The sequence below is a fragment of the Macaca mulatta genome, chromosome 2 (assembly GCF_049350105.2).
Source record: "Macaca mulatta isolate MMU2019108-1 chromosome 2, T2T-MMU8v2.0, whole genome shotgun sequence".
Lineage (NCBI taxonomy): Eukaryota > Metazoa > Chordata > Mammalia > Primates > Cercopithecidae > Macaca > Macaca mulatta.
Genome location: NC_133407.1, coordinates 178,067,114 through 178,355,471, shown reverse-complemented (window position 1 = coordinate 178,355,471; position 288,358 = coordinate 178,067,114). Strand labels below are relative to the sequence as shown.

Below are 288,358 nucleotides of genomic sequence, written 5' to 3'. Positions count from 1 at the left end.
TTACAACTGGTGTGCTTCACTGTTGTTTTAAGTGTGAGTAGAGTCTTCAATAGTTTACCAAGATTCAAATATCAAATCAATGTCGGTGAATAGGATACAAATTATATAAGAAAAATCAATGACCATTCTTTTTGTAAACTCTGAAAAGAACTACAGATAACTACAAATAGATTGTGTATATTTCATATGGCCCAGTGGTTTAATTTTAAAAAGACCCCTAAATAGTTTGAAGATGTCATATCTCAATCAGCTGAAGGGATATGCACAGACAAATATCAAAGTATAAGGAAAAATCTGTACTATAATTGAAATATTTCCTTGTTTTTCCATCATACTGCTTCACACTTACACTAAAATGAAGTAACTTTGTTTCAACTGAATACATAAACTCCTCAACAAATAGTTTAATTTTTGGATTGAATTGAAATTGTGCATATCATAGAATTCTATAAATTTTATATAATTTTTCCAGTTCACTATAAACACCTTCTATGTGCCAGACATTGTGCTGGAGACTGGCATATTGGACAATATTTAAGCTATGATGGTACTGCTGTATTATTTGACCTGCTCTGGGCCACTTTGAATGAATTTATCAAAATTCTATGACAAGAAAATGAAAAGAGCAAACCATAGCTGACAGTAATAAAGCATGACTGAGCTTTGATTGATTACACTCACAGTCATACACAAGAAATGTTCACTATGAGAACATTAATAAAAAAAATGTAATGCAGGGATGGTCAATTCTAGACTGCTGCCAAAATATAAAGAAACAGGTAATTATTTTCCAGGTATTGGCCAACCATCATCACTCATCCTTTTCTTCCCAGGCAAGCATTACATTTATGTCTACCTTTTGGTGTTTGGAAATATTCGTTGTAGTTATATGTGTTCTTCAAAAGGTCTGAATTCATGTTTGGGATAACAAATCTTGCATGAACTACATAGGTCCAGCGATTTAGACTTCTTATGATTCTCTTCCTCCTCAATTACACTCCTTCATTTTCTACCCAATACTCTCTAGTGCAGTGCTTACCAAACCTCAGTGTACATCAAAATCCTAAGGAAAGTTTGTTAAAATATGGATTTTGGAGCCTTTCTCAAAAATTTTGAGACATTAGGTTAGAGAAGACAATCAAGAACCTATATTTCCTATAAGTAATACTGATGCTGCCAATCTACCAACCAGACCCTGAGTAGCACTACTCTAGTGGCTTGCTACAGAAAGTGTGCTCTGCAGACCAACAGCATCACTATCACCTCAAAGTTTGTCAGAAATGAAGAATTTTGGCTCCACCACAGATCTACAAAATGCTTTCCTGAGGCAGAGTCATTGGGTAAAATTATACACCCATAGGATATAATGTCATTGCTAGTAGACACAAAGAACAGACCCTTTAATCCTCTAGGACCTGTGCTCAGTTTACCTGCCTACGAGTTAGGCCTGTGTTTGCTTGTGCAGTTTGCAAATGTAGCCACAATACTTGTAGCCACTGCCATAAAGGGGTGAAGTGTATATCCTTGTTTCTTGAATCTGGACAGGCCATGTCATTTGTTTTGATCCATAGAATGCACTGAAATTGGCACTAGGAAAATACAGACCAAGGCTTTAGGAAACCTAGCAGTTTCTTCTCTTGATGTTCTAGGGACTTCTGCCACTTGCACCATAAGAAAAAAGTTCAGGCTAGACTGCAGAATGATAAGGCACATGTGACCCACTGTTGCCCTAATCCACAGTCTGCCAACCCCAGAAGAAGAACTGCCTATTTGACTGGCAGCTGACTACAGTTACATGAGTGAATCTAGTCAGGGTCAGCAGAAGAACTGCACAGTGGAACCCAGACAATAATAGCCATGCCACAAAATTGTGAGCTAATATATGCTTGTTGGTTTGAGTCACTAAGATTTGAGGTGGTTTGTATGTAGAAAAAGATACTGATATTTTCTTCTCCTTAATAATTTCCTTTGAGACGTATGAAGACGAATAAAAAGAGAATTATGATAGAATAGGCTCTGAGGCTTCTCCTGTTATTAACTGCCTGGCTCTATTTTTCTCCAGTAGGCTAGAAACAATCGCTGAGAATATATCAAAATCCAAATTGTAATTTTTTAGAAAATAAAACAAGCAAACAGCAATCCAAAAAAATAAAAAAAAAAAACTGTCTTACTTCTATAAATCACATATAGGAAAAATATTGAATGTTGAATGTGTTCTTGCAGGATATAGAAGAATTCATTTGGGAAATCCAAGTCAATCATCAAGAAGGAGCCTCAGGAGTGGCTGTTATAGGCACTCACAATCTCTATTTCCTTGGATCTCTATGGCACTAAGGACTTGTAAACGTGTACTGATATATCCAGATTGATTTGGCAAAGTTTTAGCCTCATGGTCTGGACATATTTCTCTTACAAGATAGTACAAATATAAAAAGATGCCAAATTTTCTCAAATAAATTCCTTGTATTAGCCAAATTACTACTAAGATTCTATTAAAATTGTCTTCAATTAGAAAAGCTAACATTTGAGTGCATTTAGTAATATAAGCAGCTGGAAATAACTTAAGAAAAAAATTACTAAATAGTAATAACAATGGGAAGTTTCCCTAAGAAAATTTTGCGAAAAATCTGAAACTACTAAAATTTAATCAGGGTAAAACTTGCACAAAAAGAGACAAATCAATGTATAAAATTAAGGCCTGTAAATAGACCCTATTTTAATATGAGAATTGAACATTTGATGAAGGAAAATCAGTAAATTCTATGACGTATTAAATATATTATGCAGCTATACTTATCTAATAATGTAGTATTGGTTAAGTAGACAGAAAAATGGAAAACAATATAGTTCATTATAAGACACAATTTACTATATGTTAAATGAAGCTGGCATCCCATATAGGTGGAAAACAGATAACTTGATCAATAAGGAGTGCTTGGTTAAATGTGTAAAAAAAAGTAAAGTTATAATCTATCATACCTTATACATAAAATATATTCATATGATCAAAGTTTAAATTTTAAAAAGTTAACTATACATAACAAAAAACTGGAAGAATTCTTCTTTTATTATTGATTGAAAATGACATTCTAATGTATAACAATGAAACCAGAAACCAGTAAAGAAAAAAAAAAATGACATAATAAGCTACAATAATAAACAAGAAATCTGCTTGACAAAACTTAGCATAAATAAAATTAAAAGAAGAAAAGGGGGGTGGCGGTTCCAAGGTGGCCGAATAGGAACAGCTCCAGGCTACAGCTCCCAGAGTGAACGACACAGAAGACGGGTGATTTCTGCATTTCCAACTGAAGTACTAGGTTCATCTCACTGGGGTGTGTCAGAGAGTGGGTGCAAGACAATGGGTGCAGCCCATCGAGCAAGAGCCGAAGCAGGTCGAGGCATTGCCTCACCCAGGAAACACAAGGGGGAAAGGAATTTCCTTTCCTAGCCAAGGGAAACCCTAACACACAGCAACTGGAAAATTGGGTCACTTCCACCCTAAGACTGCGCTTTTCCAAGGGTCTTAGCAAACGGCACACCAGGAGATTATATCCTGCACCTGGCTCAGAGGGTCCCACGCCCACGGGGCCTCCCTCATTGCTAGCACAGCAGTCTGAGATCTAACTGCAAGGCAGCAGCGAGGCTGAGGGAGAGGCGCCCGCCATTGCTGAGGCTTGAGTAGGTAAACAAAGCACCTGGGAAGCTCCAACTGGGTGGAGCCCACCACAGCTCAAGGAGGCCTGCCTGTCTCTGTAGAGTACACCTCTGAAGACAGGGCATAGCCAAACAAAAGGCGGCAGAAACCTCTGCAGATTTAAATGTCCCTAGAAACCTCTGCAGATTTAAATGTCCCTGTATGACAGCTTTGAAGAGACTAGTGATTCTCCCACCACGAGTTTGAGATCTGAGAATGGACTGACTGCCTCCTCAAGTGGGTCCCTGACACCTGAGTAGCCTAATTGGGAGGCACCCCCCAGTAGGGGCAGACTGACACCTCACCTCACATGGCCAGGTACCCCTCTGAGATGAAGCTTCCAGAGGAACGATCAGGCAGCAACATTTCCTGTTCAGCAATATTCACTCTTCTGCAGCCTCTGCTGCTGATACCCAGGCAAACAGGGTCTGGAGTGGACCTCCAGCAAACTCCAACAGACCTGCAGCTGAGGGTCCTGACTGTTAGAAGGAAAACTAACAAACAGAAAGGACATCCACACCAAAACCCCATCTGTACGTCACCATCATCAAAGACCAAAGGTAGATAAAACCACAAAGATGGGGAAAAAACAGAGCAGAAAAACTGAAAATTCTAAAAATCAGAGCACCTCACCCCCTCCAAAGGAATGCAACTCCTCGCCAGCAACGGAACAAAGCTGGACTGAGAATGACTCTGACGAGTTGAGAGAAGACTTCAGATGATCAAACTTCTCCGAGCTAAAGGAGGAAGTTTGAACCCATCACAAAGAAGCTAAAAACCTTGAAAAAAGATTAGACGAATGGCTAAATAGAATAACCAATGTAGGGAAGTCCTTAAATGACCTGATAGAATTGAAAACCATGGCACGAGAACTACGTGACAAATGAACAAGCTTCAATAAACTGGAAGAAAGGGTGTCAGTGACTGAAGATCAAATGAGTGAAATGAAGCAAGAAGAGAAGTTTAGAGAAAAAAAGAGTAAAAAGAAACAAACAAAGCCCCCAAGAAATATGGGACTATGTGAAAAGACCAAATCTACATCTGATTGGTGTACCTGAAAGTGATGGAGAGAATGGAACCAAGTTGGAAAACACTCTGCAGGATATCATCCAGGAGAACTCCCCCAATCTAGCAAGGCAGGCCAACATTCAAATTCAGGAAACACAGAGAACGCCACAAAGATACTCCTCGAGAAGAGTAACTCCAAGACACATAATTGTCAGACTGACCAAAGTTGAAATGAAGGAAAAAATGTTAAGGGCAGCCAGAGAGAAAGGTCGGCTTCCCACAAAGGGAAGCCTATCAGACTAACAGCAGATCTCTCAGCAGAAACTCTACAAGCCAGAAGACAGTGGCTTATCTTTAAGAATATTCAACATTCTTAAAGAAAAGAATTTTCAACTCCAGAATTTCATATCCAGCCAAACTAAGTTTCGTAAGTGAAGGAGAAATAAAATCCTTTACAGACAAGCGAATGCTTAGAGATTTTGTCACCACCAGTCCTGCACTACAAGAGATCCTGAAAGAAGCACTAAACATGGAAAGGAACAATCAGTACCAGCCACTGCAAAAACATGCCAAAATGTAAAGACCATGGATGCCAGGAAGAAACTGCATCAACTAACAAGCAAAATAACCAGCTAACATCATAATGACAGGAACAAATTCACACATAACAATATTAACCTTAAATGTAAATGGGCTAAATGGTCCAATTAAAAGACACAGACTGGCAAATTGGATAAAGAGTCAAGACATATCAGTGTGCTGTATTCAGGAGACTCATCTCACGTGCAGAGACACACAGGGGTTCAAAATAAGGGATGGAGGAAGATCTACCAAGCAAATGGAAAACAAAAAAAGGCAGGGGTTGCAATCCTAGTATCTGATAAAACAGACTTTAAGCCAATAAAGATTAAAAGAGACAAAGAAGGCAACTACATAATGGTAAAGGGATCATTTCAACAAGAAGAGCTAACTATCCTAAATATATATGTACCCAATACAGGAGCACCCAGATTCATAAAGCAAGTCCTTAGAGACTTACAAGGTGACTTAGAATTGCACACAATAATAATGGGAGACTTTAACACCCCACTGTCAACATTAGACAGATCAGCGAGACAGAAAGTTAACAAGGATATCCAGGAATTGAATTCAGCTCTGCACCAAGTGGACCTAATAGACATCTACAGTACTCTCCACCCCAAATCAACAGAATATACATTCTTCTCAGCACCACTTCTCACTTATTCCAAAATTGACCACATAGTTGGAAGTAAAGCACTCCTCAGCAAATGTAAAAGAACAGAAATTATAACAAACTGTCTCTCAGACCACAGTGCAATCAAACTAAAACTCAGGATTAAGAAACTCACTCAAAACTGCTCAACTACATGGACACTGAACAACCTGTTCCTGAATGACTACTGGATACATAATGAAATGAAGGCAGAAATAAAGATGTTCCTTGAAACCAATGAGAATAAAGATACAACACACCAGAATCTCTGGGACACATTTAAAGCAATGTGTAGCACTAAATGCCCACAAGAGAAAGCAGGAAAGATCTAAAATTGACACCCTAACATCAGAATTAAAAGAACTAGAGAAGCAAGAGCAAACACATTCAAAAGCTAGCAGAAGTCAAGAAATAACTAAGATCAGAGCAGAACTGAAGGAGACAGAGACACAAAAAACCCTCCAAAAAATCAATGAATCCAGGAGCTGGTTTTTTGAAAAGATCAACAAAATTGATAGACCACTAGCAAGACTAATAAAGAAGAAAAGAGAGAAGAATCAAATAGATGCAATAAAAAATTATAAAGGGGATGTCACCACCAACCCCACAGAAATACAAACCACCATCAGAGAATACTATAAACACCTGTATGCAAGTAAACTAGAAAACCTAGAAGAAATGGATAAATTCCTGGACACTTACACTCTCCCAGGACTATACCAGGAAGAAGTTGAATCCCTGAATAGACCAATAACAGGCTCTGAAATTGAGGCAATAATTAATAGCCTACCAACCAAAAAAAGTCCAGGACCAGACGGATTCACAGCCGAATCCTACCAGAGGTACAAGGAGGATCTGGTACCATTCCTTCTACAACTATTTCAATCAATAGAAAAAGAAGGAATCATCCCTAACTCATTTTATGAGGCCAACATCATCCTGATACCAAAGCCTAGCAGAGACATAACAAAAGAAGAGAATTTTATACCAATATGCCTGATGAACATCAATGCAAAAATTCTCAATAAAATACTGGCAAACCAAATCCAGAAGCACATCAAAAAGCTTATCCACCATGATCAAGTAGGCTTCATCCCTGGGATGCAAGGTTGGTTCAATATAGGCAAATCAATAAATGTAATCCATCATATAAACAGAACCAAAGACAAAAACCACATGATTATCTCAATAGATGCAGAGAAGGCCTTTGACAAAATTCAACAGCCCTTCATGCCAAAAACTCTCAATATATTCGGTATTGATGGAACGTATCTCAAAATAATAAGAACTATTTATGACAAACCCACAGCCAATATCATACTGAATGGGCAAAAACTGGAAGCATTCCCTTTGAAAACTGGCACAAGACAGGGATGCCCTCTCTCACCACTCCTATTCAACATAATGTTGGAAGTTCTGGCCAGGACAATCAGGCAGGAGAAAGAAATAAAAGGTATTAAATTAGGAAAAGAGGAAGTCAAATTGTCCCTGTTTGCAGATGACATAATTGTGTATTTAGAAAACACCATCATATCAGCCCAAAATCTCCTTAAGCTGATAAGCAACTTCAGCAAAGTCTCAGGATACAAAATTAATGTGCAAAAATCACAAGCATTCTTGTACACCAATAACAGACAAACAGAGAGCAAAATCATGAGTGAACTCCCATTCACAATTGCTTCAAATAGAATAAAACACCTAGGAATCCAACTTACAAGGGATGTGAAGGACCTCTTCAAGGAGCACTACAAACCACTGTTCAATGAAATAAAAGAGGACACAAACAAATGGAAGAACATTCCATACTCATGGCTAGGAAGAATCAATATCATGAAAATGGCCACATTGTCCAAGGTAATTTATAGATTCAATGCCATCCCCATTAAGCTACCAATGACTTTCTTCACAGAATTGGAAAAAACTGCTTTAAAGTTCATATGGAACCAAAAAATAGCCTGCATTGCTAAGACAATCCTAAGCCAAAAGAACAAAGCTGGAGGCATTATGCTATCTGACTTCAAACTATACTACAAGGCTACAGTAACCAAAACAGCATGGTACTGCTACCAAAACAGAGATATAGAACAATGGAACAGAACAGAAGTCTCAGAAATAATACCACACAACTACAACCATCTGATCTTTGACAAATCTGACAAAAACGAGAAATGGGGAAAGGATTCTCTATTTAATAAATGGTTCTGGGAAAACTGGCTAGGCATATGTAGAAAGCTGAAACTGGATCCCTTCCTTACACCTATACGGAAATTAATTCAAGATGGATTAGAGACTTAAATGTTAGATCTAAAACCATAAAAACCCTAGAAGAAAACCTAGGCAATACCATTCAGGACATAGGCATGGGCAAGGATTTCATGTCTAAAACACCAAAAGCAATGGCAACAAAAGCCAAAATTAGCAAATGGGATCTAATTAAACTAAAGAGCTTCTGCATAGCAAAAGAAACTACTAGCAGAGTGAACAGGCAACCTATAGAATGGGAGAAAATTTTGCAATCTACTCATCTGACAAAGGGCTAATATCCAGAATCTACAAAGAACTCAAACAAATTTACAGGAAAAAAATAAACAACCCCATCAAAAATTGGATGAAGGATATGAATAGACACTTCTCAAAAGAAGACATTTATGCAGCCAATAGACACATGAAAAATGCTCATCATCACTCGCCGTCAGAGAAATGCAAATCAAACCCACAATGAGATACCATCTCACGCCAGTTAGAATGGCAATCATTAAAAAGTCAGAAAACAACAGGTGCTGGAGAGGATGTGGAGAAATAGGAACACTTTTACACTGCTGGTGGGACTGTTAACTAGTTCAACCATTGTGGAATACAGTGTGGAGATTCCTCAAGGATCTAGAACTAGAAATACCATTTGACCCAGCCATCCCATTACTGGGTAAATGCACAAAGAATTATAAATCATGCTGCTATAAAGACACATGCACACGTATGTTTATTGTGGCACTATTCACGGTAGCAAAGACTTGGAACCAACCCAAATGTCCATCAATGACAGACTGGATTAAGCAAATGTGGCACATATACACCATGGAATACTTTGCAACCATAAAAAAGGATGAATTCACATGTCCTTTGTAGGGACATGGATGCAGCTGGAAACCATCATTCTCAGCAAACTATCACAAGAACAGAAAACCAAACACGGCATGTTCTCACTCATAGGTGGGAACTGAACAATGAGAACACTTGGACACAGGACGGGGAACATCACACACCGGGGCCTGTTGTAGGGTGGGGAGAAGGGAAGGGATAGCATTAGGAGATATACCTAATATAAATGACAAGTTAATGGGTGCAGTACACCAACATGGTACACGTATACATATGTAACAAACCTGCAAGTTGTGCACACGTACCCTAGAACTTAAAGTATAATAAAAATTAAAAAAGAAAATAAAAGGATAATTCTTGAAAAATATAGAAAAAAAATTCCCACAAAACATAAGAGTGGTTTTGAATATATGTAAAGATGTTAAAATCTCATTCATAGTAAAATAAATGCAAAATAAAACAAGATATTTTATTTTGTTTTGACAGATGAAGATCGAAAGTTTTGTTACTCAGGGAATAAACAGTAACAGGGGAAAGTAAACCAGTATTCCCTTACAGAGGGCAATTTGAAAGTATCAATCAAAATTACAATCCATACAATATTTTACTCAGCATTTCAACTTCTAAAAGGTATTCCTATAGCTATAATCACATGTGAGCAAAGTGACATATTTAGGTTTATAATTAAAGACTTTTTTGAAATGATAAAGGAATCTAAATAGAATATATGTTTGTCAATAAAGGACTGGATAGATAGGATATTATGAAGCTATTATAATAAATTAGACAGTTCAGATGAAACTGATATGGAATTATTACCAAGATGTACATTTTTAAGTGGAAAAAAGTTGAGGTCCATAACAGCTTATGTAGTATGCTATCAACTTAAAATTTCAAATAATATATATGTACATGCATAAATTTGCATACAATTCAATGAAAACATGCAAATGAAAAAGGTAAGAATGGTTGTGGTGCAAAAGAAAGATGAAAAATTGGAGAACATGAATAGGTGGAAGATTTCATTTCCAACATTAATTCTTTCTTAAGTTTTTAAATATAAGTGTCTAATTGTAGACATTATCATTATTAATAATAATTTGAAACAAACTCATATAAAAATATTTAAATGTGGTCCTAGAGCAATTTGTTAGTTACTTGGGAAAATGCATTTTAGAGTTTCAATATATACCTAATCAAAATAAATGCCAGGTGGCTGGTAAATTAATGGGAAAACAAATAAATAAAGTTCAAATTTTTAGAAAGAAATACATATTTATGTAAGCCATGAGAGAGAATAAAACTTTCTAATTTTAAAAATAATTTCGAATTACATGAAATTACTGTTCGATTTGACAACACTGAAAAGTCAATTTATATTTGAAAAGAATAACAGTTAAATGAAGAACATTTTCACCTATGTTATGAGAGATTTCCTTGATTTTAACTTCCAGATTACCAGTTTGGTCATTAGCACTAATCAGTCCAACTGTATTTTTAATATTGGTAACCAAATTTTTATTTTCAAAGAACTCTTTATTATTTTCTGCTTCATTCTCATTGCAGTCTTTTCTAGTTTTACTAGTGAAATACATTCTCAAATCTCCCAGATGATTTTAAGTTCTCTCCTACCTCTTCCAAGCAATTACTTGAATATTCTTGTTTATGCTATGAATATTCCCCAAGAGTTTGTTCATACTGATGCATCAAGGGCTGTTAATGGGAATAGATAGATGGCACATATTTCATTTAGAGTTGTGTACGCCTATTTCCTTAACAGGACTCACTCATAAATGATAAAGGTGACAGCTTTAGGTTTTCCTCTTGGGCAACCTTGGAAATAATAGCTCACACCTCTAACGCTTCAGGTTATTGTGTTTCCTGAGTGGTTTTCCCTACTAGTTCTGTATTCCAAATTCTATTTTCCAAGATTTCTACTGTCTTCTGGTTTCTTTTCTTTCTTTCTTTCTTTCTTTTTTTTTTTTTTTTTTTTTTAGTAATTTTGGCTTTATTATTTTTCTTAATTTATATATTTTTCCAATGGGAATTTGAAGGAAGATGAGATAGATGAGTCTTCTCCATCTTGCATCCTTATAGTTCTATGTAACCTTTTAAAGTTTCTAATCATATTCTGCTTTGTATTATGTTTATGTACAAATGTGTGATGCAGCATATCATCAGCTCCTTGATTCTTCTGAATCATTGTGCATTAGTCACAACACCTGACAGAACACTATTTTTTTTAGTTTGTATTAAGCAAATACTAATTGCCAGATTCTATTTCTAAAATATTTTTATATTTGCTTCTCCCACTTCACTCACCTTATGATAGTCAAACTTTGATCACCTCTTTCTTGAGATGTATATACAGCCACCAACTGTTCCCAACACTTCCAATCTCTCCTCCCTTCAGTCCACATTGCTACCAAAGTTAATTATCCTGAAACTGAACCCTCATTGTATTATTTCTGTGCTCCAAAATCTCCAATAGCCTATGATATTAATTCCAAAAATTTAGCCTAACATACAAAATTCTCCATCATTTAAGTACAACACAATTTTCCAGCTTAGGTTATTAAAATTGCCTTACAGCTTGCCTTGCTAATAGGCCAAGCACTTTCGTCTTTTTAAACATCTCCCACCTCTCCTGCCTCACCCATTCTTACACAGTCCCAATACTGTCCAGCCTTCAAGTGGAGCTCAAGTGCCACCACCTCCACAAAACTTTTTTGCTTTCCGGTTATCGTTCCTTTCTCTGAATCTATATAGCTAATTAACAGTACTGTTGTTATAAAACTTTCTTTTTTGAATTTTTAATGTATCTATTTTATAGTCATTTCCAGAAAGCAGGCTTATTGAAGATAAAATCTGAGTCATTATTAGTGTAACCTGTCATAACAGTTAACACAGGAGCTTGCGGGGTAAAAACCATTTTTTTCATTAAAAATAACAATAAAATCAGATATCAAGTACTCACATTAATAAACGGAACAGCTCCACTAGAGGTCATTAAAATCCAGGTAGTTCAAACTTTATTAATTATCAGCTTTCAAATTATTCACTCCTTACTCTTAAGAAGCAATACAAAATAAACTGATCTTCTTTTGAATTAAAAAAAAAGGATTTTTATAGACACACGATAGGATCCTAGAATGCAGTTTCTCATTATTCACAGTTAAGTGCATCAGTGGTCATTCATGTGCTTCTTTTCTCCTAACAAACACAAATAATCAAAATATATAATACAAAACAAAATTTCATTCAGTGGCTGACATGTATTTTAAAAAATACTATAAAAGTTCCTAGCATAATCCCTGGCACATACTGCTCAATAACTATTGAATTGACCATGAATGGGAATTCTTGGGTGAATGTTCTTCACTTTGAAGGAAAGCAATACATTTAAAAACACACATTTGCACAAATGATAAAGTTATTTTAAAAAGTTATCCTATGAATATTATTTATACTTATCTTTAAAATATTCAAGGCATGATGAAATTTGTCAAATAAGGATATAACTAAAATTTTATAGAGCACAGCATACAAAATGAGATATAATTTATACTGAAAACTTATTTCAAGAACAGAACATGGTAAATTTCACTATGCCTTGGATATGAAAAGCTACAAAAGAACAATGTTAATACTCTAATAAGAAAAAAAGAGCAGGACTCTCTCTATCATCATAACTATTCTTGAGCCCATCAGAGAGTTGAGATTGCAAGCCAACTACATGAATCAAATTTCAAGGTTAGCGAGTCCCTGTAAGCAGTGATATAACATAGGAAGTTTTCTTTTCCCACAATGTGGAAAGAAGAGATAGTAACCATGAAAAATGGGTAAGAAAAAAACTGCTGAAATTATAATGATTATATAAGAGTGAAGCATGGCTAGCAGGAAAGTTTACAACGCCTATAAGCCTCAGAAGTTTGCTCCTACTCACCAGCAGTTTTCCAGAATCCACAGAAGTTCATTAGAAAGGTTAAGGGCAGAGCCAAAGGCCAGAGAAAGGTTTTTTCAGTGGGACAGAGGCACACAATCTCACCTGCTTTCCAGTCTCTTCTCTCAAAAAAAATCAAAAGCATAGACTGCTGTGGAAAGGCAGGAAATCACTTCAACCACATGGGAACAAGGGAAATATTTGCTGCTTTTGAGGGAGGAGTATAAGCAAGAGCCAATTGCAACTGAGGAAATCGCCGAAAGATCTCCTGCTACTGGTCCCACCCGAAGGTATGCTGCCTGTGAAGAAGGAATAGAAGGAAAAGCCTCTGCTACTGCAGAGTGATAGGAAACTGCCTGGGTCTAGGATTCTGCGTAGATACAAAGCAGAGTGCCACTTATGCTAGGAAAGGGGTAGAAAATTTGTTCCTGTGCAAGGCCTTCCATGATGCAAAACAGAGTTCAGCTGCTATAGGGCATGAAGAGGAGAAAGAATGTGCAAAAATGTTGACAATGTGTTAATCCTTAAGTCCAAGTATACAGTGACAGCCTAAGACCAAGACTTTCCTGAGAAACTTTTGCATCACTACCATGGGCCTCAGAACAAGTGATTAAGAAGCAACAACAGCACTATTCACAATAGTAAAGACATAGAATCAACCTAAATGCCCATCAATGATAGACTGGATAAAGAAAATGTAGTACATACACAACATGGAATACTATGCAGCCATAAAAAGGGACAAGGTCATGTCCTTTGCAGCGACATGAATGGAGCTGGAGGCCATTATCCTTAGCAAACTAACGCAGGAACAGAAAACCAAATACTACATGTTCTCATGTCTAAGTGGGAGCTGAACAATGAGAAGGCATGGACACATGAAGGGGAGCAACGCATGCTGGGGCCTACCAGAGGAACAACGCATGCTGGGGCCTACCAGAGGAACAACGCATGCTGGGGCCTACCAGAGGAACAACGCATGCTGGGGCCTACCAGAGGAACAACGCATGCTGGGGCCTACCAGAGGAACAACGCATGCTGGGGCCTACCAGAGGAACAACGCATGCTGGGGCCTACCAGAGGAACAACGCATGCTGGGGCCTACCAGAGGAACAATGCATGCTGGGGCCTACCAGAGGGCAGAAAGTAGGAGAAGAAAGAGTCTCAGAAAAAATAACCTATGGATACTAGGCTTAATATCTGTGTGATGAAATAATCTGTACAATAAACCCCCATGACACATGGTTACCTATGTAACTAACCTGCACATTCTACACATAGATGCCTGAACTTGAAAGTTAAAAACAAAACGCAACAGAAAACTGCCACTTGCAAAGGTATGCTGATTTCCAGGCAAATGCTATATCCTCTGTTCTATCTTTTTTCTTTTTTTTACAAAAAAAAAAAAAAGTGGCATTCAGTCAATAACTATGAAACACACACCAAAAAGAAAAAAAAGGAGAAGAAGAAAAATTACTCATTCTTACAAAAAAACAGCAGAATCAAACCAAGAAACTACCCAAATATTGGAACTATGAGACAGAATTGTTAAAATAACTGTAAAGGACACGTTAAAACATCTAGTTGGGGGACGACAACACGTATGAACAGAGAGGTAATTTCAGTACAGAGATGGGAACTGTAAACAAAGCCACATGAAAATTCTAGGTATCATGATATCAGAGGTAAAGGACTCCTCTAATGAAATTTTATCAGCAGATTAGACACAATAAAGTATAGTGAACTTAAAGATAGATCAGTAGATACATAATAAGGAAAGAGATTGAGAAGTGAAGAGGGAGATGAAGAGAAAAGAACAACTCAGAGTTATGGAAAAATATTACATGATATAAAAAAACATAAAATTGGGGTCCCAGAAGGACAAAAAATAAAGGAGCAGAAGAAATACTTGAAAAGAAAATTGCCAACAAGATTCTGAAACTAAAGAAAAGCAATAACCACATATACAAGATCATAGAATCTCAGCAAAATAAATACAAGAAAAACCTACCTTGGCACATTATAGTACAATGACTGAAAACTGAAGATAACGAGAAGATCTTGAGGGCAGCGAGTAAAAAGAATTGTAACAGAGAAACAAATAAAAGGATGTCAGAAGGTTAATTCATCAGAAACTATGCAAGCTGCAAGATAATAAAGCAAAATGTTTCTTGAACTGAAAAAAATATATATATCAACACATAATTCTGCACCCAGGAAATACATCTTTCTAAATAAAGGTAAAAGAATTAGCTTTCAAAAAACAGAAGCTGGGATAGTTTAGTGACAGCAGATCTGCACTACAAGAAAAGAATTTAAAAGGTGTTCTTCAGACAGAGTAAAATTTCTGACAGAAATTTATATTGACATAAATAAATGGAGAACACTGAGAGGAGCAAAAGGATGGTGAATATAAAAATATATTTTCATAATGTTTAATCTCTTTGAAAAATAATTGTCTGTCATTTTAGTCAGGGTTCTCCAAAGAGAACCAATAGGATATATATGTGTATATATAGAGAGAGAGAAAGAGAGCTATATGGGAAGAGATTTATTAGGGAAATTGGCTCATTTAATTGTGGTGACTAAGAAGTTCCACAATAAGCTGTCTGCAAACTGGAAAATAAAGGAAGACAGGCACATGGCTTGGCCCCAGTCCAAAGGCCTCAGAAGCAGGGAAGACAGTAGTGTGGTTTAGTCTAAGTCTGAAGGCCACAAAACCAAGGAAGCCAATAGTGATCTCTCAGTCTGAGTCTGAAGGCCTGAGAGCCTGAGAGCCTTGGTGGGTTCTCGGAGCTCAGAACTCTTAGAACTCTGGGACACAATTCCCAGAGTTCAAAAGCCAGAGAACCCAGAGTTCTGACATCCAAGGGCAGAAGAGGCCATCCTGGCTCTAGAACAGAAAGCGAGAATTCACACTTTCTCTTTCTTTTTGGTCTGTCTGAACCCCTGGCCAACTGGATGGTGCCCACCCACATTGAAAACAGATCTTCTCCACTCTGTCTACCAATTCCCATGCCAATCTCCTCTGGAAGCACCCTCACAGACACACCTCGAACCCAATCATTCTAACCAAAAGCAAAACCATCTGAATTCCCTTTCAACAGACGAGGGACAGGCTCAGTGCCTACTAAAGCATTGAAAATAAATGCTTTATTAGCTATGTGAGTACCCTATAATCTAGTCAATTTGACACCCAAAATCAACCATCATGATTTTCTAAAGAAAAAAGTAGGAAAACTATATGGTGGTGTTTACAATTTGCTTACAAGATAAATGTGTGGAAAGTGTAACACAAAAAAATGAAAGAGAATAGGTGAAAGTATACTGTTGTAAAACTCCTATTATATGTAAAGTTCTATAACATTATTTGAAGTCATTTGGCAAAACTGAAAATCATTAACCACAGAGTAAGCTTTAAAAATTTACAAAGGATTTATAACTAATAATCCAATAGTGAAGAGAAAATAAAATCATCAGAAATGTTTACTTTAGGAAAAAGAGCCAAAGAAATGATAGAACAAATGGAAAATAAATGGCAAGATCTAATAAAGAAATTGTATCAAAAATGTCAACAAGATGGTGGAATTGGAGGCTTCTAATTTTCTCTCAGATGCACCAAATGAACATGTACACATGGATCAGTTCTCTCTGAGAGAAAGTCAGAACCTCGCTGAATAACTCTTACACACTGGGTAAAATCTGTGTGGAGAAAATATCCACACAGATATGGGTAGAAAAAACTGAGACACTCTCAGATATAAATCTTGCCCTGTACACTGTGCCACAGAATTAGAAGGAATCCCCAACTCTCAATTTCTTTTTCAGAAACAAAGAGTTTAGGCCACAGATATTCTGCCACAATTTTCCTATATCCGCCCAAAGGATTTTGCTCTTAAATTATCTAGCTCTGAGAGTGAAAGGGACTCAGCATTCACAAGTCTTTCTACAACATAAAACAAAAAAGTGATTTTAAACCAGAATGCAAGCACTGCCAGGGACTATAATCCCCAGGACCAGTGCAGAGATAACTGACCAAAACACTCAGCTCCCAGTTTCTCCCTGGAAGAGGGTTGTCTGCACACCTTCCAGCTGCTGCTGGAAGGTCGGGCTTTTAACTAGCTTACTTCTGAGAGTCTAGGAAGCAAATAAGCCATAGACCTCTAGGAGCCTGAACAGGAAAGGAGTCACTTCCCACAAATTCTTCCCAGGCTTGCTCCAGCAATAAGTCCAGGTCTTCAAATTATCTCTGGAAGGAATTTGTGCACACATTAAACATTGAAATTTGACGGCTCCTACTTAAGGAAGTGTCTCCTTAATCACCTAGCTCTGGTAGTTGACTAGACTCTGCATTCTTGGGTCTCCCACATGACAGAGACCAAAAGATGGTTTTTCAACTAGCACACATCCATTTGCTATTCCCCCAGGCTTGGAGTGTGCGGTCTAAATGAAAGTGTAGGTATTTGCCACAGATCTCCTCCTCAGCTTAATGCAGAGTGAGCCAGATAAACTCCGGCTCTCAGCTTCTCCCTGAAAATAGAAAGCACTAGCACACACATCTAACACCTCAACTTTTCCAGCTGCATCACAAGGAAATGACTTCTATCTTGCCTGTCTTTTGGCATTTATAATACTCGTCACACCCTACTCTCTTGAGGGGGCAATAAGAATGAAGACAGTTGTTTAGACAAACACAAAGGTTTGAAAGGCACCTAGAATCTCTGACCAGACTGATTGGCAATGTCTACCTTCTATACAGGACCAGTGTGAAAAACCTGGGGGATGTGGTTTTCTTCTCTAATGAGTAGAAGCCAACACGAACAACTAAGGATAATAAGGAAATGAAATTTTTTCGAAATAAAAGAGCAATGTAAACCTCCACAACCAACCCTCATGACATGAAGATATCTGACTTACATGACTGAAAATTTAAAAAAAAAAAAAGGCCACAAAGATGATCACCAAAAGACAGGAGAACAATGCAAGAACAAAGTGAGAATTTCAAAACACACAAAATATAAAAAGTACCAAACAGAAATTATAGAGCTGAAGAATACAATAACTGAACAGAAAAATTCAATAGAGAGGCTCAGTAGCAGGCTAGGTGGAGTGGACTTAAGGATCAGTGAGCTTAAAGACAGGTCATTTGAAATTATCCAATCTGAGGTGCATAAAAAGAATAGAAAGAAAATAAGTGGATCTTTTTCTTAAGGTGTATATATATATATATATATATATATATATATATACACACACACACAAACACATATGTATATATATGACACCATGAAACTGAGCAATGTATGCAATATTATAATATGAGAAGGAGAATAAGGAGAGAAAGAAAAGACAGCTTATGCAAAGAAATAATGGCTGAAGACTTCCCTAACCTAAGGAATAAAATAGAAACCAAGATCCAAGAAGCCCACATCAAATAAAATGAATCCAAAGGGACTCAAGATTTCAAGACACATTATAATCTGACTGTTGAAAGTTAAAGACAGAGGTATTTGAAAGTAGCAAGACAAAAACAATTTATTACCTAAAATAAAACCTCTATAAGACTACTAGTGAATTTTTCTGCAGAAATCTTGCAGGCTGGAAAGGGAGATAAATAATATATTTAAAGTGCTAATGGAAAAAGACTGGTCAGGTGTAGTGGCTAATGCCTGTATTCTCAGCACTTTGGAGGCTGAGGTGGGAGGATCACTTTAGCCCAGGAGTTCAAGACCAGCCTGGGCAATATAGTGAGATGCAGTCTCTACAAAAAACATAATAATAAAAATTATTTGGGCAGAGGCTGAGTTGGGAGGATCATTTCAACCTGGGAGTTGAAGTTGTAGAGAACTATGAGCTCACCACTGTACTCCAGCCTGGGCAACAAGAAGAGAGACCCCATCTAAAAGAAAAAAGAAAAGACTGATCACTAAAAACGCTATACCCAACTGATGTATTATTCACAAATTAAGTGGAGAAAAATGTTTTCTCAGACAAAAAAGGCTGAAAGAAGTTATCATTACTAGATTTGCCATTCAAGAAATACTAAAGAGAATTCTTTGAGTAGAAATGAAAGGATGCTAAATAGCAACACAAGAGCATAAGAAAGTATGAAACTCATTGGCAAAGGTAAATATATCGTCAAAAAATTGTATTATTACTGTAACAGTAACGACTAAATCAATTGTAATCCCCCTACAAAAGTGAAAAGACAAAGGTATTTAAAACAACTATAACTAAATTATGTTAATTAAAACATAAACTAGATAGTTGTAAATTGTGATTTATATAATACATAATGTGGAGGAATATAAGCAAGAGTGGAGAGTCTTGCATGCAAGGAAAATTAAATTATCAGCTTAAAATAGACAGTTATAACTGTAAGATATTTTATGTAGATCCCTTAGGAATGAAAATCCGTATACAAGCTACACAAAAGAAAAATAGAAAGAAATCAAAGCCTGCCAGTACAAACAGACAAATAAATAATGAAACACATACCAAAAAAGACAGTAAGAGAGGAAAAGAGAGATAAAAAAAAGGATAAACAGAACACAGCTAACAAAACAGCAACAGTAAATCCTTCCTTATCAATAATTAAATGTAAATGAAGTAAAATCCCCAATAGAAAGACACAGGGTAGCTAAGTGGCTAAAAATACAAAATTATATTACATGTCTACAAGAAACTCAATTTAGATTCAATGACACACATAGACTAAAAGTAAAGGGATGGAAAAAAAATCCCATGCAAATGGTAACTAAAAGAAAGCAGGAGTGGCTATACTTATAGCAAAGTAGATTTTTAAGCCAAAAACTTTCTCTAGAGAAAAAATCATTACATAATAATAAAAGGATAACTCAACAGGAAGATATAACAATTGTAATTGTAAATAAACATGTTTTCAATACCAGAACACCTAAGTATATAAAGCAAACGTTGGCAGATCTGAAGGAGAAATTGACTACAATACTGCAATACAAAAACAGTAGATTTCAATATCCTATTTTCAATAATAAATAGATTATTGAAAGAGAAAAATCAATAAAACCATGAAACTCTTGGAAGAAAACACAGGGGTAATGCTCCTTGACATTGGCTTGGCAATATTTTTTTGAATATAACACTGAAAGCTCAGGTAACAAAAGCAAAGATAAAGAAGTAGGACTACATTACACTGAAAAGCTTCAGCACAGAAAAGAAAAAAAGAAATCACCAAAATGGAAAGCCAGTCAATGAACTGGGAGAAAATATTTGCAATTCATATTTCCAATTGGGTTAATATCCAAAATATTTAAGAAATATCTACAACTCAATAACATAATAATAACAATCACCTGATTTTAAAATGGGCAAAAGACCTGATAGACATTTTTCCAAAGGAGACATAAAAATGGCCAGCAATTCTTTTGCATTTGCTGAGGAGTGTTTTACTTCCAATTTTGTGGTCAATTTTAGAATAAGTGCCAGGTGGTGCTGAGAAGAATGTATGTTCTGTTGATTTGTGGTGGAGAGTTACTGCAGATGTATATTAGGTCCACCTGGTCCAGAGCTGAGTTCAGGTCCTAAATATCCTTGTTAATTTTCTGTCTTGTTGATCTAATATTGACAGTGGGTGTTAAAGCCTCCCACTACTGTTGTTTGGAGGTCTAAATCTCTTTGTATGTCTCTAAGGACTTGCTTTATGAATCTGGGTGCTCCTGTGTTGGGTGTATATATATATTTAGGATAGTTAGCTCTTCCTGTTGTGTTGATCCCTTTACCATTATGTAATGCCCTTCTTTGTCTTTTCTGATCTTTGTTGGTTTGAAGTCTCTTTTATTAGACACTAGGATTGCAACCCTTGCTTTTTTTGGCTTTCCATTGGCTTGGTAAATCTTCCTCCATCCCTTTATTTTGAGCATATGTGTGTCTTTGAACGTGAGATAGGTCTCCTGAATACAGCACACCAATAGGTCTTGACTCTTTATCCATTTGCCAGTCTGTGTCTTCTAATTGGGGCATTTAGCCCATTTACATTTAAGGTTAATAATGTTATGTGTGAATTTGTGCCTATCATTATGATGTAGCTGGTTATTTTGCCTGTTAGTTGATGCAATTTCTTCATAGTGTCGATGGTCTTTACAATTTGGTATTTTTTGCAGTGAGTGGGACAAGTTTTTTCTTTCCATATTTAGTGCTTCCTTCAGGAGTTCTTGTAAGGCAGGCATGGTGGTGACAAAATCTCTCAGCATTTGCTTGTCTGTTAAGGATTTTATTTCTCCTTTGCTTATGAAGCCTAGTTTGGCTGGATATGAAATTCTGGGTTGAAAATTCTTTTCTTTAAGAATGTTAAATATTGGCCCCCATTCTCTTCTGGATTATAAGGCTTCTTCACAGAGATCTGCTGTTAGTCTGATGACCTTCCCTTTGTGGGTAATGTGACCTTTCTCTCTGACTGCCCTTAACATTTTTTCCTTCATTTCAACCTTGGTGAGTCTGACGGTTATGTGTCTTGGGGTTGTTCTTCTCGAGGATTATCTTTATGGTGTTCTCTGTATTTCCTGAATTTGAACATTGGACTGTCTTACTAGATTAATAATAAATATATAAACATATAAGTATATATATTATAATAAAGTATAAACAACCCCATTAATAAGTACATAAATTGTGGTACATATGAACAATAAAATAATATGCAGCCATAAGAAAAGAACAAACTATTAATACACAATAACATGGGTCAATATGAAATGCTTCATTCTAAGAGAAGGAAGACAAACTCAGATGGCTACAATGAATGATTCCATACTGTATAGCATTATGGTCTGAAAAAGGCAAAGCTGTAGAGAGATTTATCAGATCAGTTATTAATAGGGGCTAAGTATGGAGCGAGAGGAGTGACTGCAAAGGAGAAGAGAACTTTGGGGCTAATGGAAATGTTCTCTATGATAACCACTATATTAGTTTACTGTAATTAAACACCACAGATTGGGTGGCTTCAACAACTGAAATTTGTTTTCTCATGGTTTGGGTTCCTAGAAGTATAAGATCAAGAAGCCAGCAGGGATGGTGTCCTCCAAAGCTTTGCTCTTTGGCTTGCAGATGGCCACCCTTTTGCTACTGCCTCTTTATGTGGTCATTTATCTGCACAAGCCCATTCATGGTATCTCTTTGTGTGTTCAAAATATGGATCTTTTTATAAGGACATGAGTCAGATTGAATTAGGGTCCAGCCATAAGACCTCATTGAACCTTAGTTACCTCTTTACAGACCCTACCTGTGAACAGTCACATTCTGAGGTACTGGTGGTTAGGCCTTCAGCATAAAAATTCTGGTGGACACAATTCACCCCATAACAACTGTAGTGGTAGTTACACAACTACATATATTTGTCTCACATCATCAACTTGTACTCTTCAAGGGTGATTTTTATTGTATACATATTCGATACCAATAACTGATAACTCAATAAAAGTTGTTTTTTTAAAAAAATGGAAAATGGTCGTTCATTCTATTTCTTTTAGTTTTGTGTTGATATAAATTTAACTTGCACATTAATGCAAATTTCTAAGGAAGTCATAAAATGTACTATTAAAGATTTAGGATTTTTCCACAGAAAATAATTTTAAGGAGTTTGGTAACTTTGTATAAATAATGGCATTTGCCTAAGGTCACTATTTTTAAAAATAGAAAATTTTAATGATAAATTGTAACCTGCTTCCATGTGTTCGTATTTACTTTTTTCAAAGTACAGCTTTTGAAAATGCAACCGGTGAAAAATCACCAGAATCCTGTACAACTACATTACATATACCAAGGTCGGCCCATTCATACAGAATGAATATTGTTAAGCTTAAAATATGCCAGTGGTCGTTAACTGATACCATGCTGTAATTGTTCAAATGTTTAGTGATTGCATCACCTCAGAAAAGACTGTATTGAAAGTACAAAAGCAGGTTTCAACTAAAGTTTCTATGAAAGATCTCAAATACCTCTCTTATTCTTCCATTATTATTTACACAATTTTGGTAAATATCTGCTAGGAACATCTGGAAGGACACAAAAGATGACTGTTTCCACGAATGAGCTAGACCAGCTTGCTTGCCAAATATCAGCATCTGTGGGTGAGGAAGACTATTACTTTTATTTATGGAGGTCACACTCTGTGGGATTAACAGTGAACATCTCTATCATAGAATACCACTGTAACAAATAAATAATAATAAAAGAAAAAAAAACACCACTATATGTCTTAGCTTAAATTCATCCTCACAATGTACAAACAGTTTAAGAATGCAAAAATAAGTGCTGTAATTTTCCCACATGGAAATTATTACCGAAAATTAGGATTGTCACTAAAATATAAACCAGCAAATGGCAGGCCTAAATGTCGGTTACGGTGGTAGTGCCAGTACACGTTACTTTAGGATCTACAAATAAAGTGATATAGCTGGCAACTTCTTCAAAATGGATAGCACTTTATGAAGATGAAAAAACCTTTATTTTTTTTCAATCTGACAGATTGGTGGTGGTGGTATCATCTGACAAATGCTTTCACTAAGTAAATACATATGTCCAGATTGAACACTACTGCTGGCAGGAGAGATTTCCAGCAGGCTCGCATAGTCTTACAGCATACTTCTTGGGAAAATACATTCAGTCCTGATCTGTAAAAGGTACAGGAGAAATCTCTGAGACATCCAGCTGTTCACCACTTTGTGGTGCATAGCTGGACTCCGGCCTAAACTCAACAAACTAATCTGCGAGGCAGTTCAGTGTAGGCACACGACTTTGTAATGATCTAATGAGAAAATATGTACTCAAAGCACACTGTATGCATAGTAGATTTGGGGTTAGCCTCACTAAATACTTAAAAAAAATAAAAGCAGCAGGTGCAAAAAAAACTTTTCAATTGTTGAAAATGCACAGAAGTAATTCCCCTTCTTTTCAGCTACATTTGTAATAAATGCTTTTTCCCCATCAAGCATGGACACAGAAAGAGAAATGTCATTGCTTTCTGCAGGACCACCTCATGTCCTAGTCATTCCTAGAAAAGAGAAGTCATATGTCAAGCAAAACATACTATCACCCTGGTGACTGAAAAATTGTAGAAATGATTTTGAAAACAACTGTATGGCATGTGGTCTGGAAAATTCCCACACATTGCACATTAGTTTAGAAAATTCCATATCTTGCCTTTTTATAAAATATTCAAATCTAATAAAAGAAAATGACATGTTTCTAGACATATTCCTTAAAGAAAGGGCTTCTTAAATTTTACATGCCTAAGAAGCACACGGGAATTTGCTTAAAACTGTAGATGCTAATTCAGTAGTTCTAGTGTAGGATCCGAGACTCTGCATATCTAACAAACTCAGATGATGTTGATGCTGCTGGTCTGCAGATACAGTTTGAATAGCAAGGATTTGGAATATTCTACACTGACAGCTGAATGCTGTCGGACCTATAATATATGGGAGCAGTAGAATTCTATTAGTGTTGGTGAGGTTTTGTTAAGAAAATTAATATTTGAAAATATAGCCTATTTATGTGAAAGGTGTGTTCTTGGAGCTGGGAGCTGTGTTAGGGAGCATGAGGACTAAGTTGAATTTCAGAACCCTAGAAGAACAGGCGGTGGAAAGTTGGGCTACGAGTGCCAAGTGGCTACAGTTGGTATCCTGTCCTTTTTTTCAAAATGATCACATACACTTTACTCTTGGTCTCCTTCTGCATTTCTTTACTGATGCTTGACATTCTTTTAGTAGTCCATATATTGGTTTTCTAAGGCTGCCATAGCAAAGTACCAGAGATCAATGGTTAAACAAAGGAAATTTATTTCCACCGCTCTGGAAGCTCAAAGTCCAAGATCAAAGTGTCAGCAAAGTTGGATTATTCTGAGACCTCTTTCCTTGGCTTGTAGATGTCCATCTTTTCCCTGTTTCTTCATATTGTCTCCCTCTGTATGCCTCTATGTCCCAATCTCTTCTTATAACAACACTGGTCCATGAATTAGGGTATACCTTAATGATCTCATTTTAGCTCTATTACCTCTTAAAGACCCTATCTCCAAATACAATTACATTCTGAAATACTGAGACTGAGGACTTAGCATATGAGTCTCGAGAAGGGAGACAGAATTCGGTCTATAACAGTCCATACAATAAAACTGTAAAATTATATCATTGGTATATAATTATATGGAGACACAAATACTTCTTAAAATACTTACACTGAAATTATATGGAGACACACATATTTCTTAAAATACATACCTACCAAACTAATTAACACTAAAACATAGTAAGAAAGTGACTTCAGAGTCTTTGTGGTCCTCTTGGTCTTATTGCCTAAAATGAGAAACTAGAAGGCATGATCTATCTGATATATTAAAAGGTAGGAAATCAGAGGCTTTGGGCGAATCCTCATCCCAAATTTCTGAATCCCAACTCCACATTTAATGGTTTCATAGCAGTTCATAACAATATAAAGACATAGTGTGCTTTTTCCACTGTGTTAATATTTGCATTGCTGCTGCAAAAGCAAAGTGGGTGAAACTGCTGATACCTAAGCACACACGCACAAAAAGCAGAAGCACCAAATGGAATTAGTAGTCATTACACTTTTCCCTGCTATACACTTGCAGTAAGTATGTCAGTTTCACTTAATAATTCAGTTTCCTTAATAATTCAGTAAAGATTGATTTTATTTTATCCCAACTCTTGAGTACATGACTTTCAATCTAAATTACTTTTGCTATAATGCACATGAGGGTTGTCTCCAGGAAGAGCTCTTGTGCTATTATTTGAGTTGCAAGCTGAACTAGCTGCTTTTTGCATGGAGGACTAAGTTTACTTGAAGGAACCATGAACATACAAACTGTGGTAATTCAGACTTGGGCATTTGATAGACATTGTCTCAAAAACGAACACAGTGTGCCTGACACTTCAAGGAAACAACTGACAGCACTTATTGGCAAGTATAAAATTTGAGATTTTAAGCAAAGCCAGAATATTGGAAAACTTATATCTGTAACTATAATCTTGACAGCTTCTCAATACAAACTTTTCTAATGAGATTAACTAATGTTTCTATTTTAAAATGTATAATAAAATGTTTCAACATTTTGAAAGTCTGCATGATTCAGTGGACCAACATTTTCCAAATGAAGAATGAATGATGTTACAAAATAAGGCATAGCAGAATATGCAAAGATAGCCTAATGATTCTGATGTGACAGGGTAAAAAAGTTCATTCATATTATTTCAGTTTTCTCATTGCAACTAACTGTTACTCGTAGAGTTTTGATGTGGTGTGAAAAAGAAAATCCAAAATTGCTGTAAAAAGCTATTAAAATACACCTTCTTTGTTCAACTATGTACTTGTCTTTGTAACACTGGAATAATTTTGTTTACTTCAATCAAAACAACACATCACAACAGACTGAATGCAGAAGCAGACATTTGAATTCAGTTGTCTTCTATTAAACTAGAAATTAAGGAAACTTAAAAATATATAAAATAGTTCCACTCTGTTCATTGTGTTTTTGCTTTCCAAAATAGTTATTTCATAAAAATACTTATTTTTACATTAATATGTAATGTTCACAATATTAAGACATGGTGCACTAAAATTATTGCTACTTTTAAATGAGTTTAAAAAATTTCATTTTTCAAAATTAATTTTAATACAATGAATATCAATGACTAGATCCCACATCAACCAAACTGTCTGTCATCTTCAATAATTTTTAAGTAAAAGGGTCATGAAACCAAAAACTCTGAGAACCAATGCTCCAGGAAATGGACACTCTGTTACTGTGACTGGAGATTTCGCATGAATCCCTGTGTGCCCATTTATTCTTAGTACGCAAGGTAGACCAAGCATAAACTTCAAAAAGCCCCTTTCATCTTTATCCTCAGAAAGCATAATAGAGCTTGGCCCTTTCTTTTATCCAAAATTAACCCAGACATACTTGTCTTTGCAGAGGTGGCAAGTGGCTCAAAGAGGAAAGCCAATCAGTCTGTCTTATTCCTACAATTAGAGAATGAAAACTTCCATTACATATTTTATGCTTCTTCCTGAAATTATAATGCAGAACTATTCCTGAGGAAGTCTTCATTCTTCCTACCTGGGGCTTTTCAGACTCTGAGAGCAGGTGTTTCTTCAGAGGCAAGCTAAAGATGCAGCCCTATGATATGAATTTAAAAGATTGTAAAGAAAGAGAGCTGTCCTCATCTAGGTTTACCTTCACTGATGTCATCATCATCGTCACCATACTTATCATCGTCTTCATCACCTATAATATTCACATATACATACCCATAGTTACTAAGTCCTGAACATAACATGCTAGGTGTCATCCTACGTGTTTTTTTAAGAATTACCTCAGGAAATCTTCACCACAATCCCAGGAAGCAGGCATTTTGCTATTTCCACTTTACAGATGGGAAGCCAAAATTGATAGATTAAGTAAATTAGAACAAGGCACCAGCTAATAAGGAGAGTGATCTGGGGTTTAATTAAACCCAGAAAGTCGTTCTCCAGAGTCTTAACACTCAACAGAAAAGCTCCACTCCTTCCCATGAAGTTTATGTAAAGGGGGATTAATGAACATGCCATTCTGTGAGGCCTCACTTGCCATTTTGCTTTTATCAGTCTCATTTCCCTAAATGATGGGGTAGGAAAAGGAGTTGTGTTCAAAATCAATGTTTTACAACTTTGAGAAGTTATTCTGGGAGACTTCTTGTTAAGTTACAATAGAAAGAGCTTTATTTTGCATAATTTTATGAAGTTCTGTTTGTTTATTGTGTCTTGTTTTTTTGCTTATGTACTATCATTATGAGACCTGCTGTCTCATGTGGCTTTCAATTGCTGATAAAGTCATACAAGTTTGCCTAACGAAACAAAATGTTTCCCTCAACCTTAAATTTAGTAAGTCTTTGTCATGTGGAATCTTACGTAAGATATTCTAAGTCACATAATGGACTGTATCTTCAACTACCATTCTCAAGTAAAAAAAAGAAACATTTCTGAGGTGGACATGTCTTATACTGACTCTCTATAAAAGCTTTCAGCATAACATTAAATCATATATCCGTGAAAATATTTCTGAAAGAAACTAAGCTAATATCACTCAGATGTGTTATTCTGGCTGACCTGACTTGATATAGAGACTCAACTAAGAGAACTTAGAGAAATGAATAGTTAATATATTTTTAGCCTCCATTATTATATCTCAACAGAGCTGATGGCAAGTGTTGGCTTACAGTCAACTCTTGATTAGACTTCCTGACACAGCCTGAAGAAGCAATATTATGTTTTGTTTATTAGAAAGAAATCCTAATGCTTTAGATGCCAAGCATTCAGGCAGCTGGCAAATCTGTTTTAAAAGTGTAGAAGCCTGTCATGTTCTCAGCAAGAGAAATATTGTAAACTACATGTAGGTGAGTCCCAGGCAGATAGAGAATTTAATCTCATTTTTTTTTCTTTATAGGAATAGACACAGATTTATCTAAATTCCCCTTATGGACAAGCAAAAGTCCTAGGAACTACGACTGAGTTTGGGTGAGACTGGCTCAGGTTTCCAGGCCCATGAAGTTGAAGAAATTAACTGTTATCTCTGATGAACCTGCTCAGACAACATTCGATCAAGATCTGAAAGAAATATTCAGTTGAGACTACAACCACTACCATGGTTTTGTGGTTTTATTTTTCTCTGATAAATGTGTAAGAGAAAAATTTGAAATAGAAGTTCATTATGCTAGGTTAAATTAAGGATTATAAGATTAAAATACCATTCATTTGAACTTACTTTATACTTTTATATACTTTTTGTATTATAAACAATTTCTGTATTTATCTATTCATAGTGTATTAACAGTTAATAGTGAATTATATGTATATGGACATTGTGGAAGATAATAGGTCAAAGATCAGTCAAAATTCATTGAGAAACATGTTAGTACTGCACATTGACAAAATAATCATGAAAAAACGGCTTTTTAAATTCTGGGAAGGTAAAAGAATTCTCATTAATGTAAAATACACTAAACTTTGAGTCTATCCTAAGGAAAATATGTCTGAATTTTTTATTACAATAACATACATATGGTCCAACCACTCAGTGCTGAGATTGAGATATTCTTTTGAAAAACAACTTTTCTAAGCTCTTTTTCAGCTTTAAATTTTAAAATCAATGAAGTTACTGGATCTATCTTAAAGAAAATCCTGGAAGTTAGAAAATGTAAATGAGTACATCATAAAACTGTAAAACCTAGAGAAATAATATGCTTAGTCATCATTAGATGATGTCAATCAATCATTCATATTACAGAAGTAATTCCACGAGAAACAATATTCCCTACCCTATCTTCATTATTAGATTGGGCCTGACTGCTTAGCCCAGGCCTCCTACTGATTTAATTCATTTTTTAAATAAATGGTTTATTTCATAAAATAATTTAAAACTAATACATTTATGTGTGATTTCATCTGAATTCTATTTGAGTTGTCATCTCTCTAACTTTGCCAATTATTTTAATAGTTTATCTTATTTATGTTTTTTCAACTTCCTGGAAGCCTTGTTCAAAAAACAGGGTTGGAAAATGTGGTTTAAGGGCAGAGTAGTTAAAATTTATTTAAGCCTTCCCATCAACAGTTCTTTCTAAAAGACAAGTGAGAGGATTTGTCATAATTCTTTGGTCTCAGAACATTACCTGCAAAACTAAAGCAACTGTTTCTCTATTTTAACCTTCTGTCCATCAACAACAGTATGAAGGACAAGATAAGAATATAAGGACTGTGATCATTTTCAACTCTGATGATAATACCCAATTCTGGAATTGGGCCAAACAACTAAAAAAGGATGATTATTATTAAGAAATAATGTTGGGCTTTTAGTTGGAGGTAATCTTTTAGATTTATTCCTTAGACCATGTGTAGGAGAGATAAAATTTTCAGCATGTATTAATAATTTATCACTTGACTCCCAATGCCTACTCAACAATGCCACCTTCCTCACCTCAGTGCTCCAATTTCATCTGGGTTCCCACCTTCTTCCTTGCAACCATGTGCTCAAAACAGGTAACTATCCCCAGCCCTAATCCCCACTCCTGTCCTCACGAGGAAGTCAAAAACTTTAATGACATGAACTCTATTATAATTTATCTTGTAGCTTAAAAAACCCTCAAAATGAAAATACATCATGGAAAATCTCTAAAAGAATACATAAATGAAATCAATATAATGAGCAGTGATCCTCCATTCTTTCACTATCACTAAGCCTTTAAGCTACCTCCCTCCCTTGATGTATCTGTGTGAATCACCAAGGGACAAATTCTCTGCTTAACCCTGTAATAATTCTGGGGCCATGTAAGAGATTGAGTCACTTAATGTATTTCTTGAAGATATTTCATTTAAAATATTTTAAATTAGTTTTAGCTAATTTAAAGAGCTTCTGGCTCTTTTATTTCTAATCAGTATTATTTACAGAAACTAACCAAACGACTGCTGAAGCCTTTGGGAGCCCTCATTCTTACGAGGGCAAGGCTTTGTGGCTGCTTCCGCATGAAGGCAAGAGACTGGCAACTCAGCTGACAAACTCCCCTTTACAACACAGCAGAAAGAAAAAAAAATCTGCTTAAGTGAAAACATGATGGCAAATACCATTCATTTTGAGAAAACCCCTTGAGTCACACTGGGTCTTTCAGATGAGAAATATGAGAGTCCCTAGGCAGCTAGATTTGTAATTCCCTGTATAATAAAGGGAGGGCAACACAAGAGAGGAAGTGTAGGGTGAGGAGAGGGGAGAGAGAGGGAGGAAAAAAAAAAGATGATCTGCAGTCTTCTTACTATCAAACCCTTCCAGGGCAGCAGTAGCTCAGTACGTGAGAAAACATTCAGAGATACAGAATATATATGGTCTCATATGTGCTGTGATTTCAGTAAAAACACAAGAAAAAGAAAGAGCAGCAGCAATAGCACCATGGCCTCTACTATTGAAGCCAAAAGTCTAACATTTTAAGGACTGAATTCTAAGCAATTTTAAACAGAAAGCATAAGTGCATTACAGTGAACATATCAACTTGGATCAAACCACTATGAATAACGTGAGATAACAGTAACAACACTGATTAAAGATACAAAAAGAAGATGACCAAAGAATATATAAGAGGTTCCAAAGCTGACAGAAACCCTAGCAGATTCACTAAGTGATTGGGAAGTGATTTTGTGCAGAAAGCAGTGTGATGTAGTGAATTGAGCATGAATTTGCTACGGAGAGATCTAGGTTGAAAATCTGACTCTAGTAAACCAGTGATGTGAGCTTTGGCAAATTTCTTTTCCCCCTCTTAAACCTCAGTTTCTCTATGTATAAAAGCTCATGTATTACATCTGACCTTTATAAAGTTCCTGGAACATATTAGGAACTTACTTCATCATTAAATATTGGCACTAATATTCAGATATATTCAGATACCCTTTGTTTTTTACAAATCTATATTGATCATTTGATTCATACATTTATGCCTGTATTAACCCCTGTTTTATAAAATTGATTATAGTATATATTAGTCAGTTTTCACATTGCTATAAAAACAATACCTAAGACTGGATAATTTATAAAGACGAAGAAGTTTAATCGGCACGTTTCTGCCTGCTGTACGGGAAGCATGACAGCTTCTGGTGGGGAGTTCAGGAAACTTTCAATCATGGCAGAAGGGGAAGCAGGCACATCTTACATGCCCAGAGCAGTAGGAAGAGAATGAAATGGAGGTGCCACACACTTTTAAACAGCCAGATCTCATAAGAACTCACTGTCACAAAAACAGCACTAACAGGTAAATCTGCCCCCATGATCCAATCACCGCCCACCAGGCCCCACCTCCAACATTGTGGATTACAATTCAACATGAGATTTGGGTGAGGACACAGATCCAAATCATATCACAGGATTTATTGACTAATCCTTTGTTGTCATTATATAATCCTGAGATTAAAAAACAACTTCAGAGGCCAGGTGCAGTGGCTCACGCCTGTAATCCCAGCCCTTTGGGAGACTGAGGCGGGCAGATCACAAGGTCAGGAGTTCGAGACCAGTCTGGCCAACATGGTGAAACCCCATCTCTGCTAAAAATCCAAAACATTAGCCAGGTCCGGTGGTGTGTGCCTGTAATCCCAGCTACTTGGGAGACTGAGGCAAGAGAATCGTGTGAACCCGGGAGGCAGAGGTTGCAGTGAGCCGAGATCATGCCATTGCACTCCAGCCTGGGTGACAAGAGTGAAACTCTGTCTCAAAAAAACAAACAAACAACAATAACAACAAAAAATCAGCTCTTGCTAAGGAGAAGTATTCAGTTGTGTTGGATTAAACCACCATATCTATACCCTAGCGTCCAAATTGGGTAGACACATCCCTTATATTTCATTTCATTTCACCACAGTGATAAGAAATAAAAACTTGAAGCATTTTGTATGTTTCTGACATACAATAAATCTTAATGAATTATGTCATCTTTATGCCACAAAAGTTCCATGAACAACAAATGTGTTGAAATAGACCACAACATAATATCAAAATATTTTCTGTTTTGAAATCTGTTCTTATATAGGTTTTCACTGTGTATCTCTTTAGCACAGCTTTTACTGGCATCAGTTATCTAAAAACAAGCTCTGGCATACTTTTTATCATGTAGACATGTGCACTAAAAGCTTAGAACATTAGCTGCAGAGTTAGAACTGAAATAAAGTGATACTAAGCCAGAATATTTCAAATAAAAATTGTTACAGTTGTGTGTGCATATCTCAATGCAACTCACCCTCTGGTATCCTACACAAGGTCTCCACCCTGCCTGCCAATATTCAATTTATTAGATTTGACTGAATGAAATACTTTGATTTGCATTAAACAGTTTTTGTTTGTTTTTTTTGGCTTGAGATTCTGTGATCACTGAAAAATGCTAATGTCATGTACACCAGCCAAACAGTTTTGCTCATAAATATTGGATATACTACTATTTTGCATGTTTTATACATCTTTTGAATTTTAACATTTAAATGAGCACAATATTATTTACTTGCATTACTCATTAAACTAGAAATAGAAATGTAAAAGTGATGATATGATGATTGTGATCTTTTTGATATTAACTATCAATATTAAGTGAGAGTAAAAAAGAAAAATATTTCTCGTTGTGATAGGAGCAGGAAAACAGGTCTTGAGAACAGAACAAATTACCTGATTACATTCAGTGTACCAAAAGTTTCCATGAGTTATTTTGCTAAGAATAATATCATTTATCTTCCACTTAAAATTATCGTCTTCAGTGATTTTTTTTTTTTCGGTGTTTAAAAAATCTTTACTTTTGGTCAACAGCTTGGCCTTACTACTTATATTATCTCTGACTCAGTCATAGAATAGCAAGTTTAAAACAAATGCTTTGTGATACTCTAAAGTACTTATGTGAAGCTCCATATATTTCTTTTATTAAAAAATTTTACTGATTCCATATATTTCAAGTATTTTATAATATTTTACATTTCCTATCATCACTCCAACCTACAGCTTAAACTGTAAAACAAAAGCCAACTAAAAGATATGGTTTTTTGTTTCTGTTTGTTTGTTTGTTTGTTTGTTTGTTTTTAGAGATGGAGTCTCGCTCTGTTGCCCAGGCTGGAGTGCAGTGGCACGATCTCAGCTCACTGCAACCTCCGCCTCACAGGTTCAAGCAATTCTCCTGCCTCAGCCTCCAAGTAGCTGGAATTACAAAAAGAATGTTTTGCACATCTCTCACATTAAACCATTAAACCAAAATCTGGAAATTACTAAGTTTGGTGAGGAAGGCATGACAAAAGCTAATATGGGCAGAAAGCCAGGCCTCCTGCAACAAACAGCCAAGTTATAAATGCAAAGAAAACGTTCTTGAAGAACATTAAAAGTGCTACTTCAATGTACACACAAATGATAAGAAAGCCTAACAGCCTTATTGCTGATATGAAGAACGTCTTAGTGGTTTGGATAGAAGATCAAACCAGCCACATTATTTCCGTAAGCCAAAGCCTAATTCAGAGGAAGGCCCTAATTCTCTTTAATTCTGTGAAGGCCAAAAGAGGTGAGGAATCTGCAGAAGTTTGAAGCTAACAGAGGTTAGTTCATGAGATTAAAGGAAAGAGGCCGTCTCCAGAACACAGAAGTGCAAGGCAAAGCAGCAAGTGCTAATATAGAAGCTGCAGCAAGTTATCCAGGTCTAGTTAAAATAATTGTGACTACACTAAACAATAGATTTTCAGTGTAGATGAAACCGTCTTCTCTTGGAAGAAGATACCACCTAGGACTTTCGGGGTTAAAGAAGAGAAGTCAATGCCTGGCTTCAAAGATTCAAAGGACAGGCTAACTCTCTTGCCAGGGGCTAATGCAACTGGTGATCTTAAGGTGAAGTCAGTGTTCATTTATCATTCTGAAAATCCTAAGAGCCTTATGAATTATGCTAAATCTACCTTGCCTGTACTTTATAAATTAAGACCTGAGGCCGGGCGCGGTGGCTCAAGCCTGTAATCCCAGCACTTTGGGAGGCCGAGGCGGGCGGATCACGAGGTCAGGAGATCGAGACCATCCTGGCTGACACGGTGAAACCCCGTCTCTACTAAAAAAATACAAAAAAAAAATAAATAAAATAAAATAAAATAAAATAAAATAAATTAAGACCTGGATTACAACAAAACTTTTTACAGCATGGTTTACAGAATATTTTAAGCCCATTGTTGAGACCTGCTGCTCAGAAAACAAAATTTCCTTTCAAAATATTACTCCCCATTGACAATGCACCTAGTAATCCAAGAGCTCTAATGCAGATATATAAGGAGATGAATGTTGTTTTCATGCCTGCCAACACTGGACCAAGAAGTAATTTCAACTTTCAAGTTTTATTATTTAAGAAGTAATAGTTCATATAAACGCCATGGATGGTGATTCCTCTAATGGATTTTGGCAAAGTAAATTGAAAACCTTTTAGAGATAATTCACTATTTTAGACACCATCAAGGACATTGGTGATTCATGGGAGTAAATCAAAACATCAACATTAACAGGAGTTTATAAGAAGTTCATTCCAGCCCTTATGGAAGACCTGACTGGTTCAAGACTGCAGTGGAAGAAGGAACTGCAGATGTGGTAGAAACAGCAAGAGCTAGAATTAGAAGTGGAGCCTGAAGGTGTGATGGAATTGCTGCAATCTCATGATAAAATTTGAACAGAAGAGGAGTTGTTTTTTACGGATGAGCCAAAAAAGTGGTTTCTAGAGATGGAATCTATTCCTGATGTTCCTGATGAAGATGCTGTGAACATTGTTGAAATTATAACAAAGCCTTTAGAATATTACATGAACTTAGTTGACAAAGCAGCAGCACAGTTTGTGAGGTTTCACTCCAATTTTGGAAAAAAGTTCTATTGTGAGTAAAAGGCTATCAACAACATCACATTCTAAGGCTAATCTTTCATGAAAGAGTCAGTCAAAGTGGCAAACTTCCCTGGTGTCTTATTTTAAGAAACTGCCACAATCACCCCAACCTTCAGCAAAGCAACCGCCTCCCTGATCTGTCAGGAATCACTAACATCTAGGCAAGACTCTGCACCAGCAAAAAAACGACAACTAGCTGAGGGCTCAGATGACTGTTAGCATTTTTCAGCAATAAAGTACTTTTAAATTAGGGTCTGTACATTGTTTTTAGACATGCTTTTGCACCCTTAATAGACTATAGTACAATATAAACATAACTTTGTATGCACTGGGAAACAAACAAACAAACAAAAAAGTTGTGTTACTCACTTTATTGCAATATTTGCTTTATTGCAGTGGTCTGGAACCAAATCTGCAATATCTCCAAGGTATACTTGTAATAAGACACAAATTTCACAAATGCAGCTCATGTTTACAATCTGACTGTAACAAATGTTGTATAGATACATAAATACATAAAGAGGCAGTAATTTTACCCATTTACCCTATTTTCCCAAAATATGCACACTGATTTAGGATGCACACATTTTCTTGTGATTTCTGGCTCACCATGTAGTCAAAGCACAGCAGAGCAATAATGGCTTCAGCCATTCCCAGAGGGAAACCAAGAAAGGTCCAAATGGTCACTCAGACAAACTGACTCAGAAAATGAGACCTTTGGGCACCACATGGGCTACACCACCAGCAACAAAATGAATCATTGTAATAGAGTCAGCCACCTCAGTTTACATGGCAAACAGTGTGTTCGGGCTTGTTTTCAAATAACTTTTGGCATTCAGTTCTTTGAAATTCCCAGGAGAGCTCAGGAGGGCACATGCATTTAACCACTGAGTATTTATTGCAAAGCTGCATAGTGAAGTGGACAAGAATAAGAAGGGAGTGTAGCCACATATAATCTTTGACTCTGGCACTTACCGTGTACCCATTGGCAACTTTTTATACTTCTTTGAACCTCTGTTTCTTTCAGTGTGAATTGAAAAAAAAAACAAAACAAAACACTATTTAATGAGAATTTTCTGATGATTAAATAAGAAAACATATGTACCACACAACCACTAGCAACTATAGTGTTTACAATTATAATGCCATTAAAGATATATACATTAGTATAAGACATGTACATAAATTTTAACTTGCTTGGGCACAACTAAACTTTAATATTAAACTTAAACTTAAGATTTTATGTTTAGTTGTTCCCAAGCAACTTAATTTATTGGGAGCACTAGACTTAAAATCTTAAAATATTCATCCACTCATTCATTGCATTGATGTTTTTCCTACACTCTCCTCATCAAAGAGTATATTAAATGCTGATGTAGCTGGGCGTGGTGGCTCATGCCTGTAATCCCAGCACTTTGAGAGGCCAAGGTAGGTGGATCACTTGAGGTTAGGAATTCAAGACCAGCCTGGCCAACATGGTGATACCCCATCTCTATTGAAAATACAAAAATTAGCCAGGTGTGGTAGCACATGCCTGTAAATCCCAGCTACTTAGGAGGCTGAGGCACAAGAATCGCTTGAACCTGAGAGGCAGAGGTTGCAGTGAGCTGAGATAGCGCCACTGCACTCCAGCCTGGGCAGCAGAGTGAGACTCCATCGAAAAAAAAAAAAAAATGCCAGGCACAGTGGCTCACGTCAGTAATCCAAGCACTTTGGGAGGCCGAGGCGGGTGGATCACGAGGTCAGGAGATCAAGACCAGTCTGGCTAACATGGTGAAACCCTGTCTCTACTAAAAATACAAAAAGTTAGCCGAGTGTGGTGGTGTGCACCTGTAATCCCAGCTACCCAGGAGGCTGATAGGAGAATCGCGTGAACTCGGGAGGCGGGGGTTACAGTGAGCTGAGATTGTGCCATTGCACTCCAGCCTGGGCGAAAGAGTGAAAGTACATCTCAAAAAAAACCTTGTAATAATAATACAAGGTGAAACACTTCACTAGAAAATCAGTTTTAAAGTCAAAACTTGAATCTTAGATGTGTTGCTTACTGATTTGGGACAACTGTTTAAACGTTCTAAGCTTTAGTTTCTTAGATTTTAGAATAGAGATACTAATGGGGATATTTTGAGGATTTAATATGTTTATTTAGCACATGGTAAAGATTAATTTAGTATTTTAGAATAGGTGATATATAGAAGAGGAGGGAGATATTAAATGTGTGGCACAAATTGTCAGATTTAAGAGAAACAGGAGACATGATGGCTAGAATTATTAAAGAAAATAAAATTTAGAAAAAATAAAATTAAAATATAATTCTATTATTGAACTTTAAAACAAAAATAGAATTTGATGCAAGCAAATGCATGGCTAAACTATAGAAATAAATCTGAATCAGATGGCACACCATCTTAAATGCCCCATTGAGGAGTTTGAATTCAAAGAGAAATTATTGAAATATATAACAATTGGGAATAACATGATTAATTCAGTGTTTTACATGTTAGGGGTTACATAAATTATTTATGTGAAGGGATTTTATAATGTATATAAGGTGGATGGAAAAAGGAAGAAACTGACAGGAAGAATAATTAGGAAACCATAACCATTGGCACTATCATAAGATGATAAGCATCAGACAAAGTTGAAAGCAGTGAGATCTGAGATGCATTTCAAAGGATCAATCCAATGGTCTTGTTTGAGTGATTGCTTGCTTGTTTTGCAAAAGAACTGATACTCATGCTACCAGTTTTGTTCTTTTTGTTCAAGATTGCTTTCGCAATTCAGAGTCCTTGGTGCTTCCATAGGAATTTTAGGATTGGTTTCTTCTGTTTCTATGAAAAAATTTCATTTGTATTTTGATAAAGACTGCATTGAAGCTGTAGATTTTTGGGGGGCCATTGAGAAGAATGTGTGTATTCTAGAGCTATTGGAAGGAATGTTCTGAAGATGTCTGTACCTGGTTTTAAAATATACTGCAAAACATAGCAACAAAAACAGCACAGTAGTAGCATAAAAACAAAAACAAAACAGATACATAGTCAAATGAAACAGAATATAAACCCCGGAAATTAACACATACATCTGCAGCCAACTTGTTTTTGACAAACATACCAAGGACATACACTGAACAAAGGACATCCTTTTCAATAAATGGTACTGAGAAAACTGTATATCCACATACAGAAGAATAAAACTAGACACCTATTCCTCAATATATACAAAAATTATCTCAAGATGGATTAAAAACTTAAATGTAAGACCGAAAACTATGAAACTGCCTGTAGAAAACATAGAGAAAGAGTTTGATGACATTGGTTTAGGCAAGGATTTTTTTGGATAAAACGTCAAAAGCATGGGCAATAGAACCAAATATAGATAAATGGGATTTCATCAAGCCAACAAGCTTCTGCACAGCAAAGGAGACAATCAATAGAGCAAAGAGACAACCTACGTAATGGGAGAATATATTTGTGAACTATACATCTAATAAGGGATTAGTATCCAAAATATATAAAGGGCTCAAACAACTCAACAAAAAGCACAAATAACCCGCTTTTTCAAAAGGTAAAAGACCTGAAGATACATTTCTCAAAAGAGGACATACAAATGGCAAATAAATATATGCAAGAATGCTCAGAATCTCTAATCATCACAGAAATGCAAATCAAAACTACAGTGAGGTATCACCTCCCTTGAGTCAGAATGGCTACTATCAAAGAAATCAGAAGATAAATGTTGTTGAGGATTTGGAAAAACAGAAACTCTTTTACACTGCTTTAGGGAATGTAAATTAGTACAACCATGATAGAAAACAGTACGAAAGTTTCTCAAAAAACTAAAAATAGAGATACCACATGATCCAATCAATTCACTACCAGATATTTAACAAAAGGAAATGAAACCAGTATGTCAAAGAAATACCTGCTCTCCTATGTTTATTTCAGTACTATTCACAATAGCCATGATATGGAATCAACCCAAATGTCCATCAACAGATAAACTGATAAAGAAAATGTGGTATATCTATACAAGGTAATATTGTTCAGTCATTAAAAAGAATGAAATCCTGTAATTTGCTGCAACATGGATTAACCTCGAGGACATTATATTAAGTGAAATAGTGCAGGCACAGAAAGACAAATACTGCATGATCTCATTCAATCTGAAAAATAGCTCTTATGAAAGCAGAAAGTAGAGTAGTAGTAGAGTAGAGGATGGAGAGGGTAGGTGGTGAGAGACTGGTCAACAGATTTAAAGCTGCAGTTAGGAAGAATAAATTGTGGTGGTCTATTGCATAGGAGGATGACTGGAGATAATAATGATGCATTGTGTGTTTTAAAATAACTAGAAGAGAGGTTTTTTTAATGTTCTTATCATGAAGAAATGATGTTTAAGGTGATAGATATGCTAATTATCCTGAACTGATCATTACACAATTTATACATGTATCAAAACATTACATTCTACCCCATAAACATGCACAATTATTAAGTGTCAACTATGAATATAAATACATAAGATGTATATTGAAGCAGAATAGAAGAGTTTTCAAGAGCTGAGAATCTAACTGTAGGCAGATGAAAATGGCAAAAATGAAGATTATCATAGTGACAATTATGTTGATAATGTTAGTTTTAATCTAGCTTATTCTGATGCAATGCTATAAGACATTCAAGTGGAACTGGCCAGTAGGGTAAAAATTTAGGACTAGTATGAATTTGAGATACTACTTAAACATGTATGAGCATTTGTTTAAAGAAAGATTACCACTAAAAACTGAACTAACAGCAAATTTTAGGTTCATAGGGAGGTTGGAACAGAGGGAGCTAGGAAAGAAAACTAAAAAAAAGAGAAAGGAGGGAAGAGAAGGGGGAGGGAAAGGGAAAGAAAAGGGGAAAGGAAGAGAGGGAGGAAGGGAGTGAGGAAAGAAGGGAGTGAGGGAAGGAGGGGCTTTTTCAAAAATGGACAAAAACAAAGAAGAAAGATATCTACAACTTGAGTCTTTGTTAATACCACTAGCTAGAAAATAAAGAATCAATGGTAAGGGACTGTGAAAGGGCCACTGAATTGGCTCTAACGAAGCTGTAGAAATAGAGCAAGAAAAGATCAGTGATACTGAAGTTAAAGGAGCAGTTTCCATATGAAACTACGGTTTAAAGAGATTCACAGAAGTTAAACACAAAGAATACAGAGGAAATGTTTTGTGATTTGGCAAGAAGGAAACCACAACCAGTTACAGTACACTGGTGAAGACTGAAGTCAGATTTAAGAAAATTAAGATAGGAACAGATAATAAGGAGTATGTTTCTGAGAGAAGTGATCTTTGTAGAGAAGCTTTCTAGCAAATCTTCCATGAAAGCTTATAACTGAAATTTGGCTCACCATTCAGACTATTCCTTATGCATGGATAATTTACATACCACTGTTCTTTCAAACATGCAACCGTTTTATTTCCTGCATCAATCCTTAAAATCCATACACAAGTTCCTAATACCAAATACAGCTTTCATGGGGCTGTGGATAGTGGAGAAGATATTAACTGAAGTTGGTTTACTGTGGTTTACCATCCGCAGGTTACTAATCAGCCATGACTGCCTTTCAAGCATCTTTCTCTGAGCTGTTTTTACCTCCAACTAAATGATGCAGCCTCTAATACCTTCAAGGTTAAGAATGTAAGGCAGACGATTATATTTTCTTTTTTGGGGATGAAAAAGCTGTACCATTGTTCAATATGGCAAAATTTGGTAGGAAATAATATTTGAAACAAATTAGACTATCTTCATGAAGGAGAAAAGTATTCTATCAATGACTCAGTTTTCAAATTTTAGTTGCTTTCAGAGATTTTGTTCATCATTGAAAAAGACATCTTTTAATTTTTCATTTTTTCTTTTTTCCCTCCTTTGGGGAGCTAACTTTTCTCTATTTCTGTCATATAGAATTAATTAAGCATTGACTTCCCTGGCCCCAGTGATTGATCACGGTGATATGACCTGACACAGTGACCGGTCCAACGTTAAGACTGTGAGCTCACTGGACCAGATGAATTATTTTGGGAGGCAGATAAGGATACGACGTGTGAGAGAAAGAATTAGACTTTTTCTTCTTAACTGAATGAACTGTGGGAACCATGTCAGTTTTCTCACCATGAAAAAGGGGAAATTCTGTTCTGTAGTGTGACCAAAAAAAATCTTTAACAAAGTAGGGATATATAACAATCTCTGAGAGTCTTTATTTCAAAAGTCATCTTCTGGTCTACCAAGACTATGTACGTGAAATCGCTGATTTGACATACTTTTTCTTTCTTCTGTAATACTTAGGCCAGTTTGTCTTTTCAGAGATAGTAGGTCCTTTAGCTTCACCAGTCATGCCAAATCTGATATCTATTGCTTCTGTGAGCTCCATGATCCAGACTTTCCACTTCCAAGCCAGTCCAAGCAGAATGTAGGGATCTCTTATCTTCAGTGCTTGATTTATTCCAGTTTTTAAGTTTAGAAACTACAGAAAGGTTCCAAAATACTGTCCAAGATAGTATTTGTCAGGATCCTACACCTGAGTAAGTACAAAGCTACTTCTAAGATTACTCCCTTAGGATAACCCATTAATTTCTTTTTCTATAAATTGCTTAATGATTTAGTGTTAATGGTTTCTCAAAAATTGATCTTTTAAAAGGAGTTTTTTGAAGCCATGGTAAAGTAATTGGAATTGAAATGAAAATAATTGTGAAATATTTCTGCTGTCTAAAAGTTTTTTAAGAATCCCTGCAATTATTAGACTGACGGTAAAAAGCAAGGATGGCATTTCATTTCCAAGTTATCACTAATTTTCCCGGTGAATTGTGTGTATGTACTAATTGTCTATACAAGAAGGATACAACTTCATTAATGGTATAATATGCTATCTTTAAATTGTTTTACTGTAAATTATAGTATCAGGACATTTGAAATAAATCATAGCAATAAAAGAAAAAATATTCTCCCTAAATTATTCTTAAAATGAAGAAGATTATAGAAATCATTACAATTAATTAATGTCATTTTCTAAAAACTTTAAATCACTAAAAATAATGACAAACATGTAATAGTCACAATGAAATATATTCTGAGTATTTCCCTTAATGTTTGCAATTAATATAATTTTCATGCCGATGAATATATATATTCATTATTTATTACATTATGAGTATCATATATGCCCTTATTTTATATTACACTACACATAGATGTATTGAAAATGAGAAATTCTATAGAAACATACATTTTCACCAAGTAGTACTATTTTTAATAAATGTCTAAGTCTGTAAAAATGGAATATATTTCTGTAAAAAAAAAAATGAAGCTTTACTTATCCAATAATTGAACTAGAATCATATATTTTAAAAAGCAAATGAATTGGAGATTATTTAAAGGTTTGTTTTGTGCCAATTCTTGTGAATATGAACGTAAAAACATGGATGATATGTGAGTAGATTTAACTTTACTAATTCATTTTGATTAATCAGGGCTGACTATCAACAATGCATAAAAAATCTTAATCACACAAGAAAATACATTGGTAATATCCATCCGTTGTCTTCTTACAGTAAACAGTAGTTTATAACACAAAATAACTCATCAAAAGAAAATTAGGAAACATGAAACACACCCAGGAGATTCACGTAAGCAACATCTCTTGCACATTCTTGTCTTAGATTTTGTTGAGTCATTCTGTCTATAACAGAGCAAATACCATTACTGCTACTTTCATTCCCTTATCTATTTTTTAACTTTGTCACATGTGGGGGATTTATACTTAGTTTCTTATTTTAATGCCTTAATATATTTATGCTTCATAAGACCAAAGTGGTAGGCCAATTTAAGATCAATTGTTTTACTATCGTTCCTTCCAGTACCTCAACTTTCACTTTATTGCCTTGAAAAATAAAATACATAGAAAAGAAAATGTTTCTTTCTTTCTGGGTTCTGCTACATAATCAACTACCACAATTTTGCAAGTGTATTCACTGGTCTTCAAACACATATGCCTCAGAGGGGTCAATTAGCATAAGGGGAAGCAGCTTGCTCTTATAGGTATTTCTTTTTATTTTATCACATTATCTTATTTCTATCTACTTTGTGATAAAAATCCAGTGATCTTTTTAAGGTTTTTTTTTTTCCAATCCACTTAAAATTCCTAATAATATCTAGTTTATCTTTCTGGGTTTCTTTTTAACATATGTTCTCAGTTACTCATTCAAGTCTGCATCTGTTCATTATCTAGTATACTGTGTCCTCAATATCAACTCAAAAACAATTAGAGCTTAGTCTTAAATAATTATGTGTTGCAGTAATGAATCAACTTCTGTTTCAAATTAGTTTTTTCCTTAGAAAGAATTACAGTCATATACTTAGTACTTAGTACACTTACAAGTTAGTTTTATATAGTGTTTCAACCTGGTAAGTTGATCTACAGGGAAACTCAAGGAACCATTACCATTCTCTGGACTCTATCATTACTTCTCTTTGAAATATAATTAATAATGCAGAAAAATATACATTCCCTGTATGTGTATTACACCTAAGCTCACAAAGAATTCAAGTTCTCTCTCATGTAACATGTACATTTTTTTAAAAGTGAAGAATAAAAGAAATATCCAAACTGCTATAGTCTGAATGTGTCTCCCTCCAAAATTAACATGTTGAGATTTAATGCCCAATGAAATAGTATTAAGAGTTGGGGCCTTTAGGAAGTAGCTAGGTCATGAGGGCTCTACCCTACTGAATGAGATTAATACCACTGTAAAAGAAGTTGCACATAGTGTTCATCCCTTTTTAATGCTCCCATCAAATGAAGATACAATGTTCAGGGCACGATCTTGGAAGCAGTGACTGGGCCCTCACCAGACATGGAACCTGACAGTGTCTTAATATTGGACTTCCCCATCTCCATAGCTGTGAGCAATAAATGTATACTTTTTATAAATTAGCCGGTCTAAGGCATTTGGTTACAGGAGCAGGAATGGACTAAGACAAACACTGAAAGAAACATATATTTTAATAGAAGTCCTAGCGTGTATAAAGAAAAATGTAGAAGACAGTGCATAAAATCCTGCAATAGAGTCTATACTTTAATGTGGGGTTACTGTCAACCAAAATGTTTTATTGTTTTTTTTTTTTTTTTTTTTTTTTTTTTTTTTTTTTGAGACGGAGTCTCGCTCTGTCGCCCAGGCTGGAGTGCAGTGGCGCGATCTCGGCTCACTGCAAGCTCCGCCTCCCGGGTTCACGCCATTCTCCTGCCTCAGCCTCCCGAGTAGCTGGGACTACAGGCGCCCACAACCGCGCCCGGCTAATTTTTTTTTGTATTTTTAGTAGAGACGGGGTTTCACCGTGGTCTCGATCTCCTGACCTTGTGATCCGCCCGCCTCAGCCTCCCAAAGTGCTGGGATTACAGGCGTGAGCCACCGCGCCCGGCTGTTTTATTGTTTTTAATTGGAAGATGGTTGAGCTATGGTTTAAAAGTAGGGCACTATATAGAGTGTTCTCAATACTCTTCTATAAGCTGGTAATTTTCATGTGAAAGTATGGAATTGAGCGTGATGCATCAGTTCCCTTTTAAATGTGGCAAGTATGTCATATATATATTACATGACATACTTACCACATTTAAAAGGGAACTGATGCATCATATATATATTACATGACATACTTGCCACTTTTAAAAGGGAACTGATGCATCACGCTCCCTCTCTCTCTCTCTCTCTCTCTATATATATATATATATATATATACACACACACACACACCAGTGAAAGACACCATGAGTGACTATATACACATATAGCCCTCATGACCTAACTACTTCATATATATATATATATTTATATATATATGCATATAGTCACTCATGGTGTCTTTCTCATATATATATATATGATTGAAGGCAAACAGCTTATTTATATACCAATACAAATTTCCAGGAAACAATTACTGTAGGACATCACAACAGAAATTATGTATTTTGGTATGTTTAGTTTATAATTTTTGCAACTGTCCACTGAAGCATTTACTGGCACACAGTACCTTAATATGTATTTGTTGAATGAATGAATTTATTTTTGAATAAGTGAAGAAATTTTAAAAACAAATGATTCTGACTTTCTCTGGAGCCTGATGACTTTGAGGTCCTGCATCTGATGATATGCAAATTGTACACTTTAAATTCATGCTGTGTTGAGTAACCAGATACGTGGGAATATAAGCTTGCATTGGCGGGTTGAGACTTCAGTGAGGCAAGTGAGGTGCTGCTTTAGGTATATAATTTAAGAGACTGTAATACACTCAGTAATTAGTAAAAAGAATAATTTAAAGCAATATTTTTTAAAATTCAAATTATATATCCAAACATCAATGTTAATGCAAAAAATCATAATGAACAAAATGTCAAGCTGGAAATGATGGTTTTTCTCACTACTTTGGGGATTAGATGAAGTGCTGCCCTTCCCTGTAGATGTCAGGGGAAAACCCAGAAGTACAGACAGAGGTAACATCTCATGAGACTAACTTTAACCAGTGAAAGACACCATGAGTGACTATATGCAAAAACACTTATAAAGTGTCTGGCAAATAGTAAGACTTTCATCCCAACTTCATTCCCTACTCTTGTATATAACAGTGGCTAATACTCTTTTCAAGTCTTATTTTCAATGAAACATACTGAGATTGCCATTCTATCCAGTGTTTTCCATCTTTGGACAAATTGTATTGCATGTTAATAATTTGAACTATTTTAATATGCATTTCCATTTAAAACTGACTAGTAAACATCTGTTGAACCAACTAGAAAATGGATTTTCAAAATGAACCAGTGACTTAAATTAATAATGTGCAGGGAGTCATATAGCCATCAACTCTCAAGCTTGACATAAATAATTTGTTTGACATTTGTGTTTTTCCACTTTTACTTTTTTTATTAAAAGAATCTGCATTTGTATTTTATGGAACATTGAGCAAAAATCACCAATGCTGCAATCCTGTGCTGTCTTCTTTCAGTAATAATTTTTCTGGTTATTTTTTACCACATACCTTTTTGTTTGCTTTGTAAGAGGCAAAGTGCCAAAGAACTCTTACTATTTTTTAACGTATAATTTTTCTGGTTAAAAACATCCTTAATAAATTAATATATGTTTCTATTCTTTTCTACTGGCCTAAAGTGCATAACATCAACAAAAGTTCTGAAGTGGCTTTATGTTAGCTAAATGACTTCCACGTTTTTGTTACTTCATTCAACAAACATTAATTGCAAGCCTCAACAGGGAGTACTTTTTAAAGTATACATTCAATATATCAATTAACTTCCTGTGATCTGAAGGGTGGTAACCCTGTTTATGAAATTTAAATAAAAAACAAATCTGACACAAATGAATATGACAAATAATCATGCTTCAAGAGTTTAGAGTAAGACACTATGGACTATGAAGGAAGTGAAGGAAGATGACACATGAGCTATGGGTAGCATTAGCACAGTGGAAAAGACATTATAACTGCAAACTGGGAATCCATATAATCTGTCAAATAATTATTGTCTGAAGAGGGAAAAGATCCTTTAAACAATTAATTAATAGTCATCTGACACTATTTTTATATGTGTTCATACTTGAATCTCAAACGCAGTGGGAATACATGCAGATGAATTGCTAATAGCATTAAGCATATTCCTGTAAAATAAATACTTGAATAAAGTACAGTTTGCATATATTCTACCACAAAATATATGAAATTATGGACACCAACTAGCAGGCACTTAAATAAATAAAAAAACTAGGGTTGGTCGGGAGAGAAATTACTTCTGTGAAATATAGCTTGTGGTTTTGAATTTATCTTTCTCCTCTTCTTTCCCTACTCCTTCTAAATACTTTTCATTACATTAGTATGAGGAACACAGGAAAAATAAACAATCTACAATAATATTAATTCGTTGATATTTTAAGCAAACTCTAAGTAATCTGTACTTAGTTCTCCATTCATAAAGAAACAGCAATAAATCTTCTGAGTTTTGTTTTTTTTTCCTAATATCCCTATCCCTACCAGTAATTACAGGCAGTATCTCAAAAACACAGATGCTACATTTACTCCCATGTTATAATAGTTGGCTCCTATAATCATAGCTTAGAAAGTTAGGAACAAATTCAAATAGGATTTTAATTTTAATGAAAATTAAGTTCTGACTAGTTTACTATTAACTATATTTGAGCACTCTTTGTTTATATATTTAGTTTTTTGTTCTCTGTTTCTTTCTTTTTTGCTTTCTTTAAACATAAAATCAATTCCATTTGTACATTATCTAGACAGAACCATTTTCTCATTGTACAAGGCTCTTAATTACCTCTCTCTTACTGGCCACACATTTATTCATGATTTGAAGAGTACAAGAGAAGTGTAATTAATGAAATAATATATTGAAGTTTTGAATGAGGTTGGCTTGCTATATCATTTATTAGCTGTGTAATCCCAAATTCCTTAACCTCTCAAGTCTCACCCTCTTCATCAATAAAATGGAGAAAATTAGATCTACCTCACAGAGTCATTAGGTAGTTTCATCGAGATTAAACACATAAAGCAGCACGGTGTCTAGCATGAAGCATACTCGTTACATTTTAAATATTACCTTTTTTTAATGTAATTTATGCCAAGTCTTCCCTTTACTGTAGTAGAAATTGAAAGTTCAGTATAATTCAAACAATAGAGAAAGTAAATTGTCTTTTAAAAAATGCTATGAAATGTCATAGCTAAGTAGCATTAATATAAATCATCATTTCTTATCACATTACTAGGAACTAAACACATTTTAAGATTACTATTGTCATTCTTTTGAATAGTATCCAAACCACAGCTCCTTTTTTGTTAAGGTAGGTGGTTAAGAGCTGAGTACAGAAATTATATCAGAAAAACAAATGGTTTATTAGAATTGCTTTGAGAGATGGACATGAATATGTTCATGTACATAAGCACATATCTAATTTTTTAACATACTTTCAAATTAATTGCAGGTAAACATAAAGATTTGTCTTTCAAATAATGTTATAGGTATTATTAATGCATGATAAAATATAATTATTTTCTGTTTCACGAACAGTAGTCAATTGTGAATATTCTCTCTGTACTCTACTGTGCCAGTATATCCAATCAAAAACCAAAACGCAACTTTAAATAAACATCTTTCTCTTTATACTAAAACCTAATTCAAATGATTATTTCAGACCCTCATAATAGCAACCAACACTCAGAGCAATCATACTTACTAAACTGGGTTCTGGGCATCATTATAATAATGCTAGAAGGTATTTTAGGTAGTACATTTCCACGAATTTGAAAGTAAGACAATTTTGCAACAGACTGGAAAAGCAATATATAAAAACAGCGATTATATGCAAAGTCACATGAAAAGATTTTTTTAAACCAGTATATACCTTGATAAAGGTAATATCATGTTTATGAAAGAATGCATTAATCTGACAAATAATTGATCAGTGAGAAAATACAGAAATTAAAATTCCTGAAACAAGCATTGCCTATACCCATCTTTGTGCAATCCTTAGAACAGAGACATCAGAAAGCTAACTTGTCATTGTAGACTGTTGAAGGGGTAGCTAATGACATGTTGTATGAGTAGACACATCGAAGTATAAAAGATGGTGCTACTATGTATTTAAATCATGTATTTCTCCAGCCTCTGTTTCTTGATTACTGTAGTAATCATTAGTACTGTTTACCAAATATTCTCAACTCTCTTCCTTGGGGATACATGGTAGAACTGTGCTTCCCAATCCACTTTGAATTTGGATTGTGTCACTTCTAGATTGAAGCTGCAATTCTCAGTATGTGATTCACCATATTCCTCTTCCTTGACATGGCAATCGTTCAAGCATGAGGCTGATTTATTGTGAAGCTACTGAAACTTGTAATTTTGTGTTAAGTATCTTTTTTGTTTTGTTTTGTTTTTTTAGACGAAGTCTTGCTCTGTCACCAGGCTGGAGTGCAGTGGCGCGATCTCAGCTCACTGCAAGCTCCGCCTCCCGGGTTCACGCCATTCTCCTGCCTCAGCCTCCCGAGTAGCTGGGACTACAGGCGTCCACCACTGAGCCTGGCTAATTTTTTGTATTTTTTAGTAGAGACGGAGTTTCACCGTGTTAACCAGGATGGTCTTGATCTCCTGATCTGGCAATCCGCCCGCCTCGGCCTCCCAACGTGCTGGGATTACAGGCGTGAGCCACCGCGACCGGCCGATATACATCTTTAAAAGTGCATCTAAAACAGTAAAAGCCTTAGACCCCAGAAATCCTGGATCTGTCACAGAGAGCATGTGACATAGGGTCTGCATCTGCATATTTACCTGATATACTACAATGAGGAGGCTACCCTGATGATAAGGGTTAAACATACATAAGCAAGAAATCAGTCTTTTTCAGGAAATTTGGGGATTGTCACAGTAGCATCATCTAGATTATACCAGCTGACAGAATTAACTAAATAATTTCCTACAGAGAGGCAGAATGTGCTAGTTAGATCAAAGCAAATACCTAATTGGCCTGATAATTATATTTCATATATAAGTAAATTACCTAGAATTTTGATACATCTATCAGTTGTTCATAAACTTAAATTAAGTGAGTGTCTTGGTATCCAAGACGATAAGAACTGGGCAAAATCAAGTTTGTAGCAAACAAAGCTACTGCTTAGACATTGGAAACTAGTCTAGCTCAGGTGTTAACAGCTAGGGTTGTTAATTTTGAGAGAAATTCAAGCAAGATCTGAGTAGTATCTAAGACATGAGCATAAACCCTCTAACTCCACCTCATTTTCTATGTATACTTTATTACTTAAATAGTGGCAGTCTGCCAATTTATTTGTCTTTTATTGCATTGTGTTAAATAGAAATCAATGAGTGGCAGTGAATTGGACTCCTAATTCAATCACTTATTAGATGTGTAATCTAGTATGTATAAATTACCTATCACTCTAAGCCTCCATCTGTTCATGTGAAAATGAGATCAATAATCTGTCTTGCTTACAGTTCTTTGTGGTGGGAATTAAATGAGGTCATGTTAGTAGATACAATATTAATGAAATCCATAAGGAAGATGGAGAACTGAAGACAAAATATAACCATTGTTCAGCCCTTGAGTGCATGCTATTTACATTGAAGTTTTTCATATTTGTGGTAGCTGGCCTCCAAGATGATTCCCAAAATTATATATATATTTTTTTCTTCTTTTGAGACGGAGTCTCACTCTGTTGCCCAGGCTGGAGTACAGTGACATGATTCACAGCTTACTGCAGCCTAGACCTCCTGGGTAGCTGGGACTACATGCACACATAGTCCCACCTCACCTTCCCGAGTAGCTGGGATTACTGGCACACGTCATTTGTAGAGAAGAGGTCTTGCTATGTTTCCCAGGCTGTTCTGGAACTCCTGGATATAAGCAATCCTAATGTCTTGGCGTCCCGAAGTGCTGGGATTACAGGCTCAAGCCACCGCACTGGGCTGTAATCTTTTCTTGGTATTCATGTCCTTACATAGTTCCCTCCCACAATGAGAGATAAGACTGATGTGTTTGGCAATAGAATATTGAAGAAGTAACAGAATGTGACTTCTGAGGCAAAGTTATAAAAATCATGGCTTCTACCATCTCTCCTCTCTGGGTTTGCTCACTCTGAACAAAACCAGCAGCCGTGTCACAAGGAAAGTCAAGCTGCACAATAGAGAGGCCAGCACAGGGAAAAACTGAGGCCTCTCCCAACAAGCACCACCAACTTGCCAGGCATGTAAGTGAGCCGTCTTGGAAGCAAATCTTCCAGGCCCAGCCTCCATCTGAGGGTAGTCCCAGCCAACATGTTGACTCAGTCTCATGAGAATCCCTGGGTCAGAACAGTATGGCTGAGCCACCCTCAAACTGTGGCCCCCAGGGAGATAACAAATGTTTACTTTTGTTTTAAGCACACTAAGTATTGGGGTAATTTGTTACAGAGCAATAAATAACTAATACAATTCTGCTTGATTCTTTTTTCAGTTATGAAACTATTACCTGTTAAAATAAACATGAAATTTGTATCCCAGAGAAGAAACCAGCAAAGTTGCATAGTGCTTCACAGTACTTCCGCATGCCGCTGTGTTGAGAACTATATTATTGCCTGGGCTCCATGACTTTGTAACAAAGACTCTAAGCCAAGCAAAGTATTTATTTATTGCCTTTATGGCAATATACATAAAATAATCTTTCTGTTTCCATTTATTTCTCCGTGTTGTATTAGTCTACACCAGCTATTTCAAAGCATTGTGGGAAAGAGTCAGTCTGGACTTTGGCATTTTTGTCACACTGTTTCATTCCTTAGCTTGTAAAGTGTCTCTTTTTCTTAAAATGAGAGAGATCTTAAAAAAAGAGACCCCAAACCTGTGCATATTGTTTGCCATCTAGTTCTCACAAGTTAAAAATTAAGTGGGGAGGGATGGGGCGCTTGACTGCTTTAAACCCCACTCTTGGCATGGCTACCACAGGCCCTGCAGCCAAGAGTTCCAAAATTTTAACTGATGAAACTATTTCAGGAATGTCATTTCTATACCCAGATAGTTCCCTTATTCACTGTAGTAGGCTATTCTTGCACTGCTATGAAGAAATACCTGAGACCGGGTAATTTATAAGAAAAAAGGTTTAATTGACTTACAGTTCTGCAGGCTATACAGGAAGCATAGCAGCATCTGCTTCTAGGGAGGCCTCAGGAAGCTTCCAATCATGCTGGAAGGCAAAGGGGGAGCAGGCACATCACATAGCAAGAACAGGAGCAGGAGAGAGGGAATGAGGTATCACACACTTTTAAATAACCAGATCTCATGTGAACTGAGTGATATAAACAATTCCATCAGGCCCCACCTCCAACATTAAAACATACGGAAAAAAAGTCATGAACTCGCCATTTATAATACAGTGTTAACGTCATTAAAAGACTTCTTTGGGATTTTTGTAGGTAAACTGCTGCAGCAACCTGAATGTATGATCACATGATGTCAATAGCTAGCAATTTCAATTAATGCTAAGTGAAACTCTAATCGAAAATTGTCAGTAAGGTGGGGATTTTATGACAAAAATAAAGCAATCACCATTTTGTGACCAATAAAAATATCAACGAAATGAGTACAATGGGGAACAACTGAAAATTGTGAAAGTAAATGGACCATAAATGTCTAAATTGATTTGTAAAGATTTTTTTTCCAACCACATCTCTAGATTTGATTGATCTGTAATATCTGCCTTATATGCATCAAGGAATTTATTCTACTTTTTTTTTTTTATCATACCTAGAAATCCCATGGAATTATCACTGGAATTAGAATGCTTTAACAATTATGAGGTTGTTGGAAATAACTCTAGAAGTATTCAGGTTTATTTTCTGTCTATCCTGCAGTGACAAAGCATTTGTTTATTGACATGAGGTATATGAAGTCTTAATCTGCTTCATGTAGCACCTGATTAAGAACAGAATTTCTACCATGATCAGGTATTTCAGAGAAGAGCGACTAATTTTCTGTTCTAGTCATCCCAGAAAGCTATTGTTGTTGATGTTTTTCAAGCTGCCCATGCTTAACATCCAAATGAGTAATGCCAAGGCAATAAAATTGCTGGTGAGACAATATGACAGGCAGTAGTGACATTCAAAATAATTAGCAAACTGAATAGCTCTACATCCCAATCAGAATCAATACTGCTGTAGTATTAAAACAGGGTTAGAGACCCCTTGCATACCACAGGTTAACCTAGTCTAGAGGCTGAAGCAGCTGTGCAGTTGGAGGAATCATATTTAGGGGAATTCAAGACAAAGGCTTTTAATAAGTAGAGAATTATTTCAACACTTTAATAACTAATATAGCTGTACTGCATATGGCTGATGTCAACATGGCCTGACAAGATAAAAAGCAGTCTTTAAAATTATTCCAAAGATACTGTCACTGCCTAAACCATGTGTGGAACATGTTTTTAGAATTGCCTTCAGAGCCAGTTTATAAACCATACAAGAAAAAGTCTCATTAATTTTATAATACCTCATTTTTTACCAAAAATGGTATTATACAACTTGTTCACTCACATTATTCACCATACTTGGCTCTGAGTGGCTTTTAGCTATTTCCAAAAATCAGACTCAAACTCCAAAGACAAAAATATATTAAGGATATATTTTACAATGTTTTATGCAGTATCTAAAGCAACTCCAAATGAGGAAAAAAGTTAACTGTACTAAGTTCCTATAACATGCTGTTACAGTACTAGAAACTTACAAATAGTTATCCCATTTAATTTTGCATAATTTTATCTTACATCATTGACCACTTAAAAGTCTGAACTCCAAGACAGCAAAAATTTTAAGACAAAAACTCACAACACCATAGAGATATTGACTTTCTCTAGCCTATGTCCTAATTATAACTTTTCCCTCTAATTACTAGACTCATAGGTAATAACATATTGAAAGAAACAGGACAAAGTTTCTGAATACCTTACAGTAAATGGGAGCTAAGATTTATTGAGTGCCCATTACATACCAAGGCTACCACATGTTCGAACTAGCTTTTGCACAAAATTTAAGAGACTATATTTGGCCATGCAGTATGTGATATTTCTACTATCTTGGTATTAACCAATTGCTAACTGAAAAGAATTTCTATTGTTGTACTTTTTAACAACATTTAAAGCACCTACTATAAAATAGGCACGTGTAAAATCATTATATATTATATTATTCCCTACAATATCCCTGTAGAGTTGGTACTATTTAAATTATCATTTTATAGATGAAGAAATGGAGGCTTAGATATCTTAAGAAGGTTGTCTATGGTGACAGAGCAGAACCAAGATCTTAACCCAGCCACCTTGATTCTAGAACCATATTCTTATCACTCTGCTGCATTGAAGGAATTGATGAGAACACTGACATATGTTTTTGTCACAGTTTGAGCTGCTATGACAAAGTACCACAGACTGGGTGGCTTAAAGTCAAGAAAAAAAAATTATATTTGTTATAGTTGTAGAGACTGGGAGTTCAAGATCAGGGTGCTGGTGTGGTGAGTCCTGGGGAGAGCCTTCTTCCTATTGTGATCCTTCTTCCTATTGTGGACTGCCCTTTTCTTATTTCCTCACGTAGCAAAGGAGGGCAAGAGAGCACTCTGTGGTCCCTTTTGCATGGACACTAACCTCATTCATGAGGGCTCCATTTCATGACCTAATTACCTCCCAAAAGCCTCACTTCCAAATACAATCCCATTGTGTATGGAATTAGGATTCCAACATGTAAAATTTGGGGGACACGAACATTCAGTCCACTGTAGCTTGCTACTTTTTAAAATCGGAATGTTTTTATATGCTTGAATAAATTTGTTCACTGTTGTATGATTTGCATGCAAGTGGGCACAGAATGAATTGACTTACCCAGAAGATGGAAGACAGAAAGAAGGAGCCTGCATCATGTGATGGAAGAAGCACCCATTCTTCAACATCCCCAAAATATCTTCACCGAAGCAGGGCCCAGAATAGCTGAAATTTCCACTGCAAATTCATCCTGTAGGAAAACAACAATTATGTTGTCTTGATACTTGTGTTGCCAATTGCATGTCACAAGTAGCTTCTTATATACTGAAAATATACGATTTTTAAAGTTTTTTACTTTTTAAATTTGTTTTGTTAGAAAAAGTTTTGTTGTTCAATATATACACAGAAAATTATAGCAAACATATCTGTACATTTTAAAATGCAGGAAATACTCTGATGTCATCACCTCTAAGTAGGAAATAGGGGAAAGGCTGTACTGAGTGCCTTTCCCAGTCTCACCTCCTTCCTTCCTCTCAAAAGACAGTGACTCATTATCCTGACTTCTGTAGTTTCATTATCTTACTGGTCTTCAGCTTATCATCTGTATAGATATCGTTAAATATTATATTGTCAATTTTTTCCCGTTTTAATTTTATGCAAATGGTATCATCCTGTGTATATTTTTGACTTATCTTTTAGCATAGCTACAGCATTAATCTATACTGATTTATAACACTATCTTATTTTCATGGCTATATATAGTCTTTATTGTATACCCCAATTCATTTATTCAGTGACAGGTAATTGAATTATTTCCAGGTTTTTTAGTTACAAAACCAATGCTTCTATGTTCTAAGAATGTTGTTCTTGAACAACAACTCCTAGTCCACATTTGGAAACAAATCTATAGGAATAGAATTGCTCATTACTATCTGCTCCTTTCTTATTTCATAAAAAATAAAGGGCTGGAGAAGACATTTATAAGCCTTCTCACAGTCATTTGTGGCCGTGTGACTCAGTTCTTGCTAATGGAGTCTCGTGAAAAGGAGGTAAGACATTTTCTGGTCTAGGCCTTAAAAAATTGATATATACTTTCTGTATTCTCTCTCCCCTTCCCATACTCTGGGACACAGACATGCCTGCAATCCAGCTGATAGAACATGCAAAAATAGACAATACCTAAAAAATGACCAAGTAATGTGATAAACGAATCATTGATCCTTGAATGATTGTGTAGAAGAAGCCATTTCTAAAACTGGACCATTCACTTGGAACTCTTGTTATGTTAAATAAAACCGTACCCATCAGCAGATCATGAGTTCTCATTATTGTAACTTTTCCTTCACATTTGGCATTAGTAGTCATTTTCATTTTTATAAGTTTAGTGAGCGTCAAATGCTATCTCACTGAGTGTTAAGTTACATTTCCCTGACTGCTAATCTTTTTCACGTGATTTTTGCTCGATTTGATTTCTTCTTCTATGAAGTACATGTTTTAGTCTTTGGGCCGTTTCTCTATTTCATTATCTTTTCCTTAGTAATTTAGAAGGGTTCTTTATAATTTGGGTGAATGCGCTAGTCTTTTGTCCATTACATTTTTTGCAAATATGTTTCATTCTCTTTATGATATATTGGTGATGTTTTTATCCGAATGAAGTCAAATATGTTAGATTCTTCTTTATTTTTGTGCCTTGTTTCTTGTTTTGACAATGCATAAGAAATTCTTTTCTTCCCCAATATAATAGAGATTTTCACTTAAGTTCTTCAAAAAGCTTTAGGCCATTGCTTTTTGAATTTAGTTCATTAGTTGACTCATTTGAGTTCTGATATGCTTTTTTTCCACAGAAGAGTAAAGGGTGGAGTTACAACTGGCAGATGAGAATTCCAAATAATCATGGGTGTGCCTATGGGCATTTGTAGTTTTTGTGAATACCATCATTCATAAGTATTGAAAGGGAAAAAGAAAGTCTGTGAAGAGCAGGTTGAAGGTATTGTCTCCAGAAGTTTCCTTAGTGAGATTTAGTGGGAAAAAATGCTAGACCTTGGTGTTAGACACATTCTTAGTTACTCATGTACAGAACAGGCTAGTTTATCAGTGATTCATGTGAAAGAGACATGGAGTTCTAACTTTTGGTTGACAAGCTAGACATGCCCCCAACTGTGTGACAAGGTTGCTAAGAAATCTAATGAGATCTCAGCTTCCATTAAGAATACAATGTCCAGAACTTGAGAGATAATATCTCCCCTGTGGCTTGTACTCATTAGATAACAATTGGGTTCTTGCATCAAATTTCAATGCTACTCTTGAAGAGGCGCACAGGTAAACTGGAGTTTATCACAAGAGGAGCAGTCAGGTTGGTGTTAGGGTGGGAAACCACTATATATATATGTGTGTGTATGTATATATATATACACATACAACAGTTGGTGTGACTGGGAAATCTTAGGTTGCAATGGAGTAGATGTTGATAGGCCATAATAATTCTGTTTAAAAATCTTAAATGTTGACCTATCAAAGAGATGACACACATTTGATCTATATTTTTCTAAGTAAACACCAAGAACCAATGGACGGAAGTTATAAGGAAATAGATTTAGGCTATGACAAAGAATCTTAATAGCAGTTGGACGATTTATCTTACAAAGAACTGATTAACTCAAGAAAGTAGTGGTCTCCTTCCCCAATACTGATGACACTGAAATGGAATCTGAAAGATAATTTATCAAGGATGTTACCAGTATTAATTAATATCTATTAGTGCTTACTACTGACGAGGAATTATTCCATGCACTCTGACTGTATTTTCCCATTTAACCCTCACAGCAGCCCTAGGAGATGAGAACTGCTTTGTCATTATTCTCTACATGAAGAGTCTGAAGTTTAAAAGGTTAAACTTTGTAAAAGGCAGAAAGCACATCTGTCTTGTGTCCAGAGAGTGAGCTCTCACCTACACTGCTTCTCACTTGTCAATCCTGTAAAAAAAGATTTGCTGTACTGAGAGAAAAACCGTACTGTGTGTCCATCCAATTCTGAGGCTATTTGATTCTAACAAAATTGAAATGTATTATCTTGGAAGCTAAAACAATAAGGAAAGTAGAGAGTGGAAGAAATGGGAAAAGGGACAGGTAAAACTTAATGAGGAAGGGAAAAGTCTGGAAAGATTGTAAGTGCAAGGCACTGGTCCAGGAAAAATACATTCCTGGCTGGTCGTAGACAAGGGATATTGCCTGAAGTTTATATACACATGAGAGCGAGGTGATGGGGAGTAGGAGACAGTAAAGACATGAGACTCATAAAAAATTTTCTTGCCTTAGCAGAAGCATCATTTGGCCATGTCACATGAGGTTCCAAACACTGCATTTTGTTAATAGTCAGAAAGAACTAAGGAAAACAAAGAAAGAATTTCGTTTTCCCCATCAAGTATCAAGAGTCTAGCAATGAGCTTACTTTCATTATTTTTCTTGCAAGTAATTAATACCACTCTTTCCTTACAGAAAGCATTGGCAGAAAGATTGTAATTAGATCCAAATGGACAATTTGTAAGGAGTCATTCAGGCACGGCTTGATTTAACAAATATTTATGGAGTGTTTACTATTTGTGAAGCACTTTTCTAGACACTGGAGGCACAGCAGAAAATAGTATTCCCCTACCCCTAAAAATAATTACCCCTAAAAATAATTTCCTATATTTTGGAGTGTATTTTCCGTGGCAGAAAGGCACACACAAAACAGATGAATATGCAAAATTTAAGGTATGTTAAATAGTCATAAGGGCTAATGAGAAAAATAAAGCAAAGAAAGTTGGTATATATGCAGAATTTTTGAAATTGTACAGGATTTTAACCAAATATGTAAATTGAAAAGAAGAGAAGGAAAATGGTCATGAAAGGGGAATGTGTTGAGGCTCACGTGGATTTAGTTCATGCTTATGAATCACAAATATTGTGAAAGGTCTTGTAGCAAAATGAAAAGGACATTAGACACATCACTTCTCTTATTTTATCCTCATTTCCTCATCTTTAAAATGGAAATTCTAATATTAGACCTGTTGACCACAAAAAAGTAGATGTGTGTCTCCAATGAGTCATTGAATGTGAAGGCAGACTTCAAAATGTAAAAGAGTATATGCAGTGTATATATATATATATTTATATTTATATATTTATACATATATACATATATAGTCACACATGTATACATATATACTTATGTAAAAATACAAATACAGAGAAAGAGAAATAAGGAAGAGGGGATGGGAGAAATTTTCTATTTAAAGTAAGATACACACATATGTTGGTCCAGTCCATCTTATAATTCATAAAACGTATCTAGTACAAACTTTCTGACAAGGAATAAGCATATCTGTGGTGGAAACCCAAGAATAGGGTTCTTTGAGTCTCTAAAGAGACTAGGGGCAACAGAATTCTTCTATATTTGGGTCTCCCTGGATTACTGAAGACTTTGCAGAGCTCTTTTAATCACCTCCTGAAATGCTGGTTTCCTTCCTCCATCCAAGAGACTTGACGAAATGGAACTTGTCAACTGTGCTTATGGTAATAAATCTCCTTTCCAGCGTTTCTCTTGACATTCTAATGTCTTCCTGAACATAATCAAAAGGTCATTTTCCACCTGAATTCATCTTCTCCAAGCTGCCTTATATTTCTGCAAATCCAAGTTTCAACAAGTTTGATTTCATTCCTTCTACAGTATTTTATTTGCTTTAACCAAGCTAAAAATCCCACTGTCACCCTATGTTGTACTCTAATAGCTTGAATGGGGATTATACTTTATTGGCTGACTGTATAATGTGGATACATTTTGAAAGCTGAACTGCTCCTTTTTCTTGAATGACAGAGAATTAAATGCTACCTTTCAGATATTGCCAAAGGATTTCTTATGATTTTGTTTCCCACATCAATTCAATTACTTTCTATGTATCAATTGTGCAGAGATCAGCATTCTCACCTAAATACAAAACACTCCCCCAGAAGCCCTAAGACTTGAACAGACCTTTCACTGTGCAATCCACTCAGCTGTAGTCATGCATTTCACAACCCTGTTCACAGTTTCTAGAGGAGCAATTCAATTATTAGCCTTTGCGAAGTTATGCATTCTTGATTGCTGAGGATTTCTTTTTAACTAAAAACAGTTGTATTTAATTTAATGTAGGTTTAGATTGTTGATTTAAGTGCAATCATCGTTTCTAAACAACACTATCAAGAATACAGTGCCATTTATAATACAGGTTGATTGGGGTGGAAGGTACGAGGAATATCCCCAGGAAAATATATGGGAAAACCTTGGACTTCGCCTTGCCAATGATAATGGCAAGAGACCGGCCTGTATTTGCTAGTTTTGTTTAACATATTTGTGACACTCATTTACCAAAGTCAGTCTGTCCACTTCCCTGAAATGAGTCAGCAACTTATTATTTATTAACAAGGCAGAACTTTGACCTTTCACTTGGAGGAACAGAATCCCAGGACGATCTGCGTGGACCACAACCTGACCAAGATCTCCTCTATACAAGGCAGGAGCCGTAGTTTTCCCAGCGGCGGGTGGTGCCCCAGCCTCCTCCTGGAAGGCTCGGGAGACAGCGCGTGCAGGGCTAGAGCGCCGCCCACCCAGCGGTCCTGGGTCAGCTCCGCGGGATGCAGGACAAGGGTCCTCGGCCATCGAAATCACTCTCCGCTCATAAAGACACGGTTCCTTGTAGAGGAAGGATTGGGGTACCACTTGGAAGCCTCCCAATCCCCCAGAAGTATCGACGGCCCTTGCTCCGAACCGCCGGGTTCGGAGATACGCGAGAGAGCAAGTGCCCGCTGAGAAGAGGAGCGGAGGGAAGAGGAGAGAGGAAACCAGGGAGAGAGAAAACGAGGGAGACAGAAAACCAGGGAGAGAGAGGCTGAGCCAGCTTCCCTGTCTGTCCAATCTCGGGACCAAACGCAACTCGGGCAGCTCCCGGCCCCGGAAGGACGCAAGTCTCGGGCAGCAGAGGAAAAAGGCCTCCCCCTCGCGGGCCCTGGGGCTGAAGGAAGACCTCGGTTGGAGGAAGGGAGGAGGAAACGGAAACGCTCATCTTTTCCCGTTTTTTTTTTTTTTGGTTTGGTTTGGTTTTTCCTCCACTGAGCGCAAAACAGAATCAGCCGCGACTCTGGCCTGGAGAGCATCTATTATTTAATGAAAAACAAGAGATCATTTTCTTCTTCTTTGAAATAAGTTCAGCAGCACTTCCCTCTCCCTCTCCTCCGTTCTTCTCCCTTGCCCAATTTACTCTCTCCGACACCGTTTCTACCGTACCCATGAAATAATCTTCCTCAGGTTTTATGTCCCGTGTATCAGGTTTTCATCTGCTCAAATGCCTTCAGAACATACTACTCCGCTAATGTGGACTTCCACTCCCAATGTTCCAATCCTTTCCATCCAAGGATTTCTTTAATTGGTGAGGTTTGTCTTTCCCTCCCTTCTTCTACCCTGTAACAGGAAAACACGTTTTCATTCCATGCCACTTGCATTCCAACCCCTTGCTGAGTTACTATTTTGCCTGCAGGCTCTCCGAGCACATCAAAGGAATTTTGCTTTGACTGTCTTTAGACCCTGGGTTGGTGCCTATGATGGGGCTGCTGTCTAGATTTGGAATCTGCACATCTTCACTCTTTTCTTTAAAGCCTATTTCAGTCCCCAGCAATAAAAACAACCAAAATGCTGAGGCAAAGCTGTGAAAGAGAATAGTTTGACTTGTATACTTATATTCTGCACCTCCAACCCAGCTCTTGCCATTTTCTCTCCCCCATACTCTTTTTTCCTCATCTAATTTCTCCTCTTTGTTAGAACTTGAGTTTCTGGCATCCCAAAAGTTAATTCAACTTCATTGAATCAGATATGAGAGAAGAGCTGGAATTTGACATTTTGGTTGTGTTGTAAAGTTGTATCACACAAGCATTCATTCAGCAAACATGCACTGAGCACTTACTACAGGCTAGACATTGGAAAGAGGCCAAGATGCCAAAGACATAAATGAGGTTTCTATTGCATCACCTTCTCTCCTCCCCCTGCTTTACTATCTCTTCCATTATAGCCATCTTTATCATCATCATTTTTTGTAATATTAACTAAGCCCTTAATATATGCCAGACATTGAGGTAGGAGCTTTACATGCATTTTTTTTTTTCATTTCAATATTATAAGGATTATCTGAGATCAGCAGCATATTAGTTCCATTTTGTAGGTGAGAAAACTGAGGATTAAAGAAGCTAAGAAGCTTCCTCAAACTCACACATCTAATGTGTTGATGCAGGGGGTTGTAAACCAGACAGTCTGACTCCGGACTTGTGGTACATCCCTTTTAAGGAGTCACTGTTTTAGTGGAGGAGTCACACTTGTAAACAGATAAATATATCAAAGAGATAAGTGCTAAAGCTGTAGAAATATAGTGGCAGCAGTGACTAACACTGCCTGGGGGGATCAGGAAAGGCTTAACAGACAATTTGACATGTGAGGTGAGTCTTGAAATATGAGTGGGAGTAACCCAGTCAAACGGATGGGAGTGGGAGGTACATTCAGGCTGAGGGAACCACATATGTAATTAAACAGTTGAGAAAGGCTGCCATGTTATGTTTAGAAAACAGTGAGTGAAGCGTAAAGTTCATGACAGAGTGCTGTGATATGTTTTGTGAAACTAAAAAGGGGCAAATATACAATTAGGGGCAAGAATGTCAAGGACTGTATAGATCTTGCTATTAAGTGTAGCTTTCATTGTGAAGATTAAATGACTCCAGTAGAGATTTTAAAGAAAGGAAGTGACATAATCAAATTTGTCTGTGTCTGTCTGTCTGTCTGTGTTAAGATAAGCAGGGGAGGTCTGGAGAATAAAGAGAAGAGCCAGATGGCAGGAACACTGGTTTTAAACTTGCTGTATAGACATGAGAGGTGATGAGGGCCTGGGCTGGGAGTAGTGGAACTGGAAAAAAGGGATTTTTACTTTCCAAAGAATATTGGCATTAAGACTTCTGTTTCTAGAATAAAAGCCTTTAAGTACAAAGAATTTCATTCAGAACAAGGAGGCCTCTTAAGAGAGCACCAAACCAGCCCTCTTTTATAGGTATAGTTAAAGTCTATGAAGCTTACGAAGATTAAACCAAGCAATCAACTAGTGGAAGAATAATAGCCACCTTTTATTCAGAGACTACTATTCACACATTTAACATTCTTTTATACATTTGACCCACATAACGACTTTTCAGGGTAAGTACAAAGCTACTCTTAACTGCACTCAACAGAAGAGGAAGCTAAAGTCAAAAAGTTGATGAAGGCTCCACAGATAGAGACAGAACAGGGATTTAAAATTATAGTTATCTAATCCCAGAATTTGTGTAGTTTTTATATGCCGTGTGCTGAGATTGAAATTTAGGCATCCTTGCTCTTAATCTCTTGTTCTCTTCACTAGTCACTGATATCTTCATACTCTGTTAAATGCATTTCAAGCATCACTGGGCACACATGCCTGACTGTCTGCTTACTCTACCAATATGCCCTAAAGCAGAATTTAATATGGATTCATTGCCTACCAAACACACTAAACAAAATATGATGATGATCTTTTTTAAAACTTGAGGGGTTTTAATGGTGAAGGAGAGAGCAAATATAACATGCAACTGCAGTCATAGATAATCGAAACTTTCTATGGCTTAGACATGAAGGATTAAGAACTATTGAGAAACAACTAAGGTTAATCAGCACTTTCCTGTCCCAGTGACTTTGCATGTATTATTTTATTTGAGAAAACTGACTTGGAGAGGTGAAATAACTTTCTCAGTGTCACACAAATTCTAAGTAGGTAAGCCAGAACTCAAACTCCAGTTTATCTGACACCAAACTCAGGCTGTTATGCACTATGTTGCTGCTGTTAGAGTGGCCAGTGAAGACAAAAGTTAGCTCCATGGACAGTATTGTGCTAATAAATATTTAACAACCAGCACTCAGAGAAAAAGCCTTTACTTGTAGTATTTGACAATTTCCAATTTCTGCAGGGCACAAATAATGCCACAGTGGCAGATTTCAAGCTGCCAACATGACATCACCAGAGGCTGCATTGAGAAGAGATGTGCACAGTCAGCTCCGGAGAGCCTCTGGCATACAATTGTACCATGGAGGAAGAGATGCTGGAGCAATATTGTAGAGGCAAAGTGGGAGAGTAGGTAATTTTTGGAGAAAGCTGGGATAATGAATAAAGGCTGGAGTGGGGATTGAATTATTCTTCAAATAATTATATTTGAAGAAGATAGACAGATTAAACTAAGTGTGGTTAGATCAAATGAAAAGAATAATTTAGGACTGGCTGAGGGCAGCTCCTTCCTTAAAATGACCATTCCTAAGAGTTGGCAATTTCTTGAAGAAGAAGACCAAAATATTGATTTATTTCATCTGAAAATGTTTGCAGGCACTTGTTTTGATGACTGCAAAAACTGAAAACATACCTCAAAGACTGAAATCAGGGATAGTTGAATCAAAAAGATTAACCGATATGAATTTCTGGCTATTAATCTACTTTTTTGTTTCTTGATAGCAAGGACAACAGCAAACTGATGAAGTTGGCATGTTGATGGAAAATTTTATAATAAAATTTAAAAGAGTAACTCACCTTCAAAATCTCCTTGTATTGTCAAATCGTTTGAGTGTACCTTATATTGACCTTATATCTAGGGGAAATAAATGTATTTGCAAATACCTCAGATATCTATTTTGTCACTTTATTTCACATATTTCTAAGTATAAAACAACACCAGTGCTTCTGTTATTCCCCACATAATTACATAGTGCATAGGATAGTAAGGAGAAAAAACATTATCTGGTACCTGCAAATAATGCGCTCCTTCCCTCTGAGCTGATAATCTAGCCCTTTAAAATAGGAAAGGATGAAAATAAAATTAGGTTTCCCACGTTGCAGTATATTTCTGTTTTCCCCCTTGCTAATCACAAGGTCCTGTAGTGCACAATCGGAATGGAAAAGCCTAGTCCTAAGAATCAATTAAAAATAATATGAGGAAAATGAAGTGGATGTCTGTCATTTTTGTGTGCTCACTGGGGAATGGCTTTCTGTCCCTGTGATTTTGAGGGGCTGTCATACATGATGCCCTCCTGCTCCCTGGCTACAGGGGTGGACATAGGACTACCTGATCAATCACGGTACTGGATCCTCTTGCTCACAGTAAATTGTTCAAAAAATGGGCACAGCCAATCAAACCGTTTCCATGAAGTTTCTCTTTCTTAAGGATTTCAGTTTCTGTGGCTACAAGCTCAGATCCTCAGGTAACCATGTTTTCAGTAGAGAGGAAGCCCGGCTATAGCAAAGAAAATTGAGAAAATAAAGACAACCAAAGGCACGTAGAGCTAAAATATGGAAAGAAGGACAAAGAGCCTTGACAACTTTGCTCAAATGCCTGGCTCCTGCTATGCTTAAACAAATACACACTTCTGGAATTCCTGGTGATTTAAACCAGTAAGTCCCCTCCTCATCGGTCTTTTTTTTTTTTTTTCCTTTAGATGGAATTTCGCTCCTTTTGCCCCGGCTGGAGTGCAATGGTGCGGGCGATCTTGGCTCACTGCAACCTCCACCTCCTGGGTTCAAGAAATTCTTCTGCCTCAGCCTCCCGTGTAGCTAAGATTGCAGGCGCACACTACTATGCCTGGCTAATTTTGTATTTTTAGTAGAAATGGGGTTTCACCATGTTGGCCAGGCTGGTCTTGAACTCCTGACCTCAGGTGATCCGCCCACCTCGGCCTCCCAAAGTGTCGGGATTACAGGCGTGAGCCACCGCGTCCGGCCCCCATCTTCTTTGTTTCTTTTGCTTAGGCTGTGTAGAGTTGGGTTTTGTTACTTTCATTACAAAAACCATGGGAAAAAAAAATCCTTACCTGATAACAGACTCCTGCTGGCTGGCTGGGATAATACAAATAAATAATGTCTCCTTAACTTTTAAAATAATGTCTCCTTAACTTTTAAGAAAAGAGGGGAGGAGAAGGTAATGGGAAAATACTAAGAGCTAAATTTCTTTCTTGGCCTATATTCTAAGATTCGCTAATTTACTCTATTTTTGTTTCTCTGACCTATGACTCATCTCTCTTTGGACATCTCTTTCTTTCATTGGCACACAGACCACAATATACTCACTGGTCATTCTTTCATTCATAAATTATCATGGCTTTATTTTATTTGTTTATTTTTTTTTTTTTTTGAGACGGAGTCTCGCTCTGTCGCCCAGGCTGGAGTGCAGTGGCGCGATCTCGGCTCACTGCAAGCTCCGCCTCCCGGGTTCACGCCATTCTCCTGCCTCAGCCTCCCGAGTAGCTGGGACTACAGGCGCCCACAACCGCGCCCGGCTAATTTTTTGTATTTTTAGTAGAGACGGGGTTTCACCGTGGTCTCGATCTCCTGACCTTGTGATCCGCCCGCCTCGGCCTCCCAAAGTGCTGGGATTACAGGCGTGAGCCACCGCGCCCGGCCCATGGCTTTATTATTTAATTCTACGTGGTAAGTCTTAACAAAACGGGCCAAAGGCAAGGCATTAAGTTGGGAAGAAAAGAAAGGAGAGAAGAGATGTTGATCATTTTCAAACTGGAAGGACAAATCATCACTAGGAGAAGTTATTTCAACTTAAATTTCACAGAGGGAATTTATGCAGACGGGGTAGAGCTACCTCAGGATAGAGCAATTTGGGAGTTTTTCTGAGTCCTTCTGGGAAGATCTGAGGAGCTGGAGGCAGTAGGAGGGAAAGCTTGAGAATAGAAGATGACTCAGCTTCTGGTGTGGGACAAAGCTACTGGTGTGAGTAACTAAGGCCCACCTTCTCAGTCTGGCTAAATGATGTGATTCCCACTCTTTATGTGCATTTCAAGCTTCTCCTTGGAGTTCCTTTGGCTTCAGAGGTTACATCTAGTGTTCATTTAATCCTGGCCTCGATATTTGCCTCAGGCCTGAAAAATCCAAGGAATAAACTTGGACTATGCACTTTTTGAAATGTCTTTGATTCTAGAAAAATTACTTGAGAAGTATACCATTTGTAGATTCTATGTGTGTGCGTGTGTGTGTGTGTGTGTGTGTGTGTGTGACCGGGACTGGTTCTGTTGCCTAGGCACTATCACAGTTCACGACTCACTGCAGCCTCCACTTCCTGGGCTCAATCAATCCTTTCACCTCAGCCTCCCAAGTAGCTGAGACTATAGGTGCACACCAACACACCCTGCTAATTTTTTGTTTGTTTGGTTGGTTTTGTAAGAACGAGGTTTCCTTATGTTGCCCAGGCTGGTCTCAAACTCGTGAACTCAAGAGAGCCTCCCAAAGTGTTGGGATTATAGGTGTGAGCCACTGCAACCAGTTAGAAATTCTTTTCTAATTGGATACATTAACCACTCTTGCACAGGATGTTTCACTCTAAAACTTGGATGCCATTCTCCATAATAAGACAAATAATTTTCCTTATGAGGTATATCAATTAACTAGATTTAACAGCATTTTAAAACCGGAAGCCAAGGTCTGAAATAATTTCATCTACCTCCTTGTCATCTAGAACACATCACAGAATTCTGGTGATTTCAATGAAAGCACATACATGTTTATAAATCTTTTTATGCATTGTCTTATATAACTGTTTTATATGTATTGCATTTTCTCACAAGCTTTTCACCTTGAGGTACAATTATTAAGTAAATTTCTTTCCCTTACAAAGAAAAGTAAACACATTAAACATCTCCACGTAATGTTAAAACGCTGGACATTAAATTAAATTAAATATTTGTCCTATAGCACTGTGAGCTGAATAGGTTATGAATCATCTATGTTTGTGGAATACATTGCTTAGAATTATAATTTTGCCAAATTCACCCGGTAAGGAACAAAGTATAAAGAACACTGAGGCTTAAATTCTTTAATACTTAACTAAGTCTGTAGACTTTGCAATATTGGTACTGCATCCATAATCATGCCTTAGTGAAATGTTATACAGAACATCATTCAGAATGTTTGCTCTGAAAAGAGTTTGGATAAATGTGCCATATTTGAAATTGATTAATGGTGTCTGATATGCATCCAGTCTTCTTATTATCCTAAGAATTTGACTTAAAAGTTATAGGGTATCTTGTATATTTACCCTACTTGAAAGAAGTAGTTTGCATTTAAACAAGAATGGTACCCATAGCTATGTTAATTTTGGTTAAGTGTTCTGCCTCCTGGGACCTCAATTACTTACCTCATATGTTATATGAGGTAGTTAGATTATTCCAGTGGTTTATCTAACTGTCCTGGAAACCTTTAGAGTGTCTACAGGAGGAGGTGAAACCTCAGGCTTCTTATCAAGATTCAGCCCAAACAGCCCCACCTCTATCAGCTTATTAATTACCTTGCACAATAATTCATGTATTCATGAACCTGACTTTTTGAATCCAATAGTCTCCTGTGTCTATTATGTGACTATTTTAAACATATGGAAGAATATTAAACAGACACAAACTTCTGCCCTCATTGAGATTTCATTATGGTAGAGAGACAGACAATAATCAAACTACATGAGTTAAATGGATATTATGCTATATGGTGATAAACTTTATGGAGAAAAATGAAGCAGGAAAAGGAATTTGGGGGCTGGGACTGACAGTTTAAATACTTGTTTATGGAAGGCTTCAATGAGGAGGTAAGCTACAGTAATAACTTGGGGAAAAGAGTTCCAAGGAGTGGAAAGAGGAAGTGCAAAGGCACTGAGGTTGGAGTATGCAAAGTACATTTAGGAGCAGTGAGGAGACTACCATGATTTGAATAAATTGAACAAGGGGTAAATATAAAACTGGACTTCAGAGTATTCCCATATTAGAAGAAAAAGGGTTGCTTTTAAAGATTGAAAACAGTTCACTTAAGATAGTTCTAAGGCCCTGAAAAATATTAAAATTCAAAAGTTCTTGCTTATAGTATATGATCAATGATCCTTGACTCCATGTTATTAATACTTCTTTTTTTGCTAATCAATAATAAAAAGTTTTTGCTCTTTAGGGAGCAAAAACATACATTTGTCCAACAATCGTTTGTTAATACTTTCCTGCAAGCTTAACTATCTTACTTAAGGGGAAAATAGTATGGATAATTAGGGCCTAGTAATTAATTAATTAATTTGACTTTCTAGAAATCCATTAGATCCAAGGTGACGTTTTTGCTTTAGAAAATCAAATATATATTATTTTCATATTTTTATAGTCATTATATATTCACCTCATATTCCTGAATAGAACTATTGCAGATCACAATGGGTAATCAATATATATCAAAGAAATTAGAGATAACTCTGGGAAACTTCTTGAAAACATATAATTCAAGTTGGAATTTCTTTTAAAGCATCAAACATTTAAATAACCATACCTTGAGTCATTTTCTACTTACTCAAAACTAAAAGAACTGCTTATTTCAGTTGAAAGTGGGAACACTCGGAAGAGAAACCCTCAAGTTAAGGGGTAAACCCAGACTGTTACACTTTTTGTACGTACATTTATGCACTTACTGAAATCACCCACGAATTATGAGTTTTTAATACACTGGGAGTTTTTGAAATTCATTTTATATAGTGTAAGTTTCATAGTCAAATAGCGTAGCTAAATTCTTTCTTCATTCCTCATGTCTGAGACAGGAAGGAAAATGACTAAGTGGATTTCTAGTTCAACTGAAATAGCTATGCATTTCTTTTTGTACCCAGACTGAACGTTCTGTGAAATAAGAACATAATGTTTATCATAGACTTTGAAAGTTTTTACTCTCCTGAGCTTCAGTGATATGTCTTTATTAGCTAGCATTATTGAAAAGGTGAGTTGCAGAATTGTATTAATTCATTGACAGACGACACGGTTAACAATTGAAATTAAACAGTAAAATTCAATGGACTCAGGAAGAGATATACCCAGAGGTCCTCCATGTGTATTTAATGCAATAACATTAGAAATCATTTATTTAAAAAAACTTGGAGTCTAGAAAAAAACAGAAATTTATATTATACAGATGTAATCTCTGTGCCTCTTTAAAATTGTATATCTTCCTAGACTTAATATAAATCCCACTTAGGCCGTTATTTCAATCTTTGTCATCAGCACATTAGCCTAAGCCCTTGCCTGGTCACTTAGAACCTTTACTAATCAGGTTTCTGTGCTCAGCATGGGCCATTTTGTTTTATTCTAATTGATGGCACATAATTTAGTACAGTCTTTCTCCCGTAGATTGTTTCCTCACTTTATACTTCAAAGTTATCACCTTGTTGACTAGGACTTGACTCATTCTTTTTGCCTTTCCTAAACCTTAGTCTGCCTAGACCAATCATTGAAGACCCAATGGATACCCCTTTCATCTTCTCATAACATGAACCCTTGTAAGTTTGTTTGAAGGTTTATATTCTATTAGGTATTTTTTCTCATCACTTATCATTCATTCACAAAAATTTATCAAGTGTCCAATCTATTTTTAAAGTATGGCTGAACATGTACTCACCGTAGGTGAGGGTTGAAGGAGAGAAGAGTGAATCAGATTTGTTGCATGCGCTTGAATTGTATACAATTTTGTTCAAGGAGTAGGAAGGCAAACAAAACACAATGATATACAGTGGTAAGAACAAATGTTTTCACCTTCCAAAACTATCTTTGTTGAAATTTCATCTCCAGTGGAAATTTTGTGGTGACTAATAAGGGGAGAAAAACTACTTCCATTCTTCAAATGCACACACAATTGACTATGTTGTCACATACTGATGGGATTAAAATTTTAGTACAGGGAAGGGGTCCTGGCCTGAGCCTTGGGAATCCTGAGTCCTGATCTCAACAGACCCTAAGTAGGAAACTTGCCTCTGGTACCATGTCACTGCTTTGAGCATATCATCCTGATTGATGATGAATTCCTTTATACTTAAAATACAAAGCTCTTCTCATGTCCCAGGTAACGTGAAATTTTTCCCCCCTGGATAAATGTTATTCATTTTTCCCTTTCAGCAAGATGTACGCTTATGATGCTCTGATGCATGACTAAACTATACAATAAATATTATTGGAATACTATGTATTCTCAATTGTAACAAAAGTGACTGTGATCTACATGTAGCTGGAAACACTCTTCCTCTCAAGAATTAAGTAAGATGGATCCAATCCCACATTGACTAGATTTTGAAAGATAAATTCTATTATATTACTTTGTGGAGCTTACATTCTCATGTTTATTTCTAACTCTGAGCTCTTGCTTATGCTACATTATTTCAGTTTAGAAATGGTCTTGTCATCTCACATGCACTGTACCTGGCCTATGCAGATAGGGTGTGCTGCTTCATTAGTAAATTTCCTTAATGCAAATGTATGTGAAAGGATGAGAGAACTTACGTTTAAATCAATCACCCCACCAAAAAAGCCATACATTTATTGTTATGCATTCTTGATAAGCAAAGTGGATAGCGATGAGCAAAGTAGACTGGAATTCAGTTCAAGAATAAGAATGCCTAGGGTAGAACCCTGGCTTTACCATTGCTATGAATCATTGGGTGACCTTGGAAAAGTTGCTTCAAGTCTCTGGGTTTTACTTTCTTCGTGAGTAAAATGAAGATGAAAATAGCACCTCCTTCAATAACTTTTTATGAGGGGAATACATCTAATTCATATAAATTGCTTAGAATATTCTAACATGTAAGTGTTGCTAATTAATAGATCTAACGACCTTTGAACATTTTTAAACTCATGCTTTGTGTGGTTGCCTTTGCCCCCACTCCCAGGCCAAATTTCTATTTTAATGGTTATTATTTTGTTTAATATAGAGCAGTTTCACCATTATTTTTTTATGACCAATAGCCTTTGGAGTTACTATTCCAAGTGGTTTATCAAGGCATTTTCCTAAACTAGGACACATTCCTTTCTAAAAACAATTCTGGAAACAATGGACTATGCATTCAAATATATATTATACATATGCACATATATATATGCATGTTTATGTGTATGAGTATAATATGGACATATTTGTATTGTCAGTTGCCCCCAGAATTCCACGTGTTTGTGTGTTTGATCCCATTTGATCCTCACAGCAATCCCATGAGGCTAGCACTATTACCACTTTTTACAAGAAAGGAGACTGAAGCTTAGAGAGGTTAAATGGGTTGACCAAGATCATACAGTTAGTATCAGAGCCCAAATCAGTCTTCCTTTTGCAAATCTACTTTTAAACAATTAGGCTGTATAAACTCCCACTGCAAAATAGAGGAGGTCAGATAGAGGGTTCGAGGGCCTAGGTTAAATATATTGTTAGGACAATTTATTCTAATATGCCCCACCTATAGCCACAGTGAAAAAGAAAACAATTCCCTAAAGGAATTATAAAGGAGTCCATGGAAATGCTAGCATTTCAGCCAAACTTAGCTCATGGAATATAGAGTTAAAAGGCATTTGCCTCCTAGCGATAGCCTTCCTGTTGATTCATAAGATGCAAATGAAATGTTAATGTTTAAACTAAGTGGGAGAAACTACTTATTTTGAGAGAGAAAAAAAATATAGTATAAGAGTTCTACTCTAGAATATTGTTAATGTAAGAAGAACTGGACGAACAGGACAAGCAGGCTTTTGAGAAAAATTACAGCTGAAGATGGGGCTTAATAGTTTAGAGCACTAAAAGATAAATACTTTTTAAAATCTCTGTGTGTGTGTGTGTGTGTGTGTATGTGTGTGTGTGTTGCGAGTCTCCAGTCTCGCTGGTAACTCGCAGTCTTCTGATGAAAGTTCAGTATGTAACGATTACTAGTTGGCATCCTCTACTGGAGACCAGTCTCACAAAAGGGTGACCCTGTGATGTACGAAAGGCTATTTAATGCCCCAGCGAAGTGCTTCAGGGACCAAGATTTTATTATTCTTTGGTGATGAGAGTTGTGATCCTGCATCCCTGATTTAGAGCCACTTAGGGCTCCGACAGCTCCACCCCGGTGTTCTAGAGGAAAATATCCCTTCATGCTCTCTGCCTGATTTGAAAGCGACACAGCTTCGCGATGTTCCGCCTGGGAGGTGGTTCAATCTTTAGAAATTGCCTGAGAAGCCTGTCCATCTGCTGGAGTGCCTGGTTTTCGAGAACGGACCAAGACGGACTTGGCTTTTAATCTGAAATAATTTGATAATTTTCTGTCTGTAACTTAAAATCACCGCTTAACAAAAGTAAAAAAGTGACAAGCTTTCTAGAGGGCTTTTGTAGACATTGGGAAAATCCGTATGACGAAGTACGGTTTAGAAATTCCGGATTTAATTTCCCCCGGGAAAAACAAATATCTTCTGTTTGGTAGCGGGCAGTCGACTCACGTGGTCTTCCTTTAAAACAAAGTCTATGCCAGCCGGGGGTGAGGGAAGTGGTGGGAGTGAGCAGGGGGAGCAGAGAGATTCGAAAAGTACAGGAGGAATCAGTCCAGTACGGGGATTGCCCCTGCCAACCAGTAGCTATTCCTGTTAACTCCCAGGAAGCAAGTTTCCACCTTTGCCACTTCCTCCTGCCCTTTCCTTTTCCCTTCACTACGGCTCTTGGACCCAAAGTTCGCTCCCCACCGCCACCGCCCTGCTCCACTATTGTCTTTACAGGACAGAAGGCTGCAGCAGCACGGCGGAGAAAAATCCCTGAGGAATGAGTCAGTGAGATGGGCGTATGGGTGGAGGAAGAGGGCAGTCGATTTTTAAACCTCAGCGGGGTGGGTGGGGAGTTGGAAGCCAAAGGCCTTATCACTACCGCGCTGCAACATCACAGAAAGTGTTAGTCCCAGGGCTCTCCCGGGAGCGCGCGGCTCCTGTGCTTTCTCCTTATTGGCGGACCTGGACCTGGGGGCGGAGCCGCGGTGAAACCCCGCCCACCCGGACGCTAGGACAGGGGCACATGGTTCTCCCCGATCCCGGAGCTGGGCTCAGGGCTCGGACTCAGTCCTGCAGCGCCTCTAGGCTGCGGATCCTTGCTTCAACCACCTGCTCTGCGCCGCGTCCGGGGAAGTGGGGAGGAGACCGGAGGGAGGGAGGAGGCGGGGAGAGGAGGAAAGAGGCAGCTTACACACGCCTTCCAGTCCCTCTACTCAGAGCAGCCCGGAGACCGCTGCCGCCGCCGCCGCCGCCGCCGCCGCCGCTGCCGCTGCCACTGCTACCACCGCTGCCACCTGAGGAGACCCGCCGCCCCCCGTTGCTGCCTCCTGCGAGTCCTTAGCACTCGGCGTTTCATGCACATTGCCACTGCCATTATTATTATCATCCCAAGACAAGGAAAATAAAAGAAGATACCAGCGAAAAGAACCGCTTACACCTTTCCGAATTACTCAAGTGTCTCCTGGAAAGAGAGGGTCGTTGTCCCCGGAGGAGCAGCCGAAGGGCCAGTGGGCTGGTGTTGAGCTGGAGGGAGGAGGAGTTGGGGGCATTGCGTGGTGGAAAGTTGCGTGCGGCAGAGACCCGAAGGTGCAGCGCCACAGCCCAGGGGACGGTGTGTCTGGGAGAAGACGCTGCCCCTGTGTCGGGACCCGCCAGCGCGCGGGCACCGCGGGGCCCGGGACGACGCCCCCTCCTGCGGCGTGGACTCCGTCAGTGGCCCTCCAAGAAGGAGGAAGAATATGGAATCCAAGGGAGCCAGCTCCTGCCGTCTGCTCTTCTGCCTCTTGATCTCCGCCACCGTCCTCAGGCCAGGTGAGCAAGGGCCTGGGAGCAGCCCCAGACAGACGTGGGCCTGGAGCAGTTTCCTAGGTCCCCGTCCCAGCCTCGCACCCCCGAGGCAGTGCGCCTAGGCGCATGGATGAGGTAAGGGGACCTCTGTCCCGGCACAGAGCTGTCCCCGGGCTCGGTCACCTGTGCCGCACGTTTGGGGTTGGCTGGTTGGTTCAAGTTTGGGCATGAAGCTGGGGAAACTGGGTGAATCTCCAAGAACTTGGGGCTCCGGGGTTGTGGTTGCAGGGGCCCGTGGGCAGGATTCGCCTGACGCTCTCCGCTGGTCCCTGCGACTCCCAGCTAGGCGGCGGACTCTCGCCCTCTGACAGTTCCTCCTGTCTCTGGGTATCCAAGTCCACGTCACTGCGCCCCGAGCGGTTTTTCTTTCGCTTAGCTCTCGGATGAAATAACTGCCGGCACTTTTTCGTGATAAATCCCCTTGTAACTTCCCCTTGGTGAGCAGAGGAAGGGATGGGAGGGGTACAGAAGGAGAGGACTTTAATCACCTCCTGCCCCCCACGCCTACCTTGAGAAACCTACTGATGCTTCAAATCGTGGTTTCAACGTTCCCCCCTCCGGTCCCCGTCCATTGTCTGGGCGGGTGGTGAGTGTAAGGGTGACCGCAGGCAGATAACACAGCCTGAACAGGAATTAGTAGCTAGGTCTGGGAGACACCTCAGTGAGACGCTTGTGAATTTCCAGGACCTGCTCATAGAACCTCAGTTCTCAGTTCTGTACTGAGTCTTAGAAGAGAGAGAGATGGGGTGGGGGGGGGGAAAAGGCAAAATTCCCAACAACTAAAATATCTCGCGGGAAATCCCTTTCCGCACCCTCGGGGACGTCCGCTGGCATTGGTATCCTCAGACCCGCCTGGCGGCTGACACAAGTTGTTCCTAACAGGGTATTCTGTGCGCTCACAGTTGCCTGACAGAGCAGCAGGTTCCTTTGCTCCCCTAAACTGAAAATTTGGGGGATTTTTTTTTCTTTGAAGTTTTTATTTCTATCCCTGCGTAGACAGTTGCCAGTTAAACTCCTACTTCCTGGTATTTTGGCCTGTTTGTTCTTAGCTTTTTCTTTAGTTTTTATCAAAGAAAAACCTCACTTCCTTTTATCCGTGCATATCCCTTCAGCTGTCGGCAAGCTCAGGTCACAGAAGAGGTTTGAAAGCCTCTGAATCTCTCCCAGGAACTGGCAGGGAGAGGGGTTTGGGGGCTAGAGCCTGTGGAAGAGATTACAAGTGTTTGTGAGCTGCTGCTGCTGCCGTTGCTGTGTGTGTGGGCGGGAGGAGTGCCCTCTCCAGATCTCTTTATTAAAGTTACATTTCTGGGTGAGGTAATGAGCTCACCTGATGTTTCTGAGGCTGAGGGGGGAAAAAAAAAAAAGAAAAAAAAAAAAAAGGCGTCTGCGTTCTCTGACAAATCTCGGGCTCTGGGGCGGGGACTGTGAAACCATAGTTCAACCGGATTTAAAGCAGGTGTCCTAGTGTAACAACGCTGGGGAGGTAGATGGAAAGGCGAGACCCCCCTTGGGCCTGGCACAGTGTGGATTTCACTTTTTCGAGATTCCACTGTCCGATGGAGAAAATGACACTTTGGAGCCAGGGAATGAGTCAAGAAGGGAGGACAAGGGTGATGTCGGTTTGTAAGATGCAAACGTCCACACGCCCAGAGTTGGTTTCCGATTAACCCTCTCGATACTTGGAGAATGTAATCTCACCTACGTCCACACCCCTGACCACAGGCACATACCCAGTTTCCTCTTCTGTGCCGTCACAGGCGGGCCACGTCGCAGGATAGGTTTTTTTTTTTACACATTTAACTGCTAAAAGGGGGAAAGTTCCGCTTTCAGACCTCCTGCGCGGTGATTCTTTTGGCGCCACAGACTAGTGTGTCCAGGGGGCACGGAGCTGCGCGCTTTCAGCGAGCGGCTGGCCCCGGCTCACCGCAGCCAGCCACGGTGAATCTGAGGATCCGATGCTCTGGACCCTCAGATCCGTGGTTTTTGTGAATTACCGAGCTGGCATTGCCGAAATTCTCATTGCAATATGAGTGTGTTTTAAAGGGAAAGGTTACAGCACTAAAGGCGCCGTGTCTACACTGAGGAAGCAAGTCTTGGACAGTGAGTGCGCCTCCTTCGGAGCCCTCTGAATAACAGAGCCCGGTGGGGATGCGGTGCCAATAGCTGGCTTCATTTGAGGGGGGTAATTGACTTCCCCGCCGGCCACCCTTCATTTCCGGAGCAGTTTTAATAGTGTGTGTCCAGTTGTAGAGGTCAAAAACTCGAGTTTGTGAAACTGCTTCCCCGGGTCTTTTGGCCTGTAGTCGCTACACAGTCATTGATATATTTTAGGCGTGCCTCGTTACCTGTTTTGAAAGGAGAGGAAAACGAAAACTGAATTCAGAGATAAAGGCAATGAAATGTGTGTTCAGCATCCGAGGTAGCAATAATCTCATTATTCTTGTAGAAAGAGCGTCAGCCTGTGGTGACATTTTGTATTGCTTTAAAAAAAAAAAAAAAAAAAAAAAAAGGCTTTTCTGGATTATTTACAACAAGGAGGTGGGGCGCTGCAGTTAACTCTTCACTTGGGTCATCTGTGTGAACCCCTCGATGGGATGTTTCATAACTACTCACTGATATAAGATTCATCCTAAGACATGAGCACACATAAAGCTTTCTTCAGTGGGATATTATGTTTGAAACATATCAATTGATCTCAAAAGGACTTGGGAAAGCATCAACTCAAATAATGTCCTTTCAAAGACTATTGATGTAGGACTACTAACATTGATTAATTTAAAAACTGAAAACTGTTTAATAGCCAATATGTATTATTTTTTTCCTTAAGGATTTATTTAATCCAATGGCAATTTACAATTTAATGAAGTATTATTTGCAGTAAATTGCTTTTCTAGGCTTTCTTCAGGACAGCTACCTTCAGGCACTTAAGCAAATCATTTAACCTTTTTGGGCTTCAGTTTTCTCATATAAAACAAAAAGACAAGACTAAAGACCTACACTCTGAAATGCCTCCCAGCTCAAAAACTCTTTGTTTCTGAAGTCTTAAGGTAAAAAACCAATTTAGGCAGGCACAGTCATTTTTCAACACTATTTTTCTAAGGATCTCAGTCTAGACAAAATTCATATAAATTGTATTACTAGAAAAGTATCAGTGGACCCCAATTTCTAATTTCCTTTTTTTTTCTACCTTTAAAAATTCATGATAAAAATTCATGATAACATCTATGCTTACTCTTCCCAGCCTTAGTAGGGGGAAAAAAAAAGCGTGAAGGAGAGAAATTAGCCTTCCACTCTCCTGGGAAAAGAGGACCCAAAAGCAGGAAAGGATAGTAGGCCTCAGAAAGCCCTGTAGTGTAACCCATCCCTCCTGCAAGCCTGCCCCTATTTAAACTGCACACATAGTACCTAGAATGAGATATAAATGATGGTTTATGCTTAAATGTTCATGTTACAAAGCCTCATACTGTACATCCTAAAGTTGCTCAACAGAGAAGTTGATTTGCAACATGGTTGTAAATGCAAGACAGAAGGAAATAGAAAATACTAATACTTTTCTCTTGTTTTAAAACTTGTAGAAATCCAAAATATCTTGTCTTACCAGATTCCAAACCTTTTCTTACTTTGTAGAAAACTCAAACTAGCTTATCTTTTTTAATAGACATTCAGATGAAAATGCATGTCTACAACTGACTTATCAAAAAGAACATTAATAAAAACCCATTTTAATAGTCTTGTGTTATTAGAAAAATTTTATATTGTAGTAAGTATTCATGTGTTGAGTTTTTAACTATGTCATGTAAGAATGTTGTGACCTTGGGAAAATTATTTTTCTGCTCTTTTTCATTTCCCATCTGTGAATTTTCTTTCTGTGCAATGCATGGTTGTGATTGAGATTAGAATTCCTTTGCTCAGCATTTCAAATTTTTTAAGTAAAACATGCTATATTAATTAAGGGTTTTATTATATTGTTAATAGAATAACACTCTTTAATTTATTCCACTTAATTATCACTTTTATCATTTTATTAAAATAATGGAAATATGGTTTTTTTTCCTCTCTCTTTTTTCTTTTTCTCCCTCAAATTTTCATGCCACTAACCATGGGCCTTTGTAAAACTTAGTACCACCTAAGTTGTCAGTATTACTTGGTGTCAGATGACAGCAGTTTGTCAGATAGTATTTTAAATGCTTTATAATCACCATGTTTTACATTTCCAAACACACTTCTTTCTGTTCTGGCCATTTATTTAGAATAAAACACCATCAAAGAGTTCTGGCTCCCTAAAGGTATTCACTCAAGTAGACACATGCAATTTACAGCCCAGATATGCAGACGATCCACTTAGGTATAGCTGTGATAGAAGAGTATCTCTCTGTCTCAATGTATACATAGAAACTTAAATGTAATTTCTCACTAGGTGTTATTTTTATTCTTCATTGTTAAGTTTTCACAAAGGCTCATCTCATTTCTTACACATTATGTGCGTGACACATGTATGTGACATACGAAAAATGAACTAACTTACTGGAATACTAAATAATGGTTTCTCGGGAATGGTGGGTCATAACATTTATTTGGTTATTACTTTTGGATTTCAGCTTAGTTTATTTTCAACAAGAAATGGAAAAAATCCATTTATACTTTTGATTAGTTTTTTTATTAGGGTAGAATTTTCCTTTCCTTGTGGAGAGTAAATTCAAGACTAAAATAGATATTCTATATTCAGGAAGAGGATATTGCAGGCTATTTGGTAAGGCTACATCCTACAATTATTACAGTCTCCCTATAGTACGTAAGACATTACCATATTTTTGGAGTTACTGATATTTTCATGCAGCTAATTTCTCTGCTTAAATAATAAATTTTACATTCTCTTTTCTCCCTTATTATTGAATGGAATACCTTATATATTTCAGATAGGCCTAGTTCCAAATGTGCTGTGGTATTCAGTAATTGTTTTATGCTAACCTATTATCATAGCCCATTATTGTAGTCTATGTTCCAAGAATGAAATTAGCTTTTAATGCTTCCTCTCTTACTTATCCAGTCAGTTCTCAATTATCCATTCAAATAAGGGGGAATCAGAGTTGTGCACAATCCAAAACAGCTTCTAACCAAAGGCTTACTTAATTTGACTTTGCGTTGAGGTACTTCAATGAACATGTCTGTGCTTGTCTGGTCTAAGAATTCATAGTACTTCAACACAATGAAACTAAACTGCTGGGGAATAGGCTAATCAGAAATTAGACAGCTGTCCAACTTCTCTGATTTGCTTCTCTATTACTGTTATTATTATTGTTTTAGCTCTTTTCTGTATCACTTAAGGAACTGATGGAAAATCTTGGCCCAAGTAAGACGAAAAACATCTATGAGATGAAACTCAACCTTTGCAATCTTTTCAAATCATATAAATATTATAGACTCTTGATGTTCATTCACAGGAAAACATACTATGATCATGGCAATTGCTGTAGTCTTCTGGCCTTTGCTCAATGACACTTCCATTATGAATAATTTGTTTAGCTCTGCAAAATCACATTTCAAGTTTTAGAAAAATTTTACCCTCACCTGGCCCTTTTTCTGAAGCAAGTTTTTTATTACATCATACGAGTTTCCATGAATAAATGAATAATAAAGCAATACCCTTTTCATGGTATGAGTTGGGTTGGCAGCCAGGTAGATTGACTCCCCAGTAGGATATTCACACACCTGCTTTTCGAAAAAAAATTGCTACTTATCATGGATTATGGGGCTACTGTAAACAGTGAAAACAAGTAATATCAAATCCATAAATGTTAGGAAGATTGGAATTTATAATAAAAAAGACTTTATTTTTGATTACTTTAACTTATTATGAAGCTCTAACCAAAGAAGTTAACTGAATTTGTAGATTAAGATATCAACCAGCACTCCAACACAATGTTTTCTTGAGGGAGATAAATCTCAAATATACTTTCACCTTAGAAATTGATGTAAGTAGATTTTTATCCTCTCCATCTGTATAGTTTTAGAGAGTCTAGGTTGCCTTATTTAAACTGTGAATGGGAAAAAAAACAAAAACAAAAAAAAAACTTTCCTGTACTTACTTGCCTTTGGTGCAGAATCAACATTGGAATGTTGATAATGACTAAAATGAGTCTTAACTTTTCCCTTTCCCTGTACTTGTTTTTGCTGTAGCTTTTACCACATCGTATTATGATATTAGTGACTTTTTTTTTCAGTTGAACATAAATTTTTTGAATACCAAATATTATCTTTGTCTATGTATCCTCAAGTCTAGTCAAGAACTTGACACCTAGAAGCTGCTTAAAATTTTTATTTTTATTTTTGCATTAAATAGAGTAGAAGCAATGCATCTGTGGAGAATTAAACTCCATATGGCAGCACCTGACATTCATGGATTACTAGGAAATTTTCTCAAGAAGTTTGGGAGTTGGGGATATAATATCCTCACTGAGAATTGAATTGGAAAATAAAACCATCATGAAAGAACAGAGTGGGACAGGCCATCAAGACCTGATGGCACTTTGGTAGTATTAATGAAAAACAAAAAGAAAAGAACGTGTATATTAGTAAAGGACCTGTGATTAAGGATGAAAAAGGCTTTGGTTATTGGAGAAACAGGAAAAGTAGAGGAGCTGGGCCAAATATGGTTATTGAAGGTATTATACTTAATGAATCCAAACACTTTCTTTTATGGTGAAAGTAAGTGGCCCCTCTAACTGGCAGCCATGACTTGCCCAGTCTCCTTAACAGGTATAGCTTTTTTGTTGAGATAGATAAAACTCATTATTAAGAACCTAATTCTGGGACCAGGCTCAGTGACTCATACCTATAATCCTAGCACTTTGGGAGGCTGAGGCGGGTGGATCACCTGAGGCCAAGAGTTCGAGACTGACCAGCCTGGCCAACATGGTATAACTCCGTCTCTCTCTCTCTCTCTTTTTTTTTTTTTTAAGAACCTAATGCTCTGAATATTCAAGTCAAATAGTAAACTTTCCCATCCTGAGATTTCATGGTCACTAAGAAATCTTCTAATTATAATGTGAGGTTTTGTTTTTTTTGTTGTTTGTTTGTTTGAGACGGTGCCTCGCTCTTGTTGCCCAGGCTGGAGTGCAATGGTGCGATCTCTGCTCACTGCAACCTCTGCCTCCCGAGTTCAAGCGATTCTCCTGCCTCAGCCTTCCAAGTAGCTGGAATTACAGGTGCCCACCACGATGCCCGGTTAATTTTTTGTATTTTTAGTAGAGACTGCATTTCGCCATGTTGGCCAGGCTGGTCTCGAACTCCTGGCCTCAGGTGATCCACCTGCCACGGCTTCCCAAAGTGCTGGGACTACAGGCGTGAGCCACCACACCCGGCCCAATGTAACATCTTATATAGCCAATTTACAGTCAGAGGATGCACTAGCTGGAAGAGAAGCATTGTATTTCCTTGGCAATAACTGCTCTTATGTATACCAATAAGCTTGTTTATGAGATTGTCTAGTGAGAATCCATCCCTAAAAGATGGGAAAATGTTTGGTAAGCAGCCAAAAGAAGCTTCTAAGCTTTCAGGGTCGAAACCTACACATTGAACCCTTCCAAATTCAGCTTGTTTGAGGTACAATCAGCTAAGCATTCCCCAGGTGACACCTATGGTGTCATTTGTTGTCAACTTCTGTGTTACCTACTATAGACATTTATTTTCTTTCTTTTATATCTTTTGGTGCTATCTTGCTTAATATGCACATTATTAGTAGGTTGACTATTCATACTTCTTGGTGTACCCAAGACCGTCCTGGTTTATGCCTCATGTGCTGGTACAATTATTAATGGCATCCTTTTTCATTTTCAGAAGTGCATTTTGGATAACATATTATACAGGCTCCACAGTAATTTGTAACTTGTCTGTCTATATGTCTTGGAGTACTTCACTGCAATAAATGCACTCTTCATCCTAACCAAGTTCATATTTTTAACCCATTTAAATTTAATTATCAGCTACAGTGAAATATCATTAATGGGTTATATTCTCCTTTCATGTCAGGTATAAGAAAGAAAGATGATGTGAGGTTGTAGCCTCTAGAATTCTAGAGTGTTGTAGATATGAAACATTAAAGATCCCATGGTTTGGAATGGAAACTAAGGTGACCTCAGATGCCAAGGGAATAATTTTGTTTGAAATTCACCTGGGAGCTACACTTAGCTACGGCGTTATTTAGGGAAGAACTACTTCAGTATGAGTTTGAATTCTTTTTGCAGCAAATTGTACAACTTCCATTCTGTTCTTCTATGAGATTTCTCAGTAATCACACTACCAATTTGGTTCTTTAAAAAAATCAGGGATATTGAAGGAAGTCCCAGCGTTCTTCTGTACATGTAAACTAAGTGGTATCAGTCAGAAAAGGTGACCTGATGTGGCAACCAACAGTATGGTTGGACACAGTTGTAGTCGAGGGTGTGACAACAGCAAAGACACTTATTGCAGAAACTTTGACCTTGCATTAACAATTTTCACCTTCTAGATCCTTGGGTAAAACATATGACCTTTTGAGAGGCTCAAGCAGTGTTGAATAAGAATACTGTCACTTAGAGTTAAAACCTTAACTCTCCCCAGAGTTAAATTATGGAAAGTTCAGTGTGTGTGAGTGTGTGTGTGTTGGGGGTTGGAGGGAGAAAGAAAGACAGAGAGACAGAGAGAGGGAGAGAGAATGAATTCTGAAGGATTAGAGGCATGCAATTTATTGTCACAAGTTAAACTATGGTAAAAGAAGGGTTGTTGGAAAAATGAGAATGTTCTTTTGATGATCGTTTTGTTTAGCCCCCCATTTGAGGGCTGAAATAAATGAAACCACAGGTTAAGAGATTACCTGAAATCCAGTAGCAAATTAACCACAATTCCTAGTGACATGTTTTCAGTTTCATTTGTGCCTAGACTCATTGATTAAAGATTTTGACCTGTAAAGAACCTAAAAATTACTTAACTACTTGACTAAGGTCACATTGTTGGCCAATCCAGAATTAAAACGCATGTCAATTCATCATTCAGCATATATAACAGCTTTCAACAAATATTAATGGAGTGCTCAATATGTACTATACATTGTGCTTAGGGACATGGAAATAAACTAATTACATTCAAGATCCTGTCAGTCAAAGACGTTATGTTCTCTCAGGGAAACAGATATCAATTAATTAACTTTATAACTATTTGCTAGAAATTTTGGTAAATATCACAAGAACAAACCAATAGCATTTTACAACAAAGTGGCGAGATCTAGTCTGGGGTTTAGGAGAAGCTGAGAAAAGGTCTTACAGGAAGTGATATCTGAACTGTGCTGAGGAATAATCTAGCAAAGGATGTGGGCTGAGGAAATAACATGACTAAGGATACTAACGTGGTAAGAAACATGGTTTCTAACTCCTGGAGTTGAAAATGTGCCTATCTCTTTTCAGGAAAACTAAAGAAGTTTTGAAAGTTGAGGCAAAAACCAAGGATTTCTTGAAGTTATTCAAATACTTTCTTGTAATCTCCCTAATTGAGTTGCCAGTTGTGGGATCTAGAAGAGGATTTCTTTGTCTTAGTGAAATATTCACATATTAGTAAATATTTGTATGTATACCTCCCTACTTAAAAAAATAAAGTGGAAACATACGATATACATCATTTTGTACCTTTCCTTTTTCACTTAGCAGTACATTTTGGAGATTAAAAATTTGTCTCATAGCAGCACATATAGCTCTACCTCATTTTAAAAATGGGTGTATTGGATTTTATTGTACTATCATCATTAATTTAACCATTTCACAAGTTCCTGGAAGTTTAAGTTGCTTCCAATTTTTTGTTATTACAAACAAGAGCCGTGAACATCCTAATACGTGTTATTGTCCATAGAAGCAATTGGTGACAATTGTTGGTAAAATGTCTTGGAAGTGAAATTACTGAGTCAAAGAATATGTGTTTTTCATTTAGAAAGAAATTCTAAAATTACTGTTCAAAGAGTACACATCTTTTAAAAACATCCCCAAAAAAGTAAGAGAATGCCTCTTAAGCTGTCTTCATAAATCTGTACTATTATATTCCTCTTTTTAGCCAGTATAATCAGTTGATTTTAACTTATTTAAAGCTTATTGGAAAAGTTAGAATTATAGGAGTAGTAGGCATACATACTCACATACAAGGCTAAAGCTGTATTGGTGCCTAACTTTATTATATATGAGATTGGGCCAAAAATGGGAAAAGACAGTATTTACCATGAATTTTTATTATTGTTCTTTCCACATAAGATTGTTAACTTTTAGAACATAAACTGTGTAATTATAAGCCATCACTTCTTCCATTTTGTAAGATTCATACTCTGTACAATCAGGATTAAGAGGCAGCCACATTTGAGTCATAAGTATATTTAATACCGGTTTTCAACACAAAGAAATGGTTTCCAAATATTTGTATTAGTCCGTTGTAGGTACAGTATACATTGTATGGGTGGTCTGACTAATGCCACTTTGTAAACCCTGTATAATAGTCATTACTAAACAAACTTCAGTTATTTTTAAGTAAATCATATTTCGAACAATTCTTCCAACAAGTTTAAGGCTTAAGTAAATCAACTTTTGAACAATTCCTCCAACAAAGCTTGTCAGAAATTTTTAGAAGCTGATAAAAAGTACAATATTTTACAAATATTTGTTAAAAATCAGTGCCATTAAATATTTTTCAGTCTGTAGTTTTTTAACCCATTAAGGAAAGTAGGAATAAAATCTATTTTAGTCACTTTTATATAGAAAACAGCAGTATGTATATGATTTTGCCAAAACCATATGGTATATGCTGAAAGTAATATTTTTAAATAAATGATAAATATTCATAATGGAGGTAATGTTTGTATGCACATACTGTAATTTCATGAATAAAGCAGTTTCTGCCTGGTATTTAGTTTTAGATGTTCAAATTTGGGGCACTTATACTTTATTCTGCAAGCATTTTCCCTACCTGGTGACAGGTATGACACTTTCTAAGAAGAATGTTTATGGTAATTATAAGGTATAGGTTTTATATTTTTGCAGAGATAGTCATGGGTCTAAGTATGAATAACGGTTTTGATGTCAGATCTAAGAGTAAAATGTAATATATATTTGGATTTACTCCATTACACAAATCCCCATATTCCACCCAGCCTCAATGGATGCTTGCCTAGTTCTCAAATAATTTTTTTTTTTTTTTAGAAATGCTTGTTTAGTATAAGATTAAATAGCTTCTCTTATCATACTAGAATGGCAAATACGTATCTGTTCATTAAAACAAAACCTTTATCCCCTCAGCTGTTTTCCTCTTTGCTGTTAGAAAATGTCTCCTTTCTAAAAGAAATTATAAAATAGTAAAAAAGGAGTAGGGTTTCAGGGTATGGTTTGGAGGTTATAATTTTCTAGAATCCATCCGAAGTGTTTGGTTGAAAATGATTTGAACTGCTTGACAAATGCTTGTTTAGTATAAGATTAAATAGCTTCTCTTGTCATACTAGAATGGCAAATACCTATCTGTTTATTAAAACAAAACCTTTCTCCACCCAGATGGTTTCATCTGATTTGATGGTAGAGAGTATGGCCGTATCTCCATGGTATTAGAAGACCTATTCTCTACTTGCTCTTCATGAACTCTCTATGCTCAGAGACTCCAGACTGTCAATGCATAGCATAGATTTCTTTATATAAGAGCTCAAGAGCTTGAGCTATGGATCAGAGCATGAGTTTGCTTTCTAGCTTTTGTCTGTTTTTTCATTTGTTAATTGAGGATAGCAGTATTACCAAATTCATTTGGTAGGAATATTCAAGAACGTAATGCGTTTATATTACGTTTGTCAGTGCCTGGCACATTGTAGACACCCAACCAAATAATAATCATTATGAATCACATTTTTCAGTAACATAATAATGTTAGTTATTCACATCAGAAAAACTTGTGAAATACTTCATTTTACTTATGGAGAAACATTTCAGTTCCATCTGAATATATTTTGGGCGTCCATAACAAAACTGGAAAGTATATTTTATTAGAATGTTCATCATCTCAACAAACGTCAAGTAATCTTTCAGTTTTACCATCTCAGGAAAAACAAAAGAACATAATTGAAAATTATAGCTTTAAAATGTAATTTTCCCTAAACAAAAAAAATGAAAAAAAGTGTTAAAATTATAAAGACATATGTAATGTGCTATATTGTTCTCAGAAATTGACATTATTATATGTGTTTCTGTAATCTGAAAATATTAAACCTTAGAAAGAGAAATTTCCGATTGTTATCATGCAGTCATTTTGATAATAAAATTATGATTTTAAATACATTATTTCTCAAGTATAATTCAATAGAGGGAGCTCCACTACTTTCCTTTTATGAGCACTGTAGGATGCTTCCATTTATTATGATTTTTCCAATGACCTCTAATTTAATAGTGAACATTATTAAAAACCTATAATTTTAATATTAAGGATATTTTGGAAATTGAATAGTATCCTCTTTCTATTCATATAATTCAAAAAATGCTTCTACAATAATATGTGTTTTAAAGCCCCAGTTCTTAGTTGTTTGTACTTTTTGCATAATAAATCACTAGACATGATTGAAGTAGGTATACTCTTGAGAAGCATACTTTAATATACCGAGGCATCAAAAGAGAACAAAGTTTATTTCTAATGATAAAATAATGCATGCTTTCATGTTAATTTTGTGGTAGCTATTCAGTTAAAACTGTTACATATTTGAATAGTAGAGGAAATCTTTTAAAATTACTCTGCCTAGATTTTTAACCAAATGGTTATAGATTTCCACATGGAAATGGTCTATACTCACACATGGAAATGGTCTTCTTTCTTTTTTATTTTCTTATATATTCCCTTGATTTAGATAACCCCAAGTTGTATTTTCAAGCTAAATTGATATTCATCATCTTATCTATTATTACTTTACCTTTTAATTTTGTTATGATGAAAGAAGTTGTTGGGTTGATATTGTTCAAAAATTTATAATTTTTTTCACAAATCCACTAACGTGGTTAAACAATTTAAATGGTTTCAATTTTATAAGACATCTCCTAGGATGTTTCTTCATAAGGGAGTTATTATCCACTCTGTATATGACCCTGTCAATTCATTTACCTTTTATGAGGTTCATTTTTCTCATGGAAGTATTGTACCATATGATTTCTTCACAGCTCAAAAATTCTAAGATTCACAACTATACTTTGATTTAGAAGAAGAATATGCACACACACTTGTATGTTTGAATCAGTGTTGAGCAATAATTTTACCTGAAGTCTAATTAAGAAAAAAAATTCAATGATGAGCCTCATTTTAAAATTTGAAATGGAAATGATTTTATTACATTCTATAGAATGTTGTATAATATCACACATGAGACCTCCTAGTTTATTACTGAAATTATATCAGTAAACGAAATGATCTAGTTCTCTGGCATATTTAAGAATTGCCAACATAGAAACAGATTTAAAACATCTCATATTGAAATTAGATTATCTGTCATGATGGTCATACTGGGAAGGGAGCTTTGTGATAAAGGTCTGTGGGTTCTTCATCACAGTTTTAACAAATCACAATTTAAAATACTTTTTAAAGTAAGTGCCCATTTTATTGTGCTTACTTTCCATTATAGATTAGAGTTTGAGAATATGGTGTCTGTAGCCAAATCGTATAGTTTTGAAACCTGTGTCTCCATTCTCCAATTTCCCAGTTGGGTGGCACTGGGGAAGTTGCTTAAACCCTTTCCTGTACTAATCTATACAATGGGAATAATAGCACCTATCTTGTAGGATTGCTGTGAAAGTTAAATGAATTAATACACATAAAGTTCATTAAACAGTGTGGTTGTCAATAGTGAGCTCTTAAGAGGTGTTAGTATTATTCAAGTGTTTAAATAAATTAAATCTCAGTTAATCTTTCCCATTTCCCCAAAATACGATTATACACCCAACTGATTCACATAGATATTACATATAAAGAAAAGAGGCCACAGGTTCAGAATTATAAAATTGTCAGCTGTAGCTCCTCTCCACTCTACCTCTCTTTCCACTCAAAAAATAGAATACGAATGAGAGTGATGTCATGTTATTTATTGGGCATAACCTTGAATCTACTCACTCTATAAAACAAATAAGCCATTCACAAACTCCAAGACTTTATCCATTAATTGTTAGTATCATATTCATTATATCATCATTCCCATCTGGTAATGAAACATCATTGCATTGCAATCCTGAGGTTGAAATATAAATTTAAATGTGAATTTGAAGCTAAAAATGAGATGCTTTGCAGCCTATAGTTTACAGTGTCTCAAAGCAATTGTTTTACGTCATTAGTGTAAGTAGGCCATAGGTAACTTAGGAGTATGAAAGTGAGTGTGCTCCAAAGACATTTATGTAGACTCTGTAGATTCAGAATCTATACAAGAGTAAAATAGAGCCCAGTGATCATATTTTAAGAAACCAAAAAAGTAAACATAGTCTAATGTATTTCTCAAACTTGTTTAGTCCCTTCTAATCTTTTCTCCCCTCTGCCATCAGAGTGACATAAGATCTGAATCGACTCTTATAACTGCTCTGCGTCAAATACTTCAGACACTTCCCAATATAGTCAGGGTAAAATAGTAACTTTTTAGTATAGCATTTAAAATTTTTCTTACATTTCTCAGAACAATTTTTCTTGGAATTCCATGTGCTAGCCATATTTCTAAATGTGCCATGCCCTTCATGCTTCCTGGATGGGTTGTTATTCATGTCTCTGTCTTATTCGAGAACACCCTTTCCTTCACACCCTCTCCAATCACCCTCTCTTTGCCTGAATAACTTGTATCCGTATCCTTCAGAACACAGTTTATATGCCATCTCCTCCAGAAATTCTTCCCTGATCTCTCTAAGGTGCTTGTCCTCTGGAGTTCCAGAGTTCATTTCATTTATTGCCTATTTATTCTTGTCCCTCTCCCTCTCCCTTAGTGGATTTTTATGTTCCCGGAGGCAGGAGGTGTGTCTACTTAATCTTTTTTCTACCCAGTGTCTACTGATAAATAGTACATTTTCAGTACATACATGATGATTGAATAAATGCATTAGTGAAAGTTGGATTTCTTAGTCTACTGATACATAGTACATTCTCAGTACATACATGACAATTGAATAAAGGCATTAGTCGAAATTACATTTCTTAATTATTAATGAAGCCTATTTTAAACAACAACATATAATATTGTATGAATAAGAAATATCTACACTGAGAAAATTGTTCAATTTCTTTTAAAAATTGAGGGAGTGACAACTCTGCTAAAATATGGTCCTAAAAAGAATTTGCTTTGTTCTACCCATGCTATGCAAATTGAGTGTTAAAACAAGTGGAATAAAGTTAGATTTCTTCTGGGTGCCAGTCCAAGTTAACATAAGTACTCTTCTTGAGTTTCCATAGATATTGAACATAGTCTGTTCATTAAATGTGAGATCATCCTGAGAATTATATAAATTTATTTAAACTAATTTATTTTAAAAACTGTAGGTTTGTGAAGATACTAAAACTACTTTTTCTCCCACGGGGTAATTGTAGACATACATTCAAAATAAAAGTGAATGAATGATAATATTAGTTCTTCTATTTTTAATTAGTAGATTAAACCTTTGGATTAGGACATTTCTTATAATCTAGCAGAAATAATATAGGAAAGACTTCATAAGCAGATTGATCAGTCACTGCAGACAGTATTTAATATATTTGTACCACTGAAAACACATCTGTACTGTGGACCGTGTCTTGAATGCTGTTAAGAGTAAAATATTAGATAAAATTTGGAGAAAATCTGGTATTATTTTTACAAAACTATTGACTATTGAAAGAGAACTTTAAAATTCAGTTACTAACTTAACAAAATTATATAAATTCAAATGATGTTTCATTTGTACTGAAAAATAAATCTTGTGCTCTTGAAACTAACATATCATTTTAAGAAATAGGTCTTTACTGATAAAAGCAGTGCAGAATTGGGTTTATCACAGATCTCATTATTCACTGGTATTTGATAGCTGAAAACTTAATAGTTTTAAGTCTGGTGTCTCTGCTCTGGACAAAATAATCTTAAATTCTTATAATCTTTCAACTTAAGTCCTTTTTTATAAGCTTTGTTTTATTTCCTTACTTTACTTTTGATCCTTCCCCATCCTTCAGAATTTTAACTTCTATATCATGATTTTACTCTGCCAATTCCCATATCACCTGTCCAGTTTACCTTGTTAGTAAATTTTTACTTCTTTGGTCTCCGAGGCAAGCTGTCTTCTGAATTCTTGCCCAGAAATTCTAAGACTTTTCTAATATATTATTTAAAATACTTGTCCAGATAAACCAATATAAGTACAACACATTATCACTGACTCTCATTTATTAAGTACCTGCTGTATTCCATGTAAAATAGTACTTTACGAAAGAATGGCTAATATATTTGTAAACCAATTTTAAGTTTAAAAACTCTGACCCTTTTTAATTTTTTAAATTATAAATTGTAATCTTACTTTCACCGTTTTAAATATAGGACTTTGAATGCAGTGTAGTTTATGTATCAAAAGGTAGCCAGAGCAAAGGCATTATCAAATAAAGCCAAGTAAGCAAGATTTTCTCTTTGTTGAAATATATAAACCTAGTTGGGCCCTATCAGTGATCAGTTAAGATTCTGGATTAATCAAAGAGGCTACATGACAGTTTTTTAAAAAATCTTTTCTATTACTTGAAAAAATGTCATCCATTTCGAAGACAAATACTGTCTGGTTCCTGGATTCTTGGCATGTAATGTAGGCTTCACATTCATGGTGTTGTCACCCAACAAAATAATCTTTCCACAAACATATAAAAATATATAGAGTTCTCAATTTTCCATGGAAATAGAATCTAGAGTTAATGTGGTGAAATAATTTTCATCATTAACAAGCCTTATTTTAGTATATGTAAATAGGATTAGATTGAAAAGCCAAGTTTTATAATAAAAGATGTGATTCCAGTAAAAGAGAGTATTCTGTAAAAGCTGGAGGACAAATGAAGCTTAAAGGAGCAGCTTGTACTGAAGAGAAAGGGGAGAGGAATGAGTGGTCCTCTCTTCAGAGAGGAAAGAAAGATAAGACGAAAAGCCAGCATGAAAAGGAACTTGCTGTTTAAAATTACAACAAATTGTTTATGTGGACCAGTAGCATCATGATGTAAAATAAATTTTCTTTACTGCTTTGCCATGACACTTAATTGGTAATACATTCTAGTAAGCCCAAATTTGAATCTCTGCACAATAACTAACATTCAGTTAATTTCTTATTTTGAAGTGGGAAGAGCAATGGCTGGAAAGAAACTTCCTACAGAGAAATTCTGATGCAAGGATGTCTTGAAATCCAGAGCATTTTTGTCCAAATTTAACAATGTTTGTCAAATTTTACAACAGCAGATGTGAATTTATGGTGCTTTATTAAATTTTAGGAATTCTGAATTGTATTCGTCTCCTTAATTCTATAATGAAACTAAAGCTCAGTTAAATAGTCTAAAGAATATTACTTAATAGTACAATTATATAAATATGTCATGCACATGTTGACTTTCAACTGAGTGCATCTGAATATATTCATATCTGTGGTGGGTGCTGAAGACTTGTCTATATAGGTTCAGTTCCATAACTGAACCAGTGAGAATCTAGAAAAACAGTGTTTTCAAAACTGCTCTCTTATGGGCGAATGGAGCACATACTATTGAATGATCTGCTCTAAACTTAGGCATTGATGGGCCTGAAAGAAGACTTGGGTATTGAGCTTCTGCTTCTCTTCACCCGAAGAGTTGACCTTCCAAGACTATAGAGGAAGTTAAAATTAAGAAATGAGTATAACAGAGAAACAAGTAGGTGGCTTCTCAAATTCTGAAACGGGAAGTTTGCGTAAACAAATCTGAAGAAAGAAGAAATTAATATTAGAAAAGCAGAGTTAGGAAGACAGAAGTGAATCAGTAAAATGTCTTTTGTTAGAACAGGTGCCTCTACATCTGTTTTGAATCAACTGCACAATGGTTTATGCATGGGCCAACTGAATAGAAATACTCAAGGCCAACATAAATGGATTTGGTTCTAGTTACAGATTTCTTTGTTTTGTTTTGTTTTCAAAAATAGAGCCCAATTAAATCCATTCTCATTGGCTGTAGACATTACCCAAAATGCCTAATTTGTGCAAGATGTTTCTCTACACCCTACCTTCCTATCCGTATTCCCCATGGGTCCCCAGCATTAGACCCTGCTTCCTGACAGTCTAGACTTGGGCTTGTCATTATACCACAGTAAACATATATATGTAATTGTTTCCTTAGTGAATTGAAGGTTTTTTCATTTAAAATTAAATTTGTGTGGAAAGTATATTCTTTCCCATCAAGCTAGGTGTATTTAAAAGAAGCATACATGTTTAGATGCAAAGCGCTAATTCAGGAAAGACCAGATAACAAGTATCATTATATTCCTTTTCCAAGCATACTCCCCAGTGTTTGGAATGTTATTCTTTTGATCTTAACTCTTTCATCTGAAAGCACCCATCAAAGGTAGCATGAGCAAATAACCCAATAAACATTATTTTTCCAATAGTTTCAGTCTCACCCTACGTAAAATTATAGTGAATGTTGGTGACAGTTCAAACTGACAAATTTTCAGTTTGCCTCTTCTTTTTACCCCAGGTCATTCTCCAATCCGAGAAATCTTGAGATTTTTTCCACAAGATAAATCTTTAGAGTAACTGAGGACTAATTCTATGTTCCACAGCAGTATGTAGTAGTCTCACAGGCTGAGCTTCCAAATGAGGTTGCTGCTACAGGGAAGGGCAGGTGGAAATAAAAATAAAATAAAATAAAAATAAATAATATATTATTTAATTAATTATAATAATTATAATTATTATAATAATTAATTCATTATAATTATTATTATACTTAATAATAAAAATAAATAATCCTTCCCACCCTCACACACACAGTCACACACACAATCAAGAAACCATCAAACAAAGCTCAGAAACATTTCAAACATAAGATCATCTTTTACTTTACTTTCTGTTGCTTGTTACTTTGCCTTCTGGAAATATTGCACAATCTATTAGCTTTTTCTCTTTAGATGTTTGAAGGATACAGAAGGTACTAACTTTTAAAAAAAACAACATTGATTCTCACAACAGAACCTGTCTGTACTTGTTCACTACACACGTACATTGTTAAATATAGTTGCTTCACATACAATACAATAAGAAAGAATTGAAGAAAACAGATTCTATGTAAATAGTCTGCTTCACTAACTCTATTATTTAGTGATTAAATGGAAAAATATTTAGTAATGAACGTTGGTTCATCACTGTTGAATCAGTAACGGTTACCAGGATCATTGTCAAGTTAATAATTGAGACCAGGAACTTCCTTCTCGCTGAGGGCTTTTAGTAGTGATCAGTGGCAGAGCGATGTGAAAGGCTGGAGAAGAAAACAGGAGACCCAGTCCTACCTTTACCAGCAGCCCTGAGATCTTTGTTAATCACTTCATATTTCTGTTCTGCTTCTTTGCTTGTACAATGACGACATTAGGTTACAACTGAGAGGGCTCCCTTCTATGTGATTGTGAGACTTTATTCTACTGCCAAATAAAAATGATGCTTGCATTGTCTCTTTTTTAAAAATTTGCACTTTTTTGTTCTCATCAGTATCCATAATGAAGCACTAAGCATGTAACATTTTGCAGATTGAGATTTCCCAGTCACCGTGCACCATCAATAAAATAATTGAGACATAGGAATAAAAATGCATTACAGTATAAGCAAGCAGTAACAGAGTGTGGAGAATATAAAGACAAGGAGGTATATACTCCCCTCTGCTTAACACTGAACAAACTTTTCAGGAGAGTATCATGTTATATTTATAATATAGAGAAATTAGGTTTGGTTCAGAGAAAAAAATGATTAAACCTATGGAATACAGTTGTTGTAAAGAATGGAAAAGACCTTGTGAAGGAAGAGGTAAAAGGTGAATTAATAGCTGTGATGAGAACACTGATCCATGATTCCTCATCTCCGCAGACAACTGTCCCACAACAAAAACAACACAGCATGCAATTGCTGAAGGAAAAAGCTAGTTCCTCCAATTTGAAATACTACTTTGGAGGAAGACTCAGGGACTTCTACCTCTTATAGTATTACAAAATGTTATACATATACCATACTCCAAGCAGAGATGTTCTGCTGCCTCTTTAAACTTAGTTTAGTACAGAAAGATGGTAAATTTGATGATAAATTTAGTAATAAAGGCAACATTTTTCTTATGTGTAATTTAACAGGAATAAACTGTAATTTAAGATTCCTTCTGGTTCAGATTGTTTATGATTTTTTATTTTGGGGATGTTGGACCTGAAGCTTCACTAAATATTTTGTTATAGAAATACTTTTCTAGGAAAACTTACCAGGGTTAAGAAACCAGATATTTCTTTCTTTCAAAAAATATATAATTGGTATATTTTCAACTTAATAATTAGATTCCAAATGGTCCTAATCACACCATGTGGATCTTTAGCTCTTGAGGATTCAAAGCCATGAGATTTTACAATCACGTTTTAGACAGTAAGGATTGAATGAGTATGTTAAGGATCTTATGAAAGAAAAATGGAAGAAAGACTAATTGAAACAAGTAACTTAAGTGGTGGGCAAGTAAAATCTCTAAGCCAATTTCTTTATCTGTAAAATGAACAGAAAAATAGTATTTATATGAATTCTTTGTTGAATGAACAAAGTGAGAAAATTTTTGGAAAGTGATAAGCAAAGTGAATGGCAAGTAGAAAAGACTTCAGAAATGTTAGCTATTTATTATTTATACAAGAAAAGTGGAAAATATGGTGTACTAAATATGACAAATATGACACATTCAAATAGAAAAGAGGAATAATACTCTGTTATGTAGAAAATTATCCCACTATAATTTTCTATATCCTTATTTATTAAAAATACAGGGATGAAAGTGAGAAAAAAGATATGCAAAACAATGTGTGGTATGTTTGCTTAAAATGGAATGTGTTTTGAAACACACAAAACCATATACCTACTTGTATGCTCACATATACATAGATTTTTTTTTCCCTAAAAAACACACAGGAATCTTAATAATGGGCATCTCTGAAAGGGAGGCTTGCTAATATGACATAGGAGGGAAGTCTTCATATTTTTTAAGTATATACTTTATCTGATTTGAATATTTATAATATGTACATTATTTTAAAATAAACTACTAGTGCAAAATTTGTATTATTTTTTATTTTTTATATTTAATTTTATTTTAAGTTCCAGGATACATGTGCAGGACATGCAGATTTGTTACATAGGTAAACGTGTGTCATGGTGATTTGCTGCACCTATCAACCCATCACCTAGGTATTAAGCCCTGCATGCATTAGCTATTTATCCTGATTCTGTCCCTCCCCCTACCCCCTCAACAGGTCCCAGCATGTGTTGTCCCCCTCCCTGTGTCCATGTGTTCTCATTGTTTGGCTCCTACTTATAAGTGAGAATATGTGGTGTTTGGCTTTCTGTTCCTGCATTACTTTCCTAAGGATAATGGCTTCCCACTTCATCCATGTCCCTGCAAAAGACATTATCTCATTCCTTTTTATGACTGCATAGTATTCCATTGTATTTATGTAACACATTTCCTTTATTCAGCCTATCACTGATGGGCATTTGGGTTGATTCCACGTCTTTGCTACTGTGAACAGTGCTGCAAGGAACATACCTGTGCATGTATCTTAAATGATTTCTATCCCCATGGGTGTATACCCAGTAATGGGATGGCTGGGTTAAACGATATTTATGGTTCTAGGTCTGTGAGGAATCACAACACTGTCTTCCACAATGATTGAACTAATTTACGTTACACCAACAGTGTAAAAGCATTCCTATTTCTCCACAGCCTTGCTAGCATCTGTTGTTTCTTGATTTTTTAATAATCGCCATTCCGACTGGGATGAAATGGTATCTCACTGTGGTTTGATTTGCATTTCTCTAATGATTAGTGATGTTGAGCTTTGTTTTTGTATGTTTGTGGCCGCATAAGTGTCTTCTTTTGAGAATCTCTTCATATCCTTTGCCCACTTTTTAATGGGGTTGTTGGTTTTTTATTTTCTTGGAAATTTGTTTAAGTTCCTTGCAGACTGACTCTGGATATTAGACATCTGTCAGAAGGATAGATTGCAAACATTTTCTCCCATTCTGTAGGTTGTCTGTTCATTCTGATGATAGTTTCTTTTGCTGTGCAGAAGCTCTTTAGTTTAATTAGATCCCATTTGTCAATTTTTGCTTTTGTTGCAATTGCTGTTGATGTTTTGTCATGAAATCTTTGCCCATGCCTATGTCCTGAATGGTATTGCCCAGATTTTCTTCTAGGGTTTTTGTAGTTTTGGGTTTTACATTTAATACTTTATAATCTTGAGTTAATTTTGTCTAATGTCTAAGGAAGGGGTCCAGTTTTAATTTTCTGCATATGGCTAGCCAGTTTTCCCAGCACCATTTATTAAATAGGGAATCCTTTCCTCATTGCTTGTTTTTGTCAGGTTTGTCAAAAATCAGATGGTTGTAGATGTGTGGTGTTATTTCTGAGGCCTCTGTTCTGTTCCATTGGTCTATATATCTATTTTGGTACCAGTACAATGCTGTTTTGGTTACTGTAACCTTGTAGTTTGAAGTCAGGTAGCGTGACGCCTCCAGCTTTGTTCTTGTTGCTTAGGATTGTCTTGACTATATGGGATCTTTTTTGGTTCCATATGAAATTTAAAGTATTTTTTTTCTAATTCTGTGAAGAAAGTCAATGGTAGTTTGATGGGAATAGCATTGAATCTATAAATTACTTTGGGCAGTATGGCCATTTTCACAATACTGATTCTTCCTATCCATGAGCATGGAATGTTTTTCCATTTGTTTGTGTTCTCTCTTGTTTCCTTGAGAAGTGGTTTGTAGTTGTCCTTGAAAAGGTCCTTCACATCCATTGTATGTTGTATTCCTAGGTATTTTATTCTCTTTGTAGAAATTGTGAATGGGAGTTCATTCATGATTTGGCTCTCTGCTTGTCTATTGTTAGTGTATAGGAATACTTCTTATTTTTGCAAATTGATTTTTTATCCTGAGACTTTGCTGAGGTTGCTTATCAGCTTCGGGGCTAAGATGATGGAGTTTTCTAGATATAGGATCATGTCGTTTGCAAAGAGAGACAGTTTTACTTCCTCTCTTCCTATTTAATATCCTTTATTTCTTTCTCTTGCCTGATTTCCCTGGCCAGAACTTCCAATACTATGTTGAATAGGAGTGGTGAGAGAGGGCATCCTTGTATTGTCTTGGTTTTCAAGGGGAATGCTTCCAGCTTTTACCCTTTTAGTGGGATATTGGCTATGGGTTTGTCATAAATGGCTCTTATTATTTTGAAGTATGTTCCTTCAATACCTGGTTTATAGAAGGGATGCTGAATTTTATCAACGACTTTCTCTGCATCTATTGAGATAATTATTGTGGTTTTTTTTCTTTAGTTTTGTTTATGTGATGAATTACATTGATTGGTTTATGTATGTTGAACCAGCCTTGCATCTGGGGATGACGCCAACTTGATTGTGGTGGATAAGCTTTTTGATGTGCTGCAGGATCAGTTTGCCAGTATTTTATTGATGATTTTTGCATCAATGTTCATCAGGGATATTGGCCTGAAGTTTTCCTTTTTGTTTTTGTTGTATTTCTGCCAGGTTTTGGTATCATGATGATGCTGGCCTCACAAAATGATTTAGGAAGAAGTGCCTCCCTTTCAGTTTTTGGAATAGTTTCAGAAGAAATGGTGTCAGCTCCTCTTTGTACCTTTGGTAGAATTCAGCTGTAAATCCTTCTGGTCCTGGCCATTTTTTTTTGGCAGGGGGGGCGGTTTGGTAGGCTATTTATTGCTGCCTCAATTTCAGAACTTACTCTTGGTCTATTCAGGGATTCCACTTCTTCCTGGTTTAGTCTTGGGATGGTGTATGTATCCAGGAATTTATCCATTTCTTCTAGATTTTCTAGTTTCTTTGCATAGTGGTGTTTATTGTATTCTCTGTTGGTTGGTTGTATTTCTGTGGTTTCAGTGGTAATATCTCCTTTATCATTTTTTATTATGTCTGTTTGATTTCTCTTTTTTTCTTTATTAGTCTAGCTAGCAGTCTATTTTATTATTATTATTATTTTTAAAAACATCTCCTAGATTCATTGATTTTTTTGAAGGGTTGTGTGTGTGTGTGTGTGTGTGTGTGTGTGTGTCTATCTCCTTTAATTCTGCTCTGATCTTGGTTATTTCTTGCCTTCTTCTAGCTTCTGGGTTTGTTTGCTTTGGGTTCTCCAGTTCTTTTAGTTGTGATGTTAGGTTTATGACTTGAGATCTTTCTAACTTTTTGATGTGGACATTTAGTGCTATAAATTTACCTCTTAACGCTGCTTTAGCTGTGTCCCAGAGATTCTGGTACATTGTCTCTTTGTTCTCATTGGTTTCAAAGATCGTCTTGATTTCTGTCTTAATTTCATTATTTACCCAGGAGTCATTCAGGAGCAGGTTGTCAATTTCCATGTAATTGTGTCATTTTGAGTGAGTTTCTTGATCTTGAGTTCTAGCTTGATTGTAGTGCAAAATTATTGTAACAACAGTATTACTACCAAAACTGTAGACAAGATACATCTTCTCACATAGTAATTTATTTATTATGAATTGAGAAATTAGGAATTTTGGCTATAGTCCCTATGAAACTTTAGGATAACAGTTGTACTCATTTTTATGTGTTACTTGTTTCTTTTCCCCTTCCTTAGGCTTGTGAATTTTTTTCTTATTTGTTATAATAAACCTACAAACATATTGGCATTAAAAGGATCTTTCGTTTTTATTGCCATTCTTAATATTAGTCTATGTTTAAGTTAAATCACATTTAAGATGAAGTTGCATAGTTTGCTTCTTGCTTGATGTTTTGAAGTGATTCGCAAGTGTAACAATGTAAGCCTAGAGGATATCTACTAAAAAAAAAAAAAATCACCCAAACATATAGTTAACAGAAGTGCAAATATTCTTCAGTAGAAATAAATTTATACATGTGATGGCAAGCAAGTGTGAGAAGAAAGCGTACCATAAGAGGAATTTAAATTTTGTATCAATAATAATGTTTTGACACTCAAGACTGTTGAACCACACTTAAAAGAATGGATTATTTTAAAAACTGTGGCATAGTATTTCTGGAGAAGTATTTCCTAAATTCTTGTGATCCAAATAATTAGACCACAACCAAATTAATTTTGGAATGGTATATTCTTACACTCACTCTTAGAATTCACAATAGAAATGAGCTTCGCTAACTCCTGGTATAAAGAAATTTAACATTGTTTAATCCTATGTCTGACTTGAGACATTTGGAAAGCCAGCATTTGGAAAGCAGCGTTTAGAAGTAAAATATACTACATGAATGAAATACAGTGTCCAGATTTAGGATTATTTGATGTCTGGTACCTTCTTAACCATAATTCTGCATTATAAGTCAAAATCAACAGAAGAACATAACAAATAAACACAAAAAGCCCTATTATTTATTTCCATGAAGATACATGTAAGATTTCCACATGATTTGGAATTTATATTATCTAAATTTTATTTTAAACTCACTCAAATATGCATAATTGCAAATTTGGAAAAGCAGCCAGTAATATCAAAATACTGTTATTTTTTGCCTGTGTATTTTTACAAAATATTTTGAGTCCATTACTTCAAGAGGTCCATATCAGTATTCAAGTACTATGGTACTTTCACTAGTAGCCAAGTACTATAGTACTTTGACTAAGTATGAAAACAGCCTGTAAGCCTCCTAAAGCTGAAAATATTAAAATTTCATTCTTAGACAATTGAATCCACCAATAAAATACAGAATAATATAAAGCAATCGGTTGATTTTGTTTACTTCCCATTTTACTTTGCCACGTGTTTCCCTGACATATGACTCACTACCTATGTATGTCTGTGTCTAAGAGGAACATACATAAGTACCCAGAAGTGACATGCACGGGGTGAGGGAAGCATAAGCATGTTGAGGTACTTATCTCCTGCAGAGCAAACGTCATGATCTGGAAATGACTGCATTTCCTCCCACATGCCTAGGCTTTTCTGAATCCCTGGTTCTCTTTTCAACAGGCCGATAGAAATATCTCTGCTTCTTTGTTGTTATTTACATTTACCAAAACTGCAGGGATTTCTTTAGATGCTTTCCAGCTAGTCTGGCTTTATAAATCAGACCTATGTCCCAAAGAAATTTTAATAAGTTTTCACTATTTTTAGGAAAACACAAGACATGTAATATATTCCATAAACTACTCCTGAAAATATTTTTTAAATTTCAGAATTACATTGTGTTTAGTACTATACAACTCCAATTTTCTCCTGCAATCTATAGATTTATTGACATTTGCAAAATTGCTCAGGCAGAAAGGTGGTTTCTTTTTCCATTTTAATATTAACTGCAGTCATAAAACAAGCATGGCAAGCCAGTGACTATATTTTGGGAAATTTTTTAGATAATTCAGTAGCTTACAAAAATTATCTTTGTTTATTCTGAGTCCATTACAGCAGACTTGTAAGGTTCGGTTGTATGTATTCGTTTTTTCTACTAATGTGGAAAGTAGTTGTAGTTTTATAATTAATGAAATAAAATGCAAGCAAGGTAATAATGACCGTATTTCATGGAGTATTTTCTAACTTTATAACTGTAAGCACAGTAAATAAATCATGTACCTTATGCCATAAACTTATTCTCAAAGTTTATCTTAAGTTAATCAACATGTATGATTTGACTTTTCATCAAATAACCGCCCTGCCAACTTATTAACAAAGGATTCCTGATATTAAAATTTTTTAGCAGTTTTTTGGGCCTTTCAAGATCTTTCCATTAAAATATGTATTTAGTGACCACAATGGAATATGTTTTCACTCTTCAGGTTGAACAATCTTCAGTGCAACTTTTTCAGGATGATGTTTCATACAGTGTCACTGTAATCCTATAAAGTATAATAGGAAGATTTAAGAACTTTTTGTTCTTGGAAAGTACACAGAAATAGAGAAATTCACAGTGAAAAATGAGCTTTTATTTCTTATATCCAGAGATGTTTTCTTACTAAATTGTTCTCTCTTTTTTTTTTTTTTTTTTTTTTTTTTGAGACGGAGTCTCGCTCTGTCACCCAGGCTGGAGTGCAGTGGCCGGATCTCAGCTCACTGCAAGCTCCGCCTCCCGGGTTTACGCCATTCTCCTGCCTCAGCTTCCCGAGTAGCTGGGACTACAGGCGCCCGCCACCTCGCCCGGCTAGTTTTTTGTATTTTTTAGTAGAGACGGGGTTTCACCGTGTTAACCAGGATGGTCTCGATCTCCCGACCTCGTGATCCGCCCGTCTCGGCCTCCCAAAGTGCTGGGATTACAGGCTTGAGCCACCGCGCCCGGCCACTAAATTGTTCTCTATGTATACTTATGTGACACTTTTTTTTTCTATTTGGTGTCAAGTGATTCTTTTACATCAGCTCTCCATTTTAGATTATACCCATTAAAATATGCTTTTCTTTTACTATTAAGTTAAAAGCAATTAACTCAATATGACTTACGACACCATGTTATTTAGGATATCTTACTCCAATGACAGGAATCAACAGGATTTAGCTTAAGCAAACATGGGAGATATATAATGAGGGCACAAGAAATCTCTGTAAGAGAGCTATAGTAGAATATGCATCTCTGTAATGAAGCTAGGACTTAGATCTCAAGAACGAATTTAAATTAAGGGCATGAAGGCTGTCAGTTCTGTCTGCCTCAATTCCTCAGTTCTTCGTTCTTTTCATTTGCCTTCTCTCTTTCTGAAGACTATACCATTTTGATTCTAAGGCCATATGGCAGCCCATATCTCCTGGATTCAGTTCTCCTCCATTTAATAAACATAGTTTGCCTAGTTCTGAATTCATAGGGAAAGGTTTCTGATTGGCTTAGCTTGGGTCAGGTGTCCTTTTAGGACCAGCCAACTAAGATTGGAAGAGGGAAATTTGACAAGTTTCTGTGCAATTTCAAGAAGCCTTGGGATGTGCTAATAAAGCAGACTGGGTGAGCAAAATAATTGCCTACTATAGCACTTTTTGCTTAATTTAATTAAATTAACATTTATTAGACACCGATCATAAGAAAGTTATAAATGTGCTGCTGAATAAATGAGTAAAATACTGTGTCTATATTCAACAATTCAAGGATGTGGCAGCTGTGCAAATCACTGGAATACAATGAAGACAGAGAATGGAGCTTAGTGATGATCATAAGGAGAGAAATAGGAGGTCTAGGAGCTAGGAGGTATGATCTTCCTGAGAATGTTTGAAATAGAAGAGATCTGAATATCTGTGGGGGCCAAAAGGAAAGAAGGATCAGACTCAAAGGGTAAAACTGAACTTGGAAAAGCACAAGAATTGATTGTGCAATGTCTCAAATCTGGAGAAAGATGCAAAACTGAGAAATGGGACAAGATTACCAGAAACTTACTAGGCTTCTTCCTGAAAGGTAGAAACAAAAGATGAATACAGGCATTAGTACAAATTGAGTTTTTAAGTAGAATTAATTTCGAGTGGATTTAGTGAAGTTTTGGACATTCTTCAGCAATATCTACTATCTAACAGTAAAAATATGGTGGAACCATAGCTTCCCTACTGCCCAGTCCTCTGTCTGTCCTTGATGTTCATGGTGTCAGTGATTATTGGCATGGTTAACTCTGCAAGTAGTATTTAAGAAAACATGATTGCCCTCTTAAAGGTTACCATACCTTTCCAAAGACCATAGCCTCTGAATTCATTTCTTAGCAGTTTTATAGTTCCTTTATTAAATGTTAGCATGTGAGATAGTAATTTTTCATGAAAAGCATGTGTATACCTTTAAGTGGCATGAAAGTGTTAACTATCTGTGGACTTTTATCCCATTTCAGCTTATGGTGACAGGTTTCCTATTGTAGATGAATTGAACTAATTTTTTAAAATAACCTTTTTTTGTGAGGCTATATCAATTGGTGTGCTACAGTTAAAATGTATTACTTTGCCCTATTTCCCATTTTCTACTAAAGTTTATAATTCACACAAAAAAATACAATAAAGTATGTCTCCTGAAATTGTGCTTTGTGAAATGATGAGGCCATTACTCTGCCTTTTGAGATTAATAAATTTTTCTCTTGGCATTTGTTCCCTTATCTAACTGGCAATGTGAATTTAAACTTTACAGATAAATATTATATTATTGTTTTAAGTTTTGATTTTTGTTTATTCCTTATAAACATCACTTTAGAAAAACACTGTATCTTCTGCAAGTTGTACACATGTGTATATGAAGTAAACCTAGTCAAAGTGCTACAGTTGCTTTGTAATTCAAAATTATATAAGTACATTATGTTATGTTGAATAACAAAAAGTGATAACTGCAAGTTTAAATGGGTGACTAAATTTAAAAAATAATTTATACCAGGTATAGAGATAATAGATTTAAGCATATCAATTTAAACTTACAGCTATCACTTCTTGTTATTTAACATAACATAATATATTCATGAATAGGTAGTAGATTCCATTTTTCATGATCAATCTTTCTTCAAATAACCCTCCCTCCAATTTTCAATAACAACAAAACACAACAAATTAACCACTCATTCAAATTCTAAACTATTTATTTAATGATTGTCACATACCTTTTTAAAGAACACTTTATTTTCCAAATATAATTTGACTAAATGCATATAAGAACTGAACCAATAAAAAAGCTTTTTAAAAAATTGAACTTCTGTTTGATAAATGAAATTATTTGACAGCACTAAAATATGTAAAATAATGGTTTAGAATATCATTTTAAATCCACTTTTTAATAAAAGCTTTCTTAACTAATTAATTCAACAAGTATTTGTTGAGTGACTACCATTGGTTAGCTACTGTGTTAAGTTGGATGCTAGGAATGCAGCAGTAAACAAAACATGGTCCTATGAAGCTTTTGTTTTGGTGGAATGGTGGTTCTTAAACTTGAAAGTGCCTTTCAATCACCTGGAGAGCTTGTTAAAACATAGGTTGTTGGGCTTTACACCTAGAGTTTCAGATTCACTATTTCTGAAGAGGTGTTCCAAATTTGCATTTCTAAAAGGGTCCCATATGTTGCTGATGTTGCTGGTCCTGGCACCACACTTTGAGAACAGCTGTCCTAGAGGAGGCAGTGCTGTCTATATACCAGAACTTCAATTAGCCTGTGCTGTGCTGACCCATGCCCACTGCAGCCCTCCCTCTTTCATTTTTTTCAGTAGAAAAAATGCTTTCTGTAAATACAATCTGGTATGTGGATAGTGCACAAATTATGTAGTTGCTTATTAAATTATTGAGTAATGTATGAGGTCAAGTAAATATAATTTTCAAAGACAACACTACCTTATTTAGCCCAGTGAAAATGTATCATCAGCATTATGGCCTGATTTTCAATTTAATCATCACTTTATTTTAACATAAAGCTTTTCTTTCTGATCTTTTGGTAGCCATCCAGTTTTCCATAGTCTTTTAAATGTGATGGCCAGTGGTTCATTTATTGCAATAATTAAGATGGATAGCAGCATGCCAGCTGGAATGACTACACTTGTGTTTATCGTATAAATTATTTCCTTAGTATAAAAGCCTCTTTTATGGCTTTTGCTTTGGTCATGTCTTTTGTACCTTAAACCATTAACCATAGCATGTTTAGGAGAGCCATTTATAAAGAAGCTGGTAATATTTACCAATTTCTAATCACCATTAATTCATGTCTACATTTTTCTTAGCACTGGAGATTGCTTGTTGCTTTGTTCCTTCTGCCAAGAGCAAGAAAAAAAAAGTCTTCTAAGCCTTCTAGGACTCATAAGCCTTCTTTTTCCTTTTCTTTCTTTTCTTTGATTTTTTTTTTTTTTTACTACATTCACACTTCTTTTATTTTGTTCTACTCTCATCTCTTTTCCTTGTGAATGTTAAGTGACTTTGGTTAGTTTACTCAAAATACATAGAAATGCAGCCCCTAATGTGAATTTCTTATAAGGCATACTTGAAATTCCTTTAAAACACAGAGAGCTACTGATTTTTGTCATTTTTTAAAATGCTAATTGAGTTTGGTGGTCTTTTCCATTTCAAAAATAATTGCATTTCAGGTTTAACAGAAATTATTCAGATATAGTTCAGACACTGATCATTTCTGTATGCATCATAGTACCCAGCAAATTTCAGTAAATATTTGCTGACCTGACTATTTTGTTTCTTTACACTTTAGCTTCAGAGGAAATTGCATGCCTGTTAGCTTTCTAAAAGCTAGCGTAGTGATTGTTGGTATGTTTACAATACTCATCTTTCCTTTTAAACTTTGTAAGTTTGAAAGTATAAATTACAATGTCATTTTATAGCAGAATATAAATTTTATTATTATCCATATGTCAAATAACTAGTTAAAGCAATTCAGAGTAGTTAAGAGGGAATATTTAGTGGCAATAAATGTACATTGTTGCATATAAATACACATATTAGGCCTAGATTTATTGTCTACAATTCTTTTAATTTTTCAGATTTCAATATGAAAAAAGGGGAATGAAATAAGCAAAAGACTATATCCAGTTACTGTAACTAATGCTAATTTCATAATCTCTTAATGGTTTAATATTATATCCTGATGGTTTTACGCTTTTGGACCAATCTTTCAGTCTATCCTTTTCTGACCACTCAAACCATGAAAACCTACCCTTTCTGGAAAGTCCAAGAGCCAGTCAGTTCACACAAAGACAACAAGAGCCACTCTGTTTGGAAAACTTTGGCTCTTTTTCAGCAGTCACCATTGGCCTTAGAATACAGAGCATTCTTACCCACTGGCTAAGATTAACTTGGTTAGCAGACAGCCTACATCCCTTCGTATAAAAACTGTTCTTAAAAAGAAGCAAACATTGTCCTAAATTTCCTTACCCCATCCCTATCATCACCTACTTTCTGTCACTGAGTTGTTAATACCTTTATTCTTATATACAGATTTTATAAGTTGTCCCTACCTGTTTTTAAATAATTGAGGTTATAAGCATAATAGTTGGAAGGGGTAACTACGTTGTCCTGTTAAGGCTGATAAAATGGCACAGATGCTTTTAAACATACACAGGAAGAATGAGAAAAGCAGGTAGCCCTTGTTTGGACCATTAAGAAGAATGATAAAGTATTGTTCTTATAGTATGTTTGTGGGTAAAGTATTTGAAAGCTTCTAACCTGCCATTGATAAAAGATACTTTACTATTAGGTTTTGAAAACTGCCTTTAAAAAAAATCTGCTGCAAACATCATTTAATATGTCATTTAACTTATAAATAACAAGCAGAAACCTAATATCTTCATTTTTGCAGGTATGAAATATTTTAAAAGAATTGAAAATAAATTTTAATTTTATTCATTGATACTGTGAAGGAGAACTTTAATAGACTAAGCATAATGTATCATTTGCACTTATGTAATGATTTTATTACTGTCATTCTAGAATACTATAAATTTAGAAGAGTAATAATACAGTAATAATAAAATTTTTTAACTTGTTTTAGTCTCAGGTTCAGAGATGAGTAAAAGACCCTCAGGACATACATAAAGAGAAAGAACTATTTCTAGACAGAAATGAAGAAATATGAAACACTCAAGTGTAAGATTCCCTGAAGATGGAATGATGGTAGTTGTGTTGGGGGGTGGGGGGTGGGATTTGCTGGTTGAGGGAAGAGAAGAGAAACTAATCTATTGTTCAGAAACTGGGGTTAATTAGACCAGGAATTAAATTTCTACTCAGTTACCAGCTAGCCATTTGCCTTTGAGAAAGTTACTTCAGTCTTTTGATACTTTAATTCTCATCTGTAAAATGGGGAAGGTAATACCTGTTTTATAAAGTTAGTGGCATAATTAAATTTTAAAAATGGGTATTAAAGCATTTTGTACACAAAGTAGGCACTCAAGAATCGAACTATTACTAAAGACTCTTACTATTAAAGAAAAGCAAAACTATATTATAAAGGAAAAGCAAACAAACTCTGGACAATCAGGATTATACCAGAAGTGTATTTTCCATGGAAGTTGAACCTAGATTAGTGTATAATAAGGAACTGCTACAAGCATTAATCGTTTCTTACAAATTGGCTACTGATCCCACAAGGAACACCCACACCTTAGTAGCTGATGATCCCCTTTTGTGTGAAATAGAAATAACTATAAGTAGACAATAAATGAAAACTGAAATTATGTACTGTCTCTGTAATTTATATCTAGTATTTGAAAGATCACCACTGAATCTTATGAACTTTGCTGACTCCTATACACAGCTACCTGGGAAATTTCTTTAGGGGATGAGACACAGGAACAACACAGTAGAGGAGCAGTACAAAATGTTCAGGAGAAGATAATTTTATAGTCAGATAGCATTGTCATAAGAAACATGCTGTATTTTCCACTAAGCTCATGTTTGCTCTCAGTGCAGCTGTTTATTCATTCATTCATCCAGTAAATTTTTATGAAGTGTTTATATGTTATCAGCACAGAACTACCAACACCTGAAAGTACAATAATCCCTAGGATAGATATAGTCCTTGCCTTTGTAGAACTTGTAGTGTGTCTAAATTTTTTTTTAAATCATTCTGACTCTTTTAGAAAGACTTCTTCATATTAAGTCGAAGAAAGTGAGTAAAGTTGCCACTCCCATAGTATAACCCTTTTAATGACCCCGTCTTTCTCATTATTAAGATATGTCCACGTGACTTAGGTGTTCTGAAGCAAAGTAAACTCCTCTAGATCAGTGGTTTTCAGCCCTTACTGCACTTAGGATCATCTTGGAATTTTTGAATATATGAATAATTAAGTCTGATCACACACAATTAAATAAGAATTTCTAGACTTGGGGCTTACGCATTAGTATTGTTTAAACGCTTTAGAAGTGATTCTAATGTGTAGCCATGCTTGCGAACCGCCACTTGAAAAAAACAGAGAAGAAAAATAGCAACCTGGGATAGTGAATAATGACAAACAGGAAGCAAAGTGAGTGATAGAAATAACAATTATGAAGTTTTACTAAACATCCCCCCCATCATAGATGTCAAGATAAGGCTTATACAGAAAGTAAATAAAACAGCTTACTCTTAGATAATATAGTGATTTCATTTATACTCAATGGAAATATTCCATCAAGAAATGTGCCAAATCTAGATACTTTGTCATATTATTAGAAATGTCATTATTGCAGCTAGAAGATAGTAGATAGGAGGCAGGACTAGCTTGCAGCTCCCACTCGGACGGACAGAGCAGTGTGTGGAGATTGATTGTGAACCATTGCTCCAAGAACTACAGCAGGAACATACCAGTAAAGCCGAGAGAATCCACAGACCCTTTGAAGGAACTGTATCACTGCTGTAGGCTCCATGGGATGCTGAAAAACTGTGAGTCAGCTTGCTTTCTCAACGGGGAGGCTCACGGTTTGGGGCAAATTCTCAGCCCTGGTCACCACCAGTGCTGTTGGTGGGGCACGGTGGGAGTGAGACCGGCCTTTAGGACTTCAGGCTGCATGGGAGTGGGGTGAGGCCCGTGACTGCTGACTTTCTCCCACTTCCTTGGAAACCTGTATGACTCAGCAGAGGCAGCCATAATCACCCTGGGAATATAACTCCATTGGAGTTGTAACTGCACCCCCATCCCCCATGGCAGCCACAGCAAGCCCTGCCCAGGAGAGGCTGAGCTCAGACACATCTATCCCTGCCTCTACCTGGTGGTCATCCTATACCTGCCAGTGTAGCCAAAGACAAAGATCATCATCTCCTGGGAGCCCTACAGCCCTGCCCACTGTCTGAGAAACCTGAATACTTAACCAGGTGTCCCTAGGGCAAGTTTGCATCTTCTCTATAGGACTGCAGCTGATGTGCTTTTTTTTTTGAAATGGAGTTTTGCCCTTGTTGCCCAGGCTGGAGTGCAATTGTGCGATCTCAGCTCACTGCAACCTCTGCCTCCTGGGTTCAAGTGATTCTCCTGCCTCAGCAACACAACCTATCAAAACCTCTGGGAAACAGCAAAAGTGGTGCTAAGAGGAAAGTTCATAGCATTAAATGCCTACATCAGAAAACCCGAAAGGGCACCAATAGAGAATCTAAAGTCACACCTCATGGAACTGGAGGAAAAAAAAAATCCAAATCCAAACTCCTCATGGAACTGGAGGAAAAAAAAAAATCCAAATCCAAACTCAGCCTAAGAAAAGAAATAACTAAGATCAGAACACAACTAAATGAAATTGAAATGACAACAACAACAAAAAAACAATAAAAAGATAAATTAAAAAAAACTGGTTCTTTGAAAAGATAAATAAATTTGATAAATTTGATAGACCATTAGCAAGATTAACCAAGAAAAGGAGAGAGAAAATCCAAATAAGCTCAATTACAAACGAAACAGAAGATATTGCAACTGACACCACAGAAGCACAAAAGGTCATTCAAGACTTCTATGAACACCTCTGCGTGCATAAACTAGAAAACGCAGAGGAGATGAATAAACTCCTGGAAACATACAACCCTCCTATATTAAACCAGGAAGATATAGAATCTCTGAACAGACCAATAATAAGCAACAAGATTGAAATGGTAATAAAAAGAAAATGCCAACAAAAAAAAAGTCCAGGACCAGATGGATTCACGGCTGAATTATATCAGACATTCAAAGAAGAATTGGCACCTATCCTAACGACACTATTCCAAAAGATAGAGAAAGAAGGAATCCTCCCTAAGTCATTCTATGAAGCCAGTATTACTCTAATACCAAAACCAGGGAAGGACATAACAACAAAAACAACAGAGCAGTATCCCTAATGAACATAGATGCAAAAATCCTCAACAAAATGCTAGCAAACCAATTCCAACACCATATCAAAAAGATAGTCCACCAAGATTAAGTGGGTTTCATACCAGCGATGCAGGGATTGTTTAACATACATAAGTCAATAGATGTGATACACCACATAAGCAGAATTAACAACAAAAATCACATGATCATCTCAATAGATGCAGAAAAAGCATTTGACAAAATTCAGTATCCCTTTATTATTAAAGCCCTCAGCAAAATTGGCATAGAAGGGATATACCTTAAGGTAATAAAAGTCATCTATGACAAACTCACAGCCAACATCATACTGAATGGGAAAAGTTGAAAGCATTCCCCCTCGGCCGGGTGCGGTGGCTCAAGCCTGTAATCCCAGCACTTTGGGAGGCCGAGACGGGCGGATCACGAGGTCAGGAGATCGAGACCATCCTGGCTAGCACGGTGAAACCCCATCTCTACTAAAAAATACAAAAAAAAACTAGCCGGGCGAGGTGGCGGGCGCCTGTAGTCCCAGCTACTCGGGAGGCTGAGGCAGGAGAATGGCGTAAACCCGGGAGGCGGAGCTTGCAGTGAGCTGAGATCCGGCCACTGCACTCCAGCCTGGGCGACAGAGCCAGACTCCCTCTCAAAAAAAAAAAAAAAAAAAAAAAAAAAAAAAAAAAGAAAGCATTCCCCCTGATAACTGGAACAAGACAAGGATGCCCACTTTCACCACTTCTTTTCAACACAGTACTGAAAGTCCTATTCAGAGCAATCAGATAAGAGAAAGAAATAAAGGGCATCCAAAGAGGAAGTCAAACTGTCACCGTGTGCTGATGACATGGTTATATATCTAGAAAATCTTAAAGACTTATTAAGATCCTAGAACTGGTAAATGAATTCACAAAGTTTCAGGATACAAAATTAATGTACACAAATCAGTAGCTCTGCTGTATACCAACAGTGACCAGGCTGAGAATCAAATCAGGAACTCAACCTCATTCACAATAGCTGCAAAAAATAAAATAAAATACTTAAGAATATACTTAACTAAGGACATGAAATACCTTAAGAAGAAAACAACAAAACACTGCTGAAAGAAATCATAGATGACACAAACAAATGGAAACACAACCCATGCTCATGGTTGGGTAGAATCAATATGGTGAAAATGACCATACTGCCAAAAGCAATTTACAAATTCAATGCAATTCCCATCAAAAATACCACCATTATTCTTCACAGAGTTAGAAAAATGAATCTTAAAGTTCTTATGAAACAAAAAAGCCCACATAGCCAAAGCAAAAAGAACAAATCTGGAGGCATCACATTACCCTACTTCAAACTGTACTATAAGGCCATAGTCACCAAAACAGCATGATACTGGTATAAAAATAGGCACCTAGAACAATGGAACAGAATAGAAAACCCAGAAATAAACCCAAATATCTACAGCCAACTGATCCTTGACAGAACAAACAAACACATAAGGTGGAGAAAGGACACCCTATTCAACAAATTGTGCTGGGATAATTGGCTAGCCACATGTACAAGAATGAAACTGGATTCTCATCTTACCTTATACAAAAATCAACTCAGGATTGATCAAAGACTTAAATCTAAGACCTAAATCCATACACATTCTAGAAGATAACTTTGGAAAAACCTCTGTAGACATTGGGTTAGGCAAAGACATCAAGACCAAGATTCCAAAAGCAAATGCAACAAAAACAAAGAGAAATAGTTGGTACCTAATTAAACTAAAAAGGTTCTGCACAGTAAAAAGAACAGTCAGCAGAGTAAACAGACAACCCACTGAGTAGGAGAAAATCTTCACAATCTGTACATCTGACAAAGGGCTAATATCCAGAATCTACAAAGAATTCAAATAAATCAGCAAGAAAAAACAAAACAAAACAAAAAAACAATTCCATCAAAAAGCAGGCTAAGGAGATGAACAGATAATTATCAAAAAAAAGATGTACAATTGACCAACAGCCATATGGAAAAATGCTCAATATCACTAATTATCAGGGAAATGCAAATCAAAACCACAATGCAATACCACCTCAGTCCTGAAGAATGACCATAATTTAAAAATTAAACAATAATTGATGTTGGAATGGATGCAGTGAAAACTGAACACTTTTATGCTGTTGGTGGGAATGTAAACTAGTACAACCACTATGGAAAACAGTGTGGAGATTCCTTGAAGAACTAAAAGTAGATCTACCATTTGATCCAGCAATCCCACTACTAGGTATCTACCCAGAGGAAAAGAAGTCATTATATGAAAAAGATACTTGCACATGTATGTTTATAGCAGCACAATTTGCAATTGCAAAAATAAGGGACCAGTTCAAATGTCCATCAGTCAATGAGTGGATAAAGAAAATGTGATATGTGTATATATATATACACACACACACACACACACACACACGTTATTCACACACCATGGAATGCTACTCAGCCATAAAAAGGAAGGAAATAATGGCATTCACAGCAACCTGTATAGAATTGGAGACTATCATTCGAAGTTAAGTAACTCAAGAATGGAAAACCAAGCATCATATGTTCTCACTCATATGTGGGAGCTAAGCTATGAGGATGCAAAGGCCTAAGAATGATACATTGGACTTTGGTGACTCAGGACAAAGGCTGGGAAATGGCAAGGGATAAAGGACCACACATTAGGTACAGTGTACACAGCTCAGGTGATGGCTGCATCAAAATCTCAGAAATCACCACTGAACAACTTATTCGTGTAACCAAACACCACCTGTTCCCCAAAACCTGTAGAAAGTAGAAAAAAAAAAAAATAAAAATAACAAGAAAAGAAATTTCCTGTCCTAACAATCAATTAATTATTGTATCATATATTGCCAACAGGAGCTAAACAATGAGTTTGGGCCAGATTGATCTGTATTTTCTAATAGACTTTATTTTTTAGAGGTGTTTTATGTTCACACCAAAACTCAATGAAAGGTAACAAAGATTTCCTATACATCCCCTTTCCCAACATGTGCATAGCCTTCCCCGTTATCAACATCTTCCATGAGAGAGGTACTTTGTTACAACTGTTGAACCAGCATTGACACATTATTATCACTCATGATCCATAGTTTACATTAGGGTTCACCCTTGCTGTTGTACATTCTGTGAGTTTGGGAAAGTGTATCATGACATTTATCCCTATCTTTAAAAATAGTAGTACCAACATGAACTTGAATTTGGCCCTTGTATCTTTACAATACTGGTTTTATTTTACTCTTATAGTCATCTTTTGATGCTATAACAGGACCACCTGATTACTCATACTATTTGCAGGTTGTCTCCAAGATTGCCAATATGGGTCACCCAGAATTAGCACAATGGGAAAGGCAGGTTGGATAGGCCATCTTAAAAACCACAAAGACAAATTGTCTTATATTAGAGGAAAAAAGGTAGTGTCTGCCATGACGTCTACCATAAAATCTATCTGAAAATTAGAATTGGTTTAAGGTGAGGTAAGTCAGAAGAGTTAATGTCCATTTCATGTTCATGTATGTGTGTATGTTTGAGTCTTTATGTAGTTATGTGGTACTACATAAACTCCAAAAATACACACATACATGAACCACTATGTAATACCACCGTATTGTCTGTATATCCAGGGATATAGGCTTGGCTAACTTGTTTTGTGATCCACTGTTGATACATTTGTAAATCTAAATGCTAACTCATGTATTCTGTTTACCTTTCTGAAGCAGGCAGGCTTCAATTGACTTAACAGCATGCTAGCAACTCAGAGACTGTGAAATCTAATCACATTTTGACCCATTCTTAAATTGCTTCATCTGTGAAAAAATGTTTGATGAATGCAGTACTCTTTTGTGAGGGTTTCTATGAAGAATCAATATTAGAAATGATTGTGGGGCACTTTGAAAGTAAAAATTGTTATGAAATGTTAATTATATTCAAAACACCCTTTGACATCAACTTACAGAGAAAAAAGTGTAATTTTTCCCATTATAGACCTTTTTAAGGAATTCCATATTTGGTTTATCCCTAGAATTTTCTATACTTGTGTGTACCGTACTTCTCCTAACCCATTAATGGAGTTGGTAAACATCATATAATATTGAAAGATATTTCTATTAGATGAGCTTTCAATTATTCATGGTAATGGAAGAACATTAATGCAGCTCTTACAAAATGACAGACTGTCAGAAAGAGCTCAGGAAGAGTGAAGGGCCAGAGAACCTAGAGTCCCTGATCTGTATAAATTTGCTGCAGTATCTTTATAAAGTGGATAACAATTGTGTTAGAGATCATTTGATCAGGGAGAACCCAGCTCAAATGTGCAATTAAGAGGAACTGGGAGTTAGGAGGAAGTGATCCTCAATATATTAAGGCATTTCAGTTCACTTCTGGATGTCCCACTTGGCAGAAGAAAGTACATTTTTCAGTGCATAATAGCAGCAGCCACAGCAGCAGAAGTAGCAGTAGAAATAGTAGTAGCAGTGATAGTAGCAGTAGAAGTGGTAGTAGCAGCAGCAGCAGTTGGGATAGTGGGAATAGTAACAATGGCAGCAGGAGCATTACCTAGCATTTTATTAACTGTTACTATGTGGCAGGCACTGTTCTAACCTCTTTACACATTTCAATTCATTTAATTTTCATAACGCTCCTTACCATGGGCAATTCCCATCTTAGGGAATACTGTCTATGAGAATATTACTCATCAAAAATGAGCAAAGGGCCAAAGGGAGAATAGGTATGCAGTGCTGAAAGTTCAGAGATGCTGCGTAGTCATTTGAAGAGAGCTGAACGGGACTTCTTCCAGCTTAAAAGACAACAGGAATCCTCAGGTGACTAGGCACCTGCTGCCATAGACAGCTTCTGATGGTGGAGAGAACGCTGAGAAAACTCTACAGTCCTCTGTGTTTAGGATCCCATAACCGAGAAAAGAAGTATAACCTGAAATTAAGGAGGATAATATTTTTATTCTAAAGATGAAAAGTATAAGAAATGATTTAATCACATGTAAAAAATTTATATTGTAAACAGGAACAAAGGGGAAAAAATCTCATACTGGTAAGGGCATTTTTATGAACTGAAACAGGTTGCTGAAGGAGGAAATGGAATCTTTTCCCCTAGAGGCATTTAATGCCAGGACTAATAGCATCAGGATAAAATGATATAAGTAAAACCCTGAGAAAGAAGGGATAAACCTCTAGAGTCATTTTCAGGACTATGGTTTTATAAAGTCATTCTTAAATGTTTAATATATTAGAATGGGAGAAACAGATCTGTGTCCAAATAATTAGGACATTGGTTTCCTTCAGGATTCTGTCTCAATAACCTTGAAGACTGCGGTGAAACAAAAGAACATCAAGGTCAAAAAGAATTAGAAACGAATGTGCTTTATTCTCATTGTGCACTGATATGATAGATAACACTTGAGTTATATAATTATAATTAATTTGAAATGCAGTACTTGAAATTTAAGCAGATGTATTCCTCTCACTGTAACACTGTTAGAGGTAAAATAAAGGAGAATGATTTTATACTCAAATCTAGTAAAATTAGCAATCCATATGGACTTCATTTTATGCAAATTATTAATCTTGTATTTTTACTTTTGCATTTGGGAAGTAGAAGAATTGTAATTCAGAATCGGAATGTTGAAAGTGTCATATTATTTCTTTTACACATGAGATGATTTACAATTTTAAGTGTTATGCTCTTCAGAAGAAAAATGACTTACATTGAGCCCCAGAAGTCAACATGAGCAGAAAGCAAATGACGTTTTGTTTAGCTTAAGAAAAATTCTTCCTAGCCACCTAATTTTGGAAAATACTTGGAGAACGTGTGAATAAAAATATAAAATAGATAATGTTCATCCAATAGGTTTAACATTTTATATTAGATACAAAATAAAAACTGATGGGTATGTTAATAGGAATATTAAATAGAATTTCTCTCAAGGAAAGATTTTAAAGTAAATGATCATAAATCTTGTGCTGATAAATCACTCATCATATAATAAACAAAAAATGATTAAGTATTTATCTAAATTTAACATTTTTGGGTGCTTAAGTTTTGCTTGGATTCTATTAATTTGTGTATGTAGTTAAGAAATATATCTTGCCATTCAAGTAGACCTGGTTCTAAATAAAAGTTCTACCACCAACTAGCATAGTGATATGTGACCTTGTACAGGTTAGTAACATCTGTAAGTTCTCCATTTCTTCATTTGTAAAATGTATATAATGATATTATTTACCTCAGTGTCCTTGTGAGGATTAAATTAATTTGTGAATTAAGTGCTTCATACAGTGACTGATGTTTGATAGGTGTCAGTGGAGATAACGTTTTGTAATTATTATATATGATTTAAAATGCATGTGATAACACCATATAGTTTAGGTTAAATAGTATAGGCTAGACTTATAGAGGGATATATTTGTACAGTATTTCTTTTGATGTTCTGTATACATCTTCTTGTAAATAAGAATACAAAATAGTGTCTCCATCTTCTCTCTACACATTTGCACATCATTCCAATCTTACAGACCTGGATGATTGTGCTATAGCCTATAATACGCACAGACTCTAGTCAAACATACTTGATTTCTACTTCCTCTTCTGGTGCATAGTACATGGATGTGGGATAAGTCACCTAGCCCATTTCTGAACTTCAGTTGTAATCTGTAAAATGAGCTCATTGATAGCTAACTAATAGGTTGCTTGGAAGTACAGATATAACAATGTCAAGAATCTCCATAGTTGACATAGAACAGACTTAATACTGAATAAGTAAAGTGTCCACAGCTGCTGTTATTGCAATGTGTGTTTGTCCATTAGAGGCCTCCTTTTGATTACACTTTCTTTCTATTAAATAATGCAAAATAAGGTAATTATAAAATAGTATGTTTAATATTTTTGACTAAAGTTTTGCACTCGCTGAATGGAAGAATAAATAATTAGTTAGGCCTAAAATGGTCATGTGCCATGATGTTATTTATCAAACATTATTTAGTTCCATTTAGCAAATTTAATGCCTACTATATGGAAAACATCATGTTCAATGCTGGCAAAAGGGGATGATAAATGTTAGTAAATTAGATATAGTTCTGCTACTTAGTGACTTAAAATCCAGTGATTGACATAAACACAGAGGTTAATTTATGATTGTCAGTAAAAGTATATGAAGAAATGAGTAAACAGTTGAGTGCAGTGGCTCATACCTGTATACCCAGCACTTTGGGAGGCTGAGGCTGGCGGATATCTTGAATCCAGGAGTTTGATACCAGCCTGGGCAAAACCGATGGAATGATGAAATTCCATCCTTAAAAAAAAATTTAAAAAAAAAATGCAAAACTTAGCCAGGTGCGGTGGTGTGCACCTATGGTTCTAGGGACTCAGGAGGCTGAGGTGGGAGGATTGTATGAGCCCAGAAGATGGAAAGACCATGCCACTGCACTTCAGCCTGGGTAACAGAGCAAGACTCTGCCTCAAAAACATAAAACAAAAATAAAGTACTGTGAGATAGAGTAGGAATACAGATTTGTCTTAATGGAGAGAATTGGGAAGCCTCCTTATGCAAGTGACCTAGAAAGGAAGAGGAGGCTGCTATGAAGTTTAAAGGTTCTCTAGAAAACAGCAAGAACAAAGAAAGACTTGGATTTGAGAAAGCTCAGAGTGTGTTCAGAGTACTGAAATGTAGGGTGCTGGTGTGCTTACATGTATGTGCAGTTATGTTTATTTGTGAAAAATGAGCTAAGGGTCAGAGTATGGGGGAAATAAATTTTAAAAGCGTAAGTTACAATTATATTGAAGAAGGACTTGAATTCTAGGCAAAGGTGTGTGATCTTATTTTGTATATATTGGGAATACCTCAAAGGCTTTTGACCAAGGAAATGAAAAAACCCAATTTGTATTTGAGAAAGATAATCCTGATGCCATTGTTTAAGATATGTCTGCAGAGAGTGAGTTTAAAGCTGGGAGAGCATTTAGGTAGCTAATGTGAAGATAAGGGGAAAAAGCAGATATCGTCTGACCTAGAGCCTCAGCTGTGAAAATAGAGCTGACTCAAGAGATCTATGCCAGCATGGATAGTTTGGGCTCCTCTGTTAAATAGTGTTTCGAATGACTTGTAAGTCTAGCAGCCTGAACATGCCGCATAGTGCTTTTTAGAGCACATGTTGGAAGAGTTGATAGATGTCCATTTTCCCGTGCTTATTTACCGAAAGACTCCAGGACAGGTACCTAAATTTGCTTTCTCTGTAAAACATGAATTACTTGATTTCATCATTTTGGTCTCAGAGAGTTTTAAGGATTAATTAGTTGAGACAAAGTTCCTCAAAAAGAACAACATATGGTTTCCCTGATACAAATAAATCTTATAGATGCCTCCATGTTGTTTTTGGAAGCACAGTAAATAAAACAAATGCAAAAATTGTGTAAAGTAAAAGATAAGTTGAGATCAACAAATAATAAATCCCCAGCATTAGCTTTTGCATAGGAAATAAACATTTCTGTCTCACTGACAACAGCTTTCTTTTAAAGGAAAACAATCTGATAGCCCTAAGACCACATTAATATCAGCCAAAGAAACATGTATTGTTTCTCTTCTGGTACCCATAAGAATGAGCATGTTGTATCAAAATGGTCACACATAAATTAGTTTTTTTTGAATCTATAACCTTTTATTTATTGCTGATGAAGTGATATATTTTTCCTAAAATATTTTTTTTTTCTTTCTGTGCCCTCTTTCTTTTCAAGTTACCTCTACAAATTTATGTCAAAATATGTATGTTCATTATACTTCTGCCAGTGGCTTGCTTTGCTGCAACCATAAATGAATATCATTATGCTGCACAAAGATTATTTATTTTTTAGGCTTTGCTGTCATGCTGTATGTAGCTTGTATAGTTAAAATATAGAGAAACTGAAATATTTTGGGCCCTAAGAAAGTTTATTATTTTGTTTTGGCTTTTTCAAACTGACATTCTCCATTGTATCTCTATAATTTAAGACAACCAGGTATGACATGCACAATTTATTTGCTAAGACAAAGAAGATATGCTGGATAATGCTCTTTGGGGCAGTCTTCCAACTCTCCTCCTTGTCCCCAAATTCAGCCCATTTTTATTCATTTCTGTCTGACTCCTGATTCTTTGCTGCATCTGTCATTCTCAACTTGACCTTGTTCTTTCTCTTAAGGATGTGTGTAGACTCTCCTTATCACTGTTTATATTGAATAATACTCAGTCATTAGGATGTCTCTGTAAGACTTTATACCCTTAAGGGAAGAGTTTAATGTGCCTCAAGCTGTATTTTTCCAAATGTAACATTTAATCTCTCCTTAACACTTTGTTTTCGTACACCCTGTATACTTGGCATTGCTACATTCTAACTATGTGATATTGGTCAATTTACTAAACTTTGCAGTTCTTAATTTTTCTACTTATAAAATTGTGATAATAAGAATAATTGCTTCAGAGCAGTGTTGTGAGAAAATTATATATAAAATCATACCATAAATAATACATATAATATACTTAGCTCAGTGTATGGATCACAGTAACAGTTCAGCAATTGCATATTATTATTACTGATAATAGTAACCATTATTATGCAATTGCTCCATATTGTTCCTCATCCTGTGTTCCCAGTCTTGATAAATGTTACCACAATTCGACCAATTTTTAGACCAATGTCCTGAATTATCATTGACACATCTTCACTCATCATATTTCTATGCATTGCCATATTCTTAAGTTCAAGCCACTGTCATTTCTTCCTTGAATTACTGCAATAGCTAACTCATCTCCCTACATTTCCCTTGCATACTCTGCAATTCATACTCATAACAGAGCTAGAGAGAATTTTGGAAATTTAAGTCTGATCATATTACCTCTTGCTTAAAATGTTTCAATAGCCTCTCATAACTTCTAATATGAAGTCTAAAATCCTTGATATGAGCTACAATAAAAGCCCAGTATGACATGTCCTTTGCCTAATTCCCCTGTCATTCATCTCCTCTTTATCACCTTTGTATTCAAGCTTTGGCTTTTCTGAACTTTTCTTATTTTCAAAAGTGTCCCCCATTCCACTTCCACCCAAGACCTTTACACACCCCATTTCCTCTTCCTGGAAGGCTCTGATTTCCCCTAGGTAACCTTACTCTTCAGGTCTAGTGACTTTTTTCCAGAGCTTTCCTGATACCTTCCCATTTCACCCCACTGCTGACTTATTAAATTTTCTAGAATTTTATACTTCTACACTACATTCTCTGTGTTGTATTCTCTTATTCAGGGTCTGGTATTTAATTTTTAAGTTCCTTGAAAATACAGACAATTCCATTGTTTTCATCATTTTGGTCTAATTATATATAACATAGATGAAAATAGATATTTTATATTATATATATTGTATAAATAATTGTTGAATTAGATGAATAAACTATAGTGAGAAGATGCTAGGCTTTGTTAACATTCAGACGTAAGCTCAAATCCCAGCGTGGCCACTTGCTACCTCTGGTACTTTGAACAAGTTCTTTAGCCTTCTTTCTTTGATTTTGTTTTCTTTCAGTCAGGAAATTGTAAGATAATTATAGTCTCCTCATTATTCTTATAATACTAAAATAAGGAAACATGGGTAAAGCACTTAACATAGAGTATATTTTCTACAAATTTTACTTCCCCTTTTTTTTTTTTTCATTTATAAAGTTGTTCTTCCAAAGTAGTAGTACTAACATTGTATAGTGTAAAGCATTCATGCCATTTTATTGTGTCTTCTCTTAAGACATATAGAAGATAATTTGGTCCCTCTTGTCAATATTCTTGGAGTGATTGATGACAAACCATTTTAGTGTCCCTAGAAGTGGAGGACTTACTGCCCCTTTTTTTCAAGAATGAATATTCTTTTTTTTCCCTATAATCTGAGGAGGGGATGCAGTGATCTAAAGGTAAAAGTACCAGAAAAAAAAAAAAAAAAAAAAAAAAAAAAAACTGTCCTTTTGCTGATTGATTTCAGGGATGTGAATTATTTCAGGGATAAAATTATTTCCCCCATAATTTAAAAATAATGTAATATTATAGTTTAAAGTAGGTGCTCTTCATCTACTTCCTGAAACTCTACAGTGAGGCCAAAGGAATTCATGCTGACTCACCCTGAGTAAAAAATTTGTTAGATTCTCATTTCCTCCTACTAATGTATGGCTGTGGTCTTTCTTACAAAGGCCTTTAAATTCACCAAGTATAAGCTCTAATGCAAATTTGTGTATTTTTAAAATGTCTCTTACTTGACACGTAAAGGTAAAACAGAACAAAGGCACTGAAGAAGTAACTCTTTTGGTTTTAGGAATATTAAAATGCAATCTTCACCAGCTGTCCATTTTTAAATTAGATTTCTTTTTTTTTCACATGGGGCATAGTGCGTATTGGTTAGCATTGGAGCAAGAATTTAAATTCTTAAAAGCTTTGAAGTTAATTCTATATTAAGAAACAGCTGAGAGGTTGAGTATGGCACCATTTCTCCCTGAATCTGAGATCAAGCAGATGTGCCTCTTTCAATCAGTGTTTACTACCATGAGATTTAAAGCAAAGAAAAATTTAAAAAAACAGTTAATGATAGTTCAAATTCACTTTATAGAGTAATGTGTTATAAAATGGAGGATTGTGATGGTTGAAGAATTGGATATGTTTTTCTCCTGGTGTGTGTCATTTTGTGTTGGTTTGTCTTGTCACCAAGTTAATTTGATGCATTTCCCTCAGAATGTGGGGTAGTGGAGTGGTTACATTAGAAGACTGTGACCAAAGTAAAATGAGGGGTGAAAAATGGTTTTAAAAATATAGAACAAAAGCAGTGATTGATACTATAGCTCTTCAATTTTATCTTCAGGTTCTATCATTTTCCAGATATTCACTGTAGAAAAAAAAAAGACTACTGATCACAAATGGAAATTTCCTGAGTTCTGTCACTTTCACACAAAACCCCAAAACATTTCACTGAATTTCATATCTACCTACTCCTTCATTTCTCCCTTTTTCTTTCTTTCTTACAAATAAATCTTCCTTATCAAATCCCATTTTCTGTGCTTTATTTGAGCAATTGATACATCCTACTTTCTTTTAGTATCATTTTCCTTTGCCTCCAAATACCACTGCATCTATGGGGTCTCTGATTTTTATAGCTTGTTAAAATAAGATGCTATATTATATAGGATAAAAGTTATTATATAATACCTATGATGCAAAATAATAAATTTCCCCCATAATTTAAACATAATGTAATATTATAGTTTAAAGTAGGTGCTGTTCATCTACTTCCTGAAACTATACAGTGAGGCCAAAGGAATTGAATTTAAAGAATAATTCTGGAATGTCTATAAGTTAAACAGACAACTTGATTTCTGAGTTACAGTCAGATTGACGCCACTTCTTTTCATTGCCGCATTTGAGAAAATAGTGTAGAAACGTACATTCAGACTATGTAAGACATAACTAAGAAACGTGAAAACAAAGAACAAAAGTCGGGGAAACACTAATGGTTCTAGAGCACTAATGGGAAAATGAGGAAGTACATCAAGAAAGGGCCAAACTGCATCACAGAGAACATAATAACTGCACAACCTTTCAAGGGTCATTTTGACAGGGAAAGTCCAGGGGCAAAGAAGGAAAATGAATATAAAGAGCAAAATGTTGTTAAGCCTTGAAATAAAATTTCCCATACGGAATTTTTAAAAAATATGGCAGACTAGAAAGTATTAGTTGTCCCAAAGGAGTCTTATTTTTCCAAATGAAGTAGCTGCTGCTTATCTGAAACTTAACAGTATGTCATGGCCAAAATAAGCAGGTAGTTATAAGAAATTAAATTTCCCTGGAGAATGAATGAATAATAGTGACCTACAAGTAATTATAATATCACATGATTCACATTCTGAAGAAGGTCAAATAATAAACATAAAATTCAGTTCCATCTGCCAGCATGAATACTTGTTGAGTGCCTACTGTGTGCCTGGCACAGCTAGCTTCACTGTTCTATCTATCTGGATATATATATGGAAGACGGGTGGGTCAGTGAAAAAGATAAAGCCTTTTTATAGATACAAACACAAATACAAAAACTATTTTGGAATTTTTGCAGAATTGCAAATGTTATTTCTTATTTTAAAGTCAGACAAAATAGCAAATATAAACATTAAATTTTTTCTAGAAGTTAGTATTTCAATTTTACCATAGAGAGATGGTTGCCTTATCTAACGTCTTGGAAAGAGCCACCTTTGATTTTCCTCTTCCTCTCTCTCTTATTTTTCTCTCTTAATCTCTTGCTTCTTCCCCTTTATTAAAAAAATGGTCTTCTCAGTATTTTTAATATAGAATTCTGCAAATGAAGTAAAGAACATTACTTATGTAGGCACTGAACACTTTTCAAGGTTTTTCTTTTTAAAGAAAATGACAGGTTCTACACACTGTTATCTACTAAAAATGAACCCAATTTTGCGTCTGAGAATGTTGCTGTGAAGAAATGCTGCATCTAAACATCAGCCAAAATATGCTAACTACAAAATGAAGCTGAATGAATTGCTTTGCTAGATGAGGTTATTTGGAATTATATTACTGAATTTTGGAAATTATGTGTCCTATCAAAGAATAACTTTTGTCATAATGTCTTCCTTAGCTCCCAGGACATTTATTAATGCCACTCCTAGTCCAGTCAGTTCAGACACCATTTAGAGAAAGTCTCCCATATTCCAGGCATCTACCAGCTTCTACAGATCTAGAAACAAATAAGAACCAAATTTTCTGTATGATTCACAGAGCAGCAGAGATGACAGACATATTCACATCTAATTATAATGCACAGAGATTGAGGGTTATAATGGAGATATTGCTATGGGAATATAAATGAATGAACAGTATATCTTGGTGGAGGTGCAGAAGGTATATTTACTGAAGAGAGGAAAGTAAAAAGAGGGAGATTTGTAATCTCTGAGGAAGAGTGTTCAAGGACTTAGACACAGTTTGGTTGTATTTTAAGCAAGGAAATCAATTATAGATTGGTAAAAAGTTAACTCCGGGGCAATTTTTTTATGCATTGGTAACCTGTGAGAAAATGATCTGTAGTAAACATTTCTTTTTATTCCTCAGGCAGTACTTAAAGCACTGTTTTTAGGAGTTAGATGTTTTACTTATACTATCTTCTTTAATAGTAGTAATAACCCTCTCAGGTAAGAGTTGTTAATATCTTTGTAGAGATAAACAAATAGGTTCACAGAGAATGAGCAAGTGGTTCCATTTATACAGTTAATAATCACCACCAATTGTCTGTCTGATTGAATTAAATATAAGAGAGGAACATATAGAAATGAAGAGACAAATTACAACATTGATAGAAAAGGAGGATTGCATTTATGCTATGGTTCTTTTGTGGTCCATAGCAAATTAATTCTTTGTGATGAACATAACACTGAAAATACCAAATTTCAATGACCACATATTCTATTCATAATTTTATTTATTACAAAAGAATTGCTTCTCTCCCTATTTTTAAAATAAGAACACAAGTAGATTACTTTTAATAATATCTAGTCTTTTCCTCAGCCTCTTCTATTCTGATAAGGGCTTAAGAAGCAAATGGTTCTGATAGAAAAGAACCACCCTGAAATGTGGATTAAGACTCATCACCCATAGAAATCCTAGGTTCCACAGTTGTGACCAATCCATGGCATTCAAAGTTGATCTCTCAAGAAGAAGCACTGTAGTTTAGAAAACTTCTGAAAGAATTTTTTTCATTGTTGAGTCAAAATTTTGATGAGATTAAAACATTTTGTTCCACTTCTAGGGTCTCAATGTTGAACAATTTTAGCCTCTTTAAGATGAAAATACTTTTTTTTGAGGTGTTTATTTTTTTTTTACTTCAATAGCTTTTGGGGTACAAGCGATTTTGTTTTTTTACATGGGTGAATTACATAGGTGAATTCTGAAATTTTAGTGAACCAGTCAGCCAAGTAGTGTATATTGTACCCAATATGTAGTTTTTTATCCCACAACCCACTCCCAATCTCCCCTCTCGGAGTCTTCAGAGTCCATTATATTACTCTGTATGCTTTTCATGCTCATAGCTTAGCTCCCACTTATAAGTGAGAATATACAGTATTTGAGTTTCCATTCCTGAGTGACTTCATTTAGAATAATGGCCTCTGGCTTCTTCCACGTTGCTAGTAAAAACATTTTTACATTCCTTTTTGTGGCTGAGTAGTATTCCGTGGTGTATATATACCGCATTTCCTTTATCCATTCATGGGTTGATAGGCACTTAGGATGGTTCCGTATCCTTGTAACTGTGAATTGTGCTGCTATAAACATACCTGTGCACATGTCTTTTCATATAATGACTGGATAAAAGTACTTTAAAACAACTAATGAGTCCAGCATTATTTCCAATGGTACTGGTAATGCATTCAGGCAGAAAATTTTTTTTACTCCTGAATTTTTACCTGAACTAATGCACTTTTTGTATGCCAATTAATGTTTCTGATTTTTTGCATTGCCCCTGAGATATTTTATAGCCTTGGGCAAAAAATATACTCTTCCAGACCACGAAGATAAATGGAGAAAATAGTGCCTTTCCTTAATTTATGGGGCTGTAGTAATCATTTAATGTATGCAACATGCTAAATGTTGTCATTATGGTACAGTATTGGATTTCTTTGTTGTATTATAGAGCAGGATATTCAACAATAATAAGATAGAACTGCTTTTTTTTAACAACCTGTATTCAGGCCACTGATAATAATGAAATTATGCCAGATGAGCTTATTCTCCAACCCCTTCCTGAAGAGTCAGCGGGATACAAAATGTTTGATTGAGGAAAAGCATTAATGGACAGAAAGCAAGTGTAGTCATTACTCTGGGGAATGACATAGTTGAACAACTGAACATGCTCTTCAGAAATGATTAGACTCATAACTATCAGTTGTACTAGTTCGGCTTTGAAAATATAGTAGCTATCTCATTTTACAACATAATGTATAGTTATGTCATATAATTTTAGGGAATCTTCTAATGTAAGTTCCTACTGTTAGCAGTGAAAGAAACAGCTGGTCACTAGTGCATTGTTTGAAAGAGCAAGATGAAATATAAATTTTGTATAAGAGATGCATTCCTATAATGTTGATGGTGAATCAAAGTCTTTAGAGTAAGAGTTTTATTGCAATAATTTATTATAAACATTGTATTATAATGTCTTTAGTTCACTACTGTAATATCCTTGGTTCTTTGAGAAATCCTCTCCCTCATACTATTCAACAGAAATATCTAATGCACTTTTTCAGGGCTTATGAAAACAATAAATACTGTGACAAATGACTGTTAGCATGTCTATGGAGTCTCATTTGAGTATAGATTCTTTTATTGCAGAACAAACAGGGCCAATGACTGAACAAAAACATTAGGCTTAATCAGTTATCCTGGAAATTTAATATTGAATAATTCTTTAACTTTGGGTAATAGTTAGTCATAGTTACTAGGCATTATTTTTTAACATCTGTTCTTTCAGGGAAAAATTTAAAAAGCAAACATCATATAATCAGGTCTTCCTGAAATTCTGTTCAGTGTGTTTCTGTCTAATTCTCCTCCAGGACTCTGTTTGTTTCTTTAATGACTAAGATTTCTATTAGATGAGTATTAAATTCTTTTGTTGGTAACGCAACACTTTCAAATATTTCACTAGAAAATCATACACACACATCTGTCATTTTATTCTATAAATTGAAGTTTTCTCATTCTATAACATAAGGAACTCAGTATTTAAAGTTCAAAGCAATCACCAGTTTAATAAACTCTTGAGCTTGTAGTTGAGAGTTCACATACATTTTATAGAAGAGAAACACAGCTAGAGAAAAGAGCCTAATCATATAGTCAGTAACTTAGATTTATGATGACTATTCTCCCTTGAATTAAATAAGCTACCCTTATTTGAATAGCTGGGGAACATCTAACTAGTATGTTTTTAATATATATTTTCATTAACATTTCAGAGTACTCTTTCATTCACTAATATTTTTGGTGCATGTGCCATGTCCACTATTCTAGATATGTGGGTTTTTTTAGTGGTTGAAAGTGTCAGGTTAGAAGCCAGATATTATTTATTAGGAATTTACTTCGGCTCTCCATTTTTAATTTCCTTGTATCTGAGAAATTGTATCTACTTTGTGGGGTTTTTGGGGTTACCAAATACATAAATACATGTATAAAGAATAAAATGGAGCCTGAGCCATGTTATGGTGTCACATCCTAGATATTATTAATTACCGTATTCTCAGTTAATCCTCACAATAAGCCTGTTGGGTAATTATTATTATTCTCATTTCACAAGGAGCCATGCTATCCTAAATTACACATCTAAGAAATTAGCAGAATTCAGATGAACTCTTAGAATGGTCTGAATTTCAGAATCATGTTCTTTCCATTACATTGATGACAGGACATTTCAGGCAAAATAAATATTGTGAGCACAAGCATATTGGTGCTGGAATGAGAAATTTTATGGTGGTCTACTGAGAATTTACCCCTCTTGATTTTAGAGTTGTGGGTAGGTAATGTTGAATAGTTGGATGACCAGTTTAGAGACTATCTTAAAAGACAGACATTATAATAGGAATTTGCTGAGGTTGACGTTTGAAGACATTGATGGTATTTAGATAGGTCTTAAGATGGCAGGAAAAGATAAATCTGTTTGGAAGGGGACAAGATTAGCAAGAGAAGTGAGGATGATTTTGTAGGAATCTAGGTGTGAGGTCACACAGCTAGACTAAAATGGTGTCAGCTAATAAAACCGTGTCTAGACAAACATAGATATTTCTGAGATACAAATGATATGTTGATAGACTATAGTAGGTGAATAAGAGGAAAGAGTAACTTACTTTCTAACTTAAGAGATTGGTGTCCTTCACCTAGTAAACAAATCAAAATTGAATACATGCTGGTGTCTGCCATTGTGTTTAGCACCATGCAGTAAGTGGTAGAACTAGAACTTGAACTCTGGGGTGTTTTGCATGAAGGTCCTTACTCTCAATTTCACTACACTGCCTCCAGCCTATGAGTGCCACTTAGCTATTTTGATTCTCATTCTAGAGATGAGGAGAATAGGGCTCAAAGATGCCTTAGGTTGTCTTAACAATAGAGTTATCAGTTGTAAATTTCAGAACCTTTGAAATCTTGTTTTGTACTTCATTATTATTGAGTTCTTTTGTAGTTCTTTTAGCATAAGTGTGAATCTCTATGAAAAATTATTTACTTGAGGTTATGCTGTGTCATATGTTTGATGATATATTGGTTCTATTTGCTCTGTGTGTGTGTGTGTGTGTGTGTGTGTGTGTGTGTGTGTGAATATACTTAGGCTTGAGAAGGGCATGGGAGGCAAAATTTCCTCATTTTCCAGAGTGGAATCTCTGAGTCTTTCAAAGGAGACTCCTGCATTGGAGATGTCTTATGCTTTTTGCCTTCGCTAAACACTTCTGATCCCGGAGAAATGATTTTCATTCTCCAGCAATGATTTAAAAAAATAATTTATCACAAAAATTAAATAGATTGCACTGTAAAAATCATATAATTACTCCTGTAAAACTACAGATGAAAGCATGCTTAGAAAATTATAGTGGAAAGTTTTTAATTAGCTTCTAATTAACTGTAAGCTTATGTTTTAAATGTACCATGCAGAACCTTATAACAAGAAGGCATAAATTAAGTAGCCACTAATATGTAGATGGCAAAAATATTAATACCACCGCTACTAGGGATTTTCACTGGCATATTTTTAATTTTTTTTTTTTTTAATTTAAAGTGGAGTAGATTCTAGAGAGTTGGGATATCAATCACATGATTATTGAAAGGGCAAAATCTTTTTTCAAAACCTGAGCAATAATGTTTACCAAACTGGCTATGTGGTTGGTGATTTGTTCATCTCTTAAAAAGTGAACAGGCGCTCTTTCAGATGGAGATGCTTACATGGTTTCATGTTTACTCTTAACTTTCATGGGAGACCTATCCCTTCAGTAGAAGGAAATGCTAGCTTTAGGTCACAGCAAAACTAAGCTTTATTTTTCCCATTTTGTCCAGCCTATATTCCACATGCTAAAGTTGTGAATTGGGTACTTAATTTGGGTGAGAGTCAGGGTATTTTTCAAATTACGTTTAGTGACTTTAACTTGCTGAGTGACCTTGGACAAGTCATTTAAGCTCTCTGGGCCTTAGTGTTCTAACTGGTAAAATTAGAAGGTTAAATTAAATGATCTTTTTAACTAGTGTCACATAAAAAGAATCACATTTCTATATTAATTATATTTTTAAGGTTGTTGGTACCTAAGTTCTTTTAATAATATCTTGGAAAGAGAACATTCTATATTCTTTAAAATGTACATATAATAATTGTACATATTTATGGTATGTACCATATTTATGGCAAAACGTGATGTTTTGATAAATGTATAAATTTTGTAATGATCAAATCAGGGTAATTAACATAGCAATGACTTTAACATTTATAGTTTATGACGAGAACATTAAAAAAGTCTCTTCTAGCTATTTTAAAATATATAATACATTATTGTATTATATATCATAGTAGTCATCCTGCTGTGCAATAGACCGCCAGACCTTATCCCTCCTATCTTACTGTAGATTTGTACCCGTTGACAAATATCTTTTCAAGTGTTTTTCACAAAGAAGCCCCTCAGTATTCTGACAGGAGGAAAAACAATGAACTTGCTTTCCATTTATGCAAATTAGATTGCTAACTTCCTATGCAACTAGGATACTTCTGAATTAGACTGCATTTCTGAGCAAAATACCATAAAATTCTTAAGCCCATCCAGAAATCAATAAGATTTAGATCCAATCCCTAGCCACTACAACTTTGGCAATGATAATTATTTATAGCTTTTTGTTTACTTTAGAATTAACAGTAAATGGAGGAAAGAACCTAACAGTTGGCAAACAGAGTTCAAGAATGTATGTTATTATATGTTTTGAAAGGAACTTTCCTCCAAAATATAACTACCTTGAATATGTTAAAGGAAGTCTGGCCAATGTAAAATAACCACTTGCTTCAAATGTAAAATGTAAATTAGCATATAACTTATATTGTTTCTTTGGACATAAACATGGCAATGATTGCCCCCCTCCGGAAAAAAACAACACAAAGGAATCATAGGAAACAATTTTTAAAGTTATTTTTAAATGCTTTTTATTATTGATTAAATAAAAGCACAACTTAACAAAATACAGGCAGTCTTATACTTTATTACAATGATCCTTCTGGGGAGACATGGAAATTCATCTGTCTTCCTCAAGCCAAGTGGGACTGTTCTGTCCTAGGAGAAGGGATTTTTAAGGACTGGGGAAGGAAGGGAAAAGAAAGGAAATCCTTTTCCTATTGTCACCACTGCTTACCCTTTCCAAAGAACTCTCTTTGGTTCTCAGAAATCCCATGCCCGGGGTAAAATGGAGAGAAAGAAAACACAGGAAGACGAGAGTATATATAGAGAGGGAAGCCAGGGAATTAGGAGAACAGAATGAGGGGCAAGGTAATCTCTCTCACCCTTTTAGGAAAGGACTCTCATTGCCTGTGCTCCTTCTTTACCTGACAAGCTGCAACTGCCCCTACCGCTACTGTTGCTTTTGTTCCTCTGTAATAAAGAGGTAGAGAAGAAGGGAGGAGGAACAGCTGAGAAGCAGAGAAAGGAAAGAAGAGTTGGCAGTGAAAGGCAAACTCATAGATTGCCTTAAAACTTCCATGGTTGCCACTTCTGGCCCCGTCCCCACTGTTTCATCACCATGGGGTGAAGATAGCATTTAAAGGGGGAGGAAAAGAGAAAGGAACCTGCAGATAGGAAGCTCTAGTCTCTTTCAGTATCCACTGGGTTCTTCACCTATTCCACCCCCTCCCCCTTGTCTGGCACCTTGCCTAGGAGAAGGGCTCTTAACCCCTAAACTTCCAATAGTCCTTAAATGAGCTGCACAATGTTTTTTACTTTGTGAAATTGTAGGTAGAGTTTGGGTGTCTTTGGGGCGGGGAAGGTTCATAGAGTTTCTCTGATTTTTAGATATACTCTGGACTTCATTTGGGCTCAGCATAACCTAACTCATCTGTGCTTTTTAATATTCTTCTTTGGCTTCCATAGGCTCTTCTGAAAACCTAACCACTATATGCACAAAGTTCCTACCATCAGAAAACACCTTCAAATGATATACAGAGAAAGTTTCCAGAAAAATCATTTCAAGGTTGGAGACAACCTATTATACTTTTTAAAATAAAATAGGAAATAAGATGGATTGAGGTAATATATATTTAGCTTCCACTCACGCAAAAATTTTGAAAAAGAAAAAAACGTGTTTAATTTATTTTTTAATTCCTCATTTGTAATCATGAAACATCTGAACTAAATATCTGAATCTCAAGAAAGGCTGGGTGTTGCTATGTGTTGTTGGGACCACACTACTCTCATATCCTGTGTAAATACCCCATGACTGAGTAAATATTATCATGCAATTTTAGAATTAGAAGCTTAGATGTTTTGCACTAAAGATTTTCCAGGGTTAAAATATCCTTCTTACAGAACAGTGAGCCTCATAAAGTTTAACCAGACTGGAAACAATAAAGTCTAAAAAGAAAATCGTGCAAATCAACTATTTTCTATCTTTTAACTTTAATTTTCACCCTTAATAGCCCTAAACCACTAACTTGAAATGATTTTTCTAAAAGTTCATCTTTCTAGTATATCATAATATTTCTTTTTTTCTGACCGTGGAAGAGATTGAGTACTGTATATTTTTTAAATACTGTATATAATAGATATATTATAAATACTAGAAATGAGTATAATACTATTATTTAATTTTGTGCCAATTTCATGTATGAGGAAACTAGATATTGAGCAAAGTGCAAACAATAGACATTACAGTCTTGACCTCTAGTATTTCAGAATTGTCACTTTCAAAAGGTAATTCAAGAACACTGCATTTACATATCTCTTAATAAGTTCACTAGTTGTCTCTCCTATAGAAACATGGTAGTTGTCATATGAACCATTATCCAAAGCAAAGTTAGATCAACACTACTAAAGTAAATATATTGAAAACTATATTAAAACTGAAAAATGTGATTGTGAGGACATGCAAGAAAAACAATGTGGTGCTACTAGACTGGAATTGGTATGCATAAGCCCTTTAAAAAAGAAAAAAGGAATCCTTAATCTTTATGCCTTAGTATCTTACATTTCTCCATTAACCTTTGATAAAACCATCATATTGGGCACAAAAGAAACACACTCAATGAATTTATCTTGATATTCTTTTTTTATAGGAAAAAATCAAACTCAATATGATTCATTATAACCTATGGTCAGAATCTATAATCTATGCCTTCATATCATGCCCATTTAGATAATAATTATTGTCACCATTTAAAATTTTTTAAACTTGAATTACATCTGCAAAAAATCTATTTTGCTTTGAAAACTTAATATTAGGTTTCAACTTTACTTTCTGTCATCCTTCTTTTGGTTGCCACATCAGTAGACTCAGAATAAAAGCATCTGCCCAAAGCAAATACACTGGAGTTCACTGTCAAACAGAGATTCCCAAGAAACCAAACAGAAAAGGAATAAACATGAGAAGCATGTTTTATTAAATGTCTTCTACACCTGCTTCCTTTATCTTTTAGACCTGCTTACCAAAGCCCATTGGATATTTTGATTTTTTTAAGCTACAGGCATATGAACTAGTTTGAACATTTATAGTATCAAATTCTTAAAGGTAATGACCTAGTATTTAAAAAATGATGTTCCATGTGTAGGGGATCTCCACGAAAGCTTTTCAGCTGGATAAAGGTTATGATTGCTGAACAAATTGGTTATTTATTAAGCTAGCACTGTAAACAAAAAGAGTATTTAAACAGCTGGTATCCCTGTGACCCTACCTTTAATCTTCTTCAGAGAAAATGTGACAAGAAGTGATATTTAATAATAATTTTAGAAAATATAATGAATACCAACTGATTATGCAACTTGCATTTTATTTTCAAAATTACATTAAAATAGCATGCAACTATTCATTTAAATACATTTTAGAATGAAAATGAATTATTTTCACCTACAAAACTTATGTTTAAAAAAGAGATAGTATTGGTTTATTATTGATCTACATTAAATTAGCATTTTGTTAAAATTCATTTCCATATTGTGATGCTTGGAAAATTAGACACTTTTGAACTTTTTAAAACTATGCTTCAAAGTTCAAGAGGGTCTTACTCAATAATGAAAGTTAAACAAACAAATTAATAATACATAAACAAAAAGGTTGTTTATAACCAGTTCTGCACAACTTTAAATCTATGCAGTAGAACAATGCATGATAATTTTAATAAATACACACTATATCAATACATTTTCATGGACACTATATTTTTAAATAAAAATTTAATTTTGGAATATTTTTAAATTTATAGAAAAGTTATAAAACTAGTACAGCGTTTCCTTATACTTTATACCCACTTTCTTCTATATTAATATCATATTTACAGTACATTTATCACAATGAGATAATGTTGATATATTATTATCAACTAAAATTCATCCTTTATTCAGTTTTCTTTTTTAGTTTCTACCTAATGTCCTTTTTCTGTGACATTTATATACCACTTTATGTTTAGTCATCGTGTCTCTAAGTTCTTGGCTGTCACAGCTGTTAAAACTACATTTTTCAAAATAATTTTGACAGTTTTGAGGGGTACTGGTCAGGTATTTAGTAGCCTGTCCTTTCATTTGAAATTGTCTGACGTTTTTCTTACAATATTGGGATAGCAGTTGTAGGTTTTTGTGAGGAAAACAACAGAGGCAAAATGTCATTCTCATCACATTAAATCAAGGGTACTTACCGTTAACATGATTTACTACTGTCCTGGATCCCCTGGCTAATTTGGTGTTGCCATATTTCTCCACTATGAAGTTAACGCTTTTTCCCTTTTTTCATTTTGTGGTCTTTAGAAGGAAGTCACTATGCAAAGCTCACACCTCATGTTCCAGAAGCTGCTCTTTCCAAAGAGTGAATATCCTCCACTTTTTTGAGTGTGGAGCATCTGCTTAAATTATTTGGATTTGTACTCTGCATGAGAGACTTATGTATTCTTTTCCATTTAAAATTTATTTAATCATCCTATCAGTATGGACTCATGAATATGGATATTATTTTATACTATGAATTGTAGTCCATTACTACTCTATTTTGTTGCTCAAATAGTTTCAGACATTATCTTTTGAACTACTTATGGTTGGAAGTTCCTAGCACGATGCCAGAAACATAGTAGATGTTAATGGTAATTTAATGTGAACCTAAACTTAGAAATAGGCTCATGGGCTATTTTTAAATTTAAAAATGCAAAGTATACTCTATTAAGATGCACTTGATCTCTAATTGCAAATCCCTACTTATATCCTTTGAAACAAAAAAAAAAGAGGAGACATGGTATATAATTTAGATATTGCCACAGTAATGTGGCATCATATACAACCACCAAACTTAGCAGCAAACAACAATGAAAATGTATTTAGCTCATGAGTCTGTGGGGATAAGCTGATCTGGGTTAAGTCTGGCTGACTTGGGCAGGGCTCACTCACATGTGTATATGGCCGAGGTGAAGTCATCACGGGAGGAGTCAGCTGGAGCTAGTAATGCCTCAGATGGCATAAGTGGAGCAACTCAGCCCTGGTCCATGATTGCCTCTCATCATGAAGCAGGACAGCCTGAACTTGTTCTCATGGCGATGAGCAAAGGCAAGTAAGCAAAATGTGTAAGTGCTTTCTACTTGTATCCCATTTGCTATCATTATAGTAGCCAAAGCACAGCATAAGGTGAGCCCAAGTTCAAGAAGTGGGGAAATAGACTGACTCTGTGGTGCCAGAAACTGCAAAGTCACATGGCAAATATAGTGTCTACAGGAAAGGGTAAAGAATAGAGACCATTAAAGCAATCAATCTACCATGCATAACTTTACAAAGGAACGTGTCTAAGCTCTCATGGGTGTGTGTTTATTATTTTTGAAATCAGTTTTCACCTTGTTTTTGTTATGAATTATGACAGTGAGTGGAAGTGCAGCATTATCATTAACGATGCCATATTTCAGAAGCTGTTCTTCCCAAACTGACGACCAAATCATTTAAAAGTATAAGATAGTAATTTACTTTTCAATTCTGCACGCATCTTAGATTATAATGAAATCTTATTGAACAAATGCTTTTTAACAGAGTATGTTTCCAATATGAATGAGGATTTCATGCAGCAAATCTTGAACTGTAATAATGAACAGGTCTGAAAAATGAAAGAATAAGCTAAGCCTATACATCTCTTCCATGTACATTTATGACAGAATTAGACATATGAATAATCTATTCTTAGAGAATACTCAGTAAAGCATAAACTCTTACTTATAATGATGTCTCCATGGAAATGCTCTTTCAAATAGAGTTATTGACAATTGCAAAATATACAACTTGCAAATTTTTTGTTTTAGGGTTTGTTTAAATTAAGCCTTTAAGAATTCATGCTTATCAAATCCTATTTTTTTCTGTAGAAAAATTCAAATAAAATCAACTGAAATAAGTCCCCTTTTTCTTAAAACATTTGAAAATGATGTATGAAATGTAATTAAACATAAACTTCGATGTTCATATCTCTGGTTCTAAATACAATCCTGGAAGAAGCAGTTTCTCTTACACTTCCCATAGAAAGCTGCTTATGTTTGAGGTAACACTTTGTTTTGAAAAAGATGTGAGCTTCAGATCCAGGGAGCTCTAAGTAGATATTCCGATTTTCTCTTTGGTAAAATTGGTTTAAAAGGTTTTTGTTTTTTTTAATCTCTCTGATCCTCGGTTTCCTTATCTGTAAAAAGGAAGTAATCTGTCTGTTTCGTGTGGGTTTTCATGAGAATTAAATGTTACACAAAATGTCAAACTTACCACAGTGCTTCGCACATAACAAGCTCTTTACTAATACTTTGATATCCCTCCCTTCCAAGATGTACACTTTTACATTTACTTACTTAGTACTCCACTCCAACAGTTTTCTTTTGCATAATAGAATGCAAAATGCATACTAGAAAGGAAATTGTCCTACAGAGTTTGAGCAAAACAAATGACTGGCACAAACCAGTACGTTATTACAGGGATTTATATACACTCTTGTTCTAATCATATTCTGTGAAACTTAACAGGAGCATATATTAACCAGCTTGATATAACCAATTTTCCAAACTAATATCAACAGTAAAAAGATTTTCAGGTATATTAAGCTGGAGAACTTTGTTCAGAAGACTTTAAGAAATGGTCACATAAGAAAGCAATCAGGATTGCAAATATTAAACTTTAGCTTAAATACCACTTGTCCCTCCTTTCAGAAACAATGAAAACTCTTGCTTATGGCTATAAAAATCAGGCTACAAGGTGCGATAAATTTCTAAGAGCTGTTCTTAGTTTAATTTTTCTGCTATTGCCAGATGCTTTTCACCATTCTAGGTGCCAAAATCCTGAAACCAAAGTTAATAAAGAAGAAACAGGCCTAATTGATAAATGGATGTTCAATGTGCAGTTTTCCAATCAGAACTTGCCTTGGCTTAGTGGAACATTCTAGTAGTTCAGCCAATAAGTTTTTCACTACAAGATCCTGAACATTATATTGCATAGAATATTTAAAAACCAGTGATGTCCAAGCCACTAAATTATTCCTTTACTTCTTTCAGATGGGACTAAGGAGAAGGTGTAGCTTGACCTTGTTTCTATCACCTTAAGAAATACATGCACACTCTCAGACAAGCTGATACACTGAACACTGGATTATAGACAGTGCATTCAAATTTTGTAGTGGATATCTGATGAACTAGTCAGAGGGATTGAATCTACCATTTAAGATCTATCCCACTGCAAAAATAGTCCTCCTGGGTCTGTTGCCAGGAAGAAGACTGAGTAATTAAGATCAATCCAGTTGTTTTTTTGTATTCTGATGTCCATCTCCCAATACATTATTTCATTGTCCCACCAAGGGGGATATATGGAAAGGGCTTAATAATAAGACTGGTCAAAAAATATAAGACAAAGGTATCCTTGACATGAAGAATTTCATTATTCATAACAACTTTGAAATATTGTCTATTCTCCATATGAAGTGACTTTCCCTTTTAAATTATTTGGTATTTATGGAACTAATAATGTGTAGTGTTAACAAAAAGCTTTTCATCCAAGAACTTCAAAGCACTCTTTATTTGTCACATTCTGTGATCATTTAGTTTGACTATAAAATATTTTATGATTGATATTGGAGTGAGAAAACATGCAGAAAAACAAAGTATAATATTGGGAGAAATTTCAAATACATAAGATTTCATCCTAACTAATTATCTCAGTTTTCTGTAGTCCATGGTAAATTAGGATGAAATATGCTTGCACTTAAAATTTTGCTTTGCTAACATCTGTTTCTTTTAAATTAGATTTTAATTTAAAATGGCTTGCCCTTACTTCAAAAATATAAGATAATATTTTTCCTCAGATTTTGAGTGTTTTCACTAAAAATCGTATATATTAATATATGTAAATGTATTCTACATTGGCCTTTTTATCCTCTTGGGCAATTACTAAATTCATAGACCTGTTCTTACTGGTAAGTAGGGATAAATTAAATTTGTCAGGACACTAAAGTAGCATTAGATAAATTATGTTCCATTGACTTAAAGACAGTTAATTCTCTAGAAATGAAGCAGTTTATTTCTTAACTCATGGTTAAGTTTATACTGGAATTTTGAAGGTGCTCGTGAAATCATCGTTTAATGAAGTCTTATTTAGTTGAATACCTAATGAAATTTCTTGTCATTCCTCCCAGTGATTATACATGTATATATAAACTGTCAACCAGTTTCTGCACGTGAACGGCATTCTAAACTTAATATTTTAAAATCCTTATATATGTGTTGTAACAGCAAGTCTCTGGAGATAAACTGTTGTATGAAAATAAGTGAAATAATTGTTTGGCTTGCTACATTATAGTCTTTGCCTGTGCTACTCATCAATGATATGGCATCAGGCAATTCCTTAACTTTCTTCAACTGTAAAACAAGGGCATGCAGGTTAATGACTCCTCAGGTCATTTTAGGCTTTTATATGATTTAATACATGATCACTTTCTAAAATACGTATTTTTTTTCTCTGTTTCTAAACCCATGCTTATGGTTGTTTACTACTGGAAAAAATATAAAATTAATTATAACTGACTTCATACCTACAGTCAGCAGTGCTGAAGCAACCAGTGATGTAATACAACAAAAAATGTGTTGCCTAGAGCTATTAACAGTAAAATAAAATCCACTCTTACTGCTTCTGAATTTAAATCCGAGTACTTTCCTGAGCAAATAAAAGGAGGACACAAACCCTGCTGGACGTTTCTGAGAGCACACTATGACTGTCACTATTTTCTTTCCATTGCTATCATATGACTCAATGTCAGCACAGTGCTATTCATTTCTGCTCTTTATAAGGCCATAAGTAATCGATAAAATGGTATTGGAAGGTGCATTTGTTATGACTCAGTAGCAAGTAATAAAACTCTATCTCAAACTAGATTACATAAAAATGAAATTTATTGGGTCACATAAAACTTAGAAATAATAGGGTAGGACTGGCTGCAGGCCTAGAATCCAGAGCCTGTATGATGCCAAAATGCTCATTTTACCATTGCTTCACTTGTGTGTTAGTCCATTTTTATGCTGCTGATAAAGACATACCCAAAACTGGGAAGAAAAAGAGGTTTAGTGGACTTACAGTTTTACGTAGCTGGGGAGGTCTCACAATCATGGTTGAAGGCAGGAAGGAGCAAGTCACATCTTACATGGATGGCGGCAGGCAAAGAGAGAACTTGTGCCGAGAAACTCCCGTTTTTAAAACCATCAGATCTCGTGAGACCCATTCACTGTCACAAGAACCAGCACAGGAAAGACCTGCCCCCATGATTCAGTCATCTCCCTCCGGGCCCCTCCCACAGCACGTGGGAATTATGGAAGCTACAAGATGAGATTTGGATGGGGACACAGAGCCAAAGTTTGGTTTTCCCTTGTCTTGACTTCATTTGGACAACTTCTTGCCAGTGTATGTTAGGATGGCAGGGATTAAAATTCATCCATTCTGCAACTTCAATGTAAACAGCTTTTTTTTTTTTTTTTTTGGTTTATTTATTTTTATTTTTTTTTTTTAGACGGAGTCCCCCTCTGTCACCCAGGCTGGAGTGCAGCGGCGAGATCTTGGCTCACTGCAAGCTCCGCCTCCCGGGTTTATGCCATTCTCCTGCCTCAGCCTCCCGAGTAGCTGGGACTACAGGCGCCTACCACCATGCCCAGCTAATTTTTTTTGTTTTTTTTTTTTTTTTGATTTTTAGAAGAGACCGGGTTTCACCATGTTAGCCAGGATGGTCTCAGTCTCCTGACCTCATGATCCGCCCACCTTGTTCTCCCAAAGTACTGGGATTACAGGCGTGAGCCACCACGTCCAGCTGTTTTTTAAATTAATAGTTCTAGCAAAAGTTCTTCAACTGAGTCTTCTTAGTTTAGTGTAGTTCATATGTCCGTCTAAATCAATCTTATGTTTCAATAAGATGGACTCTTTCTACTGGCCAAATTAAGCACGTGCACATCTCTTGAGCTGGTCAGGGTTGGAGTGGGGAATGAAGTCAACTTTCCTGAACTGCATAAACTGAGTACTGGGGAGGAGTGATGATGCACATGCAATGACAGTCAGGGTGTCATTCCCGGAAGGGTGAATGACTGCTAGGTTGTCACAAGCAATAGGTATCCACTACAAACAAAAGTCAAAGAGGAAGAAGAAGAGAGTCAGAAAGGGAAGGACCATTCTTTCAACAACTGTATTTAAAGTGTTACCACATGTCCTATACACTGAGAATACAGTTGTGAACAAAAGAGACAAAAAAATCTTGTGTCCTTATATATAACTCTTAATCTGGTGGGAGAGACAGCATATGTGTTGACCTCTGGCAAAAATATTGGTGTAAAATACTTCATTATGTGGGAATTATTTGGATTCAAATATGGTCTAAGACTGGGCTTGCTTGGTTAGTTAATTTCTTACTTTCATCCTCTATAATTTTGAGGAGCTCAAAATTGCTTAAGATTTTTTTATTCTTCTTAAAACTGAGTGTTGCCTATAACAGAAATCTCTAAAAATGTAATTATATATTTTTAAACCTATATCATCTATTATAAGTAATTATTTGCTTTGATTATTTTTCCCATACCTTTTGAAGAAACCTTTAGCTGTTTTTTTTGTAAGCCTTTCCCAATTTCTGAAATACTATATGTTTCTATGACAATAATAGGACTTCATGGCAAAAATTAGATTAAAACATTCGAACATTTCATCCACAATAATTAATAAGGAAGAAAAGCTTAATGCATAAAGATATTCTGATTAATTCAACTATATTACATGAACCTTTTGGTACATAGATGGTAGGGAAATCCAATTAGCTATAATATTTAAGAGACTGCTGTCCTAATACATACATTATCTTTCTAGGATAATAGCTTCTTCCTCTGTCTGATTGTACATTTTTTTCCTCCAAAAGAAGAAAAAGAAAATAATCTAACATGGAAAAGTTTTTCGTTTGAAATCTACCCCAAAATGTATTACAATGGTGTAAAACTCCTTTTAAAATTTTAAATGTATTCAAAATACCATACTTAAACTATTCTATACAAATTACAAACAATTTATTTTATAGCTATAAATAAGAGGAGATTCCTAAACTCTCATAGTTTATAGTAGGAAAATGTATATTTTTATCAATCTTAAATTTAGGCCATATATATATTTTAAAGGAAACAGTGTAGCCTAAACTCAAAGCTTATTTGTAAATAAATAAGTCTCTAAACAATCACTCCTATAATGTAAAATCAACTTGAAAGCAAGAATTTGCTCTCTGCTGCCCACTTTGCTTTCTAAACATTTAGTCATGTCTGTCATGTCCTTTAAGAAGAATGCGATTTTCCTTAAAGTATGAGCTTGATAGTCCACTTATTGATCTTCTGCTATTGGGTATGATGGAGAATCCTTAATTTTTCATAGACCATATACTGATCTAGTATATAGTCTATACTATATGTTTGTACTATACTATACAACTTTATACTATACTTAACATGTTTGCTTTTTACATAATTTCCCCATATTGCTGACATAATCTATTATTCATAATTCGGACTCCTTGGCATTTTACTTACCTTTATACATGAGGGACACAAATAATTTTATTTTTAAAATGTTAGTTAAGCTTTTAAAACATCTCAGAAAAACATTAAAAATCTCTATAATTCAACAGTGTATTTATTCAGTATCTATTAGGGAGGATTTAATCGATAAACGTTTAAAAGAAAATGTTCCACCATAGAATAGACATCAAAATTATGTGACAATGAATTATCTAATTATTATGCAAACATTTTATTAGGTATATAGGTTTTATTATTTTCTTTCTTTTGTTTTGTTTTTTTTTTTTTTTTTGAGACGGAGTCTCGCTCTGCCGCCCAGGCTGGAGTGCAGTGGCCGGATCTCAGCTCACTGCAAGCTCCGCCTCCTGGGTTCACGCCATTCTCCTGCCTCAGCCTCCCGAGTAGCTGGAACTACAGGCGCCCGCCGCCTCGCCCGGCTAGTTTTTTTTTTTTTTTTTTTTTTTTTTTTGTATTTTTTAGTAGAGACGGGGTTTCACCGTGTTAGTCAGGATGGTCTCGAACTTCTGACCTCGTGATCCGCCCGTCTCGGCCTCCCAAAGTGCTGGGATTACAAGCTTGAGCCACCGCGCCCGGCTGGTTTTATTGTTTTCTTGAAATTCTCAATACTTAAATTTTACAAGTGTCACTGGCAAATGTTCACTAATGACAAAAATGTCAAATATTTGTCCCTGTGATGAAGTAATCATGTTGCTACAGATACTGTATAGAGACATAGTCCAGATGTGGTGGCTCACACCTGTAATCCCTGCACTTTGGGAAGCTGAGGATCTCTTGAGCCCAGGAGTTTGAGACTGCAGTCAGGATTGTGCACTGCACTCCACCCTGGGCCACAGAGTGAGATCTTGTTTAAAAAAAAATAAATAAATAAAGGAAGGAAGGAGGGAGAGAGGGAGGGAAGAAAGAAGGGAGGAAGGAAAAAGCAGAAATAAAGTTATAGTACAACAGACGAAGGTACATGGAATCAGGATGGTAATGGCAATTGCAAAATAGGTGAAAGCATTTGCTCTTCCTGCCAGACCGAGATGGTTCGGAGGCCTTAGACAGTGAGGAATCAAAATTGGAAGCAGAAACTATGGCTTTCCAGTTGCTAGTAGCTAGAGTAATGAGTTAGAGAGTTAGGATTAATAACAGCGGATTTGTATTTCTCACTAGTCAGGATTCAAAGAATTTTAGAATCATTAATTTAGAGTGAAGTGTAACCAGGTCTCAAAAGAAATTCTATTTAATTATTTAAGTTATAGACATATACAGAGTGCAGAGTTCCATAGTAGTGATGACACAGAGTGGATTAGAATCCCAGAGCAGTCATTATTTGAATGGCTTGTGCAATTGACATAGGCCTCAGTTTTTTGTTTTTTGTTTTTTGTTTTTTTTTAACCAAAAAGCATGGGGGAAAAAAACACAAAAAAAAAAAACAAAAAAAAAAACAAAAAAAACCCTCCTGTGTTGGTTTTCTATTTTTCATATATAGAAAGTCATATGGAATACTCCTGCTTTATGGTAAGTGCTCTACAAACTAGAGTTACTATGATACAGATAAAGAAATAGTCTAATTTTGAAATAAGCTTATGATGTTTTGGAAAGAAAGTGCCTTATATTATGGGAATTGGGTATGTGAATAATTGGGGCTCAATATGAAAATTTGAAATTTTAGCATTCTAAAATGGAAAATTGAAGCAAGTGTTGATCTGAAATCTAAAATGTCATGTGCACTGAGATCAGGATACACGTATTCAGAGAGCAGAATTAATTCAATCACAAGGCAGAGGGAGTTAACTTCTGTGGCCTATTTATATTTCTGAAGGAGTCTTCCCGGCTGAAGGTCATGGCAAAAGGTATAGTCATTTCTTGGAGTGCAAAAATCCCTGTGATGCAGACATTGTTCTATTTGTTGTTGTCATTGTCATTACTGTTGTTGATATTTGGCTATAATGTAAGAGGAAAAGTGTAGTTATAGAGATATTTTCTGTTCTATTCTGTGAATATCATAAAAAGTAAGATTAATAAATGCTATAAATGAATTCTGTCAGAAAACACTTTATAAAAGGAAAAATATCACTTTCACGCCATCCGTTCAACAATATGTAAAGCCCACTTAGTATTTACAAGGAACTCTACTAATCAATGACAATTAACATGATCAGGCTAAAACTTTTGAGGGGACCAGGAGAAAACCAAGTCAGAACTAGAGAAAGCATCTTGGGGAAGTTTGGCTATGGAGATACAAAGGCATAGCATCTAAGTCAAATGAGGGGCAAGGAAGTCAAGAGAACATGAACCAGGAAGGGAACTCTCTCCTTCTAGGAGGTAGCACTTGAGAAGAGAAAACAAAGAAAGCTTTGGTTGAACATTTCTATTGTTGATAAGCAAAATATTCATTATCTACTGCCCATTCTAGAGTAGCACAAAAGGTCTTTTCAGGCTTGTCTTATTTTGCTTAAATTTTGAGGTCGTGATGAAGTTGGAGAAGGGAGGATGGACTCAGAGAAAAACCTCCAAGTTATAACTTCTCAACGGCAAGAATTGGAGAGTATCTCGTTTTTGTCTCTGATTCAGGACTCAGCTAAGGCCCAGCAAATGGGAAACTTTCTCTTTAAAAAAAAGTCAGTGTAGTGCTTGGCAGTCATTAAAGATGTGCTGAATTACTGACCTCTTATCTCCTACATGCCGTGGGGAATCTGTTAGCAGTCTGACACCTCTTGTCACTGATCAAGATCCCTTTATGATAATATCTGTCTTTTAGAAGCAAGTCAGTCAGGAAATTTAAGTAGATTAACACTTAATCATTAATTACCTCATGGGATAAACAAATTTCTTTTCTGTTTAGGCTATCTCTGACCTTCTGCCCCAGGATATATTTTTCAGGCATTGAAGGATGGATATGAGTTACTCTGGTAGTCCTGGCCCTTAGGGTCTTGGTGAATCTGCTTGGGGAAAGGAAGGAGGGCATGGAAACAGGACAGAAGGGTGAAGCTAGAGCAGAGAAAAAGCACTGAAAAGAAACTTCAACTGATTTTTAGTTTCACCTAGGGTATTTCTAGGAGTTAGAACCTCCGTCCAAGAATGCCTGAGCTAATAGAAATTAAAACCTGACTTTATGTCTTGGTTCTACACATCAATTACAATCACTTGGTTATTAACAGAGCATTTGCCAAAGGCCAATGGCACTTCAGGACCAAAAAAGAATAAAAGGAAATATGAAAGTTCTTAATATATAACTTTTCTTGTGGGTTTACATTTTTTTTTTTTTTTTTTAGTTCTGAATCAGGCAATTGATTCAGTTTTTCGTGTTTGCAGTTTATTTAACTATGGTAACTAAATGGTCTCAACAGAATAGTTGCTACTATGGCTTAAGTTACTGGTTCAGAGTCTATGGCAATGCATTAAATCAAGTTTCTGCTCTCAGTTTCATAAAAAGGAAAATTGACTAGATGAGAACATTGCCACTTTATTCATTATGTATAGCTCATTAGTTCCCTTGTCAACTTTCGTTTGCTTTTAATCAATTGAAAGAAAAAGGCTTCACAGATTTTTAGTAGGAAACATATGGAGCTGTAGCTCATCAGTAATGTGTGAACTTATGTTTAAAGGTGCAGCTGACCTTGGCTGTGCATCCTTCCCAACTTGCTTCTTGTAAATCCTGTAATCAATAAGTGAAATAGTATTCCATACCCTTCATAATTCACCTTGCAATGTCTGTTTTTCAGCACATCATCTAAGCTTCTGTAAAACATTCTTTTTCCCCTGTAATGGACTCCAATCCTCTTTATAAGTTTTATAAATAAGAGCTTAACATTTCTTCTCAATACTTAGATATGATGATAAAAGAATTAGTTGACAAGATTGATGTTTTAAGAATTTCAGCTCTACTTAAATATCTAAGTGGATGCTGCATTTTTTCAAGGAGTTACTCTGAGTGGCAATATGTTCATTCCAAGAGTGTTGCTTTTGCACATAGATCATTGCAGCTATCCCTTTCAAATAGCATAAGGAGTCTATTTTCAGTTTAAAAAAATAGTCTAACATTAGTTTTAAAATAATAACCAAAGGTATTTAATGCACACCACTGCATATTATTTCTTTCTATATACATTTGTGAATTTATTGGGAAGAGTAAACAATTGGAGATGTGTCAATGCTGGGTTTGAGGTTGGATGAGATTTTATATTATTAAGTAGAGATTATTATATTAGAATGAAACTAGAACCAATCTATCTTGGGCCTTTATACTTCTTTTTTCTCCCTCAGGTTTGAGGTATCAGGACACACTTAGGGCCCTGTCACCTCCTAGGCATAATATGGGCTCAAGTAAAATAAACTATTATTTTCAAAATATATTAAGGCATTAATATGTTAGCTAAGTAAATTTTTATACATATTTATTTTACTTTAAGTGAATATTTAAAATACCTTTTCACTTTGTTTCTTAGGATTAGTGAGAAAAGTATCAAATATTTGAGAGAAAAAAGATTTTTAAAAAGAGCAAGAGTTACTCATAAAAAATGAGTAAATTCCTAGTTTATAGATTGGAAGAGACATTTAATATATTAAAATATTATATGAAGTAGAAACTACATTTAATAAAACTGATTCCTTGAACTTTAAATATATATATGTGTGTGTGTGTGTGTGTGTGTATATACACACACACACATATATATATATATATTTTTAGATAAGGTCTCTTTCTGTTGCCCATGGTGAAGTATAGTGAGTATAGCTCACTGCAGCCTTGAACTCCTGGGCTCAAGGGTCCCTCCCACTTGAGCCTCCTGAGTAGCTTGGACTACAGGACTACAGGTCACCATGCCTGGCTAATTTATTTTTTTGTGTATAGAGATGGGGATCTTGCTATATTGTCCAGGCTAATCTCAAACTGCTACCTTCAAATGATCCACCTACCTTTAAGCCCTGGGATTATAGCGATGAGCTACCTTGCCCAGCCAAGATTTTGTTTCTATTTTAGGTGCACCCTTTATAAAATATCACGTATACCATCGGCATGTTATGTGTATTATTTGGAAAATGAAATGGAAACATTCTCCATTCAATCACTAATTCTCTCAAGAGGACATGCCTATATTCCAGGGGCTAAATTACGATCCTTAGAGATATATATATTTTTTCTAACTGCATTCCCAACTCCCCAGCTTTCTCCAGATCCTGTTATGTCTCCTCCCTGTTCTATTCATTTCCGTTGTGTTGAAAACCATACTCTGCAAGGCGCAGTGTGCCTGACTGGAGTATATTATGCATGCAAGCTTTCCAAAAGCTGAAAAAAAAAAAAAAATGGAGAACCAATGAATAAAACCATAGGTATCTAAAAGACATTGAATAATAATAAGAGATATACAGTAGAACTTAAGAATTCCTTAATAAAAAGTATAACTGAAGTTTTTCTAAAATAATGGACTTTTAAACCAGTAAAATATGTATCTAATTTAAAATGGTTTCTTTTAAATTATAATAAAACATATACATGTAGGCACATCTTATTAAATAATGGACAAATGTAGAACTAAATTTCGTTTCCATTTAAAAAGGCCCAGGCAGGATTCAAATGGTTCTGTATATAGACTTGCTGACATGAATAATTTTAAATCAGGCCAGTTATAGCTTTCATTCTTTGAACTGTATTCAAAACTCTCTTACTTTTACAGTATTAGAGAAATGAATCAAATGTTTCTATAATGCCTACTTCCATTCAATCCACACCCAATTTTAGAGGGCTGCTGTTACAATGCCAAAAAACATAGACTGAAGTTTTAATGATGTTTCTTATATGACAAAGAAATTCTAGGGTAATTTTATAGCACAGTGTAAGTGCTGAACTTATACCTTTCACATAAAAGCAAACCACTTTTAGCTTCTTTAAGGACCCTTTTAAAAATGCATGGTATGTCCATCATAGAGCTAGAAATGCCACTTTTTATAATATATTCAAAATGGAGGTGGTTATGTTTCCTTCTACACTGATATTACAATTAATTTTCTGTTAGTAAGAAGAATATTGACCAACTGTATTACACTCCATTCTCACACTGCTATAAAGAAATACCCAAGACTGGGTAATTTATCAAGGGAAGAGGTTTAATGGACTCACAGTGCCACATGGCTGGGGAGGCCTCAGGAAACTTACTATCATGGTGGAAAGGTAGGAGGCACATCTTACATGGTGGCAGGAGAGAGAACAAGCAAGAGCAAGGAAAACTGCCTTATAAACCCATCAGATCTCATGGCAACTCTCTCATTATCACAGAAACAGCATGAGGGAAACCACCCCCATGATACAATCACCTTCCACCTGGTCCCTCCCTCTACACATGGGGATTATGGGGATTACAATTTGCAGTGAGATTTGATTGGGGACACAGAGCCAAACCATGTCACCAACATAATACAAAATCAATTTGAAAGGACCTCAAAATACATCCTAAAATTTGTTTCAAATATAAAAAAAAAGTAACATAAAATACCATGACTTCTGAATCAGGGTAGTTTGCAAGGTGATTATCTTCACAATTAGAACCAAAATGCTTAATAATACTATTTTAGTTTGTGTAAAACTTGAAAGAGTATTCATGCTCTTCATCTCCCTTTTTCTTTTTATCTTTTTTACAGAAAAGCAGTCAATTAGTTAAATAATCACTAATGTAGTTTTATATGATAATAAATAATGACACCAACTTGGATTGTCTTAACAAATCTGAACAGTGACTTTTCTTTTGAGAATTGAAAGCATCCCTAGAAACAAATTTGCATGTAAGTTTAATGACTCATACATTCCAAGTACATCCAGGAGACAATCAACAGTTTATCTGATGTATGACATACAAAACAAATTATTTAGGTAAACTTCATTTACCTTAGTCTATATAATATATTAATAATGCTATTTATAATGATCTGAAAGAGCAACAACAAAATATTGGAGAAGTTAATATCGAAGAAATAAGATGAATCAAGCTGTCCCACTATTCAATTTCTGAATATTCAGATACAGTAAATGTTAATTAATACACGAACAAGTAATTATCAATAAAATAATCCGATTTGCAATAACTACCAAAAAAACTTACGAATAAATTTAATCGAGGAGGTGAAAGATTACTCCACTGAGAGATCAATACACTAAAACACTGAAAACCATTGATGAAAAAAATTGAAGAAGGCACAAATAAATGGAAAGATATTTTGTGCTCATGGATTGAACCCTTAATATTGTTAAAATGTCCATACTATTCAAAACAATCTACAGATTCAGTTCAATCTCCATCAAAATATCAATGAAATTCTTCACAGAAATAGAAAACATATTCTAAACTTCATATGGAACCACAAAACACCCCAAATAGCAAAGCAATCTTGAGCAAAAAGAACAGATCTGGAGGCATCACACCACCTGATTTGAAAATACACTACAAAGCTAATAATAACTAAAACGGCATGGTACTGGCGTTAAAACAGACACACAGGGCAACAGAACAGAGTAGAGAACACATAAATAAACTTATGCACTTACAGCCAACTTATTTTCAACAAAGGTGCCAAGTATACATATGAAGAAAGGACAGTCTTTCAATAATTAGTGCTGGGAAAACTAGATATTCACCTACAGAAGAATGAAGCTAGACCTCTATCTCTCACCATGTAAAAATCAACTCAAAATTGATTAAAAGCTGAAATGTAAGACCTGAAATGATAAAACTACTGGAAGAAAACCTAGGAGAAATGCTTCATGACATTGGTCTGGGCAAGGATTTTTTTGGATAAGACCACAAAAGCACAAGCAAGAAGAGCAAAAATAGCAAAATGGAATTACATCTAACTTAAATGCTCCTGTACACAAAGGAAACACTCAACAGAGTGAAAATAGAACTTACAGAATGGGAGAAAATATTTGAAAACTATGCATCTGACACGAGGTAATATACAGAATATATCAGGAACTCAACTCAATAGCAAAAATCCAATTAATCCAATTTAAAAATATGCAAAACACCTGAGTAGATAGTTCTCAAAAAGAAGATATACGAATGGCAATAGGTATATGAAAAAATGTCATTATCACTAATAATCGGGGAAAAACAAATCAAAACCACAATGAGATACCACCTCACTCTGATTAGAATGACTATTATCACAAAGACAAAAAATAACAAATACTGGCAGATGTGGAGAAAGGGAATTCTTATACACTGCTGGTGGAAATGAAAATTAGTATTAGCTATTATAGGAAACAGTATGTAGGTTCCTCAAAAAATTAAAAATAGAACAACCATAAAATCCAGCAGTTGCACTATGGAGTATAAATCCAAAGAAAATTAGGTTGGTATGTTGAAGAGATAGCTGCACTCTCATGTTTATTGAAGCTCTATTCATAATAGCCATGATATGGATTCAACCTAAGTATCTACCAATGGATGAATGGATAAAGGAAATCTGGTATAAACACACACACACACACACACACACACACACACACACACACACACACACAGGAATACTATTGAGCCCTAAAAAAGAATGGAATCATGTCATTTGTGGCAACATGGGTGGTGACATTATGATAGGTGAAACAAGCAAGACAAAGAAAGACAAAGGCCTTCCTTATTATCTCACTTACATATAGAATCTACAGGAGTTGATTTCATAGAACTAAACAGTAGAATATGTGACTCCCAGAGCTGGAAAGGGTACAAGAGGGAGGATGGGGAGAAATTGAGTTAGCAGGTACAAAGTCACAGTTAGATAGGAAGAATAGGTTCTGGTGTTCTATTGCACAGTAGTATGACTATGATTAATAGTATTGTATTGTGTACTTCAAATAGCTGGAAGAGAGGATTTCAAATGTCCTCTCCACAAAAAAAAAGATAGAAGTGTGAAGTTATGGATATGCTAAATGCCCTGATTTGATTTTCACACAATGTATACATGTATCACAACATCGCACTGTATACCCCATGAATATATTTATTATTATGTATCTCTTAAAAGCAAACTTTCAAAAATGGCAAATCTTGTTATACTAAGATTTCTGAAAATGTAAAGGGAAATGTGATACATTTATTATATGTTACTCCTTTAAACTTAAAGAGAGTTAAAAATTAAAATTAATGTATCCTAAACACTAAAAAAAAATAGAATGCTTAGCTAAGAAGAGAAGATGAAAAAGAGTAGCAAAGTGCAGGAGTGAATTTCAGAATTTTAGAGATTGTATTTTTAAAGGTAAATCACCACCTGTCCTGCTAAGAGGAAGCTAAGACAGATACTGTGGTTCTCACCTGTAATCCCAGCACTGTGAGAGGCCAAGGCAGGTAGATGGCTTGAGCCCAGGAGCTTGAGACCAGCCTAGGCAACATAGGTACAATGCCAACTCTACCAAAAAATAAAAATTAAAAAATTAGCCAGGCCTGGCGGCATGCACCTGGGGTGCTACCACCCAGCTACTCGAGAGACTGAGGTAGGAGGATTGCTTAAGCCAGGGAGCTGGAGCTGCAGTGAGCCATAATCATGCCACTGCACTCCAGCCTGGGTGACAGAGCAAGAACCTGTCTCAAATTAAAAAGGTGGGGGAAGATAAGTTTGTGTTTATAGCTTTGTAAATATAATTCTGAAATGGTAGCATATTTTTGACAAGTGCTTTGCCTTTGTTAATCAAATAATGCTGACAGTAGAATGAGGCTCAATCTTCCTTCATGACATTATTATCAATAAACACATAAAGAAAATAAAAGGCTATACCTATTTTTCTTTCTAATGTTCTCAAGAGTAGGCCAAAAATATAAAAAGGAAGATGCTAGAGGTTTAGTAAATCTGATTGTATTGTTTTCATATAGATCTCTAGATTTCTGCAATTGAATGTGTTTAACATGAAACCTTGATATATGGTTTCACTACCAACAACAACAAAAAAGCAGTTGGGATTATGGATTTCTAATGGTGTGGAAACCCTGTTTTTTTAAAAAATAAAACACATTAGTTACTTAAAGTTCATCTGAACCTGAACTGTAATTATTTCGAAGAAGTCCTGAAATCAGTTTGGTACTGATTTAGAGATCTTCTTTGTCTTTTCAATTTAAAGCAATTTTCATGTATGATTTTTACCACATTTCTATATAAAACCCTAAAAAATATCAGTCACTAACCCTACTGTAGTGACTGATCTGATATTCATTTAAGCTAAAACTTCAAGCTAAAAGAAAATAATTAAATTTGTTTGAGCTAAAAAGAATGTCCCTTGCATATTTTAGTCTCCATTAAAAAAACAAACAAAAAAAAAAACAAACCCTCCAGTAATCTTTCGAATCTTTTTTCAGCCAACAGCTCTGTAACATCTTGCCTCTATACATGATACTGCCTTTTTAGCCAATTCCATCCTAGAGCGATGAGTAACCATGGCTCCATCCAATTTTCCACATGACATCTGTGGCAGTAGAAGTATTAACAGGGCTTCTCTCCTGGAGAGCTTTGCCTTAGGAAGAGCTTAAATTTCTGTAAGAAAGTCACTGACACAGGAATTCAGTCAGGACTCTGCATTAGGACTAGAAGCTGCCAGGGTTCACATGCTGACAAGGCAATGTTTCTTATCTCTGGGATTTCGTGCCCTTCCCCCATGAAGCTATGCTCCTCCAGTCTGGCAGGGAACTCGCCTATGGACAAGAGGGTGACAGACATCTTTTGATGATGAGCATCCTCAGGCACAGGGAACAGACTCTTGCTATTCATTGAGCTGCACAGCTGTGGCAACTGGATTCTGCCCGGGTGTCAACAATGGGGGCAGGGCTTCAGTTTAGGCGAAAGGGAAACAGCTTGAGTATAAATGAACTGTTTTTAGGCTCTTTTGAATTTATCTTCCTCAGATGCCCTGAGATTTCAGATCCTTTCTTTATTTTACTAAAACTTCAGAGTTGTGAAGTGACCATCTTCTCTGTAGGCTCAGATGGAAAACAAACAAACAAACATGTTTCTACATGGTAAAAGGCATATTTGCATATGTACATATGCATATATTGATGGATCCTTGGCATTAATGATTCTACAACTGTATGCTCTTATTAAACTCTGTGCTCAGCTTAAAAGAGTTTCTTGCTGATTTATCTTCAGTGCTGTTGTATGGTCTGCTTGGCTGAAGGTTGTATAAGATGACGAATCATTGATTTAGTGAATTTTTTCACCTTTTTGCGAACAAAAACCTTGCATATTTAATAAATAAGTTATTCAAATCTTGAAGAAATACAGGCAGGTTCTCCAGGCATTTTTAGAATAAAGTGAAAGGCAATCTATAGCGGGTGGCTATTTCCATTTAGGCAAAACGAAAAGCACATAAAGAGTTAACTGTGTAAATGAATATGCTAATGAATGCATAATTTATCTCTGAAGAAACATATTTATTGTTTCACTATTTGATTAGATGGCTTCAATGTTCAATTAATCAGTTACCTTTCAATATCATTCCTGAGAGCTGCTTAATTAATCTGTTGCACTGCCACCCTATTCATCCTAATAGCAATCTCTCGTCCCATTTCAAATGACAAAATCCAGGAACTGTGCCACGTAAAGACTTTATGTCAATGTCAAGTGAAGGTTGATAAGTGGCTGGCTTTTTTTCTTTATTAGGTTAATCAAACCAATCAGCTTTATAGGATTTACATTTGTCAGAAAATTTTAATGAGTTGAAACTAATGAGAAATAGAGGGAGAAAACCACCAAGGGAATGGTGGCACAGTTTATATACTTCAACAGCAGTACACTACTTTCATTAAACAGATTGTTTTCTCCTCTTTTTCTAAATGATGGATTTAAAATGTCCTGCTAATTAAACTTAAACTAGTCTATTGTGCTCTATATGACATCTCTTACTAACAAAGGAAGCATAATAGATACACATTCATATGTGTCTTTGAATCAAAAAATGTGCTGTATGTTTACTACTTTCTGGGCATTATTTCTTCCATAATGTTATTAATAATAGTTCCAATAATAGTTTCATGAAAACTTACCAGTTTGAAGGTGCTATGTACATAGCATAGAGTAGGGATTTCAAGAAATGGTTGAGATACCCGAAGACTTAAATCGCAGGTTGAGTTCTTTCCTTACCTGTTTCATAAGCTTGAAATATCGCTCTTCTACTTCTCTTTTCTTCCTTTTCTCTTACTATTGTCTGATACTCCGGATAATTCCTCAGCATTACTCCCTTTGTTCTCCAGAGCAGGGACATTTTGGTAGAAGTTGCAGCACAAATCTCATACCACCTCCTTTACCTTTTCAATGTCCAAGGTCAACTTTCATTTTCACCTAGTACCTCACATAGACACCCTTAGCATTCTAAGAGGGATTTAATACACTTTGAATCAATCATCTGTTACCGTAAATAACTTCCAAAGCAAAATACATATGAAACCATAAGGCATTGTTTCTTTAATTGTATGGGTGCCATAAGTCTCTCTGAGAAAACTAATGATAATAATAGTAATATTTGTCGTATACTTCATTACTTTTAATTTGTCATGCACAACTTTAAATTCTTTTTTTCTACATGTCTCAGACAGAATAGATGGAGTGTGCAAGGATACATGGTGAATATGTATTCTGGTAAATTTGTAGAGAAAATTAAGAAAATATTTAATTTATTAAATAGTGATAATATCTGATGTCTGTTGGGGGCAAAGAGCCTAGAACGGACAAAAGTAGCATGCACATTTAGAAGAGTGGGAGATCAGATTTAAGGCATCCTGAGGTCAAGGTATATTTGGAGAAAAAAAAAAAATTACTATTTAAACTTTGTTCAAAAGAATGACACAGAGCTTTAATTAATCAATTCCAAACATGTAGAGGAAGAATTAGGATGGGGAAGAGAAAAAATACAGTCAATCCAAAGGAAGTAGGAAGGGTGAGTGTGAAACAGGAAAGGCAGAATGAATAGAAAGGATAAATAGAAATAAGAGAGTGGAAATAAATCCAAACAAGTAAGTAATCAAAATAAAGGAAAATAAAATCTGGGCATGGTGGTGCAACCCTGTAATTTCAGCTACTTGGGAAGCTAAGGTGGGAGGATTGCTGTAGCTAAGGAGTTCAAGACCAGCCTGGGCAATATAGCAAGACCCCATCTTGAAATTTAAAAAAAGCAAGGAAGCAAGAAGAAAGTAAGGAAGGAAAGAAGGAACAGAAGGAAATGAAAGAAATGAAGGAAGCGATGGAGGGAGGAAGAGAGGGAGGGAGGGAGTGAAAGAAGGGAGAGAGGGAAGAAGGGACGGAGGGAGGGAGGGAGGAAGATAAAGAGATAAGAAAGAAAGAAAAGAAAGCAAGAAAGAGAAAGAAGGAAAATGGATTAAGCTGGCCTCTTAAAGCACAAAGACCCTCAGACCACATAGAAACAAACTCCAGCTATGTCCTTTCTACAACAGGCTAACTAAATAAAACGCAAGAACACAAAACGTTTGAATGTCAAGCCTGGAAAGAATATGTCAGGAAAATATTAAGAAAAAGAAAGCAGGTCTACAAAACAAAACAGACTTTGAGGGGAAAAAAAAAGCATTAAAAAAGATAAAGAGAGTTACTAAATAATGCTAAGAGATTCAACTTGTTAGGACCATAACAATTGGAAACTTTTATTTACCGAATAGTACAGCTTCAAAATATATAAACAAAACCGGTTTGATCTGTGAAGAGGCATTAATAAATCCTTCACTATTTTAATACAGCTTTCTTCGTTATTGGCAGATCAAGTATAAAGCAATATTGGCAAGGATACTTGAGATTTGAACGGCATAATTTAAAAGCTTTTAGGACACTGTGTTGGTTTACCATTTTCCCCAGGCCCCCACTTCACGCGATATACACTCTCATCATTCTTGTCCTTACTTTTTCATTTGTTTATCTCAGGGTAGTCCTTGATTTGTGTCTACACCACAAGTTGTATTATCTGCCTCTGGTTTGTGGCTTTACTCACATTCTCAATTTTACCTTCATAGTTTCTTAAGCAAGATTTGTCCCTTCCAGTATCTTAGTGAAACAGATTTTTTTTTTTCATTTTTTGATCTTTTTCTTTTTTCTTCTAAAAAAAAAAAGGATACATGTGCAGAACGTGCAGTTTTGTTACGTAGGTATACGTGTGCTATGGTGGTTTGCTGCACCTATTGATCCGTCCTCTAAGTTCCCTCCCCTCACTCCCACCTCCCGACAGGCCCTGGCCTGTGTTTTTCCCCTCTCTGTGTCCATGTGTTCTCAGTGTTCATCTCCCACTTATGAGTGAGAGTTGAACATGCAGTATTTGGCTTTCTGTTCCTGTGTTAGTTTGCTGAGGATGATGGCTTCCAGCTTCATCCATGTCCCTGCAAAGGACATGATCTCATTCCTTTTTATGGCTGGATAGTCTTCCATGATGTATATGTACCATATTTTCATTATCCAATCTATCATTGATGGGCATTTGGGTTGGTTTTGTGTCTTTACGTTTGTAAATTGTGCTGCAGTAAACATATTTGTGCATGTCTCTTTATAATAGAATGATTTGTATTCCTTTGGGTATATACCCAGTAATGGGATTGCTGGGTCAAATGGAATTTCTGGTTCTAGATCTTTGAGGAATCGCCAATGGCTGAACTAATTTACATTCCTACCAACAGTGTAAAAGCATTCCCATTTCTCCACAGTCTCACCAATATCCATTGTTTCCTGACTTTTTAATAATTGCCATTCTGACTAGCATAAGATGGTATCTCATTGTGGTTTTGATTTGCATTTCTCTAATGACAAGTGATGATGAGATTTTTTTCATATGTTTGTTGGCTGCATAAATGTCTTCTTTTGAGAAGTGTCTGTTAATATCCTTTGCCCACTTTTTGATGGGGTTGTTTGTTTTTTTCTTGTAAATTTGTTTAAGTTCCTTGAAGATTCTGGATATTAGACCTTTTTCAGGTGGGTAGATTGTAAAAATGTTCTCCCATTCTGTAGGTTGTCTGTTCACTGTGATGATAGCTTCTTTTGCTGTACAGAAGCTCTTTAGTTTAATTAGATCCCATTTGTCAATTTTGACTTTTGTTGCAATTGCTTTTAGCATTTTTGTCATGAAGTCTTTTCCCATCCCTATGTCCTGAATGGTATTGCCTAAGTTTTCTTCTAGGGTTTTTATAATTTTGGGTTTTACATTTAAGTCTTCAATCCATCTTGAGTTGATTTCTGTATAAGGTATAAGAAAGGGGTCCAGTTTCAGTTTTCTGCATATGGCTAACCAGTTTTCCCAGCACCATTTACTGAATAGGAGATCCTTTCCCCATTGCTTGCTTTTGTCAGACTTGTCGAATATTAGATGGTTGTAGATGTGTGGTGTTATTTCTAAAGTCTCCGTTCTGCTCCATTGGTCCATATGTCTGTTGTGGTACCAGTACCATCCTGTTTTGGTTATTGTAGCCTTGTAGTATAGTTTGAAGTCAGGTAGAGCGATGCCTCCAGCTTTGTTCTCTTTGTTTAGGATTGTCTTGGCTATATGGGGTCTTTTTTGATTCCATATGAAATTTAAAATAGTTTTTTCTAATTCTGTGAAGAATGTGAATGGTTGCTTGATGGGAATAGCATTGAATCTATAAATTACTTTGGGCAGTGGCCATTTTCATGATATTGATTCTTCCTATTCATGAGGATGGGATGCTTTTCCTTTTGTTTGCATCCTCTCTTATTTCCTTGAGCAGTGGTTTGTAGTTCTCCTTGAAGAGGTCCTTCACCTCCCTTGTTAGCTGTATTCCTAGGTATTTTATTCTCTTTGTAGATGTTGTGAATGGGAGTTCATTCATGATTTGGCTCTCTGCTTGTCTGCTGTTGGTGTAAAGGAATGCTTATGATTTTTGCACACTGATCTTGTATCCTGAGAGATACACAAACTAAAGTTGTGACCTCAGGATACAACTTTAAATTCTATATGTCTATTATTTTATTCAATTTTGTGTTCAAATCATCCTATGTGCTATCATTTTCCCCATTACACAGAGGAGAAAATTGAGACCCTAGGGATTAAATTACTTGCTCAAGAGAGCACACCTATTCTATTAAAAGGGAGATAAAATTGTATTTATAATTTTTAAAAATATAATTCTGAAAACCCTAGAAGCTTTTTGACACATGTTTTGCTTTTGTTGTCAATTAGTACTGTTACCAAATGATACTCTTCTTAATTTATTCCTACCCACAGTGATGAATTGCACAAAATTATCCAAAAGATTATTAGGTAGGTCTCATTTAGTGGTAACCAAGAGTAAACAAACTATTTTAAGCAAAGAGATAATTTCTTGGCATGAAGTACTAGGAAGTACAAGTGTACAGATGGCCTTAGACATGGCTAGATCTGGGTACTGAAATATGTAATCAGAATATTATCTCTCCCCATCTCCCCGCATGCTTTCCTCTGTATTAACTTTGTTTTTACACAGGGGAGACTTGAGTAGATCACAGTTTTAGGAAGTCGACTCTGAGTCGGTCTGCCTGTGTTCCAGTCCTATCTAATTAGAAACAGAGGTTACAAATAAGTTATTCAACATTGTTTACCTCTCAATGGCACCTAGAACAGTATTGGCACATAGTAGATGCTTCTTCTTCTTCTTATTATTATTAATATTATTATTATTATTAATTTTTTAGATGGAGTCTCGCTCTGTCCCCAGGCTGGCGTGCAGTGGCGCGATCTCAGATCACTGCAACCTCTACCTTCTGGTTTCAAGTGATTGTCGTGCCTCAGCCCCCCGAGTAGCTGGGACTACAAGCGACCTGGCTAATTTGTGTGTGCGTGTGTGTATTTTTAGTAGAGACGGAGTTTCACCAGGTTGGCCAGGCTGGTCTCAAACTCCTGACCTCAAGTGATACGCTGGCCTCGACCTCACAAAGTGCTGGGATTACAGGCGTGAGCCATTGCACCCGGCCTAGATGCTCATTAAAATTGATTAAATGAATGGCTTATGTAAAGAAACTCTTGTTGAATTACTGGAAGAGGTTAAGGCAAACACCTGTCTTTGATAAATACTTCTACAATGTTATGTATAAGCTTGGTTATATGTATACTGAGATTTTACCAAGTTACGATTTGTATAAGAAAACATTTATTAGAGATAATAAATTCAAAATATAAACAGGCAAGGTAGAAATGGTACACACGAATAACAAACATAAAAGTACAGACGGAACTGTGTTAGGAGGCAGGACTCAACTCTGGAGGCGGGGCTCAGATACCAGACAAAATTGAGGACTAACTAAGACAAGGACTAGGCGGAAGTAGCTTTCCTGAAGGCATGCTCACCAGTGTGCCATGTCAGTTTACCATGGCAATGGCAGCGCCTGGTAGTGACCACCGCCTTTCCGTGGTAATAACCCAATGACCCATATGTTACTACCCTTTTCCGGGAATTTTCTGCGTAAACCACCCCTTGAGCTGTATTAAAGTAAGCATAGGCCGGGCTTCACACCTGTAATTCTAGCACTTTGGAAGGCCAAGGCAGGCAGATCCCATGAGGCCAGGAGTTGGAGAACAGCCTGGAAATCATGGGGAAACCCGTCTCTACTAAAAATACAAAATTAGCCAGCCCAGGCCTGTAATCCCAGCTACTCGGGAGGCTGAAGTATGAGAATCGCTCGAGCCTGGGAGGCAGAGGTTGCAGTGAGCCGAGATCGCGCCGCTGGGCTCTAGCCTGGGCGACAGAGCGAGACTCCATCTCAAACAAAACAAAACAATAAAAAAGTAGGTGTAAATGTGAATGCACACCTGCCCTGAACTGCTACTCTCAGCACACTGCCCTGCTCTGCAGGAGCAGTAGCAAGAGTTGTTAACACTGCCAGAGCTGTAACATTGCTGCTTTTGATACAACCGTTTTCTTTTACCCTACCACCAGCTTGTCCTTGAATTCTCTCCTGGACACAGCCAAGAACAGTTGCGGGATAAGCTCCCCGGTCCTGCATCAGAATGGCTTGAAAAGTTACAAATTGTCAATGACAAAATGTAAATTGACGCCAGTAAGTTAATCACAAAATTGAGCCCTTAAAAATGATTTCAATGTTATATCAGGAACAAAGCTTCCTTTCCTGCTGTTTTTCTAGGTAGTCACAGAAAAAAAATTAATAGTTTGTGTGATAATTGTTTATTCAAGCTTAAATAAAACTTACAAGCAACTACATAGAATTTCCTTGGACTCCTCTTTATCGTTTAACATGTGGATGTAACATTCGACCCAAACTCATTCAAGTACAGAAGGGTGACATTTTCTTCTTAATATTTTTTCTTAATACGAACAGTAGAGTTGACACATAGATGTTTTGGCTATGTTATATTTTGTAAAATGGCTGTTTCTAAGACAAATGCAGAAGAGTTTCTGCGTATAATGAAGCCATAGTCTTCGGGTAAAAAAGAAAATAAAACCCTCTAGTTAGGCAAGTTTTCTCTTTATCTGAAGGTTTGTACATTCAAAATTAACCATTTAAAAATGATTAGAAGATTTTAAATTAATGTACGTTTTTATGTAGAACATGCAAAGTTTGAAATGATTCTTAGTGACTTAGGAGTGATCATCATGACTAGTAATTACGCATGGATGCTGTCCTACGTACTCTTTCCCGCATAGGATTACTTGCCTATGTTGTAATGTGTTGTACTACTACTGTGAGTCCTCCACCCCCAATTAGAGTTATTTATTTATGTTCTGCCTTATGCTAAAGGACTTAATATTTCTTAAAAAATACATCTTAAAATATTTTTTTCTGTGTTAGTTTGCTAAGAATAATGGCCTCCAGCTCCATTCATGTCCCGGAAAAGGACATGATCTCATTCTTTCTTGTGGCTGCGTGGTATTCCATGGTGTATATGTACCACATTTTCTTTATCCAGTCTGTCATTGATGGGCATTTACCCAAATACTGCATGTTCTCACTTATAAGTGGGAGCTAAATGATGAGAACACATGGAGACACTTTGGGCCTATTAGAAGGAAAAGGGTGGGAGGAGGGAGAGCAGGGAAAATAACTAATGGGTACTAGGCTTAATCCCTAGGTGATAAAATAATCTGTATAACACACCTCCAGGATACAAGTTTACCTATGTAACAAATCTGCACTTGTACCCCTGAACCTAAAAGTTTAAAAAAAAAAAAAAAGATTGAAAAAAAAAATGTTAAGAAAACAAAGAAATCAGGACACTGATGAATTAAGTAGAACGAATAAGACGAAGCTGGGGACGATATTAGTACACAAAGTACATGTTGTGAACTGCTGCCCATATGCTGGAAGAAGGCACATATGACTAGCAACCCCCAAAACAGGGAGATGTCAAATGAACTGCAGCTGTTTGTGATCAAAGGTGCAGAAGAATCAGAACCATTTCTGGCACTGAACAAAACTTTCCAGGGTCTCCACAACTTCCCACATATTCTCTGTTTTACCTGGAATGTCCTTCCACCACTCTCCACCTGGCTAACTCTTTTTGAAAACACTGTTCAAAACTCCCTCATCCATATCCTGAATGTTTAGTTATCTTTCTCCTCCATAGTGTTGAAAGCTCCTCAATGGAGCTTTCCAATGGAGCTCCTCCTAATAAACATGCTCATTATAAATCTAAAAAACTAGTTTCTTAGAGCTATTTTTATAGCTTTTCCTACTGTACACACACTTCAGGGGAAAAAAACCCAGCTTTATAGTTGAACTAACACAGTGCAACTTAACTCCTGCAAATAGGGAACTCACTTCATTCAGAGATACATTTTAGCAGGATAGATGTATTGCAAATCATTATACAACTGTAGGAAGTTATTATTTCAACCAAATACTTGATATGTGTTAAGCAACGATGAATTTGAGGTTACTTTAATTTATCTTGAGAACAGTGATTCTATATTGCTTCTTTAAATATGGAGCAGTTTACTTTCCTGTCAATGGAACTGGGTATGGCATTGACTTTTGTTAAGGTATGCAGGCATGCACCTGTACCTGGGCCAAGAGAGATCCTACTCCAGCATGCAGAGAAATGTAAAATGGCTTTAATCATGCCAGAAATAAAGGCTGCTCTAATTAGATGTTTTCTCTTTGATATTGTCTTTTTCCTTGATTAAGCTATTAGCTATCACTTCTTACGACTCTCCAAATACTTAGATACTCAAAAATTTCCATTTGTAGTGTAAGTTAGATTTGTAAACTAGATATTTAAGCTTGTTTTAAAATTATCTAAGTAAAAATATGGTGTACCTCTATAGACCTAACTGAATACATTCTGATGGGTATGAGATGGTTAAGTTGGATATTAAACCTGCTTTTCTTCCTTGAGAGCTCTTCTACCTCTCCCCATCCAGTTATTCGACAATCTACACCATTTCACTTCTAAAATAGCTCTGCTCCTGTTGTTTAGCTGTCTCTTTATTTGGGGGCTTATATCAGCTTACATGGCATATTGCAGAAATACGCTGTTTGGTCTCTCTGTCATTAATCTCAACCCTCTAATCCAACCTTTACACTCACCTTTTGGATACCTTTCATAAATGCCAATCTTTCTATAAATACCTAACAGCCTTGGAATAAAAGCCAAATTCTTTTCTCACTCAGTTATTCACACAAATTTTTATTATGTGTCATGCATTGTGTTGGGTGTTTAACAACACATATGAAATCTTTCCAGGATTGTCTCTTCTTGCTTCAACTCCCAGCTTTCCCCCACTCATAGCCTATGAGTACATTCATTATCCAGAAGTATGAACTCTTCCAGAATGCAGACTATTCTCTCATACGTCCAATTCTCTGCATATTCTGGTGCTTCAGCATGAAATATTCTTCTCTCCTTGTCCTTTAAGACTCATCTCCTCTGTAAAGACTTCTCGTCACTTCTCCCCATCCTTAGGCAGAGATGGAGACTTTGCTTTGGTGCTCAAATAGCCATATTTTCTATACTTAATGATAAGTTTAATCATGGTGTTTGTAACTGTTTGTGTCCTTGAATTATTTTTTCTAATGGATTGGGAAGACAGGTGTATTATCTTGTTCATCTTGTGTCTGTGTACATGTTCAGCTAATGTCTACTGAAGAAATTACTGACTTATTACTTGCCTCCTTTAGGTGGGCAATAAATTGATGGCACTACCATGGTCCAAGCCCTATTGTATGTCATGTTTATTTGCAAAATTGCGTTCTGCCTTCCCTTCTGATTAGATTGTAAGCCCTTGAAGATCAGGGAATTATTACTGATGTGATATCTAGAAAAATGCTTAGCATGTAGTAAGTACTCAATCCATAATTATTGAATTGAATTGAAAGTATTCCAACAAATTTCCACGTAGTTTGTTTGAACTTCTAAAATGATGACATCATTGCTGTGTGATTAATAAAGATGTTTAAAGAAGGAATTACAGAACTTCCTAGGGAAATCATTTCTCCTCTTAGTTCCTGCTCTCTTCTGGTTTCTTACCCACTCTAATAGACTGATTAGACTTGCATAGAGATGGAACACCAGGCTGTGGAAGGGAAAGCTGTATAATGCAGTAGAAGTACCATAGATATATATAAAAAAAAAAAACTTGGATTTTTTGATGACAAAAAAAGTACAGAAAAAAATTGCTGGAAACATTAATTCAAGAAGCATCTTAGGTGAGAGGAAGCAGAATCAGAACTGTGTTTGGGGAAGGAAGCAGTCAAAGTGAGGCAGTTTTGACAGTATGTGGTGGATACTCTCTCTGGTATGACTAATTGAGAATTGATTGTGCATGCAGAAAGGTTATGTTTTATTAAGGGAAACCTTTTTTCCCTTTTGTCGTTATGAAATCCGCTCTTCTGCAGATGTTATTCCCTTCCCATACTGAACCCTCATTAATTTATAATTCACCGCATTGCTTTAAAAGTGCTGCACAGATTTCCTGTTTCTCTCACATGCAGTGCTTCTAATAGAGAAAGTCAACTCAGGATATAGGTTGAAATGCTTGTCTTGAGGGCTGCATGCCAGACTTGATGGTGCCAAAACATTTCACCAATTGTCTCTTAGATCACTGTAAATGTTTCAAAGTGCTATTTCATAGGCTTCACAAAAGTGAATTTACACTCTGAAACAACTCTTTCACTATTGACTGTAAATTGACTCTGGTGTTTGGAATCTGGAGTCAAAGTCAAATGGCTTCCTGGTGGGATTCTGTTAATTTCGAGGATGAGGACTCTCACGAAGAGAAGGGTACACTTTCTTTAAATGAAGATTCTGAGGGCAGAGGCAAAAGAAACACAGAGAAGGAAATCAATACCCCTTCTCCCATCATAACTCTTCTCTCTGCCAGTAAATTCGACAGAACTTGGGAATATTTGGGTACAGAGAGTAGAAAAATAAGTGAAAATAGCTTTTCAATTTTTAATTACCCAACATGCCATTAGTGAAGATAGGAATTAAAGGAGGAGTAGTTTTCACATTCCTTTTCATTGATTTCTACTTTACTGATATATGGGAAATAAAACGATAAATTGACAATTTAGATATATGTTTTCAATTTAAACATCTTGAATATGAAATGCCTAAGAGATATATAGATGGAAGCTTAAGTACTTTTTAGAGACTTCAAGTAAATATGGAGTGTGTGTGTGTGTGTGTGTGTGTGTGTGTAGTGTGTGTGTTAGGGTGAATGTATTACTATGAAGTATAACACAGGGGATAAAATCTCACATATCTCACATGTTCCAGACAGAGAACATACATACATAAAGCAAAACCAGGGTGGGCGCTGATAGGAATCTGTGCCTGGACAAAAGGGGCAGTAGCTATTAAGCTCTGGTTGATAGAAGAATGCAGGCCATCGTCACCAAATTTGGTGTTTTTCCAAGAGAAACTGGAAAACTATATTTTTGTTCAGTCAATGTCACATGAACATCTGCAACTAACTAAAAATTAAAATTTTCTGATGGCCAAATAAAACACATATATAAGGCAAATTCAGCCCCACAGGATACAAGTTTGAGACCTCTGGATTAAAGTCTTATTGGGAATAAAAGACATGTAACATGTTAAGAAATTGAAGAGTGGTCTAAGCCATTACATAACTGGAAGTCAAATTAAATAAAATTAAGTGTCAATGGATAAACTTGTAAGTGTTCTGGAAAGGGAGAGATCAATGTTGGTTGCGGTTTAACCAAAATTCTGTGAAGAAGTAGGTCTTTGCCTGAGACTTCAGGGATGAGTGGCTATCATTGGCAATAAACAAGGGAGAAATAGAGATGATACTTTGAGACACAAGCATACATATGTAACAAACCTGCACATTATGCACACGTACCCTAGAACTTAAAGTATAATAAAAAAATTAATAAAAAAAGAAAAAAAAAAAGGAAATCAAAAACTAATACCGCAGCTGCTGAGAGTGCTGCTTGCAGAAAGTCCACAGCTGTCATCTCCTTACAAAGATGCCTCTGCTAAAGAGAGCTAGTTTGTCCAAGGTAGAGCCTCCTTTGCAGGTGGCCTACATCCAATGACCAATTGATGGGAAAATGTAAGGGCCTGGCCCCCTTGCCAGTTTGTAAAAATTCTGAAGGGTCATTCTTGTTTCAGAATTCCCAGTAAGGTCATCGAGGCTTTCCTTTGAGGCTGCCTTGCAGTCCAACTTCTCTTTGCCCATTGATGCCTTCTTGCCTTCTATTTCCTTCCACAGATGTTGATTCCCAGGGGCACTCTCTAATAAACCCTTTGCATGCTTAAAAAAAAAAAAAAAAAAAAACCAAAAAACAAAAAACAATAAGTAGCTTATTCTTGGTGGGAACACGGAAAGAACTAGAACCATTTCTCCTAACTACTAGTTTATTGTTTTACCTTCCTTGTTCTACCACCTCCTATTTGATCCTGGATAAAATAGGGATACATAGAAATATTAATTAAGCAAATATTTATTGAGCACCTACTGTATGCCAAACACTAGTATAGGGTGTAAGGTACAGTATATGTTAATGCTGTGTACCTGCTCTCCCACATAGGGAAACAGGTCAGCTCCAGCTTTTTTACATAAACATTCAAACTAGATACACTTTAATTATTCTAGAAGGCATGGAAATTATTTGAGAATTTTCATAATCCTGGGGAAATATAGTAAAAAATAAAATTTTGAATATGGACATACTATATCAAGAGCAAATAGTTGTGCCAATATTTCTAGGAGCATACGAGTATTAAACAATATCTTATCAAAAACTAATAAAAATTTAGAAATGGGTAGACACCCTAAAATAGTAATTTGATCAGCTAATGAACACATTTCATTCAACAGCCATTGAATGAATACTTATCATAGGGACAAGTATTAAAATCAATGTAAGTAATATTATTATACTTTGTTTCCTTGGCTCTTATGCCCTTTGATAAGGTGGCATGTGGATTTGGAGAGAATAGAAAAGAGAAAAAGAACAACCATTTTGAGGAGGGTGAAACTGATAGGTGCCACCCCAAATCTTTGATTATATATTTTATGTAGCATTTCATTGTATAAAGAAATAATATACATGCATAAATATTGTTTTTAGTTTGGATTTCTAGTTTCAGCAAATGCCTTTATGCTCTTTTTAAAATATGACAGTCTGGTGTACAATTGAAGTACATTATGTATCAAAGGACCCATACTTGACAGTGTCCAAAGTTATGTGTTTAAAAATAATTATACTGTTAACCACTGAATATGAGTTAGTTGAGAAGAGAAACTTTATTCAAGTGTTCATTGCCCATAGCAAAGTAAATTATAAAACAGAAAGTTAATAAAACATCTAAGTTGATGTTTCAAACTCAATATTACTTTTAAAACATCATCAAAAAGTTGAAAGCCATGCCATAGGGATTAAAGCCTAGGTGACTGAATACAATATATGTACTTACAAAGCTTTCATTGCATAGTGACATTCTGTTCAAAAAATACTCTGTTGCTGGTCTAACCTTTCCATCTGTTTCTCACAGTCTTCTTATCCAGGCAGTTTTCCAAGACATACAGAATATTAGCTATGCACTCTCTAAATTTAACTTGAGAGAGATCAGATCCATATTACAAGAAAAATAAAGTGTCAGCATGACCATCTTAAATCTGTATCTTGGATATTATTTTTAAAAGCTAGTCTTTCATAGCTGATGTACTACATAACAAATATAATACATTTTAACCTTATTTTCTTGTGCACCTTTCACAAATCCATACTTCAGTCACGAAAAGGGATACAAATCAATATTCACTTAATAATTTGGATTAGAAAAGGTATACCCCAAAGGACCATTCCAGGACTGAAATTTCAGTAATATTTCACCTCCCTCAGTCCTATTTCTACTGCATCAGCACAACGTTATCTCAGCTAGCAGCCAGCAAGATGGTTTTCTCTTTAATGTTGTTGCTCTTACATACATTTTACAGCCTGCTCTGATGGAATTTTTATCTTCACAAATGTATTTCCTAATTTGTCTATTTCTGTGTCCAGTAAACCTTCGTCTATAGACTAATAAGTTAAATGTTATAGCTACCTTTAAGTTACATAACTTTAGAGACAGAATTTTCTACAATGAAAAATTTAACATGCTTTCTTAAGGCATTTTGGTGAACAATAAAACTTTCTTGTTAAATTTTTGCTTTGCAGTTTATAAGAATTGGGAATTTGGAGTGATTTGAGAAAAAGAGGGTTATTCAATGGATACGACCTGCATCATAAGGCTAGACTAATTCTCTTGAAAGGTTAAAATTGGCAATTACTTTAAATGATCTTTTGTCAACTTTTGAAGGTAACACAGATGTCTACTACATTTTTCCCAGTGTATGTGTTATAAAATTTAACTGTAGGGTAGTGAGGCTGTGGATTCAGAGACATAATAAAGCTATTTGGAAATCTGGGAGATTTTGTTTTGTTACAGAAGTATTTTCCCTGAAGTCCCTTAGTCAATAGAAGGAATGCAATTTCCTAGAAACTGCAGATTACTTTATATGGGTGATTGACAATTTATAAAACTTGCATCTTTCATAAAGAAGGTTTTTATATTGCACAGATATCCTGTTCACCACAAGCAAGATTAAAATAAGCTAATGAAATGTGCAACTTGTTATTTCACATTTAATGACTATGAAATAATTGCTGGTCTCAAAGAACTAATCTGTCAACCTCCAGAGAGAGAAATAGTGCATGGAACAGGGGACAATCATGAGTTAGCTAGTCAAATGTTTTTTTTTTCTTGTCCAACTATATTATTAGATAGTATTGGTAAAATTACGATTTTTTACAAATTAAAACTTTTACTAAAAGCTTCTGTTTCAAGGAATTTTTGACTATGAAATGGAATTTAATGGATCACATTTTAAAAATATTTATAGGTTAATATTTTTATATTGTGCATAATCCTGGTTCCCAAACGGATAAAATTTCTATATACAAAGAGTTTAGTTATGGGGGTAAAGTGAAAACTTTAAAAAGAAATGTTTTCTATTTAACAAAGATGTACAGGTGACTCTTAGTTACTCAAGGCAGGACAATCTCAATCCACAAAGAGATTGTAAGTGTGTTTGAGTCAGGAGCCTACTTTTCCCTTTATATTTTCTCCTTCATAAGTGTAAGCATATTAGGACAAATAACTTTTTATTGCATTGGGGCCTCTTGAAATAATATAGTATATTTTCTACTGTATAGAAAACTATATTTTATCATGAAAACAGAAAAGTTTTAGCAACGTGTAATCCTTCCCAGAAGACTGCATTTGTTGATTAAAAGTATTTTAATGTGAGGACTCTGTCTTTGTAAAATTAACTACAGATAATATTATGGTGGAATTAGTTGACAGGAAATGAAAGTATAAGACCATTGTTTGGTAGAGGAAATACTAGTATGCATGCGATCCTTGAAGAATATTTTTAAAATATAATTTGCATAAAGATCTTAGTGGTAGGATTTAACAGATTTTGACAGATGCATTCAATGGTATAACCAGCAAGCTAGGCAACAGATAGAACATCTTCATCACCCAGTCTCTTTCCAGTCAATCACCCCTGTACCCGGCCCATAGAAAACCAGTGCTTCCATTGCTATCATCATAAATTGGCTTTGTCTGAATTTCATATAAATGAAATAATAGGGTATATACTTAGATATTGTGATAATGAAATAAAGGAGAAAAAATAGTATCACTTAGAAGTTAGAAGAGGCAAGGAAGGTATTGTCAAAATAGTAAAAGCTTGCATATATTGTTCATGAGCTCAAGGAAAAAGATCTGTGGTGAGAAAGAGCTAAAAGATTCAGAAGCAGGCATAACAACGATGTGATTTTGAAAGAGTAAAAACATCTTTTCTGAATTGAAGGTAACAAGGTGTGCAAACATAAATTCATAGTGGTGTCAGTCAACACTGTTACATGACCTTTTTCAGAAAATTCTGAGCAGTCAGAGTAGGTTCAGAAGAATCAGAAGACATGATTTAGTCAATATTAGTCATGGGCAAGATGGGTTCAGCAGAAGATGAGCTGTGGAATGATAATTAAAGCCATAGTAAAAATATGTAGAGAAAAAGAGAGAATAGTAAGGATCGAAGGAATGGCATTTACTATGCATACCACATTTCTGCTCACTGAGTATTTGTGGATTGACTAGTTTGTTACCAGTTTTAGCATAAAATCTGAAAGTAGCCCTGTCTAGCTCATACTTCAGTTCTCTTCCCAGCTTTAAAGAATTAACTTGTTTGCTTGAACCTATCATGGTTGATAATCCTCAGCAACTTTAGGAAATATTTTTCTTCTACGCCTACTGGTTTTTTAAAGTTTCTACTCCTACTGGTATTGCACATAAAAATTAGTATGTATTTTTTAATGAAATCTTCTTTCGAAAAATTTGAAATTTTTACAGTTTTTAATCCTTCACAAAAGTATCTATATTTCAGATTAAATCTGACCAGAAATCTAGACCACTGTGCATTGCCAGAGGTAAATAGGTTCTGACTTTTCTGACTTTAAATACGAGGACCGATACAGCAAGAAAAAGAGAGTTATTGCCTTTGAAATAGCTCTACAATGACTTCGCTAACAGTAATACTAGTTTCTAAATTGTCATCTACGCCATAAAACATTAATTTTGCGTTCATCTTTTATTGAAAGCAGTCCTTATACACAGTTTCTATTTTAAAAATATCTATTTTTCAAATGTATTTTACCATTTATTTCTGGGCCCTTAAGTTCTAGCTCAAAAAACATGATGACTTATTATCCCTGCTCCATGATTATGCCTTCTTAACTGCTCAGCAATTTGGAGGAGCTCCTGTCCTTGTGGGTCTAGATTCCCCTAATTTTCAGTGCTTGCTCCACCTAATAAGTGTCTTTCTGTGCGTCTTGAATGTTCTCCAAGAAAGTGTGGATGAATAGGTCAGTGTCACTACACGCTTAAGTGCAAATAGCAGCCATTTCAGCAATCAGAGACAAGAGATCAGGCAAAAGCATTCTTTAACATTGTGCGATCTTCACATTTTTATTTAACGATTACTGATTTATTAAGTCTGTATATGTTCAGAAGATTCTGTTCCTTGTACAAGAAGTATTTCAGTGCTTTTCTTACATCCATTTGTTCTTTCTGGATTTTTTAAAAAAAATCTTCTCTTTCCAGCTTCATTAGTTATCAAAATCATTCTTTTTCATGTGCCAGGATGTGGCCCAAAGGTTAACTTGTCCATCTAACTTAATCAAGAGGTGACTGTGCTCTGGCATCCCTGAGACATGCAGAATGAAAAGGTTATAAACTCTGAATGTTTAGAACATTGTTTCAGCACATATTAATTAGTGACAAATGACCTGAATTGATTCTATCTAGATCCAGTTCAAATGAGCAAGTAGATATTTGACTTTTAGCTTCCAATGCTAGAAGTCTGGATGTTGGATTTTTTTCACAAGGAGACTCAGTGTCTAGTCTCAACAGCTTGAACAAGTTAGGCTTTTGATTTTATCAGTCCCACACAGGGCGAGCAGGCTCTGCAGAAATGACTTACATTAAGTAAGGCTGTCAGAAACTGATTTATAGAGCAAAATGGCATTTTATCAATTTGCGGGTAGAAGAGAAAGGGAAGGGACTTTGCAACTGTGTAGAATGGAGTTTAATTCTCAACTTTACCATTTAATAGCTGTGTAACTTTGGAGATGTAATTTAATCTCTTTAAATTTAGTTTTCCCATTTCTAAAATGAGTATAATACATATTCAGGACTCTAGTGAGAATTACATAGGCAATGTAAGAAAAGTGCCTAGAAACCTCTCTGGAATATACTATGTGCTAAGTAAATATTAGTTTCTCTTTCATCATTTCTATTGAGAATAGAAATGTTTATCTAGTAAGAGTTGCTGCACTTGTGGGTAGATTCCTTCAGAATGTCAGCCTACAAATTAAATAGTTATTTCGTGAACATGGTTTTACACAAAGGGTGATATTTTCATCTAGTACAGGATTAATGGATTGATCTTCTCTAACCTAGAAATGTCTCTGCATGGATTGCTGGTATTGAACATTATTAGCCTAAAAGAGCCTCACTCATGGAGAATGTGAGAGGCACACAGGGAAATTTTGACTATATGACTCCCCTTTTTAAATACTCCTAATGAGTTGTTAACTTCTCATATTGTAATCTTAATTCGAAGATGGCATTCTTAGTTTATTTGACTCCTAAACTTTTGGGACAAGTACTTAATTAGAAAAATATTATAGGATCTTCAATGAGGTTTGGAGATACTTTAAAATTATCAGAAGTGATTAGGGTTTTCTACATTTTCATGTTGGTTCTTACTAACTTTAATTTCTGATGATTTTCAAACCCTGAAACTTATTTCGTATCTGCAGTGTACATAGTTAAAATTACACTTAAAAACAATTAAAATGAGGTATCTCATTTTGCAGAAGAGCACTGTGGCTCATGTAATACTACACACTTTTGCCACTATTGCCTTCAAACACTTATAAAACTTCTTTCCTCATTCTTCATTTCTCATGTTCAGTATTTCAGTTTTGTTGACATCCGAAAAGGGGAATCAAATTTGAGGAATCCCTTCAATGTTGTTGTGTTTTGCCCCATGAAAAAGAAGCGGTAATTTATATCAACTCTCAAGAAGTTTAGGTAAGGTGTGGGATGAAGGCAATAAAATCATAATTATAATAAGTTGTGCTGATGTGGAAGAACAAATTTTGAGTGTAGCAATAGGGGAGCATCTGATTCAGACTAAACATGTACCTGCAAGTTAGTCAAGAAATAATGAGACAATCTGTTATCAAACTCTTGGCTTTGCTGTTCTCTTTCTCTGGCACTACTACAAACCAGGATAAATAATTATACAATATGTAATAAATCCACCTTGTTAATTGCCACTTAATAAAAATAAATTAGTAAAAAGTTTGGTTAATCAATCGTTGGTTCATTGGTTTCTTCAATAGTAATGCTGAGATCTGATGGCATGGCTTTGGCGGTCCACATTCTTTCCAAGAGGTAAATAGTAAACTCTTCTTTTAATGATCAGACTGTATCTATAGCCTTGACTAGCATCCATTCATTAATATTAATTTGTCATCAAAGAAATAGAATATGCATCATTTTTTTCAGCCTGTCAGCATTGCAGGAAAATCAGCTAACACCTATGTCTTGAAGAAGATGGTGGTTTCATGTCCCTGGTTGGCAGTACACGTGAAAGGTTGCTGGTATAATTTACTTTGTCATTTCTATTCCCTTTCTGAAAAAGAATTCCTTACTACCAAGGCTGCACATGTCCATATACAATAACCAAGAGTACACAAAGATAATGTTCAGTTCAGTTCAGTTCAGTTTTGTGATATGTTTGTATTTAAAATGTGAAGTAGCGTGTCTATATGCATTCATGTGTATTTGAACAAATGCTGCAACCTTTATTTAAGGTATTGTATTTTTCTGCACTAGAACTTTGATTTTTATTTTTCTGATTTCATGTGCTATTTATTTATTAATCTTGAGCATGAATGCTAATGTTTGAGCATAGTTAGATGCTTTAAAATCCATGCATATTAATTCAAGCATTTAGGTCTCAAAAGAACCAGTTTCTTTTGGTTGGTCATTACCTGTTTACAGTTTCTTTTGATTGGTCATTATATGTGAGCATTGTCCTGCTTCTTCATATGTGTATCAATACTGTATCATACACTGGATATCCTGAATTATTGTAGAGACTTTGCATTCTGTTATATGCCCCCAACAAGTGTTGTGAGTTTTTTTGTTGTTGATACTTGTTTGTTTAATAAGGCAATCAATTCAATACTTTGTGACCACTGTGGTAGGCGGTAGTTGAAATTTCTGTTCAGATGTTTTAGCCTTAGTATTTTAAGAGTCTGTACTGCACAGGTCAGAGTTCTGCTAGATATTAGGCAGAGTGGCCGGGCGTGGTGGCTCACGCCTGTAATCCCAGCACTTTGGGAGGCCGAGGCGGGCGGATCACAAGGTCAGGAGATCGAGACCACGGTGAAACCCCGTCTCTACTAAAAATACAAAAAATTAGCCGGGCGCGGTGGCGGGCACCTGTAGTCCCAGCTACTCAGGAGGCTGAGGCAGGAGAATGGCGTGAACCCGGGAGGCAGAGCTTGCAGTGAGCCGAGATCTGGCCACTGCACTCCAGCCTGGGCGACAGCGCGAGACTCCGTCTCAAAAAAAAAAAAAAAAAAAAAAAAAGATATTAGGCAGAGTTTACACACAGCGCTTGTCCCTCTTCTCTCTCCAGTTCTCTCTTTTTCAGTATTTCTTCTCCTCACTTTCCAGTTGCTATGGTGGTTCCAAACTCTTGTTTCTTTTAAACCAGTAACACCATGACCATTATTTATATAAATTGAAGGCAATGGAGAGACACCACAAGTAAACAGAAAGTAGAAAAAAAAATTAAAAGTCAAAACCTAGAAAAGAAATGGCCGTGGGTGAGTTTGGGTGAGTTTCTTGGTTTTACAGGATTTTGTCTCAGGACCAAATAAATAAATAAATGTTTGTACCAAATGTACTGTATATACATATTCATTCCACAGTTTGTAGTTTAGAATTTGTATCTGTAGGGAAGTTGGTCTGTTTGGAACCCTGAAAGCAGAACTCCACTCCAAACTTTTAAACTGCTGTTATCACCTTCTGGAAATGTCCTTTCAATATCCCTCAAATTTGTTTCATGTTATCCCAGTTTATCAAACATCTAGGACCCAATTTCAGTCCTAAAGGAATCTTTTTCTTGCCGTTCTAGCTGACAGTGCAATCATCATCTCATATTGGAACTTAAATTCCCTGGCTTACTTCACCTCTCAGAGCCCCAGTTTTCATATCTATAAATACAGAAATAATAATTCTTACCTCATAGGGGCATTACCAATATTAATAATACAATATTTATGCATATATATGTATGCTATATTGTATATTAATATAATATATATGTGCATGTATGGTATGCTGAATTATGTTTATATATGTGTGTGTATACACATATATATATACACACACACATATGTAAACAGATATATATACACACATATATATGTGTATATGTATATATGTACACATACACACGTATTAGCATGGTTGATACCTGGTAACTATTCAGCAAATTATGGGTTTAATTTCTGTCTACAATTTTTACTTAAATTGAAAGGCATGCATTTTTCAGTTGCTACCTAAAGTCTCAGAAGGCTGCAATCAAGTATAAAGGCCAAGATGAGAAAGAGTTTATGCCATTACTTGGTAACTCGAAAAAACACATATGGTAAATTATTCTTGTGTGCCACAGTAAATACTGAATATGTTGGTGTCAAACAATGGCTTAATTAATAGGATAAGCAACCATGTTCATAGAAGTTACAAGTGTTTAGGGGTTAAATTATAATTAAAATAATTGACCTCTTAATAATTGAAAATGATCTGTACCTAAAAAGTTGGTATAAAGTTATTATAAGTGGGATTAACTATAGTTCATCAGCGTTTTGTAACACTCAGATTTGAAGGAAAGAGAAAAAGTGAGTGATAAACAGGATTTATTCACAAGAGAACCTTCTGTGGCATTTTTTGAAGATTAAAAATAATCAGTTCTAACTCCTAAGACAGCCTATAAGTGTACAATAAGAGTTGATCTTTATAATGATGATTCTGAGTTGCACAATTTAACTCATCAAATATGTTCATTCTCTTCCATAGATTATACTTAATAAGCCAAGAAGGGGATTCAAACATATTCAAAATATTTTTAATAAGGAATGAAATTTTAAAAATGTTTTCATCCCTAGTTTACTTTAAATTCATGAGGAAATTTAATGAGTCAGAACATCCTATTTTCAGAGCATTGCACTATTTGTTAGGGTATACTTTTTTAAACCTCCAAGCTACTCTGTGAAAGGTTACATTTATTTTTATGCTAATTTCCTGTCCTTACACTCAACTTCAACTGCCAAAAAAGAATGAGACTGGGTAAAGGAGAAAGAAAACAATAGGAGAGCCATTTATTCTTATACATGTGGGTCAACTTATTGGTTTATCATCATTTAATTTGAATATCACTTGGAAGATTTTATAGTGTGGAACAGATCAAAGTTGAAAGTGTGGGGAATAAACCTTTTTATTGTTCAGTAACTAAATAGTTCTTTTTTGGAAGCCAGAATTTAAATCCAGTCTGATCAAACTGTTAAAAGAAAAAGAAAAAGTAAACATAGGAAAAGGAAATTTATGGGATGGTAAAATGTCATTTTCTAAGAACTTCCTGGTTGTAAAAAGCCTGATTGTCATCCCACAAAAAGGTGCACAAATGGAAAACGGGTCCAAATAAAAGGGGTCAAGTTTAGCATGACAAATTTGATGGTGTGGAGAGCTTCTACGTAAATCTGACTTCATTTTAGATTCGTCATCTTATGGGGTGAAGTCTGTTATGGTGAGATAGCTCACAAAACTGGTGCTGGAGCTGATCAGCTGCAATGTAATAAGAAAAGAATTCATTTTGTGTTTTTTAGTGATATCATTGGATTAATCATGAAAAACAACTTTTTGTTTTTCAAATTTATGTATTTTAAATTGACATCAAATCACATGTATTTATCATATACATGATGTTTTGAAGTATATATACATTGTGAAATGGTTAAATCTAGCTAATTAACAAATGCATTACCTCACATAGTTATCATTTTTAGGGCCCAAACCCTTATATATCCACTCTCTTAGCATTTTTCAAGAATACAATATGTCATTATTAATGCTAGTCCCCATGCTGTACAGCAGATCTCTTGAAGTCATTCCTCCTAATTCTAAGTATGTATTCTTTGGCCAGCGTCTTCCTAACCTTCTCTCCCACCGACTACCCCAGCCTCTGGTAACCACCATTCTACCCTCTACTTCTGTAAGATCAAATTTTCTAGATTCTACCTGTCAGTGAGATTGTGCGGTATTTTTCTTTCTGTGCCTGGCTTATTTCACTGAACACAGTGTCTTCCAGGTTCATCCACGTGCTGCAAATGACAGGATTTCCTTATTTCTTATGGCTAAATAGATTATCACCTTCATGTAGCCCTAGCTTTTTTTTTTTTTTTTTTTTTAGGCAGTGCTACTGATGCTCATTCCTTTATGAATTAATTTCTTTATTTGAATTTTTCTGGTTGGGAAAGGCAGTATACATAGGAATCACTAATACCTGAAAATCCATTTCCCTAATTGCTTCCCTTTATGGAAGAAGACAGACTGGGAAAGCTTTAAATTCTACAGTTTAAATCTTTTAGGGCTTCACATGACATCACATACCCCTTTGGAATTAATACGAAGACAAGTTGCCTTGATAATCCTAAGGTTATCATTTCTGCAGTGAAGCAGGACACCAGCAGCTAGCACCCTCTTAATTGTTGTATCCACTTAAATGTATGTAACTCGTTTCCTCTTATTCTGTCTAGAACAAAGAAAAACAATGTGACAATATACCTGTTTTTTGGATCTAGAAATTGAGGAGCAAATAGGATTGTAAACATGCAAAGATCATTTTCAGGCAATTTCTTGTTCCAGGCAAGGAGCATTCTTTTAGGGATTGAGATGACAAAAATCAAAACACTGAGTAATTTACCAAAGGTTATATTTCAAGTAGTGAGAGCTAGAACACACATTCTCAAGTACAGTGGTATTTTATTGCCACCAACTACTGTCTGATCTTCTCAAGATTCCTCAAGTTTCTTATCTGCAAAATAAGGATAAAGATAAAAATATTTAACTCAAAATGTAATTAGGGTGATTAAATGGAATAATGTATAAAAATAATTAGTAAAATATAAGGTGCTGTGTAAATATAATACTAATAAGGTGGGCCCATAGTAATTTTTTAACAACTATTCTCTTTTAATACAAAAATATATTAATATAGTAGAGCCAGAAGTGGAGTTCAAGCATGTTTAACCAAATAAGAGTTTTAATTTTGGGTTCAAACAGCCCATTTTTGGACCACAACAACATGTATGTCTAGCTTACTTTAATTACCTTACTTCAAAAAGTCCTGCTGTTACAAGAAAATACCTGCTTTTAAACATCCAACTGCCTTCTACCAGCATGTTCTTACTTCCTCCTTCCCCAGCCTGTCTCCCATGGTCTTTTATTATAGTTAGATCCTTACAAACTATAACTCTCTTGTCCCTTTTTTCTTTCACTTTTCTTACTTAGCAAACCCAAACCTCTATAAATCCAGCTATCTGCCTACCCTAGGCTTAAACACAAACTGGTGAGCATAGCTGGATAAAAATTACACAAGTATTATGACAGGTTTCATACAATGTGCATGACTATAAATCTCAGATTAACACACACCACAGCTCAGAAACCCTGCAGTCTGGCCCTAGTGAATTCCTTTGTTATATGCTTACAGTTTCTCTCAAAGCACATTATGACTAAGGAGTGTGCGTATAGGGCTCCCATCCACAGGATTTCATGGCACATTCCATCTTCCACACCACTCTAACCCACTGAAGTCCTAGAAAGGTATTTAGGTCAATTAAGCCACTAGACTATGTGAGCTGCTGATAATAAGGGGGAGCCAGACAGTTGTTTTTTAAAGTTAAGGTGGCTGCCTTCTTGTGTCTGTCACATCTAATTATTCAAAAGGTTACTGCCAAGGTTGAGCCATGCTTTTAAGGGTCAACTACTACATAATTACCAACTCCATCATTATGAATATGTACCTGTGGTTCCATCAGTGCCTGTGGGTCTATCACTACCACAGGTAGTAGCTAAATTTTGTAGCCTTTGGTTTCATTCTCAGTAATTGGGAAAGTATCCTTTGAGGTTTTAGCAATTACCCAAAGCATATGCTGTTTTTCCAACAACATCAAATAGATTATGTAGACTTTGTTACAAGAATTTTGATGCTGTTCTGTTACTTGCCCTCCCATAATTTTGAATTAAAGATGTAATCAGGCACTGAATAGAACTGTTGATATGCACTGTGCATGTCAATCCTCTCCGTGTTATGCATGAAGCAACTTTGTATGTTTGTGTATGTGGTCTGACTTCTTCCATAAAATAATTCTTAGACTAGATTGAGGTTTTATATGAAAAAATTTATGAGAGTGTATTTTTTCTGGTTGCATGAGAGGATGTTCAGTCTGATTAAATTGTCCCAGAACATGAGGTTAATACTTAAGAGATTTACCACAACCTTATGTAACTTCATTCATTATTGGTCTAATTTGCTAAAAAGCTCTGCCTTTACTGACAAACAAAAATATTCAGACTTAAGGCTTTTCTTGCAAAAAAAAAAAAAAAAAAAAAAGAGAGAGAGAGAGAGAAATAAAAGGTTTATTATCATTTTACATTCAAGGGCAATTTCTTTTTTCTTTTACGTATGGAAGTAAGTGATACCCATCTGCTACTTTGAAAATGAAGAAAGCTGAGATCATTGACAGTGAACAAACTATAATTTTAAATTAAAAATTGTAATAGTTTATTATAATTTGTAAGAATTACTGTCTTTAAACCACTATAGGCTTACTAGTTGTTGTTTTGTCACATATAAAATGCTTTACTGATTCCAGTTAGTATATTTATTCAACTTCCAGTTAAAGATTATCCCTGTACAAACAAAAAATAAAATAAAATGAATAAAACAAACAACAAAAAATCATCCTGTAGCAGCTCAAGTTGAGCAAAAAAAAAAAATTTAGTTTTTTAACAACTATGTGGTTGAGATGTGGCTGGTGGGTTCATCTCATCGTACAGTTCGAATAGTTCTGCCATATTCTTGTAAATATAGCCAGCGTCACCCATTTAGTCCTTGCTGTGGCTGAAAACCTGGCAAGGCTGGTTCTAACCTACTTTTCTCCTTGAGGATATTTGCTTACATTGTCAATAGGCTGAGAGGTTGGGGGGGGGGCATTGTTCTGAAGCCTGCATTTTGAATTTAAACTGTCAAGCATAGTCTATTAATGTAGAAGGTTTTAAGTTTATAGTTTCCTCAATGAATGCATTTTAAAATGGTACAGATAACTCTATATAATATCCTCCATGTGAATTTAGTTTATATGCTAGCGAAATTTAAAATGAGATTTAAAAAATATTCTGGTTGCTCTGAGGAGAAATCAGTCAGGTAAATCTAGAAAAATAAAACAGTAAATTTCAATATGCATTCTGTTCATCTGTTTCAGTTGTGTGCTTGCTTGAAACTAATTTGCTGGCTATATTATCATTTCCCTTTAAAATGGTCTTTACTGAGTAGACAAAATATATCTATAACTTTTCATTAACTAGCACATAAGTTTTAAACACAGAAGACTTAATCACGAACACATAATTTAGTAGTAAAGTTTTTTTAGCATCAAATGTAACTATAAATTTCATGCTCAGTAAAACATTTGATTATTTGAATAAGTTTAAGGCAAAACACTTTTTAATGTTGTTTCTGATTATTGGGCTAGTTTTTAAAACTAGTAACTCATATCTGTCATTGCTTCTCCCAGTTTCTCAGGAACTTTACACGCTTATGTACACCCTTTCCCTCTGAACTGGATCCTGGCTCCCATCATGCTCTGAAATGTCCAATTTAAGAAAAAAAAAAAAATAGATTTCCATAACTTTACCTTCCCCAGCTCTTCTATCACCTTCTTCTTCCTTCCTCTTTTACACCCAAACTTTTTCTAAATAGCTATCTATAACTGCTGTTCTGTTCCCACATCCTCATTTTCTATGCATACCTTTCTCCTGAGGGTCTAAATCCATTTCAAGTTTCAGCCCTCCACGAAAGTGATTCTTCCTAAGACCAACAGTGGTCTATATTTCTAATCCAATGGGATTTTTGAGTTTTCATTTTCATGCCTTCTCTGATGCATTCCAAGCTGTTGATGATTTCTTCTTTGAAACATCATGTTCTTGTCATCCAACATAGGGTACAATACTGGTTTCTTTCCTAATCCTGGGTTTCCTTTTTTGCTCATTCCTCTACCTACCCTTCCGATGCAGGAATTCCTTGAGCCTCCCATATATGTTTCTGTACCAGCTCTCTTCATTCACAACCATGACTACCATTGTCATGTCTGTGTTAATAATGCTCAAATATATACCTCTAAACCAAAACACTTCACTCATGTCCAAACCTAAATTTTTCCTCAGAATGTTTCATAGCTTTTACCTAAAATTTATTATATCCCAATAAGTACTCCATCTTGTTTAACAGATTTCTGCCTGTTCCATCTTCACCATCTCAGTAAGTGGCATATCCACCTATTTGGTTGCTCGAGCCAGAAACCTAGAAATCATTTGTTCACTTTGTTCTTTCGTTTAGTCTCCAAAGACATATACAGTTTCTTTCCATTTTAAGTACCATGTCTAAAACGTTTCAAATGTTGTTACAGTTTGGCTGTGTCCCCACCCAAATCTCAACTCCAGTTGTATCTCCCAGAATTCCCATGTGTTGTGGGAGGGAGTCAGGGGGCAGTAATTGAATCATGGGGGCCAGTCTTTCCCATGCTATTCTCATGATAGTGAATAAGTCTCACAAGATCTTATGGGTTTATCAGGGGTTTCTGCTTTTGCTTCTTCCTCATTTTTCCTCTTGCCACCACCATGTAAGAAGTGCCTTTTGCCTCCCACCATGATTCAGAGGACCTCCCAGCCATGTGGAACTGTAAGTCCAATTAAACCTCTTTTTCTTACGGGTTTTGTGTGTGTCTTTATCAGCAGCATGAAAACGAACTAATACAAATGTATATGTAGTCAGAAAAAATGAAAAGGAAAATTCCCTTTTATGTTTAGCCACATTTTTACCCTTTCTAGTGCTCTTCATTTTTTTCAGAAGTTTTGAGCTCATTTGGTATTAATTCCCTTCAGTTTGAAGAACAAACTTTAGCATTTCTAGTAATATGGGTATATTTTTATAGACATCTGTGTATGTCTTTATTTTGCTTTCATTCTGTAAAATATTTTTTGTTGAATACATAATTCTAGCTGAATTGATATTTTTCTTTCAGTGCTTTAAAGATGTTGATTTATTGTCTTTTTGCCTCAATTGTTTCAGATTATTCTCTTCTATGTAATAGGTCAATTTTCTCTTGCCCATTTTAATATTTTCTGTCTTTGTTTTTTAGAAGTTTAACTGTGCTGTGCCTAAGTTTTGCACTGTTCTACTTAAACAGCATGGGGTTTACTGAACTTCTTAAATCTATAAATTTGTGTGTTTCACCACGTTGGGGGAAACTTTGGCCATTATTTCTTCTGCCTCATTCTCTCTGTACTCTCATTCTTGGATTGAAGACATTTATGTTACAACTTTTGATATCAATGCTCAGCTTCCTGAAGCACTGTTATTTTTTTAATTTTTTTTTCCATTTTTTAGGCATAATGTGTTTTATCTCTCTTGAAGTTTACTGATTCTTCAGTCATTTTATTCTGCTATTAAGTTCAAATATACAATATTAGATATTTTAATTTTTACTTATAGAACTTCCATTTGGTTCTTTTATTATAATTTCCATTTCTCTGTAATATATCTTCTATATTCATTCATTATAAGCCATTTTTTCCCTTGACATCATGAGACTAGCAAGGTAAATATTTTTAAATAGTGTGAGCTAATTCTAACATCTGTGTCATCTTTGGATCATTCTCCCTTGATTTTTTTCCCCTGAAAATTGCTCATATTTTTCTGTTTCTTCTACTATCTAGTAATTTTTTATTGTATCCTTGACATTGTCAATGTTTTGTTACCGCTTCTTGGGATTCTATTAAATTCATCTCAAGAGTGCTGAATTTTGTGTATTTGTTGTAACAGGCAATTAACTTGGATTCAAGGCTGCTGTTGTTGTGCAGCAGCTTACATTTTTGTTATGTTCTTTTAATCTTATACAGGCTGCTTGGAGTCTGTTCATGCATACATGATTTGGGGTTCAGACAGAAATTTGGGGAGAGTGTATTTACAGAATTTCATGCATTGCCTCTATAGTTCTCTCCTCTCCAGGATTCCCCCTTGCAAAATTTCTAGTAGCTGAGGTAGCCCCTCTTCAAGTCAGAAAGTCAAGATTTTTTAACAGAGTTTTTAGTTATCTCCATGGCTCCCAGTGCAGTCCATATACATACACAAACACACATAGAAACTCACCAGTGCCATTCTCTTCTTCCAAGAATTGACAACCCTATAGAATCTTCCACTGGTTATATTTCAGTGCTTTTGAGCAGTTGTTTCTTACATTTTTTCCTGTGTTTATAGTTATCTGTGAGATGATCAGTATAACAAGAGTTTATCTAGTTATTACTAAAGGTAAAAGCTAAACTCTGGGCCGGGCGTGATGGCTCACGCCTGTAATCCCAGAACTTTGGGAGGCCAAGGCGGGCAGATCACGAGATCAGGAGATCGAGACCATCCTGGCTAACACAGTGAAACCCCGTCTCTGCTAAAAATACAAAAAATTAGCCGGGCGTGGTGGTGTGCGTCTGTAGTCTCCACTACTCAGGACGTTGAGGCAGGAGAATGGCGTGAACTCGGGAGACGGAACTTGCAGTGAGCAGAGATCATGCCACTGCACTCCAGCCTGGGCGACAGAGCAAGACTCCGTCTCAAAAACAAAACAAAACAAAAAAAACAACAAAAAATGACTAAACTATGCAAATATATTTTAGCCACTTTGTATCCATTTATAATACTTAAAACAATACTTGAGAAGAAATCTCAAGATTGTGATTTTTTTTTTTTTGGAAATAAATACTTTATGGGCGGCATGAATGATGATTTAGATTTCTCTGAGCTTATAATAAATAACCTCAGATTGGTTCGGTTTTTAAGTTCTAGAATTAACATGTATAACTTTCCTAGTGTCACTTATCACCCTTCTATTTTATTGGTGTATCATCAAGCCAGTCACTGAACATTTACAGGTTTTTTAAAAGAATATGTTGTGTCTAGTCTATAACAGATTGAGGAAAAAAGACAATAGAGCTTGATAGAAGTATATCTAAAATAATAAGTATTTTCACAGTAAGATCACAGGAAACTCTTCTTTAAATAAAATTCATATTCTGTCTGACTTCAAAATTTTCATTGTTTGGTTAAAAAAAACTAGAAAACATTTCTTCTCTTGTAGTTTGTGTGTATGCAATATTTATGACTTATGATAATTTTCTCTTCTAGTCATTCATGTTATTAATAGAAAAACCTTACCAAAATGAGGCAAATATATACTGCAGGATAAGGTCAGAAAGTGTAACTATCTAAAACTGGTACTAGCAAAAGTCAGCATGGTGAATGGAGATAGTTTATTTTTCAGCTGATGAGTTTAAATAATCAAAATAACTGCTAAAATATTATACATAAAATACAATATTTAAATTGCTAATATTTTAATGACATGAAAATGCTTGGAGCACAGCAGAAAGAGAATGGAGCATATGAATTTCTGGCTTTTTGCATTATTTTCTAGAAAAAGAGACAATGAGCTTCGGACATATGCTTTTAGACCACTTGACAGAAATTATATGTATACCAACATTGCATATGAAGTCTGCCTTAACTTGTTAACATTCTTTATAATGACCATCATATACTATTTATTCTGCCTGCATGCCTTCATGCAACTTGCCAGTTCATTCACATCTGCTTGTCAGTTTTATGATTTTTTGGAAAATTAGCTGTTGAGATTTTGAATTAAATAGCCATTCCCTATGAACTTACATGGTGTTTATCAGTCCCTTAAAATCCAATTACACCTAATGTGTGTATCTGCAAAGCTTTCAACCATATATTGTACTATGGGAATTCAATTTATTTGTGACCAGTTTACCACTCCCTACACCCAAAGCACACACACAAAAAATAGGTTAACCTTTATTTATAGAATCTTTACATTTCTTAATTTCCATCCAAACAATCTGAATATACACATCTTGGCATAATCTGTTAACAAACAAATTAATGATGCCCCCCCAAAAACACACAGTTGAAATAAGAATAATTTAAAAGTTTATTCATTCATTGTCCTCAAATTTCTGTGGATCACTTGAGGTCAGGAGTTTGAGATCAGCCTGGCCAACATGGTGAAACCCAGTCTCTACTAAAATACAAAAATTAGCCATGCGTGGTGGCACGTGCCTGTAGTCCCAGCTACTCAGGAGGCTGAGGCAGGACAATTGCATGACCCCCGGGAGACAGAGGTTGCAGTAAGCCAAGATCGAGCCATTGTACTCCAGAGCCTGGGCAACGGAGCAAGATGTTGTCTAAAAAAATAAATAAATAAATACATTTCTGCTCTAGCTGGTGTTTTTTAAAGCTCTTGTCGCTGGAGTGTTTGTGTGTCAGGTGTGTATGTTTCTGAGTGGGGTGTGTTTATATTGTGAAGTCTGAAACAGTTTCTAAGAGGTGGTTTGAGAATGAAGCAGAATTCTGCACCTTTGACTTAACAGAAAATCGTAGTGCTCAGATGCAAGTCCCTCCAAAGCATGGCTTCACCGTGGCAGTCATCTGGAATTGTTGTAGGGACATGCTAGGCCAACATGTAGCAAAACAGATCTTGGGGTGAGAACTTTTCTCTTCTCCATCCATAGCAGAAAACTTGGCTTTAGTTTTTTTAAGCTTTTCTTTGCTATTACTTTGAATGCCCTGTAAAATTTATGTAAAATTCACATAAACATTATTTTCTGAGAACAATATCCATGTTGGGAAATGCTTACTAGAGATATAAGTACTATTGTTTGTTGCCCTGATCTCATAAAGTAAATCAGCAGAATTGCTTTCTAGGGGATTCATTCCTTTGTTTCCGCTCTTGTGGAAAGAAGGCACCAGAGTAAAACCCTATTGTCTGATTGATGAGATTTTGTTCAGGCTGTGACAGTGCATAACTCCTCTCATTGCCCTATCTGTTGACCCCCAGAGAGGCTAAAAGTAGCACAACCTTGGGATATAAGAAGTTTTTTGTTTTGTTCTGTTTTTGTTTTTGTTTTTTTTTTTTTTTTTTTTTTTTTGCTAGCACTGTTTACAAAAATAGAAACCATCAGCAGCCTTAGGGTGAAAAGTGAAATGTATCTTTTAGCCAGAAAGTTAAGGAAAAAATTGGTGGGCTCAGATTGCTTAATGGAGCTAATGAAGCAAATGCCATTAGACTAGGTTCCTATATAAGACACATAAAAATATTTTGTCTTCCCAAACCAAAAACTGAGTCCATAACTACGGACTATAATCAACTTTTAAATCTTACTCACTGATTGCAAGCAGAACCAGGGGAGACTTTGATTATTCACAGCTTAATGCTGTTTGTCTTCCTATACTGGAAAACAACTGCAATTTCATTTTTCACTGATGGAATTGATGGCTTAGTTTTTACACTGCTGTTTTGAAGCATACAACATATGTAGTGCTGATTATAGGTCACCAAGTGAAAAATGTAATATTAGGTATTTAAAGGACTTAAAAATAAGTAAAATAAAGATGAAAGATGGTATGTAATTTTAAATTAGTAAGTTTTTCATATCTTTTATAAGAAGACTAATTCTACAAGAAGTCCATAAATTCAGATTTTAAATGGTGTCCTTACAAAAGGGAACCAAACTGAGGAGATTTTGTTGGTTGAATTTCTCCACATATTACATTATGTGAATTAAGACAGAGTTAGGAATCAGAGGTTTTCTTTTTTGGAGGAAAAGAAATAAGTTGAATTTTTTTAAAGCTATGTTTTTTCTTTATCTGTTACTTCGGTATTTCCTAATTTTTTCCTTATAAAATCATAAAGGTGTTATTTGAGCTATTTGGCCAATTCATTAAAGATAAATAGTTTATATGTTTAACTTCAAAATGAGAATTAAATTTATTCGCTTTTTCACTATCTACTGAATTGTATCAGGTAATTTGAGAGTCAACAAAAGTATTATTTAACAGATTTCATAACCGTAGATCAATTAACCCTAAAAAGAAAGCTTAATGGAAAACAAATTAACAAAAGAGCCAAGAAATATTACTTGAAACCTGATCATTTTCCACTAATATTAACGCATATTTTATTTTATTTTATGTTTTTCGACACAGAGTCTCACTCTGTTGCCCAGGCTACAGTACAGTGGCATGATCTTTGGTCACTGCAACCTCTGTCTCCTGGGTTCAAGCTATCCTCCTACCTCCCAAGTAGCTGGGACTACAGGTGTGTGCCATCACACCCAGCTAATTTTGGTATTTTTTGTAGATATAGGGTTTCACCATGTTGCCCAGGTTGGTCTCACATTCTTGGCCTCAAGTTGTCTGCATACCTTGGACTCTGAGTGCTGAGATAATAGGTGTGAACCACCATGCCTGGCCCTTAATTCATATTTTAAAAGAAAATTTTCAAAAATCTCAAGAGCTTTTTTTTTGTTTCCATAGAATATATTAGGAAAATTTGAATTATTATTATTATTACTATCATTACTTTAGTATATTTGTCCATTTCAGAACAAATAAATAATATAAAAACCACCAGACAATTCTGTTCATTTTGAATGATACCACATGTCTGAGACCAGGCCAGAACTGGAACACACCACAGAAGAAGGGTAAGACTGAAGCTTATCCTATAGCTTTTGATAAAATGTGTTTGTTCAGCCTATACTTTACATTAAAACATAACATCTATTAGAATTATGCTGTTCTATAAATTTTATATTAAAAAGCAATGTAATTTGCTAGTTCATTGTTTCAGGATTTGTGACTGAAATCACAAATTTCAGAATGTGTGGATTTGAGTCTTTCTCTGTGAGTCAGTAATTTTCCAATACAAAGATCTGAGGTGCTTCAGAAAAAATAATACCCAAGAACATGTAAGTAGTCATGGCTACCTGAGGAGGAGGGAAGCCAGACTGGTCTTCATAGAAACAACTAAATTTCCCTTTGTCCCCAGCCAATTTTCCCTCAATTCTCAATCTAAGGGAATTAGTAGAAAACCAACTAGATTACAAATGAGTAAATAAATTTAGATTTTACCTAGGCTTTCATTTTTCAGAAAGATTTCTTTGACTTCTAACTTGGGGATTTACCTCTCATATATGCCCACTGCTGGAAGATAGCAGGCATCATGTTTCTTTGTCACAATAAGGTAAATGAGGGGAGAAGCTGTATCCTAGTCATCATTTACTCATTTCTGTATCCTAGTCATCATTTACTCATTTCTGTCCTGTTTACTCATCAATAAATATTTGCAGAGTGCCTACTATATGTTAGGCATTAAAGTGAGCTGTGATAAAAAGAGGAAAGGGTGGGAGGACAGATAACAGTTATCAGTAAAAGAAAGATATTAGGAGAACTTTGTGAATGATTAGATGTGGGTGGCTGAGAGCAGTAGTGAACTCCAGGGTGACTCCCAAGTGCCCAATATTGTTGCTTGTATTAGTCAAATCAGTAACTAAATAGAAAATATAAGGAGAAGCTTATGGATGATAGGGTGAGAAAAATAAGAAAACAATTAGTTCTGTTTGTGCCTGTGAAATGTCTGTGAAACATCCAGGTGAAAAGGATTTGTGAGCAATTGCAAATGTGGGGCTAGATCATAGGAGTATTGCCGAAGCTGGATATACAGTCTTTAAAAGATCCCTCTAAAAAAAGGATGTGGTTGGTATAATCTAAACAGCTGCAGTCAGAGAAAGAGAAGGCTCATGCAGGAGATCAAGATACCATGGAGATCAAAAAGGAATGTGTATTACAGAACACATGTAAACAGAAGTTACATTGTGGTGAAAGGGGATGAGATGAACTACACATGATAATGAACAATTTTTATCAGATTTATAGTTTGCTATGTGTAGAATGCCAGAGCTTAACCTGCCTGGGATTATACAAAATCCAATTAAGTGACAAGTACTTTTTAACAAGTTATATGTTCTTAGACAAGTCTCTTACTGTCCCCTTATCATGTTTTTTCTTTATTTATAAAAATGAAGATATTTGACAGTGATCAGAAAGCTGTCTCCTAACACTGATATATTACATACAGTATTAGAGGTATAAAGGAAAGCATTCTTAGTCAGAAGCAATTTCCTAACAAAAGTAGACAAATGTAGCCATTATATGTCAAATACATATTATATATAAGAAAATCAGCCATGTGAGGAAATACTGAAATAGTACAACTAGGAAAGTTATGAAGTAACTGTTTCCATTTTTGCTCTACTGGATGAATTACTTTTGTTATATATACTTTTATATATAACTTTTGTTTTATATATATATTTATATGTATATATGTATAAATTGGGAAATCAAATCAAGAATATCTATGATCCAGGTATCTGTGATATTCCCTTTCACCAGCTAAATCTAAATGGCATGCTGCCATACCCAGACTTTTACAGAAAAAAAATGTTTAAATCTCAATGATTTAATTTCAGATGACCGAAAGGTCTGTGAATCAAATTATTACTAGTCAATATTAATACATATGGTCATGGGAGGAAATAGTCTATTGACTGATTTCTACACAGCTAATTGAAAAGTATTTACCAAAACTCAAGCTTTCTCAGCCAAAGTCAATATGGATGACTTTCAGAATGTCCTTGGTACCATGAAGATCTAAGGATATTAATACATAGTAATACAAGGGTCAGGCCAATCAAAGCAGAGGACAGAAGAGGAATCATTAACATCCAAAGGCATTTCTACACTGTGATAATTATCCCCATTTGCTCAGGTTAATATGCTTTCAATGGAAACATGTGGAATAAACAGCTGTCGTGGACATGTGCCACCAGAATAAAAGCTTTTCTCAGCCAGAAAAACAATTGGGAAGTTAGTGAACCAGTATATGCTCATACCTTAGGAAAGCAAATACTTTTCACTGAGCCCATAGACAAAATTAAAGTCAGGAAGAATTGTTTTTTTGGTGGGGGATAGGAAATAACGCAAATCTTGAAAACATTCTAAAATATTCAGGTAGGTCCCATAAATATTTGTTCAAAAATTAAAATAGAATAACCTTTTATTCATTGTTCAATTTTTATCTATCAAATCTCAAGTTATGAAAATAAACTACACTATGCTTTACATAAGGGACTAGAAATAAAAGAAGGCATAGTCTGGTAATACCAAATCTTGCATCCTTAATGCATGGTGAAAAGATGCCTGTGGATGTTTTGTCCAAATGGCTGGCATCAACACCCACATACAAACTGCTCCTGCTCAAAAAAAAAAAAAAAAAATGCCCTTGTTTTGCTTTGAGTACTGCATTGATTATGTTTGGAAGAAATCTTATTATAGTCCTGAAACAAAGCTAGTAGATAATCTAGTTTATTTTTGAGACTCCAGACAGAACTACATTTTGTGTGTGTGTGTGTGTGTGCGCGCGCGCACAGCCACCTGTGAGACAGAGAGAAAGAGTCCACTGCGTAACCAAAAAATTTGAATGTTTCCCAGAATGCAAAAAAAGGTATCTAACCAGTATATTTTAACCCAGAAATGTTAAGTTTTAGCATTAGGTCTATAATAATATGTGGAAAAGTTTGATCAACTATCATTCATTCATTTACTTAATAAATATACACATAGTAAATATTTATTACTATAATCATCTGTGTTATTGTATGAAAATCATGATATTAATGAAATTATATATTTACATGCTTTGGTTTTGGATAAACAATATGGCATTGCCTGTCACTGATCGTTTTTGTCTCAAAAATGACTACTTCATATTTTTCTGCCTAGTATTTGATTTAATCACTGAATAATTACGTATGTTAATTCAATAGCTTGTAAAGTCAATTTACTACAAGCACAAATTTATGTGTATGAAAATAATGGCCTGCAAAGTTAAGCTTTGACTCTGCTGTAGAAATGGACACAGATTACATCAATTTACCAAAAAGAATAGTTCTTAAAATCAGATTTAAGCAAGGACTTGCTCCTCTTGGTGGTTTACCAACTGCCAAAATAACAGCAAGATCAGATTTCTTCATGGAAAGTTATTGCTATGAAACTTTTTGGATTAAACAGTTGTTTCTATAACTGTTAACTAAATCATTAAAATGGTTAACCTATTTATAGTAACCTTGAACCTTTTAAATTTAATGTTTTCAGATGAAAGCATTGATCCTTCCATGCTGCCTAAAATGGCATCCCACTGGGCAGTGTCATTAGTGATAGTCCTACTGGGAGAGACACCAGTCCAAATTATTGAATGAAGAGCCTAATATAGTGATAGATACTTCTAAAGTGCAGCTTGATGTTTTAAAATGCTTTCATGCATAATGGATGCTTACTGTACTCAGCTATTTGAGGTGTTGTAGCACTTACTGAATTTTCACATAAATTGCTGCTCTCTGAATAAGACTATTGTACCAGTTTATAAGCCTTGATATATTTTCTACCTTCCAAATGGGCATTCAACAAACTTCAGTTTTATCTTTATATTGTACTTAACTGTAACTCAGTAATTTTTCTTAAAGGAGGAGAACAAATTGTACAATACAGTCCATGTTAGGAGGAATTTGTTTTTAAAAAGTGGAGAATGTGTTTTATATCATTTGACATTTTCAACTTATACATTTTAGCAAGCATGCTTCCATTATAATTATACTGGTTTTTTACTGTGTAATTTACCACAGAACAGAATGCAGATACAGACAGTTAAATTAATCTACTAGATAGGGGACATATAGGAAAGTCAGCTTCTTACAGTTAACCAATCCAAATATATTTATAAAAATATAGATGGAAAACTTGATTCAAGAAATAGCTTCCATTTATCTTTCAACAGTAATTTTCAAATTGGTTAGCATAAGGTCCAACTTTAAATGGATGAATTATGTTTTGAAAATAAATACTTGCATTTAAATGATTATTTTTAGCAGTGAATTATTTTTCTGCTATCTCTCTGCACAGAGCATAAGACATTTATTATATATATACACATATGTGTGTGTATATATATATATTTAGATGTTTTGCTAGGCTAAGATTCAAAATAGGTTACTAGTGAAGGAAGAGGAGTTTTGCCTAGCTTGGCAAGAGATTTGTCTACAAGCTCTATAAAAGACAAGCTTTTATGTGGTGAAACCAGTTGAGATGCAAGAGTTGGAAATTTTGGAGTTGGAGTAACTTTTTTTAAAAAAACTAACCATGAAAAACTTCTGGGGTCTGTTGTCATTTTGGATAACAAGGATCCTTCCCATTCTATTCTCCCATCCATATCCATTTCCCAGATCCTTATAGAGAGTTATGCCCAATGGAGATTCCAGGTAAATTAATAGTTTTTATTACCAATTATGGTTTACTCTTAATCTTTATGTGGTTTCTGCTCCTGGCTAGCTGCACAGAACTTGCTTCTAATAGAAGGAGTGTACATCTAACATAAGGCCAGGACTAAAATCAAATTTGTGGAGCCAACTCCATGTTTTCTTTTCCCTAGTTTATGTCATAGGTTTATGAGAAGAAAATGAAGTGATTCTGCCTCCAGGTTCTATCAGCTACACTGGAGGAATAGAGAAAAAAAAATTGAAAATGGACAGGTAATCTAAGAGTTGTAGGAGGACTAGAAACAGAAGAGTTATCAAGTTCTTTTTCTTTCACCAGAAATTATATTCTCCTGGCAATTATGACTTTGTCATGGCTAACATTAGTACCTCTTAAGAGTAAGTGCAGGGTCAGAAAGGGTAGAAAGTAAAACTGAGTTTTTTTATTCTAACCCCAGAAATGAGACTACAAAGACTTTCAGCAAGAAAACAAAACCAGCTCAGGAGAGCTAATTATATACTAGGGAAAGGTTAGGTTACTGGTTTAAGAAGAATTCCCAGATTGAGCCAACAATGACCAAGGGGCTTGCATGAGAGTTCCTAGATTGAGCTAGTGTTACAGTTTGGATCTTTCAGTCCTCCAAATCTCATTTTGAAATATGATCTCCAATGTCGGAAGTGGGACCAAATGGGAGGTGTTTGGGTCATGGGGGCAGATTTTTCATCAATAGATGAATACCCTCTCTGGGGATTGGGAGCTGTGAGTGACTTTTTACTTTTGTTAGATCCTGGGAGAACTGCTTGTTTAAAAGAGTCTGGCAATTTTCCCAACCCTTGTTTCCCTGTCTTGCCATGTGATCCCTGCACACACTGGCTCCCCTTGCCTTTCTGCTATGAATGGAAACAGCTTGAGGCCCTCACCAGATGCAGATGCTGGGGCCATGTTTCTTATACAGCCTGCAGAGCTGTGAGCCAAATAAACCTCTTTTCTTTATAAATTACCCAGCCTCACAAACAGACTAATACAGCCATCAGTGGTGAAAGAGCTTGAACAGAATGCCACCAGCCTGAATATAAAGGCCAATCCAGGCAGAAATGGAGACCAGGAGAGCTGATTAAAAACTAATAAAGTTTTAATTTAGACACAGGTACAGTAGCAAAGCTGGAACTGTGAGGCAAAAATAAATGGGAACATTATTACAAATTTTGATAAAGACATTTTAGAGGAATCTAAAGAGAGAATAAATCTATTAAAGAGCTTTTACACTAATGTGTGGGAAAAGAATGAATATATGAATTTCAACAGAAAACAAAGTAAAAGAGAGACAGAGGAAGGAGGGAAGGAAGGGAAGAAGGGAAAGAAAGAAGGGAAGGGAGGGAGAAAGAGGGAGGGGAGAAAGGAGGGAAGGAAGGAGGGAATGAATGAATATGCATACCTGTGATTAAGATAGAATACAGATGTTAATGCTTGATTACTGTGGTAAACAAGTCATTTCACCTTGGTGGATTAGAGTATTCTCTTCTGCAAAATGCAAGATTAGATTGAACCTGGATGATTTATAGTGTTCCTTAAGGATTTAGAAACCTACAATTCATGATATTAAACCAAGTTGAATAATGGATCCATTTATCTGTAACAAACTTGTTTAAAGCACGAGAGTTTATCACAAAGATAAAATTTTAGTTAAGAGTACATTATACAATGAAGACATCCATGAAGGTGGACTGAAGAGTATTAAGGGGAAAAGTTGAGATCCAAGAACATAAAACCCTGATTTCACAGATGCTAGTAATGGAAGTTCATCCCTGGAGAGTTTTTTGTTGGAAAGTGTTATGCTCAAAATCAATGCATCTCAAATTTAATGTGGATACAAAGCATGTGCAAATGTTATCAAAATTTGGATTCAGTAGGTCTTGGGGGGGGGTGGTGCTGCGATTTTTATTTCTAACAAGCTCCCATTTGATATCAATAAGTACCACTTTGCTTTCATATCCAAGTATATATTATATTCCGATGGCTTACAGTGAAAAAAGCAAATTTATGTATACCATAATCGTTCAGTCAAAAGTCAGACTTTTGGCCCTGTTGATAATGATAGTCATCCAGAACTAGTTTTATATGAGCTGATTCATTCTCTTAAATACAGGACAGTAGTTATGATCACATATCATCAAAAATAGGATAGATTATATTCAACATATTATCAAGTTTGATGGATAAATCAGTGTTCAATGCCTTTTAGAAAAATTGCCATCTAAAATGTCAAAGCGTGTTTTGTTAATATAATTATATAATTAAATGGGTATATTTTAGGTATTTTGAAATTTTTTTCATCAAGGACATTGTATCATCCAGGGCAAAATACATAGCAGAGGTACCAGTGTAAATACACATTTTTATGCTGACTTTACGCATAATTCAATAGATTTGATTGTACTAAATGTAAGCTACATTCTCTGAATACTGTCCTGACATAGAGAAAAAAAGTATTCCTGTTAAAAATATAAAATTGATCTGGATATTCTTTTTTATATATTACTTGAACCTGTTCATCTATATCACCATTTACTGATTTTCACCTATGTTATTTTTCACATTCCAGTCGTGCCACTAACACTTTAGAAAGTAGAATTGGTGCTGCTGCTATTAGTTCCTACCATTCAGATCTGATTCCAATGTACATTTTAAGATATTTTCTTTACCTAGCAAAGTAACTAAGAAGTTTGGAGAAGTGAGGCTAAAAAATGTAGTATGTCTTAGGCTGCAAGTGGCCTCTCTTGCAGAAGTTTTTCTTTGTGGAGAGTTTCTAGGTTGCAAGTGTCTTCCTTATTGAGGCACTGCAGACAAGTTTTATTATCTCACATTTTCTTAATACCAACTGTTTCAATTCTCTTCTGTTCCTACCCTTTCACAAGCATTCAGTTGATGCCTTGTACTAGAAGAATGATGTCAAGTGACTATGCTGAATAAAATAGCTTTACCTGTTAAGGAAAGAAGCTGGTGTATAAATAAAGATATCTGTTCAGATTTGCTTTGTACCACTGAATCCTCTTAGCCTGTAGTACTTTTGAAAACAGAAGTAAAAGTATTTTTCTGTCCTAAGTACACACTTGTGTTCTATGATTATTTTTTGTATATTTTCTGTTCACATTTGAAGCTCTGTCTGTGTGTGTGTGCATGTGTGTTGTGTGTGTGTTGTTTGGGAGGAATGGTTGGGAAGAAAGCAGGTTATAGATTATGATTTAGGATATGGTTTCTAAACATTATCTTGTCCCATGCAAGTACAAAATACAGCAAGGTAGTCAAATCTTAAAGCTCCAAAATATCTCTTTTGACTCCATGTCTCATATCCAGGTCATGCTGATACAAAGGGTAGGTTGCCATAACCTTGGGCAAATCTGCCCCTGTGGCTTTGCAGGGTATGGCCCACTCCTAGCTGCTTTCATGGGCTGGCATTGAGCAGCTTTTCTAGGCACACAGTGCAAGCAGTGGGTGGTTCTACAATTCTGAGGATTGCAAGACAGTGCCCCTCTTCTCACAGCTCAACTAGGCAGTGCCCCAATGGGAACTCTGTGTGGAGTACCAACTCTACATTTCCCTTCTGCACTGCCCTAGCAGAGGTTCTCCATGAAGGCCCCACCCTTGCAACCAACTTCTGCCTGGACATCCAGGCATTTCCATACATCCTCTGAAATCTAGGCAGAGGTTCCCAAACCTCACTTCTTGACTTCCGTGCACCTGCAGGTGCAACACCACATGTAAGCTGCCAAGGCTTGCTGCTTGCACCCTCTGAAGCCACAGCCTTAGCTGTACCTTGACCCCCTTTAGCCATGGCTGGAGCAGCTGGGATTCAGGACACCAAGTCCCAAGACTGCACAAAGCAGCAAGACCCTGGCACCAACCCATGAAACCATTTTTTCCTCCTAGGCCTCTGGGCCTGTGATGAGCTCAGCTGACGCAAAGGTCTCTGACATGCCATGGAGACATTTTCTCCACTGTCTTGGCAATTAACATTTGGCTCTTCATTGCTTATGCAAATTTCTACAGCTGGCATGAATTTCTCCTCAGAAAATCAGTTTTTCTTTTCTATCACGTCATCAGGCTGCAAATTTTTCAAACTTTTATGCTTTGTTTCCCTTTTAAACATAAGTTCCACTTCCAAATCATACCTTTGTGAATACATAAAACAATGCTTTTCACAAGACTCAAGTCACCTCTTGAATGCTTTGCTGGTTAGAAATTTCTCCTGACAGATACCCTAAATCATCTCTCTGATGTTCAAAGTTCCACAGATCTCTAGGGCAGGGGCAAAATGGCACCAGACTCTTTGCTAAAGCATAACAAGAGTTACCTTAGCTCCAGTTCCCAACAAGTTCCTCATCTCTATTTGAGACCACCTCAGCCTGGACTTCATTGTCCATATCACTATCAGAATTTTGGTCAAAGCTATTCAACAAGTCTCTAGTAGGTTCCAAACTTTCCCACATCTCCCTGTCTTCTTCTGAACCCTCCAACTGGTTCCAACTTCTGCCTGTTATCCAGTTCCAAAGTCACTTTCACATGTTTCAGCATCTTTACAGCAGCACCCCACTATCCGGTACCAATTTACTGTATTAGTCCGTTTTCACACTGCTACAAAGACATACCCGAGACTGGGTAATTTATAAAGGAAAGAAGTTTAACTGACTCACAAGAATGGCAGTCTGGAGGTAACTGCCTCCATGATTCAATCATTTCCCACTGGTTCCCTCCCATGACACATGGGAATTATGGGAACTACAATTCAAGATGAGAACTGGTTGGGGATACAGTGAAACTATATCACATCTAAACTGGAAATATCACCTATGGAAATTTCAAATGGCTAAATTCATTGCTGAACAGATTTTTGGTCAGATACTACCAATTCTTTTGTTAATGAAGCAACCTCTTCCGATGGGGTGCCAAAGTAAAAAGACAGAATGCATAATTGCCCAAAAATGTAATGATTAGGAGTGATTTCTTTGATTATTTAAATTTTATTTGCAAGATATAATCAGTCTGTGCTTATTTCCATCTAGCAGGGTATATGGACAGACATTTTCAAACTATAACCCAACATATGTCAAATAATTTTGGTGGGTAGCTCATTTGAATTAATATGGAAACCCTTGGAAGATAAAAATGTAATAATATGTTAGCAATGTAATGCTGTCATACGTTAGAAATGAGAAAAGTTGTTTTATTTTTGGGGTATTAATTTTTCCTACTGAACATGTATATTCATTCAGAACTATAGAAACAAAAAAGGGAAAAGCAAATAAAAAGATAAGCATAGAAATATAACATTTGTGCTCTAAAATTTCACTTTTTCCAAACTTAATTCCAACCTGACTTTAATATAGTTTAGCCATTATAAGCATTCTACCTAATGGATTTTTAAGAGCATTTATATGTAAAATAGAAAAATTATTGTTTTGATTTTTTTCATGTTCTCAGTTGTGCAAATTAAGTACTTTAGCTAGATATATTTTAGGTTTGATACAAATTAAATTTCAACTTATATGCAAATATTAGGTGTACATTTTATAGTTCTGTTCTCAGCACTGTAGTGTGAGAAAAGCACTGTGTTGTATCAGAAGATATGAATTACACAAAATCAGCATTAACTGCTCGGATAGCCTTCTGCAAATCATTTCCCATCATTTGGTCTCAGTCCTCATCAGACAAATTTCAGAGGCTCAGTCACTAAATAATAACTAAGTTATAAGAATCTACAGGGGTATGACCATGCTTACGTCAATAAAATAGTAATGATGGTGATAATAATAATAATCACATTTATTGAGCACATTCTGATGTGATAGGCTCTGGTAAGCAGAGTACTGACCTCCCCAAAGATGTCCAGATTCTATTCCCCAGAACCTTAAATATGTTAATTTACATGGCAAAATGACTTTATGATGTGATTAAGGTTAAGGGCATTGAGATGAAGAGATTATCATAGATTATCCAGTTAGGCTCAACCTAATTACATGAGGCCTTAAAACAGAGCCATTTCCTGGCCGCAGTGAGGAAGAGGTAGATACAGTGTGGCTGGTTTTGAAAAAAACAGGCCGAAAGCAGGGCAAGGAACGCATGCAGCTTCTGGAAAATGGAAAAGGTAGGAAAATGGATTCTCCCTTAGAGCCTCCAGAAAATAACAATCCGCTGACACCTTGATTTTAGCACAGTGAGCCCTATGTCAGACTTCTGACCTCCAGGAACTATATGACAATACATTTGCATTGTGTAAGCCACTGTGTTTGTGATAATTTGTTACAGCAGCAATGAAAATTCTGCGGTACCAGGCTCTCTGCTAAGTACTTTATATTAGCTTATTTTTGACCTCACAACAACTCTAAGAAATAAGGGCCATTTTTATCCCCATTATTATTAAGGTTTAGGATATTTTAAGCAGCTTTTCAAGCTCATCACCTGTAAATAGTAAAGCCAGCATTTGATCCCAGGACTGCTTTGGTTGGATAAAGATGATGTGCTTAAAATCATTAGAAAACATATATCTCAAAACCACTTAAGAGTTTCTTGTTTTCATTTCCTCTACCATAGAATGAAACTAATTTTTCTTTACTAACTGCATGCTGAAAAGAAGGGTCAATGAGGAAATCTCTGTGAGATATATGGGCTCAATGTGGAAAAGAAAAAAAGCTATTATATACTTGGTGTAAAATTAGTCTTACTTTTCTTTCTAAAGTCATCAATTTTCTTTTTCTTTCTTTAATCCAATATGTTCAGTATAAAGTCATGAGTTTTCAACCTTCCTTTAATCAGAGTTATTTCCTGGTATTTTATAAGGGAAAAATAAAATGTGACATCACTAGCTTGTTATATTGTAGAATATAACAATGAATCTTTTGTTTTATAATGGGCCTTCCTTCCTTCCTTCCTTCCTTCCTTCCTTCCTTCCTTCCTTCCTTCCTTCCTTTCCTTCCTCCCTTCCTTCCTTCTTTCCTTTCCCTTTCTTCCTTTCTTCTCTTTTTTCTGCCTAAGCAGGAACTCATTCACCTAAGAAGGAAAACAAGGTTTGCTCCCTCTTAAGAAACACATCCTGCTGATTTTGTTAGGCAACAATGCTTGCTTTCTTTTCTTTTCTTTTTTCTTTTCTTCCTTCCTCTTTCTTTTCTTTTCTTTCTTTCTCTTTCTTTCCTTCCTTCCTTCTTTCTCTCTCACTTTGTTTCTCTCTTTCGCTCCCACATTCTCTTCCTTCCTTCCTTCCTTCTTTTTTTTTCTAGAGCCTGGGTCTTGTTCTGTTGCCCAGGCTGGAATGTAATGTCACGATCATAGCCTACTACAGGTTTGAACTCCTGGGCTCAAGTGATCCTCCCACCTCAGCCTCCTGACTAACTGGGAATACAGGCAACCACCACCACACCTGGCTAATCTTTTCATTTTTTGTAGAGATGGAATCTTGCCATGTTGCCCAGGCTGGTCCGTGAACTCCTGGTCTCAAGTGATCTTTCTGCCTCAGCTTCCCAAAGTGCTGGGATTATAGGCGTGAATGACTGCACCTGGCCCAGTGTTTTCTCTTTACTCTTATGACGCCCCCATTTATCTTATTCTTATTGCAACTCCCAGACACCTCCTCTCTCCTTGGTGCATTAAAGCCTAACTTTCTCTTTACTCATACTGAGAGAGATCTTTCTGCCTGGAAGCTTTGAACATTTTATAAACTCCTTACCAAAATAACACCACTTAATCTGTGTCATTTGTGGTGATGAGCTTGTGAAAGCTATGTGGACTCTTTGGCACTGCATATGATACCACATTCCATATCGAAAATCTGGAGCAACCAGAAAGTAATTTAGTTCCTTGTTTTCCTCTTTGGTGCTGAAAGCCCACTTAGGGGCTGCTGGTAGATCAGAGTCTCTCTAAGTCGGAAACTTTTTGATAAAAACTGCAGTACAAGCAGGACTTTTCAGTGTGATGAGCAGTAGAGGAATGAACAGGGTTAAATTTGTTTTGTTCCACAAACGGAAAAAAAAAAAAAAAAAAAAAAAAACCATGAAGATGGGTATAGACAGAAAGAGAATCTGTGAAAGATAGAGTATAGAGTCCTGGTTCAAAAAAATGACATATTCAAACTCAGGTGATGGGACAGTGAGACAATAAGTTTTAAAATAGATGACAGCAACATAAATAAGAACTTATTTTTGTATGAAGAACCTGAGGGTGTACTTAAGTTTGCAAAGCAGAGTGGAATAATACATTTTACACAGCATGTACTCAGAATCCGTTTATGTCTAAAATTAGCAAACAAGATCAAAGTGCCATTTACTACCTTTGCCTGCAAATTAATGACTAAAGAAGAACAGGTTGATGGTTCTACCTATTGTAGAATAGGGTATCCGTTAAATAATGCATATGGATGTTTTACAAAAGGAAACTAAACTAGTTCTGCTTTCTCTCTCTTGTTTTTTCATAACTTTCAATAATTGACTGTTCTCAAAGCCCAAATATTTCCATTCATTGTAAGTTTCAAGTGCTTAGCAAAAATGCTGATAGCTTCACTTTAACTGTTTTTGAAAGTATGTGGATTTTTAAAATACTCATTTTTCTGCTATCAGAAAAGCTTAAGGGACATATGAGAAAAAAATATGAGCAGAAAAGGCCTTCTTCATATGTGAAACATTGCAGAGCATAACAATACTCAAGTTTCCCATACATTGTAGTTTCCTATAATGAAATAATTTTTTTCACAGAGAGGAATATATCTTAAATGTTCGAATTAGGTGAATAATTTTATAGTCAAATCTTTTAGTTTATATGGAACCAAAATGCTTAATATATCTTTGTTATATAATAATATTTTATATTGTTGTCTTAAAGCCATTCAGAATGCACTAAGAGTCATCTCCCCGGAAAAGTCAATTCTGTTACAAGAATTTACAGAGAGCTTTGCTTCTTATTTTGTAGTATGCAAAGAAAAGGAGAAAAATGGGATAAGGATGGAGGGAAAGAGGAAGGAAAGTTAATACTTTGAATGCTAACACTAAACAGGCTGTTACAAAAGCTTTCTGTCCTCCTCAGTCACTGAAGAGGAAATGCCTATTTTGTATCTCCCTCATTGTCTTTGCTTTTGCTGGACCTGTCGTACCAGTCACCCCAGAAGTCACTCAGAACGCCCCCTCTCATTCACTGGTTCTCTGCAAGGTCTTTTGACACTCTCGATGTTGGGCACATTAACAGAACAGAGTGACTGAGGTAGATAAGATTATCTTTAAGTACATTGTGAGGTCATTTTTTATTAATAGAAGAGTTCCATCCTGAAGAAATTACTTCTCATTCTGCTTAGTGCATTGGTGCAGTTAGATATTCTGGTAGTCAATTAAGGGGGCTGTGTGTGTGGGGGTGTGTGTGTGTGTGTGTGGTGGAGCATACAGAAAAGAGACAAAATAGAGCAATGAAGAAGTATAATAAAATTATTCCTCAAATATGGAAAGAACTAAACAGACCTTCCCATCTCCTCTTTCACCCTATTACCTCATTCTAACTATTATTAGCAGGTAAAGAAAAAATGTCTTTACTCTATTTTTGAATCTAATCAATGCAGAATAGAAAGTTTATGGTACCGTTAAGGAAAAGAATTCATATAAAGTGTATTCTCACCAAAACCCTCAAAACCATAAGAATGTTTTCTTCTTAGTTTCTTTAAAAAGCTATGAAGCATTTTACTAGGAAAATAGGATTTTTAAAAGGTCACAGAATATACTGAAGACAAAAAGTAATTTTTCTTTAAATACTATATAGGAAGAGGAAATAGAGGAGAAAGAGAAGACTTCCCTAGCCATTTAGGATAAGGAAGTTCTTTTTGCCTTCATATTTGTATAAATTTCCTAATTGGCCAACACTACAACTCACAATAATATGAACTGTATAATGCATGTAATTTCTTCAGAGAAAATGCCTTACTGGATGTGTGTTGTGCACTAGTTAGCCTTACTTATTATTTTTGTAAGTGAAACAACATGGGTTGTTAGCAAATAAAATTCCTTTAAAAATAAAGGTACTTGGATACTCTCCTGATGTCTACATTCCTTGTGGCATAATAAACGCCCATCATGGTTTTGTGGTGACATTCATAGTTTCAAATATTTTGGCCTGCTGTCATCGTAAGTGCATTCATACGTGGAAGATTATGTCCCAAGTTTGCATTTAGAAGATATAGTCACTGAACCCATATGTTGCCCATCAGAATTTTTTGGCTCTTACTGCTTGAAAGGGGAAATTGGGTGGCCGGGTGCGGTGGCTCACGCCTGTAATCCAAGCACTTTGGGAGGCCGAGGCGAGTGGATCACAAGGTCAGGAGATCAAGACCATCCTGGCCAACATGGTGAAACCCTGTCTCTACTAAAAATACAAAAAAATTAGCCGGGCGTCATGGCGGGCGCCTGTAGTCCCAGCTACTCGGGAGGCTGAGGCAGGAAAACGGCGTGAACCCGGGAGGCAGAGCTTGCAGTGAGCCCGAGAACCCCCCACTGCACTCCAGCCTGGGGGACAGAGCAAGACACCATCTCAAAAAAAAAAAAAAAAGAAAGAAAGAAAGAAAGAAAGAAAGAAAGAAAGAAAGAAAGAAAGAAAGAAAGAAAGAAAGAAAAGAAAAGAAAGTGGAAATTGGATTATGCTTTGTGAAGAACCCCCCATGTTCCAAGTTACTGATATCATACATTCATTTTCTTACTTAATGCTGAAAGATAGACATGATTGTCCCTGCTTTACAGTTTGTGAAGTAGGGAGGTACAGTGGTTAAATATACTCAAAGTTATATGGTTAAGAAGTCTGGTCTCAGGGTTCAAAACCAGGACATTTGAGTTCCAAACTGCTGTTTTTTCCCCCACTCTTTATAGTAGTCTGCTTATGTATTCTGTAGTTTCTGGTCACACAAAACACAATGTGAAATGTCAGCATAAGTGGGAAGTCCTCTAAAAAGTAAACGTGTGAATAATGTGCTAAGAAATTCAGGACCCAGGTCTCAACACTACATAGAGAAGAATAATGACATTTGTCTTGAGTTTGGTATCCTTGACAGCACCATGTTTTGTTTGTCAGCCTGCCAAATGTGTGTGTATGTGTGTGTGCATGTGTGTGTTTTAATTATCTTTCTCTTTATTAGTATAATATACTTTTACCTGCCTCGATATCACGTGGGCATAAGGTATTAGTCTTGTTCCATTTGTAAAGATGCCTGCAGTGTTTCGTTTTTTATGATACTTCAAAGTTTTGTGCTTGGAGCTCCACTATCCAAGAGAGGCAAATGGCTGTTAAGGAATCTAGTAAAACATTCCAATACAAAAAACTTCAGGGGCACACGATGATCCATTAATAAAACAGAAGTTCAAATGAAAACTTTAACAATTAAGATGACCCTGCCTCCTTGCTAAGTTCCCATTGTCTTATCAGATAAGAGAATGCAATATGAGATACTGTATAATGCCTTTAGTTTGTTTTTCTAATAGATTTACTTCCATCACGAACTGCTAAAACAGTGTCAGAAAATTCTTGAAGAAATTATATAAATATTAATGTATTTCAGAGTTTTGCTTATTGTATTGATATATGTCCAAAATTATGTATTTTTCAGCAATACAAAGCATATAACTTATCTCATCTTTCTTTAGGCAAATGAATGACAACAAATTACAATAGTACAAATATCACCAGATACCTTCTGCGTTCAGTGATTAAAATGTACCTACTAAAGAGAAATAATGTTTTCATCACTGTAAAAACTCAAGCAAAATAGAATTTTTCAAAGCCCTGTGGAGTGGCAACCGCACACCTTTAATATCTAAGCACTAGAAAATAATTTTAAATACACATATGTTTTATATTCCTTAAGAGCAAGTGACTTTAGGTGAGAAGAGACCAAAACTTAAGTGAATTACCATTTAAAGCAAAAGATCAAACTAGAATGTTAAGTTGTAGCAAAAAAGGAAGAAATTAGGTGACTCTTTCATACTATAATATTGCCAGTTTAGTAAACAGGCCCAGTAATAAAGTTTATTTTACTAATTCTTTCTAAATTCCAGGCCAAAAATATCATGTAACTTTAACATGGCTTTCATTTTCAGTCATGTACAGCAGAGTCCTTTAATCTTACCTTGCTAAAGAAAAGAAATACTTTTTGCCTTAAAACTGTATTCTATAAATCAGTTCATGTCTGTCTTTCTACATACAAATTAATTTCTGTTGATTAAAATCTGCTGGGGTGGAGAGGTAGTTGTTTGATATAATTGGTCTATCAAGTTTAAATGCAAATGATTAAGTAGGGTAAACATTAGCAGGGATGGCAAACAGAACCAAAAGCATTTTCTCATGGTACTCTGCTGGAAAGCTGATGTGATTTCTGGACAGAACAGACAGCTTACCCAAAACGATCTAAGTTCAAATATGGCTGCCTCTTTTTTCTACATTGTCTCTCATCCTTTCCAATTAACTGTAGGAATCCTCAGGGAGAACTGCGTTTCACAATTAGATTTTAGAATTGCGATACCCTTAATAAATATGGGGCCTTTTAATGTAATATCTGCTATCTTTTCTTATTTCAATTTACCTCACCTAACAACCACTTTGTTTTCAGAGCCTCTTTGTAGAAGGTCAGTGTGCAGTAGATTGGCTTCCATCACAGACTACTCAGGGTCCTCACTGCAGGTTTTGTTTAGAGCTCATATCAGTTAATGTCTCCCAAATTATTTCTTAAGTGTTACACTTGATTTACCACCACAGTTTTCACATTATTTCACAATACAAACACACAAAAAATTGCCATACTTTCTTCATATTAGTATACAAAGAATGGCGAACTTTTCCTGTAAGCCTGCCTGCCTTCCTCTTCCTTCCTCTTTTCTCATCTCCTTCCTAGCTTCTTTCACTCACCATCTCTCTTCTTTTTCCTTTTCTTTCTTTTTTTTCTTAGGATTCTGTATTTTTATGATGCAAGCTCTGTTTGTGGTGGGTGTTTAGATGACATTAAAAGATCTCCCTTTTAAAATGTTTCCTCTCCAACTTCAGCAACTATGGAGAAAATACTGATACAATATTTAAAATTTAATATATGAAAGTTAATTTTCTATTACATGCTCCATTGCATGTTATAGTAATGCACTTGAAATATATTATCTCCATTTCATATCACTGTGACAAACTTACAGAAACTCAGTATCTTTAAAATACCAAGACTATTTAGAACAAATACATGATGGTGTGTTAATAAAAAGAATATTGGATTAAGTCACAAGAGTCATTTCCTTAACTCAGTTCTATCTTCCACACTTTAAATTCTCTGGTCCTTACTTCTTTAGTTATAGGATGAGTGACTGCAATAAGTTATCTCTAAGGTCACTTATTTCAAATGTACATCCTAGAATCACTAAACATTTCCTTATAAAAGGGCAATAACAGAAATATTTCCTACAGCTAGAGTCTTCTTATCTGCCAAACTCAACCATTCAGAGCCCAGCCCTGTGGGAAACACCCAGGTTTTGAGCAGTCAAAGTAAATGCTGATGTCCATGAACCAAACTTTATTCACAAGGAAACTCCTTGGGCCCCTCTCACAGAGACTGTTTACTCTTTACATCGAATCTCTTTTAAAGTTTGATTATGTTGTTTTCAAAGGCCTGGCACGTTAGTGGCAAATTGGAAAGGGAGTATGAGCCAGTCACAGAAGGGAGCAATAAATGGGCGAGCGCTTCGCAGGCTCTGAGGTGCTGTGCAAATGCGGGATGGTATCATTAGCGAGAGTGACTGACAACCGACAGGAATAGTGAGAGAAAAGATAAATCATTGTAAACAAAGCACAGGAATTTCAAAATCCTCTTTGGGGTGGGGCTGTTTAGTGTATTGGCAAGTTGGTTGAAACAGTTCAGTAATTCCTGAAATTCTCACTGAATTAAAGCATAGTATGTGCTTATAGAAATAACAGTTATCAAGGAGAGGTTTACATTCTGAATAATATTTGGTTTAACAGATGATGTACTTGGAAAGTGAAATCTTAAGCAGTATGTAATGGTATTTTGACATGTAATTTTATTTGACATCAGAAGAGTATGCAAGATGCTCCAAATGTTCCATATGTTCTCCATCTGAAATAATTTAAAAATAAAAATCTATAAGGTATAAGAATCTAGATTTCAAATACCTAGAAAATCATATCTGAATGATCTTGAATACATAAAATGTTACTTTAATTTTGAAATGTAATTAATTTTTCTTATCCATAATGGTAGTAATTAAGATGAATAATATTAATTCATTTTTTTCCCTATTTAAACAAAAGAGTACTATGCCTGGATTAGAATTTCCTGCATGCAACATGGCTTCTAAGCTCACAAGCTTATTATGATAGTAGCATTGGAAAGATATAAATCATGGTGCATGCCAATACTCAAAACATATTACATGCTGAGGCAATGCAATAAAAATCTTTAATAATTCTTAAGTGATAGTGGCAACCAATCTAAAGCAAACTCAAGTTACAGCTAAAAACACTTATCAATTGATACAGAGTTAGAAACCAAAATCAAAGTTTGTTCAATGTCAAGTTACTAAAATATTCATTGAAAACTCCAACAGCAAATTAAATTATAAGATGAAAATAAGAAATCTAACATACTCTCTTTTTGCCAGTCCAGGCATAAAAGTAGTAGGGCTAGAAATTCCAACTGAAAATTAACTGTATGCTCTTTCTCATATTGGAGAATCTGAATCCTAGACTATTTAAACCTTGTCTTATATCATATTATGCATAAATAAACTGAAGCCCAAGAAAGCAAGGTCACAATGAGGTTAAAATGAAACAAGAACCGTGTTTTCTCTAGTCTCTTTACACTACACTAGTGTTCTTTCAAGTATGAGTTATAAAACAGATACTTTATGCTGAATTTTTTAAAAAGGTATCTTATCATTTACTACCTAACATTAGTGGCAGAGAGCATTATAAGAATGAAGACCTGGGTGGTTATCAGAGTCCATGTTCTTTAGGGCTTGAGGCCATGCTTTTGGAAATCATTTCCCAGAGCCGGGGCATTTGAGGAGAGTACAGAAAAGCAAATGAATGGTGAATAGGAGAAAGGCCATCAGCCAGGCAGCTGCAGGTTAGTGGGATGGATTGACTTCCCGGCAGATCAGGGCACAGTTTGCTCAATCACCCTTTTGTATAGCTGGGAAAGAAAGACAGGAACATCAGAGACTGCTATCTCTCAGTTACCAATAACTTTTGAAAGAGGTATTTGGAAGACATATAAATGATATTTGCCACTGCCTCCCTGCGCAGGGAAAGCATTGTATGTCAAGTCAAAACTGAAATTCACTAGTAACCAAAGGTAACAGCCATAGTCTTTGGCAACTATCTTTGGTCACACTATCACCTAGAATTGGCTTTGTAGTTTGTATCACAGCTTTACATGAGGTCCTCGATCTGCTCCTCAGTGTTTCCAGAAAGACTTTTGGATTCCCAAATAAATTCAGAAACTTCTCCTAAAAAGAAAAATGAGTACGATTAAAAAGCACAATTTTACAGGACTCGTTATGAACATTTTATTTTTGCATTTTCTTTTTCCAAGCTCAAACTGGTAAGCACAAAGCTTTAAGAAAACAAACAACAATATTTCTTTAGGACTGTTTAAGTCCCAGCTTTGGGTTTTTCTCTTTCTGTAGTTTATAGTGTGTGGCAAAAAAGGCTCACATGTGTTAAGGCCAAAATGCATTTTGCATTAACAATTTGCGTTTAGAAATCCAAGCACCTAACACCACCAGAGTTAATATTTGCTTTGGACTGTTCTACTTATTTAGTCTCAAGCTTTTCCAAAGAGCTAACACAAAACGACAGCTTTCCTGTTTGCCTAGTGAGTGTGTGATTTCACACATAGTGTATGATACGCTTCTACAGAGACTGGGTATTAGCTGTTTTTCATGTGAGCTGTGTACTTAGTTATGTTGGGAAATGTGAACTTTGTAGTTGAAAAATGCAGCAAACTGACTGAGGTTCCTATCGATTCTACTTTAGAAATGTCTCCTGTCTCCTTTTCACTATGCCTCTTCTTTTTCATTCCCACTGCCCTACTTCACTATGAGTACATAACCTAAACACTTTAACACGATTACCTTCCCCGAGTCCCTTCTCCAGCTAGTTTGCCTTCATACTGCTGTCACAGATCATTTCCAATAGCAAAAATCTGACCACCACACTGCCATCCTTAAAATGAACCAAAAATCCTTTTTTTGACTCTACATTCTTTACAGAATAAAGTCCAAATTCTTTAAGTTATTATATAAGGCTTTCAAAGTATCACCCCCATTGCTTCTTTCCCAGATGCCTTTCCTTCCATCACCTCCTACAGCCCCTAAACCTCAGCCACACTGGCTGAACATGATCATGTCCCTGCTTCAGCCTTTCTCTTGCGAGGAGTTTCCTTCATCCTGCTTCCCACTTGAAGAAATTCTTATCTGTGATGATTCAATATAAATATCCATTCCAAGCAAAGCCTTCTCCAGCCTATTCATCAATCCCTCCTCTGCTCCTGCAACATTTGGCGTGTAATCTCTATTATTCCAATAAATAAAAGTCAAAGAGACATAATAACTTTCAGCACTTACTGTATGAAAAGCACTTTTTAAAGCAACTTATAATTATTAATTTAGTATATTCATGATAACACTACGAGCATGATACTATTGAAAGGGGAAAAGTTCCCTTGTCCCCCTCATAGGGCGTGCGACAGGGGGAGTGGCTCGCTTCTTCAGTGCCCCACTGCTCAAACCTCTCGGGGAGCACACAGACGGGCAGGTTATGGGGCTCTGACCCTATGGCAGTGTCTGGCGCCCTTTTAGTTTTGCCGTCTATAGGCGTCTTGTGTTAACCAGCTTAATTAGACCTTCTACCTTGTCACAAGGACAGAGGACTTTCTGTATCTCGGGTTCGTGCCTTGGTGTACCGGAAGAATCAGATCACATATGGGCTTGGAGAATGAGTGCAAGCTTTTATTCAGTGGAGGTAGCTCTCAGCAGATGGGGGAAGCCAGAAGGGGGATAAAGTGGGAAGGTTTTCTTCTGGAGTCTGGCCACTCAACAGCCTAGCCTCTCCTTCAACTGCCCCCGCCAAACTCTGCCTCATTCTATTTCTGCAAGTTCACGGCCTGCCGGCCTGCTGGTCCCTGTCAATGCATTCCTCTTGAAGTCCAGCTGCCTGTGTGTTCCCGCACTGATGTGCTCCTCCGGACGACCAGCCACCTGTGTGTCTGCCTGCTAGGGTCGCAGGGTTTTTATAGGCCCAGGATGGGGGCATGGCAGGCCAGGGTGGTCTTGGGAAACGCAGCATTTGGACAGGAAAACAAAAATGCCTGTTTTCACCTAGGTCTGGGGACACAGGCCTGGGGGCGGAGCCCTAGCCAGGGACCACACCCTCCTCTACCCAGCACTTCCCTTCCCCATTCTGTATCACTTAAAGGGGCCACGCTCTTCCCTTCCCAGCATTTCCCTTCTGTATCACTATCATTGTCCTCAGGTTTATAGTTGGGACACATTAGTGCATATTGGCTAAGTAACTCACTAGAAGTCACCTAGCTTATTAGTAGCAGAGCTTGATTCGTCCTTACCAGGTCTGAGGCCAGAAACAATGCCTTCATTGCTACGCTCTGCTGCTAATTGTGTTTCATTTCTATCTTCTGGATTTGTATCTCCTTGCGAGAGGTAGCTTATTTACATTTATATGTTGTATTAGACCGTCTTATCATTGCTATAAAGAACTACCTGAGACAGAGTCATTTATAAAGAAAAGAGGTTTAACTGACTCACAGTTCCACCAGCTGTACAGGGAGCACAGCTGAGGAGGCCTCAGGAAACTCGCAATCATGGCAGAAGGTGAAGAGGAAGCAGGGCGTCTTACATGGCCAGAGAAGAAGGAAGAGAGTGAAGGGGAAGCTGCCACACGCTTTTAAACCACCAGCTCTCATGAGAACGCACTATCTTGACAACAACATGTGGGAAATCCACTCCCGTAATCCAGTCACCTCCCACCAGGCCCCTCTTCCAACATTGAGGATTATAATTGGACATGAGATTTGAGCGGGAACACAAATCCAAACCATATCATATGCCCAGCAGGAATATAATATCTGCCTATTTTAGCCAATCAATAGCTTTATGTCCCACTTATCTGACTTAATATGAATCAGAGCCTTTTAGATTAAGGAAATTTTATTTTTAAAAATAAAAATATTTTCACAGAAAAATGTTCTTAGAAAAAATATTGAGGACTGTTTGGCACAGGTCAATAGTAAATAACTTATTAAATTCTAATGAGATGAACCTTGCAGCTCTTGATGTTTGGCATATATATTTTACTGTCTGGATTATAACAACACTATTAGATAAAGATTTAACCTACACTATTCTTCAGGTATATTTAATTTTTTTCATTTTCAAAAGATTTCATTGGCTTTCCCATATAAATCATTCGAAATAGTCTCATAGCTACAAAGGCTTTAGAACAAATAGAAAATTTCCATAACTGTATCTTTCTGAAGTATAATTGTAGCAAAGCATAATCAGTTATTTTTATTGATCTTATGTGTTTACCTTGGTGACTGTTAAATAAGATTTTGTATTGGAAATTTTCTTTGTAGAACAGCTCCCTGTTGTTAAAATTAGAAACACAAATTTATGGATTCCTACATAACAAACTCTCTAAAATGATGCTCTTTACCTAAGAAGTATTTAATATATGCCTGTTAATTGAACATGTACTAATAATCATATTTGCATGTTGAGGCTTCCTGCAATTCACAAGACATAAAGAAAACGTTTTAAATGGATTCCAGGCATAGTGTTCTTATCACCTGTTGTAAATACAGAGAGAAGTAGAATTGTAGCTGAAGAACACACACTTATAGCATATTTTTGTAGGACTCAAGTGGGAATGAAATTGAAAATTACCATTGGATTTTCAGACAGTAACACAAAACATTTCAGTCTTTTCCATTTGGTTTGTTTGTTTGGTTTCCAATTAATAACTTCCTGGGGCAAGCATTGGGAGTTCTTTCAGTTATAGATTCATAACCAAATGATATTTGTAAACTAAATACATTATATAATCTGAAGCCCTGCTAGGACTCTTGCAGTTTATCTTTATAACCTAGTATTCCTTTAATGAGTAGGAACAGTGAACATTTTTTTAAACCCAAATGACACTATTGTCTTTAAAAGCTGTTAAAAATAGCAGAGCCAAAGATGTAATATTATAATATTCAGTTAGGGGAATTTTGAGTGTCATTATTTCGCTAAGCAGTAACCATGAACAAATTATCAAAGCCATTGTCTCTTTTAAAATGGAAAGATGAACCAAATGTATTAGCACCTCAGTGGGACTGGGAATATGTGAACAACATAATCATAAAACAGCAATTGCTAAGCCTCAACACAGCTACCCAGGACACTCTTGTTCATCAGAGGTTTGGGTGCTGTTGGAGAGTCAGCACCTGCTGAAATCTGCCTGGGGATTCAGCTGCCTAGACTGGAATCACCTCTGCTAATGGATGCCAAAGCTTTGCCCTTGAAGATGTTTGTGTCCTTCCCTCTCCCTATACCAGTGGAATTTAGATGAGACTGTCTAAATGTAGAATATATTGCATAGGCTGAAAAAATGATGTGTATCAGTTGTTTTTAATTAATATACTATTTTTGTCTGTTCTTAGTTTATGGAAAAATTTCAGTGGAAAGTAAAGAGCTCCTATATACACCCACAATTTCCTGCCTCTGACCCCCCTGCCCCTAGTTTTCCCTGTTATTAACATCTTTGCATTAGTGTGGTACATTTGTTGCAGTTGGTGAGCCGATGTTAATACATTATTATTAACTAAAGTCCCTAGCTTACGTTCGATTTTCCTGTTGTGTTGTACATTTTATGGGTTTTGATAAACATTTGATAATGTTTATTCATTATCATATCAGAATAATTTAACTGCCCTAAAAATGTCCTGTTGTCTATCTATTCATTCTTTTCTCCTTCCCTTGAGATCTTGGCAACCACTGGTCTCTTTGCTATCTCCATAGTTTTTCCTTTTCCAGAATGGCGTATAGTCGGAATCCTACAGTATTTAGCCTTTTCAGACTGGCTTCTTTTACTTCGCAGTATGCATTTCAGGTTCCTTCGTGTTTTTTCATGGCTTGCTGGCTCATTTCTTTTTATTACTAAATAATATTTCATTGTCTGGATTACCACAGTTTTTTCATTCATCTGTTGAAGGACATCTTGTCCAAGTTTTAGCAGTTATGAGTAAAGCTTGTGTGAACATTCTTGTTCAGGTTTTTGCGTGGGCATAAATTTGCAACTCATTTGAAAAGTTGTAATTGTGATAAGTGTTTTTGATAGAGAGGAAAGACACAGGTCTTTAAGTTAGAAAGACTTTAATCTCAGCCTTGCCGCTTTGGTCATTCAGTACGTTTTTATTGGAGGTCTATTGTGCTACCCCTGCTGTTTTTGGTGTTAGAAATGCATATAGGTCTCCTCTGCCTGTAACCTGAGTGCCCACCTAGATTTAAAAGTCTCATTAGACTTCTGGTTCCTGATCTGAAAGATGCCTATCTCCTTGAATATTCATGATTTTCTATTTTATTTTGAAAATTAGAGCAGCTGCCACGGACAGGACTTGTTTTTCCAATGGAGCAAGTGCCAAATTGCTACATAGTATCCCATTGAGAAAGAAGTGACAAAATGTTAGTTCATTTTCTTTCTAGTCCTTCTAACCTATATGTTTTTTAAAATATTTGTCTAAATATGGAAAGCATTTTAATACTTTCCAAACAATATTCTTGAATTATCCGCAATATAAAATGAAATAAGGAAATGGAATCATTTTTGGTATATCCAGTAGTGATGAGAATTGGACTTGAGCTGAGAATTCATTTTGAGCTCTAGCTCCATCACATACCAGCTTCTTGATATCGGCTTATTCTCTTGACTTTGCAGGCAGAACAGTTTCTTTCTTTTTATTATTATTATTATTATTATTATACTTTAAGTTCTAGGGTACATGTGCATAACGTGCAGATTTGTTACATATGTATACTTGTGCCATGTTGGTGTGCTGCACCCATCAACTCGTCAGCACCCATCAACTCGTCATTTACATCAGGTATAACTCCCAGTGCAATCCCTCCCCCCTCCCCCCTCCCCGTGATAGGCCCCGGTGTGTGATGCAGAACAGTTTCTTATTAGTGAAATGAAGGATAATAATATATGTACATCATACAGGTTTCTTTGCTTATCATACAGGACTTTTGTGAAGCCTAAATGCAAAAATGTACAATGTATATAAAAGAATTTTTCAAACTATAAAACGCCATAAAAACATTCAGTATTATTACCAATTGCTTTAATGTATTTCTAGGTCTATTTAATCTTTTATTATATAAATGTAACCTATACAACATGAGGTTTTGATATACATATGCCTTGTGAAATGATGGCTACAATTAAGCAAATCAACATATCCCTCTCCTCACTAGTTATCATTTTTTGTGTGTGATGAGAGTACCTAAAATCCACTCTCTTAGAAAATGTCTAGTATATGATACAGTATTATTAACCACAGTCATCATGCTGTACTTTACATTTCTAGACTTGTGTGTCTTATACAATTGTAACTTTGCAGCCTTTGACCACCATCTCCCCATTTCCCTCATCTTCCCACCCCTGGTAATCACCATGCACTCTCTGTTTCTGTGTATTTTCCTTTTCTACATTCCACATGTAAGTATGATTATGTAGCATTTGTCTTTCTTTGGCTTATTTCAATTAGCATAATGCCCTCCAGGTTCCTTTTTTTGTCACAAATAGCAAGGTCTCCTTTGTAGAGGCTGAGTAATATTTTATTGTGTTTATATCTATTTAGACAATTTCTTTATCTATTCATCCATAAATGGGCACTTTGGATGTGTCCATATCTTGGCTATTGTGAATAATGCTGCAGTGAACAGGGGAGTACAGGCCTCTCTTTCAGTATTAATTCCTTTCTTTTAGGCATATACCCAGAGTGGGATTGCTGGAATATATGGTAGTTCTATTTTAACATTTTGAGGAATCTTCACACTGTTTTTCATAATTGCTGTATCAATTTACATTGCCACCAAGAGTGTACAAGGATTTCCTTTTCTCCACACCCTCACCAATACTTGGTATCTCTCGTTTTTTCAATAAGAGCCATCTTAACAGGCATGAGGTGATATGTCATTGTGATTGTGATTTACATTTCCCCAATGATGAGTGATGTTGAGCACCTTTTCATATACCTGTTGGCTACTTATATGTCTTCTTTGGAAAAGTGTCTATTCAGGTCATGTGCCTGTTTTTTTATCTGCTTCTCTGTGGGTTTTGTTTTGTTTGCTACTAAGTTGTATGAATTCCTTACATAGTTTGGATATTAACCCTTTATCAGGTTTATGGTTTGCAAATATGTTCTCCCTATTCGCATGCTGACTTTTTATTTTGCTGGCTGTTTACTATGCTGTGTAGAAGCTTTTTAGTTTAATATAGTCCTATCTGCATATTTTAATTTTGTTGCCTGTGCTTTTGGTGTCTTATCCAAAAAAATTTTTGCCAACTCCAATGTCAAAGAGCTTTTCCCCTATGCATTCTTCTAAGAGTTTTATGTTTTGTCTTATATTTAAGTCTTTAATCAATGTTAAGCTCATTTTTTGTATATTTTTTATTTTTATTTTAACTAACTCCTTACTAAATTAAGGTGGGATTTTTTTCACCACATCCATACTGAAATCTTTTATTTTCTGGAACTTCATAGTCTACTAATGTCAGTGGGTCAATATGGTTATGATCTGCCTAATTTCCCCCAGATGTTAGGAAACTCTGAAAAGCAGATGTCAAAATGGATTTAACATACAAAGAATGTATTAGGAAAAACACTTATGCGAGAAAAAATGAGGAGGAAGATGGTGGGGCGGGGTGAGGGGTGGAGAATAAGCATACCGCAGAGTAAAGATGGTCTCAAGTGAAAGAGAGAGGACAGGAAGGTTGGGTGGAAGCGTTCTAGACTGTCACGCAGTCTGAGGAAGTTTCATCAGGGAATCAGGGTATCCCTGATCTATAGTCAGCCCTCATAGGAGTCTCTTGTATCCAAGAAACTTACCTGTCTTAGTATACTTGTTGCATTCAGTTACTAGCTGGGAACAGCTGGTAAAATTGTAACCTTAGCCCAAATCTGGTAATAGACAGAATGCAGTAGTTGGGTAAGTTATGTTCCCAGCAGTTGAGGATCTGTGAGGAACATTTTAATGTCCACTTGACTTCACAGAGACTTTTTCCCCTTAAATAATAAACAAAACAGATGAACCACTTATTTAATAATGTTTAAGGATGTGAAGAGGAGAAGCAGAGACAGGTGAGACGGAATGCAAATATTACCAAGTGTGGGAAACCAACGGAATGCAGGCACATTCTCAGAAGAGGGGCTCATGTCAGGGTTTAGTAACACTGTCCACATGTTCAAGTTCCTGTGCAATCAGTCTATAGGTGCCATTGGCCTGCTGTAAGAACTTGTTTTCCTTATCCAGTGTTTTTGTTTATGTTTTGCCACCTTGTTCATGATAGTTAGTCTTCCAGAAATTCTTCTGGGGTGTTCATTTAACCATTTCCTAAATTGTGGAATAAATATGAGACATTAAAAAATTACATTTGGCCTCTGGGATATAAAATGAAGTTTTCAAAGAGTTAAAATCTTTGGAAGTATTGGAAAATTTAAAAACTGGAGGCACCTTCAGATGCAGATTTCATACCCTTAGAAATGATAAAACTACCTTTCAATACAGCTTCCTATATTTCTCATCTCTACTCACTGCCTTCCTAAATTATCTTGTTCTTTTTCCCATCTTTCCTCCCACTCTTCAATTAAGAATGACTGTCAGGAAAAATGGAATACATGAAAAGTTATTGTTAAAATATTAATAGATGTCAGTATGACTCTCTAAGTTCATGCATTTCAGAGTTACCCCACTGGGCTACCATTGTGGGCAAGCTACAATGGGCGTGACTCTCCATTCTCACTCAGTCCTTGAGGTGACACACCATCTCTTAAGGCAGAAAGATGATTTTATCTTCAGATACCAGATTATGCTGATTGCCCAACTGTATACGACTATTTGTTTTATTTTTAATTTCCTCTTTCCTGTGCTTTTAGTCTCTTTCAAAAATGTATCTTGGATGAACATTCCATCTCCCCTTTCTCCTCAAAGCTAGAAAACTAGATCTTATAGTAAGCTAACTTCAGTTCTTAAAGAAAGGACAAAATGCCATAGAAAGCCATAATTTTCTTCCTATGACCTTAACTTATATTGCAACCCCTCCAGGGAGCTGTCAATTAAAAGCGTGGAATTTACACAAATCTAAGTCTCGGAAATCAGCCAGCAAGCTGCACCAAATATGTGGAAAAACCTATTAAATAGCTTTTTAACCTTTATTACTTACCATGTTTGATCGTACAAATCTATATCCTCAGGAGACATAGGCAATGCTAATTGTGATTCATGTGAAGAAAAGAGGAGCAAAAAGTATTTCAACTGATATAAACATTTTTCAGTATGAGGTTAGATACTTAATGTGGAATATACCAGAAACTAGAATACTGGACAAGATCACTCAACCAATTCAGAAGCAGAAATCTACTACTCTGCTCATTTAGTAACCATAATAATTCACTTTTTTATCCCTGGTAATTCACTACCTCAATTATAACACAACATTTTCTAAGTCAGTAATTCTAATACTATTGAATATTACTTTAAAAGCTAAAGCAATACAGTTCATGTAAGCTATTATTGACAGATGCTTTCTGTGAAAACGAGGATATTATTGGCTAAAAGTCTTTGTGATGTATTTTTTCTAAAGCATTTTGAGGAATATTAAGGCAATTAGAAATTTTTTGTTTTGGAGTTTGGGAGTGTTATCAAAGACAGCTTTGATTTTCTCAAATCAAGAGATCTTTTTGTTGTCATGACATTAAACTATTTGCAGAAAACAAATTTAATAATGTCACAATAACTGTGAGTTCTTTCTGAAGACAGACTTCATTCTAAACTCCCAAACTTTCCATTACTTCAGATGATTTAATTAAGATCCTTTGGAAAGCATTATGCCTGCCTTTCTGTTGATAATGTTTTTACGAATGCAGTACACTCTTCTTCTTGCTAAAATAATTGAATTGTATTCACAATTTCAATACAACTTATGTGGTAAAATGCACAGGAAAGTATAATTTTTCTCCATTTCAGTAGAACTGATACTCTGAAACAGTTAAACTTAGACTTTCATGCTCAAAAAATGTACAGAGCAATAGAATCTAAATGTATTCATCTTTTCTTTGCATTAGTTAACCTGAATTAATATAACTAGTATTTCAAATATAAGTTTCTACATCTCCAGTTAAGCTAGTTCCCAAATGAAGTCAACAGGATCAGAATCCACACTAAACTGAAGAAAATTTAGTTCTTTAGCAAGAACTAAATTGAGAAAATGAATAAGGGGAGAGGGGAGCAGAAGGAAAATCATACTTTGCTGGCTATTTTTATTGTATTGACTAATTATCTGAGTGAAGGACTCTCCTTATATGAGCACCTTAAAGACTTAGCCTCAAATTAGAAGTATGATAGTAGGAAACAGTCAACTTTAGGAACTTCAATCAACATAAATTATTAATTACACACGTGTTTTTGAGCAAAATATGTAGTATAAAGAAAAACATGCGTAAACATTTCTCCTGTTTAGTCCTCTTTACTATGAAAATCTACTTTAAAACAAAATAGAGACAATTGTTCTTTTTACATAGAAAATCTAGATTTTTTGGTTCATTGTAATCTTTCTGCACCCCCTTCCCACGCACTCAGAGCATGAAGTATTTTTAAATGTTTTTATTTAAGTTCATCAGCACTTAAGGGACTGTGCCTTAGCATGTTGGCATAGACCCCATAGCCTAGCCAAAAATACTCATCATTTAGGAATGATGACTTGGTAACACAGGGGTTTCATTGTGGTCAAGAATGTGGAATCTCAGTCTCCTGCTCAGAACAAAGAATGCGAGGATCATTGCCAAGGAAACCCTAAAGCCCAGTGCTTTTAGTGACATTTCAAATGTAAGTCTAGATCTGTGTACTTTTTTTCCATCTATATTATATTCCATTAAAATGTTTTTTAAAGCAAAAATAGCTTTTGGGAGGACAATTTTAAGAGGGGACAATTTTTGGGGAACACTAATCTCAAATCACCACAGTGCTCCCTTCTCACTACCCTGTAGCTGTATTCCCAAAATTTCAAAGAATAATATAGTAGATGCCTTAAAGTTCATTCCTGGATCTCAAGTTAAGAAATGCTAATGAGTGCAGTAGAATCTGCACATATTCTGATTTAAAATTCATGAGGCAACTCAAAAAATAAAAATAAGGTTCACAACTTCAATCAATTCTGTTGCTTTTTGATCATTTCTAAATAAGTTTTTTGCTTATAATTTTAAAATGGCCCCAAAAGGAATTCAAATGCTAGTGTTGATGATGAAAGTAAAGAGAAAATAGAGATCTAACATTTTATTGCATTTTATTAGAGAAATTTTATGTGCGCTTATGAATTTGGGAAAACTGCCAGTCTTAGGACATGTTCCTTATGAAGATCAAAGATCTACTCTGTAGGAATTGTTATAATAAAAATTGAGTTTGCCCTAAGAGAGAAAACCAAGCGTCACTCAGTGCCTCTCACACACTGTGCTATTGAGGTAGTTCCTATCTTCCCATCTATAGAAACCTCAATTCAGCGATGGGGTCATACGAAATTTCCTCCAAGAAGCTTTTACCAATATCCTCAATCTAATTGCTGAGATTCCTTCCTATACAGTCCCACAGCATTTAGTTTACCAACCAAAAACATCACACTGATTTCATCTTGTTTTTTAAGGAAAAGACCTCAGTGTTTTACTTATACATTTTCTTCACAAAGCACACCTAAAACTTGCTCTGTAGCAGGTGTCCAGTAAATACTTGATGCATGATTGAATGATTGGATGATTTTTGAGATAGGCCTTAAAGGAAACATAGGAATCTGAACAGAGTGGATGGGACCAAGGAACCATAAAAATTAGGTAGAGATGGGGTAAAGCCTAAACTAATTGGGAGAAACTGTGACTCATCCAGCCTCATAGATCATTTTATACTTGAAGAATAACAAACTATCAGACTAAGGTAAATTAAGAAGGTAATTTCCTGCACAGCAATGTAAGTAAGTATCGATAATGTATTTTTAAAATGTTATTGTTTGTGTAATTCTTTCTATGACCTATGGATTATTACATTGACATAGTTTAATAGAAAGATAAATATTTAGAGCATTATATTGTATCAAACTTGGAGGTAAAATAGAGTACCTATCTTAAAACATAATTCTTGGTACTACTAGTAGTTTATAATTTAGTAACATGGGCATTTTCCTCCTGAAGATTATTCCACAGTGGCCCAAGTGGTGGGGGGAAGAGGAAGGAATAATTATATTTGTCTTATTTGTAGGTCTTACTCAATTATGTCTACATTATAATGTATAACACTTGAGAAAGGCAATGCAGAAAATGAATTTTGAACAAATATATCCCTACTTCAGATGCAGCAGACCCAAACTGGCCTCCAACTACCCCCATTTGTTGAAGGAATTAACAAAGAAAAAGAAAGGAGAAAAAGCCCTTCTTTCTGTTTCACAAAATGAAATTAGATGTCATCAGGTAACTTCTCTCACTCAGCATCCCTTCCAAATTACTTGGCAGTTATAGCCCCTTGTATCTCACACACGCACATGCACAAATGCACACACAGATAACTTACTTTGTATATCTTATGACCTTGATGATAATCTTAAACTCTTGTTTATACAATAAAATATGGGAGAAGTTGAGAGAGGAGATAACGCTGTGTGATGGAATCATAAAATCTCATGTTTAAAAAAATGCGTTTTCACTCTATCAGTAGAACTATGGTATTTTATCAGATTAAATACAATATATGTGAAATACATGGTTTGGAAAGTATAGTATGCATATATATACAGTATGTATAATTTATACTTGATTGTGATACAGGAAATAGACTTGCTAAAACAAAATATCTTTGTCATTTTTGTAAAGAGATTGGGAATCCACTTCCTGAAGTCAGGAATTAATCCCTCATTGTGGCTTAGTATGTTTCTGTGAGGCAAACAAATTTGATAATAACCAGATACTATCATGTACCATTTCTGCCTCTATTCCTTCACTTGTATTCAGTGATTATTTAGTCCTATGCTAAGATTCTATTTTTCTGAAAGTTCCTTTATTGGAAACCCAGTTTAATCACATGTGAGAAACCAATGGCTGAAGGTTTAAACCAGTGATTCTCAACTGCATAAGGTTTGGTGGGCAATTTTGCCTCCCATTGGATATTTGTCATGCCTGGAGACTTTTTGGCTGTCATAACTGGGAGAGGAGTGGTGCTGTTATCTGATGGGTAGAGGCAAGGCTACTACTAAACATCCTGTAATATATACAGCACAGCACTCTCACAGTAAAGACTCATTTGGTCTAGTGACCAGGTTGAGAAACACCGCTATAAACTAGTGTTACAAAATATTTACATTTTCTTTAGAGTTGTACATATCCTAATTCATTAGTGAAACAAATAGAAGCATTAGCATGTCTATCTGTCAAAATTAGTAAAAAAAAAAAATGAAAGTAATTTCTAAGGATAAACTTCTCATTTCTATCTACCTCCTCAGTGATAGTTCATTTGTTCAAATAAGTCTCTGTAAAATTTTTGTGAAACTGGCATTTAGTTCTTATAAGTTCTGAGTCCATTGTAATTGCAGTTAACCCCTTTATGACACTTAGCAGAGCTAGAGCTCAAATTTTCTTTTAAGGATGATGATGCTATTAATGTATTGGTGCAATAAATAATAATTAACCATGCTAAATTACAGCATGTGAAAATAGACTGTCTAATTATCATTCCATTTTCTATATTATTTGATGTTCTTCTGCTTGAAATGTGGTAGCAGATTCTGAATTTTAATCTACCCCAATTCAAATGTCTATCTGTCAGGAATGCAAAGAGAATGATTCCTCTGAATTTGGCAATTAGTTTTATGGAAAAGAGCATTTGTCACCAAAATGGCCAAAATTACATTTTTATTATTTCAATTAGAAATAGAATGTTTAGCTAACTTCAAAACATTACCAGAGTCTGCTTTCAGTGCCTCTTTTAAATCATTTTGTATACAAAACATATTACTGTAACTAGCTTATATGTTATGGTCACTTGCCTGAGATTCTATATATCAGAATTACTTCATTAAGAGATTTTTCTTTTCCTGTTCTCACCGCATTGAATTTCCATTAATACTTCTATGTAACCTTTCTAATTCTATTGTTCTTTACCTTTGGTTAATAACCTTCTATTTAAAAGTGCTTAAATAATTACACACTGCTTCTCAAGTATGACACATTTTATGTCTTATTGTATGTTGACATTTTAATAGCTACAGTAATAATAAGTCATAAAAATGTCTTAAATTTATAGAACACATTTAATACAGAAGGTTCTAGTCCAATTTAAAGTTTCTTTTGACCTGTGCTTATATACATAGCTATAACACATACTGAACACACTTATGCTCTCACACATTGGTTTACACTTGACATTTAGCCTCTTCGAAGAAGGACGTCACAGGCATTCTATATTTCCAGTAGTGCCCGATAATCTCTAGGCTACAAAACCATGAATAATTTAACTAATAAATATTAGAGGGTGAAAATTGCAAGGAAATTCTAGAAAGCTAAACTCAATTTTTAGACTTGGCAATTCAAAGATAAAAAGCTCTTTCTTCTATGAAAAGTGTAAACAGAATCGTTCTAGTTGACAGGTACTTTGGGTCTCGCTGACACTTCGTCTCAAAGATTAAGACATTGCTAAAAATTAGGACATAATTTATTACCAAATCACAATGGTCTTTGTAGCGACTTTATCCCTAGGGGGCACGAGATCTTAGCTCTCCCACAGATGCAGGCCTTCAGTGCTTCTATCAGATGAACATGGGAGTTAGTATACTCTTACAAGAAGAGAGAAGTTGATTATTATAGCAGACTTGAAAACTGATTCTAAAATAACCACCATTATGGCCCCTAACATGCAGCTCAACTTACTGCCACTCATTCTGCCCTAGGCCCGTGAAAGGAAGGTACTTATGTCTATAATTGTTGGTTTTTTACTTACTGCCCTCTGTCCGGTGCGGTACCTTATTTCTTTGTGTTTGTTCTGCTCTTCAGAGTTCTTTCCTGTCTGAGGATTTAGATTTGGATTTGAAGCTGTCATTAAAAGACGCCATTCATGAATTTCTGAAACTTGAAATGTTTATTTTATGGTCATCACAAGTGAAGAAAGAGACATTTCATGGTATCATTTGCAAATGAGGGAGCACAGATAACTTTTAATTTCTCTTTAAAGGGAAGGGAGAATGTTCTCTCTTGTCATTCCATCCATGAATTCCCATAAAATGTGTTTGCTGTTTGTTTCTCAAGACAGAGATTGCCACCCAAAATCAATATCCAAGTTCTCTACACATCCAAGATAAGATATGAATGGATTTAGAGTATGTGGCAGAAATGAGAATTCTCAAAATTCCGGTGTTGTCAACTGCTCTCTGATTTTCCAACATGTTAATTTGATAACCAAAATGGAAAGAACTCCAGAGTCATTTTAGTAGGTGTCCATCAGATGCTAGGCATTGTTTTTGGAGATACAAAGCTTAAAAATACACAGTCTCTTCCCTGTTCTGATTGTGATTTCATCATACCAATACACTATGTACTTGAAATTCATACAGCTTTAAGACTCATTATAAAATATGATGTATATGTAGCACATTAAAGTTCTGTAGGGAAGAGAAAAGAAAAACGGTCTGTGAGAAAGGGCAAAGCATTAAATTCTTGGAAAAGGAATTTTCTTATTTCCCTTTACCTGGCAAAGGATTCACTTCATTGGTACCTAAGCTCTGTAAATTGTTTTCACTCCTTGGCCAATCATGAAAGCACTGTTAGTTGCCAAAGGAAGGTATGATTTCGAATAATATGAGACAATTACAGGTGCTTGCTCTGACACAAATTAAGGTATAGAGATAGATCCTCTCAAAATTATTACATATTCATGTGCCTTGTTATAAGCTGATGAAGAAACAAAATATGAAATTACAAAATGGTTTCCCTGGCTTTGCAGACCTCTACTTGTGAAGTGTATGAACAAGTCTTAATACACACAGCAGAAATTCCACATCTAGGAGCCAAATATCACAGAGAACAAGTAATGTAATGTGCAATAAAGCAATTTCCTGAATGTTATTAGTCTGCATGTCTGCAGCCACATGTCTAAACCTCCATTATTTTTATTTTAACAAAGTTGAATAAAAAAAAATATTCATTTACAGTCTTATGCTTGGTTTGATGTTAAAAGGGATTATAATTACCGTATGGAGAACACAAAACAATTTTAAAATTGAGATAAAGTTTTACTATGAGACTAAACGTATGATAAGCAATTTGAAGTAAACCTCATGTTTCAAATAGTAAGTGAAAATGCATTCTCGCTTTGCGTATTTTGTATTCTGTGTCTTAACAATATTAAAAATGCTGAAAACCAGTTGTTATGTTGCATATTTACATGAATTCTGTGTTCTTTGTTATGTTTTTGTCCACTGGTGCAAAATTCTTAACCTTAAATGAAATTTTGGTATACGTGGTGATTGATAGATAACAATCGAAAGATGGTATCCTCCCAGTCCTGTTTCTTCAGAAAGTCAGAAGATGGTTTTATTTATGTGTTGCAGATTGCTGTCGCTTTGCATTTTAGCACCACCTGGTGGACAAAATATCATTTGTTTATTTTTTTCTCTACTGTTTAAAATAGCCCCTTCACACTCTATACTCAATTATGATACACCTTAATAGACATTCAGTTGTGAAAGTTCTAAATTGTAAAGATTGTTGTAAGTAAAATAAGGTTAAAAAAATTGAAATGTTTCCCAAGTGCTATTGCCAATTTAAATGCCTGAGTTTTTTAACCCTCACAAATATATCCAGATTTGAATAGTACTTTTCATTCATATGTAAAAATTGCTTCTTTCCACATTTTAATTACTTATTATTAATATTTTTATTAATATAGAATTAAATAAGATGAAGAAGTTTTCTGTATGTACAAAATTGTGGTTTAAATTATATTGTCTTCCAAAAATTCACATAATCACTTTGTAAATAGCACTTTATGAAGAATGTTCACACTATAAATTCTTACTATGCTAATATTTTATACAAAATTAAAATTAGTATTTTAATTTATACTACTACAGAATAATCCATTTTCCCCTTATAAATAAAATTCAGTTGTGGTCTTATGTGTATTAATTCTCAGTTTTTAATAGTTTTTTGAATTTTACAGAAGAAAAATTTGATAATATCTTCAAATGAAAAATACAAATATAGTTAAAGCTAGTTTTGAGAATTGTAATCGTGTTAGTCTTTGTGTAGTCCCACACTTCTATAAAATATGGTAGAAATTATTTCTATGAAATACAGTGAAGAAGATAATTCATCTACAGATTCCACTATTTTCCTTTGGAATGAACCACTTATCTGTTCTCTGGTAAAATTGGAGATCTACAAATTTTGATTGTGTAATATTCAAGGATTCAAAGATTCAGTAGCTAAATAGAAAGGTGGTAATTTTAAAATGGAAAATGTATTCCAGTCTCATACCTTTTGTATACCATTTAAAATAAAACTATAGCAGATGACAACCTTCATCGACATGCATCTTGAAGTTATTTGTCATTTCAAGAAAACATTTAAAATTTTGTTCTCTCTCTCTTTCTCTCTTCTTTTCTTTTTTTTTCCCCCCAAAGGTCTTGGATGGTACACTGTAAATTCAGCATATGGAGATACCATTATCATGCCTTGCCGACTTGATGTACCTCAGAATCTCATGTTTGGCAAATGGAAATATGTAAGTGTGACCTACCTGGGACTTGGTTAATTGCCCTTGTTCTTTTAAATAAAATTCTTTCTGTGAGTAACCGTGAATTTCTAATTAACCTGAATGCAATATTGAACTGTGAGTACTAATGTAGGAAGGTAAAATTAATGTGTGGAATATGGCAAAAAATAATTCCTATCTTACATAACAAATGATATTTTAAAATAAAGCAAATAAACCCATAGTTCTTAGCATGTGTTAGTCTGAAAGATTCCCCCTTACGTGTTAGAGGCAAAGAAAAAGGCAGAGTTCCAGAATAAAATCAGTGGATTATAGGACTGAACTCAGTGGAGGATGGCAACCTTTCTTCGTTTGCTCATGTTCTATTTGACGTGGTTATTGCAGAGACAAGATAGATCAGTAGATAGAGCCCTTAGACAGTATTTCAGAATTAATCGTCAGTATTACAAGCTTGATTCTGACATTTAGCCTTAAAAATGTGTTGATATATAACACATTTTTATATATAACACATTTTATAAAAGGTCCTTTTTATATTTAACAATGTTGATTTTTTCCCATATTTCTTGCAGATAGCAAAATCAAATTTTCTCAGGTATGAAGGTACAAATGGGTCTGGAAATGGAGGGTAGAGATCCTGGTAGGGAGATGTGGAATGACTACGTAACTTTGACTAATAAAATATCTCAATTTAATTAATTAATATTAATGCAAAATGTTTGTGTGGTACAGTTTCCCAGTGCTGGACCACAGGAGACTCACGACAGTCTGCAAGCTTCAGGTAGATTGTGTCCCTGGACACAATAGCAAAATTCCCCTAACTCCTTGAAATGTTAAAAGGTATTTGCAAAGGAAAAGAATATGATGGTCAAATACTTTACAAAAAGTTTGTTGCACCACTTATCAGAGCCTTTCATACGTAAAATGCATTAAGAATTGTCTGAGGTCCATAGTTTGATTCATTTCTTAGGTTTATTTGACCACAGAACTTTTTTCCTCAGATATCTCCAAGAACAAACATTCTGCAGAACACACTCTAAGAAATGTGCTTAAGCTTGCACTCAAGGGGTGGTTTAACACAGCCTTTTAAAATATGGGTTCTGAAATCAGCAGGTTCCACAATGTGCTCACTGTGAGATTCTGAGCAGATGAATTAATCCCTATTTTTTCATCCATAAAATGAGATAAAAATATCTTCCTCATAGTGTTGTTGTGAGATTACCTGAAGAAATTGATATCAAAATACTTACCTAGTACTTGCCGTGTAGTAATCATTCAACAAAGTGAACTCATGTCTGTGATGCTGCAGAATCCTAACCATACTATGCTCGTGTGAGTGGGAAATGAAAGGAAAGGAAAGGAAAGCGGTAAGGCAGCACAGCATTTCTCTGTAGCCTCCTTCTATTTAGTATCCAGCTCACTCGAGGTAACTTTGAACTATTTCCGGTTTCCTATAAATGTGGAAATTTGACGTTAAGGCCTCTGAGGACAGAGTCTACTAGTGCCCTCAAAATTCCAAGTGCCCAGGAGACTACCACATAATGCACTTGTTCAATCAAATTTGCTGCCAAAATAAATGGAGTCAGGTGATGGCAAACTTTTATGATCATAGAAAATTCTAACTATAACGCAGGTAGTAGCATTCACTCAGGGAGTAGGGTTCACCTAAACTGAACTGGCACAGTGGGACTGGAAATCAAACAATCATGGCAATTTTCACATTCTTAGTTAAGCAAAAGACTTCAGCAATACACTGAGATACATTTGAGACACTATATGCTCTAAAGTCAATCTTGATTTTTAGAAATAGCATATATGCTCTAATTTAATGTAACCACCTAAAAGACAAAGGAAAGTTTTGGAAAAATTAGTGGAAGTAAACATAGAGAAGAAATGACCTGATTTCTCCTGGATCATATTGTAAATTCCCTATGAATGGAGATCATAGCTCCCTGTTCATTCCTCCCAGCCCTACTCCTGAAACCTCCTCACCATTATCTGTCATAGTGCCTGGTGCAGAAGAGGGATTGAAGGCTATCAAGAGTGGTGCAGTGTAACCATAATAAGACCAAACTCTAAGCTCAGATTTTTGCTCTGCTAAGATTTCCCAGCCAAGACCTTGGGAAGTTATTTAACCAAACTCACCCTCCATTGTCTAGTCTGTAGATGAGGCTAATATTTAAGTTTGACTTATAAGGCTGTTATGAATATTAAACTAATTACTGCATAGAAAGCCCAAAAAAACATCTGCCATATAGTTAAGTGCTCAAAAATTAGTAACTGTTATTTATTGCCTAAGGGAATGAATAAGGTAGTGGTCTAATATACTTTGCATAATGAAGGAATGACTTAAGATGAGGATTTGCATTGTAAACCTGTGATAAATCTAAAAGAGTTAAGAAGAATGTTATCGATATATTCAGATATTTAAGCAAATAAAACTTTTGGACTCCAGTATTAACTTAGTAATTGATATTATTAATTCTTAAAACTTAATCCTCCTTGGAATCTTAAAATTTCTCATGGACTATAACATATATCACATTTAATTTTCTCAAAGGTCTTGTGTGGTACATAAAGGAGGGACTGCCCCTGATTTTCGATTAAATTGCTTATTAGATGAGAGAATTTTTGTGTGACCAGAGGAAGAAATGCATTATATGTCTTGGCATAGTAGTGTGTGCAGAGTATATCTTATGTTGGTGATAAGTTTTTGTATGAAAGCCTTTTGAGCTCATTGTTAAGATTCAGCAAAGCTATGGGTTGTGTTAGTTAATCTGATTCATTCCTTAATGGACATAAACATTTTACAAGGGTAAGTACTATTTCTCCATCAAGACTGGTTAAACTATTCTATGTATAAAGGTCAGCTACAACAGTTTTGGTTACAGGTGTGGACATTTAAACTATGTGGATTAAAGTAAAGAATATTCCAAAGATAATTGCCCAAAATATCCAAACTAGTGTTTGCAGCTCAAGTGTATGCCTGCAGTGATGGTTATCTGAACATCATTTTGTACCTTTGTTTGCATTTATCTATGTTTTATTTTATATTAAATATATACAGCCCATGTAAGTTTCAAAACAGTTACTAGTTCTATCCTCTCGGTGAAAAAAAAAAAATCTCAGATTCCTAGAGCTCTACCCTTTCATTTTTACTCATATAAATTGATACCTGTAAAAGATCTTACAGCTCTCTCTTATGAAGAATTTTCTGTAATCAAATATTTACGTGAGAATTGTATACAAAATTATTCTTCGTAGACAAAAAATATAGATATTGGTAGAATATGGCCAAGGAAATGTTGTTATTTTGAATGTAATCCTGAAACATCTGAATATGCTTGTGTTTAAAATGTATTATTATTTTAATTTTTAGGAAAAGCCCGATGGCTCCCCTGTATTTATTGCCTTCAGGTCCTCTACAAAGAAAAGTGTGCAGTACGACGATGTACCAGAATACAAAGACAGATTGAGCCTCTCAGAAAACTACACTTTGTCTATCAGTAATGCAAGGATCAGTGATGAAAAGAGATTTGTGTGCATGCTAGTAACTGAGGACAACGTGTTTGAGGCACCTACAGTAGTCAAAGTGTTCAGTAAGTAGTCTGCAGCAGTGTCACTGCTAAGTGGGATCGATGGCCAGTACCAGACCATGTTCTTTAGAAAGAAGACTGAACTCTCTGTAGTGTCTCTATAGCAGGTATCTATATAAGGGGACTTAAGGAGATCTTCATTCTGCTCGTGTATAATATCAGCAAAGAAAACAAAGAGTATGAAATTCAAATAGGAGATTTGCAGTGAGGAACTAAAATGATATTCTCTGTTGCTTTGTCACGTAAAAATGTCGTGAACTATGATATGAAGTACTACTACTGATAACTAGCACGTGATCGTAACTTTTACTGACATGTACAAATAAGTGTTGTGTGATACATACATAGATATATGATACATATGTAATCATGTATATCATGCATACATACACATGTATTTGGCTGAACCATATGAAATTGCCATTTTGATACATAACATAAAATGTAAGCAAATTCAAACTACATTTTAACAGAGATCTAAATTTTCCATTTATATATATCCACATATATAAGTACCCTATATATATCCATATAAACATTTTATATATTATATGTATTAGAGATATAGATACATTTCCATCCTGACCTTTATTGATTGGTTATTGATTTAGATTTCAAAAAGTATTCACTCAGTTTAGAAAATTCTCCTAAAATTTAAAAAACTCACCACACCCTGAATGCTTATGTGGGATACACCAAGGGGAGAAAGTAGAGTAGGGATGGAAGAAGAGAAAATTGTAGAAGAAACTTGGAATAATTATAGTCACTATGACAAAATTACTTTGCATAATGATAGCATATAGTTAATGTTATTGTGCAAACAGCTGTGCAAATGAATGACTTGAGAAGTTATAATTAAAGCATTTCATCTTTTAAAACTCAAATAAAAAGTCCCACCTCTGTTACTTCACAATATTTTAGACACTACGGGGAAAGAAACAGGTCTCAAAAGTTTCAGAATGCCAGTCTTTCAGTCTTTTTTAATTAGGGAAGAAGGTTTCACTTTACAACTTTTCCCGCTCTGTTTTCTGATAACTTGACAGCGCCTAGAAATTATTAAAATAAATAGGGAAGAAAGAAACCCAGAGGGCCTTCCAACTGCAGCAAGTAACTATGGATTTTTCCTGTTTCTCTTGTAATAGCCTATGCAACTAAGTAGGTCTGTCCCTCAAGTATTTATGTGGACTTCAAAGCTCCTCTGGGCTCATGATGCAGATTCAAAGCATGCTTATACTATCAAAGGAAACCTTTGTTCCCCAGAAGAACCTTGTAAAAGCATATTACATGTTTCAGTTAATTACCTTTCAGCTTAGAAGGCACTTTCCAGAAACCATCCACACTTCTCGATCGTTTTATGAATCAAACCAAGTACCAAGTGTTTGCAGTCATGCCCGTTTCCATAAAACATCCCAAATAGTCTGCATCCTACATTTGCCAGTGGCCTATGTATTTCTTTTTTTCTTTTCTTCTATTTCGCTTTCACGTTATTAGAAAGATGAATAGTGCACGGCTCAGGACACTTTTCTAAAGCGAGTAATCCAAAAGGTTTTTGGTGAAAGTTATAATGTCATAATATGACCTGTCATCAAAAATGGACCGCAGTAGGTACAGAGGTTAAGTCGCAGCACTCTAATGATTATGTGTATTAATTTGTCATTGTCAGGTTTCATTTTTAAGGTGTTAAAATTTTCCTACATTGAGATGGTAGTATATAAGGGATCTGAGAAAATTCAGCTGGTTTCATTTGGAAGAATTGTTTGTGACAGTTATCAAAACATTTTTTTGAAAAAAAAAAAAAAGCATTAAGCTATTCTTTATATGCAAGAAATCATACCTATAAATCAGCCCAAATCTCATTTTTTCAGAAATCTGAAAAAAATCAGTTGGCCTAATTCAATAAAATTTATAAGCTGATTTGGAACACAGGGAATTTCTATAATTGTGAAAACAAACTCACACCCCACCTACCGCCAGCACCCGCCTACTCCCTTCTCTTTTTGATGTTGTTGAAAACAAAGTGATTCTCAGAAACAGAATTTGCATTCCAGGATGTGGGCCAGGGAGAATTTACATAGACAAGTTACACACTCTTGAAAATGGTGTTTTATACTAGAAATCGTGAGACCCTCCAAATCCAGTAAAATGAACAGCAGAACTTACTATAAAGACAGTGTTTACAAAAAGCATATAGGGGCTTCAGTTTGGCTTTGTTTGTTTTGTTTTGTTTTGTTTTGTTTTGTTTTGTTTTCAATGAATTTACTTTGGGTCACTTTCTGTGAAGAAAAAAGTAGCTATGACAGGGAGACTTTCATTGTCTGCGTGTATATATTACAGTCACTTAAGAGTTACTAAGCCCATCAATCAGTCCTCTGTTTCCCTCTGTTGAATCACCTAGCAACGTGCACCGTGTACCATAGAATCAAGTGTGGTTAATGGGAGCCAGTCTCAGATCAGGCTGCTGCTGATTGCCATCCTCATATGAGAGCTAAGTCAAATTGTTTTTATTCAAACTAGAGCCCCTGGCGAATGACCTTGCTATCTTTAATGTAGGTTTGCTTGTTTAATTTTAAGCTATTCCTCATGTGCAAGAAACCATACCTATAAATCAGCCCAAATCCAAAAAAGTGGCTTTCTTAGTCACCACTAATCAGCTTTTTTCTTTTAGTTAAATGGCATCAAAATCAAACTGTGTTTTTATTTAGTGCACATTTGAGGTTAATAAAACCATTCAGAAGCAAGTGTCAACCTTTAAAGGTGCCCAAAGATTCATTCTAGTGATTGTGAAAAAGGTCTAGAAGTCAAATGGGTACCCAGAGAGCCAGAAGGCTGTTGGTGGTGAGATGGAGCAGTCACTGAGCGGGTCACCAGGAGACCTTACTTTGTGAGATCTGCTGCCAATTTCTGACTTTGGGCAAGTCACCTCCCCAGTCTGGGGCTAAGATTCACTCCTCATCAGTAAAATGAATACTTTGGATGAGACGGGAGGTTTTCCCATTCTACTGCTAGGATCTTCTTCAGGAGTTAATGAAGACAGCTGAGGAAGGTGAGGAACTATTTCTACCTGATGAATGAGACTTCGGTCTATTCAACATTTCAAAGTTTTTCATGATAATTTGTTCACGGAAAAAAAAAAAAGGGAGGAGTGGCTCCAGTTCTAAAAAAAAATTGAAAACCACACCCCATGCCAATTGCAAGTCTAGTCTACTCTGGTGGTTCTCTGTGGTATTGGGGACGCGGAGTCTGCTCTGTGGTACATATGGACCAGGTCTTATGATGATGGGCTGGGTTTCATGACTTCGCACAGAGGTATTTCAGAACTTTTATTTGGATTCCTCCCATTTGAATACTGTTCCGACTGCTTTATCAGAATTAAGTGTCTTTGCTTTCACCCTCCTCCTAAAAGTCATTCAACTTAAAAGTAAAATTTTGGGGGGTGTCGAGGGGCGAAGATGCAGAAAATAATCTGTTTAACAATGAGATCCACACCCGATATTTCATTTTGATTATTTAAATATAGAAGACACCTTTTGCCCACAGTAGTTTGCTTGAAGTACTTCATGATTTATGAGGGGTGATTGCTGACAAAGTACTGGGAGGAGCAGTTTTGAGTCAACACGACCATTTGCATCTGCCTTCACTTGCTCTCCTCTCTTACTAAATTGAGCTATCCTATGTGTGGGTTTTTATAGTAATACTAGAACGCTGTGGGTGATAAAGAGCAGTTGTGCCTTCTTCACTACATTCTCACCTTGCTGTGAGCTGGCTGGATGCCAAAAAATATACATTTTAGTAGTTTGCTGATTGTTAGATTCTCTGAAGTCTAATGTTCATAGCTCTCACTAGCAATAGTCTGGTTATTAGAACAAAAGGAGCTATCAATTTCAGTATATTTCTTTCTGACCACTCCCCAGCCCCTTACCACAATTTCTTTCTTCTCCAGCTATAAAATCTCCTGTATAACTCTGCAGATGATATAAAACAAAAAGAAGTAGAGGGAAAAGTAAGGGCACTATTTATGAAATGTTTTAATTGGCACTAAATATTACATGTAGCTTAACTTTTCACTATATATGATCAGCCCTTAATGGATATTAGTGAGAGCCCTGCAATTGATTTGGTTGAAAGCCACTATCCATAGCAAGTTAACACAGGAACAGAAAACCAAATACTGCATGTTCTCACTTGTAAGTGGGAGCTAAGTGATAAGAACACATGGACACATAAAGGAGAACAACACACACTGGGGCCTTTCAGAGGAAGGAGGGTAGGAAGAGGGAGAGGATCAGGAAAAATAACTAATAGGTACTACTAGGCTTAATGCCTAGGTGATGAAATAGTCTGTACAACAAACCCCCATGACACAACTTTACCTATGTAACAAATCTGCATTTGTACCCCTGAGCTTAAAACAAAAGTAGTTTTTAAAAAATCATTTGAGTCTTAGCATTATATATCATTGCCAAGATATTGGCACATACTACATGTTGCCATGAATATCAGCTGCCTCCGTCTCTAACACACACATCCATGCACACACAAACACACACACACACACACACACCCCTTGTAAACTACTATCAGATTTAGAATAAACATGGTAAGATATTTTTAATCTCCCTATTCTATAATTTTAAACTAATGTAGTGTGGCCCTATTATAGCTTCTAACTACTTAAGATAGCCAGGTCAGCAAAAAAAGAAAATAAACAAGGCATGCTTTTTCCATTTGATAAATATTCAGTTGAGTGATTTAGAGAAACTCAGTCAAGAAGATTCAGAAGCAAAATTTGGCTTAAATCATTACCCTTGACTAAATTACTTTAATGATGCAAGTAAATTTGTAGCATTGCTTTTCCTTTCAATTATGTCCTTGGTTATGAATCCTTGAGTCATGTTAAGATATAATTCACACAGACTATTTTTTAACACTTTGGAATCAATATGCAATTTTGCTAAAATAGTATGTGTCCTCTTTTATGGTCCTCCAACTAATACCCATCAATTGTTACAACCTAATATAAAAGAAAATTACATTCAAGATACATAGTTAATATAGAGGGCTCGAAACAAACATTTAAGGAGAAAATAACTCAGGAAAATGAAATAAGTATTACCATTACATTCACAATACTCACTGTGACCCTCTTTTCCAAATAGAGAGATGAATCATAATGTAAACAGGATTAAACTTTAAACATCCTTTCATCGGGTTTCCTTAGATTTGCTACAGTTTCATTTCATTGAAAAAATAAAGATTTTTATAAAGCATTTATGGCAAGAAAACACATATGACCAGGAGTCAAGGACCAAAGATCGGAATACAAAGTGTTTATGATTATGGGTGCATTGATAAAACGTCACAGGGTTTATAAAGCAAAGTAAAGGTATACATTTTCTATTAGAGAAAGAGTATGTGCTCAACAGTCTTGATATTTTACTTTGGTGAACTGGAACATAGTGAAACTTGGCAAAGCGACCTACCAAATCTGTGTATTTAGAACCTAAATTTATGGGGAGAATTGCTGAATATCACCACTTATTCCAGGGATAATACTCTTGAAGGAGAAACTAAGAACGTCTTTACCTTTTTTTCATTCATTTTGATTCTTGATTAGCCACATAAATTAACCGCATATTTTATATCTATTGAGCTCTCAGAGAGGGTGTCACTAAATAACTGATTTCAGTTTCCAGAAAACTTTGACTGACTTACACCCCAAGAATTTTATTTTTGTTTAAATATTTCAGATGCATCCTTCTCTCAAGTGTATTAGATATATTTGCCTTTTTAAGACATGGATTCCAAATAAGATTCAGTGTTTCATCAATAACTCAGAGTTGCATTTATGAACATTAATAACATTCTATTAGAATAGCGATAATCACAAGGTTTACTCTGATGTGAAAGACTTTAACCCCCACACAATATGTTTCCCAGAAACTGGTGTCTATTTTGAGAAGCTTTTTTTCTTGATCAACTTTTTATCATTTTATGGTCACCATCCTACCAATCAGGTCGTCAGGTGTCACTTCTAGTTTGTGTTAACGTTAATCGCCTCTGTTGTGTCTTTCTATTTTTCTAGATTTATTTTTTCTATTGTTCTATCTTGTTTATGTTTTGTTCCCAATCAGTGTACTTGGAAACTAGAAATCATCACTGTGAAAATTGTACCTGTGGAATTATATTTCTAGAATTAATAGTTAAGTAGGCCCTCTTATAAAGTACATGAGTTTAACACATGGGAGGATTTATTATTTTTGTTCATTATTGGTTATATTTGTTTCTCATACAATCTAAAGATATTCATTTTGCTACCCCAGAGACATTTTGTCATTTTCCTTGTTTTCTATAATGATCTGGGGAGGTAACATGTCTAATAACTGAATTGCAAATTGAATAATAATTATACAAAAGCCAAGTTTAGTTTGGTAATGAAAATTAAAAGTATTTGTTGGTAAACAATAAGACTATAAAAGAAAAAGTAGCTGATTGTTTAAATACACTTGTTTATAAGAAAATAAAATAATTTTGGTCCATGAGACTCACAAAAATCAGTGACAATGAGGCAATATACTTTTTCTGTAAACGAATTGTTGGCGCTATTTAAAAAGCTCAAAATCCATCATTGATAGAAAATAGCAGCTAAGAATAAAATAACTTAAAATCTGTTTAAGTAATAAATTGTTGCTGCAACTTTTAATCAATTGCTCCTGAAGTTTTTATTAAAATTTATATTTCTTAGAACTTCCTATATTTAAAATGTTTTTATTCATCATCTCAGGTTCCACATTTGAAAGATTTTCTCACATTTACAGTTTCATATTGTGACTTGGCTTAAGAGGCAAAGTTAGAGATATTTCAGAAATTTGGGTTTATAAATTCCTTAACTTGCTTTCTATTTCCCAAGATTTTAGAGCAGTGTTTCTCAAACTTTATGGTGACTGAGAATCCCCTAGAAACTTGTTTAAAATGTAGAGTTATGGGATTTTGTTTTTCAGGAATTCTGATTCAGTAGGCCAAATAGGGCTCAGAAATCTGAATTTTAAACAAGTCCCTTTGTGATTCTGGTTCATGTAAATTAATGTCTTCACTTAATGAGCTGGAAGTTACTGATAAGTAAGAAGTGTTCATGGTACTCAATTAGAGACAATATATCCTATATAGGATATATCCTATTCCCTGTTTCACTATCAAATCCATATTCACTATTTATAAAGCATTCAGAAAGCATTATTGATATTTTATTCAAAGGAATTAGAAGCACTGAAAATAATATTTAAGATAGTAAATATTTGAAAGGGATAGGCCTATAGATTCCCTAAGTCCAGATTGTATAACGAAATCTATTTTTATTCTGTTGCCTATTCTTCTGTATTGAGTAAATGAATTGTTTCTACTGTAAATCAAATCACAGAAGTCCCATTTTTCTTACATATGTACTTAAAATCTTTCTCTGCTTAACTTTAGAGCAACCATCTAAACCTGAAATTGTAAGCAAAGCACTGTTTCTCGAAACAGAGCAGCTAAAAAAGGTAAGAATTGTTTTTGATTAATACCTTTATTTAGCCCAGTGTTGTAAGTGCCTTCTTCTGACCTTACATTCCAGGACAAATGAGATAGGCTTTGCTCTTGTGGAGATGACAGTGTTGCAGCTACCAATCAGAAATTATGCACAAGGCACAGAGGGTCCAACATGCTCACAGTCTCAGGTGACCGAGGGGACAGCAAGGAAGGTGGGGTCGTTTCTGAAAAGAGGAGTCTTTCTTATTTAAATTAATGGATTAATAGAAGGATGAAGCCAATTGTCGTGATTCATGCCTGTAAGCCCAGCAGTTTGGGAGGCTGAGGTGGGAGGATCACTTGAGCCCAGGAATTCGAGACCAGCCTGGGCAGCATGGCAAGACCTTGTTTATAAAAAATATTGAAAAGTTAGCTGGGCATAGTGGTCCTACCTCCTCGGTAGGCTGATGTTGGAGGATTGCTTGAGCCTAGGAGGTCAAAGCTGCAGTGAGCCGTGTGGCACCATTGCATTCCATTGTGGGTGACAGAGCAAGACCCTGTGTAGAAAAAATATAGAGAGAGAATGATGAAAGTTGAATAGATTTTCGCCAAGCCAAAGGTAGAAAGGGCTTTCCAACAATATGAAATAATAGGATGTGAAAGAGAACGGTGTGTTTGGGAAACAGCAAGTTTTGGCACTGATGAAACTGGGTGCCAAGACAGAAAGCAAGAAAGGATTGAAAGAGATCAATCTGGAGATGCAAAGAAAAGCTGGATCATGACAAATCTTACATACTAAATAGGGAGTTTGGACTTTATTCTGTTGACAAATTAAACTATTGAAAGATTGAAGTAAAGAGGTGAGATCAGATTTGAACAACGCATTAGATGTGTGAAGGGGAGCGGTATTAAAGTGGGGGACAAATTTGGAGTTCCATATTGAATAATAATCTAACGAAAATACCAAAGTTTTCCTTTGCTGGGAGGTGGAAACCCAAGTCCTACATTCTTTGCATCAGATTAAATTTTACTGCATAAAATTATTTGATGAATACCAAATATTAAAGTTAAAATACATTTAAAGAAAGTGAGGGGAATTATAGAGCATGATAATATATATCATCTTGAAATATATGTAGTATGAAATTAGAGAGACAGCCCCATTTTAACACCAAATTATTCTTCCATATGAAGATCTATGATTCATGGTAATAGTCAATGTTAATAGAGTAATGTTATTTGGTTAATGTTAAAAATGAATAGTGTCAAAATGAATTTGGCAATGCTTTCAAATGAATGTAATTTTATAATAGTGACACCATCTATTGCACATTTAAAAATGGTCAAAACTATATTTTCAAATACAATTGTTAAAAATGTCTTAAAAAGACGTTGTTTTTATACCAGAGAGCATATATTCAGTCTTTTGTCAGTGTTGAAAAATAAACGGGTCAAGAAACCTTTGGAATAACTCTGCATTGCCTGAGTTTCTGGAGTTTCCAAATTGACAGCCCCTGATTGAACTGAGGTAGTAATATAGCCTTTTTATTTTGCAGTTGGGTGACTGTATTTCAGAAGACAGTTATCCAGATGGCAACATCACATGGTACAGGAATGGAAAAGTGCTACATCCCCTTGAAGGAGGTGGGTATGAGGGCAGGGGGACAGGGAGTACATTCAGAGGACCTGTTCTGACTTTCTTTTTTCTAGGTATTCTTTAAGCCAGTGGTCTCCAACCCTTTTGGCACCAGGAACTGGTTTCATGGAAGACAATTTTTCTTTGGATCGGGGTGGGGGGATGGTTTCAGGATGATTTACAGGCATTTCATTTATTGTGTACTTTATTTCTATTATTATTACATTGTTATATAAAATGAAATAATTATACGACTCACCCTGATGTAGAATCAGTGAGAGCCCTGAGCTTGTTTTTCTGGAAGCAGACAGTCCCGTCTAGGGGTGATAGGAGACAGTGACAGATCATCAGGCATCAGATTCTTATAACAAGTATGCATCCTAGATCCCTCATATGTGCAGTTCACAACAGGATTTGCTTTCCTATAAGAACCCAGTTCCACAGCTGATCTGACAGGAGGAGCTCAGGCAGTAATGTGAGCCATGGGGAGTGGCTCTAAATACAAAAGAAGCTTCTTGTGGTTGCCCAACGCTCACCTCCTGCTGTGTGGACCAGTACCAGTCCTGGGAGCTGGAGACCCCCACATTAAACTATTCAGGATCTAAATATGTTGCCCTCTTTTGAGCTGTGACTCTTATGCTCTGTTACTTTAAGTATGTACTAAATTAATACGTGATTTTTTAAACACGATTTTCAGCCCTTGTACAGAAGAATCAAGAGCAGAGAAAATAATTTCTGTATATGGCATGACTAGAAGTTAATTAAAGTGAGTGGGAAATAGGATTCCAGGATTCTATTTCCGTGTCTCTGATTCACGGTTTTGAAATGACATCTAACCTCACTACATGTCAATTTTCTCTCCTGCTAAATACAGTTAGAAGGAAAAAAAAAAACACTTTTCAAAGGTGTGGTGCTGTTTCATTAAGGATTGTGATTGTCAGATGAAAGACCCTATCATCAGCGTTCTTTATTTTCTTCAGCGGTGGTCATAATTTTTAAAAAGGAAATGGACCCAGTGACTCAGCTCTATACCATGACTTCCACCCTGGAGTACAAGACAACCAAGGCTGACATACAAATGCCATTCACCTGCTCTGTCACATATTATGGACCATCTGGCCAGAAAACAGTTCATTCTGAACAGGCAGTATTTGATATTTACTGTAAGTAATTCAATATATAATTATGTTATTTAATGTATTAGAAATAATATTCAAATACTATTAATCTTTGAGGTCCCAATCCAATTACTCTTTGAATTCTGCTTCCAATCCGCACCCCAAATTGATGGCACCCAAATAATCTCTTCCTCTTTAGGAGACCATAGCATGAATAAACATTTATCCATCCTATAATACCTTTCACTCTCTACTTTTTATCCATAGCTGTCTCTTCTGAATTCCACTACACACTAAATTCCTTAAAGATAAGATTTCTAACTGATCATTTTCTGGATGAATGACAGACAAATATAGACTTATGACTGACTGGCTTTCTAAATAAGAGATTACCATTTTAATGAAGAAATTTATTTTAATAATGAGATCAATTGCATAAGTTTGATAGGATGTTGTATTACAAGACATTTTACTTAACTAAATCATGTATTTGAAACAGAGTATTTGTCTACAAAGGAATCTTCATGGTCATCTGTTTTAACTTCATTATTTTAGTTAGTAAAGTGAGGCACAGAGTCTTGCCCTAAATTAGCTGTAGATATTAGAATAGAATCTTTTTCTCCATTGCTGTGCTTTCCTTGTAAGACAGGTGCCAAGATAATCTAATGATTAGGAGCAAAAATGCTGGCATTCTAGTCCCAGCATTCTCAATTACCATTTCTTGAAAAGTAGCTTAACTACTCTACATCTCAGTTTTCTTACTTTGAAATGGGAAAAATATAATACCTAACTGATAGAGTTGTTATAGGGAGTAAGTGAAATCACAAATCAAAAATAACATACTACATCACACATTAAATTGTCATTATTAAGTACTTCATTATTATTGCTATATGGTCATTATCAGAATATAAACATAGAGCTGAAGATATTTGAGGGGAAGGCCGGGCGCGGTGGCTTACGCCTATAATCCCAGCACTTTGGGAGGCCAAGGTGGGTGGATCACGAGGTCAGGAGATCAAGACTATCCCGGCTAACGCGGTGAAACCCCGTCTCTACTAAAAATACAAAAAATTAGCCAGGCGAGGTGGCAGGCGCCTGTAGTCCCAGCTACTTGGGAGGCTGAGGCAGGAGAATGGCGTGAACCCAGGAGGCAGAGCTTGCAGTAAGCCGAGATAGCGCCACTGCACTCCAACCTGGGCAACAGAGCGAGACTCTGTCTAAAAAAAAAAAAAACGTATTTGGGGGGGAAAATACAATAAAGGATTTTCTCCTTATTATTATTAATTTATCTAAAATTTTTATGATACTGGCATGTGTTCTAGAGTAACCTAGCTCTTCTACATCTATTTTAGAGAAAAGCCAAGAATGCCTGCTGAGCCTTTCGAGAGTATCACCTCACCTACATTTCTTTTTTAGGTTCCCTAGGACACAATATCTTACATGGGAAAAGAGGTGAAATTCTTCCAAAGTTGCCCTAATATTAAAACGTAGTTTTGCCTTAAACTTGGGAAATAAGTTTCAACTTGATTTAAATCCAAGAAATTAGTATATCATTATGTATAGCTTATCTAAAATCAAACTTTTTTTTTTTTTTTTTTTTTTTTAGGTGAAGGCAGAATTCTTTCTTTCTTTTTTTTGGAGGGGGGTGAGATGTAGTCTCACTCTGTCACCCAGGCTGCAGTGCAGTGGCGCAATCTTGGCTCACTCCAACCTCCACTTCTTGAGTTCAAGTGATTCTCCTGCCTCAGCCTCCCGAGTAACTGGGATTACAAGCGCGTGCCACCACACCCCGCTCATTTTTGTATTTTTAGTAGAGGTGGGGTTCCACCATGATGGCCAGGCTGGTCTCGAACTCCTGACCTCAGGTGATCTGCCCACCTCAGCCTTCCAAAGTACTGGGATTACAGGTGTGAGCCACCATGCCCGGCCCAGAATTCTTTCTGTTAGAAATATCCAGTTGGAAATGAACCATATTGGTGTAAGTGTAGGTGTACAAGACAGGAGAGAACATCAAGATAAGTAATAAGAATTGGGAAACTGGCTTCAGAAGGAACAGAAATATCTGTGAGTGTGAGGCATACAGAGTTGGGTGGACAGAGAAATCCTTGAATGGATGCGAAGATAATGATTTTATCATGCAGGCTGTGTAAGGTGCACTTGGCATGGCTTTTAAGAAGCCACAGTGTACGCAGTGCTGAGCTTCATGGTGAAAACGCGAAGCAGGAAGAAGCAGTTTAAGACAGTCCTCACATTCAAAGAGTGTACTACTCCAATAGAGAAGCAAAACACCTACATCAGAAGGAAATTGCCAATGCAAGATTGTAAGGGTAAAAGCCTCAGGAACTCAGTATTAAGAGTCTTGAAGGCTCAGGTGCCCGAGGACAGTGGTTCTCAAACTGTAGTGTGCGTCAGAAGAACATGAAGGACTTTTTAGAGCACAGATTACTGCACTCTGGCCTTGAGTTTCTGATTTAGTGGGTGTAGGAAAGTGCTTGACACTGTGCATTTGTAACAAATTCCCCGATGGTGCTAATGGTGCTGATCTGAGGACTACAAGTGGAGAACCACTGCTCTAGGAAGACTTTAGAGAACAGAAGGAGAGCGCTAAATGGAAAGGAGAGACAAGTCCATTTCAAGAAAAAAAAAAAATTGGCAAATTCATATTGAGAAAGCTTGAGAAAAGTGTACCAGTCCACTCCTTTCTTACCCTATTCAATCAGTAATGAGGTTTTAGAGAATTTAGCTCTTTAATCTTTGTTTTTATCTGATTTCTGCCTTCTGACACTGCTTACGTTTATGCCACCATTCCTCATTGCCTGTATTTCTACAATGGATTTCAAAGTAGTATTTTTCCAATGAATTGCAAAATAGTATTTATCTTGTCTGCCCACCATTCTCTGTTCACCCCCAAATAAACTGCCCTCCAACCTGAGGCCAGATGTATTTTTCTAAAACACAAATGTGATAAAAACTTCTCAGTGACTCCCCAGAGCTCTCAGATTAATATCCTTCCCCCTCCCCGCACTGCAGTATGCCTTGAGTTCGTTTTAGCCATGGTCCTAGGTAGTGCTCAGCCCTCATCACTGCCTGTATCCGCTGTGGTCTGTTCTACTTTCCTGATTCCTTCTGTAGAGTAATACTTACATGGCTATGCATATGCTGTCGTCTTCCCACCTTTATCATTTAGCAAACACCCATTTATGTGTCAAAACCCAGCTCCGGGGTCAGTTCCTCCAGGAAGCTTCCTAATCTCCTGTATCGATGGCTACCAGGATCCCTATGCTTGTGTCACATGCAGGTTTTATGTGGTCATACTCTTAATTATTAAGTTTGGTATGCTTACAAATAGAGGAAACGTTCATTGAGGCAGGGTTTTAAACTTTATAATTCCAGCACTTAAGGCTTGCACAAAATAAATGCCAAACAAATGAATAAATGAAGGACTGTAGGATAAATAAATACATGAAAAGAAAATTTCAGTAGACAGTGTTAGTTATTTTGTAGGGGTTTATGTAGCAGAGTAAGAGATAAGACTCTCACTCGAGCTGGGTTCAAGCCAAACTGTGGATACCAGGCTAAGGAATTTTTATTTTTAATCTTTATATATTGGGAATGTGTAACAGATTTTGAGTATCATTGTAATATTCAAAGCGCTACTTCAGAAAACTGATTCAGAGGAAATATATATGAAAGGATCAAAAGGAAGGAAACTCAAGGTGAGGAACCAAGTGAAATTTGATGGCATTGCTTCAGGTGTAGGTTAATTAGGACATTGACTAGGGAAGTGTAAGTGAGAACAGAAAGGGAGAATCAGACCCAAAATATATTGTAAAGTATTAATCATCAAGACATGGTGACTGAGGATAAGAGAAGGCAAAGGAGAAAGCCAGAGTAATGGGCAAAATGATGATTTACTAATGGGCAGAGTAAAATTCAAAGTCGGGGCAAAGGCAGAGCAAGAGATCATTAATTTTGAGGTAAGCATGTTAGTGGACATGCAGAGTTACTGTCAAAATGCAAATGGGTTACATTAACCCTTTGATGACTCTCTAATACAAAACAGAGCCTGTTGAAAAGGGAACACAGAGAAGTGGAGTTTTAAAATAGAGAAAGAAGTCGGAGATGGCCATCCCTGGCTGTTCTGTTGTGTCAGCCTTGATCAGAGATGTGCCGCAGTGACATGCCACAGGCCAAACCTGAGCACTAGTCAGAGAAAGGCCAAGTAAGAAAGCAAGAGAGGCCCAGAAACAGAAGGTCAGCAGGGCACCAAAACCAAATTGTATTCACTTTTCAACCTCACCGGGAACTGCTGGTTAGGAAACTACTTCAGGCAAATCCAGAAAAACAAATATGAAGTATATTAAATCAATCACCATTTAACCTCAGAATACACTGGACAAATATTCAGAGATGCCCAAGCATAGAGAAAAGGCAAGGAAGCAATCTGTAACAACCTTCTATAACAACCTTCTGTAACAACCCTTTAAGTGTTTTTTATCTGCACTTTATTTATAGAAAGGTAAATAAATGACCACAAGACATAGAACAAAGCCTCCAAAAGTATAACTTACTCATTTCATTTGTTAGCTAATAAAAAAAAAATAGGTTTTTATAGATAATTTTTAGTGTCACCAGCTTGGAAATATAGACACATGCCTCAATAATTATTAAGTCTTGTGGAAAACATTCTGTAAAACATACCTTGGCATTATATGATTTCAAAATTTATTATTCACTGTATTATCCAGCAATATAACGAATGGATACGTTAGTGGATCATTTCTAACTGCCAGCACCACTTCATTTTATTTCCTGTTTGCTAGATATGGTTCACTGTATCCGCTGCATTCAGTTTCATTAGCATTCTACTATTGAGCAGTAGCCTGTGCTGAAGCATACCCTTTAGCCCTATTTTCTCCATAAATATGACCAAAATGGAATGAAAGTTGCATCTTGGCTCCAGTGAACAGGACAAAATTATAATACATTTACAGTCCTGTCAATTGTGTCAAGAGTCTCCCTCAGTTCATAGGATTCATCTTTTTTTAAGCAGATCTTCTCTCCTGCATGCAGGAAATCCTTGTTGGTGTTAACTCATGTCTCCTCTTTTTATTTCATATGAAGTATTATTATGCAATATGAATACAGTGGTATCTAATAGCTTTAGCTGCTTGCTAGCTGAATTTTGTCCTTCCAAACTGTATGATTCATATAATATATAATTAAATTTCCCTATAATAAAGCCATGCAGTTTGATTGTTCCTATGGTCTTTTATACATAAAATAATTACCACCATTCCTACCTCAGTTAAAGACATTTTGCTAAGAAGAAATTGATTTTGATGTAACAGGGTTTCTTTGTAGTGTGCCCTAACTAAGATTAGTACTTGTATAGCAAGTAGCTATTAGCTTCAATCCTTCTATAAAAAGGTATATTTAAGCAATTACCATTACTAGCTTCTTGGGAAAATTATGTGTAATTTAGTCATTTACATTGTACGCACAGAGTAATGCGGTACTTGACAAAAATGGTTAACTTGTGTCTGTAACTCTTACAGATCCTACAGAGCAGGTGACAATACAAGTGCTGCCACCAAAAACTGCCATCAAAGAAGGGGATAACGTCACTCTTAAATGCTTAGGAAATGGCAATCCTCCCCCAGAGGAGTTTTTGTTTTACTTACCAGTAAGTGCTTAAGTATTACTTGAGTTGAATGACTATCATTTTATCCTGTTGTTTGACTTCCGGCTGACATGAAGAATTGTTCTTACATGGTTAGATGAAGTGAGAAAAAATGTTATTGCTGGGGACAAGAGACACCACCTATAAAATTTCATGTGGAAGCTTTTTCTGCACCTGCCAGTTTCTTGCTTTTTTTCTCAATGCTGAGAGATTTCAAGGACAAAGAGAAAAAAAAAAAAAAAGGTCAACCACAGGAAACCATAATTGCAAAAACTTAAAATTTAATTATCCAAATAAACGATAAGAATCTGCTCGTCAGAAGCAGATAACTGCAAAATGAAAACTGAAGACAGTGAATGAACTGATGTGGATTCTAAATCTGCCCACAACATTGCCCTGAACATACCTCTAACCCTCTGAAGTAGGGATAGTTCTGTTGCACGTTATATTTAGGATAATGCTATGGCTCTTTTTTTTTTTTTGTCATTATGTATAATCTTGAAATGCCATTTCGTCAACTTTTTTCCATATCATAGTTGAAGGAAATTATATGCATAGAGGATACTTTGGAAAATTCGTCTTGGATGTGCTCTGCATGTCATAAGGATCTGGAAACAGACAAGGAGAGAGCTCTGTCTGAGGATGCCTGTTTGCACTCCTGTAGCTTTGTGTTTGACATCACTTTCGCATTGAGGGAAGCCATATGCAACTCAATGTTGCATTTACTGCAGGGATGTGCTTACAAATTTCATCTACCACAGTACTCATTAGTACTTAAGAATATCATTCACTACATTATTCAGAAGACTAGTATAAGTAATTTCTTTATACTGACAGAAAACTTTGTTTCTCCTGATAAATTAATTGCTGTTTTTATTTCATTTGCGAAGGAAAATTTGAAGCTAACTCGGTTTCAGCTTTGGCTATCAGGGATGACACAGCCAAATTTGTGTCTCAGTTTTTGCAATAATATCTGCTGAATATCTTTCTTTGTTAACATATATTATTCCTATATCATCTATATTTTTCCTAGTCTTAATTTCTTAATTTCTTTTCTTTTTCTTTTGTCATTTTTTCCCTCTCTTCTCTCTCTTCCTTTCCCCTTTCTTTCTCATTCTTCTCATTTCATCCTTTCTTCCTTTTTACTTTCCTTCCTTTCTTCTTTCTTTCCTTCCTTTTGTGTTTTTTCTTTTAATCTGGATATATGCCATATTTCCTTTTAAGCTGTCTCAAATATTTTTGTCAAATTACATAAGGCATAAATATAAAAATAAAACATTGGACTTTTTAAAAATGTACTTGAAACTTGAGCAAAAACCATGATGTCAATAAAATAAATGTCATCAATAGAAAATAAATCAGCTCTCAAATTCCTTAGATCCAAAACATCAATTATTTGCCCAGGAATCAGATGTTGGTAACACAAACTGTACTATTTTTGCGTGATGAATGAAACACATACCCTTATTTTATCTTACCTGATAAAATGCTATCTTCATCAAGAAATACAACTGTTCTCATTGTAGCAATCAAGTATAATCATCTGACATTTTGCCTCTATCAAAAGGGACAGCCCGAAGGAATAAGAAGCTCAAATACTTACACACTGACAGATGTGAGGCGCAATGCAACAGGAGACTACAAGTGCTCCCTGATAGACAAAAAAAGCATGATTGCTTCAACAGCCATCACAGTTCACTGTAAGTCACTTACTTCTTCATCAGCAGCTTCACTTCAAAGGCTTCTAATAGCTTAATGTAGCTATCTTTTCAAATAAACTGCAGGTATATCTTTCTTAAATAACTTGGTTGCTTAGATGCAGTAGAGAGAGCATCAGGATAAGCTCAACTTTGGTCCAGATTTGCACTGCAATATTGAAACCTTGCATGGCTCTGATAACCACAACATTTGGCAGTGGTACATCTCCATCTTCTTTCTACGTGTCTTCAATTTGTGGTGTCAATAAACAATATTCATATGGACCTTAAAGAAACAACTCCGCATATTTTAAGAAAACATTTCCATGTTCTTGAAGTACACCAGCTTTGCAGTTGACCCAGCATTATCATTTGTGTTACAGAATAAATTTAACACCCAAACTCAGGCAATACAAAGTTACTATAGACTCAGTTTTGGGAACAGGAAGTAGAGATCATTAGAAGTTATTTGTTGGCTAAATGTACTCTATATAGAGGGACAGGAAATTTCTGGAAACAGAACTTCTTGAAAATCACTGTGGACATAACGTTTTAACTTTTAATTTGCTTTTGATCTCCAAATACTCCAAAAGTTGTATTTGCCTCGGTGTAACAGAAAAAGACATACATAAATACCAGACACTTAACTTGAGTTCTTTATGTTCTAATTCATGACAGTCCATATTATTGATGTACCTGATGAATCATGGAAACAGTAAACTAATTTATACCACACCCTGGTGACACTAGAATTCAGAGTGCTTTGAGCAAATGTCAGTCTTGCTTGGAGGTATAGTACAAAGTTCCTAATAAGTCCTTTGCCCTCAACAGTACCTTTAATAAGGTTTCCTCTAGACGTTATCCACTACAATCCTACTGAGTATAAAAAGACTTTAGAAATTGTCTTGAGTACATAGTTCTAACTCTTTCATTTGACTCATAATACTTTGAAAACATGTGGGATATGAGCTAAAATTTTGAGAGAGATACAGGGGGGTGCATTGGGGAATACAGCAACCAGATGGTTGCTTCTGATTGTCTGATGTTGGGAGTGCTCCCTTGGGAGCCCTGTAAAAACAGTGGACTGTTATGCTCACAGCTGGGCCATTTCTCCATTTGCTCCTTGCTTATGTTGCTTGGGTTTGAATGTGTCTACCACCAGGGGCTAGTTACAGAGAAAGCAGTAGCCTCCAGTATAACAATATTATCCAGTCCTGTTCCATAAAAATAAAATAAAATAATGAACAGAGAGAATATAGCCAGCAGATAGAACCACATGTGGAATAGCTCTCTATTATCATTGTTCATGATGTCTTTGGGCCAATAATCAATAATCTAGTGCCTTAGAGATGGTGTGACGTGCTTATTTTTAAGAGATGCAAGGTACACAGGTCTCTAAAAGAGGAGGGCACTTGTTTGTTTACTTGTAGATAAGGCAGGGAAGGATAGATAGCAGACTGACAAAGCAAAAGACTTGGTTGCAGCCATATAGTGCCTACGTGTTTAGCTGTGATGGGGGAAAATTAAACAAAAGTGTGTAAAAGTTTAATTGAATTTTAGTGCATTTAATTAGATTTAAGTGCACCTTGCTTTTGACAGGTAGACTCTAACATTGGATTTTAACTCCATTGCTGACTCTATTGCTCCTCAAAAGCTGAAAAAAAGTATTTCACATAAATCAACATCTGATTCTAAATTATATGGAAACATAAAAATCCTATTTTTACCCACTTATCTTTGATTGCTTGCTTATTTTCCAGAAACAAGATTTGTTTCCTTTTCAAACATGTCTAAAGGAAGTGTGGGTAGAGAAGCATCAACCCATTCTTGCACATGTTTGCAGAATAGACTGCTCATCAAGTCTCACAGCCTACAAATTCCTAGTTGCTGATGAAAGTTACTATTTCCCTGCCAATATGTGCACACATAGAGTCTTCATCAGAGCTTACAAAGTCCATCATTGTCCTGTAAAATTGTTTATCTCCTCTCTGGAAAATTAGCTATCCAGCTAACAAAAACTTCTAACTCATCCAGAATAAAATTTTTATCTAAATACAATTCACCCAAATATTCTGAGGAAACTCCACTTTTCTACATGATGGTACATGGTTTAATATTAATGAGAAACTGAGAAAACATGCTCCTTCCCTTCATTCATTCAATAGTAGTGTTTGAGAGTCTACCATGTGTCAGGCACTGTGGCTATATCAGTGACAAATTAAGTCACAATCACTACCCTCACGGTGCTTTCAGTATGATAGGAGAGACGAACTTTAAAAATGATGTTGCAATCAACAAATTGCAATTATGACATGTAAAATCAAGGAGAAACGCAGAGTGTAATGGCAAGTCTTCATACTGTAGAACAAAGACACAACTCCCAGTGTGGCAAGCATGGTCCTCTTCAGTCTAGTCTCAATGAATTGTATGAGTTTAACTTTCATGAGTTGTCACCACTTATACCCAATTACTCACCATTACAGAATCTGCCAAGCTCTCGCATCTTTTTGCCTTTTCTTATGTGACCAAAGTTTTCCTTACATCTTCCCCTATCAAAGTCCTTCTCAATCATTTGAGGCCACGAACATATAGTGTTCCCTTTACAAAGCCTTTATTACTGCTTTGAAACCCAGTTTGTCTCTGTTCTCTATACTTCCATTAAGTCTTCGTCTGTACCTCTGTTTCTAGCTTGCCTTTCATCTTTCAACAAATATTTCTTGAACTTCAAATCAGTGTCAGGCTTCCTACTAGGTGCTGATTTCATGGACTGTGTGTTATAGTTAGCATAGTACCTCTGCCTCATTGACTTGTAAGCTCATTATTTATCTCTGCATCTCTCATCAGTGCTTGCGACATAGTAGCTGTACATTAAATACTTGTTCAATTGAGTTGGAATTTTCTTATACAGATCAGACTATGACAGTAAAATTTTTATAAAAATTGTTTTCCATCAACTGGATGAGAAATGGAATCGCACTTTTTAAACATATCTGCTACTATAGTCAATTCTCTCTGAAGAAACACAACTACTATCTCATGGTATTTCGATTTATCACCTGCTGTCTAAAGATGCTTGATTTTCCAACGTTTATGCCTTACCATCTCTTTATGTAATATTTACCTAGTCATCATCTTTCTTTATTTTCTTCCAGAAGTGACTTAAGATTTTTTTTCTTAAGGTGATAGACCCAAGGGGAATATTTATGTCCCCTCAAAATATCAATCATATTAACTGTAAATAAATGGATAATCAATTAGATTGACCATTCTCTTGTCTAAACTAGTCTCAAAGCTGGCTTGAAAAACCAGGCTAATCATGCTATAGTCCAATTATTTCAGTCCTATAAATCAGTTCTGAATGTCCAAATGCAGTTTGAAGAAATGTATTTTCTTTCATCTTTTCTTCTCCAAAATATTTTGACTATTTTACATTTCAGAGTTAGCATTTTGAACAGATTTTCTGCTTCACAGATTTGGATTTGTCCTTAAACCCAAGTGGAGAAGTGACCAGACAGATTGGTGATGCCCTACCCGTGTCATGCACAATATCCGCTAGCAGGAATGCAACTGTGGTATGGATGAAAGTAAGTAATATTTTTGGTACTACCCTGCTGTTTGGATTGATTTATTTTTAGGTTTCTTATGCACTTTATATTGTATTCAAGTAGATACATTCATGGATGTGTTTATATACCAGCTCGCTCTCTCTCTGTGTGTGTTTCTGATAAGATAAATAAAATAACAGTAAAATTTTAGAGGTGCTCATCAACAGGGTGACATCCATAATTGGTGTTCTGAAACTTAGTTTGGGGTGTTATGTCAATTATGTGTATAGATTAATTATACACACACACCACACACATGTGTGCACATACAAACATAGTTATATACCACAGGGCTTAACAATTTACAGTGTGGTTTTGCCCACATTATCCTTATGTGATATTTACAACAACCCTGTGAAATACAAGGATTATTATTTTCCCACATTATTCATATAAAGAAATTGAAGGAAAAGAAATCAGAAAGCTCATAACTGACAGAGACTCAAGGCCAGGCCTTACTGAGTACAAATACTATGCTTTGATAAGACACCTTTTTTGTCTCTCTGCAGCTGAGACCACTCTTAAGTTTCTGAAAACAGATTCCACTGGAGCAAGAACTCCTAGAAAGGAATCCCTTTTATCCCTGAGCTACAGTAGAATACCTGGAACATACTAGGAGTTAATTCAGTATTTCCTGAACAAGTGCTTACACTCCTGTAATTGTCTGAAATGTAGGCCATTGGCTATCCTTTTAGAATAAGGAAGTGTGACTGATAATTGGCGATCTGAGACAAGGTTATCACCAAAAGAAAAGGTTGTGTGTGATCCCTCCACTTAAACCCTTGGCTAGTATATCCAAACTCCCAGTGCATTTGTTACCAGAGCATGACATGTGACAAGAATCCTTAACCCTTGATGGGTTCAGAAAACACACATACCATTTGAAATAGGAGTTGACAAGAATTACCTTTATAAGAAACTGTGGAGAAATATTTTTTCTAGAGTTTCTTTTTAATGGAAATATATTAATGAAATTATTTTGTATTGCTTTACTGCCTGCCTTTTGATCCCTTTTAGCACTCAATCCTCTGTTACTTGTTGTGTTACTCTGTGAGCTCAGTTTCTTATTTTACTCTCAGCCACAGCGTCATCACAACTTGTTCACTAAAATAAAGTGCCACTTCCTGTGCTGCAATCTAGCATGATATGTATATAGTAATCAGTGATCACAAGGCTAGACAAGTTCTAGGCAACTACACTAATTCATAATCATGTGAACACTCATTGCGTATTTTACTATAGGACTAGAGAAACTAAGTTTACTGTGGCTTACACTGTTTTTACATCAACTGCAATCACTGTTATGAATTAACTGTCATGAACAACTCATATATTCAAAATAGTGATGATCAGTATTCCCTGATTATTGGTTAGTTAATGAGGAGTGGGAAAAAATATCCTAATGGACAAAGACCACATAATCTTAGGATCGTGCCTAGTTGCCTGCTTAGGAGCATTTCAATTCCTGACATAATGGGATTATTTTCTGTATATCAGGCAAGTTTTTAAAATTAAATGTTACATTTCTTTTGTTCATAGAAATTGGAATAAAAGCATTGTAGAGGGCATCACATGGTGAGCGGGCAAGAGCATGCCAGCTCAGCTCTCTATTCCTCTTCTAATAAAGCCACCAGCCTTATCATAAGGGCCCCACTATGATAACCTTATCTAATCATAATTACCTTTTGATGACCCCCACCTCCAAACATTATCAACGTGTGATTTTGGTGAATTAAGTTTTCCACACCAAATTTGGGGAACACATTCAAACCATAATACTCTATAATAGGTCCCCTGTGTTGATAACTGTATCAACAGTTTATGCGTTTGATAAGTGTATGAAATGACTTTCTTGCATGTATGCTCATCATTGGTTAGGTACCGCAAGTCTCCATGTCTGTCAATCCTATATCACCTACACGTACTATAAGGAGTAGGTACTATAAACTGAAAACTCCCCTTAATGTAAGCACAATATATTATTTGTATAATTAAGTCCTCAAAACAATTTAATTATGGTATATTATTACCCCACTTCACAAACAACGAAACTTGATTCTTACACGTTTATGAACACTTTCCAAATTATAAATTCAGTAAATGAAAGAGCCTGAAATAAAAATCTGGAAAAGGAAATCTATTTTGAAAGCATGTGAAGTTAAGAAAAAGAAGTTTGCATTTTTATTATTCCCAGAAGAATCGTTTTAGGCTTAATTATTATCTAATAAATACATTGAGAGTTTTAATTCTGCCACATGAGGTAATTTACTTTTTATTTAATCAGGATAACATCAGGCTTCGATCTAGCCCGTCATTTTCTAGTCTTCATTATCAGGATGCTGGAAACTATGTCTGCGAAACTGCTCTGCAGGAGGTTGAAGGACTAAAGAAAAGAGAGTCATTGACACTCATTGTAGAAGGTAATAAAATACTTGGGCACTAACTCAAATTATTCTTTGAGAATTTTATACCTGGTTTTTTTATGATCTCAGTTCAACATCTTATTTTAATTGTAATGATATTTTAGGCAAACCTCAAATAAAAATGACAAAGAAAACTGATCCCAGTGGACTATCTAAAACAATCATCTGCCACGTGGAAGGTTTTCCAAAGCCAGCCATTCAATGGACAATTACTGGCAGTGGAAGCGTCATAAACCAAGCAAGTATTTGTCTTCTTGTTACATGCTGCACTTTGTCCAATGTGGTTTTTTTTTCTTCACGAACTTACGCTGTAGGTTGGTTTGTTACCACATAAAATTTGCAGTACATGCTCAGAGGAAGCTTTTGCTAACTTCTTAATTTTCCCAAAGGAAGAACATGGCTCAAAGAGAAATTTTATCCCAGGGCCATGGAGAAGGGAGGAACCACTGTGTCATGGTCAGTATCTGTTTTTAAAAGAATATAAATTGGGTATTACTTTATGATCATTCATTCCTGAAATTTGAGTGATTAAAACATTAAGATATACACTTTTCTGCAAAATAAGCTCATGCATCTCAGTATAACTGGGCTCCAATACTGTGCTCAATTTATGCACGTTAAGGGGTATTTCTTCTTAAAACTATGTCCTCGTGTAGGGATGGTGGAGAAGAACAGTTACTGCTTATGAATGTGTGGTCTGACATGCCTATGCAGTGCAAAGGCCAGAATAAGGCAAGCTACATACATAGTGTCTAGGATGTACCCTTCTGAACAAAAGGGTCATAAACCAGACCTTATTACATATACCTTTTTATTTTAGTAATAGTAAAGGGTTAAGGATTTATTAACACTACCTGTTATTTTCTCTTACTATTAAGTCTTTGACCCTCCCCCTAAAAGAAAGATGAGAATCTGGCCAACACTGGAGGGATTCAGAACTGTAATCCCAGTAAATTGCCAATCTGCTTGAGTTGCTGACATACTTGTTAATTCCATTGTTCTTTACAACAGTCTTCATGTCTCCCTCTTCTCAGTATAATCAGTAAAGGCCTCTCAGGAGCACCCAGAGGTACCACTGGATTATTTGAATCTTCTGTGCTGCTTCTCAGATTTTGACCCGGTTGAAATTCGAGAAGCCATATATAAAGCAAAGAGCTGCAAATTAATTTTAAGCTAAAATCTCCACTCTTCCTCTGTCCAGGGAAGTTGGGCCACTGTCCCAGCTTATGCCGTGCAGTTTTGCAGTGCAAAGTGGATTTTGGCTCTTTCAACTATAGGTGATGCATATATAGCTGCTTAACTCTAGGTATGGAAAGTCCCCAAAGTCCCCAAAAGAGTAGGCACACTTGAAGTGAATGACTTAAGTGTCATTAAGTTAAGTGTGATGGGGACACACAGTGAGAAAGCATGTAAGAGGAGGCAAAGAAGCTCTGGGCTCCTTAAACTTAGGAAAATGCAGTTTTCTTGATTTGGAATAAAGACTTGAGCCATCTAAATTGCAGACAATGTGCAGATCTGTTTTTAGCATCAAAAATGATTGCTTCTTTTCTACTCAATTGTTTTTGCTCTCTAGTTCAATTTAAGTGATAAATGCAGCAAAAAAAAAGAATCTTTAGGTACTGGTGATACAGACATAGAACACAGAAACATAAGCACACAGTAAATTTTTGATTAATGAAAAGATATGAAGATTTAAAAGACCATCCTAGAAATGAGAAAATGTATTTTGTAGAGTTTAAAGTAACAAAAACAAAGATTCAGCGAGAAAGTCAGATGAAAACTCCTAGTAGGAAGTGAAAAAATAGCAGGTAAATTTACTATGAGGGTAAAAATAATAATGCCATCTTTCATTGTCAAGGAGAAAGATTGATTCTGGCCCACTGGGTGATATGCTATTTTTCTTGTTCTAGGTTTGTGCTGATGCATCCATAATCTTTTATTTGTTCCCTCTCAGATTTATGGTGAATCTGTTATTTTACAACTACAAGATGTCTGTGCCCCTCCTCCACCCCCAGCAACTAGAAGATACCCAAAACATGAGACTAGCTCTTGTCCTCAAGGCGCTTACCATGTAGTTGAGGAGAAAGCAAACAGTATAGAAAGAGAAAAATGTAGGGAATGCGATCATAAGTTGACCAAGAAATGAGTGCAAGTACATCATTTGCCTCAACCATGTTGGGTTTAGGAGTCAAATCCTAGGGATGAGATTAAAGTAAATTGTATTTTTATATTTGAAGGAATTAAATGCAGCGATTACCCTCATTAACACCTCACAAACATTAGATGGACAGCAGTCACTGAAAAATCATCCATCCTCTGTATTTACAACAGAAAACTTCAGAAAAAAAAATGGTTTCATGTACCCATGAGCAAATTATACATACATATGTACTTTGATATAATGGTTTAAGATAAAGGAATTAATTCCCACAATGAAGAACAGTGACTAAATTTATAAATAATTAAATTTATATATTTACTGACAGAAAATTGGTCATTAGATAGTCACCAATTATTTTGAAACAAGTATCATCAGGCCAAAATATTGAGTAAACCTGAGATTCTATTTAAAAATAAGAGTTTAATTAACTTAATTATTAGAATTCACAAAAACCCAGAAATTTCATTATGGATTTACTAACCTTTGTAGATATTCGCATACATGAGTCTTGATCTATGATCTTACATAGCTTTTGAACACTAGAATGCTCTACAGAGCCCCACACCTATCCTGTTACATTCATTATTACTCTTTCCTATGCTTTTTAATCCATTTTCATTTCTAAACCCATCTTTTTTCTTCTTTTTCCAGACAGAGGAATCTCCTTATATCAATGGCAGGTATTATAGTAAAATTATCATTTCCCCTGAAGAGAATGTTACATTAACTTGCACAGCAGAAAACCAACTGGAGAGAACAGTAAACTCCTTGAATGTCTCTGCTAGTGAGTATTTTATTTCTGGCATTACAAAAGTAAGAAAATTTGAAGTTATTCTTCATTAGTTTAAAATCTTCAATTCCATCTTCCTGTACTACATTATGGTAAGTTTTATTTATTTATTTTGCATTTGGTATCATCATCATAAGGTTATTTTTTCTTTTTTCCTGGTGTCCATTCTTGTGCTATCCTTGTCTTGACAGTTAAATCATTTCATGTTTTATGGGTCAGAGGCCTTATCCTGTACAGGAATAGTTCTCAAAAGCAACAGAGAACAAAAAAAATAAGTTTCTCTTATTTAATTCATGCTTTATGTTCAGAGTGGAGGTAATTCAAAGATCATCTTAAAACATTTTTGTGACAGTTTTAAATTTGTTAAATTTTTAATTCCCTTTGATCTATTATTTTGCCTTCTAATCCTTTGTGGTATTTATCCTACCCTTATCAGCATAAGGGTACTAGCATGCCACATGTTTAAAGTCATTTAGCAAACTAGCAAGAGTGATTTTAGAATTCATGAATCTAGTTTACAAAATTCTTCGTTTTGTCATATCATATTTGAACTATAGCCAAAAATCAGATAATCGAAACTATCTCAGAGAATGTGGAAAAATCTGTCGATGTTGAAATCAGGGTAATACATACATACCAACAACAGCTTCTTCAGAAAACAATTGTCATTTAATGTGAAATTGTCCATAATCTTCAATTTTATACTTGTTCCTATTGCTTTGTCAACCTTAAATCAGGACAGGCCTAGAATGAGGCTCAGTTCTGGACAGGATGCTAACTGACCTGCCAAACTTTCATTCTTCATTCAGTTGGAAACCTGTATATGACATTAGCAGGCTAGAACTACACTAGCTGGGAATTAGCAAGAGCTAGGAGAAAATAATCGTCGAAAAATAATGGTCCCTAACAAATTATGACTGGAATATAAAGGCCTAATGGATTGACAGGAGAAAAGAACCAAACAAATTTAACTCTAAAATAGGAGCATTGACTTCTCAGAATGCAATTCAGTGAGTATTGATTTGTCCAACCTAGAAAGAGAACCTACCCTTTCTTCCTGAACACAAGTTTCTCCTTTTTATGTTAACCCATTGAATGGTATGCTTCAGTTCTAGGCCTTGCAGTGACTTTATCAACATTTAATACAGTCGTTTTCAAATTCAGTGAGCACCTCCTGAGATGCCAATTTAGTATGTATGAGGAGAGGTTCGGGAATCTGCATTTTATCAAATGTCACTGGCAGTTCTGATACATGCCCATGCACTTTGAAGATTATTTATAAATTTTAATGTTAGATAATAATTCAGCACAGTGGTAATTCTTAAAATGGACCAAGAGCATTATCAGAGTCATTTAGAGGGCTTTGCAAACTTCATATATGTTGCTTCTTAATCTCGGAGATATTCCCAGTCAGTTTGAACCTCTACTCCTACTACTTTGAGAACATCTCTAGTCGTAAGTCCTTGACACTAGAGAAAGACAATGAATTCTCCTATATCAGGGCAGGAGAGTTGAGAAAAGTTGATAAACACCACACTGTAGACTTCCTAGGTGCCAGCTTGTTTCCCTAAAAAAAGAATGACTATTAAAAGGTGGTAGATAGTGGGAAAATCAATATGGATTTCAGATTAATTCTATAGGCCATCAGTTATGAAATTTTCTATGGTAGATTAATATCTTTGCAATTGTAGCTCCTCTCCTTTCCTTAAAACAAGATTAATTTCTTTGTAGGCAAGGTCATACTTTATTAAGTGTGATTTTTTTTTTTACTCTTAGTTGTAGAATAGACATTTTATCTTTGAGTATTATTACATCATACTATAATGGTAAAGGTGACTTTCATATATCAACAAATTTTGTTTTTAATTTCATATTAACATTTTTCATTTCAGTAAGTATTCCAGAACACGATGAGGCAGACGAGATAAGTGGTAGGTACTATGCTGCCGACTCTTCTTCCTTAACTATCAGCTCAAGATTTATGAAGTGTCATGGTATAAGTAATTTTCTTAGCTGTCCACAATTTCAACTTGAATTGAAATACCAAATGAGACAAGATAGTAAGAATGCTAAAATTTTACCCTTTAAAAATCACAAGTTTGCATGTTAATTACCGTAGTGAGCTTTAGTCATTTTTAATACAAAGTAATAGCTAGACTGACTTTCTGAAAATCCTTGGCATTGTCTGTAATTGCATGGACTTTTCTTCTTTGTTGCAGATGAAAACAGAGAGAAGGTGAATGACCAGGCAAAACTCATTGTGGGAATCGTTGTTGGTCTCCTCCTTGCTGCCCTTGTTGCTGGTGTCGTCTACTGGCTGTACATGAAGAAGTCAAAGTGAGTTGTGGAAAAAAGATCTTCCTCGTTCATTGAATTTCACTGGGAGAAAATACAATGTACTAATTTTGCTCACTCCAGTTGTGCATATAACTTATACAATAAGGAAGACGTATCCCCCAAATCAGGTTGATTATATATTTTGTTTCAACTAATTTTGACTACAGTGCCCTTGTCAGGGACATGGCCTGGGATACTGTTTCGCACGTGTCCCTTTATTTGTCTCTATCAATAGTCTGAATTCAATTATTTGATTTTTTCAGTGCTTGAGTGAATTTTTTAAAGCATATACTTCCTAAAGGTCAACCACCATAGACCTTTTGAGACTGGAGAAGATTAATTAAAAGTACCTAGTACATCTATCTTGTAGGGACTGCCAGGTAGGTCTTTGCAGTGACACGTCTGGCCAACAATGAAACTGCTACTGAGGTAGCAATATCTTATTATTATTACTCCCATATTCTGGTTAGTTGACTTTGATCCATATGAGAGTCTATTTCAGAGAAAAACATGTCATTATGTCAACTTGAATTTTAAAAAATGGATTAAAGTACCAAGACTACTTTAAAAATTCTTTAGAGATGTTAGATTAAACATTATTAGTTATGTGATATTACAGATAGTATGAACCTTACAAATTATCTAATGTGGTTTATAAGGAAAATTTGATAAACTAATAAAGATTCTTAACATACACACATGCCTTACACTTCTCATCATCTCACTCCCAACCTTAGATTCAGATGCAATTGATAGGGGTGGGGTTCCAGCATTTGCACTTTTAAAAAGTTTCACTGGTGATTCTGTGGCATGCTGCTAGTTTCAAACACAGGTTTTAAACCACCTTATCTTATAAATGAGTAAATTAATTTTTGCAGTGGGATGTCTATAGCTAATGGAACTTTGTACTTCATTTTATATTTTCCTTATGTCTGATAGGTCCCCTTTAAAAAACATAAGAAAGTTGATTTAAAAGAAAATCAAAAGAAAAATCAGATTTAAATGAGGACCCATGATCTCACCCTGTAAAGATGCCAACTCCAATGAAGCAATATTCAAATGGAGCTGCCATCCAAAGGAGGCAGAAGCTCTGAAATGGTGGAGTCACATAGCAGCATGAGCATGTATTGAGCTCGTGTTCTCACAGCACATCTATAAAGTACATACCATTATTATTCGTATTTTACATTTGAAAAAGCTGAGGCAGAGAATGGCTAAATGACTTTCCTAAGGTTACATAGCTTGGAAGGCACAGAATTGTTATTTGATTTAAGGCAGTGATGTTTTAGAATCTTTGTGTTTAATGAGTAGGCCGTACTTTCTCTCATTGTGCTTTATTTTGTGCCACATAAGGCGGAAACATTTCTCCTGTTGTGTGTTGTCACTGATGTACATGATGCCCACTCTCACCTTATGGCACAACTGCTCCTCATCTTGGGCTTTCTCTCCTTAGTCTTAAGCAGCCCGCACCAATGCTTGGTGTACGAGTCAGGATTCTCCAGAGAATCAAACCAGTAGAGGGTGTGTGTGTGTATGTGTGTGTGTGTACAAAGAAAGATTTATTATAAGAAATTGACTGACATGATTCTGGAGGCTGAGAAGTACCAAGATCTGCAGTTCCTGACAACTTCCTAGCTGGAGACACAGTAGAGTTAATGTGTAGTTCCAGTCTATGTCCAAAAGCCTGAGAACCAGGAAGGTGTAAGTTCCAGTCTGAAACCCAGATGGGCTAAGACCCAGGAAGAACTAATGTTTTCGTCCCAGACTGGAAGCAAGAAAAAACAATGTACCAACTCAAGTGGTCAGGTAAAGAGAAGTTCCCTCTTACTAAGCCTTTTTGTTCCATTCATATCTTCATTGATTAAATGAGGCCCACCCACATAGAGGAGGGCAATCTGCTTTACTTAGCCTACTGATTTGATCCAAATGTTAATCTCACCCAGAGGCACCCTCACAGACACAGCCAGAATAATGTTTGACCAAATGTCTGTGTACCACATGACCCAGTCAAGTGGACGTATAAAATTAACTATCACAACTTGGTAACAAATATGTTCTTTTTCTCAATGAACATTTTATCTATAAACACTGCACATGGGTTTGTGTCCATGGCATCTATAGAAAAGTTGGAAGACCTGTGCTATGTAAGTGAAAGGAAAAACAGACAGTTGCCCAGAGGCAACATCCATTTTATAGAAGTTCTCCTATGTGTACAGGTTTCCTGATATTCAAATCTTGTCCTCCCTTTATAATCCATGATAACTTACTCACAAATCCAACAGCTTGGGTTCTAGGGTGTCTTCATTTTATTATGACTTCTGATTCACTCCACAGTAATTTTATTTCTTAAAATAATGAAAATAAAATTTCCCTGTATCTTGAAAATTAGCTGAAAAAAAAAGAAAAAACTATAATTCTCTACATTAGGGTCAAATACATGTTAAATTCTTGGAGCACCACCAACATCCAGTATTTCATCAGACACCATTTGTCCCTCTATGAATAAAATAAATTTGTGTTTGTGTATGTGTTCTTTCCTTTGTTTCTTCATGTGGTAACCCCAAATTAAAATCATGGATAAATAAATGCTGGACACTAGCTTCATGGTGTCTTTAGGTGAAAGCCTCAAGCATTTCCTTTAAAATATTTCATTAAATTAAGCTCAACTTCTACCACCTGACCTGACCGTTCATCTAAATAACTGTTACCTAATTGAAAAGTTCACTAACTCTGACAGAGTTGATATTATTGGTAATCAAAGTAATAAGTTGCCATTCTCATCCAAAGCGTCAAGGCTTTTTATTAAGGATTTGTGGAATACTTCAGGTTCGCTAAGTGCTTTGCATTCCTCTTAATTATTCCTTGCTTGTGCCTTCTGAAATAAGCCAGCATTTTTGGAATACGAATTAGTCTTCTTAACCCTTCAAGCTGCTCATTCAGAGTAAGTTCAGATTCATAATAAGATCTTTCAAGTTAAGAATGTCTAAGCCCATTTTTGTGATACACTAGCAAAGTAGTGAAATTTTAGCAACATTTAGCTAAATTCTTTGCACTGATAATTTTAAAAGTCACTGGAGAGAGATAAGAGAAACAGTCTTTTATTTCTAGTAAAATTTAAGAGTACATTTGCTAATATACCTAGTGGTTATTCAGCCATCATTCACTCGTTATTCCACTAATAGAAGCTACATATTTTTATTATAATTTTCAAAAATAGAAAACTGGAGCAAGAAAGACTTAGCAATTGTGTTCTTTTTCTATTGTGAAATGACATATTCATTTAGGAGTAAGGACTCATGACTCTTTGGCTGCTTTAATCCATATGACTTCCCAATGGAAATATTTTGTTTAAAAAAAAAAAAAAAAAAACTGAAGATGTTTTAATGACGAGAATAGATGACTCTGATTTTTTTCCATGTAGGTAGGGTATTAACTATCAGAGTCAGGGAAAGGCATTAATTAGTCCACCCTATATCTAGTCGTTTAACAGGTGGAAAAGCACTGAAGAACTAGAGATACTTCAGTGGTTACTTTCTACTATGTTTTCCATTTCTCTCCACCTTGTCCTCCAAACATGGTTTTTAGTTCTACAGGAAGATAAATGTTCCTATTTAAGATCTATTCCTATCTTGCATATCTCATAGTACAAGAACTAATGAAAAATTAAAAGAGCTGAAGTTAAAGGAAAAATGTAAAGGTAGAGTGATGTAGCCACAAACTTCTTCACAAATATATTAAGACCGTAATCTCTGGATTGGTTGTGTTTAAGAGACTCTGACCTCCATACTTCCTATAACTAACTGGACGCAAGTGTTAACCGAACATTTGTAATCTCAAAATAGTCATTGTGTAAATCTTGGAAACTTACTGAGAGATTTACCATTTGCAACTATGGAACTCAAGACTATTTTCATGAAAATTAGTATGTAATATATAAATAATCTGGAAATCTAAAAGTCAGAAATACCCGTTGTTAGTTCTGCCTTATATGATGCTTTATTATTCCAGTACTCAGTTGGAAGAAAACAGAGACAATCCTAAATTGGCTGAAGGGCTAAAGAGGACTTGCCTACAACACTGAAACCTCAATAAACAATGTTATGTTAACATTGTTAAAATTAACATTGTTAATTAAGCCTTTCTAGAATCCTTCCTGTTGGTGTCCCTTAATATATGGAACACGATCTTGCAAGAAAGTTGATTTTAACTGTATTCTATTTCCCAGTCAATACTCAGCTAAAAGCAAATATATGTTCTCATAAGGGAAGAGGGACTCGTCACTGAATAAATTGAAAAGATAGTGCTGGAGGACCACTTACAGCACATTTTAAGTGACTTTTCTCATTTATCACTACATGAGAAACTACTATTTTTCTCTTTTTTTTTTTTTTGGTATTGTTTACTGAAATCCTCAAGAATTTAATGATATACATACCATTCACCCCATTTTGTAGTATCTAAGTCTCAGTGGGATTAACCTGCTGAAGATATCATAAGTAGTATCTTATTCCAAATTCCCTATAGTATTTTCAAATCTATTTTGCTCCCTTACCCGGACTTTTTTGGAATTAAAATTTTAGCTCTTACTTTGATTGGCTGCTGGCATTTAATTGGTACTATGGAGGAAAGGGCATGATCTTAAGGGCAGGACTGACACAGCCTGTGTCTCTCCACTTGTATGAGAAGTCAGACTAATCCAAACATTGACTTCTCTCTCTTTCTCTACACATGACCTGGCAGGCTGCCAGAAGGAAGAAAAGAATATACCTCACTATCTTATCAAACCATAAATAATAGAGGGGACTGACAGGAAATAATGTGGAAATGCCAGAGTCTCCATCTAGTCAATCACAGGGTCACTGGCCACTCACACAGCAGCACCATCCATGGCCCTCTCCTCTTCTACTGCGTGTGACCTGAAAGTTTCCTCAAGGAAGAAAGGGCTTGCATCAAAATATAATGTGTTCATATTTCAAAATGTCCTCTCTATATATTCATTTCATTTTATTTTTTTAAAAAAGATCACACTTGTTTTAAATACGTTTTCCAAAGGTGAAGGAACAAAAACATCCCATTCTCCGGCATGAGCCAAGCTGTATGTATCCCATCATCTGCCCTAAAGAAACATTTTGAGCTGTGATGCTGAGTGCATGCAGGTGGCATCCTGTTGTCACGCATATTCAGTGTAGTTGCATTTATTTTGATCCCCCAGCCTTTTACCTAATGGCTGTCATATTCACTATTGACCAAGATGGAAAAGCCATTTTCTGTTTTCACTGAGGACACAAGCATTCCCTATTTCTTTGTAGAGTCTTAGAAATTCTAAAGATATAAAATTTTAGTGAGGAATTTCTTTGTAGAGTCTTAGAAATTCTAAAGTTATAAAATTGTAAGTTGTAGTAATAAGACCAACTATTTATTCTTCTCTATTTCCTTCTTCAATCAAGAAATTGCTGACAACTCTTAGTGGGGATTAGTGTCCTGCTCTCCTGCTCTAGTTTGTCATTAAACTTGGCCCAAGGGGAGACTCCTTCTACTGAGCTGTGACCAAAGAAGGGCAAAAAATAACCATACTCCTGGGCATGACCCTAAATAACCTGCACAGGTGTCAATGGCCAGTTTGCCAGAAGTGGTAACTCTACACTGCCAAGATGCCAGTCCTAAATACCAACAGCTCTGGTACCTTCTGTGGTGTGAGGCAGGTATGCTCACAGAAAACACTCCTCTAACTATCAAGATATAAGGATTCCTTACACCCCGTCTAAGAGAGTTTTCAATTTGTTATACAAACTGAAAGCCTGCTTGGAAAACCTAAAATCTCATGTACTCTTTTATGTGTGAATCATTTTAAGTGAGTATTGCTTTGGTTTTCTAAATATAAAATTCTATTGTAGCATTTTATTGAACTTTTCCAAATGATACCAACCAGATTGTTATTTACTGGTTGCACCTACCACTGTCATCCCCCTTCACTTGTCCTGCCTCCTCCATTCCCTCAATGTACCATGGTTCAATTAAAGGTATACTTAGGGGATACCCCCAAAGCAATCCCCTACCTCTTTTGAGATCTCAAAACAAGTATAGAATATTGGGAAAATCTCGCCAAAAAAGGTTTTAAATCTTCTGAAAATTTATTTGAAAGTGACTTTAGACCTTTGAAGGCACTGCACTTAAGGGAATTTCACAGAACGAGGAGTTGAGACTTAGATTTAAATTCTCTTCTGCTACTCAGTAGCTTTATGGCCTTGGGCATTAGCTTCCTGAGTCACTTTCAGTTTGGTGAGGCCTTGCATGTCACCTGTCAGCTGCTTTCACATACACTATCACATTTATCCTCACACCAGCTCTACGAGGAAATCCTGTTGTTTCCCCTATTTATAGATGAACGAGCATGCTTAAGAGGAGGGATTGTCTAAGATCTTGCAGCTCAGATTTAACACATGAGGATAAAAACCCAGGCTTGCAGACGCCAAGGCTAAGAACCCTCTCTGCCTTGCAGCTTAGACTAAAGGGTCACCTTTAGTGCTTCTTCGCACGGTAACTTACTATGATCCTATAATTTAAGTTTTCTCTCACATTTAACGTTGTTAAAAAGAGGCACCAATGAGAAAAATTTAAAATAAATAACCTTCATAATGTATATTTTATACATTATAAAATATAGATGTACATATACCATATATATACATATATATTTTAAAGCCAGCTAGGTTATGGTTTTTTGTTATGCTATTATAACAAAATACTATAAACTGGGTGGCTTTAAAAAAAACAAAAACAGAAATTTATTTCTCACAGTTCTGGAGACCGGGAATTTCAAGATCAAGGCACCAGCAGATCTAGTGTCTGGTAAGGGCCTACTTTCTAGCTCATAGAGGTGCCTTCTTGCTGTAACTTCACATGATGGCAGGAGGCAAGAGAGTTCTCCAAAGTCCCTTTTATGAGGGCACTAATCTCATTCATAAGGGCTCCACCTTTATAGTTTAAACATGTGATGATCATGTCATCTATTTCAGGGGGACGCAAACATTCAGTATATAGCAGTGACTACTACTCCTGTCAAGATCCCAGAAAGTTCCCTTAGACTTCTTTTTTGTCCAACCTCATCATTCCTGTCTCCTTAGGAAACCACTGTGCTAATTGTTAAGACCAGAGGTTGCTTGCCTCATCTTGAACTTCATACAAATGGAATTATAGAGAAGGCACTCTTTTATATTGGGCTTCTTCCCCTTAACATGTTTTTGAGATTGTTCATGTTGTTACATATATTAGTGGCTTCTTTTTTTATATTGCTGATAGTGTTTAACCATTAGAATATGCCACATCTTTAAAATCCATTCTCTTCTTGGACGTCTGGATAGTTTCCAGTTTGGGCTGCTCTGAATAGTATCGCTAAAATAAACATTTTTATACAAGTGTTTTTTTTTTTGGGGGGAGGGGGGGCCATATGTTTCTGTTCTCTTGGGTAAAAACCTAGGAGTGGAATTGCTTGATCTTCCAGCAGACATTTGTTTATGAGAAACTACCATGCAGATTTCCAAAACAGTCATCTGGCTTACAACTCCCACCAGTCGCATATGAGAGTTTTAGTTCCTTCGCATTCCTGCCTAAATCTGGTGTTATTCTGTTGAATTTTAGCCATTCTAGGAGGTGTGAATTAGTAACTAGTTTTGGTTTTAACTTGCGTTTCCTTGAGATCTAATAATTTTAAGCTCCATAGATGTATTGGTTATCTTATATCTTCCTTTGTGAAGTAACAATTCAAATCTTGTGCCTATGATTTTATTGGTATTTGTCTTTCTGTAATTGATTTGTAAGAATTCTTAACATATTTTGTATTAAAATCCTTTGACATGTATAGATATATTTGAACATTTTTTCCTAGTCTGTAGCCTGGTTTTCCTGTACTTAATGCTGTCTTTTGATAAGCAGAAATTATTCCTTTTGATGAAGAACAGCATATCAATTTTTCCTATTATATTAGTGCTTTTTGTGTCTACTATATGAAATCTTTGCTTATCCCAAAGTGGCAAAGGTATTTTCCTATGTTATTTCCTAGAAACTTTTAAACTTTGACATTTAAGGATATGATCTGTCTAAAATTTGGTGTCTAGTGTGAGATAAAGGTGGGATTTTGTTTGGTTTTTGGTTGTGCTATATCTATTTATCAAGCCATTCCAGCACTTTGTCAAAAGGACTTTCTTTCAGTCTTAACACATATGTCAAAACTTAACTTACCATAATACTAGGAGATTTTCAACTGTCATAATCTTCTGGTTGTTTCAGAGATCTTATTTCTTTACATGTTAATATAAATTTTAGCAACTTGCAAATTTCTGTGCCACAAAAAAAATTTTGTGGCATTAGCATTGCTTTTAATATACAAACAAATTTGAGTAGATTTGATAACTTACAAATATTTGGTCTTCAAATCCGTGATCATATATCTCTTCATTTACTTGGTTCTTTTCAATTTTTTCTTAGTAATATTTCAAATTTTAAATGTAGATACTTGATATGTCCTTAAAAGTTTATTCCTATATGTTTATGCTTTTTGCAGCTATTATAAATGCAATTAATTTTGTAATGTTTCCAGTTTTCCTACTAGTATGTGAAAATGTGATTAATTTTTTGTGTTGAAATGTATACTACCATCTTACTAAATTACCTTGTTGGTAGTTATATTGGTTGTTTTGTGGATTCCCATGTAAACAATGATTGCATCTGCAAATGGGGATAACTTTACTCCTTCCCATCTATTCTATATACCATTTATCTATTTTGCTCGCTTTTTTGCACTCATAGGCAGCTCCAATACAAGCCTGAATAGAAATGTTCAGAACGGACGTCTTTGCATGTTTCCAATCTTAGAGGGGAAATTGCTCAATAGTTACCGTTATGTATGATGCTAGCTGTATATCCCTACCCAGAGTTAGTCAAACTGCAGAGTTAAGGGTATAGTTCTCCAGATTACCTAGTCTGCCCAAGAATTCTGACTCCACTTGCAAGGAGTTAGGGTCCAACCACAAAGTAAGAGGGAAGAGTACACACAATATCACCCTTACTTCTGACACCAAATGCAAGTTTTGGTGTTTCCCAAAACAGTCCTCAGATTTGATAATTGACTAGAAAGATTCACAGAACTTACTAAAATTTTTATATTCCTGGTTATATTTATTACAAGAAAATGTTACATTAAAAATCAGCCAAGGGAAGAATAAATAGGACAGAGTCTAAGAGATTCCAAATGTGAAGTTTCCATTGTCCTCAGGGATACATTATTCTACCAGCATCGACATGTGACGAAAGCATGGAGTATGGCCAACCAGAAAGGCTCACCCAAACTTTAGTGTCCAGAGTTTTCATTAGACTTTATTACACAGGCATGATTAATTGGTTGAACTTAACCTCCAGCCTGTCTCCTCCTGAGGTCAGTCTGATATCACATAGCTCAAAGTTCCCTCATTAAACTATGATTGGCCTTTCTGGTGTCATTATACCCCACCCTAAGACTGATTAGTGTAGAAGGCCCTGCCCTGAGACATCTCATTAGCATAAGCTATCAGGTATAATTTAAGGGAGCAACATAGATAAGAAAGCCTATATAACTCATAAAATCCTAACTGTTTAGATGTTGGCTCCCAGCAACTGAAAACAAAGGTCAGATCTCTCTTTGGATGAAGCCAAATTCTTTACTACAAAATATCCTTTATCAGGTTGAATAACTTTTTCACTATTCCTAGATTACCAGTAGTTTTTATCACAAATCATTGAATTTTCTCAAATATTCTTCTATATCTATTAAAATAGTCATATTATTTACTCTGTTAATATGGTAAATTACATTCATTGATTGTCGAATGGTAAGCCAGTCTTGCATTCTTGAAATACATCTCAGTCTATTATGACGTATCATAATTTTTATATATTGATGGATACTATTTATTAACATTTTATTAACAATTCTTTTGTCTATGTTCATGAGGAATATTGGTCTGTAATTTTCTTATAACATTCCCATCAAGTTTTGGTACTAGAGTAATGTGGATCTTATAAAATGGGTCGATAAAGGGGCCCCATCCTCTTCTTTTTCCAAGTTTGTTAATTCATTAAATGTTTGATAGAATTCAATAATGAAACTAAGTGGACCTTGAGTTTTCTTCATGAGAACTTGCTTCAAAACAAAACGTAATTTTTTTTTTTTTTTTTTCCTGTTTAAGACAGAGTTTCACTCTTGTTGCCCAGGCTGGAGTGCAATGTCACGATCTCAGTTCACTGCAACCTCTGCCTCCTGGTTTCAAATGATTATCCTGCCGTAGCCTCCCAAGCAGCTGGGATTACAGGCATGTGCCACCACGCCTAGCTAATTTTTGTATTTTCAGTAGAGATGGGATTTCTCCATGTTGGTCAGGCTGGTCTTGAACTCCTGACCTCAAGTGATCTGCCCTCCTCAGCCTCCTAAAGTGCTGGGATTATAAGCGAGTCACCGCACCTGGCCAAATTTCAATTTATAGATATAGGGTTGCTTCTTTTTGAATAAGTTTTGGCAGGTTGCTCAATAATTTATCCATTTCATTTAAATTATTGACATTTTTGCAAAAAAAAAAGTAGTTTTTTTTATCCCTTTTATGCCTATAGGTTCTATAGTGGTAACACTTTTTTGTTATCTGATATTGCTAACTATTTTTCTTTTATCTTTCTTAGTCTTTATAGGGTGTTATCAATTTTCATAATGACCTCAAATAACTTTTTGCTTTGTTTTTTATCTCTATTGCTTATTTTTTATTTTGCTCTTATAATTACTACTTTTTTCTTATTTAGATTTCCACTTTCTCCCTTTTCTCTAATTTCTTGAAATAAAAATTTTGATTCTTAGTATTAGCCTTTCTTCTTTTATAAGACAAGCATTGAAATTATAAATTCCTCTCAGCACTGTCACCTGTATTCCACAAACATCGGTATGTTGTGCTTTCTTATTCATTCAGTTAATGTTTCTCTGTGGTTTCTTCCTTGAAGTCAAGTGACTAGACCTGTACTAAATTCCAAATATTTCTCATCTAATTATTTTTTGTCAACACAACCTACTACATAATCTTTTAGTCTTTCAAAGTACATTGAGATTTATTTTTTGGCCTAGCATGCAGTTTTTCCTTGTGAATTTTAAATTATACAAAATCACTTCACATGTTATATAAGAAGGTAACAAGCATACACTTCCATTTCCCCTTCATGTATTTTGTGCCATTGTTGTTATTTATCTTACTTCTAAGTACTAAGCCTCACAACACACTGTCATTATTTTATGCTCTGCGGTCTATTATCTGTTTTAAAAATTAAAAGTTATGAGAAAACTTTCTTTTGTATTTACTTATTTACTCCTTCCAGCACTCTACTTATTTTTAGTGGATCTGAGCCTTTGTCTATCACTTTCATTCTGAAAAACCTCCTTTGACATTACTGGGAGTGCATGTCTACCGCCAGTAAATTCTCTGAGTTTTCATTTTTATGATAATGTTCTTATTTCATTTTTAATTTTGTTTGATATTTTCATGGGTACAGATTCCTAGGTTGATACTTCTTAGAATATTGAGCACCTTGAAGATGTGCCATTGCCTTCTGGATTGTATTGTTTTTAATGAGGAGTAGTTGGATTTTGGCCAGATGTGGTAATGCACACCTGTAGTCCTAACTACACAAGGAGATTAGCCGTGTGGGTGGCTCACACTTGTAATCCCACCAATTTGGGTGGCCGAGGCAGGCAAATTGCTTGATCCCAGGAGTTTGAAACCAGCCTGGCCAACATGGCAAAACCTTGTCCCTACTAAAAATACAAAAATTAGCCAGGCTTAGTTCTACACTCTTGTGATCCCAGCTATGCAGGAGGCTGAGACATGGGAATCACTTGAACCTGGGAGACAGAGGTTGCAGTGAGCTGAGATTACACCACTGCACTCCAGCCTGGGCAACAGAGCAAGACTTTGTCTGGAAAGAAAAAAAATAAAATAGAGGCTAAGGTGGGAGGATCACTTGAGTCCAGGAGTCCAAGGCTACAGTTAGCTGTAATTGTACCACTGAACTCCCGGCTGGGCAACAGAGCAAGACCCCATCTCTGGAGAAAAAAGAAGTAATTGGATATTATTTTTCACTGCTTTTGAAAATTTGGAAAAATTTTCAGCAATTTTTTTATATCTGTTTACCCTCCTTCTTGCTTCATAAGACTCCTGGTATACATACATTAGACTTCTTGAAATTGTCCCACAGATCTCCGTCTCAATTTTTAATGAGTTTGCTTTTTTTGAAAAGATTCATATTGCATAATTTATATGTCTGTAACTTAATTGTCACTGATTTTATTTCAGTTGCAATATCTGATCTTCCAGTAACCCCATACATGAAATTACCATTTCTGATCTGTGTTTCTCAGTTCTAAATATTCAACTTTATTTTTAATCTTCTCTTTCTCTTATTATTATACTAATGTTTTCCTTTAAATTCTTATAATCTTCTGTAATTCCTATTTTCTAATCCTTGACTACTAATTCAATTATTTGTAGGGTTTTATTAACTTTTTTTCTCCTAATTATAGGTCACATTGCTCTATTTCTTTGTATGTCTAGTAATTTTTGTTTGGATGTTGGAAATCTAGATGTTATATTGTTTTGAATTTTGTTTGGCAGCTAGCGAAGTTACTTATGGATCAGCTGAACTTTTTTGGAGCTTGATTTAAACTAGATTAGGATGGATGTATACAAATTAGTACTTGGAGAAAGAATCAAAGGAATGCTTATGTAAATTTCTCATGCTGTTTTCTTTGCATAACTCTACCTCTTTCCTGCAATTTTCATCATCTCCTTCCAGCCAAGTGTGATTTCTACCTCCTCAACTCAGTGAAAACTCTGTTTTCTGCTTGGGTCCTCATTTTTGGCACCACCAGAAAATAATTCCAGACACAAAGCCTGGATTGTCATCGAGTGCAGCTTGTGGCTTTTCTTTTAGAAATCACACAGATCACAGTACTTTGCTACCTGTTGTCCAATGACAGAAAATACTTGTTCTTTTATCCTTTTTCTTAAAAACACATGTTTATGACAATAGAGCTAGCCCAGTGAAGCAACTGGAACATCTGTGGATTTTAGTATTCAAGAGGGGTCCTGGAACCAGTACCCTGCAGATACCAGGGACAACTGAACTATTTACTTCATCAGGATCATACATATTAAATGTTGGTGTAATCGTCTTATCAATTATTGAGAAAGTGATATCAAATTATTCACTAAAGATTGCATATTTATTTACTTCTCCCTTCAGTTATGTCAGTTTTTACTTTATACTTTTATTAGGTACATATACTTACAATTGTTATAACTTCCTTATATATGAAAGCTTTTGTAATTATGAAATATCTCTCATTATCTCTGGTGAGATGCCTTGCCATGAATTTTACATTGTTTGATGTTAATATAGCCACACGGCATGTATATATGTAGTATTTACATATATATCTTTTTCTTTTTATTTTCAATTATCTCTTTATATTTAAAATTCATCTTTCATGTAGAGTAAGAGAGCAAACTCTGACCTCGGGCTGTTGGTTAATTTTATAAATAAAGTTCTACTACAACACAATTATGCCCATTTCTTTATATATAGCATGTTTTATTTTCATGCTATAATGGCAGAATTAAAAACAGTTGGAAGAAAAGTCACATGTCCTGCAAGCTTATTTACAAGTCTAAACCTTTAAGAAAAAGTTTGCTAACCTCTGGTGTAGAGCATTTTGTAGAGTCTTGCTTACTTTGTACAGTTTGACAATCTTTGCCTTTTAACTGGAAGAGTTGACCAAGTTATATTTAATTATCAGTTAATGTAAGACCACCTCCCGATCTGTTTTCTAGGTATCTTCTGTCCTTCCATCCTGCCTTCTTTTGAATTACTCAATTAAGTTTTAGTATTACATTTTAATACCTCTACTGGCCTTTTAACTATACCTCTTTGTGTTTGTTTATTGTGCTTGCTATAAGGATTACAATAAGAACTCAAAACAGTCTACTCATATTAAAAATCTAAGATTTTTGAAGCATAATCCCTTTTAACTTCCTCTATCTTTGTTGCTATTATTGTCACATCTATTTTGTCTGCATATATTATAAAGATCAACTATGTTTTACATATATATGCATATAAAGCATATATATTAAACTGTTGGTTGTCTTTTAAAATATTTTACATATCTACAATATATATTATTTTATTCTTTCTCATATATCTGAGTTCCCATCTGGTGTTATTTCCCTTCAAAGAACTTCCTTTAGTGCTTCCTTTAGGAAAGGTCTGATGGTGATATTTTTTTCTACTTTATTTCCATTTAATTTAATATGTCTTTCTTTTCCCTTTAAGTGAAGGATCTTTTCACTGATGTAAAATTTTGGGTTGAAAACTTTTCCTTTCAACATTTTAAAGATGTTTAATTATCTCTGATGTGCATTTTTTTCTGATGAGACATCACCTGTTATTTATGTTATTGTTCTCCTGAAAAATTTTTCTGTGGCACTTTCAAATATTTCTTTTTATATTTCCTTTGGGTAGTATGTCTATGATTTACTTGAGTGTGTTTTTCTTTTTGCATTTCCTCCTTCCGGACTTCTGAGCATTTTGGATCTTCAAGTTAATGAACTTCATCAAGTCTCGGAAATTTTCTCATTGTTTCTTCAAATATATTTTTGCCTCATTCTCTTTCTCTTCTATTTGACTTCAAATCCACACATGTCAGCATATGTTAGCCTGCTCACTGTCATCTCACAGGCCACTGAAGATCTGCTCACTTTTCCTTTTTTACCACTGCCCTGTACTCCATCTCCTCACTTTTTTACTGTTTTCTTTCTCTCTGTTTTCTAGAACCTGTAACTTACATTTTTTTCCTTAGGTTCACTAATGCTTTCTTGTGCCACTTCCAATCTGATGTTAAGTGCATTTAGTGAATCATTCAATATCGATATTCTAGTTTTCAGTCATATAATTATTTTTGTTCACTTTTTTTGCTGCTGATATTTCCATCTGCTCTCTCATTGTTAGCATCTTTTCCTTTAAGCCATTGAGTGGGTATTGTAATAATTGACTTAAAATTCTTGCCTGCTGATTCCAAAATCTGTAAATCTGCATCACCTAAGGACATTCTCTGGACTTTGTGTTACATTTTTCTATTCTGTATATGTATTGAAACTTTTTTATTATATAATGGATTTTGTGGGTGATATGTTTTAGATTATAATTTCTGTTACATTTTTCTAAAGGATATGAGTTGTTTTTCCTAGCAGACAATTAGGTTACTGGCTAATTGCTTTCTACTGTCACCTTGCCCTTGTGATGGTTAATTTTACAGTTTGTATTCCATGTCTGTCTTAGGATGAACATCTAGTGTCTAGTTCTTTTTTTTTTTTTTTTTTTTTTTTTTTTTTTTTTTGAGATGGAGTCTTGTTGTGTCACCTAGGCTGGAGTGCAAGATGTGCTATCTCAGCTCATTGCAACCTGCCCCTCCTGGGTTCAAGTGATTCTCCCGCTTCAGCCTCCCAAGTAGCTGGGATTACAGGCACACACTACCATGCCTGGGTAATTTTTGTATTTTTAGTAGAGATGGGGTTTTTCCATGTTGGCCAGGCTGGTCTTGAACTCCTGACCTCAAGTGATCCACCCACCTTGGCCTCCCAAAGTGCTGGGATTACAGGTGTGAGCAACTGAGCCCAGCCTGTGTGTAGTTTTGACACATAGTCTTTCTTGGTTTTTTTGGAGTTTCAGTACAAAGACTAATGTGTTTACTAACCACTTCTGGCTTGGTGAAGTTCAACTCCAAACTGTGTGGGTAGTGCCTAAAGATCTATCAGGTTTCTAAGCCTTCTGGTATTGCTTCCCTCTAAGCTCTTTGAAATTTCTCCCACATATGCTATTCACAGGGTCATCCAAGGAGCTTATCATAGTATGTACACAAATTTGGAATTCTTGCCACCCTGTGGCTGTCTGCTTTCTAAGATTTTTCCCGCTTGATTTCCAGCTTTTGTTCTACTTAGTCCATACCTCCCAAGCTGAGAAGTGCCCTTAGAGGAAAAGTCATGTAAAATTTTCTTTCAATTTCTATCTTATTTTTGTCACTCTCAAATACAGTAAAATAGTTCATTCTGTACTTTTCTGAGGGTTTATAATTGTTATAAATATAAGAGTTAACAAAGTACAATTTGGTTTTTTTTTTCAGTATTACTCAAAACATAACTCTTTGTAGTCCATGCTTTATTTCAAGGTTATGAAATCATTTGCACACTTAATGAGAATATGGCTTTATTCTTACCATACAAGTCAAGGCAACTTGAAACAAATTAAAATTGCAATTTATATTATATTAATTATATGCAATTTATATTATATTATAGTAGTCACTGTCCTCATGTATTACATTGTTGATTTATTTTATTTTATTTTTTAGGATTTACTTACTGAATGTTGACTTTTTTATCTATCACTGTCTACTTGCTCCAAACAAGTTATAATTCTTACTTTAGATGAAAGGAGTGAAAGTTAATGAAATGAGTTTAAAAGAAAACAGACAAAAAGAGAAAGCAAATGGAGAAGTAGAAAAAGAAAGAAGGAATGGAATAGAGAAAAAATTTAGAGGGGTGAGAGAAGACAAGGGGAAGAAAAAAAAAGGAGAGAAGAGATTTTGGGGATTATGTGGCTTTTTAAAATTGCCACAATTCTTACTGATTTATAGAAATTATAGTTATTAGAATATAGAGTTAGTAGCTATTAGAATAATCAAAGACATGTTTATGCATATAATTGTGTACAGAACTATCTGGAAAGGCTGGATTAACAATTACTCAAGTTCTGTCATTTCAATGTAGTATTCTGTCCACCTACTTATAAAAAAAGCAGCTGGGTATGTATGGACTTCATAGTGGTGAGCACTAATATATTAAGGAATAGTAGAAGGAAATAGACATTTTATGATCACGTCAGTTCAACTTAATAGAATAACGATCTGTTGGATGCCTACCATGTGCTAGTCACGGTCTTATGTGTTATGGATAAAATATAAATAAAACAAGGCTGTTGTTCTCAAAGATCTTATGTTCAAGTCAAGGAAACAAGATTTCTCACATCTCAGTGTTTCATGGGGCAGATGGATGGAGAACTGAGCTAAGAGCTTGAAGGGAAAAGCTGGATTTCTCTGCATTTTTAGAGCTAAAGAAACGGATACTTTCTAGGATGTCAATTAGAAGCCTGAAAGAACCATGCCTTAGGAATAGGAGCAAGCCAAAGGTAGACCAAATTTTACTAAAATTGCAGTGGGGCTCCAACGTAGGTCAATACCTGACAGAATTGTGGTAATCAGCCCCTCGGCCTGACAAAGGAAAGAGGGAGCCATATCTGATAGAAAAGAGCGTTCTGTAGAGTCTCTACAGTTCTTTTGTTGATTGAGTCAGCAAAATATAAAAGGACAAGATATGCAAAGAGTCAGGAAAATACAATCAATAATCAAGAGAAAAAGTAAATAAGATAAGCAAACAACTGAATTATTTGAATATTGTTGTTAATAGATAAGGCAATGAAAATAACTACAAATAATATATAAGAAAATGTGTGAGAAAACATACTCAAAAAAAAAAAAATAAAAGGAATAGAGAATTGAAATGCGATGATTCAAAAGATAAAAAGAATGAAATCTTTCAGTTCCAAAATGTCAATTTGATTTTAAGGGATCAAATTGACGTTTTGGAACCTAAAGACATAATATTAAACACTAACTTTTTCAGTGGATGAATTTAACACAAATGGGCCACAGCAGAGCACAGGAGAAGGAAACTGGAAAACATATCAATAGAAGACACCCAGATCGAAGCACAGAGAGGAAAAAGAACAACCAAGACCAACAAGAGCATAAGAAACATGTGGAAACACACACAATGTATAAGTTATGTATAAAATTGAAATTGCAGAAGAAAGAGCAAGAATAGCAATCACCAGTAAAATAAATAAATACATTATGGTTTATTCACCCTATGACACCCTATAGACCAATGAGAATGAACAATCTATAATCATATGCACCATTATACATGTATGTCACAAACTTAAGGTTGAGTTTAAATAAAAGGCAAACACAAATGAATGCATGTGAGATGATTCCATTTATGTACAAATTACAATAGCAGGTAAAACTATTATGTGAGAATTCAGGTTGTAATAGCCTTTGGGCAGTGTAAGCCCTGCAAGGGCTTATAATGGTCTGCACTTGTCTCTTATTCTGGATGCTGGGAGGAAAGGAAGGGAGGGAGGGAGGGAGGGAGGAAGGGAAGGAAGGAAGGAAGGATGCACTCTTGGACATACAGCTACCATTTGCTCTGATTTCTCCTAGTTAGCCACAAAACCTTAATTGTGTAATTAAGAAAACCTGATTTCATGTCTTAACGAATAGAGTCTAGGCATGGGTAATCATAGTAGCTGCTAAGGCATTGGTTTTCAAACTGTGGCAGGCAGTGGAATCATCTGAGGAGTTAACAGAGATTGCAGGTCCCATCCCCACAGTTTCTGTTTCTGTTTCTGTAGTTCTGTTGTAGGGCCCAAGAATCTGCATTTCTCACAAGTTCACAGGGGATGCTGATACTGCAGGTCTGGGACCATAATTTGAGAACTAGCCATGTTAAGAGTTGCTGTAGCTTCTGTTGTCAATGTTCTATCATAAACTTGGTCTCAATAATCTTGTTGCTGATGTATTCAGTAAAACAGAATCTATAAAGATAGACATAGGGCTTTGGTTCAACTGGGATACATGATAGGGAACACCAAAAGGGAAAAGGCCTTCATGAAATGTCCTAAGAAATTTTTTTGCAGAAAATTCACTTAGAAAGAAAATTTACACTATCAAATGAGTTACTTCCCAGAAATTGGAGAGAAAAATAACCTAGCTAAAAACATGATGCAACAAAGTGTTGTAGAGTCTGTGTTCAAAATAATTGATTTTTTTTTCTTTAAGCATACATTTACTGCAAACCTATCACCAAACTTGTTTCAGCAGAATGTGCACTGTTATCAGTCAAGGCTCACAGATGAAATTTTTGCCTAGCGGTTTGCTGTGAAACATTTGCTTTTCAAAGATACATTAATTCAAATCTTAAAATTAAATATAAAAGTTGAACATGTATGTGTCAATGTGATGAAGTTTATTTCTCTTACAGGACTGCATCAAAACATGTAAACAAGGACCTCGGTAATATGGAAGAAAACAAAAAGTTAGAAGAAAACAATCACAAAACTGAAGCCTAAGAGAGAAACTGTCCTAGTTGTCCAGGTGAGTAGTCTGTATGAGTTTCATAGAAATAATTCCCTAGCAAGTAAGAAACATCCTTAAAGATGAAAGCCTTTACGTTAAGATGCTTCATAATTACAGCTTTCAAAACAGGAAGAGAGGTTTGTTTTTTTTCTTTTTATTATACTTTAAGTTCTGGGATACATGTGCAGAACGTGCAGATTACATAGGTATACACGTGCCATGGTGGTTTGCTATCAATCCATCATCTACATTAGGTATTTCTCCTAATGCTCTCCCTCCCCTAACCTCCCACCTCCCAACAGGCCCCAGTGTGTGGTGTTCCCCTCCCTGTGTCCGTGTGTTCTCATTGTTCAACTCCCACTTGTGAGTGAGAACATGCGGTGTCTGGTTTTCTGTTCCTGTGTTAGTTTGCTGAGAATGATGGTTTCCAGCTTCATGCATGTCCCTGCAATGGACATGAACTCACCCTTTTTTACAGCTGCATAGTATTCCTGGTGTATATGTGCGACATTTTCTTTATCCAGTCTATCATCGATGGACATTTGGGTTGGTTCCAAGTCTTTGCTATTGTGAACAGTGCTGCAATAAACATACATACGCATGTGTCTTTATAGTAGAATGGCTTATAATCCTTTTGTTATATACTCAGTAATGGGATTGCTGGGTCAAATGGTATTTCTGACTCTAGATCCTTGAGGAATCGCCGTACCATCTTCCACAATGGTTGCACTAATTTACACTCCCACCAACAGTGTAAAAGCGTTCCTATTTCTCCACATCCTCTCAAAACAGGAACAGAGTTTTTCAAAAGGAAACTTTTGTGATTCAGAAAATGTTTTTGGAAGAATGGACACTTACCTGTCTCCCCACCTCCCTCCTCAAAATAATCATTATCCTCTGAATAATAAAAACCAACTATGAGATGTTAACATTCAATTAGCATTTTATATTTTAATGCAAAAACTTTAAGTGCAAAGAAGCTTTATTTTTTGAATTAGTATTTGGGTTCAATAAGAACAGATTCTAATACCTTAAATTTACTTTAAATAAATGATTATGAAAATACTTTTAAAATATAAAAATTTTAAGCTGGGTGCGGTGGCTCATGCCTGTAATCCCAACACTGGGAGGCTGAGGCAGGTGGATCACTGGAGACTAGGAGTTCGAGACCAGCTTGGCCAATGTGGTGAAACCCTGTGTCTCTACTAAAAATACAAAAATGAGCCAGTCCTGGTGGCAAGCACCTATAATCCCAGCTACTCAGGTGGCTGAGGCAGGGGAATCACTCGAACCCAGGAGGTGAGGGTTGCAGTGAGCTGAGATGGTGCCGCTGCACTCCAATCTGGGTGACAGAATGAGATTCTGTCTCAAAATATAAAAATTTAAAAAAAAAATTTAATCTAGGGATTTAATAAAAGCGTGAGTGTATTTATACAGCCAATATCCCAAATCATTTTAATGAAAAGTCTAACAAACTTGTGCATGTGTGTATACATATACACATATGCTTTTATAGGTAGTATATGTATGTATATGTGTATATATGTATCCATGTGTCGATATGCACATATGTAGAGGCATATGTCTGTTACATATGTTATATATATTTAACATATAAAATAGCTGTGTGTGATTTTTAAGACAGTCTCAAAAAGGAGTATGTTTCCATAGCATTGCCACCTACAATTTGAGGTTTTTCTTTTTATTTGTGTTCCCTTAAACCAACCAAATAGGAGAGCCATTTGCACTAACTATTTAATGTGTCTTTTAGAATAACTGCTACTATAGCTTACCAATATGATATGAAAAGCCCCGACCGCCACAGTAAACCTCGGGTTCATTATAAATAAACCACAAGTCACAATTTGAGTGGGTCATCCAAGTTAATCCCATAGTAAGAATGGGGTGTGGGAAAGTACTGAATTTAAAAGGATGCACACAGGGGAGAACAATAGAATAATTGAAATAAGACTTGTTTTTTTAAAACCTGAAAGCCAGGTTTTTAAACTGATGGGGTGAAAGAAATCAGAACTGGATTGCTTCTCTATCTTGCCTTTCATTGGAGGTCAAGTATGCAGCATTCCCACACGACTTCTTTTGTTTGTTTGCTTTTTCCACTTCTCTAGGGTTCTTTTCCCCAGTCCTTTGTAAACATAGATTTTAACTACTGTTTTCTTCAAAATTGTACAGAGTAACTTCTCAATGAAAAACTGTACTTGAAGGCACATCCCACGAAATAGCGTGATTTGAAGGCATGAGTATATTTTTAACCTAAAGAGAAATGCAATGAAATATTTTCTTGAAAAAGCTTGCATTAGTATTAATTTTACAAAAAAAAAAAAAAAAGAACACTCTGAATAATTCCAAAAATTATTTGTAGAATGGATGCAGCAATGCCTGAGATTATAGATGGGCTGGGGGACAGTGGAGTTTTATAAAAGGCCCTCCTGTAAAGTAATTCACTAAATTACTTTTAGTACAAAGTGTCTGTTGATGTTAAAAAAAAAAAATTACTGCTATGGCAGCTTATCTAAAGTATGCTTTTTTTTCATTTCAGAGATAAAAATCATATAGACCAATTGAAGCATGAACGTGGATTGTATTTAAGACATAAATAAAGACATTGACAGCAATTCATGGTTCAAGTATTAAGCAGTTCATTCTACCAAGCTGTTACAGGTTTTTAGAGAATTATCTCAAGTAAAACAAGGAAATTTAATTACAAACAGTAAGACCAAGTTTTGGCAGCCATGATAATAGGTCATATGTTGTGTTTGGTTCAATTTTTTTTCCGTAAATGTCTGCACTGAGGATTTCTTTTTGGTTTGCCTTTTATGTAAATTTTTTACGTAGCTATTTTTATACACTGTAAGCTTTGTTCTGGGAGTTGCTGTTAATCTGATGTACAATGTAATGTTTTTATTTCAATTGTTTATATGGATAATCTGAGCAGGTACATTTCTGATTCTGATTGCTATCAGTAATGCCCCAAACTTTCTCACAAGCACCTAAAACCCAAAGGTGGCAGCTTGTGAAGACTGGGGACACTCACATTGCCCTAATCAAAAACTGTGATTTTTATCACAAGGGAGGGGATGCCAAGAGTCAGAGTGATAGACACCATAAGAGCCGACTCTTTGATGTGCCACCAGCAGACTCTCAGAAGTAAATCACAGATGCATATAGACACACATACATAACGGTACTCCCAAACTGACAATTTTACCTATTCTAAAAAAGACATAAAACAGAATTTGGTAGCACTTACCTCTACAGACACCTGCTAATAAATTATTTTCTGTCAAAAGAAAAAACACAAGCATGTGTGAGAGACACTTTGGAAAAATCATGGTCAACATTCCCATTTTCATAGATCACAAAGTAAATCGCTGTAATTACAAATTGGTGTTAAATCCTTTGGGTTATCCACTGCCTTAAAATTATACCTACTTCATGTTTAAAAAGATATCAGTCAGAATTAGAGTTTTTAACAGTGGTCATTATCAAAGCCGTGTTATTTTCCACAGAATATAGAATATATATTTTTTTCGTGTGTGTTTTTGTTAACTTCCCTACAGATACTGAATGCACTTGCAGATAATTTAGTGTTTTTAACTGATACATAATTTATCAAGCAGTACATGAAAGTGTAATAATAAAATGTCTATGTATCTTTAGTTACATTCCAATTTGTAACTTTATAAACATGTTTTATGCTCGAGGAAATTTTTGGGGTGGTAGTATAAATGGAAACTTTTTGAAGTAGACTGGATATGGGCTACTTGTGACTAGACTTTTAAACTTTGCTCTTTCAGGCAGAAGCCTGGTTTCTGGGAAAACACTGCACAGCCATTTCTTTCCCAGGATTTACACAACTTTAAAGGGAAGATCAATGAACATCAGATTTCTAGGTATAGAGCTATGTTATTTGAAAGGAAAAGGAAAACTGGTGTTTGTTTCTTAGACTCATGAAATAAAAAATTATGAAGGCAATGAACATAAATTGAAAATTAAAGTCAGATGAGAATAGGAATAATATTTTGCCACTTCTGCATTCTTTAGAAACATATGTTATTGTACATTTGTAAACCATTTACTGTCTGGGCAATAGTGACTCCGTTTAATAAAAGCTTCCTGTAGTGCATTGGTATGGATTAAATGCATAAAATATTCTTAGACTCAATGCTGTATAAAATATTATGGGAAAAAAAGAAAATATGTTATTTTGCCTCTAAACTTTTCTTGAAGTTTTATTTGGCAGGAAAAAAAAATTAAATCTTGGTCAATATTTAAACCAAAGTAAAAGGGGAAAAACCAAAGTTATTTGTTTTGCATGGCTAAGCCATTCTGTTATCTCTGTAAATACTGTGATTTCTTTTTTATTTTCTCTTTAGAATTTTGTTAAAGAAATTCTAAAATTTTTAAACACCTGCTCTCCACATTAAATCACAAACACTAAAATAAAATTACTTCCATATAAATATTATTTTTTCTTTTGGTGCGGGAGATCAAAGGTTTAAAGTCTAACTTCTAAGATATATTTGCAGAAAGAAGCAACATGACAATAGAAAGAGAGGGTTACGCTACAATTATTTCTTGGTTTCCACTTGCAATGGTTCATTAAGTCCAAAAACAGCTGTCAGAACCTTCAGAGCAGAACATGAGACACTCAGAGCTCTGGACCTAAAGCAGAAAGTTTGCCGGGGAAAAAAGAGCATTGTTACCATCGCATCAGTGCCTGGATAAAGAGGAAAGCTTACTCGTTTAATGGCTGCCACGTGCACAGAGATGCTGAGAAGAAAAAGAATTCCAAATCCTCACCTTCTGAGGTTTCGGCTCTCCCATTTAATTCTTCGGCAACAGGAAACAGGTCTTGCAGGTTCAAGGTTCACTCCCTGTATGTGATAATAGGAATTATATGTGGAAATGGATTAACATACCCGTCTATGCCTAAAAGATAATAAAACTGAAATATGTCTTCACAGGTCTCTCACAGCTGTCTGACTCTTGTCTAAAGTAGAATGTTCATGTGTGGAAAGTGATGGTCTTTATCAAATAGTGAAAAACTCACTGTGACTCTCCATCTTTCCAGAGAAGGAGTGCAGAAAAATAAAATTCCCCATGCCTTCCTACTAGGTCAGGTGGGCTACCTCAGCTAGTCCCCAGATTTCACCAGTGATTGATTCTATAATGCATCTGTCTTCAATGATAGGATCATACTTACTCTTGGATGTCCCGGGTAACTGTCCTAGGACCTTAATTAAGAGAACATTTTCATATTTGTTCACTTCTGCTAATAACGTTCTATTCAGATTGTCATTTGGAATTACCCAGGCCTGAACTTTCAGAAAACATATTCCCTCCAAAATAAGGTAAAGCCAGCTGTGTACATAAGAGAAGGAAATTAACATTTATTGAGCCCATACTATGTGCTAGGGTCATTCATACATTAACGGTTAACAGTTAACAGTTGTAAACAGTACTAAATATCCCCCTCATTTAACAGCTGAAAACCTGAGGTTTAGAGGAACTTCATAATTCCCAAATGCACTTGGCTTCAAAGTAGATAAGTTGGGTATCAAACTAGATCTGAGTCCTTGCCCCAGTCTACATACTTCCCTAAGTTCCTCTAAAGAATGCTCCTTTTCATAATATGTAAAATTGGAAAACATTAATTGACACATAGACTGGTTATACCATTGATAAAAGGATTATTCTGAAATATTTAAATCATTCAGAAGGGCAAAATTGCATAACTTTTCAACAGTATTTGGATTAAACATATTAGACATGTTATTAGAATGTATAATATATTCCACATCATATTTTTAAACATCACATATGCCATTATATACTAAGTGCCTATTATGAGACAGATACTGTATTGGTGCATGTTTTAAATAATGTTTCATTGAATTTATCTGATAGGAGAGGTGTGATGTCTATTTTAAAGATGAAGACTCAATGCAAATAACTTTTTCACAATTCCAGATACAGAGTGGTTGAGCCAGGACCCATGCTCAAGTTGCTAAAGTTCAGACTCGATTCATTATATTGTTTATCATCCCATTATAAGAATGTACATCTGTCTACACTTGGAGAGACTAACAAAAAGATAGATTAGCATTAAATAACCTATTTGTTTTTCTAACAACTAAGCGCCATTGATATTCAAGGTAGTATGATTATAAATAAGACATATATTAAAACTGCTTTGAAAACAATAAATGATAGTATAAATGTTAGCTGCATTTTAATCTTATGTCTAAGGAATTAAATTGAACTAACTCCTATTTGAAAAGTTAGTGCAGTATATTGGGCTGTGTAAACATTACACTTTCACAATAGGAAATACTTCAGTTAAACACTGAATATATATTTTTTATGTAGGCTTCTTCATTAAAACTTTTTAAAAAATACTCTGTATTTTTACATGAAGCCAGAAAACTGGGGCCCGTTTTTTTCTTATCACACAATCTTCAACTGTTCATCCTCATTCTAATCCAATTTCTTCTTTTTATCCTAATTCTGCTTCTCACATTTTTTCCTGATAAATGATTTTAATGTGCACAAATATTCATTAGAAAATGAATACCCAGGCACATGACTCCAAAAGCAGATCTGATTCTCCAGTTATTTGTCTTATGCCTTTTTACTGGCTATCTCTGGGAAAGATTTTGCCCTGTAATGATCAAGCCCCTAAATGAGAGAAAAGATCTTCAATTAGGTGCATGCACATGCACACAAATACACAGAGGCAGACAATACCACACACACACACACACACACACACACACTGTGGGCTATTTTATCCCTTTTTGTTTGTTTGTTTTTTGAAGAGAGAACATAGGATTTGCTTAACAGAAAAGAAATTGTTTGAAGGACTACAAAATATTTGTCAGAAATAGAAAGCAGCTAAGAGGTGGAAATATTGATGATGCTTTGATGGGAGGCGTTTGTAAGTCAAAGGTCCAACAGTGCATTAGACCCAATAGTTGCAATAAAATTGGTTTGAGTAAACCTAATCATATAATCTCTATACTACCAAGAAACAAGTGACAGCCTCAATATCACAAAGGCTCAAAATAATGTTTTTTCATTCTTTGAAAGACCATGTATTATCAGAGAGCAAAGGCTACAGTCTCCAGTAAGTACAGTATTTGATTAAAAAAAGAAAATTCTAGGGCTAGGCACAGTGGCTCATACCTGTATCCCCAACACTTTGGGAGGCCAAGGTGGAAGGACTGCTTGAGCCCAGCCGGGGCAACGTGGTGAAACCCTATCTCTCCATCTCTACAAAAGACACAAACAATTAACCAGGTGGGGTGGCACAGGCCTGTAGTTCCGGCTACCTGGGAGGCTGAGATGGGTAGATCACTGGAACCCAGAAGGTGGACACTGCAGTGATTGCTCCACTGCACTCCAGCTTAGGCTACTGAGCAAGACCCTGTCTCAGGGAAAAATAAAAATAAAAAAAGTACCTTTGGACGCTGTCAGAAACTCAATTTGGACTATATTGGAGTTAATAAAGTAACATTTTAAGATTTCCCAAAAATATCTTTCTTTTGATTCTGCTTTCTCAGGTAGACCATAAAAATTTTAGCTTCAATTAGCAGTTTAAATTCACAGCTTGATTCACATAACATCTGAGAGGTTCACTTGCACAGAGATAGCAGTTTTGGACAGCTCTGTGTAATTCTTTGAATTCTCATCAGTAAGGAAACCACAGGTTTAGTTAAATAAGATGTGGTTACTGCTTGAAAACTGATTCACAACTCTCCCTGGAATGACTTATTAAGGAAATGGAATATTTCTGTTACAAAAAGGCGTATATTGAAGCATTAGAGTCATTCCTTGTATGCTAAACCATTTCTAAAAAACAAGTTTGCTCTGAAATTTTGGGCTACTACATTGTTGGTAATAACTAAATTTCTTTTTCTTAGCTTGATTATAATTGTCTATGAATCACCTTAAAATAGTCTTTAATTGAAAGCAAATAGTCATAACCTATTGTTGAATCTGATTCCAAGAAGAAGGACTATTGGAAATATTTGTAGGTTTATTTACTGCAAATATTTTAAATTACTACAAAAGTAGTAATCTTTTTATAATATTTCTTAATTTAAAGAGCTTTTTTTTTTTATCTAATAGCTGCACACAAGCTGTGGCAAAGGTGATGGGTTTTTGGTCACATTGGCAACAACACCACATAAACAACAGATCAATAGGCCCGCATGTTCCTAACTGATGAATCTGTTTACAGAGAAATGTCATTAAAAGATTGCCTGTAGTGGCTTTGTTACTCTTCTGTTAATCTGGGTTTAACTTTTCTTGAATGTAATAAAATAAACTCATTAAAATATCAAATATGTACTTCACAGTTACCACCACAGCCCTTAACTATATTTTTTGTTGTCCTGATAATAATAGTAATGTATGTATTCAGTGTTCATTTCAAAGGTTTACATTGATTGAGAAATATAGTTGATTTCATGAAGTTTCTATGACATAGATGGAGTGAACTTTACATTAGTCTCTTTAGCATTGTTGCCCAGTAGTACCTGGCACTGCACCAAAGAAAATCTGGTACAGGGGCAGGGCAGCTTTTGTTGGTTCAGCCTCATCATTCCTCACTCTTATTATTGGATATCACATATGAATGTGTGTATAGGTTCTGAATGGGAAATCTGCTTCTCAGTTTCTCCTTTAAAATGATTTTTCCAAGCTTTTGATCCAATGGGGAAATCCTGTGGTTGGGAGCAAAATCAAGTGGGCTTTACCAAAATAGTTTGCATTCCATTTTAAAAATTAAAGTCCAGAATGGAGCAGCTGAGGTTTGGAAACTTGAATGAGTATAGGGAGCGGTTCAGTTATGATTTGGGTCTCCAAATTAGCTTGAATTTCCAGATTTAAATCACATGTGTTTATGATAGCAATTAACTGAGCATTTGCTAAACGATGCCTTTGTGTGATGAAGCATGTGACTATCAGCACCAGTCAACACAGTTAGGTTTGTCCCTGGCTCACATTTTCTTCTCTCGCTTTCCCTCCCAGGGCTTCTATAAAAGTGGGAAGTTTGTGTTCAGTTTTAAGGTGAGTCCCAGGCAGGCAGGGATGGCTCTCTGGTCTGAGGAGGCAGCAGCTTCTTAGAGGAAGCTACCACAGTGTGAGTCTTTTCCCTCCATCCTTGTCTGTGCAGGTACCAGAAGATGCCTCCTTAAGTTAAAAGCTTTTGCCAAAAGCATCCTGTCATTTCTTAGATGATCCATTTGTTGCATTAGTTGCCCTGACTTATATCCATATCCTTTGTCATGTGACTTTGCAGCTCCTTCCACAAAAGTGCCAGAGCATAATTTCCCAACTCTTGATCCTATATTGGGTCATATGATTTGCTTTGGCCAACAAAATCATATGGAAGTAACAGTCCACTAGTTCTGAGCCCCGGCCTGAAGCTGCCTACTATGTTTCCTCTTGCCCTTTTGTATTTGTCACTGCCATGAGAAAAACAGAAGCAAATAACCCTGCTAATGCCAAGAGGAGGTTGAGAGGCACACAGAGCAGATCTGTACCACATCAGGTGCCTCTTTCAAGGCCAGCCTGGAGCAGAGCTCCTAGCCAATCCACAGCTACATGAGCAAGTCCAGCCAATGTCACTAAAGCCCAGTCTGCATCAGCTGTCTCTCAGACGATCCACAGACATATGGGCCACAATAATAAATAATTGTCGTTTTTAAGCCGCTGCACTTTTACATTGTTATTATGTAACAATAACTAACTAGTACACCTTTTCACAGGCAACTGAGTTCCTGATTGACTCATTGGTCATGATAATATCAAGAACAGTCGTTCCATAAAAAGTCAGAGACATTTTATTAAAACTCCACTGATAAGTCTTTTGTGCTGTCAAAATGCTTCCTTCCTCCCTTGAGCTTTCTGGGACCAACATTCACCACCCAGAACCCTCAACATATAGAAATACACTATTGAATATACTTTAGTATCAACAAATAAGAATCTATTGTAGTAATGCCAGGTAGCAATTTAGAGATCATTGTTAAGTATATAAATCATACACAAGTCTCTTGACAGACTGGGCATGTGATGTGTTTTGCCTAGGCTGGGCCACATTTGCCCTTTTTCATTGTTCCCAAAGTTCATCGTTCAAGGTGGGTTCATACAATTGCTCTTTCTTTGTGCCTACATAATTACATGCCAATACCTTTCCTCAAATTAGAAATTATATTCAGGCAAGATATTCTGCTGACACCGCACTCCTCGCCAAATGTCAGAGTCTCTTAAAAAAATACTGTGAGCTCAAAAGGCCTAATTAGGTTTTCAGTAATTCATGTCACTGGTCATTAGGACAATCATACAAATCAGCAAGCACTCAGGTGTCCAGACACTAAATGGAGACATGAATCTAAAAGATCACCGGCAACAGTCCTAAAAGAAATCAAAAAAGTTTTCTCACTGCTTTCATTAACCTTTTCCTTATGTTTTCACATTTCAGGCACTTATTCTCCAGACCTATAAAATTGTGCAGCAACAAGGTTCAGGGAAAGGAGATGGAAATAATATGGATAATCTATTTAAGTGACATGTACTTAGGAAGTAGTTATTAAACATATTTACAGACGCATACATCCTCACCCACTTTCCTGCAAGCTTTTGGATTCTGACTATCCACCATATCCTGGATGAAGCAACAGTAGCAACAATGAAAGGGGAGATGGGCGTACTTTGTTTTTGTGTTCCCAAAGGGCACAGGGCATCCTTGAGGGACAGATGAACTTGATGATTTAATAGAAATACCTTTAGAAATAAGCAGACTTTGATTGGACTTCTAAATGAATACTATGGATCTACAATTTATTAGAAGTGAGACCTTGAGCATAATACCTAAACCCCTGAGCCTCAATTACCTCATCTGTAGAATGGCAGCAACACTAATTGTGTCAGAGCTTGTTACTTTCTAAAGGATAAAATGCACACATAGAAGAGAAAATGGGGGCTGGGCATGGTGGCTCACACCTGCAATCCCAGTATTTTGGGAGGCCAAGGTGGCAGGATTTCTTGATGCCAGGTATTGAAGACCAGCCTGAGAAACACAGCTAGACACTGTATCTACCAAAAAAACAAAAACAAAAAGCGGGTGTCATGGTGTACATCTGTAATCCCAGCAACTCAGAAGACTGAGGCAGGAGGGTCACTTGAGCCTAGGAGTTTGAGGTTGCAATGAGCTATGATCACACCAATGTACTCCAACCTGGGCAACAGAGCAAAACCCTATGGTATAATTTGGCTGGGTCACTACCCAAATCTCACCTTGAATGGTAATAATTAATCCCCATGTGTCAAGGGCAGGGCCAGGTGGAGATAATTGAATCATGAGGGCAGTTTCCCCATACTCTTCCATGGTAGTAAATAAACCTCACGAGATCTGATGGTTTTATAAATGGGAGTTCCCCTGTGCAAGCTCTCTTGCCTGCTGCCATGTAAAGCATGCCTTTGCTTCTCCTTCACCTTCTGGCATGATTGTGAGGCCTCCCCAGCCACATGGAACTGTGAGTTTGTTAAGTCTATTTCGTTTATAAATTACCCAGTCTCAGGTATGTCTTCATTAGCAGCATGAGAACGGACTAATACACACTATGTAAAATTATAAAAAAGGGAAATGACTGTGGGACCCACTACGAAGTACAGATTAGATTACTACATAGCAGAGAAACCCAATCCAACAGAAAAGATATGTTCCAAATTAGAGACAGTGAACAAAATAATTGTTTTATGTTTGTTTTTTAATGACAGTCACAAGCAGTATCTTTTCCCATCTTGGGAAAGCAGTTTCTGAGAGCTGCTCACTTGCTGGTGGTATTTGGTCTAATATGTTAATCTTTATGCAAATACTAGCCTAGCTGCTTGTAGTTACTCCTGGAAATTATCTCCACATATATGAAGCATTTCTCATTTTAGCTAAAGTCAAATCTGTGCTTCTGTCAGCAGGGTAGATGGCAATGTCAAAGCTTGTCATAGGCTAAAGGATCACAGTGAT

The 288,358-nt window shown here is 35.7% G+C and overlaps 1 protein-coding gene across 4 annotated transcripts; it reads left to right on the top strand.

Moving 5' to 3' along the window:
* Positions 1-73,682: 73,682 nt before the first annotated feature.
* Positions 73,683-281,292, top strand: ALCAM (activated leukocyte cell adhesion molecule). 4 transcript variants are annotated; one of them, XM_077990507.1, is made up of 16 exons: positions 73,683-74,427; positions 224,348-224,448; positions 227,819-228,038; positions 235,503-235,567; positions 237,092-237,179; positions 238,152-238,334; positions 243,851-243,978; positions 245,543-245,675; positions 249,144-249,256; positions 251,562-251,697; positions 251,805-251,942; positions 254,517-254,645; positions 256,544-256,582; positions 256,871-256,988; positions 276,212-276,324; positions 278,864-281,288. In XM_077990507.1, exons 1-15 carry the CDS (start codon positions 74,355-74,357, stop codon positions 276,297-276,299), a joined length of 1,752 nt encoding a protein of 583 aa, XP_077846633.1. In that variant the 5' UTR covers positions 73,683-74,354; the 3' UTR covers positions 276,300-276,324; positions 278,864-281,288.
* Positions 281,293-288,358: the final 7,066 nt, after the last annotated feature.

Coding starts and splice junctions, on each gene's coding strand:
- ALCAM (XM_077990507.1), top strand. CDS start 74,355: ATGGAATCCAAGGGAGCCAGCTCCTGCCGTCTGCTCTTCTGCCTCTTG. Junction 74,428..224,347: donor CGCCACCGTCCTCAGGCCAG/GTGAGCAAGGGC, acceptor TTCCCCCCAAAG/GTCTTGGATGGTACACTGTA. Junction 245,676..249,143: donor AACAGCCATCACAGTTCACT/GTAAGTCACTTA, acceptor TCTGCTTCACAG/ATTTGGATTTGTCCTTAAAC.